At 43.1% G+C, this 205,985-nt stretch overlaps 1 protein-coding gene across 1 annotated transcript; it reads left to right on the top strand.

Moving 5' to 3' along the window:
• The first annotated feature begins 4,486 nt into the window (after positions 1-4,486).
• Positions 4,487-195,256, top strand: PTCHD4 (patched domain containing 4). The gene is made up of 3 exons (XM_073674096.1): positions 4,487-6,029; positions 141,085-141,565; positions 192,424-195,256. The coding sequence occupies exons 1-3, from the start codon at positions 5,421-5,423 to the stop codon at positions 194,055-194,057; spliced, it is 2,724 nt and encodes a 907-aa protein (XP_073530197.1). The 5' UTR covers positions 4,487-5,420; the 3' UTR covers positions 194,058-195,256.
• Positions 195,257-205,985: the final 10,729 nt, after the last annotated feature.

Genomic DNA, 205,985 nt, shown 5'->3' on the forward strand with positions numbered 1-205,985 from the left:
AGGGCGCTGTACACACGAGATGCTCTAGCAATCTGACAGATTTGGAGCTACTGCAAGGAAGAAAGGGCAAGATTGCCAATTCTAGATGTGCCATGATTATATACTCTGACCCAGAAAGACAGACTGCTGTCATAAATTCAAAGGGAACATCAACAAAGCATTAGTTTAAGGATGTGCATATTTATGCAACCACATTATTTTAGTTATTTCTCCTCCATCTGAAATTATTTCAGTTGATGTTTCAATTGAATTGTACAGATTATGGGGTGAGATTAAAGGTGGAAAAAGTTCTGAAATTATTTTTCCTAGTATTATTTTTTCACATGACAAAAACTTGGCGTTTCAACTGGGGGTGTGAAGACTTTTTATATCCATTATAAAGGACAGCTAGGAAAGAGTATGACTTCAAGATCAGACTACATTGGTTTTGTTTGCTGTCTGTTACCATGGTGAAGAGGAATAATAATCTTTATTTTTCAAATAGTGCTAACATATTCTGCAGCACTTTACATACATAATCATCACTGTCCCCATTGGGGCTCGCAATCTAGATTCCCTATCAGTATGTCTTTGGAGTGTGAGAGGAAACCAGAGAACCTGGAAGAAACCCATGCAAACACAGGGAGAACATACAAGCTCTTTGCAGATGTTGTCCTTGGTGGGATTTGACCCCAGGATCCCAGTGTTGCAAGGCTTCAGTGCTAACTACTGCGCCACTGTGCCGCTGTATATACAAATAGGAGCTGTATATACAAAAGGGTAGAATCTAAAGATGCTACATTGGAGCCCAGGAATTTGCAGTGGTGACACAGTGATATATTTACCTTTGTGATGTCACTCACTATACAAAAAGACTGATGGTGAAAATCAGTGAATCAATGCTTTCAGTCCAAGTGTCAAGATAGAGGATGATGGCAGCCACGACACACAGCGGTATTGTACTGTGTGTATTTAATGGTGTTGGAATAGAGCCCTTGTTTATTACTGCTAGAATATTTTCCTTTAAATACCATTTATACTTGCAATACCATGTCTGACCATATGGAGTGCTTTTAACAATAGTCTGAAAGGTCACCAAGTGGTTATATTGTGCAATGCTGCAGATAGACATCTATTCGTTATACGGTGTGATGCTCCAAGTAGCCACCTCGTGGTCATATAGTGCAGTGCTACAAAGACCAACCTTTTGGTTGTAAAGTGCGAGACTGCAAAGAGCCACCTAGTGGTCATATAGTGGCATGCTGCAAAGAGCCACCTTGTGGTCATATAGTGCGGTACTGCAAAGAGCCACCTAGTGGTTATAAAGTGGGAGACTGCAAAGAGCCACCTTGTGGTCATATGGTGCAATGTTGCAAAGAGCCACCTAGTGGTCATATACTGCAATGCTGCAAAAAGCCACCTATTGGTTATATAGTGCAATGCTGCAAAAAGCCACCTAGTGGTTATATAGTGCAATGCTGCAAATAGCCACCTATTGGTTTTATAGTGCAATGCTGCAAAAAGCCACCTAGTGGTTATATAGTGCAATGCTGCAAATAGCCACCTAGTGGTCATATACTGCAATGCTGCAAAAAGCCACCTATTGGTTATATAGTGCAATGCTGCAAAAAACCACCTAGTGGTTATATAGTGCAATGCTGCAAATAGCCACCTAGTGGTCATATATAGTTCAATGCTGCAAAAAGCCACCTAGTGGTTATAGAGTGCAGTGCTGCAAAGTACAATCTAGTGGTAATGTATCCATTTTCCTAGATGGCACCTAGTACTTAATGTAATGCAATGTAACCACCTAGTGGTTCTCCAGTGCAATATTCAGAAATGCCACTTTGTGGATATTTAGCACATTATTCCACAAGTGGTACGTTGGGTCATAACGCAGAAAATAATGGTAAGTTGTGGATTATTATTAGATTTAGGGTAGATCGAAAGTGTCTGTAGCAGTAACAGCCGTAACTAGGAGAAGAGCATAGCCACTCATGACTTTAGTGTGGTTCCCAGTTCTCCTCCACAGGAAAGCTAGGAGAACTAGTTCATATATTTCCTCTTCTCAGTTTGATTCCTTCATTCATTCACAATAACCTGTACATATCCTCATAATAAATCAGTTTATTTTTTACTTTCCTATACATGTAAATTAAATTGTATTTATTTTACAATAATTGATTCATTTTCTATTTATTATTATTGTTTCTTTCTACTTGTTTTGCATTTTGAAATGATATTTATACATAAACTCTCCATGATTGGGTCGGGTTTCCATTGACTTTTTAACAGGAAGAACAGTAAAGTCTGATAGACCCTAATATGGGTCAACGGGGGCCATCGAGGATCTGTTTCAGCATGAATGCGTCAAGACAAACTTGGCTCCATAAAGTGCAAAAGTCATGACTCTAATGTGAACTGAGCGCAATGTATTTTACAATAGACTAATTTTAAAGAAGTGTCATCCCCATTAAGTTAAAAAGAAATAACAAAGACCACCTACAAAAGCTTCTGAAGCGTTTAAAAGGTCCCTTAGTCTGTTTCAGTAGGTTCCACAATCATAGAGAAGACTGCTGACTAGACAGATGTCCAGAAGGCAGTTATTGACACATTCCACTAGGAGGGTAAGCCACAAAAGGTCATTGCTAAAGAAGCTGGCTGTTCACAGAGTGCTGTATCCAAGCATATTAATGGAAAATTGAGTGGAAGGAAAAAGTGTGGTAGAAAAATAATAATAATAATAATCTTTATTTATATAGCGCCGACATATTCCGCAGTGCTTAACAATTCACAGGTTCATATACAACAGTCATATGTAACATAGCTAAAGATAATACAATAGTTACAGCAAAAATAATGACAACCCTGCTCGTAAGAGCTTACAATCTACAAAAAAAGGTGCACAAGCAACCGGGATAACCGCAGCCTTGAAAAGATTGTTAAGAAGAGGGCATTCAAAAATTTGGGGGAGATTCACAAGGAGTGGACTGCTGCTGGAGTCATTGCTTCAAGAGCCACCACACACAGACGTATCCAGGACATGGGCTACAAGTGTCGCATTCCTTGTGCCAAGCCCCTCATGACCAATAGACAATGCCAGAAGCGTCTTACCTGGGCCAAGGAGTAAAAGACCTGGACTGTTGCTCAGTGGCCCAAGGTGTTGTTTTCAGATGGAATTAAATTTTGCATTTCATTTGGAAATCGAGGTCCCAGAGTCTGGAGGAAGAGTGGAGAGGCCACAATCCAAGCTGCTGGAGGTCTAGTGTGAAGTCTCCACAATCGGTGATGGTTTGGGGAGCCATGTCATCTGCTGGTGTAGGTCCACTGTGTTTTATCAAGACCAAAGTCAGCGCAGCCGTCTACCAGGACACTTCATGCTTCCCTCTGCTGACAAGCTTTTTGGAGATGGAAATGTCATTCTCCAGCAGGACCTGGCACCTGTCCACACTGCCAAAAGTACCAATACCTGGTTTGCAAACAACAGTATCACTGTGCTTGATTGGCAGCAAACTCGCCTGACCTTAACCCCATAGAGTATCTATATTATAGAGAATCTATGGGGTATTGTCAAGAGGAAGATGAGACCCCCAGACCCAACAATGCAGACGAGCTGAAGGCTGCTATCAAAGCAACCTGGGCTTCCATAACACCTCAGCAGTGCCACAGGCTGATCGCCTCCATGCCACATTGCCGCATTGATGCAGTAATTGATGCAAAAGGAGCCTGACCAAGTATTGAGTGCATTTACTGAACATACATTTCAGTAGGACAACATTTCAGATTTTAAAATCATTTTTCAAGCTGTTGTTATAAAGTATTCTAATTTACTGAGATAATGACTCTTGTGTTTTCATTGGCTGTATGCCATAATCATCAACATTAACAGAAATAAACACATGAAATAGATCACTCTGTGTGTAATGACTCTATATAATATAGGAGTTTCACTTTTTGTATTGCAGAACTGAAATAAATTAACTTTTTTGATGATATTCTAATTTTGTGAGAAGCACCTATACATTCCTTATCAGTGTGGAAGGAAACACATGCAAACATATGAACTCCAAGTAGATGTTGCCCTTGGTGGGAATTGAACCCAGGACCCCAGTGCTGCAAAGCGCCACTGTAGTTAGGTTTTTTCTTTTTACCCGAAACGCGTTATCAATAGCTAAGTTTTAACCTACTTATCATTGGTGCTGGAGAACATCCTATTTCGGACCTTTGTAGACATCCACACTAAGGACGTATCCCATAGCCATAATCTCTGAATCTATTCTTATATGTTAAACCTTTTAAATATATATTTTTTTATTTTTCTCATTTATATGACGCCATTAATTCCACAGCGCTTTACAGACATTTATTGGCCACTATTTGCAAAATTGTTATATTTGCCTGAGCTAGAATTTCTCCAGCTGTAGAACTGCCAAAAAAAAAAAAAAAAAAGTGTTTAAAAAAAAAAAACCTAGAGAGCCCCTTTAAGACTTTGTATCTATTCAATTGCAGCTTGTACTAGGAAAGGAGAACATAACCCCTATGCTCCAGCATATTGCTCTGCAGCTTCCCGCTCTGCTTCCCACGTGGAGTGGAGGAAGATGAAAGGGAAAGAAGGAGGTGAGGAGCATTGTAGACATTGGCGGAGATACAGAGAGGTCTGCGGGCTCCGCTATATACTAACGACAGTATATAGAGCTGGAGCGCACCTGTCAATCAATGGCAGAGATGTGCTAGGCATTGTATCAGTGTAGATGTATGCACATAGATACATAAGTATCGCTGCATGCATAATAACAGCAGGGCTATTGTACAGGCACAGAGAAAGGCAGCCAACCAGGAGAGATGTCTGCAGAAGCCTCAGAATGAAGAATGCTGCAAAATCCTACAAGCTACAGAAGGAATTCCCATCTAGACACAGAGGAACACCAGCAGCAGCGGCGGCATCTCAGGATCCCCCATCCAACCCCTCCTCATTTCATTGCTACTACACTGCAGTAAAATGGATTTAATCTCTCAGCCGCCCCCCCAAAGCGCTTTACTCCAGCCAGTGCATGTGTTTGCAGTGTCATAATTCCTCATCTTCTGTACACCTTGAGTGAATGAATGAATGGATGGATGGATGGATGGATGAATGAAGGCTCCAATTATCTGTTCTTTTGCCATGATTTGAGGAGGACCCTACAAGCCCATCAGACAGACATTGTATTCCTTTCTCCTACATCAAACAGGGAAGCTTTGTTACTGCAAAGAGCAAATAATCCCCAGTACAAGAGCTGATCAGAGAGAGAGAGAGAGAAGGAGAGAGGGGGGAAGAGGGGCAGTCTTGTTGGAGCCCCCCCAGATCAATATTTGGCAGGCTTGCTGCAACTTGCTGCAGTCTGGAGCAGAGTAGAAGAGTGCATAGCAAGTGACCGAGGAGGGCAAAGCCCCACACATGTCACATGTGCTTCTTAAGGCCACCTGGAGCTTCATCACTAGTGGTGAGCAGGATCTGCTGGAGGATGCTGCGGCAGGTGATCCACAGAGGGCTGAAGTCATTCTTCTACAAGCTGGGCTTGTTTGTCAGCAGGCACCCGGTGTTTTTCCTCACTCTCCCTGCTGTCCTCACCATCATCTTTGGCTTCATCTTCCTCAGTCGCTATAAAACAGACAGTGACCTGGAAGCCCTGGTAGCCCCAAGCCACAGCCTGGCCAAGATAGAGAGGAGCTTGGCCAGCAGCCTCTTCCCCCTAGAACAATCCAAGAAGCAGCTGTATTCAGACCTGCACACCCCAGGGAGGTATGGAAGGGTGATCCTGCTGTCCAAGCCTGGAGGGAATATCCTGCTGCAGGCTGAGCACATCCTCCACATCCACAGGGCTGTGCTGGACATGAAGGTGAACTACAGGGGCTACAACTACAGCTTCTCCCATCTGTGTGTGCTGGGCAATGAGGACAAGAGATGCCTGCTGGATGATATCATAGCAGTGCTGGAGGAGATCAGGGCAGCCACACTGGCCAACCTCACAGCCAGCAAGGTGGCAGTCACCTACCCCAACACTAAGCTCAAGGTAGGTGCTGCTGTGCTGCCCACCCTCCTGCTGCTGCCTGCCTGCCTGGTGGGGGGATATCGATTCATGGATAGGTGCATATATATATGTGTGTGTGTGTCGGTGTATATATATATATATATATTGGACAGGTAGATGGATAGACACTATGTATTTTACTTTTGACCTATCATATAATAGCAAAAGTATCTGTGGTATAGTAAATAGTATTGAAGCATGAAGTACCTGTAGAAATGCCAAATATTAAGAAGTAACAATGTAACAAATATCATAGGAAATATATAAAAAATATGATAGACATAAATAGATAATAGATAAATAGATGTGACCAGACATAGTGATGAGTATGCACTATAATATATATATATAGAAAGCTGTATATTCTAATACACATTACTACATTTCTTTGTTGCCACCTGTGTATTTGATTTGCAAACTATGTTGTAGAGATTTAGAAGGAACTGTAAAGTTTAAGTAACATCCTGTGTTTCTATCTATTATCTATTTATTATCTCTCTATTATCTATCTATTATCTATTTATTATCTCTCTATTATCTATCTATCCCATATCTATCTATTATCTATTATTATCTATCTATTATCATCTATGTATTATCTATCTCTCCCATATCTATCTATCTATCTATCTATCTATCTATCTATCCCATATCTATCTATTATCTGTTATTATCTATCATCTATCTATTATCTATCTATTATCTATTATTATCTATGTATTATCTATCTCTCCCATATCTATCTATCTATCTATCTATCTATCTATCTATCTATCTATCTATCTATCTATCTGTCTATCCCACTTCCTCTATACTTTGCCATGTACAGGTCTAGCTGTGATATTTGGAGGGGGTGTAGATAATTGGGGTAGTTTCCATAGTCTCCAGCACTGCATTGCTCAGGACACAATGGGCGTGCTTTTATTGTTGATGCCCAATCATTGTCGGCTCTGTTCCATTGTTGCCCTATAACTGTTGCTCATTGCCCGGCGGTGGCATTGTGTGCTGGAGAATTGGCAGCAGGTTGTGCATTGAGGAGTTATCTCTGGAGGGCTGTGACAGCATTGCCGCAGCATCTCGGATGTGGCCATTGTTACCCTGTGTGTTCAGTAGAAATGTAGGAACGAGTTTGGCATTTTTAACTCTTGTACATTGTGATATCATAAATTGTAGTATCCCAGATAATTTGTGAGTTGGGCAAGAAGACCAACTCAGCTCTGCTATATCCTGGCCATTTGCTTCCAGCATAACACAAGATCAAGGACTCTTTTTTCAAGTGCATTACCGAGCTGCTGTAATATATGGATTTGCATTGAGTGCGTTCAATATATAGATTGCAGTGATGTATTGTCAGTGACACCTTGCACGTCGCTCTTATTGTGAGCACGCACTTTAGTAAATGGTGCATTGACAGATCTGACAGGTACAATCTACGACAGGACTTCTTGGATTAAACCCTTCTTGATGGGACTTTCCTTCCAGGATTTATGTATTTGCATTGAATATTGGGATTAACCATTTGATTATTATTGGTAATTTATATAAAAAAATATCCCGTTCTGTACGTATAAAGGAAATGTCTCCATCAATGATCATAATCCCCATAGTGTTGACCTCCAGACTACTTCTGGCAGGCCATGCTGAGAGTTGTAGCTTTGCACCAGTTGGAAAGCCACAGGTTGCCGATCATTAACCAGTAGGGTATGTGGAGATATAGTGCTGGGTATAATATATACACACTGGCATAAATGGCGTAAGGTCATTGGAAAATATGGCGTGGAGCTGAATGCCAAATTGATGAGACCCTAGAAGTACTTTTTGCCCCATTATTCATCATTGTGGTTGGACGTGTCCAGTAAGGGTGGAGAAGGCTTCATCGTCAAGACCAGTGACATTCATCATCATCACATTTTACTTCAGCTTCCCTAAATTGGGAGAAGTAGGAAGAGTAAGGACCCACTTGGATAGTATTTACCTTGGTGCTTTTGAGATACTTTATGAGAATTTTTCCATAAAGCAGTTAATGTTGGCATCCCAGCTGGCCTAGGGCAGTGGACGTGTAATGTCAGTAGCCCTGGTGGTCTATGGTAGTGAAGGATTAATGTCAGCAGTCCTGGTGGTCTGGGCAGTTAAGGGGTTATGTCAACAGTGCTAGTGGTCTATGTTAGTGGAGGAGTAATGTTAACAGCCCTTGTGGTCTAGGGCATTGTTGGGTTAATGTCAGAAACCTTGGTGGTCTAGGACATTGGTGAAATAAAATCAGCAGCCTTGGTGGTCTAGAAGAGTAGAGGGGTAATGTTATCAGCCCTGGTGATCAGCAGTGAACAGATAATGTCAACAGTCTTTGTGGTCTAGGACATTGGTGAGATTGTGTCAGCAGCCCTAGTGGTCTGGGGCAATGGAAGGGTAATTTCAACAGTCTGTGTGGTCTATGGCAGTGGAGGGTAGTATTGGCAGCCTTGCAGGTCTAGAAGAGTAGAGGGGTAATGTCATCAGCCTAGGTGGTCATGAGCAGTGGAAGGATAATGTCAGCAGCTTCAGTGGACGGGTAATGTCATCAACCCTGGTGGTTTAGGGAATTGGAGGGGTAATGTCAGTAGTCATGGTGGTCTATAACATTGGAAGGGTAATGTCAGCAGCCCCAGTGCTCTAAGGAAGTGAAAGGGAGATTTTAACAGCTATGGTGGTCTATTGCACTAAAGGGGTAGTGTCAGCAGCCCTGGTAGTCTACAAAATTGGAAAGGTGACATCATCAGCCCTGGTGGTCTAATAGAGCAGTGGAGCAGTAATTTCGTCAGCTCTGGTGGTCTAGTAGAGCAGTGGAATAGTAATTTCATCAGCCCTGGTGGTCTTGGATAGAGAAGGAATAATTTCAGTTGTAATGGTTGAGGGGATAATGTCAGCAACTTTGGTGGTCTTGGGTAGTCGAGGGATAATGTCAACAGCCACAGTGATCTGGAGTAATGGAGGAGTGATATCATCAGCCTTGGTGGTCTAGATCGGTGGAAAGTTAATTTCAATAGCCCTGGTGGTCTTGGGCTGATGTATTATGGTTTTCTCATCTCTCCATTATCTAAAGTTGATCCTGTAACAGAACTTGTGGCGTTAACCACCTCACTGCTCTTCAACCAGATGGTTACTAACATTAACCTCTTCATTACCCAGGGACTACCGAGACAGTAACATCTTTATTATTCTGAGAACTACCAGAGATGTTGGCACTAACCACTTCCTTAGCCTGGACCATGAATGATGTTAGCATTAACCTCTCCATTTCCCTAGACCATCAAGAACATTAACTTTTACATAGATACATTGTTGATAAGGCTGAAAACAGGCACATGTCCATCCATTACCTTAGATAACCAAGGAAGTTGACATTAACCCCTTCAACTACCTGGGATATCTGCATTAAAAGGAGGTGTAAAGGGTAGAAAAAAAAAACTTGGAAGTTCTATTGACATTCTGTTAGGGCTCCACACAGAGCGAGAGCCAAAGAGATGGCTATAAATGAGGCTGTATGGGCTGTATCTTCTGTGGATGAAGTACAGAGAGGAACTTGGTAGATGTCCACACATTGCTGGTTTTCCGCAACAGAAAATCTGCAGATCAATCTGCAACTGCAAAATAGTTAGTTTTGTTGTAGTTTTCGATGTAGAAATGATGCAGATTTTCATCACAGATTGTGAAATCCACAGGAAAAATCTGCAGCAGAAATTGACATACTGCGGATCAAAAATCCACACAGGCAAAGGTCAATTTACGTTGCTGATTTTTTATGCGGAATGTGGGCGAGATCTGTTAATACCCTAAATGCCGTTACGGTAAAAAATAAATGCGAATGGAAAATCTGTGGCTTATCTGCCCCGACTGCTTGTACCCCCAAGAATAGAGAAGAGTGAACCCAAACTCTAAAGTTCGGGGTTCGAACTGGACATAGGTGCCCGGTGCTGAACTCGAACTTCTCCCTGGAGACCATTTTACAGTTCAGGAGTTCGGGGAGGAGAGAGAAAGTTTGTGTCCCCATTGATTTCTTTGGACCCGACGAACCCGAACATCCACAGGTCCGCTTATCCCTACTGAAGAATGTAATAATACACGGCAGATGTGTTGCAAAAACTTCTGCAATTAAGGTTTTTTTCCTCCTCTTCTCCCAGGAATTTGCAAGCGTATAAGATGGGGAAAATGTCCCTCACCCTCTGTTCCCTCTCTTTTACTCACATTATATAGGAACTAGCTAGTTCCCCTTCTTCCAGGAACCATAACATTTTTATCTTGCTGTCGACATACTAACATGAGAGCTTGTTTTTCATTTTAGTTATGTGGCTACCTGATGTTTTTATTGATACTATACTGGAGTACGTATACCATTTTGATAGCTTTGCAGTTATTTTTTTTTTAGGTGGTGGCTGAGAAACCTGAATTTTGGAGTTTTTTTTTCTCTACCGCATTTGCTGTACGGGTTGAATTAATTTTATATTTTGATTAATTGTATTGTTATGCAAATTTTTACATTGTTTATCTCTTTTTTTTTTAAACTAGAAAATGATGGGGGGAGCAATTTAAATTTTTCTATTGTTTTACATTTTTCAAACTTTTTTTTTTATATATATTTCGGGGCTTCTTTTGATCGCTAGTTCCATATACTTCAATATGGTAGATTTTATAAATAAGGGTATAGATTGGATTATCATTCAAAGGGCTGGATGACCTCCTAGGTGGTTTCGGGGGATGGATGGGTTACTTGTGATGACAGATTTCTTATAAGGGGAATCCCTTGGTCACGCAACCTGTATAACTACATATAAACCTATAAAGATATCACTTAAAAAGTGAAATCAGTCCCAAATTTAGTAAAAAACCGAAGAGCAAAAAATTCCCAGATCTATGTCACCAGACAGGTGATACATCATTATTATATTTCATTGAAAACAGGCAGGAATTCAAACAAACTGTGGGGTCAGTTTTATGAAAAGATAATAAATTTTATTCAATATAGCATAAATATACAGCATAGGAACAGATCTCATAAAAGGTTTGGAATGAAAAAGATACTGCAATGGCACTATAAGAGGAGTAATGGAGTATCCATCACAGTGGAGAAATTACAGAGACACACTGGGTCCTATTCATATAGGTAAGGCATCCTAATAATTATATTGAGCCATGGACTGCACTGAGATGTTGCTAGCAGTTAGATTTATTCCTAACAGTCAATCAAAAAAGTTATGTGCAACCTGGTTCTATTTCTGTGTGTCCCAATGAAAGGCTTGGAGAAAATATAAAGCATAGGAATTACCTTGTGTCATAATATAGGATAGAGCAGAGTACGCTTGGGAACTACATGTTTCAACCACTGTCCCTGACTTCTATATTTATAGTGCTGTCAGCAGATTGAGGGGTCAGATATGCTATTAGGCTTCATTTAAAAAAATCGGCATATAAAGAGATCGCCCACTGGACTCTTAGGTCTATCATTTTGCATTGATAACCTTCTTAAAGGGGTATTCCCATCTTATACTTTTATGACATTCCCAAAGGAGTTCTTTACTCTTTCTATAACTCCCGAAGACTTTAACAGAGAGAGCCATGTACAAGCTATTCTCTCTCAACGCAGAAAATTACCACTTTGAACAAATATTTTCCCGAGAGGTGAGATTGGACACAGGATTATATTGTATTTTATAGATGGGAATCTCCTTTAAAGGGAATGTGTCAGTGGGATCAACCCTCCTAAGCCATCTATATGGGCACACAGGTCTTAGAAAGTTCAATAAAATGATACCTTGATATCTGCGATCCGATGTCTTATTCCAGAGAAATTCATGTTTTTCTTAGTGAGCTGTTAAGATCTATGGGCTGGACATAGATCTCCCCGAGAATCTGCCTTCAGAGCTTGTATTAAATTAAAGGTGGTATTACCAGTGTGAGACATGTAGCTCAGGAGAGCAGACTGTCAGTCATTACATGTCTCACACCTCCTAATGCCACTGTTCATTTATAATAAGCTCTGTAGGCAGATTCTCGGGGAGATCTATGACCCGCCCATAGATCTTAACAGCTCATTTACATATTAAGACAACCGTGGATTTCTCTGGAATAAGACATTGGATTACAGATATCGAGATATCATTTTATTCAGCTTCTTATGACCTATTGTATGGTGTGTCATATGTGACAGACAGTCACCTTGCAGTTGGTTGCAGAAGATCTCTTAGTTTGGCATTACAGACACCTTCTTAAATCTGTCTCACTCTAGGACCCAGAGGCTACCTTCTTCTTGCCTGGGTGTATAAATACTTTCACTTTGCAATAGGGAGGCGCTGGTAATATTCTCATGACCCCTTGTGAAGGCTTGGAGCAAGTGCAGTTCTTACTTTCTCTCTGGTGCTAAGACAACGTGTGTGCCATCTCTCTAAAGTCAACTCAAGCTAAGCTACTTCCCCTTTGTCTGTCTCCCCTTGCTATCTTTTGTTGTCAGTGGGGATCGACAAGCGCTCATCCCTCCTTCCCTATCTAGGGCCAAGCACTAAGGAAATACAGGAATAGGTTCCTGTGCGGCGACTGGTGAGGAACCAATATAGAGATGGTAGGGGTAGACAAGGTGATTGCAGATCAGCCTAGGAGATCTCCACTTCCCCCTTTCCCTAGTGCTTGGACTTCCTTTCCCTCATCCCTTCGTGTTGTACTTTGTCTTTCCTACACTGTGCGTGACACCTACATGCCCATACAGATGACTTAGGATGGTTGATCCTACTGACTGGTTCCATTTAAATCTATATTTATAGCATTCAAGTCTCTTTCTTTCTGATTAAAATCCCACAGAAACATCGAGTCAAACATTAACCTTCTGTATTCCTGCAGCCATCACTAGGGGGAGCTTAATGCATACTGTTTTATTATCAAGATTAGGCCAATGAAGACAAATTGGTCTTAAAAGTAAACATTGACTTTAAAGTTTAGTCGTGCCTAAAGTGTTTCTGGTTAGTGATGAGCGAGTATGTTCTGTTAACCCTTACGGCGAGCATGCTTGGGTGCTTGCCCAGTATCTTCAGCGTGCCTAAGAAACAGGCATTCCTCACATGTATTAAAGCTGTCAAACAGTCGCAAATCATGTGCACGGGGTGACTCAAACATAACACCCGAGCACGCTGAAGATACTCGGAAAACACCCGAGCATGCTCGTAAATCTCAAGTAACGAGCATGCTCGCTCATCACTATTTCTGGTCCATGAAGGGAAACATGTCATGTCTTGTTTACATGCAAAGCCAATGTTGACCAATACATAATATATGGTGAGATAAACAGCTGAGACTATAAGCCATTATATTATATTATCACTGAACTGGTACATTGTTGCAAACTATCAGGGAAGGAAAAATATTAGCACTACTGATGTATTCCAGTCATAGCTAATTTTATAAGCAGGACTCAATAGCCATTGTGTGAAACACAAGGCCCTGCTGTCCATCATTGCAGCAGTAAAACTTAGCAAGGACCACAACATGGGCAAAGTGGCTACTTCCTAAGGCCTCCACCAACTGGGGACTTCCACCATCTCAACCTATTCTGATGGGGTCCACAGTATAGGAACTGTATCAAACTATTATTTCAGCAGTATACAGCATATGTGTTTTAGCATGGGCATGTTCACTGTATGGTACTGTTATGCACTATATAGCACCATTATATGGGCACTATATACTCCCGGTATTTGGCACTATATGGTGGCATTATTTATAGTCTTTGAGGCTGTTATTGACCTCAGTTTTCTTCCTTTCTTACAAGAAAAAGGAGAATTCTACTTTTCCTCCCGACTTAAATGGGTTGTTCGGTAATTACCTATTCTTAGAATAGGTCTTCAATATCAATTTGCTGGGGAAGCGACTCCCGGCACCCCCACGATCAGCTGTTCCTGAAGCTAGCACTTGTGGAGCTATACAAAAAAAGCTCTGTCAACTGCATAGTGGCCATGACCGGGTACTGCACATCAAAGAATGGGAGTGAACTTGCAGTACCCCACTGTGACCACTATTTAGTTGACAGAGCTATACTGTTATGCTCCGCAGCTAGCTAAGCATATCTTACAGCTGATTGGCTGGAGTGCTGGGTGTTGCATCCACATCGAACTGCTGTTGATGACCTATCCCAAGGATAAGCCATTGATATTAATGTAGCGGGTAACCCCTTTAAGTCTCAGAAAGCTCCAACCAAAGAGGCCAACGACCAAAGCACCAGGATCATAAAATCATAGAATCATAGAATGTTAGAGTTGGAGGGGACCTCCAGGGTCATCGTGTCCAACCTTCTGCTCAATGCAGGAGTCAATAAACCTTCTCAGACAGATGTCTGTCCAGCCTGTTTGAAGACGTCCATTGAAGGAGAACTCACCACCTTTCGTGGCCCCCTGTTCCACTCATTGATCACCTTCACTGTCTAAAAGTTTTTTCTAATTTCTGATCTGTATCTTCTCCCTTTCAGTTTCACTCTATTGCTTTTCATGTTTCCATGTGCAAATGAGAGTAAGGATGATCCCTCTACACTGTGACAGTCCTTCAGAAATTTGTACACAGCCATTAAGTCTCCTCAAAGCCTTCTTTTTTACAAGCTAAACATTCCCAGATCCTCTAACCGTTCCTTGTAGGACATAGTGTGTTTGCAGTCTGCTCACCATCCTGGTAGCTCTTCTATGAACTTGCTCCAATTTTTGCATAACTTTTTAAAAATGTAGTGCCCAGAATTGGACATAGTATTCCAGATGAGGTCTGACCAAGGAGGAGTAGAGGGGGATAATTACTTCATGTGATCTAGACTGTATGCTTCTGTTAATGCAACCCAGAATTGTGTTTGCCTCTTTTGCTGCTGCATCACACTGTTGACTCATGTTTAGTCTATGATCTATTAGTGTACCCAAGTATTTTTCACACGTGCTGTTGCTTAGTCCTATTCCTCCCATTCTGTAGATGTAATTTTCATTTTTCTTGCCCAGATGTAGAATCTTGCATTTCTCCCTGTTAAATACAATTGTATTAGTCGCTGTCCACTGTTCAATATTATCTAGATCCTTCTGAATCCTTTCTCTGTCTTCTCTAGTTTTAGCTATCCCTCCTAGCTTTGCATCATCTGCAAATTTGATTAGTTTACCTTCAGTTCCCTTATCTAGATCATTTCTAAAAATGTTGAACAACACTGGCGCCAAGACACAGCCTTGTGGTACGCCACTTAAAGCACTTTTCCAATTAGATGTGCAACCATTTAGAACCACTCTTTGGCTCCGATCACTGAGCCAGTTATGAATCCACCTAACCGTAGCCTTATCAATTCCATAACTTCCTTCTTAGTACCTGCAATCTCTGAGCTCTGACTTGGACACCCACCGACAATTGACACTGTCTCTATGAGACGTCGATATCAAAATCGAGATGAAATTCCCCTTTAAGACGTAAAATATAATACAGCCATTTTCTGAATACAGCTACAATCTTCTAGAAGTCTTGAAAATCTCATTGCTGTTCCTCCGGAATAGCTGCTCATATTAATTGGGCTGTCAAGCCGAGTCCAGAATATTATAACAAATAGTTTGGGCTGTGTCTCCGGGCAAAGACATTTATAATAATTGCAGATTGACACCACATCGAGAGAACATGAGAAGGATTCTGGCTTCATCCCTAGAAGAGATATTTCTAAGAACCTTTCTTACAATATATAGTGGAGGAGGTGGTGCACGACATAGACAAGAGGAGCTTAAATCACAGTATGCCGGTCCCTTGCAGATGTATAACTAAGGCCACGTTCACACGTTCATTATTTGGCCATTATTTTATCTCAGTATCTGTAAGCCAAAACCAGGAGTGGAACAATCAGAGGAAAAGTATAATAGAAACACGGCACCACTTCTGTATTTATCACCCACTCCTGGTTTGGGCAATTTTTCATTTTTTGCTTTTGTATTTTTTCCTCCTCTTATTCCAGGAGCCGTAACTTTTTTTTACTTTTCCGTCCCCATAGTCCATATGAGGACTTGTTTTTTGCGGGACGAGTTTTACTTTTGAATGGCACCTTCCATTTTATCATGTGATGTACTAGAAAGCGAGAAAAAAAATCCAAGTGTGGAGAAATAGCAAAAAAGGCACAATTTTTTTTTCTTTTTTATTTACTGTGATCATTTTACAGCAAAACTGGATTCTCCAGGTCAGTACCAGTATGCCGATACCAAACATGCATAGTTTTTGTTTTAAGTGGTGAAAAAAAAAATTCAGAAATTTGTAAATATGACCCCATATTCTGAGACCCTTAACGTTTTCAATTTTCGGGATATGAACCTGTCTTGGGGCTTGTTTTTTGTGCCCTGAGCCAATGTTTTTATTGATAATACTTTGGGGTAGGAACAATGTTTTGATCACCTCTTATTAATTTTTTTTTGCGGCAGAAAAAACGTAATTTTGGCATTTTTGATTTTTTTTTTTCTCGTTACGCCGTTTACTGATCTGATTAACTTATTTTATATTTTCATAGACTTGACTTCTACAAATGCTGCTAGCAAATATGTGTATCTTTTTAATAATAATAATCTTTTTATTTATATAGCACCAACATATTCCACAACGCTTTACAATTCAAACAATGTACAGACATTATTGGCACTGTCCCCATTGGGGCTCACAATCTAGATTCCCTATCAGTATGTCTTTGGAGTGTGGGAGGAAACCGGAGAACCCGGAGGAAACCCACGCAAACACGGGGAGAACATACAAACTCCTTGCAGATGTTGTCCTAGGTGGGATTTGAACCCAGGACCCCAGTGCTGCAATGCTAACCACTGAGCCACCATGCTGCTTTGTCATTTTTTTCTATTTCTTAATTTTAATGGGGGGAAAAGGGGTGAATTAAACTTTTATTTTATTTTTTAAAACTTTTTTTTTACTTTTCATTGTATTTGTTAGTCCCCTTAGGGGACTTGTACCTTGTGCTATATACAGCAATGCCACAGTCTTGCTGTATATAACAAATATCACGGTCTCCTATCAATGTCAGCTTTCACAGGAGTACCGTGATGAAAAGCACAGGGGTCTTTAGCAGACCCCTGACTGTCACATCAACTCATCATCGTCCCGCAATAACGTTTTGGGCACACCGATGGGCACATAGAAGAGTGCGCCCCTTCCGACACGCATTAAATGCCTCTGGCTGAGATTGATTTAACATGTAAACAACCACAGGTGGGGCTCCGTTCCACCAGCGGCTGCTGGAGCCAGATGATGGCTGATTAGATTACCACAGCCATCATCTGCCATCAAAGATGCAGGGTTACAAGCCCCCCAAAAAAAGCAATACTGACATTGCTTTTTGAGATTTGTTTTTATAGCATTCATTGTGCAACAAAGATGACCGGACAATAAGATTCTTCAAGTCATTGTGATTACAGCCATACTAAATAGTTTCTTTTGTTATCTTTCAGCGGTTTAAAAAAAATTGAGAATGTAAAAAAATTAAAAAAAATTGTTTTTCTCGCCATTTTCTACTATCTGTAACTTTTTCACTTGTCCATCTATGAAGCTGGATGAGATCTTGGCTTTTGCATGGCGAGCTAAGGATTTTTATTGATACCATTTACGGTTATGTTCGCACGTTGCATTTTTGCATCGTTTTTTTGCTGCTTTCTTTTATGTAAATTAAAAGCTGCTTTTTTACAGTATCAGCAAAAGCTGTGAGATTTCAAAAATCTCCTTTTTTGAAGCGTTTTTTCAACACAGCAAGCAACAGGAAAGTGCAAAAACGCAGCAAAAAATGCAACCATGCGATTTTGCTGCTTTTTTGATGAATAAAACATACTTTGTTAAACATGAACTGTAGACAAATGACACATATAAATCTACACCCAAAAAAAACAGCAAAAATGCAACAAAACTTGCTTTTTCTAAGCATTTTTCTTTTCTGCCAAGAGAGCAGAAAAAAACACAGCAAAAGCGCAACATGTGAATATACAGTAGTATAAGGCTGAGTTCACACGATGCATATTTCATGCGTTTCCGCGGCGTTTTTGCAGTTGCGTAAACGCCGCGGAAACGCATGAAAAACGCATGGTAGAAGGGAAGCAATGTTCCCCAATGGAAATCCGCATGTGCTGTGCCCATGATGCGGATTTTTCCGCAGCGTGAACGCTGCGGTCAAAAATCCGCAGCATGTCAATTAATTTTGCGGAAACGCGGCGATTTCGCCGCCATTGACTTGCATTAGAACGCGCCAATTCCGCAAGACAGCATCTGTACTTGCGCTATTGGCGCGTTCTAATATGCGGATTGTACCCGGGTGTGGAGGAGAGGAGAGTCTCATCCACACCCAGGTACCATTAAAAAAGCTGTAAAACAAGAATAAAATAAAAAATAAATGCATTCTTACCATCTGTCCGCCCGCGCAGCGCTCCCGCTTGGTTCCCGTCACTTGCAGTGAGTTGTAGGACCTGCGGTGACGTCAGAGTCATGTGACGGGTCACGTGACGCTGACGTCGGCAGGTCTTTCAATTCAAAGTTGCTGGCAGCCGGGAACTTTGTAAAGCAGGACAGCGCGGGCCATCGGAGGTAAGTATATACACTCTCTCGGGTCACACTATATAAATCCATGCCGGTTGCATGGATTTATATAGTGTGACCTAGTTGTCAAGCACTTTCCAGGTGATGCTAAAATCGCCTGGAAAGCGCTTGTCAATCTGCATGCGGAAACGCATGTGAATCTGCATGTGGATCCGCATGTATTCTGCAGGAAAAACGCATGCACAATCTGCATGCGTTTTTTCTGCCAGGGAGATGCAGAAATGATGCAGAAATTTTCTGCTTCATTTCTGCATCGTGTACACATACCCTAAGGGGCATACTGTGTTTTGATAAGTATTTTTAGATTTTATTAGCTTAGGCAATTATGCATGTAACAACATAAAATGTGTTATTTTTTGTTTTTATATTCTGTTATTTACATTTGAGGAAAATGGAGCCAAATTAAAAAATTTTTATTGAGTAATAAATTTTTTACATTTTTCATTAATTCACTTTGATACATTGCAATATTATCGTTTTCAAGTGTATTGTCTCCTATGAAGTCCAGTAATAATATCATGGCACACTGAGGCCTTCAGAAGGCTCCCGGCTACGATGGCAAACCACTTTTTCCATGCAGACTGTTGGTCCTTGTGGAAAATTGGCTGTCGGTGCTAGGGAAGAGCAGACCGGTGGAAGTTCGAGTTCTGGTTCCCGACCCAAACTTTATTCCAAAGTTCCATTGGGTCTCAGAACTGTCCCCGAACTTGAACCAGAAACCGAAATCCATTGAAAACAATGGGGACCCGAACTTGGCATCTGGAAAAAAAATCTCTTTCTCTCTCCCGAACATTGCAACGGACTTCCGGGAGAAGTACGTTTAGCACCGGACACTAACTGTCTGGTACGAACCCTGAACTTTTACGTTCAGGTATGCTCATCTTTAATGGATGCATGGGCCCTCTGTAGTTCACAATGACATGCACATGTCAGTCTAAGACATTTTTTAGGTTTTGGAGAACATAAGTAGAGATGAGCGAACCAAAGGTTAAAAGTTTGGGGTTCATAGCGGACAGATAGTGTCCGGTGCTAAACACCGAACATGAAAGTCCATTGCAATGTTCGAAATTTCAGGGAAAGTCTGTTGATGAGAAAGAGAGAGAGAATTTTCCAGCTCAAAAGCTCGGGCCCTCATTGTTTTCAATGGGGTTCGGGTTCTGGTTAAAGTTCTGGTAAAGTTCTAGTACCAGAACCGAACTTTGGAATAAAGTTCGAGTAGGGTACCAGAACCCGAACTTCCATGGGTCCGCTCATCCATAAACATAAGTAGTGTTGTGAAATTTTGTAAATTTTTATTGTGGAGAAAATAGAGGGAAAAACTGTCTTTAGCTTTTTGTCTTTGTTTAACTAATTCAGGTCCAAGTTATTATTTTTCTTTCGGACAATTATAATTAATTTTAAGGCACGTAAGCAGGGTTTAAGAAAGTAATATTCATTTATGGTCTCATTTAGATGTCAGTAATTTTTTTCCTACGTGAAAAACATGGAAGGATTTTAATTTTTCATCAGTGTTTTGATTCAGTTTCATTAGTATTTGGACAGTGTGTCAGTTTTTACCATCAGTGTTTCATCAGTTTTATTTTTTTTTTAACAGGAACTTTTGGCATAACCAATATTTTTAATTTATGTATGAAAAATAGAATACCTGCAAAGGTCATGCAAAATAAGTTGCTAAAGAAAAAAGTAGCTGCTAAACTTACAGTACCATTCAAAAGTTCGGCCATTCCACTTGGCAATCTCTTAAGCAGCTTCATCAGGTACTACATTGGATGGTTTCCAATGGTCTTCATGGAGTTCCAAGAGGTGCTGAGCACTTGTTGGCTGCTTTGCCTTCACTCTGTGGTCAAACTCATCCCAAACCATGTCAATTAGGTTGAAGTTGGGTTATTGTGGAGACTGCGTCATCTGACATAGCCTCCATCCCTCTTTTTCTTGGTCACATAATTATTACATTTCCTGGAGCAGTGTTTGTTTTGGGTCATTGTGCTGTTTCAACACAAAAACAGATGGCAGTAACTGCAGAATGTTGTGGTCGCCATGCTGGGATGGAATACATCATTATCAACAATGTCACCAGAAAAGCCCCCCCACCACTGACCATCACATCTTCCCTCCATGCTTCATGCACCACACATGTTGAAACTATCTGTTCACTAATTCTGCTTCTCACAAAGACAGAGTGGCCAGTAACAAGAATCTCAAATGTTGATTCATCACCCACAGAACACATTTCCACTGATCTAATGTCCATTCCTTGTGTTTCTTGTACCAAGCAAGTCTCTTCTTCTCTGCGGTCCTCAGTAGTGGTGTATTTGCAGCAATTGAACCATAACGGCTGCTTCTCGCAGTTTCCTATGGACAGTTAATGTTTAGATTTGTCTGCTACTTGATGTCCATGCCTCATTTATGATGGCTGTTATCTGAGGTGCTGTCAATGTGCAGTTTATGAGACTGGCAATTGATGAACCTATCCTCTGCAGCAGAGGTAATATTTGATCTTCCTTTCCTGGGCCATTCCTCATGAGAGCTAGTTTCATCATAGCGTTTGATGATTTTCATGACCGCACTTGATGAAATCTTCAAGGTTCTAACAGTTTTCAGAATTGACTGATCTTGACACATTAAAGTAATTATAGACTGTTGTTTCTCTTCACTTAATTGAGTGGTTCTTGCATATTCGGTCTTAGAATAGTTGTTGCATAGGGTTCAGCACTGTATAGATATGTGTACCAACACTGCCTCTGCAAAACACACTTGATGACTGCCAACACTTTCTAAAGGACAGTGAACTCTTGACGAGGAAGAACTGTACATTGGAAGCCTTTCCAGTGGATGACCTGATGAAGCAGCTTGAGATTAGAGGGGGTGGGGGTGTGAGGAATCCGAGGTTTAACACATATTCTGGTTTATTTCACACGTGTCTCTTTACTCATTATCTCCACATGTGTTCCTTTGTGGTTTTGCTGCCTTCAGTCTGAATCTACAATATGTGTATTCCAATAAAAACAAGGAAAACCATTTCATGAACAGGAGTCTCATTCCCTTGTAGATTGTCAGCCCTTGTGAACAAGATCTTCTGTCCCAAGTCATGTTTATTATACTTGGTTTCTTGCTCTCAAAATATGTATATTTAGTTTGCTTTTTTTTTAATTACTCTTATTTTATTGATTGTTAAATTTAAAAAAAAAATCTTTTTAAACTTCTTACTCATTTTCCCAGTATATTACATAAGTGGCATCAGTTCCGATTGTGCCAGGACAATTCTACAATCCAACTAAGAAACTGGATGTGACTTATGCAAAATAAGCCATAAGTGTCGATTTATGGGGTATTCCTGGCTGATTTGGAGGAGTTCCTATGTGGTTGGGGCTGTGTTACTTAGATGTCCTGATTCGGAGCATTAAATTATTGATATGTATGCTACAATGTAAACCTAAAATAGTATTTTTTTGTGATTATTCAGTGTTTATTTTGTAACATAAAATGTCAGAGTTTGTCTAATTAGGTCAGTGCCCCAGTAGTGATTATTAAGGGCTGGGAATTATTAGAGTGATTATTACTTTTATTTTGTGCTTTTATTTATTACCTTTCTACATTTTTAAAGTCTATAACCCAATGGATGGAACGGGAAATTGTATTTTTTTATAGCTTTTTTTTTTCATTTATACTTTGGATAGGAAACAAAAACAACAGCCCTGTAAAGGTTTATTCGCACATATAGTGGAAATGCTGTGGACTTTCCATCTGGATCTGCAAAGATATTACAGCAGCATAAAAATGAAAATCCCCCGTTTTTAACTCTATGTATGTTGTTTTAGATTTTTTTTTGCTAAATAAAATATATATATGTATCATAATAGCATCAAAGTGGATGAGATTTTCACAAATCTCAACTCTCTGCGGTAAAATACCAGTGGATAATATGATGGGCTGTGTGGAATTTAAAGGGTTCTTCCAGGCTTAAAAGATTGATGATCTATTCTCAGGAGAGATCACCAGTATCAGATCGGTGGGGGACTGACACCCAGCAGCCCCACATAAAAAACAGCTGTCTTTAGCCGCAATAGCGGTCAAATATAGACAGAGCCGGAACATCATGGCTCCTTTCACTAGGTAGTTGTCAATTTCTGGTACTACAACTCAACTTCTGTTCCCTTCAATGGCAGCTGATCTGCAGTACCCGGGAATGGCAACTACACAGTGAATGAAGCTGTGCTGTTTGTCTCTAATCACTGTTTACATCCGGCCTTCGCAGGAGCTGAAAACAGCTAATTGGTGGAGCTACTGGGTGTTGGACCGTTATCAATCTGCTATTGATTACATATCATAATGTTGAGCCATGCATATAGTAATTTGGACAACCCCTTTAATTATGCAAAATCAGACCAGGAAGTGTTGTCATCGGAGTAGTGCAGCCTCAAGCTTTGGGCCTGTCGCTTCAAGAGATCACATCTTCACGTAGCTGTAAGGTATTAAACATTTGCTTTGATATTTTGAATATACAGTACTGTGCAAAAGTTTTAGACAGGTATTGAAAAAATGCTGCAAAGTAAGAATGCTTTCACAAATAGATGTGCAACTGTGCAGTGTAACTACCTTGTGTCTTGTTGCTGTGCTTAGTTTTGCCATAGTGTATGTCCTGTCTTCCACAACCTCACCTTTGTAGCAGAGTTTGCCTGTTTCTCAACCAGTTTTAACCCCTTCATGACATGTGCCGTACATCTACAGCGCATGTTGTGTCTCCCCCTTTGGTGCAGGCTCTGGCGCTGAGCCCGCACCTTTCCAAGCACAAGACAGCTGATTTGCACAGCTGTCATGTGCCCCCTATCCACCCACGGCTGTTAACATGTTAAATGCCGCTGTCAAACTCTTACAGCAGCATTTAACATGATCGCGCCGGAAGCGCATCACTGGCTCCACCCATCTGTGACCTCGTCACATGATCGAAGGTCACAGATGGGTTTGCATGACAACCTGGGGTCTGCAGGAGACTTCTGTGGTTGTCATAGCCGATCTGCTATGAGCGCCGCCCAGTGGTTGGCGTTCATAGCAGATGAGCACTTTTGTTACACATATTTGGAATCGCCGTGTTCAGAATCACCCAATCTATTAATATATAAAAAAATAATCAGATCGGTAAATGGCGTAACGAGAAAAAAAATCTAACACGCCAGAATTATGTTTTTTGGTCACTTCAACATTGCAATAAAATGCAGTAACAGGCGGTCAAAAGATCGTATCTACCCCAAAATGGTATTAATAAAAACGTTAGCTCGGCGCGCAAAACATAAGCCCTCACCCGGCCCCAGATTCAGAAAAATGGAGACCCTAAGGGTCTCAGAAAATGGTGCCATTTTTTTTTTTAACAAACTTTGGATTTTTTTTTCACCACTCAAATAAAAAAGAACCTATATATGTTTGGTATCTATGAACTCGTAATGACCTGAAGAATCATAATGTCAGTTTTAGCATTTAGTGAACATGGTTAAAAAAAATTTATTGGAATTGCACTTTTTTTGCAATTTCACCTCACTTGGAATTTTTTTCCCGCTTTCTAGTACAAAATAAGGTAAAACCAATAGTGTCGTTCAAAAGTACAACTCGTCCCAAAAAAACACATGGCCATATTGACGAAAAAATAAAAAAGTTATGTCTCCGTAAAGAAGGGGAGAAAAAAAACGAAAGCGCAAGGACGGAAAAGGGCTGCGGAGTGAAAGGGGTTAAGGCTTCTACACTGATCTTTCTGTTTCAGTTAATGACTGTGATTCGACCTTCATATGAAAACGATGATATTACCTGCTTGGTATGATTGGTTACTCTTAGACCTGACTATAATCCTACAAAAAATCTGACTTTGTCTAAGTATATCCTAGAAGAACTGATGAACGTAAATGGCAGTGACCAAATATTGATGGGATTTATATTTATCTTTGGTTCATTCACTTTGCATTTTGTTAATTGATAAAAATAAACTATTACCACTTCTATTTTTGAAAGCTTTCCTGCTTTGCAGAATTTTTTCCACACCTGCCTAACACTTATGCACAGCATTTACACACTTTTTGTAGACCTGTTATGAAGCCATTGATGGCCATGCAGAGGTTAATATCGCCTCTGGATACTTTTAGGTTTCCGTCATATGAATATAAAGCCCATTTCAATATTTTTTGTGATCTAATAAAAGAATTCTACAAAGTGGCTTGAAATGGAAATCTTTCTAAATATTATCTTAGATTGATTTGATTGAGATTAGATGGAGAGCGCGGCGTTTCCTTGTCTGTAGGTCCACGACACGACACGATGTGCTGATGGGAAAGAGATGTACTTGATTAAAAATAAATGATCTTAAAATCTTTGTGTAAAACTGGCTTAAAGACTATCAGCGACTCCATAATTTGTGAAGGCTCGTTGGTCTCCGGAGGCTGGAGAAGGATGTGCCCATTGTGATAGATCAGATTGATATTCAGGCGTGAAGGTGGTCTAGTCAGAGAAAAAAAATATCAGAATTATTCTTAGTATCACAAGTTAAAAAAACAAATAAAAAGTATTTAAAAATATAAGCAGTGGCTCCGCGAACAGTTGAGGAAATACAGAAGACGGTTATGTCTCACCTGGTTCGGAAGATCCTGGAAGCCCATGAGTAATTCTTGAACATCACGGACCGGTGACGCTGGTGCAGCACGACGATTGATTCAAAGTAAAGTGGTATCCAAGATGTAGTACTTCATAGAGGAGATACTGAACTGGTGTAGAAGAGCTATAACAGATATACAAGAACTGGAACAGTAAGGGCTGAAGTAGAAGAGCTGAAACAGCAATGACTGATAAAACAGAGCTGGAAAAGCAATGGATGATGTAGCAGACTTGGTTCAGAAATGACCAGAATAGCAAAATTGTATTAGTGAATGATGTAGGTGAGAAAGATAAAATGTCCAGCTCACCCGCATATGATATCAAGCAGTTCAGAGCAACGGCGGCGTCAATGTCTAGACGCAGAAAATCCATGGAAAAGAAGGAGAGGTCTTCACGAACATGCAAATATATATTTGTGAATGAGTATAAAAGCTGTGCAAAAAAGATTAAAATATCATGATAGATATGTCCTGAATACAAAAACGTGTTTCTGGTGCGTGACACCCTTAATCATGATCAAAGGGTATTCATGATTAAGGCTGCATGATTTAGGGTGTCACGCACAAGAAACGCGTTGATGTTGTAAGTATGTAACTATAATGATATTTTAATCTTTTTTGCATGGCTTTTGTACTCATCCACAAATAAATATTTGCATGTTCATGAAGCTCGACCTCTCCTTCTTTTCCGCAGATGTAGTAGCTCTGCAACATCAACGACTGAAGTAGTAGAGTTGTTGTAGCGATGGTTGATGTAGCCATGCTGGAAAAAATGATGACTGATGTGGAGGGATTTCCCAACAGTAAGCAGTGGTAGTGTCCCACTGGATTAAAAGAACAGCGGAATGGCGTCACAAGAATGTGTTGGAAACCCTACACACAAAGAACCCAAGGGACCCAACCAAAGAGGATGGAGCACATGGCAAAGGAGATGTGAAAAACACAGACTCTTTCTACTTCTTAAACATTACCAAAAGATTTCCAAGTCATAAATTGCAGAATATTTGGAAATATTGTATCTGTACTAAGAAGAAACTGGGCAGGACAAATTCTACTTGAAAAAAGCCTGATTAGCATGTTCGGAATGACGCCCTTTCTGCACTTGTAAAAGCGGTTGATTAGAGTTGTTTGACAGGTTGAACATATTAGTAATCTTTTTGCTCTACTGCATACAAGACAAAGGGGGGAGGCTCCTGCTGCAGTTAGTTGTGTTACAGATAAACACAGGATAATGAAAGGAGGAGGAAGGACCTGGTGGAGTTCCAAAGACACATTCAGATAATATTTAATACATTATATATATTTTTTTAGTTTTAATTTAACAATTTGTGGTCGATTTCCATATTTAGTTTTCCTGCAAAATATATTTCACTAAAAAAACAAGCTCTGTTACTTGTGTTTATCTCAGAGGGATATTGACGTTGGACACATTCATGGCTTCTTATACTTTTGTACTCTCAGGTTGCAGCTGTCTTTAATAAAAATACACTATAATCACTAATGCACCTCCTGACAAAGCTAGGCGAAACACGCATTGGGGCGCAGGATATTTTCTCATGGTGAGTTGCCTGTTTGGTAAAGTGTAATCATTGTTTTCATTTTTTTTATATAAATCAGTAGTACACATGAAAATAAGAAACTTTGTATTTTATTTTATCTGAGAAATCTGCTTCTTTCTCCGCCAGGACTGATCATTCATTCTCCAAATTCTTAATTCACATGTGCAGTCTGTCTTCAGTGAATACGTATTTTCCCATTATTGAGATATGAGATGACAGATGACACTCCTAAAATTCTAAGAAGAACTGTAACTGTCTTTTCAGGAGAACTTGGAGCAGAATGTCTGTTTCTGCCCTTAGCTCCTCCCTACATTGAATTTTAAAAGCACCAACTGTCATCTCCTTTCTCAGTAATGAAATCTGTCTTTTACAGATTTTACCAGTGAATTGCGAATGAAGGAGGAGAAAGAAGCAGATTTTTTCTGACAAGATAAATTACAAAATTTCTTATTTTCATGTGTACTACTGATTTATGAAATAAAAATGACGGTGTTATGATAGTGTTGCAACTCACACAGGAAAATAGGTAACACACTAAAAATTGCAACTGGCCCTGCTGATTCCTGTACAGACTAGAGATCCTGACCCCGCAGTCCCTAGTTGTTCCTACATGAGCGGAGATAGCCCTAACCGCAGACTAGACGATGGCAACTGGGACCTATGCTGCCCAGGAAGCCATTGAGCTCTTCATGTTCCTCCTAAAGAAACGGAGGGCAGAGCAGAGGGCAAATTACCTACAGACGGGAAAGTGTGCTAAAATAGAAAGTGATCTCAGAGTGAGTAAAACAAACCACAAAATACAAAATAAAGTATTAAGTATGTACTGTTAGATAATATGCTTACTTCCTAAAAAGAAACAGAAGATAGGTGCAGAGTAAAATACATAAACAGCAGAGAGATAAACCCTAGCTGGTCTTTCACTGACTGGCTTAAACCACAGCAGTATGGCTGATCATCCAAATGAGACCATCACCAGCAGGAAATACCAGCAGGGGGAAAGTATATAAAGCTGCACCCAAAAGGTGATAGGGCTCACAAATGAGTAAATGAAAACACATGTTACACTAAAAAGAGTGAAGCAAGGGTAACAGAAACTAAACTCCAGGAGAAAAGGTGAACTTGCTGCTGCTCGGCAGACAGAGAAACCAACCAAAAAGCACAGGCTGAAGGGTTCGAACCCAGACACATGACAGACTGCTACTCTTTAACTTTTAGCCATAATATCATCTTGTCATAATTTTAATGAGCTTTTTCCCTTGCAATTTTCCTCTACATAGGCACAGGTCACTTTATAGGCACAGGTCACTTTACTGGGTATTTTATGCTTTTGTCTATTGTACTTTACTTTGACTCCTATTACAGACACATCCTTTTTTACTATATTGTTTTTAGTTATTTTAATTGTATGCAATAAAATTATGTTTGTAATATTTTTTTTTTTGTTAAATGTATTCATTTATCGTGGAGAAGTTAAATTTTCCTACTTTGATATACGGACAATTGTTGATCTAAGAATATTGCAGCGGGTATACAATATGCAAATATATGCAAATAAACATTTCAAGCCTCTAATCACCTTGTATGTAGAAAGTGAATGCTGCCACCACAGGAAATTAAAAGATATTAAATCATAACCAACCTAATCAGATTAAGCGGGACTTCAGCGCATCTTTAGAGTGATACGGTACATTGGGACATTTGTAAAATGTAACATGCCGATTATATTGTGAGTTGTTTAATTTTACATGTAAATGCCAGAAATATCACCGCAGAATTTACACGCTATCCAAGTGTCATGATAAAAGGCTTATCTGGGACTTTAGAACTGATGTTATATTCTTAGAATAAACCGCTAATATAAGATCATGAGGGTCCACATCCCAGCACTACCACCGATCAGCTCAGATGAATGCAAAATCCTTATCATTATTCATCCAACACAGCGCCATACTTTTAGTAGTGGCTGTATCTGGTATTACAGCTTATTACAGATTCGTCCCTTTGCAGTGATGAGGACTTAAAGAGACCCAGTCAACAGGCCAAAAGAGGCCAGTTTTTCCTCTTATTTTATTCCCGCTGACTCTTTTTTTTTTTTTTTTTTTTTAATTTGCCGTATGGTTCCAGAGATATGAGCTTTTTTCATTTTGTGCTCACTTTTATGGTCTTTACAAAGGTGGCGTGGCTCACAAGGTGATAAGGAAGAGGAGCTTAAAGAAAAACCCCCGAGGAATGCTGTGAGCCACACCCCCTTAGTAAAGATCATAAAAATTTGTACTAAATTAAAAAAAATAGTAGAATACCCGGATGAGCAGCGGGAAAAAAATAAGAGGAAAAACTGGCTACTTTTTTCCTGGTGATAAATCCTCTATAAAGTACAAAACTGTGCCTGGTAAAAAAAAATAAATAAAAAAAATATTAAAGGAGTTGTGGCACTTTCCAGAGCTGCTATGACCCCTTTAAACAGCTGATCTGCAGGAGTGCCAATAGTCCACTGAGCTAACATTACCTGAATATATTAAAAGGGAACTGTCATGTGAAAAACCTCTATATAGGGTTAATCCGCAGGTTAACAGCATTCTGACCCTGCCGACACCAGCACTTAGACCCCCGCTGCTGGGAGATAATGAATTTTATACCCCCCCCTCCACCGACAGCTTTGGGCTTTCAGTCACAGGGGTGGATAGAGAGCGGCATCTGTAACCACTCCCCCGGCACTGACTGACAGCAGCTCAGCATTAGAGGTAGAGTATGAGTTGTACTTTATTCTTTAAAATCCTTACTCATTTGGGGCCTATGAGTCGTAGGAGTCAAGGGTGGTTCTACTCCATGATTGTCAGCCTCCCCTATGAAGTTGTGGATAAACAGATAGGCGTCAATCACTGATATAGACCGCCCACTGGACTCCTAAGAATAGAACGTATACCGCATTACTGTTTTCAGCAACTAGGTATCTTACGTGTTAATACTCAGTTGTTTGTGTTCAGTCCTACAGTTATAGCTTGTCTTTATGCCAGAAAAATCGCTCAAATCAAAAGTGATCAAGATGAAAAACCACGCCATGAAACAGCACATAAAGTTATTGTTAGAACCCGCCTGTTTGTTTTTTCCATCTTGTGTTTTGCGGTCACGTGACTATCTGCCTTTATATTCCAGCTCCGCCCTTATGGCTGTGCTGGACTTCAGTATTGCTTGACTGTTTTGCTAGCCAGGTGCTTCGGTGCCTATCTCTGTCAGTTTGCTTGGTCCTTCTGGGACCTCTAGTACCTTTTTGTCAGTTTATGTTTTTGTGTTCTGCAACAACTTCTCTGTTTAGGAGGTGTCCCATTTTTGTTCCAGTCCTTAGTTCTTTTAGGGACCTCTCCCCTTATGCTATAGGTCTTCGTTCAGACTAGCCAAGGACTAAGGCGGGTCTGTTCGCTAGGAACAGGCAGCCCGCTACATCGTAGGGATTCAGCTTAGTCTTACTGTAGGGATAGCTTCCCCTCTCTTTCCTTAGTACTTGTTGCAGATCATAGCAGTAAGTCCAGCCCAAAAAAACTAAAGGAAAGAAATTCGGGGATCATTATTGCTTCCGTCCATGTTTTGGCTCAACGCTTGCAGGGATTGTCTCTGGAGGTGGCTGAGCTCCAGCAACACGTGAGTAGCTGTACTGTGGAACCCAAGGTAGGACTGCCTGATGTTTTTTTTGGTGAACAGCAATATTTTTTTTCCTTTAAAAATGCTTGTTTGTTATATTTTTGTTTGAGACCAAGGTTCCCTGGGAATGAATCACAGCGCATTGGTTTTATTATGTCACTTTTGCACAATGAACCACAGGGGTGGGTCTTTTCTCTCCAACCTAATGATCCATGCTTAAGGTCTGTAGAGGAGTTTTTTTCTTCTATGGGTCTATTATGTGATTATCCTGATCGAATCTCATCTGCTGAGGCAGAACTCAGGCGTTTGAATCAGAGGTCAGGTGATGTTGAAAATTATTGCACACACTTTAGAAGATGGGCTTCAGAAGTCAAATGGAATGATCCTGCTCTGAAATGTCTATTTCTTGCTGGTCTGAGTGAAAGGGTTAAGGATTTGCTAATTGCATTCCCCGCACCTGAGACTCTGCAGGATGCCATGCAATTAGCTATTCGTGTGGATAGGAGGCTGAGATTTAGGTAGAATGAGGTAATGACTCCTGTAATGACAGGTCCTAGTCCCCAGAAAATCTGCTCAGGCAGCGGAAAACCTATGGAGGTTGGGGCAAAGTCGCTCCCCTCTCAGGAAAGAGACCGGAGGTTCGCCGAGGGATTGTGTCTTTATTGTGGTAAAGCTGACCATTTGATTAAGTATTGTGAGATTAGTTTAAGTAAAGGAAAAAAAGGTCAGGTACGCCCGTATAGCTTGTTTACGCTCTGCAGGAGTATTTCTTTCAGGGAGTACTACTTTGCAGGAAAATTTGATTGAATTTCAGGTATTTGTGGATTGTGGTTGAACACTTAATGTGATTGATAAAGGATTTTTGGAAAAACTTAAATTGAAATCCAAACCTTTGTCATCACCTCTTTCTGTGATTGCAATTGATAACACTCCCTTGAAATGTATTACTCACAAGGTTGCTGCAATTCTCCTCACTATCAATGGACTTCACCAAGAAATTTTGGACTTGGTTGTATTAGATAATTTACCCTCTCCGGTCGTTCTAGGTTTGCCTTGGTTAAAACTGCACAATCCTTTGCTGGACTGGTCTACTAATATGATAAAGTCTTGGAGTCCGAAGTGCTATGATAAATATTGTAATGGTCGCATTGCGGCTATGGAAAAAGGGGAATTACCGGTACCTATTCAAGATTTTTAGAGGGTTTTTTCGGAGGAGGAGTCGCAAGTTTTACCTCCTCATAGGGATTATGATTGCGCCATTGAGTTTGTTTCGGGAGCTACTCTTCCCAAGAGTCGCTTGTTTAATCTGACTATCCCTGAAAGAAAGGCCTTGGAGGAGTACATACAGACTAGCCTGGCTGCTGGTCATATTAGACTTTCTAAGTCGCCAGTGGCAGTTGGATTTTTCTTTGTTAAAAAAAAGGACGGGGGTTTACGTCCATGTCTAGATTTTCGTGAAATTAATAAGATTACCGTACGCAATTCCTACCATTGTCGTTAATTCCTGACTTGTTTAACCAGTTAGTGGGGGTCAAGTGGTTCTCTAAGATTGATCTCCGGGGGGCATACAATTTGTTACGAGTGAAGGAGGGTGATGAATGGAAAACTGCTTTTAACACTCCGGTAGGTCATTTTGAGAATCTGGTGATGCCTTTTGGTCTTACCAATGCACCTGCATATTTTCAGAACCTTATTAGTGACATCCTGAGACCTTTGATTGGGAAGAATGTGGTTGTGTATTTAGTTGACATTTTGATTTATTCACCAGATCTGGAGTCCCATTGGCAGAGTGTACGTGAAGTTTTGCAATTTTTGAGTGATAATTCACTCTTTGCTAAGCTGGAGAAATGTGAATTCGCTGTGCAGAAAATTAGTTTTTTGGGCTACATTGTCTCCAGCGAGGGCTTTGAGATGGACCCAGTGAAGGTTCAGGCTGTGCAGGAATGGCCTAGGCCTATTGGTTTGAAGTCTATACAGAGATTTTTGGGTTTTGCCAATTATTACAGGAAATTCAATAAGAATTTTTCTGTAATTGTTAAACCTCTAACTGATCTCACCAGGAAAGGTGCGAATACGGTCCAGTGGACTACTGAGGCCATTGAAGCGTTTAAGTATCTCAAAGAGAGTTTCAGTTCTGCCCCTATCCATGCAGCCTGATGAGACCAAGCCTTTTTTGGTCGAGGTCGATGCTTCATCGGTGGGGGTCGGAGCAGTTTTGTCTCAGGAAAACAGGGATGGAGTACATCCTTGTGCCTTCTTTTCGAAAAAGTTTTCTGAAACCGAACTGAATTATGATGTTGGAAATCGGGAGTTGCTGGCTATTAAACTAGCGTTTGAACATTGGCATCATTTTTTGAAAGGCGCTAGATTTCCTAATCAGGTTTTCACAGATCATAAGAATTTGATCTATCTGGATGCTGCCAGGCGATTGAATGCCCGTCAAGCTAGGTGGGCCCTTTTTTTTTTCTCGATTTCATTTTTCTGTTACCTATATCTCTGGTACTAAGAATGTTAAAGCCGATGCTTTATCTCGTAGCTTCTCTCCTACGGTCGGTGCCGAGGAGGAGGAGAGCATTTTACAGAAAGGAGTTGTGGTGGCAGCATTGGACTCTGTTTTGGAGAAAGGGATTCTGAAATCTCAAGATGATGCTCCATCTAACACTCCCCATGGGAGAACCTTTAGGAGAGATTTGTTTGTGGAGTGTCATGAGTCTCGGTTGGCAGGTCATTCAGGAATTTCTGAGACTAAGAGACTTATCAGTCGCAGTTTTTGGTGGCCTGGATGGCAGAAGGAAGTCATCAAGTGGGTGCGTCAGTGTACTGTGTGTGCTAGGTCAAAGGCTTCACATACTCCTGCTGCGGGGTTGCTTTGCCCTCTGGAGGTTCCTAGTGTGCCTTAGACGCATCTCACAATGGATTTTATTACTGATCTGCCTGTGTCCGGGGGTTTTACTGTCATCTGGGTGGTCGTGGACCGTTTTAGTAAGATGTGTCATTTGATTCCATTCATCAAGTTGCCCTGCGCCAAGACTCTCACTAAGGCGTTTGTTAAGGAGATTGTCAAGCTCCATGGCGTTCCCACGGATATTGTTTCTGATAGAGGACCTCAGTTTGTCGCTCGCTTTTGGCGTGCTTTTTGTGACAGGTTGGGAGTCCATTTGTCATTTTCGTCTGGGTATCATCCTGAGTCTAATGGACAGACTGAAAGAAAGAACCAGGATGTAGAACAGTTTTTGCTTTGTTTTGTGGCGGACAATCAAGAGGTGTGGTCTGAGTTTCTGCCTCTCGCAGAATTTGCTGTTAACAATCATACATCCTCCTCAACTGGGTGTTCTCCTTTTTTTTGTTGTACTGGGAGACATCCGTCTTTTGGTTCGTTCTCCAAATTGGGGTCAGCGGTGCCGGAGGAGGAGAATTTTTCCGGTGATTTGGAGAGAGTTTGGACTAATGTACGTTGCAACCTTCAAGAGGCTAACAAGAAGTCCAAGAAGTATTTTGACAGGAAACGTAAGGAGGTTTTGTTTACTGTGGGTGACATGGTTTGGTTGTCCTCAAGGAACTTGCAGTTGAGGACTCCCTCTAAAAAACTGGGTCCTAAGTTTGTGGGTCCATTTAAAGTGCTTCAGGTTATTAACCCGTCTGCGATTAGGTTGGATGTCCCTACTTCCTGGAAGATTAATCCTGTGTTTCATGTTTCCTTGTTGAAAAAAGCTGATGTATCTGATGCCACTGTCACAGTTCCTCCTGTGGTGGAAGACGGCAAATATGAAATTTCTCCTATCTTGAATTCTAGATGGCATAGAGGGAGATTACAGTATCTTGTCTCCTGGAAGGGTTTCGGTTCCGAAGATAACTCCTGGGTAAGGACGGATGATGTCTCTGCTCCTAGGCTTGTTAGAGCTTTCCACAAGAGGTTTCCAGATAGGCCTGGGCCTGGAGGATCCGGAGGATCCTCATAAAAGAGGGGGTACTGTTAGAACCCTCCTGTTTGCTTTTTCCATCTTGTGTTTTGCGGTCACGTGACCATCTGCCTTTATATTCCAGCTCCGCCCTTATGGCTGTGCTGGACTTCAGTGTTGTTTGACTGTTTTGCTAGCCAGGTGCTTCGGTGCCTATCTCTGTCAGTTTGCTTGGTCCTTCTGGGACCTCTAGTACCTTTTTGTCAGTTTATCTTTTTGTGTTCTGCAACAACTTCTCTGTTTATGAGGTGTCCTATTTTTGTTCCAGTCCTTAGTTCTTTTAGAGTCCCCTTCCCCTTATGCTATAGGTCTTTGTTCAGACTAGCCGAGGACTAAGGCGGGGGTCTGTTCGCTAGGAACAGGCAGCCCGCTACATCGTAGGGATTCAGCTTAGTCTTACTGTAGGGATAGCTTTCCCCTCTCGTTCCTTAGTACTTGTTGCAGATCATAACAGTTATACTGGCTGGCCATAGAAGGTATGGCGGCTGATTGCTTGGTTTATTCCTCCCATATACATTCACACTGTGGCGGTTGCTTATTTATCTTAGGAACAAAAGGATTGGGCATGTTAAAATCCAACTGCCCAATCCTTCTGTCTTCCCACAACAGCTGTCAGTGAGGAGTCGTGAAACTGTAGATGGTCAGCTGGACCCACTGAAATTGGTGGGTTTGGCTGACATTAACACACTTTCTACTCAGTGAGATCATGGGACTGAACACAGCAGCTTGGGAGGACTGTTTTGATCTTGTGAAACACAGTGACCTGTTCACTCATGATATATTAGTGATTATATATTTGGGAAAAGAGTATTTAAGGGGTTATGCAAAACTATTTTATTCTGTTTTGCTATGGGCCTAAAAACTAGCAGACGGGTAGTTTCTAACTCTACATGTTCTGCCCGGCGCCTGCTCAGAGCGGTCGCTGACTGCTCCAGCTGACAGTTCAGCTTCTCCACATCAACAGAGCAGCTCTGCTTCTTCCAGGCAGCTCTGTTGACCGAGCATGACTGCCAACATCAGGATGATTGACAGCCATCTCCCGACAGTCAGCATGACGTCAGTAGTCAGGCCTCATCAGCAGAGCGGAAGAGAAGATATTGCTGTCATGCAAGGTGTAGGAAAGACTTAGTGCAACACAAAGGGAAGAGGGAAAGGGAGCCCAGACTCTAGGGAAAGGGGAGAGTGGAGACCTCCTAGGCTGATCTACCATCACCCTGTCTCCACTAACATCCCTATATTGGTTCTTCACCAGTCGCTGCACGAGTACCTTGCCCTGTCTTTCCCTGGCATTGGGCCCTGGAAGGTAATGAAGGAGATAAGCGGTAGTCGATCCCCACTGACCACTACAAACAACAAAGGGGGACAAACAAGGGAAAATTGCTTAGCTTTAGACGACTCCAGACAAATGCTCACACGTCCTCTAGCACCAGAGAGGTAGAAGTACTACTCTTGCTCAAGTCTTCACAAGGGATAATGTGAATATTGCCTGCACCTCCCTCTGGCACACAGCAGGTATTTATACACCCAGGCCAGGGTGTTAATTAGCTAGAGGAAGGTAGCCGTTGGGTCCTAGAGAGACAGCTTAAAGAAGATGTCTGTAATGCCAAATGAAGAGATCTCCTGCAACCAACTGCAGGGTGGCTGTCTGTCACTTCTGACACACCCATGACAGTTCCTCTGTCGATGTGATGTCAGCGTAAGATGCTGAATTGGCAGGAGTGGTCTGTGGCCACTTAGTGCCGGCAGAGATAGGTGCCGAGCAGAACAGGCAGGTAGTCACCACCTAGTTCTTAGGCACTTATTAAAAAATAAGTAGTCCTGGAACCATTTAAGTGGGCTGTTATGCGACACATTGTGTCCAATCCGGTCATGGGATTGATGACAGCAGAATGGGAAGAGTGAACTGACCTTGACGCAGCCAGTGACTTATGAAAGTGTGTCAATAAGGACAAGGTTATGGCCTTCAACTTTTGTAACCAATTCCACAACTGCTAGGGAAAATGATTAATCTGAGAAATGATAGCAGATTATATTTTGGATTTTAGGAAGTTATAAATGGAGGTCGATCTGTATTTTTTTTGTGATGTCTTTTTGATGAGAAGGTTTCTGTTCATCAACACGATGTTCGTTGACACATTGACCCCAACTAATGATGAGATCTAGCAGAAGACATTGCTCATATTAAAAGTAATAGCTACTCCACGAAGCTGCACCTCAGCCGTGCCACGTGACTGCAGCTCTGTATTCCAGCCGCTTTTCTGATTAGTATTGTAAGCGTAAATTATAACAGAAGGGGAACGTTGGATTTATTTCAATGATTTAGTAATTAGCGGTACAGAAGGAGGAATGGCCTAATTATGAAAAATGTGTTTTTAAGTTGCAGCACTGATAAATGCAGCATGTTACTTATCTATTCTAGTTTTTTGCATTTATAACTTATATTTGTTTGGAAATTCAGTGCACCCCAGAAAGTTTTCTACATAATGTAATTTTTACATGTGTCATACTATAAAAATAAAATTATTTCAAAGAAAGAGATGACTTATTTGATTCAAATTCGTGTAGAACAGTTTGCGATTTGGTTTGCGCAAATCACCAAAAATGCCAGCTGGTATTTTACACAACACAGAAGATTGCATGAGCCAGAGGAAGCTCACATGACCTCAGACACGACTAGTCAGGCCTCTCAATAATGCTTTAAAACTATCACATAGTATAGCATATCACATGGTATAACACAGCCTATGATAGCCTGTATAAAAGCTAGGGCAGGGAAACCAGCACAACAGTTATTTTGGTGTGAATCTGGACAGTGAGAGAACATCACAGCTTAGAAATAGGGAGAAAAAGCCCAAAAATCTGTGTGCGGTATATTGTACAAAAAGAATGTGTGTGTATGTATGTGTGTTTGTGTGTATGTACAGTACAGACCAAAAGTTTGGACACACCTCATTTAAAGATTTTTCTGTATTTTCATGACTATGAAAATTGTACATTCACACTGAAGGCATCAAAACTATGAATTAACACATGTGGAATTACACTGTGTTCCAAATTATTATGCAAATAATATTTTCTCAGATTTTCCCAAATTACCTATATGAATTGCAGTCATTGTAATTTTCCAGTCAAATAACTATTAGAGTACAATTGAAAGGTTTTTGTACAAACTGCCTATGATAACAGTATATTTTTAAAAAAATAAAACACTCAAACTGCACTCAAAATGCATGTTCCAAATTATTATGCACAGCAGAGTTTTCAACCTTTTCATTTTAATAAAGAACAAATAAATGGTCATTTTTGAAATTATAAGCATTAGCAGGTTATTACGAACTGTAATCAAACAGTTTTCAACTCAAAACTTTATTCTAGGTGATGTTACATTTGCGTATAGGACCGCTTGTTCGAAAGGAGCTTCTGAACTCTCTCGTCCATTGAATTTGTCAGGTTTTGGATGGTTTCTGCTTTAATTGTTTTGCATGAGGACAGAATACCCTCCCAGAGCTGTTGCTTAGATGTGAACTGCCTCCCGCCATCATAGACACTCCTTTTGATGATGCTCCAGAGGTTCTCAATGGGGTTGAGGTCAGGGGAGCATGGGTGCCACACACCATAAGTTTGTCCCCTTTTATGCCCATAGCAACCAGAGATGCAGATGTGTTATGTGCAGCATGAGATGGGCAGTATTTGGTCAGTATTCGGTCAGTATTTTTTCTCAGGAGTGGGAGCCAAAACCAGGTGAGGAACAATCAGAGAAAAGGTATAATAGAAACAAGTTCCCCAATTCTGCATTTATCACCCACTCTTGGTTTTGGCTCCCACTCCTGAGAAAAAATACTGACCGAATACTGACCAAATACTGATAGTGGGGCCGTGGCCTTACAGTGAAAGCTTATGAATCTTCATTCTGACACTCCATAGGCTTACATTGTAAAAGCCATTTCCCGATCACGTAGAGTGCAGTGTGACCCGGAGCAGTCTGAAGAGCGGTGACATCATTGAGAAGCGGAGAAAAACGACGCTGGATGCAGGCGAAAACACTCACACTACATTACATGCATATATTCACAGGTTTAAAGGAGTTGTCTAACCTTAGGGTACAGGTATGAAGTCACTTTATGTGACTGCTGACTTGTGAATCCTCAAGTGCCAGCAGCGGGCTCGTGACTGTAAGTATGCAATGTGCATACATGCGGTCACATGCTGACTAGACGTGCCCAGCCTCACTCAATGCAAGTGTATTGAGTGAGGCAGGACACGTCTAGTTGGAATGTGGCCGGAAGTATGCAGATCCCATACTTACGGGGACATGACTGGCCCACTCCAGGCACCAGTATCGGAGAGTCCTCATAGCATAGCATTCATTGAGCATGCTATGAGGACTCACAAGTCTGGAGTTGTACCCTAAGGCCAGACAACCCCTTTAATGAAAAAAAAATGTCATAAGAGTGCTCCTTTAAGGATGGTGTCGTAAACTTTCCTGTGCATCAGAACTTAACTAGCACCACTCACCTCTCAGTGTGGTTAATGCACACCATGCAGCTGCTCCTGCCCCCTCCACATGGCACTGTACGGTGCTTATATGCAGGCCACCCCTGAACCTCCTGCAGTGGCAGCACTTCAAGCAGTGAGTGCCCACTGGCGCCATCTCTACAGCTTGAAATGACAGTGTTGCTCAGATCACTTGCTCTCAGGTCTTTTAAAGGGACCACAGCCATTATTAACTTGTTGTCCTGATGGGGGGGTTCTTCCACCTCCAAAAGTTATGTTGCACTTCTTCTAACATCACGTTTGTACGTGAAAATTAAGTTTAGATTGACTTCACACTTCTTATCATAGATATTACTGTACATCTAGAGAGCCTGTGTCTTTTTCTTCCATGGAGATTTCCTTAATGAAGTATATTTTAGAAGTAATAAAAACGGCATCTGTACCCCTTGCTTTGTTATGATCCTCCCCAATCGTTTTCTCTCTGCTTATGTGTTGTGGTTGTGAAGGGAATACATTTTTCATATTACGTTATTGGATTTTCCATTGAGCTGTAATTAAGCCGCAAGTTGTGAAATCTCAAGTCAGTGTGATACAAATTGACAAAAAAATTAAGTAGACAAAATCTTTCCGTATAAAATCGGGAGGAAGGTGAATATTGACGAAAGGGTTGTTTTTTTTTTTCACGTGATGCTGGAGTGATTAGAAATAGAAGAAGGAAAAAGAGGTTTATGGAGGTTTATCACATAAAATGTATACTTAACGGAGTTGTGCCCCGTTAAAATCTTGGAATAAAAATAAACTCCACTATTAAATGTGTTTAAAAAAACTGTTCCTGTGCCAAGATAATCTTATAAATGTGCCGCTGCTGTGTACTGTGTAATGGCCGTGTCTGACCGTGCAGGAAGATGATCTGATCATACCACAGCTCCTGGGCAAGGGAGGAAGCAAAAGAGTATACAGACAGGACAACATGGGATCACAGCTGATTCTTTGAGGTCAAATATTGTTTCAAAACAGGCAGTGAAATGTTTTTCCTTACAGAAAGAATCAGCTGTGATCTTATACTGTCCTGTCTGTATACTCTTTTGCTTCCTCCCCCGCCCAGGAGCTGTGGTATGATCAGACCATGTTCCTGTACGGTCAGACACAGCCATTACACAGTACACAGCAGGGGCACATTTATAAGATTATCTCAGCACAGGGACATTTTTTTAAACACATCCAATTGTGGAACTTCTTTTTATTCCAATGTCTGTTGATTATAATATATTTATTCGTGGCACAACCCCTTTAAAGAATCCTGGAACTGAACGGACTATTTATCTCATCTGTTTTTTTTACATATGTGGTGGCTATTTTACTTCAGCATCTATTCTGAACTCTTAATTCAATTTACAACAGCCGTATGGTCAAGAGGAAGCAGTCAGAAAATGACCTATTGACCTGCCAACCTTGGAGAACCATTTACTGGTTGGACCTCCAAAATGGGAGTAGCCTTTGGGAAGCTGTGGTTTATGTACGAGTTTGGCTAAACATTTTGATGACGTGATGTACACTTATGTTACACACATGCAGGTGATGTACAGAGCTCTGTGCATGGTGGGTGATGGCTGTGTTATACTGCTGACACCTTTAGGTAACTACTGCAATCAGCTCTGTTTAAGCCCCAGTTTAATGCCTTGGGGATGTTTCACATGTCCAAATTTAATGGTATGGACCTCAATGTCCAGACAGTCCACAGATCTCCTGACCTGTGCTCAACTGCCTGATATACGCCTATGAGACAGTTGAGTTTGGGTCAGGAAATCCACCGCCCCTTGTAGATATTGCACTCCATACTCAGACCGTGAGTGTTAGACCTGTGAAACCAACCATAAATGTGGTGGATCAGCATCTAAATGGGTAAACATAGGGGGATTGTAGGGTGCCCGTCGGTTATCATGGCAGCCGTGGACCCAATAAAGTCTGCCATCTTTGTACTCCTGGTATTTCTCGACTGGTCCTACGGTAACTGCACTGGCCTCCTACATAACTTATTGCAGTGGACTTGGCGTAATGCCATGAAGGCAGCTATACCTGGAAAAAATACAAAACACCCTTCTTCCAAATTTTTACACTTGGAAATGATTTGTTATTATTGATATCCCTCAGTTTTAGTACAGGGGTTTTTCCAGTTACATCAAGTTAATTCCCTTGTCAAATACTTTGCTTACTATTCCATAAGGGTGTAACTCTACTGGGGTTGCAGTTACATCTTGTCCTTGAAGCCTACGGATTCTCCAAAGGTCCCTTTGGTCCTAATTGAAAGACCAATACCATTAAGAATCCATGGCACTTGGGGGCCCTGTTTCAGATTTTGCATTAGGACCCATGAGCTTCAAGTTACACCACTGCTTTTCCACTCCGAAGGTTATTTCCTTCCTGCTTCCATCAGATATCACCTGTAGGTTTTGTGTATGTGCACATGTTTAGTATTTGTCTGCTGCAAAAGCCAGATTGTTTGCAGAAGAAAAATTCTGCAAGAAACAAATATTTTTAGTGCATTTTTGTATGCGGTTTTGATGTTTTTTTTACCTGCATTTTTTTTTCTATTCATTTGAATGGGTGAAAAATGCTGAAAGAATTGACATGCTGCAAATTTGAAAAAATTTTTTGAAGCTTCAAATCTGCAAGGTAAAAAAGCAACACAGGCATGAGATTTCAGAGATCCCATTTATTTTGCTGATACCGTAAACTGCAGTGTCTTTTACTCTAGAAATCCGCACTAAAGAAACGCAGAGAAAACACTCGCTAAGGGTATATGCACATTGAGTCTTTGAGGAGTCTTTTGGAGCAGATCTTCTCCAAAAACTTTCTGAAAAACTAGTTCAAAAACTATTGCAAAAACTCTTCTAATTCATTTGTATGGGAAATCCACGTTGCTGTTCATAGTGTATGTTAACACGTCATCTATAAAACGCAGACTTTTTAAAGGAGGAAACGCTTCAGGAAAGCGCTGGCGGTGTTTTTCCAGAAGCGTCTTTTTGGGCATCTTTTTATTAATTTTTCACGTCTCGTCTGTTTTTAGTAATTAAAACTTTACATAGTAATCAACTAAAAAAAAATGAATAGTTTACTTCTTTCAGCCGCTTCCCTGGTTTCGAAGCCTGAAACAGTTAAATCGAGTGGCAAAAGTCATTCTGACATTGCTGTGCATTATTTTTATTCTTTGTAGTGTTTTTATAGGGCTTTTTCAGTTACGTTCTAAGCGTAATCCACCTGAAAAAGACATTGTGTGCACATACCCGTATGTGGAGTTAATCATGCTTTATTTTTCTTAAGAGGTTTTGAAAACCGCCTAGTGGGAAATGACGTTAGGCCTCATTCACATATACTTGTTCACATGTACAGTAATGCGACTCACTCAGCTGCTCACAGAGGTAGACACAGGAACAATTCTTCTGCTGGTTTATTTGAATCACGGCATAAACCAGTGCAGGGTTCAAAAAAATAAACATGACCTTTCTGACAAAACCGGGAAACAAAAAGATAACGTATAGCACAGTTTGTATGCCTGTGGGAATCCGCCCGCTCAGGGTACAATCAACAGAGTCCAGCACAGTTGCAAATAAACACTTCTCTGGAGCTTCCTTACCTGGCCCCGGTCCAGTGACGGTCTCTTCCTTAACTATTTGAGGTGCAGATGCGGTGGCGCATGACAGTGACATCATACGCCGGCGACATGCACGCTGACATCAGCTGCCGGCCTCTGATTGGCTGGCGGCTCTTATTGCAGTGCAGAAAGCGGGTCCTGCACAGCAATGGATTTCAACTGAACGTGCGTCCGAGGACTCACGTTCAGTTACTATGCAAACGGCTGAATCAAACCCTATATGTCAATAAGGGCAGTAATGCCCTCATGGCGGCACTGATGGTGTCATTTCTGCAGTGTGCTCATTGATTTTTGCAAGACTCATTTAGATGAAAGGGAAAATGGCAGAAATTTCTGCAACAGATTTGAGGCATGTAAATCTTGTATAACCTGACTCTCATTGTTCTCACTGTGGGGATCAATATTTCATGAGGTTTAGTTTCTACAAGGCTTGATGCAATCAACTGTGACTTAGTTCATTCAACTGAGTCTAATTATTTGGCAACTTGGTTGAAAGAATAAGTGTAACTAAAGGAGTAGTTATTTCTTCTCGCCTGGGGGGTATAGGTATCGACAAATGTATCCCAAAAGTCAATGTTAACTTTTGCAAAGCATCTCTCACTGTAATGCATTGAAGACAACAAAGATAAATTATCTGAAAATAGTCTAGATTAAAAATATACTATTTTGTGTATATAGCTCCAATGCAGTCCTATGTACCAAAGTAACGCAGCTGCTGCTCTATAGCTAAAGAATAACCGGACCCTGCAGTCATGTAGTATTCCTCTGCCTCTTACTAACCTGGAGTATGTGACCCCAATACTGCTGTTTACAGATTATATAATCCCCTTATTCAAATTGTATACGAAACTCATGCGCCAGGAGAAAAGAGTAGGGGTGACTAGGATTTTTTGTGTGGTAGTTACCCACTTGTAATATTCTTTATTTTGTGCAAGATTCATAAAGTCCTGTGCACTATTTTGAAGAACTTGGCCCAAAAAATAACGAATACCGGAAAACAAAAAAGAACAGAGACTTAAAAAATGCAATAGATGAATTGGGCTCTATGTGTGAAAACAATGCATCATCTACATCATGAAAAAAATTGTCATTAAAGGAGTTAAAGTTAAATTTCTCTAGTGCCTCAATCTCACTTTAGATTGCTGCATCCTGAGTGTAACGGACACACAGTTAGGATTCTGCTCTGTTGCTTGCTCAAACAGGACCCTAACTGTGTGCATATTGCACACTTTCGGGATTTGGCAATCTGCAGTGTGATAAAAGAACTGAAGAATGTTGGGTTTTGTCCGGAAAACCTCTTTAAGACCACTGTCACGGTTTCATCAATCACTGTGGCCTAAGGATGCTGTGAGCGACAGCTCAGCCGCCCTATGGAATCTGGCATGTGCTGGACTGTCCTTTTTGTGAGTGACAACCCAATCATCCAATCAGATCCTGGGGCGTGTTGGTGTGTCAGCGTTTTGATTGACAGCCTTGCTGCTCAACCTGGCCTAGCCTGCGGGTGTTCCTCCAGGTGCCTCCAGTCCTTAATTATTTGCAAGCTATTTAGCTGGCTAGTTATGAGCAGACCATTGTCAGCTGTAGCTTTGCTTTGTTTAGTGTGTGCTTTTCTCTGTGTCTGATTCCCTGATCTTGTCGCCGAACCTAGGATTTGTTGTGACTATTCGTGTGTGTTATCCCTTTTGCTCTTGATGCTCTCTGACCTCAGGTACTTGACCCCAGACTTGGCCTCTGATTATTCATTGTCTTATCCCCTTATCTTGACATACCCTCCTGGCATTTGACCCCGGACTGTTACTTGACCACGCCTTTGTCTTGCCTCTCTGTTCTACGAGCCCTCCTGGTATCTGACCTCGGACCTCCTGACTACCCTGTCTCATGGCTTGACCCTTCATACATTCAGTATTTGGTCAGTATTTTACATCAGTATTTCTAAGCCAAAACCAAGAGCGGGTGAAAAATGCAGAAGTGGTGACATATTGCTATTATACTTTTTTCTTTGGTTGTTCCTTTCCTGGTTTTGGCTTACAAACACTGATGTAAAATACTGGCCAAATACTGAACGTGTGAATGTGGCCATAGATTTTCACTCTAGAGGAGGTATGTTCGGTGCTTATTGTGTCAGGTGAGGGAGAATAAAGGTGTATTCTCTGTGATGGGATTTCTACCCTTGCGATCACACGGCACACCACTAGAGCCAGCTTCATCACCAGTGTTACCTCCTGCCAAATACATACATGCAAATCACAATGTGGAAAGGGATTAGAGAATCTTATATATTGCAGTGATAGAAAAAGACTAAAACAAAATTGTTTCTTCTCCAGAAATAAATTCAGAGCGTTCTGCATATTATGAAAGATTTCAGGCATTGAAAATTCCTCTGCACCTGAGAGTTGTATAAAATATTCAGCTGAATTGTACATAGAAAATGCAGCTCTTAATCGGTGCCGGCTTAGTGGAAATTTATGAAACATCTTCTGAAGAAGACACTTTATTTGATGCCATTGTGTTCTCTATGTACAGGGAAAGGATTTCTTGCTAACAAACAGAATTGTTCCATTACTTGATATTATATTCGGATGTATCCTTTAATTCATTTTAGGGTATGTTCATGCAGAGTTTTCTTGAGGCGGTTAAAAAAGACATATTTTCTAGTGGAAGCCGCTTCAGGAAATGTTCATTCTATGAAATGTTTTTGGAGAAGTTTTTTGTTTCCTGAACCAGCTTTGGAGGAGTTTAAGAGTATGGGCACATATATTTTTCAGACCCAGCTGAAAAACCATTAAAAGATGCCATAAATAATGAACATATGCATTGCAATGTCAAAATTACTTGCTGCGCATACAGTACAGACCAAAAGTTTGGACACACCTTCTCATTTAAAGATTTTTCTGTATTTTCATGACTATGAAAATCGTACATTCACACTGAAGGCATCAAAATTATGAATTAACACATGTGGAATTATATACTTAACAAAAAAGTGTGAAACAACTGAAAATATGTCTTATATTCTAGGTTCTTCAAAGTAGCCACCTTTTGCTTTGATGACTGCTTTGCACACTTGTCATTCTCTTGATGAGCTTCAAGAGGTAGTCACCGGAAATGGTTTTCACTTCACAGGTGTGCCCTGTCAGGTTTAGTAAGTGGGATTTCTTGCCTTATAAATGGGGTTGGGACCATCAGTTGTGTTGTGCAGAAGTCTGGTGGATACACAGCTGATAGTCCTACTGAATAGACTGTTAGAATTTGTATTATGGCAAGAAAAAAGCAGCTAAGTAAAGAAAAACGAGTGGCCATCATTACTTTAAGAAATGAAGGTCAGTCAGTCTGAAAAATTGGGAAAACTTTGAATGTGTCCCCAAGTGCAGTTGCAAAAACCATCAAGCGCTACAAAGAAACTGGCTGACATGAGGACTGCCCCAGGAAAGGAAGACCAAGAGTCACCTCTGCTTCTGAGGATAAGTTTATCCGAGTCACCAGCCTCAGAAATCGCAGGTTAACAGCAGCTCAGATTAGAGACCAGGTCAATGCCACACAGAGTTCTAGCAGCAGACACATCTCTACAACAACTGTTAAGAGGAGACTTTGTGCAGCAGGCCTTCATGGTAAAATAGCTGCTAGGAAACCACTGCTAAGGACAGCGAACAAGCAGAAGAGACTTGTTTGGGCTAAAGAACACAAGGAAAGGACATTAGACCAGTGGAAATCTGTGCTTTGTTCTGATGAGTCCAAATTTGAAATCTTTGGTTCCAACCACCGTGTCTTTGTTTGACGCAGAAAAGGTGAACGGATGGACTCTACATGCCTGATTCCCACCGTGAAGCATGGAGGAGGAGGTGTGATGGTGTGGGGGTGCTTTGCTGGTGACACTGTTGGGGATTTATTCAAAATTGAAGGCATACTGAACCAGCATGGCTACCACAGCATCTTGCAGCGGCACGTTATTCCATCCGGTTTGCGTTTAGTTGGACCATCATTTATTTTATAACAGGACAATGACCCCAAATACATCTCCAGGCTGTGTAAGGGCTATTTGACCAAGAGGGAGAGTGATGGGGTGCTACGCCAGATGACCTGGCCTCCACAGTCACCAGACCTGAACCCAATCGAGATGGTTTGGGGTGAGCTGGACCGCAGAGTGAAGGCAAAAGGGCCAACAAGTGCTAAGCATCTCTGGGAACTCCTTCAAGATTGTTGGAAGACCATTTCCGGTGACTTCCTCTTGAAGCTCATCAAGAGAATGCCAAGAGTGTGCAAAGCAGTCATCAAAGCAAAAGGTGGCTACTTTGAAGAACCTAGAATATAAGACATATTTTCAGTTGTTTCACACTTTTTTGTTAAGTATATAATTCCACATGTGTTAATTCATAGTTTTGATGCCTTCAGTGTGAATGTACAATTTTCATAGTCATGAAAATACAGAAAAATCTATAAATGAGAAGGTGTGTCCAAACTTTTGGTCTGTACTGTATGTTCTGTTTTTTTTTCCACTTCATTTAACCACTTTAGTTATAAAGCAGCAAAAGGAAGTGACCGGGCCATCTTTAAGTCGACCTCCATTTGGTAGTGGCCACCATTTTATGTGCAAATTTTTTTAAAAAAGGACGCGGTAAAATAACGCTCAAGGCACAGAAGACGTCAAAGAAGATGTTTCAGGAAAAACACCACCCCCGTTTTTCCAAAGTGATTTCTGCTTCAAAAACAATGCAGGTACGCCAACGTCTATAAGATGTCATATGCACATACCCTAAAGCTAGGGCCACATGATCATTTTCTCCACATTCGAGAAAATAGGTCAGTTTTTGCTAATCACACTCTGATTAGAATTTGATCAGAGGGTGATCCGATTTTCTCAGAGGTGTATGGAAAAATTGGATCATCTGCATGAGCCCTTAGAAGAACATTCTTTTTATTTTGCATACACTTAATTGGCGATTCTTCAAAACTGCTGTTTTGCACACCAGTCTTGATCCAAGGTGCAAAAAGTCATCAACTTAATATATTTAGCCCATCTTTCAGCTGCCATACACCGCATCAGAAATGTATTTGAGTCATGGAGTACCCCTTTTTTGGTGTAAATTATGATGACTGTGACAGGCCATGCCGCCATCCACTGAGTTCCATCTGTTTTTTCAAAAGCTTAGCAGAGTCGGAACCTACCAGAAAGGCGGGAGACCTACTGGATTTGACAAAATTTCCAGATGCCAACAAAACTTTTGGAAACCTCTTGGAAAGCAGGTTTATGAAGCTTCAGTGGCAACCAAACTCAAATTCTGAGGGCATGGAAGTGGAAGAGGAGTGGACAGTGTATGGAAAAGCAGTTGAAGGGATTGGTCCGAAAAGGGGACATTGCTATAAGAAAAAGTTGTTAAGTTTGCTGTAAATGTTTGAAGATTAGGTGCTCCAAAGAGGAGAAGATGTGGTGCCTCATATGTGATAAATATCTTGGCTGGAAATATAACTTTCATTGCAACTTGAGAGCAGTACAATCTTACTGGAGACTGGAGAAACTTGTGCACCTCTGCTTTAAATATTAAGAATATTTTTATTTTGTTTGACCTTTCCCGGGTCTCCGGTTTTGCGCAGTCTTGGAGAATCTCTTGTAGCCCCCTCCTACTCGTCCCTCAATCCCATCTGTCTTACCTTCCTTAACCTAGTTATCATAATGAGTTTTCACAATTTAGATACAATGACATGAAGCCGCTCCTGTGAGATCTAACAAATGAGTCAGATGTAGTTCTCATCTTGTTCTTTCTTTGCCGTAAGCACTTTGCTGCATTTATGGAAACATCAGACCTCAGTATTATCTGTATGCTATGCTGTATGGTATCTGCCACCTCGGACATATGACAGCTTGTGTTTGCACCATGAGATTGTGATACTTAATGGTGTCAGCTTTTGATTGACTATAAATATGGTCGGCTATGTGTCCATATGTCCAATGTTTCTAACAACTGGTTTTTGACAAAATGGCTCTCCAAGATGACATTATTAATAACTAGCAAATTAAAAGAAATTTAAAGAAGGGGCCAAGTCGAGGAGCCAAATAATTTGGGTACTCTTACGGGATTGTACTGAAGGATCATTGCTAAAGGAGATGAGATCGGTAGCCCTAGTTCCTTAAAGAGCTCCTGTCACAAGATCAAAAGTGGTCTGTTTCTGCTCTTATTTTATTCATGCTTCTCTCATCAGTATAACATTTTTTATTTGACATATGGATCCAGCGATGTGGGCCTATATTAAACAACAGTTCTGGGATAGTCAGACAACATCTGAAACAGCAGAGATGGATTAAGAGACGGCATGTGGACCTATAAGAACAGACCTGATGTGTGAACAAGCACCAAAAACAGTAGAGCCGAGTGTGCAGACTGGTACCTTGAAATAGCAAAGCTGAGTGTGTGGACAGCACCTTGGAATAGCAAAGCTGAGTTGGCTAACATGCATCGTGGTATAGAAGAGCCAAGTGTGTGGACAGTACCTTGTAACAACATAGCATATTGGCAAACAGGCTCCTTAGTATAGCAGAACCGAGTGTACGGACAGTGGAGATACGTTAAACAGGAGGCACACTTGAAGAAGACTACAGCAAAGACCAGAGATAGGAGAGCTGGGTTTGTCAATTTGCTTAAGAAGGTTTCTACATGTAGTAGTAGCATGGGAACACTACCTAAGAACTACAAGCCAACTATTCCAGCCTTAAAAGGCCTGAGAGGATAAAATCACAGGTTCACACTGGGTTACCTGTTTCCCATTACCCAGTGACCTAACATTCATGAGAGTAGAAAAAGATGACCATTGGGAGATGTGCTAACCTGCGCTGGAGCCAGGAGAGGCGAGAAGCATTATGGTGGAGGGGGAGTTGAGCCATATACGTCCTGAACAAGGGTCCTTTGCTGTGATTTTCCACCCCTGATAACAAGTATATATCTGGTAATTTAGGCAGCAAGCAATAAACTATAAAATAAAAAATCCCTCCTTTCTTGAGAAAAGAGAAGATTTTTAATAATAAGTAAACTACTAAGTCGCTTGTTTAAACAATGGACAGTATATAGTTTTGTAAAAAAAATTCATTATATCTTGTTTTTTTGGACTCCTAAGGTCAGAATGAACTGGAATGTATTGTAAATGCAAAATAATTATACAGAATATTTTTTCCACAATCCTATTTATCAATGTGCTTAACTTTTCCTGCCCTATAATATATTGTCCACAGATCAGGCGCCATGTTCACCATTACGTTTCTCTTTAAGTCATTGTAAATACCAGTGGCAGCCATTATAAACCTATATTATAGACTTATAGGTTTAAAGTTATATAATAAAGATAATGCAAATCGATTCACAGGACCATGTAAGTAATCAGTAACTGACTTGGTACCTGGACCGGGTTCTGCAAATAGGTTTTCAACAACTCTAGTGTGTAGGTCTAATGTGGTCATATAAAGTCATAGAAAGTTTTCTCTTCTCAGAAATTCCTACGGAGCCCAACAGAGAGATAATGAATGCTTATTACTTTTCTACGTAAGTGTAATATTTCACATATAGTGATAGTGTAATTGGAAAAGCAAAACAAGTTTATGATGTGTTGTCCTCAATAGTGTACAAATGTGTCCCTCGTTTTGTGTACTGCAGGGTAATCGCCACCTAATGTTTAAAATAGAAGAACGTTCCTCCGATATTTTAAGTGTCATTAATCATCCACATCTCTGATCTGTCATAAGTAGCTGCACAGTACTTAACCAGGGAAATTGGATTTTTCACTTACTCTCCTTGAACAACTCATAAATCCACTTATTGGCGACTTGTTCCTCAGCAAACAAACCTGCTCCCAGCAAGAAATAAGTAGTGCCAGTAGGATAATCATGGCACCTACTGATGATCTAGTCACGTGCCAGGCTTTAGATGATTATTTTTTATTAATGACATTCTTTGATATCTTGGGAAGCTGCTTTACTAGAGTTGAGGAATCGATGTGTGGTCTACAGACCAAGGTAAATATGGGCAAAGAGCGTAATTTCCTGGAAACTACCTCCAGGCAAGGGAAAATCCACCCAAAAGTGATTATCTCACCAGTTATAAATGTTTCTCAGAAGAGTACATCCTAAACTGATTCCAATAATCAATTCCAAAATATAGTATAATGTTCAAAATCCATTCAGTTACTTTGAGTAACTAAAATCTAACAGCACGGTCAAAAGGCTTAGGGCACTGTAGATATCTGCAGCTTCAAGTGTTTCTGTCATGAAGACAAGCCACATCCATGCTTCCTAGTATGGTGCATGGACATCATTGAGTGATTCCCAAGTCAAGACCCATTTCTGTGGTTAAGAGCATGTACTACCTGGATAGTCAATTCTTCTGCCTTGTCACTGTATAGTACTACATTTTCCATGCAGTGGAAATTGCAGAGGAAAAGTCAATCTAGAGCAGGCTTTACTTGCTACTCACCTGTCATGACTCCAGTTTCGGGATCTGCTTTGTCCTTGTCCAGAGGCCGAAATCCTCTCCTGTAGTGCGTGTCAAATTACCATGTTAATTTGACACATACCTGTTGTCCTATTCTTATAGGCTGGCTCAGGTGACACTAGCACTGCTTCAGTATTCAGGCAGTTCTGGGTTCTCAACACCACTGGGTCTCTGGAGTATATATTACTGTTAAGACCGAGCTCTACTTAACTGCTGGGCTTCCCTTCATGTTCTCAAAAATTAGTCTCCTTACAAACTTCTGTCTGCCAGGCCGTAAATTTGGCTCTAATGTTCCAAGATGCCTTTCCATATTCTCAGCTCTGCTGTTCCAAGGTGCCTGTCCATATGCTCAAGTCTGCTGTTCCAAAGTGTCTGCCACTTACTTGGCTCTGCTATTCCAAGGTGCCTTTCTGCATTCTCAGCTCTGCTGTTTCATGTCTTAGGTGGCATACGGCATATCCAGCTCTGCCATTCAATGAATTAGGTGCCGTCCAAGATTTTCAGCTGTGTTGTTCTACAGCCAAGGTGCCATTCAGCCTTTCTTGCTCTGCAGTTCCTTGCTCCAGGTGCCGTCCAACTGACAAAGCTCTGCTATTCCAAAATGCTGCAAGTGCCATTCTGCATATCCATCTTGGTTATTCTACACTGCATCAATGTTTCTGGATTGTATTGCCCATCTTGACCTGCTGCTTAGAGAATCCACCTCAACAGATGATCCACATTATTACTCTTCAAAATCATCTGAGAGACAATAACCCCTAAAGGTTTATTTCCATCTTTAGTAGTTATCACCTATCCACTATATAAATGGACATGGACTTATATATACAGTTAGGTCCATATATATTTGGACAGAGACAACATTTTTCTAATTTTGGTTCTAGACATTACCACAATGAATTTTAAACAAAACAATTCAGATGCAGTTGAAGTTCAGACTTTCAGCTTTCATTTGAGGGTATCCACATTAAAATTGGATGAAGGGTTTAGGAGTTTCAGCTCCTTAACATGTGCCACCCTGTTTTTAAAGGGACCAAAAGTAATTGGACAATTGACTCCAAGGCTATTTCATGGACAGGTGTGGGCAATCCCTTCGTTATGTCATTCTCAATTAAGCAGATAAAAGGCCTGGAGTTGATTTGAGGTGTGGTGCTTGTATTTGGAAGCTTTTGCTGTGAAGTAAACATGCGGTCAAAGAAGCTCTCCATGCAGGTGAAGCAAGTCATCCTTAAGCTGCAAAAACAGAAAAAACCTATCCGAGAAATTGCTACAATATTAGGAGTGATAAAATCTACAGTTTGGTACATCCTGAGAAAGAAAGAAAGCACTGGTGAACTCATCAATGCAAAAAGACCTGGGCGCCCACGGAAGACAACAGTGGTGGATGATCGCAGAATACTCTCCATGGTGAAGAGAAACCCCTTCACAACAGGCAACCAAGTGAACAACACTCTCCAGGAGCTAGGCGTATCAATATCCAAATCTACCATAAAGAGAAGACTGCATGAAAGTAACTACAGAGGGTTCACTGCATGGTGCAAGCCACTCATAAGCATCAAGAATAAAAAGGCTAGACTGGACTTTGCTAAAAAACATCTAAAAAAGCCAGCACAGTTCTGGAAGAACATTCTTTGGACAGATGAAACCAAGATCAACCTCTACCAGAATGATGGAAAGAGAAAAGTATGGCGAAGGCGTGGTACAGCTCATGATCCAAAGCATACCACATCATCTGTAAAACACGGCGGAGGCAGTGTGATGGCTTGGGCATGCATAGCTGCCAGTGGCACTGGGTCACTAGTGTTTATTGATGATGTGACACAGGACAGAAGCAGCCAAATGAATTCTGATGTATTCAGAGCCTTACTGTGTGCTCAGATCCAGCCAAATGCAGCCAAACTGATTGGTCGTCGTTTCATACTACAGATGGTCAATGACCCAAAACATAAAGCCAAAGCAACCCAGGAGTTTATTAAAGCAATGAAGTGGAATATTCTTGAATGGCCAAGTCAGTCACCTGATCTCAACCCAATTGAGCATGCATTTCACTTGTTAAAGACTAAACTTCAGACAGAAAGGCCCACAAACAAACAGCAACCGAAAACCACCGCAGTGATGGCCTGGCAGAGCATCAAAAAGGAGGAAACACAGCGTCTAGTGATGTCCATGAGTTCAAGACTTCAGGCAGTCATTGCCAACAAAGGGTTTTCAACCAAGTACTAGAAATGAACATTTTATTTACAATTATTTAATATGTCCAATTACTTTTGGTCCCTTTAAAAACAGGATGGCACATGTTAAGGAGCTGAAACTCCTAAACCCTTCATCCAATTTTAATGTGGATACCCTCAAATGAAAGCTGAAAGTCTGAACTTCAACGGCATCTGAATTGTTTTGTTTAAAATTCATTGTGGTAATGTCTAGAACCAAAATTAGAAAAATGTTGTCTCTGTCCAAATATATATGGACCTAACTGTAACTATTAGTGTTGAGCGAGCACTAAAATGATCGAGTGCTCGAAGCTCGGGCCGAGCTCATCGTGATACTCGGGTGCTCGACCCGAGCAACGAACCCAATGTTAGTCTATGGGAGACCCGAGCATTTTTGCGGCGGCACCACCGGCAGTCTGTAGAAAGCCTAAAAAGTGCCCAAAACGATAGTGACAGTGCTCAAATGACATGGGGATCGCCCCAGGAAGCATTTCTGACCCCCAGGTCACTGCTGTCAACAACGTGGTCAGATGTATTAAGCCACTTTTACGGGCTCACAATAAAACATGCAAAAACAAAACTGAAACTGTTTTCCTGTGAAATATGTTAAGGAACATCCTTTCCAGGGTAAAGACTTGTGTATAAGGTAAAATAAATAACCCAAAACAAAAATACTCCTCCACACCTTGGGCTATGTTCACAAGTAGCATTTTTTAATGCGTTTTTGCACTTTTGTATTGCTTTCAACCGTGACAAATGCATTCACCGGGAAATGTCATTTTAACATTTTACAACTTTATCTGGCCATGTGCTGTGTGACACACGCATACAGTGCTGAAAAGACATGGGAACAGCATGGGGAAGACCCCTGGAAGCATCTCTGACACCCATGTCACTGCCTAAAAGTGTACCCATCAGAAGTGATCCTTGCCGCATCAGAAGATGCAGACTTGCAACTATCCCCGTTCAAGTCCTTGTCCCAGGGCAGTGTTCAATTGTACCTCCCCCATTCCTTGCAATGCAAGCACAAGTATGCAGCCTGCCACTCACCCACCCCCAGGCTGCAATACCATACTGCTTGCTTGCTTGCACTTGAAATTGGGCCTTTTAGGCATGTGGAGGCGGAATCTGGCCACTACATCATGGCTGCATCGGCGGCCTGGTATCCATACTCCATACTCAGTCCCCAGCCGCCCGGCGGCCGGGTGTCCATGCTTGGTCCCCAGCCGCCAGGGGTGGCCGGGTGTCCATACTCGGTCCCCAGCCGCCCCTCCGTTGGGTGCCCACACACAGTCCCCAGCCACCAGGGGGCGGCCGGGTGTCCATAAACGGTCCCCAGCCGCCCCAATTTGTCCCGGTGCGCCTTATACACAAGCACGCATACCAAAACATTACCTGTGCCCTCCCAAGTGCATTTAGTGGGAAGGACAGCCTAACCACAAACACGTGGACAAGTGAATGTGGCCAGGGATGGTCCATCTCACTGACGCCTTCACACTGGGTTAATATTGTGGAAGCCAGGACACAGTTGGACACTGGGATGCAACACGTCCTCCAGACATAGAGTATTGCGGGTCTTGGGTCAATCAGGCTTCAAAACAAAGTTCAGAAGGTAGACAGCAGCAGTGGTCGGCCTCCTACACAACGAGTAAATTATTCATGATCATGAGGCCATCCATCTCCTTAGCTTTCTGCTCCTTGGAATGCAAGCGCATGTATGTAGTAGCGGCTAGGCCTGAGGTGGTCAGCGTTTTGGCGCATATCCTACCTCCTCCGAGGATTGCTGGATGTTTTCCTGCTACTATCCCGTTAAAACAAAACTTCAGGTGATGAATGATGGATGAGGTGCATTGGGGTGAAGGGTACATTGAGGTGAAGGGTACATTGCTGGAAAAGGAAGAAAAAAAAAAAACTCTTTAAATCTCTTAGTTTGCGAGTGTGAACGAGCTGCGTGTGTCCGGAGCGTAAGTGCGAACGAAAGTAAGTGTGTGACTTGTTTTTCAGTGAAGAGGTATTTGGGAATCCTGCAGAAAATACCTGTGTGAATTGCTGTGAGTGCTGCATTGTGACCTGCTGAGTGCTTTTCTACCTGTTTAGATTTATTGGGCTTTTTAAAACCTATTTTCTCACTACAGTTTTAGTTTCTTAGTTTACTACCTGTGTATTTAAGGGTTAACTACATTGCACTAAAATCCTGAGGTGTAGATTTACTCACAAGGGGTTAATTAAGGGGGAGGGGTCATAATTAAGGGTTATAAGGGGCAGCTGGTTGGACATCAAGTCCTTTGGAAGTGCATTGAGGTGAAGGGTACATTGCTGGAAAAGGAAGAAAAAAAAAAAAAAACTCTTTAAATCTCTTAGTTTGCGAGTGTGAACGAGCTGCGTGTGTCCGGAGCGTAAGTGCGAACGAAAGTAAGTGTGTGACTTGTTTTTCAGTGACTTTGGATTCAGGGAGTTTGGAAGGGAGGACTTAGGACTAGTGTTGAGCCACCCCCGTAGTGTTCGAGTTCGGTTCGGTTCGTCGAACACCCGTGTGTTCGCCGAACTGTTCGTCGAACACCTTCGAACACCGTTAAAACCAATGGCAGGCAAACAAAAACACATAGAAACACATAGAAAACACCTTCAAAGGTGTCCAAAAGCTGACAAACTGCTCAGAAGACATAACTAACACATGGAAAAGTGACAAGTACATATAGTCATGCGAAAATAAAAGAGGTGGAGGAGTAAAAGGAGGGGGAGACACAGATATAGGCATGTCATGCCCTTCTAAAATCCAAAAAGTAAGAAGCCGACACGGCCAGTCCGCTCCTGCCCGTGCCACCTCCGTGTCGCCGGGTTTGTGCCAGAGCCGCGGTGAACCCTGATGGCCAGCCCCCCTCTCCCAATACTGGTGCCTGTCCGCTGGTGGGTCGAGCGAGCCCCCCTGTGGTGAAGGCAGCTCTAAGCTTTTTAATTTAAATTGTCTCTCTAATTTGAATGAATACACTTTAAATCCATTTACAAGGATCTATTGGAGGGCAAGTCTCATGCCAGCAGCCGCGTAATTCCAGCTCCAGTAGCGTCCACTAAAGCTGCTGCAGTTAAAAAGCTTTTATAAGGATCGAGCTCGGCTGTCCACCGCAAGGCATCCTACTGCCAGTCCCAGCCCCTATGCCTTGGGGTGCCTCCTGATGCTCTTCACTGAGTATCCCATGGTCCCAAAGCATTTCCTTTGAAAAAATTAAGTGTCTAAACTACAGGTGGTGTAGCTTGCTTAACAGCCGGGATAATCCGCTGACTAGCAGACACTGCTACTAGGCACAAAGTATTTCCTGGGCTAGATGCAGTTAAAAATTTGTAATTAGATACTCTCGTTGGATGCTGAGAAAGCATTCCATAGAGTCTCCTGGCACGCCATATATGATTCTCTTAAAAAGCTTGGGGTAGGGGTCTAGGGGACCCTTTTATAGCCAAAATCACGGCCCTGTATCACAATACGTCACCTAGGCTGAAGATAAATGGAACTGTAGCACCCTGAGGGCTCGGTTGCTACAGAGGTATTGCACCTCACCCAGAGGTGTGATATCTCACTCTCAGGTAAGGATGGAGTGTGGATCAGGACCCGACACCTGCATGCATTACACCACATTGCCGTGGGGCAGGGCGACCAATATGCCTCTGAGATGGGCACGACAGTCCCTGTCCCTGGCTGGAGTGGGGGGAGTGAACACTGAGGAAGGGGAACCCTGTAGTGCAGGAGCAGGGAGGAAGCAGTTCCTGGGTGCATTGAGAAGGGAGTATAAAAGGTGGGCACCATCTTAGTTCAGTGCAGAGAAGTCTGAGCAGAAGTGGCAGGGAGCAGGGGCTCTGCATGAGCTCTGCTCCGGAGGCGGGCTTAGTAACAGAGGCCCAGGCCTGGAAGAGGGAGAAGGAAGGAAGAGGAGCGGAGAAGGCTCCAGGAATGAGGAATGAAGGGATCCCAGGGGTGCGGACGGGCGAGTCGCCACCGCACACCCGAATCCACCTGCGTGGAGGGGTCAGGCCAAAGGGGGAGACCGGTCCCCGAAACTAGTGGAGGCAGGAAACGACCCTCAGCTAGAAACCGGAGGCTGTGACATTTTATGTGGCGCAGCCCCTCGCTACACCCGCTAGGAAGGCACCACATAGGGTCAGGGAAACTGGCACCAAGTTTACCAAGAGGAGGCCCGAGGCAGCCGGACAGAAGGGTTGGTAAGAAAGGCCAGACAAAGGACACACAAAGGGGGTCCTGTGAAGCGCTCCAAAGTTATCTGGGAGTTGTCTGAGCCCCTCACCTGGTGAGCACAGTACGACGTGGGCAGCCGTTACCTGCAGACGTAGTCTGGATAATAAGAACTGTGAGTAAAGGCCCTGGACTGCATCACTGACTCTTTGTCGTTACTGCTGCTGCCCTGCACCATCACCCCCATCCTCCGCATACACTGCCCTGAGGCTATACTCCTCCCGTGGGGAGTTATGCTACGCTCTGCTGCACCCACAACACCAGCCTCAGCGGTCTGCCCTGCAGCGGCGGTTCACTCTGACCGCAATCCACGGGTGGCGTAGTCGGACATTTAAACATCAAAACCACATAAATAGTTCCGCCACAGGTTTGACCACTCTGAGCCACGGAACCGGATCGCCGCCACGAAGACTACAACCACCAGCATCCACCAAAAAGGGTCCGGCTCCGGGTGTCCCAAGGCCCAGGGGGTGCATCAGAACATTTTCATCACTTTTCACAATCACCAATGGGACAAGGCAGGGATGTCCTCTGTCCCCTCTCTTATACATCCTAGTGACGGAGCACCTGCTCTCATCAATTCGCCATAACCCCAATATTAGGTGGATTGAGGTGGGAGGCACCGAGTACAAGTGCTCTCTATTTGCTGATGATGTCCTAGTATATATCACTCAATCACATATATCCATCCATGCTGTTATGGCTGAAATAGATCACTTTGTTACATGGTCAAATTTTAAAATCAATGCAGCGAAGTCTGAGGCCCTCGATGTCTCCCTCCCCAAATCCATATAGGATTCCATCCAGTCCAACTTTCCCTTTGCCTGGCCCCCACAGGGTATCAAATACTTAGGAATTCCTATTCATAGAGACCTCTCCCATCTATGTTATCTTAATTTTGGGCCCTTTATTGAACAACTCCATACAGACCACGGTTGGCAAGTTAGAACTGCAAGATTCACTACGTGAACCACTGGTGTTTTGTGGAAAAGCACATGTACACTGCGTTCCAAATTATTATGCAAAAAGTGTTTAGGAGTGATAAGGGAAGAATTTGTTTGTTTGTCAGTTAAACTCATTGATGGTGATGTGTGTCAGGGCTCTTTATATCACTGTAAGCAATTGCAGACACCTGTGCTAATTAGTTTGGCAGGTGTGTCCAATGAAAGGCAAGACTACTTAAGAAGGCTGTCTCACATTATTAAGCAGCCTACATTTTCTGCCAAAATGGGAAAGAAAAAGGATGTGTCGGCTGCTGAGAAGCAACAAATTGTGGAGTGTTTAGGTCAAGGCATGACTACAATCAACATTGTGCGATGATCAGGATGAAGTGTCTTGGCAATCAAGAAGTATGTAGCTGATTCACAGTACACACGTGTGCGTGCTGATAAGGGCAAATTGAGGACTCTTTCCTACAGGCAATTACGTCAGGTTGAAAGAGCAGCGGCAAAAAAGCCTTGTCATAGCAGCAGACAAGTTTTTGAAGCTGCTTGTGCCTCCAACGTCCCCCGAACAACAAGATGCAGGGTCCTTCAGAGGTTTGCAGCTGTGCATACGCCATCCTGTCGACCTCCTCTATCCACTTCACACAAGCAGAAACGGCTCCAGTGGGCCAAACATTACATGAGGACTGATTTCAAAACTGTTTTGTTCACGGATGAGTGCCGTGCAGCGCTCGATGGTCCAGATGGATGGAGTGGAGGATGGCTGGTTGATGGACACCCCACGCAAACACGGCTACAGCGCCAACAAGGAGGAGGTGGAGTAATGTTTTGGGCTGGAATCATGGGGAGAGAGATTGTCGGCCCCTTTAGGATCCCTGAAGGGCTAAAGATGAACTCCATAATGTATGTGGATTTTCTCAAACAGCACTTCCTGCCATGGTTCAAGAAGAAGAACCGTGTATTTCACAGCAAGATAATTTTTCTGCATGATAATGCACCATCTCATGCTGCACATAAAACATCTGCATCTCTGGCTGATATGGGCATAAAAGGGGACAAACTTATGGTGTGACCCCCATGCTCCCCTGACCTGTACCCCATTCAGAACCTTTGGAGCATCATTAAAAGGAGTGTCTATGATGGCGGGAGGCAGTTCACATCTAAGCAACAGCTCTGGGAGGGTATTCTGTCCTCATGCAAAACAATTGAAGCAGAAACCATCCAAAACCTGACAAATTCAATGGACGAGAGAGTTCAGAAGCTCCTTTCGAACAAGGGGTCCTATGTGAAAATGTAACATCACCTAGAATAAAGTTTTGAGTTGAAAACTGTTTGATTTCAGTTTCTAACAACCTGCTAATGCTTATAATTTCAAAAATGACCATTTTTTTGGTCTTTATTAAAATGAAAAGGTTGATCGAAAGGTTTGGGGGATCTAAGAGTGTGGCAACCCAGTAGTCATGATTACTTCGAATTCTGACAATATGAGGGTCATGCTGCAGGTAGTGCAGCAAGAAGGCACTTATGTGTCTTGCACATCTCGGAGCCCCAAAATTATTTTCCGGGCTAGATGCAGCTAAAAATTATTATTAATTTTAAATCTGGTGAAGCTTTAGTATAGGTGGCCTAATAGGATCAGTGCTGCACACTGCTACAAAGCCCAAATTATTTTCCAGTCAAGATACAGATAAACATGATTAGTAATTTGAAAGCTTAAAACGGTTGGTAGGGTGATTTTAACCAATCATCAAGCTTTTACTCTCCCCAGGATGACACAGGGGTAGAAAAGTCGTTTCGGATCCATGATTTGTTCATCTTTATGAACGTGAGTCTGTCTACATTATCAGTGGAGAGCCGCGTGCGCTTATCTGTCAGCGCTGAACACACGTTCAGACAGAACGCTGGCTGCGGGGCATGACAAGATCTCCAAGGCGTAAGTGGCTAGCTCCGGCCATTTATCCAGATTGGAAGCCCAAAAAGAGCAAGGGTCCAGTGACACAGTCGTGGCTTCAATGTTTACTTGGAGATACTCCTGTACCATCGTCTCTAGGCGTTGACTATGTGTCAGACTTCTTGTCTCCTGTGGCCTTGCAAAGGATGGGCTAAAAAAGTGGTGAATGATTCCGCAAAATTGATGTTACCAGCAGATACTGTGGTTCTGTTACGGTTTGAGTGCTGAACACTTGACGGTCCCACGGTTGGCAAGTTGGAACTGTGAGATTCACTACGTGCACCACTGGTATTTTGTGGAAAAGCACATGTAAGATTCTGCAACAGTCTCTGCTGATACTCCTGCATGCGTGCATCCCTTTCTATGGCAGGAATAATTTCTGCAAATTTACTTTTGTAACGGGGATCTAACAGTGTGGCAACCCAGTAATCAGGATTATTTCTAATTCTCACAATTCGAGGGTCATGTTGCAGGTAGTGCAGCAAGAAGGCACTCATGTGTGTTGCGCATCCAGGAGCACCAAGTCCCTGTTGTGTTGGTGGCGAGGTAACAATCATGCTTCCTTCCTCTGTCCTCTCCCCCCAACCTCGCACAACAGAAATGTGATCAAGGTCTCCCTCATCTGATGAGTCTTCCATCAGTTCGTCCTCCACTTCTTCCTGGGCTCCTGCACCTTCCTCACTAGTTTGGCTGCTACCATGCGCCCTGGTAAAACCATCTCCCCCACCCTCACATGCCTGCCGCCTTGGTGCTGCCGACCGTCTGGACCTTGCAGATGTTAGCCCTTCCGCATACAACTCCTCCTCCTCTACTTCCTCCACCTCCTCTTGTGCCACCACCTGACTCCGAATTCTGTTTAACATGTGCTCCAGCCTGTAAATCACCGGAATAGTCATGCTGATAATGGCATCGTCAGCACTAAACATCTTCATCGCCATTTCAAAACTGTGCAAAAGGGTGCATAGGTCCCTGATCTGAGACCACTCCTCCAGCGTGATTTGCCCCACCTCTGAATCTCGTTGGCCCAGGCTATACGTCAGAATGTATTGCACCAGGGCTTGTCGGTGCTGCCACAGTCGCTGCAACATGTGCAGAGTTGAATTCCACCGGGTAGGCACATCGCATTTTAGCCGGTGAAGTGGCAGGCCCAACGACTTCTGTAGAGATGTAAGTCGCTGAGCTGCGGGATGCGAACGGCGGAAGTGAGTACACAGCGACCGTGCCCTCTGCAGAAGGCCATCTAGTCTGGGATAGTGGGCTAAAAATTGCTGGACAACCAGGTTCAACACGTGAGCCATACAAGGCACGTGTGTGACATTGCCCCAGCGAAGGGCCGCACCCAGGTTTGCAGCATTGTCGCACACGGCCTTCCCTGGTTTCAGGTCCAGTGGAGACAACCATTCATGAAATTGGTTCTCCAGAGCTGACCACAACTCCTCAGCTGTGTGACTCACATTTCCCAGACATTTCAATGTAAAAACCGCCTGATGACGTTGAGCCCTTCTGCCAGCATAGTAAGGAGGTGTGCAGGATCCCTTCTGCACAGTTAGAAAGCTTGTGGCATGACCAGACAGGCTTTGGGTGCAGGTGGAAGACCGAGAGGAGGTTGAGGAGGCAGAAGCAGTGGAGGAACTTTGACATAAAGAGGATTGACGCACAACTGGTGGGGACGGCAAGACTTGGACAGCAGCCCCTTGTCCTGCTGTCACCATAGTTAGCCAGTGCCCAGTCAGCGACATGTAACGCCCCTGTCCATGCCTACTCGTCCAAGTGTCTGTGGTGAAATGCACCCTGTCACACACAGAGTTTCTCAAAGAAGCGGTGATGTTGTGTGCGACATGCTGGTGGAGCGCAGGCACACCTTTCTTTGAGAAGTAGTGCCGACTGGGCATCTGGTACTGGGGCACTGCGACGGACATAAGGTCTCGAAAATCCTCTGTGTCCACCAGGCGGAAAGGCAGCATTTCTGTAGCCAAGAGCTTGCAGATGGTGAAATTCAACCTCTTAGCTTTCTCATGGCTAGGAGGAAATGGTCTTTTACTTGTCCACATCTGAGGGACCGAGGGCTGGCTATTGTGCTTAGACGGGGTTGATAAGGGTGTCCCCGGCAAACTGCCGGTCTGTGAGGAAGATGCAGGCGGACATGTTAGGTTGCCTTGATCCAAAGGTGGTGCTATCGATGTCGGACAGCGCTCAACACCAGCTGGTGTTACCACCTCCAAAGAAAATGATGACCTGCCAATCACGCTGGCTGTTGCGGGTAAAGAGGTGGCAGGTCTGCGCCCCAAAACAGGTGTGACTGCTGTCCCCCCAGTCACAGAGGACGAAGAGGCCGCGGATGCACAAGATATGGCAGACGGTGGTTGGCCCGGCCGGCTAGGCCGCATTGTAGCACACTGAGCTTCCCACTGCAACTTATGCTTCATGTCAATGTGCCGGTTCATGCATGAAGTACTCAAACTATGTATTTTTTGGCCTCTACTTAGCTTTTGCTGACAAATGTTACAGATAACACGAGTTGTTCATCTTTATCGATCTAAAAAAATGCCCAGGCTATGCAAGGCTTAGCACCCATGCGACCTGAAGAGTCACCACGACTTGTGGTGAGAGGCAGAGTTGTGTTTGAGGATGCAGTTGTTGACGTGCTTCCAGTACTACGTCTCTGTCCAGGAAGGCGCAACCTGACCTCGTCGTCACTAGCATCTTCCTCCACCTCCTCTGCTGACCTCATCTCTTGGCTGACTGTGGGTTGACAGTAAGTGGGATCTCCAACCTCATCATCATCACCCTGTGCGTTATCACACCCGTCGTCCTCAGAGCCAACCTGTTCCTGCCCTGACAAAAAACTAAAGTTGTCGCTCCAATCAGGTATTTGAGTCTTATCATCGTCTTCCTCATTGTCTCCACCAACAGGAGTTACAGTTTGGGAATGAGGGTCTACATTATGGTCAGAACCTTCTGCGTCTGGTCCTGGATCCGACTCATAAAGATTCTGGGCATCAGTGCAGATCATTTCCTCGTCTGGATTCACAGAAGCGCTGGAGTCGACCTCTGATTCCCAGGCTATAGTATGAGTAAACAGCTCTGCAGACTCAACCATCTGTTCTTCCTCATACTCAGACGGGCAGCTGGAGATTTGGGAGCTGTGAGGAAGCAAGTGCGATTGGGGTGACACCTTTGAGGACTGGAGTATTTGTGATGTTGAAGTTGATGTGGAGGAGAGCCCACTTAAAGGAGCACTTGATATCCGTTGAAGCACCTGCTGCTTTTGTGCCTCATCTGGAATTTGTAGCGATTGGCGTGGCCGTAAGAAAGGGATCTTATCACATTGTCCGCTAAAAGAAGTAGACATTTTAGTTTGGCTGGAAGATGGTCTTTCTTCTGCAGATGTTACTGTTGCTTTAACACCTACCCCACGGACACAACCTTTTTTCACCTTCCCAACATGCCTATTCCCCTTTCCACCAGCAGCAGGCCTTTTTCCACTCATTTTGGTGGTTAACTAATTCACAACTCTGGAGTTGTTTGCACAAAAAAACAATGGATGGGAACCGAGCAGAGCTGAGTGGCCAAACTGTGGTATTAGGCCAAAACTATTGGCTGGGTTAGATGCAGAAAAAAATTATATTCAATTTGCAACCTGATGGAGGTCTGTATAGATGGATTAATAGAACAAGTCCCACACACAGCTAGAAGCCCAATATTTTTTCAGAGGTAGATGCAGAAAAAAATATATTCAGTTTGCAACCTGATGGAGGTCAGTATAGATGGACTAATACAACAAGTCCCACACACAGCTGGAAGCCCAATATTTTTTCAGAGGTAGATGCAGAAAAAAATATATTCAGTTTACAACCTGATGGAGGTCTGTATAGATGGATTAATAGAACAAGTCCCACACACAGCTAGAAGCCCAATATTTTTTCAGAGGTAGATGCAGAAAAAAAAATATTCAGTTTACAACCTGATGGAGGTCTGTATAGATGGATTAATAGAACAAGTCCCACACACAGCTAGAAGCCCAATATTTTTTCAGAGGTAGATGCAGAAAAAAATATATTCAGTTTGCAACCTGATGGATGTCTGTATAGATGGATTAATAGAACAAGTCCCACACACAGCTAGAAGCCCAATATTTTTTCAGAGGTAGATGCAGAAAAAAATATATTCAGTTTGCAACCTGATGGAGGTCAGTATAGATGGACTAATACAACAAGTCCCACACACAGCTAGAAGCCCAATATTTTTTCAGAGGTAGATGCAGAAAAAAATATATTCAGTTTGCAACCTGATGGAGGTCTGTATAGATGGATTAATAGAACAAGTCCCACACACAGCTAGAAGCCCAATATTTTTTCAGAGGTAGATGCAGAAAAAAATATATTCAGTTTGCAACCTGATGGAGGTCTGTATAGATGGATTAATAGAACAAGTACCACACACAGCTAGAAGCCCAATATTTTTTCAGAGGTAGATGCAGAAAAAAATATATTCAGTTTGCAACCTGATGGAGGTCTGTATAGATGGATTAATAGAACAAGTCCCACACACAGCTAGAAGCCCAATATTTTTTCAGAGGTAGATGCAGAAAAAAATATATTCAGTTTGCAACCTGATGGAGGTCAGTATAGATGGACTAATACAACAAGTCCCACACACAGCTAGAAGCCCAATATTTTTTCAGAGGTAGATGCAGAAAAAAATATATTCAGTTTGCAACCTGATGGAGGTCATTATAGATGGACTAATACAACAAGTCCCACACACAGCTAGAAGCCCAATATTTTTTCAGAGGTAGATGCAGAAAAAAATATATTCAGTTTGCAACTTGATGGAGGTCTGTATAGATGGATTAATAGAACAAGTCCTACACACAGCTAGAAGCCCAATATTTTTTCAGAGGTAGATGCAATAAAAAATATATTCAGTTTGCAACCTGATGGAGGTCTGTATAGATGGACTAATAGAACAAGTCCCACACACAGCTAGAAGTCCAATATTTTTTCAGAGGTAGATGCAGAAAAAAATATATTCAGTTTGCAACCTGATGGAGGTCTGTATAGATGGATTAATAGAACAAGTCCCACACACAGCTAGAAGCCCAATATTTTTTCAGAGGTAGATGCAGAAAAAAATATATTCAGTTTGCAACCTGATGGAGGTCTGTATAGATGGATTAATAGAACAAGTCCCACACACAGCTAGAAGCCCAATATTTTTTCAGAGGTAGGTGCAGAAAAAAATATATTCAGTTTGCAACCTGATGGAGGTCTGTATAGATGGATTAATAGAACAAGTCCCACACACAGCTAGAAGCCCAATATTTTTTCAGAGCTAGATGCAGAAAAAAATTATATTCAATTTGCAACCTGATGGAGGTCAGTATAGATGGACTAATAGAATGATGCTATGCCCAAAAGATTTTACTTCACTAGGTGCAGTAAAAAAATTGGTATTCTATACACAGGTGGTATATCTTGCAACACAGATAGGCTACTCCACTGACTAACACACTCTGCAATAGGCCAAAAAGGATTAGCTTTGCTAGATTCAGCCAAATGCTGTGAAAAAAACACACTGGCACAGACCTGCCTGGCAAAAACTGATAGGAACTGATGTAACCTAGTCCTGAAAAGGACTCCAATTACAATTAGTCTTTACTCCCACAATCTATCTATTTAAGAGCACAGACCTGCCTGATAAAAGTTGTATGAAATGCTGTAACCTAGTCCTTAAAAGGACTGCAATCACAACTATTCCCTACTCCCAAGCTATCTGTAGATTTGTGCGAAAATTGGCTTGAAATTAACAAGGTATAGCGCACACAGCAACAGCGGTGCCGTCTAACACGCAGCTGCAGCAGTGAGAAAATGGTGGCGACGGGGAAAATGGCTTGGTCTTATAGGGCAAGGACATGTGACATACACTGCCAATGACACATGCCCTTGCTTGTGTGAAAAAAAGCACTTCGCTCCGTGTGTGCGCTGCTGATAGGCTGACAGATTGCACCTCCCCACTGCAAATGCGGGAAAGAGAAAAAAAAATGGAGATCTTCATTGTTCCTGCAGAGATCCATCCCCTGCCCCTCCCCCCACCCCGCTGTACACTCAAACTGCGTATTAACATTAATTTTCATCATTACTGAGAAAAAATCCAGTTATGATTTTGGTGCACGAACAGTTATCGAACATAACCTCGAACAGCCGAATTTTTCTCACATTGTTCGTGTTCGCCGAACGGCTCGAACACCGCCCAAAACAGCTCGAATTTGAGATTGGCGAACAGTTTGAGTAGAACAACGCTCATCTCTACTTAGGACTGAATTGCTGACTGTATTTCATTCTTTCTTTACTTTACTTTTTATTTAATTAATCCACCTGACCTACTTATCTGATTCCCCCGTCCATACTTGATACTTAATTGATCCCCCGTCCATACTTAACTGATCCCCCGCCGATATCTAATTGATACACTTGCACATCCCTAATTGATCCCCGTCCATACACCTATATATAAATAATTGTGTTTTGTACTTGTATATATATACTGACTGTATCCCCATATTTAGAATCACGTCCATTTTGGCCGGAGCCGTGCAGTGTACATCTTGCGCAATGTATGCATTCCGTGAGCAACCGCTCGAGGATCCATACTGCTGCGAGAGATGTGAGCATATCGTGCACTTGGAAGCCCAAATTCTGGATCTAAATGCTCAGATAGCGGTACTGAGGAGCATCGACAACATTGAACGGAGTTTGCTGCTCACCGAGCAGACACTCAATGGGTCAATACTGGGGGTGGAGCATAGAGGGAAAGTGCAGGCTGAACAGGCAGGGAGCTGGATAACAGTTACGAGGGATAGAGGGAAGAAGTATAGGAAGGCTGGTTCAGAACCGGCATTATTGGAGCACGACAGATCCTCTGACCGCCGGGGGAGTGTATGCTCCAGTAATGAGGGGGAGGGGGGAAGTGTAGGGCAGGCAAGACAGGTTCTGGTGGTGGGTGACTCTATTATTAGGGGGACAGACAGGGCAATTTGTCACAAAGACCGGGAACGCCGAACGGTGTACTGCCTCCCTGGCGCTCGAGTCCGGCACATCGCGGATCGGGTTGACAGGTTACTGGGTGGGGCTGGCGAAGACCCAGCGGTCATGGTCCACATCGGCACCAATGACAAAGTGAGTGGTAGATGGAGGGTCCTTAAAAATGATTTCAGGGACCTAGGTAGGAAGCTTAGGGCAAGGACCTCCAAGGTAGTTTTCTCAGAAATACTACCAATCCCGCGAGCCACACAGGAGCGTCAACGGGAAGTTAGGGAGGTGAATAAGTGGCTAAAGAGTTGGTGCAAGGCAGAAGGGTTTGGGTTCATGGAGAACTGGGCCGACTTCGCGGTCGGCTACAGGCTCTACCGTAGGGACGGGCTGCACCTCAATGGGGAGGGTGCAGCGGTGCTGGGGAAGAAGATGGCTAATAGGTTGGAGGAGTTTTTAAACTAGAGACGGAGGGGGGAAACCAAGGAAATAGGTGGGATGTGAGGCAAGCAAGGGGGAAGGGGAGAAGTGAATATAATGAGGGTGGAGAGGGGGGTGGGGATAGTACAGTTAGATCGTTAGAGAAGAATAGGATGCTAAATAACCCCAAAGTTTTATCTTGCATGCTGACCAACGCAAGAAGCCTGACCAATAAGGCGGATGAGCTGCAGGCGCTTATATCGGAGGAGAGGTATGACATCGTAGGTATAACAGAGACTTGGCTAGACGATAGCTACGACTGGGCGGTAAATTTATTAGATTATAGTTTATTTAGAAGGGACCGGAAACAGGGGAAAGGCGGAGGAGTCTGCTTATATGTAAAGTCATGTCTAAAACCCAGACTAAGGGAAGTTATAGGAGAGGGAGAAGAGGGGGTCGAGTCTATGTGGGTAGAGATAGAGGGAACTAAAAATAATAATAAAATGTTACTGGGGGTCTGCTATAAGCCACCCAATATAACAGAGGAGAATGAGAATCTGCTATTAGGACAAATAGACAAAGTAGCAAAACATAATGAAGTGATTGTAATGAGGGATTTCAACTACCCGGATATTGACTGGGAAACAGAAACCTGTAGATCTCAGAAAGGAAAAAGGTTCTTGACAAATATTAAGGATAATTATCTCTCCCAACTAGTGCAGGAACCAACGAGAGGGAAGGCCGTGTTGGACTTAATATTGACTAATAGGCCTGATAGAATAACTGAGGTACAGATAGGGGGGCACCTAGGTAATAGTGATCATAATATTATCGACTTCAAAATGCCCTTCAGTAGGGTTATCAATAAGGGAACAACAAAAACATTAAACTTTAGGAGGGCGAAGTTTGATCAGCTGAAAGAAAGCCTTCAACTTATTGACTGGGACAAAGTTCTTAATCAAAGGAATACGAATAGTAAATGGGAAACCTTCAAAAGAATTCTGAATACTCAGTGCGAGAGGTATATACCGTATGGGAATAAAAGGGCCAGAAATAAGAGGAAACCAATATGGTTGAACAAGAAAGTAAAAGGGGCGTTAAATGGCAAAAAAGAGGCATTCAAGAGATTAAAACAGGAAAACAGTAAGGAGGCACTAATGTGTTACAAGGAAAAAACGAGAACCTGTAAAAAACAAATAAAAATAGCGAAGGAGGAAACAGAGAAACGTATTGCTAGGGAAAGTAGACCAAATCCCAAACTGTTCTTTACGTATATAAATAGTAAAAGGATTAAATCGGATAATATTGGACCGACCGATAAAAAGTGAGGAAGGCAAAATCATAGAGAAAGATGAGGATAAAGCTAATCTATTAAATAATTTTTTTTCGACAAAGGAAATCGAACTAACAGGAGAAATGAGAAGTGACAAACTTAATCCTCCACTAAGTATGACAAATCTAACCCAAGCTGGGGTACAGAAATGCCTCAGTAACATTAAAATAAACAAATCACCAGGACCTAATGGCATACACCCACGGGTACTAAGGGAACTAAGTAATGTGATAGACAGACCGTTATATCTTATATTTAAGGACTCTGTTGAGACTGGGTCTGTGCCACTTGATTGGCGACAGGCAAATGTAGTGCCAATATTCAAAAAGGGAGCGAAAAGTGACGCCGGAAACTATCGGCCGGTGAGTCTGACGTCCGTTGTGGGCAAAATTTTTGAAAGCTTCATTATAGAGGCAATTACGGAGCATCTTGATGCTAATAATCTTTTAATCCCGAACCAACATGGATTCATGAGGAATCGCTCCTGCCAAACAAACCTGATTGACTTCTACGAGGAGGTTAGCTCTCGAGTAGATCAGGGGGAACCAGTGGATGTCGTGTATCTCGACTTCTCAAAAGCGTTCGATAGCGTGCCACATAATAGGTTGGTATACAAAATGAGAATGATGGGGCTGGGGAAAATGTCTGCAAGTGGGTAGCTAACTGGCTAAAGGATAGAAGGCAGAGGGTGGTTATAAATGGAATATACTCAGATTGGGTAAGCGTCACTAGTGGGGTACCACAGGGGTCTGTACTAGGCCCAATGTTATTTAATATCTTTATTAACGACATAGTCAACGGGATAAATAGTAAAATATCAATATTTGCAGATGACACAAAGTTATGTAAAACAATTAATACAAAAGAGGACAGTGCAGACCTACAGAGGGATTTGGATAAGCTGGGTAGGTGGAGCATTAAATGGCAAATGAGGTTTAACGAGGAGAAATGTAAGGTCATACATATGGGAAGGAAAAATGGAAGTCACCAGTACTCACTGAATGGGAAATCATTGGGGAATTCAGAGATGGAGAAGGACTTGGGCATCTTGATTGATAGCAAACTAAATTGGAGTGCCCAAAGTCAGGCCGCTGCTGTAAGGGCAAACAGGGTAATGGGATGTATCAGAAGAGGTATAGCTGCAAAGGATGAGAACATTGTTCTTCCACTGTACAAAGCACTGGTCAGACCACACTTGGAATACTGTGCTCATTTATGGGCCCCAATATATAGAAAGGATATAAATGAGCTTGAAAAGGTACAAAGGAGGGCAACAAAATTAATAAAGGGAATGGAGGGACTGCAATACCCAGAGAGGTTGGCAAAACTAGAACTATTCAGCGTGGAAAAGAGAAGGTTGAGGGGGGACATAATAAATGTGTACAAATATGTTAGGGGACAGTATAGAGATCTTGCCCGGGATTTGTTCAAAAGGAGGGATATTACGGTAACAAGAGGGCACTCACTAAGACTGGAAGAGAAAAGATTTCAGCACCAGCATAGGAAGGGGTTCTTTACGGTAAGAGCAGTGAGAATATGGAATTCACTGAGTGAGGAGACGGTAATGTCGGATTCACTACACCAGTTCAAGCGGGGACTGGATGCATTTCTAGATATCAGGCAGATTTCAGCATATACTTAAAAATAAAATAAAATAGTAGGTTGATACAGGGATTTATTCTGACTGCTGGTTTCAGAGTTGGGAGGGAATTTTTCCTCAGGTGAAGATTGGCCAAATCATTTGGGGTTTTTGCCCTCCTGTGGATCAACTTTAGCAATTACAGAACTAACAGGTCGAACTTGATGGACGCAAGTCTTTATTCGGCTTTACAAACTATGTTACTATGTTACTATGAGGTGGTGGCAAAGGAGAAAGAGCAGGAGGAACAGGGACCATTCACATCAATATCAGGCCAGTCAAATACACATGTCTTGTAGGATATGTTTCTGTAGCAAAAGGAGCGGTTCAGCTACACAGTTATAGGGCATACAGTGAGTGCAATGCCTGCCAAAAATTTTGAGGCACTCCAATGCCCCTTGGAAGAGGGCCTTAACTAAACCGTTTTTTCCATTTATAGCAGCTGGGTCTCCTGTACACTCTTGGCCTAAACAGTGAATGGAAGGCTTTCCAAAAATTATGAGGAACTGCAATGCTCCTTGAAACAGACGTGGATTACAACGTACTAAAACCTTCTACCCATTATTGGGGAGTGGGTCTCCCTTAGTGTTCGCCTATGCATTGAAAAGCAAAATCTGACTAAAATTAGGAGGAAATGCAATGCCCGTTGGAAGAGTCGAGGAGGTTAGAGGTAATTAAAAACAACATTTCAATGCCCCTTGGAAGAGCTGTGGAGTTCAGAGTGGTTTAACAAGACGATTTTAATGCCCCTTGGAAGAGACGTGGAGGTCATAGTAGCTTACCTAGACGGTTTTAATGCCCCTTGGAAGAGACGTGGAGTTCACAGTGGTTTAACAAGACGGTTTTACTGCCCCTTGGAAGAGACAAGGAGGTCACAGTAGCTTAGCAAGACGATTTTAATGCCCCTTGGAAGAGACGTCGAGTTCACAGTGGTTTAACAAGACGGTTTTAATGCCCCTTGGAAGAGACGTGGAGGTCCCAGTGGAATAAAAAGACAATATCAATGCCCCTTGGAAGAGTGGTGGAGGTCGCAGTGGAATAAAAAGACAATATCAATGCCCCTTGGAAGAGACATGGAGGTCACAGTAGCTTAACAAGACGATTTTAATGCCCCTTGGAAGAGACGTGGAATTCAGAGTGGTTTAACAAGACGGTTTTAATGCCCTTTGGAAGAGACGTGGAGTTCAGAGTGGTTTAACGAGACGGTTTTAATGCCCCTTGGAAAAGACGTGGAGTTCAGAGTAGTTTAGCAAGACGGTTTTAATGCCCCTTGGAAGAGACGTGGAGGTCACAGTAGCTTAACAAGACGATTTTAATGCCCCTTGGAAGAGACGTGGAGTTCAGAGTGGTTTAACAAGACGGTTTTAATGCCCCTTGGAAGAAACGTGGAGGTCCCAGTGGAATAAAAAGACAATATCAATGCCCCTTGGAAGAGTGGTGGAGGTTGCAGTGGAATAAAAAGACAAAATCAATGCCCCTTGGAAGAGTGGTGGAGGTCGCAGTGGAATAAAAAGACAATATCAATGACTCTTGGAAGAGACGTGGAGGTCACAGTAGCTTAGCAAGACGGTTTTTAATGCCCTTTGGAAGAGACATGGAGTCCAGAGTGGTTTAACAAGACGGTTTTAATGCCCCTTGGAAGAGACGTGGAGTTCAGAGTTGTTTAACAAGACGGTTTTAATGCCCCTTACAAGAGCAGTACAGCATAATAAAAACATTATTCCCATTATTGGGGAGTGGATCTCCCATAATCTTTGCCTATGCCTTCCAAGCAAAAGCTGCCAAAAATTAGGACGGAGGAACTTGCAATGCCCCTTACAAGAGCCATGCAGTACAGCATATTTAAAACATTGTTCCCATTATTGGGGAGAGGGTACGTGTACGCTGGTACGGTCGGCAAGGTACTCCCTCGCCATCTTTTGAAACTTTCCACTCCTTGTGAGAATACCCCACGCCTCAGGGCCTGTAAGCTGGGTGGGTCTCAGAATGACCCTTGGAAGAGACGTGGAGGTCACAGTAGCTTAACAAGACGATTTTAATGCCCCTTGGAAGAGACGTGGAATTCAGAGTGGTTTAACGAGACGGTTTTAATGCCCCTTGGAAGAGACGTGGAGGTCCCAGTGGAATAAAAAGACAATATCAATGCCCCTTGGAAGAGTGGTGGAGGTTGCAGTGGAATAAAAAGACAAAATCAATGCCCCTTGGAAGAGTGGTGGAGGTCGCAGTGAAATAAAAAGACAATATCAATGACTCTTGGAAGAGACGTGGAGGTCACAGTAGCTTAACAAGACGGTTTTAATGCCCTTTGGAAGAGACGTGGAGTTCAGAGTGGTTTAACGAGACGGTTTTAATGCCCCTTGGAAGAGACGTGGAGTTCAGAGTGGTTTAACAAGACGGTTTTAATGCCCCTTTGAAGAGACGTGGAGGTCACAGTAGCTTAACAAGACTATTTTAATGCCCCTTGGAAGAGACGTGGAGTTCAGAGTGGTTTAACAAGACGGTTTTAATGCCCCTTGGAAGAGACGTGGAGGTCCCAGTGGAATAAAAAGACAAAATCAATGCCCCTTGGAAGAGTGGTGGAGGTCGCAGTGGAATAAAAAGACAATATCAATGACTCTTGGAAGAGACGTGGAGGTCACAGTAGCTTAGCAAGACGGTTTTTAATGCCCTTTGGAAGAGACATGGAGTCCAGAGTGGTTTAACAAGACGGTTTTAATGCCCCTTGGAAGAGACGTGGAGTTCAGAGTTGTTTAACAAGACGGTTTTAATGCCCCTTACAAGAGCAGCACAGCATAATAAAAACATTATTCCCATTATTGGGGAGTGGATCTCCCATAAGCTTTGCCTATGCCTTCCAAGCAAAAGCTGCCAAAAATTAGGACGGAGGAACTTGCAATGCCCCTTACAAGAGCCATGCAGTACAGCATATTAAAAACATTATTCCCATTATTGGGGAGTGGGTCTCCTATAGTCTTTGCCTATGCCTTCCAAGCAAAAGCTGCCAAAAATTAGGATGGATGAACTTTCAATGCCCCTTAAAAGAGCTATGCAGTACAGCATATTAAAAACATTATTCCCGTTATTGGGGAGTGGGTCTCCCATAGTCTTTGCCTATGCCTTCCAAGCAAAAGCTGCCAAAAATTAGAACGGAGGAACTTGCAATGTCCCTTACAAGAGCCATGCTTTACAGCATATTAAAAACATTATTCCCATTATTGGGGAGTGAGTCTCCCATAGTCTTTGCCTATGCCTTCCAAGCAAAAGCTGCCAAAAATTAGGACGGAGGAACTTGCAATGCCCCTTATAAGAGTCATGCAGTACAGCATATTAAAAACATTATTCCCATTATTGGGGAGTGGGTCTCCCATAGACTTTTCCTATGCCTTCCAAGCTAAAGCTGCCAAAAATTAGGACGGAGGAACTTGCAATGCTGACAACACGGACCACGGTCACCCTGGTGGTATAGTGGTGGTGGAGGCTGAGGATAAGGAGAAGAGCAAAAAACAGCTGAAATGAGGTAGCGTATACCCATGTGTGGGTGTGAATCGGTGCATGGGAATACACCTCCCGAAATAACACAGTGGGTTTGAATTTATGTTACTCTGCTGTCATTTGGTGGTGATGAAATGTCTGGCCCAATCCAGCCCTTGTTCATTTTGATAAGGGTCAGCTTGTCAGCATTGTCAGTTGACAGGCGAGTTCATTCCAAGTGTCCAGCTTGGATACCCAATAATTAAAAGGCACAGAGGAATCACGGAGGACGCTGGTACGGTCGGCAATGTACTCCCTCACCATCTTTTGAAACTTTCCACTCCTTGTGAGAATATCCCACGCCTCAGGGCCTGTAAGCTGGGTGGGTCTCAGAAAACTGTCCCAGAATGTTGACAGTGATCCCCTGCCTCTGTTGGATTGGAGTTGCGTCTCTCTCGCCTGTACGCCTTGGTTGGGCAACGAACTGTGACCTTTGCCGCTAGCGTGTTCAGATGAGAATTTTTTTAACAGTTCTGCAGCAAGGGCCTTCTGGTACTGTCCCATTTTTGTAGACCTCTCCACCTCAGGAATAAGAGAGTGAAAGTTCTCCTTGTAGCGGGGGTCTAAAAGTGTCACCAACCAGTAATGACTGTCACCCAACATTTTGACAACGCGAGGGTCACGGTTAAGGCAGCGTAACATAAAGTCAGCCATGCGTGCCAGACTGGTAACGGGCACGACTTCCATGTCCTCACCAAGATGACGACTGACCATGCTCTTCTCCTCCTCCTCCTCTTCCTCCTCCCCCCTGTCCTCAGGCCACCCACGCTGAACCGACGGTATGACAGTTATACAGGTACTACCGTCTACAGCGCATGATACCAGCTCCTGTTCTTCCTCCTCCTCCTCTCCCTCATTGTCCGCCAATGCACGTTGGGATGAGATGAGGCTGGGCTGTGTGTAATCGCCCGCTATGGCTTCTTGATCCATCTCATCATACTCTGGCTGCAATGCCTCCTCTTTATTTCTCTGCAGAGAGCGTTGCAAAAGACAGACAAGTGGGATGCTGACGCTAATGATGGCATCATCACCACTCATCATCTTGATGGACTATTCAAAGTTTGTCAGGATGGTACATATGTCAGACATCCAGGTCCACTCCTGAGTTCTTATGTGTGGAGTCTGACCTGAATATCGACGGCCTTGTTGCAGCTGGTACTCCACAACTGCTCTCTTCTGCTCACAAATCCTTTGCAACATGTGGAGGGTAGAGTTCCAACGTGTGGGGACATCACACACCAGTCGGTGTGCCAGAAGCTGCAAACCAGGTTACGGCCATTGTCACACACGACCATGCCTGGATGTAGGTTCAGCGGTCTCAGCCACAGATCTGCCTGCTCTTTCACAGCTGTCCACAACTCACAAGCAGTGTGAGGTTTATCACCTAAGCTTATGAGTTTCAGCACAGCCTGTTGCCGCTTGGCTGAGGCAGTACTGCAGTGCTTCCATCTCCCGTCAGGGAGATGTACCGTCCCTGGCCAAAAGCACTTGTCCACGTGTCCGTTGTCAGGTGGACTCTCCCAGTAACTGCGTGGTTGAGGACACGGCAGATGTTTGGGGACACGTGCTTGTGTAGTGCGGGGATGGCACACCGGGCAAAATAGTGTTGGCTGGGGACCAAGTACCAAGGGACGGCCACCGCCATAAGGTTGCGGAAGGATTCCGTCTCCACCAGCCTAAAAGGCAGCATTATTAACGCAAGCAGTCATAAAATTTGCGAATTTAGGACTGTGGCCTGTGGGGCGTTGGCTGAGAATTTGCGCTTTCGTTCAAAGGTCTGGGATATGGACAATTGAACGCTGCAGTGGGACGTGGACGTTGATGCTGTTTTTTGAGAAACTGCCATAACAAGTGAAGACTGAGAGGAGGGGGCATCTTTGCATGCAGTATGGACAGGGGATTGCCTTGCACGCACAACAGGGAGTTCTCTTATACGCACAACAGCGGAAGAAGCAGTGGTAACACCCCCTGACACTGGTCATGGACCCTGGGGTTCACCCCATAAAGTCGGGTGCTTTGCTGACATGTGCCTGATCATGCTGGTGGTGGTCAGGCTAGTAGTTTTGTCACCCGTGCTGATGCTGGCCTGGCAGGTGGTGCAAATGGCCTTTTTGGGGTTATCATCAGAGTCTTTAAAAAAATTCCAGACTCTGGAAGACCTACCGGTTGTACTTGCAACGTCCCTCGTGTTGGTGTTATGGGGAACGGTTGCCCGCCTTCTGTCTGCAGCCACCACACTGCTTCTTCCTGCCTGTTTCGTTACTCTGCCTCCCTCCCCCTGTGTGCTGCTGGCCTCGTTCTGTCCTCCTGCCCTGTTTAGTCAGTTACTAGATCATCCACCACCTCCTCCTCTTCCACTTCCGCACCACGGTCCTCCTCCTCACTTCGTGGCAATTGTGTCTCGTCATCGTCCACCTCTTGTGACAAATTGCCAGTGTCGCCTTCCTGTGGCCGTGGCTGTTCAAATTTTTGGCCATTGCTACATGGGATCTCCTCTTCCATCACTTCAAGCAGAGCAGGCGAGGGGCCCAAATATGGAAATGGACCAGTGAACAGCTCTTCAGAGTGTCCAAGTGTGGGATCAGTTGCTGTATGACGACACTCGGCATGGTGGGAGGAAGGAGCATCAGGGTGAGGAGGAGTATGCAGTCGAGACTCACGGCTACTAACACTTGACCATGTGGAAGACAGACCAGAGGTGGTGGTGCCCAGGTGACTGGAAGTATTATCTGCTATCCAATTAATAACCTGTTCACACTGATCAGTTCGCAATAGTGGTGCTGTTGTGTGCTTCCCTAGTAATTCAGTCAAGAACTGGGAGCGAGAAGATGTGACTGTTGGTTGTGGCACATTTTCACCTTGGCCACGGCCCCCTCCTCTGCACGCACCATCACCAGAACGTCCAGTTCCGCGCCCCTTGCCACGCGCCTTGCCCATTGTAAATTAAGTAAAATAGCTTACACTCGTACTATCAATGGCAAAAGGGTAATAAAAAGGAGATTTGAACCGTGGAAGAGGAAAACCACAGTTCTAGTTCTCTGGCCTACACCAGAATCTTTTAAACAGATATATCTGTGTCTGAACAGTCAGCTAGACACTGAAACTGTTTTTTTTTATGGAAAAAAGGCAAAAAGGTGGATAACACCCAGATTTGAACCATGAAAGAGGAAAACCACAGTTCCATTTCTCTGGTTTACACCAGAATCTTTTAAACAGATATATTTGTGTCTGAACAGTCAGCGAGACACTGAAACTGTTTTTTTTATGCAAAAAGGTGGATTACACCCAGATTTGAACCGTGGAAGAGGAAAACCACAGTTCTATTTCTCTGGCCTACACCAGAATATTTTAAACAGATATATTTGTGTCTGAACAGTCAGCGAGACACTCAAACTGTTTTTTTTATGCAAAAAGGTGGATTACACCAAGATTTGAACCGTGGAAGAGGAAAACCACAGTTCTAGTTCTCTGGCCTACACCAGAATCTTTTAAACAGATATATTTGTGTCTGAACAGTCAGCGAGACACTGAAACTGTTTTTTTTTATGCAAAAAGGCGGATAACACCCAGATTTGAACCATGGAAGAGGAAAACCACAGTTCCATTTCTCTGGCCTAGACCAGAATCTTTTAAACAGATATATTTGTGTCTGAACAGTCAGCGAGACACTCAAACTGTTTTTTTTATGCAAAAAGGTGGATTACACCAAGATTTGAACCGTGGAAGAGGAAAACCACAGTTCTAGTTCTCTGGCCTACACCAGAATCTTTTAAACAGATATATTTGTGTCTGAACAGTCAGCGAGACACTCAAACTGTTTTTTTTAATGAAAAAAAGTGGATAATACAGAGATTTGAACAATGGAACTGCAAAACCATAGTTCTAGTTATCTGGCCTACACCAGACTCTTTTAAACAGATATATTTGTGTCTGAACACTCACAGACACACTCAATTTTTTTTTTTGGGGGGGGGATACCAAAAGGTTAATAAGATGGGTATTTGTATAGTCTGACTGAGGGAAAAAAAAAAGAAGATTTAGATGAAAAAAAAAGAATTTTTCCTGGCCCCTGAGACCTGGAGCTAAGTATAGCAATTTAAAAAGCAGCACACAGGACTGTAATGCAGTGTTTGTTGGCATAACCACTGTGTCTCCTATACAGACTTCCTGCCTGTCTGCCTGATATCTGGGATGGATATTAGTCCTGAGAAGGACTGTTTGTTTGATTTGGCAGCCTTTAGAGACCCTACACTACCTATTTTGCAGTATAAATCTCTCCCTAGCTAAGCAACACTCTCCCTACACTGTCTGATCCGGAGCAACTGTGTCCAAGATGGCGGCACCCGGTTCTAAATACTCGAGGTGACGCTGTGTGGCCAGCCAATCACTGTAATGCCCACAACCAACATGGCTGCAGCATTACAGTGACTGGCTGGCAATCTCTACATGTTCATTGGCTCTGTAAAGAGCGCCAAACATGCAGGACGGAGACCCGAGCTCCCGCCCGAGTAACATGGAAATGCTCGGTGCTCGCCGAACATCCCGAGTAGTGAGATGCTCGCTCAACACTAATAACTTCCATAAATGACAGATAGCAGATGTGAGGCCCAGGCGCAGGTTTTGCATCTGGTGTCTTCAAATTATGCCTCCACCCAATGAGATGGGGGACCATTCTGGCCATTGGAAAGGGACAAGAGGCAAAGAGGAGCTCTGAACTGAGATATGGGTCTTTCCTAGACTTTGCTTGACCCATGTCGTCATTGAAGAATCATCTTTCTTACTGATGGAAAATTCCCAAAAATCAAACGTTTCTCCATATGTGATGTTTTCACCTTTGAGGAAATGTTTTCTCCAGTATGGTAAAGAAATTAATTATTTTATAGTAAAACATCCTGGAATTGCACTTGACATTTGTAAGAAAATGCATCAAACCAAATGTGCCCCAAGACCCCTACAAAACTGCAGACCTCACTCGGGTCTCTGCGTTTCCTTCCAGACTTATGAGCGGCTGGAGAGATGAGTTTAACAGGGAAATTGGTGTCCGACCTTAATGGATTAAATCTATCATTGTAATTGCCCACAGTCAGCATTCGGATCACATAGGAATAGGCTGTGAATTATGAACCAGTCAAATCTTCTGACGTGCAATTTCCAAACGAGAAGGAGCTTGTATTTCTACCCGAGATGATTCCTCTTGGAAATAATACTTGCACCATATTCTTCTGAGAGAAAATAGCAATTAATCAGTGTCAAGATCCAGCCCATGAAGATCTCGGCTGGATGAATATTTAGCAGAAGCATGTCCTCAGCTAACAAGTAAATCGGAAACTACGTATTTCCATTTAATGAATACAATGCATTAGAAGACTGGGATAGTCTTCGGGTGTATAATTTTATCATTCATTTAGGTTTAGTATATTCTGTAATATTGACATGATGGACATTTCCAAACATACCTAAACTGAAATTCCAGTTTTGCAATATGAATAAGAATAGGCAGATGCTGATTGTCAAGGTTTAAAGAGTACTGATCCAATCTAATGATCAAATGAAGTTCTGTCATCCACAAACTTTGATGTTTGGCCTGATCCTGTAGCATCACTGTCCAGGACTACCCAATAAATGACTTATACTTAGGCCATAGAGTGGTGGGGATCTGAGCACCCAGGACTAGAGATGAGCAGATCTTTTTTGAAATTCAAGTTTACTCTCTACAGCAGAGAGAGAGGACCTTGCTGACCATAAGAGCTTATACTCTACAGTAGAGAGAGAGGACCCCACTGATTATGAAAGCTTACACTCTACAGGGGAGATAGACTTAGACCCCTATTCATCATTGCCTTTGCTCCTGTTTTTTGTCTAGTTTTGTGTGTTTAGCCACTTTTTTTTCTTATTTTTACCCAGTTTATTATTCTATTGGTGCCTTTTTAAACCTATTTTCTATGTGTTTGCTTGTTTTTTTACGCTTTGTGGGCATAGTTTAGTCATTCCAGATGTTTTAGCCTGTTCCTTCACTTGCTACTTTTTAAAAAGCTGCAAAATGTGGCAGTGCAGCTGCCATCATGTGAATACCAAACACAAGCGCTATCAAAATTATTGAGCTTTTTCTAGTAAATAGGGATGAGCAGACCCGTGGAAGTTCAGGTTCTGGTATCTGACCCGAACTTTATTCCAAAGTTTGGTTCGGGTACCGAACTTGAACCAGAAACCCAACCCCTTTGAAACAATAGGTTGGGTGACCCGAACTTTTGAGCTGGAAAAAAGTTCTTTCTTTCCCTGGAACTCTGAACATTGCAACAGACTTCCTGGAGAAGTCCTTGTTCAGAGTTTAGCACTGGACACTAACTGTCCGGTACAAACCCTAAACTTTAAGTTTGTATTCGCTCAACTCTACTTGTAAGCGATCAAGGGCACTAGAATGTTAGTTACTAGTGCCAGGAGGTGGACTGTCATGTATCTGATAGGCCATTGATGCTACAGTCCCAGAAAAATCCTGTAGGGGAGTAGGACAATCTGCAGTACCAGCTGGGAAAACTTGTCAGAAAAGGCAAATTTTAACATTATCAAACTAAAATTTTTCTTTACCCAAATTACTGTTTTTTTCCAAACTTATTACAAAAATTTTTGGGGTGAGGAAAATTGTGTACTATCCGTAACATCTGTTTTCCCTAATAGGTAAAGGATTGGCACAATGAACTGTTGCCAAATGCATGTATGATAAGGTAACTATCATCTGCTTCTGCAGAGTCAACACTTTCCTGTTAGTGTGGCCCCTATGCATGTCAGATCAGAAAAGGAAAAATTGTCAGGGCAAAATTATTTATAATTATCAAACCAAAATTCCTTTAATTCCATACATGCAATTTTCTTTCAACGTTATTTTTTTTTTTTTACAAATACACAAACCTTCAGCAGCACCATTATACATAGATATGACATGATGGACTAGATGGTTTATCTGCCGATGCAACAAACTGATGCACATCACCAGAGTTGCACAGCTTGAACAGCCACGATTATTTGTACCTTAACTATGTCCTTTTTCCAACAGATAACCTTACCTCTGATCTCATGGACAGCTAACTCATTTTGGACCAGTGAAAATTAGTGAAAATGAATTGGGCATGGATCAGTGGTGTCTTTCATTCACCTGTAACTGGTGCCAATGTTTACACTGGCTATACCATCTGCCTGCTTGATTGTCTATTGTCTGTCTTCTACACTGTTCTGCTGCCGCTAGTGCCTGTGGCCCCCTCTTAGCTGTGCATCTACTCTCTGTCCATCAATTCATCTATTCTGTAGCACTGCTGCTGATTGGGCTGCCGTTACTGACCCTGCACTGCCCCACATCTCCCTGCTTTCCATCATAACTCTCTACCGTGGCACAATTTTAATGGACATGTGACTTTTAAATGTTTTCGGTAGATGGAATAGAAAAAACAGCAATTACTTTCTTTAATTTTTCTTTTTTAGTTTTGCACTTTCACACTATATATAATGTTTAAAAGGTTTGCTTTTTGTCTTTTATTTATTTTTTCTTTAGTCCTTTTACGGGGCCTTCAATCTATGATTGTTAAGGCTTCATTCAGACTTCTCCAGACAATCATTCTACCAGATGTCCCAACAGTCTGAAGGGGGCTTCATCAGAGAAAATAACAACCTCATCCTCTGTAGTCAAGTCCCTGTGCTTCCTGCAGAATGTCAATCTGTTCCTGATGTTTTTCTTGGACTGATGTGGCTTCTAAGCTGACCTTATTGGCATTAGGCCTTTGCCTCACTAATGCACTGACACCTGTCTGCTGCTGTTCCTGAGCAAACTCAACACTGGTTTTGAGCTAAAACCTCTTTAGGTCATGGTCCTGGCACTTGCAGGACTTTATTTGGCATGCTAAATCCTATTTGAAGTTCTTGATGAGCTGCTTAATGGTTAATTTAAGGGCAATCATAGAACTGGCAATGTCTCTGACTGTAAAGCCCATTTGATGCAAAGCAATGATGACTGCACGTGTTTCCTTGGAAGTAACTATTGTTAACAAAGGAACACAATGATTTCAAGAACCCGACCCCTTTTAAAGCAATTAGTCTGATCTTATAATTCAATCAGCATTACAGCTTGGAATCAGCTGCCTTGTCCTGGTTAACGCTTTCTTCTGACCTAATGAAAAAAATCACAAATTATATAAGTAGATCATTTTGTGGCAGAGCTGAAATTCAGTGAAATGGTTTGTTTTTGTGAGTAATTTACAGTGGTTACGGAAAGTATTCAGACCCCTTTACATTTTTCACTATTTCATTGCAGCAATTTGGTAAATTCTAAAAAGTTCATTTTTTTTCTCATTAAAGTACACTCTGCACCCCATCTCGACTGATAAAAAACAGAAATGTTGACATTTTTGCAAATTTATTAAAAAAGAAAAACTGAAATATCGCATGGTCATAACTATTCAGACCCTTTGCTCAGTATTGAGTAGAAGCACCCTTTTGAGCTAGTACAGCCATGAGTCTTCTTGGGAATGATGCAACTAGTTTTTCACACCTGGATTTGGGGATCCTCTGCTATTTTCCCTTGCAGATCCTCTCCAGTTCCGTCAGGTTGGATGGTGAACGTTGGTGGACAGCCATTTTCAGGTCTGTCCAGAGATGCTCAATTGGGTTTAGGTCAGGGCTCTGGCTGGGCCAGTCAAGAATGGTCGCAGAGTTGTTCTGAAGCCACTCCTTTGTTATTTTAGCTGAGTGCTTAGGATCATTGACTTATTGGAAGGTGAACCTTCGGCCAAGTATGAGGTCCAGAGCACTCTAGAAGAGGATTTCATCCAGGATATCTCTGTACTTGGCCGCATTCATGTTTCCTTCAATTGCAACCAGTCATCCTGTCCCTGCAGCTGAAAAACACCCCCATAGCATGATGCTGCCACCATCACGTTTCACTGTTGGGATTGTATTGGGCAGGTGATGAGCCGTGCCTGGTTTTCTCCACACATACCGCTTAGAATTGTCACCAAAAAGTTCTATCTTCGTCTCATCAGACCAGAGAATCTTATTTCTCATAGTCTGGGAGTCCTTCATGTGTTTTTGAGCAAACTCTATGCGGGCTTTCATATGTCTTACACTGAGGAGAGGCTTCCGTCGGGCCACTCTGCCATAAACGCCTGACTGGTGGAGGGCTGCAGTGATAGTTGACTTTGTGGAACTTTCTCCCATCTCCCTATTGCATCTCTGGAGCTCAGCCACAGTGATCTTGGGTTTCTTCTTTACCTCTCTCACCAAGTCTCTTCTCCCACGATTGCTCAGTTTGGCTGGACGGCCAGGTCTAGGAAGATTTCTGGTGGTCCCAAACTTCTTCCATTTAAGGATTATGGAGGCCACTGTGCTTTTAGGAAGATTGAGTAATGCTGAAATTCTTTTTTAACCTTGGCTAGATCTGTGCCTTGCCACAATTCTGTCTCTGAGCTCCTTGGGCAGTTCCTCTGAGCTCATGATTCTCATTTAGTCTGACATTCACTGTGAGTTGTGAGGTCTTATATAGACAGGTGTGTGCCTTTCCAGATCAAGTCCTATCAGTTTAATTAAACACAGCAGGACTCCGATGAAGGAGTAGAACCATCTCAAGAAGGTTCACAAGGAAATGGACAGCATGTGACTAGAGATGAGCGGTGTTCGACTTGAACTGTTCGCCAATCTCAAATTCGAGCTGTTTTGGGCGGTGTTCGAGCCGTTCGGCGAACACGAACGATTTGAAAAAAATTCGGCTGTTCGGGGTTTTGTTCGATAACTGTTCGTGCACCAAAATCATAACTGGATTTTTTCTCAGTAATAATGAAAATTAATGTTAATATGCAGTTTGAGTGTACAGCAGGGCGGGGGGAGGGGCAGGGGATGGATCTCTGCAGGAATAATGAAGATCTCCATTTTTTTTTTCGCTTTCCCGCATTTACAGTGGGGAGGTGCAATCTGTCAGCCTATCAGCAGCGCACACACGGAGCGAAGTGCTTTTTTTCACACAAGCAAGGGCATGTGTCATTGACAGTGTATGTCACATGTCCTTGCCCTATAAGACCCAGCCATTTTCCCCGTCGCCACCATTTTCTCACTGCTGCAGCTGCATGTTAGACGGCACCGCTGTTGCTGTGTGCGCTATACCTTGTTAATTTCAAGCCAATTTTCGCACAAATCTACAGATAGCTTGGGAGTAGGGAATAGTTGTGATTGCAGTCCTTTTAAGGACTAGGTTACAGCATTTCCTACGACTTTTATCAGGCAGGTCTGTGCTCTTAAATAGATAGGTTGGGAGTAAAGACTAATTGTAATTGCAGTCCTTTTCAGGACTAAGTTAGATCAGTTCCTATCAGTTTTTGCCAGGCAGGTCTGTTCCAGTGCTGTGCAAGTTTTTTTCACAGCATTTGGCTAAATCTAGCAAAGCTAATCCTTTTTGGCCTATTGCAGAGTGTGTTAGTCAGTAGAGTAGCCTATCTGTGTTGCAAGCTACACCACCTGTGTATAGAATACCAATTTTTTTACTGCACCTAGTGAAGTAAAACCTTTTGGGCATAGCATCATTCCATTAGTCCATCTATACTGACCTCCATCAGGTTGCAAATTGAATATAATTTTTTTCTGCATCTAGCTCTGAAAAAATATTTGGGCTTCTAGCTGTGTGTGGGACTTGTTCTATTAGTCCATCTATACTGACCTCCATCAGGTTGCAAATTGAATATAATATTTTTCTGCATCTAGCTCTGAAAAAATATTTGGCCTTCTAGCAGTGTGTGGGACTTTCTCTATTAGTCCATCTATACTGACCTCCATCAGGTTGCAAATTGAATATAATTTTTATCTGCATCTAGCTCTGAAAAAATATTTGGGCTTCTAGCTGTGTGTGGGACTTGTTCTATTAGTCCATTTATACTGACCTCCATCAGGTTGCAAATTGAATATAATATTTTTCTGCATCTAGCTCTGAAAAAATATTTGGCCTTCTAGCAGTGTGTGGAACTTGTTCTATTAGTCCATCTATACTGACCTCCATCACGTTGCAAATTGAATATAATATTTTTCTGCATCTAGCTCTGAAAAAATATTTGGCCTTCTAGCAGTGTGTGGGACTTGTTCTATTAGTCCATCTATACTGACCTCCATCAGGTTGCAAATTGAATATAATATTTTTCTGCATCTAGCTCTGAAAAAATATTTGGCCTTCTAGCAGTGTGTGGGACTTGTTCTATTAGTCCATCTATACTGACCTCCATCAGGTTGCAAATTGAATATAATTTTTTTCTGCATCTACCTCTGAAAAAATATTTGGGCTTCTAGCTGTGTGTGGGACTTGTTCTGTTAGTCCATCTATACTGACCTCCATCAGGTTGCAAATTGAATATAATATTTTTCTGCATCTAGCTCTGAAAAAATATTTGGCCTTCTAGCAGTGTGTGGGACTTGTTCTATTAGTCCATCTATACTGACCTCCATCATGTTGCAAATTGAATATAATTTTTTTCTGCATCTAGCTCTGAAAAAATATTTGGCTTTCTAGCAGTGTGTGGGACTTGTTCTATTAGTCCATCTATACTGACCTCCATCACGTTGCAAATTGAATATAATATTTTTCTGCATCTAGCTCTGAAAAAATATTTGGCCTTCTAGCAGTGTGTGGGACTTGTTCTATTAGTCCATCTATACTGACCTCCATCAGGTTGCAAATTGAATATAATATTTTTCTGCATCTAGCTCTGAAAAAATATTTGGGCTTCTAGCTGTGTGTGGGACTTGTTCTATTAGTCCATCTATACTGACCTCCATCAGGTTGCAAATTGAATATAATATTTTTCTGCATCTAGCTCTGAAAAAATATTTGGCCTTCTAGCAGTGTGTGGGACTTGTTCTATTAGTCCATCTATACTGACCTCCATCAGGTTGCAAATTGAATATAATTTTTTTCTGCATCTAACCCAGACAATAGTTTTGGCCTAATACCACAGTTTGGCCACTCAGCTCTGCTCGGTTCCCATCCATTGTTTTTTTGTGCAAACAACTCCAGAGTTGTGAATTAGTTAACCACCAAAATGAGTGGAAAAAGGCCTGCTGTTGGTGGAAAGGGGAATAGGCGTGTTGGGAAGGGGAAAAAAGGTTGTGTCCGTGGAGTAGGTGTTAAAGCAACAGTAACATCTGCAGAAGAAAGACCATCTTCCAGCAAAACTAAAATGTCTACTTCTTTTAGGGGACAATGTGATAAGATCCCTTTCTTACGGCCACGCCAATCGCTACAAATTCCAGATGAGGCACAAAAACAACAGGTGCTTCAACGGATATCAAGTGCTCCTTTAAGTGGGCTCTCCTCCACATCAACTTCAACATCACAAATACTCCAGTCCTCAGAGGTGTCACCCCAATCGCAATTGCTTCCTCACAGCTCGCAAATCTCCAGCTGCCCGTCTGAGTATGAGGTAGAACAGATGGTTGAGTCTGCGGAGCTGTTTACTCATACTATAGCCTGAGAATCAGAGGTCGGCTCCAGCGCTTCTGTGAATCCAGACGAGGAAATGATCTGCACTGATGCCCAGAATCTTTATGAGTCGGATCCAGGACCAGACGCAGAAGGTTCTGACCATAATGTAGACCCTCATTCCCAAACTGTAACTCCTGTTGGTGGAGACAATGAGGAAGACGATGATGAGACTCAAATATCTGATTGGAGCGACAACTTTAGTTTTTTGTCAGGGCAGGAACAGGTTGGCTCTGAGGACGACGGGTGTGATAACACACAGGGTGATGATAATGAAGTTGGAGATCCTACTTACTGTCAACCCACAGTCAGCCAAGAGATGAGGTCAGCAGAGGAGGTGGAGGAGGATGCTAGTGACGACGAGGTCAGGTTGCGCCTTCCTGGACAGAGACGTAGTACTGGAAGCACGTCAACAACTGCATCCTCAAACACAACTCTGCCTCTCACCACAAGTCGTGGTGGCTCTTCAGGTCGCATGGGTGCTAAGCCTTGCATAGCCTGGGCATTTTTTCAGATCGATAAAGATGACCCAACTCGTGTTATCTGTAACATTTGTCAACAAAAGCTAAGTAGAGGCCAAAAAATACATAGTTTGAGTACTTCATGCATGAACCGGCACATGGACATGAAGCATAAGTTGCAGTGGGAAGCTCACTGTGCTACAATGCGGCCTAGCCGGCCGGGCCAACCACCGTCTGCCCCATCTTGTGCATCTGCGGCCTCTTCATCCTCTGTGACTGGGGGGACAGCAGTCACAGCTGTTTTGGGACGCAGACCTGCCACCTCTTTACCCGCAACAGCCAGCGTGATTGGCAGGTCATCATTTTCTTTGGAGGTGTTAACACCAGCTGGTATTGAGCGCTGTCCGACATCGATAGCACCACCTTTGGATCAAGGCAACCTAACATGTCCACCTGCATCTTCCTCACAGACCGGCAGTTTGCCGGGGACACCCTTATCAACCCCGTCTAAGCACAACAGCCAGCCCTCAGTCCCTCAGATGTGGACAAGTAAAAGACTATTTCCTACTAGCCATGAGAAAGCTAAGAGGTTGAATTTCACCATCTGCAAGCTCTTGGCTACAGAAATGCTGCCTTTCCGCCTGGTGGACACAGAGGATTTTCGAGACCTTATGTCCATCGCAGTGCCCCAGTACCAGATGCCCAGTCGGCACTACTTCTCAAAGAAAGGTGTGCCTGCGCTCCAACAGCATGTCGCACACAACATCACCGCTTCTTTGAGAAACTCTGTGTGTGACAGGGTGCATTTCACCACAGACACTTGGACGAGTAGGCATGGACAGGGGCGTTACATGTCGCTGACTGGGCATTGGGTAACTATGGAGACAGCAGGACAAGGGGCTGCTGTCCAAGTCTTGCCGTCCCCACGAGTTGTGCGTCAATCCTCTTTATGTCAAAGTTCCTCCACTGCTTCTGCCTTCTCAACCTCCTCTCGGTCCTCCACCTGCACCCAAAGCCTGTCTGGTCATGCCACAAGCTTTGTAACTACGCAGAAGGGATCCTGCATACCTCCTCACTATGCTGGCAGTAGGGCTCAACGTCATCAGGCGGTTTTTACTTTGAAATGTCTGGGAAATGTGAGTCACACAGCTGAAGAGTTGTGGTCAGCTCGGGAGAACCAATTTTATGAATGGTTGTCTCCACTGGACCTGAAACCAGGGAAGGCCGTGTGCGACAATGCTGCAAACCTGGGTGCGGCCCTTCGCCGGGGCAATGTCACACACGTGCCTTGTATGGCTCACGTGTTGAACCTGGTTGTCCACTATCCCGGACTAGATGGCCTTCTGCATAGGGCACGGTCGCTGTGTGTTCACTTCCGCCGTTCGCATCCCGCAGCTCAGCGACTTACATCTCTACAGAAGTCGTTGGGCCTGCCACTTCACCGGCTAAAATGCGATGTGCCTACCATGTGGAATTCAACTCTGCACATGTTGCAGCGACTGTGGCAGCACCGACAAGCCCTGGTGCAATACGTTCTGACGTATAGCCTGGGCCAACGGGATCCAGAGGTGGGGCAAATCACGCTGGAGGAGTGGTCTCAGATCAGGGACCTATGCACCCTTCTGCACAGTTTTGAAATGGTGACGAAGATGTTTAGTGGTGACGATGCCATTATCAGCATGACTATTCCGGTGATTTACATGCTGGAGCACATGTTAAACAGAATTCGGAGTCAGGTGGTGGCACAAGTGGAGGTGGAGGAAGTAGAGGAGGAGGAGTTGTATGCGGAAGGGCTAACATCTGCAAGGTCCAGACGGTCGGCAGCACCAAGGCGGCAGGCATGTGAGGGTGGTGGAGATGGTTTTACCAGGGCGCATGGTAGCAGCCAAACTAGAGAGGAAAGTGCAGGAGCCCAGGAAGAAGTGGAGGACGAACTGATGGAAGACTCATCAGATGAGGGAGACCTTGATCACATTTCTGTTGTGCGAGGTTGGGGGGAGAGGACAGAGGAAGGAAGCATGATTGTTACCTCGCCACCAACACAACAGGGACTTGGTGCTCCTGGATGCGCAAGACACATGAGTGCCTTCTTGCTGCACTACCTGCAACATGACCCTCGAATTGGGAGAATTAGAAATAATCCTGACTACTGGGTTGCCACACTGTTAGATCCCCGGTACAAAAGTAAATTTGCAGAAATAATTCCTGCCATAGAAAGGGATGCACGCATGCCGGAGTATCAGCAGAGACTGTTGCAGAATCTTACATGTGCTTTTCCACAAAACACCAGTGGTGCACGTAGTGAATCTCACAGTTCCAACTTGCCAACCGTGGGACCGTCGAGTGTTCAGCACTCAAACCGTAACAGAAACACAGTATCTGCTGGTAACATCAATTTTGCGGAATCATTTCACCACTTTTTTAGCTCATCCTTTGCAAGGCCACAGGAGACAAGAAGTCTGACACATAGTCAACGCCTAGAGACGATGGTACAGGAGTATCTCCAAGTAAACATTGAAGCCATGACTGTGTCACTGGACCCTTGCTCTTTTTGGGCTTCCAATCTGGATAAATGGCCGGAGCTCGCCACTTACGCCTTGGAGATCTTGTCATGCCCCGCAGCCAGTCTGAACGTGTGTTCAGTGCTGCTGGTGGTGTGCTGACAGATAAGCACACGCGGCTATCCACTGATAATGTAGACAGACTCACGTTCATAAAGATGAACAAATCATGGATCCGAAACGACTTTTCTACCCCTGTGTCATCCTGGGGAGAGTAAAAGCTTGATGATTGGTTAAAATCACCTCACCAACCGTTTTAAGCTTTCAAATTACTAATCATGTTTATCTGTATCTTGGCTGGAAAATAATTTGGGCTTTGTAGCAGTGTGCAGTACTGATTCTATTAGGCCATCTATACTAAGCTCCACCAGATTTAAAATTAATAATAATTTTTAGCTGCATCTTGCCCGGAATATAATTTTGGGGCTCCGAGATGCGCAAGACACATAAGTGCCTTCTTGCTGCACTACCTGCAACATGACCCTCAGATTGTCAGAATTCGAAGTAATCCTGACTACTGGGTTGCCACACTCTTAGATCCCCCACACTCTTCGATCAACCTTTTCATTTTAATAAAGACCAAAAAAATGGTCATTTTTGAAATAATAAGCATTAGCAGGTTATTAGAAACTGAAATCAAACAGTTTTCAACTCAAAACTTTATTCTAGGTGATGTTACATTTGACATAGGACCCCTTGTTCGAAAGGAGCTTCTGAACTATCTCGTCCATTGAATTTGTCAGGTTTTGGATGGTTTCTGCTTCAATTGTTTTGCATGAGGACAGAATACCCTCCCAGAGCTGTTGCTTAGATGTGAACTGCCTCCCGCCATCATAGACACTCCTTTTGATGATGCACCAGAGGTTCTGAATGGGGTAGAGGTCAGGGGAGCATGGGGGTCACACCATAAGTTTGTCCCCTTTTATGCCCATATCAGCCAGAGATGCAGATGTGTTATGTGCAGCATGAGACGGTGCATTATCATGCATGAAAATGATCTTGCTACGGAATACACGGTTCTTCTTCTTGAACCATGGCAGGAAGTGCTGTTTGAGAAACTCCACATACATTATGGAGTTCATCTTTACCCCTTCAGGGATCCTAAAGGGGCTGACAATCTCTCTCCCCATGATTCCAGCCCAAAACATTAATCCACCTCCTCCTTGTTGGCGCTATAGCCGTGTTTGCGTGGGGTGTCCATCAACCAGCCATTCTCCACTCCATCCATCTGGACCATCGAGCGATGCACGGCACTCATCCGTGAACAAAACAGTTTTGAAATCAGTCTTCATGTAATGTTTGGCCCACTGGAGCCGTTTCTGCTTGTGTGCAGTGGATAGAGGAGGTCGACAGGATGGCGTACGCACAGCTGCAAACCTCTGAAGGACCCTGCATCTTGTTGTTCGGGGGACGTTGGAGGCACCAGCAGCTTCAAAAACTTGTCTGCTGCTATGACAAGGCTTTTTTGCTGCTGCTCTTTTAACCTGAAGTAATTGCCTGTAGGAAAGAGTCCTCAATTTGCCCTTATCAGCACGCACACGTGTGTACTGTGAATCAGCTACATACTTCTTGATTGCCAAGACACTTCATCCTGATCATCGCACAATGTTGATTGTAGTCATGCCTTGACCTAAACACTCCACAATTTGTTGCTTCTCAGCAGCCGACACATCCTTTTTCTTTCCCATTTTGGCAGAAAATGTAGGCTGCTTAATAATGTGGGACAGCCATCTTAAGTAGTCTTGCCTTTCATTGGACACACCTGCCAAACTAATTAGCACAGGTGTCTGCAATTGCTTACAGTGATATAAAGAGCCCTGACACACATCACCATCAATGAGTTTAACTGACAAACAAACAAATTCTTCCCTTATCACTCCTAAACACTTTTTGCATAATAATTTGGAACACAGTGTACATGTGCTTTTCCACAAAACACCAGTGGTTCACGTAGTGAATCTTACAGTTCTAACTTGCCAACCGTGGTCTGTATGGAGTTGTTCAATAAAGGGCCCAAAATTAAGATAACATAGACGGGAGAGGTCTCTATGAATAGGAATTACTAAGAATTTGATACCCTGTGAGGGCCAGGCAAAGGGAAAGTTGGACTGGATGGAATCCTGTATGGTTTTGGGGAGGGAGACATCGAGGGCCTCAGATTTCGCTGTATTGATTTTAAAATTTGACCATGTAACAAAGTGATCTATTTCAGCCATAACAGCGGGGATGGACATATGTGATTGAGTGATATATACTAGGACATCATCAGCAAATAGAGAGCACTTGTACTCGGTGCCTCCCACCTCAATCTACCTAATATAGGGGTTATGGCGAATTGATGAGAGCAGGTGCTCCGTCACTAGGATGTATAAGAGAGGGGACAAAGGACATCCCTGCCTTGTCCCATTGGTGATTATGAAAGGTGATGGAAATGTTCTGACGCGCCCCCTGGGCCTTGGGACATCCGGAGCCGGACCCTTTTTGGTGGATGCTGGTGGTTGTAGTCTCCGTGGCGGCGACCCGGTTCCGTGGCTCAGGGCGGTCAAACCAGTGGCGGAACTATTTATGTGGTTTTGATGTTTAAATGTCCGACTACGCCACCCATGGATTGCGGTCAGAGTGAACCGCCGCTGCAGGGCAGACCGCTGAGGCTGGTGTTGTGGGTGCAGCAGAGCGTAGCATAACTCCCCACGGGAGGAGTATAACCTCAGGGCAGTGTATGCAGAGGATGGGGGTGATGGTGCAGGGCAGCAGCAGTAACGACACGGAGTCAGTGATGCAGTCCAGGGCCTTTACTCACAGTTCTTATTATCCAGACCACTTCTGCAGGTAACGGCTGCCCACGTCGTACTGTGCTCACCAGGTGAGGGGCTCAGACAACTCCCAGATAACTTTGGAGCGCTTCACAGGACCCCCTTTGTGCGTCCTTTGTTTGGCCTTTCTTACCAACCCTTCTGTCCGGCTGCCTCGGGCCTCCTCTTGGTAAACTTGGCGCCAGTTTCCCTGACCCTATGTGCTGCCCTCCTAGCTGGTGTAGCGAGGGGCTGCGCCACATATAATGTCACAGCCTCCGGTTTCTAGCTGAGGGTCGTTTCCCGCCTCCACTAGTTTCGGGGACCGGTCTCCCCCTTTGGCCTGACCCCTCCACGCAGGTGGATTCGGGTGTGCGGTGGCGACTCGCCCGTCCACACCCCTGGGATCCCTTCATTCCTCGTTCCTGGAGCCTTCTCCGCTCCTCTTCCTTCCTTCTCCCTCTTCCAGGCCAGGGCCTCTTTTACTAGGCCCGCCTCTGGAGCAGAGCTCATGCAGAGCCCCTGCTCCCTGTCACTTCTGCTCAGACTTCTCTGCACTGAACTAAGATGGTGCCCACCTTGTATACTCCCTTCTCAATGCACCCAGGAACTGCTTCCTCCCTGCTCCTGCACTACAGGGTTCCCCTTCCTCAGTGTTCCCTCCCCCCACTCCAGCAAGGGACAGGGACTGTCGTGCCCATCTCAGGTGCATATTGGTCGCCCTGCCCCCCGGCAATGTGGTGTAATGCATGCAGGTGTCGGGGTCCTGATCCACACTCCATCCTTACCCGAGAGTGAGATATCACACCTCTGGGTGAGGTGCAATACCTCTGCAGCAACTGAGCCCTCGGGGTGCTACAGTTCCATTTATTTTCAGCCTAGGTGACGCATTGCGATACAGGGCCGTGATTTTGGCTATAAAAGGGTCCCCTAGACCCCTACCCCAAGCTTTTTAAGAGAATAATATATGTTGTGCCAGGAGACTCTATGGAATGCTTTCTCAGCATCCAACGAGAGTATCTAGTTACAAATTTTTAACTGCATCTAGCCCAGGAAATACTTTGTGCCTAGTAGCAGTGTCTGCTAGTCAGCGGATTATCCCGGCTGTTAAGCAAGCTGCACCACCTGTAGTTTGGACACTTAATTTTTTCAAAGGAAATGCTTCGGGACCACGGGATACTCAGTGAAGAGCATCAGGAGGCACCCCAAGGCATAGGGGCTGGGACTGGCGGTAGGACGCCTTGCGGTGGACAGGCGAGCTCGATCCTTATAAAAGCTTTTTACCTGCAGCAGCTTTAGAGGACGCTACTGGAGCTGGAATTACGCGGCTGCTGGCATGAGACTTGCCCTCCAATAGATCCTTGTAAAAGGATTTAAAGTGTATTCATTCAAATTAGAGAGACAATTTAAATTAAAAAGCTTAGACCTGCCTCCACCGCAGGGGGGCTCGCTCGACCCACCAGCGGACAGGCACCAGTATTGGGAGAGGGGGGCTGGCCGTCAGGGTCCACCGCGGCTCTGGCACAAACGGAGGTGGCACGGGCAGGAACGGACTGGCCGTGTCGGCATCTCACTTTTTGGATTTTAGAAGGGCATGACTATATCTGTGTCTCCCCCTCCTTTTACTCCTCCACCTCTTTTCTTTTCGCATGACTATATGTACTTGTCACTTTTCCATGTGTTAGTTATGTCTTCTGAGCAGTTTGTCAGCTTTTGGACACCTTTGAAGGTGTTTTCTATGTGTTTCTATCTATTTTTGTTTGCCTGCCATTGGTTTTAACAGTGTTCGAATGTGTTCGACGAACAGTTCGACGAACAGTTCGGCGAACACAAGGGTGTTCGACGAACCGAACCGAACTCGAACACTACGGGGGTGGCTCAACACTACATGTGACTTAAATTTGAGTGTCTGAGCAAAGAGTCTGAATACGTATGACCATATGATATTTCAGTTTTTCTTTTTTAATAAATTTGCAAAAAATTCTACATTTCTGTTTTTTTCAGTCAAGATAGGGTGCAGAGTGTACTTTACCAAATGACAACAAATGAAACAAAGAGTGAAAAATTTAAAGGGGTCTGAATACTTTCCGTACCCACTGTATATGGCAAGGAATGACTTTGCAATTTATTGCTATTCATCTGATCTTCATAACAATCTAGAGTTAATGCAAATTGTCACTATGAAAACTAAAGCAGCAAAAATTTTGGCCATGACTGTATGTGTTAATGGTCTGGAATTTTTGAGCCAAGCCTTACTGTTGCAATAGAATGTCAACAGTATAACACAGCTGACACCTGCTGATGATGGCACAGGGACAACTGCTCTGTCTACGCCATGATGGTTTATGAAAGCACTACAGTCTGTGCAAAATAAAATACCACAATGAACAGACTACATATTGCCTCCACATAGTGACCAAATAATACCACATACAGGGGATAAATACCACCACACCATGACCAGACCAGATATTACCACCACATAGTGACCGAATAATACCACATACAAGGGACAAATGCCGCCACACCATGACCGGACTACATATTACCAGCACACAGTGACTGAATACTGCAATACTGATCATTAATAAAAAAACACAATACTAATAACACTAATATTACCATAAGTGCCATTATACACAGGAACTCTGTACATAGTATACAGTGTATAGTATAAGGTGATACAGTGACTCACCTGTGACATTATACACAGGAGCTCTATATATAGTGTGAGTGTACAGGTAATACTGTGATCACTGGTGACATTATACACAAGAGCTCTGTATATAGTGTCAGTGTACAGGTAATACAGTGATCAACAGTGACATTATACACTGAAGCTCTGTATATAGTGTCAGTGTACAGGTAATACAGTGATCACTGGTTACATTATACACAGGAGCTCTGTATATAGTATCTTATAGTATTTATCTTCGCTTTTCTTCTTCATCCAGCGCAGACCGCCATCGCTTCTTCTAGCCATCGCAGAGCACAGAGCACATTCCCCACTTTTTCCCCAACTTTAGCACTTCACCACATGAAGAATAAACGCCAAATAGTGCTGCCCTGCACAGTAACAGGATCACCCCTTTTGAAAACAGTATCCTAAAAATAAAACACATCACAGAAGTAATAATATCCCTTAATTAGCCCCTACAGTTATAATGTCCTCCATCCTGGACCCTTCCTGTAATAATGTCCCCCATCCTGGCCCCTTAATGTAATAATTTCACCCTTCCTGGGCCCCAATTTCCTCCATCCTGGACCGCACATGTTTCCATCCTCCTGGACCCACACATCATGTCTCCATCCTCCTGGCCCCACATCCCTCATGTATCCATCCTCCTTGCCCCACATCCATCATGCCTATATCCTTCTGTCCCCACATCCATCATGTCTCCATCTTCCTGGCACCGCATCCATCATGTCTTCATCCTCCTGGCCCCACATCCATCATGTCTCCTTCCTCCTGGCCCCACATCCATCATGTCTCCATCCTTCTGTCCCCACATCCATCATGTCTCCATCTTCCTGGCCCCACATCCCTCATGTCTCCATCCTCCTGGCCCCACATCCATCATGTCTCCTTCTTCCTGGCCCCACATGCATCATGTCTCCATCCTCCTGGCCCCACATCCATCATGTCTCCATCCTCTAGGCCCCACGTCATGTCTCCCTGTCCCCCATATTGCGACTTTTCACTAAAAAAAATATATTTCTTCTTACCTGGCTGCTTTCCAGCGGCGTTCTCTTCCTTATCCATATGCTTCGTGTACAGGCCAGCGCATGGCAGTGACATGATATGTCGGCGACATGCACTCGATATCAGCTGCCAGCCTCTGATTGGCTGGTGGCTATTCACTATTGCAGTGCAGGAAGCCAGTGACTTTCTGTACCACAGCATATTTCAATTGAATGTGTGTCCTCGGATGTACATTCAGTTGAAAACTGCAGGTCAGGGAACCATATTGGGGAGCCGCTTCTTGCCGAACCAGGGAGAACCCCCTGAATACCACCACTGCTCCTGCATCTTCTTTAGTTGAATCTCTGTTATCTGTTTCCTGACCATTCTTTTGCTTGCTGATTTTGTACCATACTGCCCTTCTGGTTCTTTCCCGGCGACCTGACCACTCCTGCCATTGCCAGCCCGCTCTATCGACCAGAAGCTGACTTCATGGCCTCAGCCCAGGGGACATGAGTAAGTCCAGATCTCTGTACATGGATTAAAGGGTGAAGGCCAGTATAACACCTGGGTTCAGGTAAATGGAAAAACTTGCACTAAGCCTGTCCATGGTAGTCATTGTTAGAGCCACCATGTTATACTGGTATGCCCTACATAGTTTCAACTCATTCAACAGTTTTATAAAGTTTTTACCATAATTTCAAAAGTTGCATTCTGTTATAATAGCAAAGTAATACCGCCTTACATTATTCAATAATTTCCAAACTATTCAAAGAATAATATCATATGGTGGTCATACAACACTGCTATTAAATGTCCAAATGTCATTTAGTGTCCAAATAATACATAGTTGCCATTATTTCCACCCCAACCCCATCCCTACCTCCCTTGGGAATGCCAACCTCCCTCTCAGGAATACCACCAGCCCACCCCATCTTTTTGGTGGGGTTTACACAACCCTTTCCCTTCCAGATCAGGAGTTCCAATTATCAACTAAGATAATAGCACCATAAAATGCCTAAATACTAATCCCACATAGTGTCAACATAAAACTGCCGAATACGTTTCACATAACACTGCCAAAAAATGACCAAATAGTAGGCACTATGCCAAAAATATTCCCTTAAAGTACCCTTTTATATCTGCCATTTGGTTCCTATATAATGCTGCTAGTGAAATCCTAAACAATGTCCTCTGTAGGGGTGAAACTCTCTGGTAAATGCTTTGGTATGCACAGGCACAAAGTTCCTATGTCAAAACAGTGAGCAGTTTATTAAAGTCCAGGAAAACAGTCAGCGCTCACAACACAAAACAGCCTTTTCTTGGCAAAACCAGTAAACAAAAGAAAAAACTGTCAATATACAGGCACATGTGGGCTCACCCATTCAAATAAATGGCCAGCTCTTAGACTCTGGCATTGGCTAAATAATACAACAAGGTCCTTCCCTCCTCCCACACACAGGCAACTTCTGAGGCAGCTGAGCTACCTTAACTAGCTTGGTCAAACCCCGGAGTGGAGGTATAGGAACGGCTGATCCCACCCAGCTCTTATGGCCGCTCCTAAAACCAGGACCCAAAATCCGGGCCTATTGAAAAAGTCTTCAGCTACTATTTTGCTGAAGCCTTCTTTCTGCTCTTCACATCACCGAGGTTAACTAACTCGGTGACACATACCTCCCATCTAGGGCCTGTCGAGCTGCATCCTTACACCCAATAGAAAATATACTAAACAATTTAGGGCTAAATTTAATCTAAAACCTAAAATATAAGTTTCCTGGGCAGTACATTATTTTGTCATTCACAATGCAAGAGGATACAGTTGCTTTGTTTTTGCATTTGCTGTTTTACTAAATTAATAAATTAATTACAGCACTTAAAGTGAAAAAAGCTTTTTATTTTTGCACATTCCCCTTTAATGTCCGCCGTTTATCTGCCTGGTAAAATTAATAGATTTACACTTCCATAAACAGCTTTTTGATGTTTCATCAACTTCTGTTTAAGCCAAGAAACTAAAAATATACTGATATAATTCAATCGCCTTTCTGCTGTCTGTGCCACATACAAACATATGCCTCATTGATGGATTTTAGTACATAAATCAAGCACAGCTACAGAGAGGCTCTTCCTGAGGTGTCTTTGATGCTCACATCAGACAGAAAAAAATAATCCGAAATCTGGAGAGCAGAGCTGGGTAAATAAGTATGTGAGACACAGAAAACCGGCTTAAGATCATCTGTATGTGCCTACTGAAGAGGGCACACAAAGTCCAGAGAACTGACTTTTAGGATTCAACTTAAAGGGTTTGTCACCCGAGAGACATTTATGGTATATCTGTAGGATAAGTCATAAGTGTCTGATATTGATAGATGTAAATTTCAATCTTGACTGTATTCTGCTAGATACAGGTTCCGCCTATCAAGATGGGGGTTCCTCAAACCCCCCCAATCCAGCCAGTGTCCGACCAACCCTCTCTTCATTTATTAAAATTGGAATTCTGAATACAGCCAAGAGTATTTGCTCAGCTCTTCTAAACAATGAATAGTGAGAGCATGCTTATGCATTGACAGCTCTCCACTTACAGTTGGTGGGACACTGGCCGGATCGGGGGATCAAGGGACCTCCATTCTAATAGATGGAAGCTGTATCTATCAGATAACTGCTAAGAGTATTTGTTCAGCTGTATTCTGAACTCCAATAACAATGAATGGAGAGAGTCGTTTCATGCGCCCTCATCTCTACTCACTGATGGTCGGACACCGGTAGGATCAGACATCCATTCTGAAAGGTGGAACCTGTAATCTATCAACCATACAGCCAAGACTATTTGTTCCTCTGTATTCATAACTCCTATAACCATGACTAGAGAGAGCCACCTTATGTGCTGCCATCTCTCCACTCACTGGTGGTCCGATGCCGGCTAGAATGGGAGATCAAAGGCCCCCTTTTGTGGAGAAAGGTACAGGTCCCAGAAGTGAGACTTGCATCTATCATACATTTATGTATGATTTCTTGTGAGACAACCTCTTTAAAAATACTGTGATCAAGGGTTGTTGAAACCTCACCCACCCCAAAGAAAAACATAAAAAATTGCTATTAAAAAGTAAATTATATAATGTAATAATCTTATTCTATTGCGCCAGATGCACCAATTGTCAGCTATCTGCTCTGGTCTTTGGATCCAGTTGGATGAAAAACTTTAGTTGGGCTACATTTTTGTAGTAAATCGATTTTTCAACAATGATTATAATAAGATTTCTTTTTCACAACACGTTTCAATACTGTACCGGCGTTTTTTTTTCATTTGATAAAGATGCAAGGTATGGCATTGAAACGCATTGTGAGTTAAAAAAAAGCTTATCATCATTGTTGAAGAATCTGTTTACACCAGCAGCGCAGCCCACTTTATGTGTTTCATCCAAGTGGATCCATTATTTCCTGAAGGATCTATCCACCAGCCAAAAGGAAACAGAAGCTGATTTTTCTTCATGCCTGTCACAACTGCACCAGGTGATCATAACTAGAACTTACCCACTCTCCTTCCATATGGGTTCACCACATCTAGTTCTCTGCTAGTCTTCAGCTGTTCCCAGATGATCTCTTACTCGTACACATCCCTACCCTTAGCTAGATCCCAATTGCTTATCATGGCTGCAGACCATACCTGCAGGCTGTCACAATATGCAGGCTAACTCCTTTGGTATAAGGTGGGGAATCTCTTTCTCCCATCTACTAGTTCTCCACTCTACACAGGCCTCATTGTCTTTGCATCAGATGTGGTCCCCATGCTCTGCTACTGGGTAGCAGCATAGCAACAAAAATGCATACCTGGGTACAAAATGAGATTCAGATTCATCATAATGATTAGTCCACCTGTCCCAAAGGTGCAGCTGTTTGCATTTCCTTCGGTGACCAGTAGTGTTGAGCGAGCACTAAAATGCTCGGGTGCTCGAAGCTCGGGCCGAGCTCGCCGTGATACTCGGGTGCTCGACCCGAGCAACGAGCCCAATGTTAGTCTATGGGAGACTCGAGCATTTTTGCGGTGGCACCCCCGGCAGTCTTTTAAAAGCCTAACAAGTGCCCAAAACGATAGTGACAGTGCTCAAATGACATGGGGACAGCATGGGGATCGCCCCAGGAAGCATTTCTGACCCCCAGGTCACTGCTGTCAACAACGTGGTCAGAGGTATTAAGCCACTTTTGCAGGCTCACAATAAAACGTTCAAAAACGAAAGTGAAACTTTTTTCCTGTGAAATATGTTAAGGAACATCCTTTCCAGGGTAAAGACTTGTGTATAAGTTGAAATAAATGACCAAAAACAAAAATACTCCTCCACACCTTCGGCTATGTTCACAAGCAGCATTTTTTATGCGTTTTTGCACTTTTGTATTGCTTTCAACTATGACAAATGCATTCACCGTGAAATGTCATTTTAACATTTTACAACCTTATCTGGCCATGTGCTGTGTGACACATGCATAAAGTGCTGAAAAGACAAGGGAACAGCATGGGGAAGACCCCTGGAAGCATCTCTGACTCCCAGGTCACTGTCTAAAAGTGTGCCCATCATAAGTGATCCTTACCGCATCAGAAGATGCAGACTTGCAACTATCCCCATGCAAGTTCTAGTCCCAGGGCAGTGTTCAATTGTACCTCCCCCATTCCTTGCAATACAAGCTCAAGTATGCAGCCTGCCACCCACCCACCCCCAGGCTGCATTACCATACTGCTTACTTGCTTGAACTTGAAATTGGGCCTTTTAGGCATGTTGAGGCGGAATCTGGCCTCCCACCTTGCACCTATCGTTGCAGACTTGCGACTATCCCCATTCAAGTCCTTGTCCCAGGACAGTGTTCAATTGTACCTCTCCCATTCCTTGCAATGCAAGCGCAAGTATGCAGCCTGCCACCCACCCACCCCCAGGCTGCAATACCATACTGCTTGCTTGCTTGAACTTGAAATTGGGCCTTTTAGGCATGTGGAGGCGGAATCTGGCCACCACGTCATGGCTGTGTTGGCGGCCTGGAATCCATACTCAGACCCCAGCCGCCCGGCGGCCGGGTGTCCATACTCGGTCCCCAGCCACCCCGCGGCCGGGTGTCCACACACGGTCCCCAGCCGCCTGGGGGCAGCCGGGTGTCCATAAACGGTCCCCAGCCGCCCCTATTTCTCCTTGGAACATCCCCACACACACTTTTCTTAGCCCGGCCTGCTTTAGGCAGCATTGGACGAGCCCACCAGAGAACCAGACTCCTCCGGTGGGCCCTGACTTCTCTATCGGTGGAGTTGAGAGTGCCAAGGTGAGGAGCATGATGATGATGACAGAAGTTAGCATCTGCTATGTTTTTATGTTTTCTTTTAATGCAAGTGTAAGTGTGCAGCCTGCCACCCACCCACCCCCTGACTGCAATTCCATACTGCTAGCTTGCACTTGAAATGGGGCCTTTTAGTTTGGAGGAGGCCGAAGCTGGCCACTACCTCATGGCTGCTTCGGCAGCGAGGTATCCATACTCAGTCCCCAGCCACCCATATTTGTCCTGGTGTGCCTTATAGATAAGATTAAGCGCGTATACCAAAACATTACCTGTGCCCTCCCCAGTGCATTTAGTGGGAAGGAGAGCCTATTCCACTGTAGTGTGTGCATGCCAAACCCCTGTTCATGGTACATGCGAAGATGCCTCCCACCTTGCACCTGTCTTTGCAGACTTGCAACTATCCCCATTCAAGTCCTTGTCCCAGGGCAGTGTTCAATTGTACCTCTCCCATTCCTTGCAATGCCAGCGCAAGTATGCAGCCTGCCACCCATCCACCCCCAGGCTGCAATACCATACTGCTTGCTTGCTTGCACTTTAAATTGGGCCTTTTAGGCATGTGGAGGCGGAATCTGGCCACCACGTCATGGCTGTGTCGGCGGCCTGGTATCCATACTCAGTCCCCAGCCGCCTGGTGGCCGGGTGTCCCCGCTTGCTCCCCAGCCTCCAGGGGGTGGACGGGTGTCCATACTCGGTCCCCAGCCACCCCCGGTAACCTTTCCCACACTTTTCTTAGCCTGGCCTGCTTTAGGGCAGCATTGGCCGAGCCCACCGGACTATCAGACTCCTCCGGTGGGCCCTGGCTTCTCCATCAGGGGAGTTGAGAGTGCCAAGGTGAGGAACATGATGAGGATGATAGAAGTTAGCATCTGCTTTGTTTTGTTGTAATGCAAGCGCATGTATGTAGTAGCGGCTAGGCCTGAGGTGGTCAGCGTTTTGGCGCATATCCTACCTCCTCCGAGGATTGCTGGATGTTTTCCTGCTACTATCCAAATTCTATGACTCCCGTTAAAACAAAGCTTCAGGTGATAAATGATGGATGAGGTAGTGGCAAAGGAGAAAGAGCAGGAGGAACAGGGACCATTCGCATCAATATCAGGCCAGTCAACCAGATATGTCTTGTAGGATATGTTTCTATAACAAAAGGAGCGGTTCGGCTACACAGTTATAGGGCATACAGTGAGTGCAATGCCTACTAAAAATTTCGAGCCACTCCAATGCCCCTTGGAAATGACATGGAGGTCAGAGGGCGTTAACTAAACCTTTTTTTCCATTTATAGCAACTGGGTCTCCTGTGCACTGTTGGCCTAAGCAGTGAATGGAAGGCTTTCCAAAAATTATGAGGAACTGCAATGCCCCTTACAAGAGCCATGTGTGGCACCCCAGGGGTCTGGTCACCACAGTAATAGAGATATTACGTCGGAGAGCAAGTGGGAGGTTTCCTGGTCAGGATCCCTTAAACATGCAACATCCTCCTGCCCCAATCCTGGGAGGGGAGAATTCTGCCCTTATAAACTGGATCTGGGGCGGGGTTGAGTGAGTCAGAGAACAGTCAGAGTCAGAGTGAGAGCAAGGGAAAGTAACAGCAAGGAGCTCTGTAGGAGCTAGGAGCTAAAGACCAGGGGCTGGAAGCTGAGCAGAGCTCGCCCTGGCAGAAGACAATAGGAACCGGACACAGGAGTCCGAAGCTGTGAGGACTTATATATCCAGCAGCAGAAACCAGCCGGCAGGGGATTTCAGGTCCTCTGGCCATAGAAGCCCGGAGGCTCAGTCACAAGCAAGGGACCAGCACCGCCGTCGTGGAGCGGAGGCTAACAGAAGGCCCCAAGTCACCAGCCATACGGGGGAGCACTACATGGTACACTCAGGGACGTGGGCTACTTCTACCCGCTTACATCAAGGTAGCCAGGAAGAGTGCAGACAGACGGGGAGGCCTACAACTCCACCTGGCCAGGGGAACTCCTGCTTGCTCACAGACTGACCAGGCCTCTTATGCTAGCCAGTACTCCCGGCAGGGTCTACCTTATAATCATCAGTAAAGACCCTGAACTGCACTGCAAAGACTCTGAGTCATTCCTGCTGCGCTCGTGCACCATCACCCCCATCATCCACACTCACTGCCCTGAGGCTATACTCCTCCCGAGGGGAGTTATCCCATTCTATGCTGCGCACACAACACCAGCCTCAGCGGTCTGCCTCGCAGCGGTGGTACTCCCTGACCGCAATCCACGGGTGGCTCAGTCGGACAATTAACCTCAAAACCTAAGAAAGACTGCCACTGGTTTGACCAGCCTGAGCCACGGGACCGGGTCACCGCCACGGAGACTACAGACCCCAGAGACCCGGCACCGGGTATCCCACACACGTGTATACACGGCCCAGGGGGCGCGTCACATGCAGTACAGCATATTAAAACATAAGTCCCATTATTGGGGAGTGGGTGTCCCATGGTATTTGCTTATGCTTTCCAAGCAAAAGTTGCCAAAAATTAGGACGGAGCAACTTGCAATGCCCCTTACAAGAGCCATGCAGTACAGCATATTACAAACATAAGTCCAATTATTGGGGAGTGGGTGTCCCATAGTATTTGCTTATGCTTTCCCAGCAAAAGCTGCCAAAAATTAGGACGGAGCAACTTGCAATGCCCCTTACAAGAGCCATGCAGTACAGCATATTACAAACATAAGTCCCATTATTGGGGAGTGGGTGTCCCATGGTATTTGCTTATGCTTTCCAAGCAAAAGCTGCCAAAAATTAGGACGGCGCAACTTGCAATGCCCCTTACAAGAGCCATGCAGTACAGCATATTACAAACATAAGTCCCATTATTGGGGAGTGGGTGTCCCATAGTATTTGCTTATGCCTTGCAAGCAAAAGCTGCCAAAAATAAGGACGGAGGAACTTGCAATGCTGGCACCCTGGTGGTATAGTGGTGGTGGAGGCTGAGGATAAGGAGAAGAAGATTAAACAGCCGAAACGAGGAAGCGTATACCCATGTGTGGGTTTGAAGTGGTGCATGTGAATACACCTCCCGAAATAACACAGTGGATTTGACTTTATGTTACTCTGCTGTCATATGGTGGTGATGAGAAGTCTGGCCCAATCCAGCCCTTGTTCATTTTGATAAGGGTCAGCTTGTCAGCATTGTCAGTTGACAGGCGAGTGCGCTTATCAGTTATAATTCCCCCAGCGGCACTAAAAACACGCTCCGATAACACGCTAACGGCAGGGCAGGCCAGGACCTCCAAGGCGTACAGAGCGAGTTCATTCCAAGTGTCCAGCTTGGATACCTAATAATTAAAACGCACAGAGGAATCACGGAGGACGCTGGTACGATCGGCAAGGTACTCCCTCACCATCTTTTGAAACTTTCCACTCCTTGTGAGAGTACCCTGCGCCTCAGGGCCTGTAAGCTGGACGGGTGTCAGAAAACTGTCCCAGAATGTTGACAGCGTTCCCCTGCCTCTGCTGGATTGGAGTTGCATCTCTCTCGCCTGTGCGCCTTGGTTGGGCAACGAACTGTGACCTCTGCCGCTAGCGTGTTCAGATGGGAATTTTTTTAAGAGTTCTGCAGCAAGGGCCTTCTGGTATTGCCCCATTTTTGTAGACCTCTCCACCTCAGGAATAAGAGAGTGAAAGTTCTCCTTGTAGCGGGGGTCTACAAGTGTCACCAACCAGTAATGACTGTCACCCAACATTTTGACAACACGAGGGTCACTGTTAAGGCAGCGTAACATAAAGTCAGCCATGCGTGCCAGACTGGTAACGGGCAAGATTTCCGTGTCCTCACCAAGATGACGACTGACCATGCTCTCCTCCTCCTCTTCCTCCTCCCCCCTGTCCTCAGGCCACCCACGCTGAACCGACGGTATGACACTTGTAAAGGTACTACCGTCTACAACGCATGATAGCAGCTCCTGTTCTTCCTCCTCCTCCTCCTCCTCCTCCTCCTCCTCTCCCTCATTGTCCCCCATTGCACGTTGGGATGAGATGAGGCTGGGCTGTGTGTAATCGCCCACTACGTCTTCTTGATCCATCTCATCATACTCTGGCTGCAATGCCTCCTCTTTAATTCTCTGCAGAGAGCGTTGCAAAAGACAGACAAGTGGGATGCTGACACTAATGATGGCGTCATCGCCACTCACCATCTTGGTGGCCTCCTCAAAGTTTGTCAGGATGGTACATATGTCAGACATCCAGGTCCACTCCTGAGGTCTTATGTGTGGAGCCTGACCTGAATATCGACGGCCTTGTTGCAGCTGGTACTCCACAACTGCTCTCTTCTGCTCACAAATCCTTTGCAACATTTGGAGGGTAGAGTACCAACGTGTGGGGACATCACACACCAGTCGGTGTGCCGGAAGCTGCAAACGCTGCTGCAACACAGCAAGGGCGGCGGAAGCTGTAGCCGATTTGCGAAAATGAGCTGACAGGCGGCGTACTTTCACGAGCAGATCTGGCAACTCGGGGTACGATTTAAGAAACCGCTGAACCACGAGGTTAAGCACATGAGCCAGGCATGGTACGTGTGTGATCTCACCTCGCCTCAGAGCCGCCACCAGGTTACGGCCATTGTCACACACGACCATGCCGGGATGTAGGTTCAGCGGTCTCAGCCACAGATCTGCCTGCTCTTTCACAGCTGTCCACAACTCACAAGCAGTGTGAGGTTTATCACCTAAGCTTATGAGTTTCAGCACAGCCTGTTGCCGCTTGGCGGAGGCAGTACTGCAATGCTTCCAGCTTGTAACTGATGTGGTGATATCTGAGATGGAGGCTGAACATGAGGAGAAGGAGGAGGAGGAGGATGCGCAGGAGCTGTACACTGTGGGGGCAACTCTGACTGACATAGGGCCCGCAATCCTCGGTGTGGGGAGGATGTGTTCCGTCCCAAGGTCCGACTGGGTCCCAGCTTCCACTATGTTTACCCAGTGTGCCGTCAGAGAGATGTACCGTCCCTGGCCACAAGCACTTGTCCACGTGTCCGTTGTCAGGTGGACTCTCCCAGTAACTGCATTGTTGAGGGCACGGCAGATGCTTTGGGACACGTGCTTGTGTAGTGCGGAGATGGCACACCGGGCAAAATAGTGTCGGCTGGGGACCGAGTACCGAGGGACGGCCACCGCCATAAGATTCCGGAAGGATTCCGTCTCCACCAGCCTAAAAGGCAGCATTTCCAATGCAAGCAGTCGTGAAATGTGCGAATTTAGGACTGTGGCCTGTGGGGCGTTAGCTGCGAATTTCCGCTTTCGTTCAAAGGTCTGGGATATGGACAATTGAACGCTGCGGTGGGACGTGGACGTGGACATTGATGCTATTTCTTGAGAAACTGCCATAACAAGTGAAGACTGAGAGGAGGGGGCATCTTTACATGTAGTATGGACAGGGGATTGCCTTGCACACACAACAGGGGGTTCTATTGCACGCACAACAGTGAAAGAAGCAGTGGTGACACCCACTGACACTGGTTGTGGACCCTGAGTTTCACCCCACAATGTCGGGTGCTTTGCTGCCATGTGCCTGATCATGCTGGTGGTGGTCAGGCTGGTAGTTTTGTCACCCCTGCTGATGCTGGCATGGCAGGTGGAACATAGGGCCTTTTTGGGGTTATCAGCAGAGTCTTTAAAAAAATTCCAGACTCTGGAAGACCTACCGCTTGTATTGGCAACGTCCCTCGTGTTGGTGTTACGGTTGCCTGCCTTCTGTCTGCGGCCACCACACTGCTTCTTCCTGCCTGTTGGGGTACTCTGCCTCCCTCCCCCTGTGTGCTGCTGGCCTCACTCTGCATGTCCTCCTTCCACGTTGGGTCAGTTACTAGATCATCCACCACCTCCTCCTCTTCCACTTGCGCACCACGATCCTCCTCCTCACTTCCTGGCAATTGTGTCTCGTCATCGTCCACCTCTTGTGACAGATTGCCAACGTCGACTTCCTGTGGCCGTGGCTCAAATATTTGGGCATCGCAACATGGGATCTCCTCTTCCACCACTTCAAGCGTATCAGGCGAGGGGCCCAAATATGGAAATGGACCAGTGAACAGCTCTTCAGAGTGTCCAAGTGTGGGATCACTTGCTGTCTGACGACACTCGGTATGGTGGGAGGAAGGAGCATCAGGGTGAGGAGGAGTATGCGGTCGAGACTCACGGCTACTAAGAGTTGACCGTGTGGAAGACAGACCGGAGGTGGTGGTGCCCAGGTAACTGGAAGAATTGTCTGCTATCCAATTAATAACCTGTTCACACTGATCAGTTCTCAATACTAGTGTTGTTCTGTGCTTCCCTAGTAATTCGGTCAAGAAGTGGGAGCGAGAAGATGTGGCTGTTGGTTGTGGCTCATTTTCACCGTGGCCACGGCCGCGTCCTCTGCACGAACCATCACCAGAACGTCCACTTCCACGTCCCTTGCCACGCGCCTTGCCCATTGTAAATGAAGTAAAATAGCTTACACTTGCACTATCAATGGAAAAAGGGTAATAAAGAGTAGATTAGAACCGTGGAAGAGGAAAACCACAGTTATTGTTTACTGGGGTATACCACACTTTTTTAAATAGAGATATTTGCGGCTGAACAGTGAGCGACACACTCAAACTGCTTTTTTTTAGATACCAAAGGCCCAAAACTGGATAGTACAGCGATTTGACCCGTGGATTTGCGAAACCACACTGGGATGTCGGGCCTACACAAGACTATTTTCAACAGATATATTTTTGTGTCACAACAGTCAGGAGACACTACTATTTTTCTTTACGGAAAAAACTACCAAAAGCTGAATAATAGAGATTTTTTACCGTGGGATGGCAAAACCACAGTTATTGTTTACTGGGGTATACCACACTTTTTTAAATAGAGATATTTGCGGCTGAACAGTGAGCGACACACTCAAACTGTTTTTTTTTTTAGATACAAATGGCCCAAAATGGATAATACTGAGGTTTGAACCGTGGAAGTGCAAAACTACACTTCTGTTTCTCTAGCCTACACCAGACTATTTTCAACAGTTATATTTGTGTCTGAAAAATCAGAGACACGTTTTTTTTTGTTTTTTTTTGGGGGGGGGGGGACACACCAAAAGGTTAATAAGACGGGTATTTGTACAGTGTGAAGGAGGAAAAAAAAAGGAGGATTTAGATGGAAAAAAAAGGATTTTTCCTGGCCCCCGACACCTGGTGCTAAGTCCAGCAATTTCAGCAACAGGAGCACACAGGACTGTAATGCAGCGTTTGCTGGTATAACCACTGTGTCTCCTATACAGCCTGCCTGCCTGGTATCTGGGATGGATATTAGTCCTGAAAAGGACTGTTTGTTTGTTCTGGCAGCCTTTACAGACACTACACTAACTATTTCGCAGTTTATATCTCTCCCTAAATCAGCAGCGCTGTCCCTACACTGTCTAATCCGGAGCGACTGTGTCCAAGATGGCGGCGCCCCGTTTTAAATACTCGAGGTGACGCTGTGCGGCCAGCCAATCACTGTAATGCCCACAACCAACATGGCTGCAGCATTACAGTGACTGGCTGGCAATCCCTGCATGTTCATTGGCTCTGTAAAGAGCGCCAAACATGCAGGGCGGAGACCCGAGCTCCCGCCCGAGTAACCCGGAAATGCTCGGTGCTCGCCGAACATCCCGAGTAACGTGATGCTCGGGCGAGTACCGAGCAGTGTCGAGCATGTTCGCTCAACACTAGTGACCGGTAGTAAACAGTGCACAGATCTGTCAGCGCCGTACACTGTGCAGTGGCCGTTTTTGGGTACTGCAACTCAGATCTCATTCACTCCCATTGGAAACTGATATTAACGACCAATGCTAAGTCTTGGAAAACCACTTTGACCTTTCTATACTGTAGACTTGAATACCTAACTGTCTTCCATAAGAGTGTACTTTTGCAATAATTTGGCTGGTATACCTTAAGATTCTGAACCCTTAACTGTATTTAAAAAAGGTTAAGACACAGTATCCATGGATCTAAGGGTAGAATATTGTCACGTCTTTTTTTAGAATTGTCAGGGACCACCAGGGATGTGCATATAATTTATTTTTGCAATAATAAACAGGAATGACTACATTCAACTCTACCCTATCCTACACCCTACAGAAATGCTTACATTAACATAGTAACATAGTTTTTAAGGTTGAAGGAAGACTAAGTCCATCTAGTTCATCCCATAGCCTAACATGTTGATCCAGAGGAAGGCAAAAAACCCATGTGGCAATACCAAGCTCCACATTGGGGGGAAAAATTCCTTCCCGACTCCATACGACAATCAGATTAGTTCCCTGGATCAACGCCCTATCAAGGAATCTAGTATATATAACCTGTAATATTATACTTTTCAAGAAAGGCATCCATGCCCTTCTTAAATGTTAGTAGTGAATCACTCATTACAACATCATGCGGCAGAGAGTTCCATAGTCTCACTGCTCTTACAGTAAAGAATCCCCGTCTGTGATTATGATTAAACCTTCTTTCCTCCAGACGTAGAAGATGCCCCCTTGTCCCCGTCTCTGGCCTTAGAGTAAAAAGATCAGTAGACAGGTCTTTGTACTGTCCCCTCATATACTTGTACATAGTAATAAGATCACCCCTAAGCCTTCTTTTATCCACAGTAAATAACCCCAAGTGTAATAACCTGTCTTGGTATTGCAGACCCCCCAGTCCTCTGATAACCTTGGTCGCTCTTCTCTGCACCCTCTCTAGTTCAGCTATCTCTTTCTTATACACCGGAGACCAGAACTGTACACAGTATTCTAAGTGTGGTCGCACTAGTGACTTGTATAGAGGTAAAATTATGTTCTCCTCATGAGCATCTATGCCTCTTTTAATGCATCCCATTATTTTATTAGCCTTTGCAGCAGCTGCCTGACACTGGCCACTAAACGTGAGCTTGTCGTCCACCAATACACCCAGGTCTTTTTCAGTTACAGTTTTGCCCAGTGTTTTACAATTCAGCATATAATTATACATTTTATTTCCTCTGCCCAAGTGCATTACCTTACATTTATCCCCATTAAAGCTCATTTGCCATTTATCAGCCCAAGCTTCTAGTTTACATAGATCCTCCTGTAATATAAAATTGTCCTCCTCTGTATTGATTACCCTGCAGAGTTTAGTGTCATCTGCAAATATTGAAATATTACTCTGTATGCCCCCTACAAGGTCATTAATAAATATGATAAAAAGAAGGGGCCCAATACTGACCCCTGTGGTACCCCACTGTTAACTGAGACCCAGTCTGAGTGTTTTCCATTAATAACCACCCTTTGTTTCCTATCACTGAGCCAATTTTTAACCCACATACATATATTTTCCCCTATCCCCGTTGTTCTCATTTTATGTATCAACCTTTTGTGTGGAACCGTATCAAAAGCTTTTGAAAAGTCCATATACACAACATCCACTGCATTTCCTTGGTCCAGTCCAGAACTTGCCTCCTCATAAAAACTGATCAGGTTAGTTTGACAGGAACAGTCCCTCGTAAACCCATGTTGATATTGGGTCATGAGGTTATTCTTCTTCAGATACTCTATTATAGCATCTCTTAGGAAACCCTCCAGGATTTTACCCACAGTAGAGGTTAAGCTTACTGTCCTATAATTTCCAAGTTCAGTTTTTGTCCCCTTTTTGAATATTGGCACCACATTTGCTATACGCCAGTCGTGTGGTACAGACCCTGTTATTATGGAATCTTTAAAGATTAAAAATAATGGTCTATCTATGACGTTACTTAATTCCTGCAGTACTCACGGGTGTATCCCATCCGGGCCCGGGGATTTGACAACTTTTGTGATTTTTAGACGCCGCCGTACTTCCTGCTGGGTTAAGCAAGTGACATTTAATGGAGAATTTTTGTTATCACTAATCATGTTTTCTGTCATGCGATTTTCTTGTGTAAATACGGTTGAAAAAAAATCATTTAGCATATTGGCTTTTTCCTCATCCTCATCCACCATTTCACCCAGACTATTTTTAAGGGGGCCAACACTATCATTTTTTAGTTTTTTACTATTTATGTAGTTAAAGAATATTTTGGGGTTATTTTTACTTTCTCTGGCAATGATTCTCTCTGCCTCAATCTTTGCTGCCTTGATTTGTTTTTTACATAATTTATTTAATTTTCTATATTTATTTAATGCCTCATCACTACCTACTTGCTTTAGTTCTCTAAATGCTTTCTTTTTGTCACTTATTGCGCCCCTTACAGCTCTATTTAGCCATAGTGGTTTCCTCCTATTTCTAGCATGTTTATTCCCAAAGGGTATATATTGTGCACAGGTCCTATTCAGGATGTTAATAAATGTCTCCCATTTGCTTTGTGTAGCTTTATGTCTCAGGATATCATCCAAGTTTATTGCACTATGATTATCTCTCAACCGTTGGAAATTTGCCTTCCTGAAGTTTAGTGTCCTTGTAACCCCTCTACTACACATCTTATTAAAGGTTACATGAAAACGTATTATTTTGTGATCACTATTACCCAAGTGACCCCTAACTCGTATATTTGATATACGGTCTGGCCTGTTGGTTAATATTAGGTCTAGCAGTGCCCCCCTTCTTTTTGGGTCCTGAACCAGTTGTGAAAGGTAATTGTCTCTCATAGTTGTCAAAAACCTATTACCTTTGCTTGAACTACATGTTTCTGTCCCCCAATGTATTTCAGGGTAGTTGAAGTCTCCCATAATAATGACTTCTCCTTGAGTCGCTGCTTCATCTATTTGCTTTACGAGGATATTCTCTGCTACTTCCATTATTTTTGGAGACTTATAACAAACCCCTATCAGTAATTTATTATTTTTCCCCCTCCCCTTATCTCCACCCACAGGGACTCTACATTTTCATTAGATTCACATATATCCTCCCGCAAGACGGGTTTTAAGGATGATTTTACATATAAACACACACACCCCCCTCGCTTGTTTGTACGGTCATTTCTGAACAGACTATAGCCCTGTAAATTAACTGCCCAGTCATGGCTCTCGTCCAGCCACGTCTCAGATATTCCTACCATGTCATAATTATTTTCCAACAAAATTAATTCTAATTCCTCCATTTTGTTGGTGAGGCTTCTGGCATTAGTGTACTTGCATTTTATGTATCTCTCTGTACCTCTATTCCTTCTTACTTTATTGACTGTTCTAACCCCACCCCCAATTTCTTTATTTGTGCCCAGGTCACTATCTTCCCCACCTATAAAATGAATACCCTCCTCCCCAGTCCCTAGTTTAAACACTCCTCCAACCTTCTAGCCATTTTCTCCCCCAGCACAGCTGCACCCTCCCCATTGAGGTGCAGCCGGTCCCTAGCGTAGAGTCTGTAGCCAACTGAGAAGTTGGCCCAGTTCTCCAGGAACCCAAATCACTCCTTCCTACACCAGTTCTTGAGCCACTTATTTATCTCCCTAATCTCCCGTTGCCTCTCTGGCGTGGCATGTGGTACCGGTAGTATTTGAGAGAATACCACCTTGGAGGTCCTTGCTTTCAGCTTGCAGCCTAATTCCCTGAAATCATCTTTAAGGACCTTCCACCTATCTCTAACTTTCTCATTTATGCCAATGTGCACCATGACCGCTGGGTCCTCACCAGCCCCTCCCAGTAATCTGTCAACCCGATCAGCGATGTGCCAGACTCAAGCGCCAGGTAGGCAGCACACTGTTCGACGATCCCTGTGTTTGTGACAGATTGCCCTATCTGTTCCCCTAATAATTGAGTCCCCCACTACCAGCACCTGCCTGGCCTGCCCTGCTCTCCTATTTCCCTTTTTACTGGAGCTGACACTCCTCCAGCTTTCAGGGGACATGCCTTGCTGCAGCAGTGCTTCCCCTGTACCGTCAGTCCCCTCATCTGCCAAGTTTGCAAACTTATTGGGGTGTGCCAGATCAGGACTAGCCTCCCTGGCACTCTTCCCTCTACCCCCCCTTCTAACTGTCACCCAACTAGCGGCCTCACTGTCCTGCAGCTCCCGACTACCACCCTCCCCCACATCTACCCCAGTGAGCTGCTGCTCAGTGAGCAGCAGACTCCTTTCCATATTGTCAATGGATCTCAGTGTTGCCAGCTGCTCATTTAGATCCAGTACCTGGGCTTCCAAACGCACAACGTGCACACATCTCGCGCAGCAGTAAGCAACCCCGACCGGCTGTTCAAGGAATGCATACATGTGGCAAGATGTACACTGGATAGCATTGTCAATAATGGAGCTCATTTCCTAATGGGGATTGTAATAGACAGAATGTTAAGTAAAAATAAAAGTAAAGAATTAATAAAATACAGACAGCAATACAGTCCAAAGTCCTCCCTTCCAAACTCCCTGAATCCAAAGTCACTGAAAAACAAGTCACACATTTACTTTCGTTCGCACTTACACTCCGGTCACACTCAGCTCGTTCACACTCGCAATCTAAGAGATTTAAAGAGGTTTTTTGTTTTTTTTTCTCCCCTTTTCCAGCAATGCACCCTACAGCTCAATGCACTTCCAAAGGACTGGATGCCCCAACCTGCTGCCCCTTATAAACCCTTAATTATGACCCCTCCCCCTTAATTAACCCCTTGTGAGTATAGCTACACCTCAGGATTTTAGTGCAATGTAGTTAACCCTTAAATACACAGGTAGTAAACTAAGAAACTGTAAAACTGTAGTGAGAAAATAGGTTTTAAAAAGCCCAATAAAACTAAACAGGTAGAAAAGCACTCAGCAGGTCACAATGCAGCAACTCACTGCAATTCACACAGGTATTTTCTGCAGGATTCCCAAATATCTCTTCACTGAAAAACAAGTCACACACTTACTTTCGTTCGCACTTACGCTCTAGTCACACTCAGCTCATTCACACTCGCAAACTAAGAGATTTAAAGAGGTTTTTTTTTCCCCTTTCCCAGCAATGCACCCAACAGCTCAATGCACTTCCAAAGGGATCATCCCTGTATGCATACAGTATCCATTAGTGCTCTCGTGATGTGATTGTGGGGCCCCAATGGGCTGCCATAATGGCTGGGGGTTTTCTTAAGACACCTGTGCATGTCATGATGGTACTCTTGTGAAAACCATCCCATGGCTGGCATTAATAGGAGACCGTGATTTTTGCTATTTATAGCAATATTGTGGTATTGCATTATATTGTAAAAGCGATCGAATGATCGGAGGTTCAAGTCCCCTAAGGGGACTACAAATACTGTGAAAAGTTAAAAAAAAAGTACAGTACAGAACAAAAGTTTGGACACACCTTCTCATTTAAAGATTTTTCTGCAGTTTCATGACTTTGAAAATTGTACATTCACACTGAAGGCATCAAAACTATGAATTAACACATGTGGAATTATATACTTAACAAAAAAGTGTGAAAAAACTGAAAATATGTCCCCAAGTGCAGTTGCAAAAACAATCAAGTGCTACAAAGAAACTGGCTCACATGAGGACCGCCACAGGAAAGGAAGACCAAGAGTCACCTCTGCTTCTGAGGATAAGTTTATCCAAGTCACCAGCCTCAGAAATCGCAGGTTAACAGCAACTCAGATTAGAGACCAGGTCAATGCCACACAGAGTTCTAGCAGCAGACACATCTCTTCAACAACTGTTAAGAGGAGACTTTGTGCAGCAGGCCTTCATGGTAAAATAGCTGCTAGGAAACCACTGCTAAGGACAGGCAACAAGCAGAAGAGACTTATTTGGGCTAAAGAACACAAGGAATGGACATTAGACCAGTGGAAATCTGTGCTTTGGTTTGATGAGTCCAAATTTGAGATCTTTGGTTGCAACCACTGTGTCTTTGTGCGACGAAGAAAAGGTGAACAGATGGACTCTACATGCCTGGTTCCCACCGTGAAGCATGGAGGAGGAGGTGTGATGGTGTGGGGGTGCTTTGCTGGTGACACTGTTGGGGATTTATTCAAAATTGAAGGCATACTGAACCAGCATGGCTACCACAGCATCTTGCAGCGGCATGCTATTCCATCCGGTTTGCGTGTAGTTGGACCATCATTTATTTTTCAACAGGACAATGACCCCAAACACACCCCCAGGCTGTGTAAGGGCTATTTGACCAAGAAGGAGAGTGATGGGGTGCTACGCCAGATGACCTGGCCTCCACAGTCACCAGACCTGAACCCAATCCAGATGGTTTGGGGTGAGCTGGACCGCAGAGTGAAGGCAAAAGGGCCAACAAGTGCTAAGCATCTCTGGGAACTCCTTCAAGATTGTTGGAAGACCATTTCCGGTGACTGCCTCTTGAAGCTCATCAAGAGAATGCCAAGAGTGTGCAAAGCAGTCATCAAAGCAAAAGGTGGCTACTTTGAATAACCTAGAATATAAGACATATTTTCAGTTGTTTCACACTTTTTTGTTAAGTATATAATTCCACATGTGTTAATTCATAGGTTTGATGCCTTCAGTGTGAATGTACAATTTTCAAAGTCATGAAAATAAAGAAAAATCTTTAAATGAGAAGGTGTGTCCAAACTTTTGGTCTGTACTGTATATAAAAGTTTAAATCACTGCCCTTTTCCCTCATTAAAATGAAAAAATACATTTTTTTTTAAATACACATATTTGAAATCACAGTGTTCTTACAAGCCCGAATTATCAAAAAATAAATGAATCCAATCGGTAAATGACGTAGCGAGAAAAAAAATCAAAACGTCAGAATTGTGGTTTATTTGGCAGCCACAAGAACACAAAGAAATATAATAACAGGAGATCAAAACATTGTATCTACCCCTAAATGATATCAATAAAAACAGCACAAAGTACAAAAAATAGGCCCTCACACGGCACCATAACCCGAAAATTGAAAACGTTACGGTTCTTGGAAAATGGCATCACTAGCAAAATTTTTTTTTTACAAATTTCTGAATTTTTTTTCACCACTTAGATAAAAATAAACTATGCATGTTTGGTATCTCTGTAATTGTACTGACCTGGAAAATCATATTTCCAGATCATTTTTACTGTAAAATAAACGCTATGAATAAAAAAAGCCCAAAAATTGCGAAATTGCGCTTTTTTTACGATTTTGCTACACTTGGAATTTTTTTCCCTTTTTCCAGTGCTTCACATGATAAAATAGACAGTGTAATTCAAAAGAAAAACTCATCCCGCAAAAAACAAGCTCTCAAACGACTATGTTGACAGAAAAATAAAAAAGTTATGACTTTTGGAATAAGGGGAGGAGAAAACAAAAGCGCAAAAATGAAAAATTGCCTCGTCCTTAAGAGGTTAAAATAAAGATAAATCCAGTGACTTACTGGAGTATCTTTCTTCATGAGAATTGCATTAATAAAAACATTCTGGCTTCACTCTAGTCTGTGTAAATCTGCTCATTCCACAAAATGCTAGATATGGCAGCTTTTTTGTGATCAGTAAGAAGGTTTATGGCTCATTAGTTGCCTTGGGATTCCTTTTTATGTGCACAGGAACTGAATTTCAATTGCAAAATTTGAGTAGAACATTTTCTTCTTTATAGGAAGTTCTGAAGCTTTAACTTAGAGACTGAAGATATCCAGATTTGAGGACACTTATATTCGGATAATCCCCTGCCAGTATTTTCAGGCAAAAAAGCTCAAATCGTATTATTCTAGAGGGTTTCTATATGGAACCATTATATCAACTAACACAACTTTTACAGGTTAATTCAAGGGTGCAGCTATTGTAGGTGTAGGGGTAGAAATTGCACAGACTATGATGTCAAAAGGGACCAAAGGGGAATATAAATGTTGCACCCTATGTATGTGAGTTCTGTTACAAATTCTGCATTGGAGGCCACAAGTTTTTCAAGTTATCCTTTGGGTCATGGTGTGTCAGGCTTGGAATATAACAAGAGCATAGACTGAGGCTGGAAATGTGAGTGCAGTTTCTTGCAGGAACGACAAAAGTTTTTTGCAGGAACGACAAAAGTAGATCCCTGAGAAAGGGAAAATTAAATAGAATTTGCCAGGATTAACCCAAATTTTCCAAAACAATCCTGTAAGTTCAGAGATGTCCCAGTGTCAATTACTGTCAAGATTTACTTTAACTTCACTTTAAAGTAGATTTTCTTGCGGAGTCCTTGGGGGCAGGACTTAAAAGACTTTAATTTACAAATGGTGATGTTTCTAAGTATATTAAGAAAAATTCATTTCTGGTTTTGGCTAAAAAAATAAAACTAAAAAACAATCTTAACAGACTCAAAGATCCTTGGCTTCAGTGCATATTCTGTAACAGTGACTGTATAGTATGTGCCACTTATTCAGTCATCAGGACACAAGGGTAACAGTTATCTCTGTATGCCTCACCTTACGCCAAACTTGATTTTGTTTCCATAGCTTGCTGCAAGCTTCTTGAGTGTGGAAGAGATAATTGGCCCCTACTCTTACTTGCTGAGAATCTCCTTGGGTGGAAATCCTCCAGGCTTGTAGGATAAGTTGGAAAGCCTGATGAGTACATATCACTTCTGTGGGACGTCTAGGATGCATTTAGCAATTCTTTTTTATCAGCTCCATCCCAATGCCTCCCATTTATCTGTTCCAAACCAGGCAATATTTATGGTAAACGCAGAAAGTTCCTAAGATCATCTGATCGCTATCAGCCAGTGAATAATTCAATGTCTCTATTTGCAACGCAAGTCTCCTGCTAGATCTGATTAAATGTCAGAAACTTTCACAAGACACGAGATAGTGCAGATGAATGCATGCATGGTCTCTCCTCGACTATAAAGTGTTCTGACAGCAAAAGAGCTGCACTGAATAACAAATACAAAGTCATCTCAATATTGATAGTTAGGCAAGCGGAGGTTTATATATATATATATATATATATATATATATATATATATATATATATACAGTACAGACCAAAAGTTTGGACACACCTTCTCAGTTAAAGATTTTTCTGTATTTTCATAACTATGAACATTGTACATTCACACTGAAGGCATCAAAACTATGAATTACCACATGTGGAATTATATACTTAACAAAAAAGTGTGAAACAACTGAAAATATGTCTTATATTCTAGGTTCTTCAAAGTAGCCACCTTTTGCTTTGATGACTGCTTTGCACACTCTTGGCATTCTCTTGATGAGCTTCAAGAGGTAGTCACCGGAAATATTTTCAGTTGTTTCACACTTTTTTGTTAAGTATATAATTCCACATGTGGTAATTCATAGTTTTGATGCCTTCAGTGTGAATGTACAATTTTCATAGTCATGAAAATACAGAAAAATCTTTAAATGAGAAGGTGTGTCCAAACTTTTGGTCTGTACTGTATATATATATATATATATATATATATATATATATATATATATATATATATCACAATGTTATATAACATTCGGTACACAGCAGATTCTTTACATATGTGGAATGAGCTTCAGACATGATGCATAATGTTAAATCAGAACTTGTTATTGTTACCACTTTTTGATCCCTATGAGATAAATTCTGTAGAAATTAGTGATGAGCGAGCACTAAAATGCTCGGGTACTCGTTGCTCGGGTCGAGCAAATTGTAATACTCGGGTTCTCGACCCGAGCAACAAGCCCAATGTAAGTCTATGGGAAACTCGAGCATTATTCAGGCGGCGCCCCCTGGCGGTCTGCAGAGGGCCTAAAAAATTGCCCAAATCGATGAGAACAGTGCTCAAATGACATGGGGACAGCGTGGGGAAGACCCCTGGAAGCATCTCTGACTCCCAGATCACTGCTGTCAACAACATTGTCAGAGGTATTATGCCACTTTTACCGACTCACAATAAAACATACAAAAACTAAACCAAAATGAATTTTCCTGGGAAATATAAGGTAAAATAAGTAACCTAAACCAAAAATACTCCTACACACCTTGGGCTATGTTCACACGTAGCGTTTTTGATGCGTTTTTGCACTTTTGCATTGCTTTCAACCAAGACAAATGCATTCACTAGGAAATGTCATTTTAACATTTTACAACCTTATCTGGCCATGTGGTGTGTGACACATCATCAGACACATGCATACAGTGCTGAAAAGACATGGGAACAGCATGGGGAAGACCTCTGGAAGCATCTCTGACTCCCAGGTCACTGTCTAAAAGTGTGCCCATCATAAATGATCCTTGGCACATGCGAAGATGCCTCCTGCCATGCACTTGTCGTTGCAGACTTGCAACAATCACCGTCCACGTCCTTGTCCCAGTGCAGCATTCAGTTGTCGCTACCCCATTCCTTGGAATGTAAGCGCAAGTATACAGCCAGCCAGCCACCCACCCAAAGGATGCAATACTGTACTACCAAATTTTTGACAGCTGCTTGCACTTGAAATGTAGTCTTTTAGGCTCGTGGAGGCGGAAGCTTTTCACAACCTAATGCCGGCGGCGGCCGAATGTCCATACTCGGTCCCCAGCCGCCACTATATTTCCCGGTATCGTCTCCGCCTTCCACAAGCACGGGTCTCACAACATTACCCATGCCCTCCCCAGTGCACTTACTGGGAAGGACCGCCTAACCACAAACACGTGGACAGCTGAATGTGGCCAGGGATGGTACAGAGCCAGTCCACAACTTTTTTTGCTAAGAGTTGTATAGATCGGTGAAAGGACTGGCATAGAGGGAAACCATATCTACCCTGCGTGTCATTTCTCCCAGGAAGTCCTGTAATTAAGCTTGCTGCAGAAGCAATGGCAGCCCGTCCAACATCAACTCGCACTTGTCGGTGGTGCTTTGAAACACACACATCTTTCTTTGTGCATTTAATTTCTTGAATACAGAGTTGGACAATGCCCTGATCTGTAATGCGTTTTGAGAAATAACATACATAAGCATGGCCGATCCACATTAAAAAAGCAGCCATAGAGTGTCCGGGAACCTTCCCCCACACTTTTCTTAGCAAGGGCTGCTTTTCGGCAGGGTTGGACGGGCCCCCCAGAGAACTGGAGACTCCTCCGGCGGGCCATGGCTTCTCCTTCAGGAGAGTTCATAGTGCCGAGGTGAGGCCATGATGATGATAGAGACCACCATCTGCTTAGTTTTCTGTTACTTGGAATGCAAGTGCAAGTATGAAGCCAGTCACCCACCAACAGGCCGCAACGCTAAACTGCCAGATTTCTGGGCAGCTCTTTGCACTTGAAATATGGCCTTTTAAGCTTGTGGAGGCGGAAGCTTTTGACAACCTCATACCGGCGGCGGCCGGGTGTCCATACTCGGTCCCCAGCCGCCACTATATTTCCCTATATCGCCACCGCCTTCCACAAGTACGGGTTCCACAACATTACCCGTGCCCTCCCCAGTGCACTTACTGGGAAGGACCGCCTAACCACAAACACGTGGACAGGTGAATGTGGCCAGGGACGGTACGGAGCCAGTCCACAACTTTTTTTTGCTAAGAGTTGTATTTAGCTCGGTGAAAGAACTGGCATAGAGGGAAACCGTATCTACCCAGCTTGTCATTTCTCCCAGGAAGTCCTCTAAAGCTGCTTGCACTTGAAATGTGGCCTGAACATTACTGCTGGTACTTTTCTGTGGGAATTTGCTTGCCTCCTACCAGCCTGGAATATTTCCGGCAAATTATGGTACAACGCCATGGTATTAACACTGCCCCCAGAACCAGTAGAAAAGCCATCCCCAATTTCCTTCTCAGGAATTTTATTTGGTAGACTGAGTGGCTGCCCAAATACATTTTCTCACAATGGAGCTGAAGATAGAGTGGCAATAGGTGCAAGTTTCTGTAGCCTGTTAGATATTAGAGGGTGAACGGCAGCACATTGGATCAGTGGTTAGCTCTGAAGCCTTGCAGCGCTGGGATCCTGGGTTCAAATCCCTGCAAGATCAACATCTGCAAGGACTTAGTATGTTCTCCCCGTGTTTGCGTGTGTTTCCTCCTCAGTAAAAAAGCAGCCATAGAGTGTCCGGGAACCTTCCCACACGCTTTTCTTAGCCAGGACTGCTTCTCGGCAGGTTTGGACGGTCCCACCAGAGAATCATCTGGTGTGCCTTGACTTCTACCTCAGGAGAGTTCATGATAGCGCTAACTTTGCAGCTGCTATGGGGCTCTTGAGCCGGTGAGAAAGGTTAGCCCTCAGAATCAAATCCTCTGGTGGGCACAATGTTTTTCAATCTGAAACTGCTTCTCAGTGGGAGTTGTATTTCATCACAGCCATATTCTTTAGCTCTGTGAAAGGACAGGCATAGAGGGAAACCGTATCTACCCCGGCTGTCATTTCTCCGTCACCAGGTTCCGCCCATTGTCACACACGACCATGCCTGGCTGTATGTTCAGCGGTGAGAGCCACAGATCAGGCTGCTGTGTTACAGCTTTCAACAACTCTGCAGAGCTGGGCGGTTTGTCAATTAAGCATTAAGCATGTTATCTTAAGCACAGCCTGTTACCGCTTGGCCAAGGCAATGCTGTAAGCTTGTGACTGATGTGGTCATTTCGGAGATGGAGGAGGAGGTGCATGAGCTGAACAATGTGCTTACATTGAGGTTAAATTGGTGATGCTGTTTTTTATACTAAAGAAAGATCCTATTGTTTTGTTTTTTTACGTTATTTTTTAAGACAAATGCATTCTCCGGGAAATGTCATTTTAACATTTTACAAGCTGATCTGGCAATGTGGTGTGTGACACATCATCAGACACATCCTTTTTTATTCATGATGGAGGGACTCTGAAAGTCATAAAGCCTATTTTTATAGGGACATCAGACGGCCCTTACTATTCTTAAAAGGCCAGCAGTCGGCCCTAGCTATTGTTAGAGAGCCATCAGCCGGCTATGCTTTGTTGTTCCCATTATTAACAAGTGGGACTCCTATACTGTTATTGCGTATCCAGTGAATGCAAGGGCTGCCAAAAATTTGGACGCAACCCAATACCCCTTTGAAGAGACATAGAGGAGGGTCTCAGTAAAAAAAAATTTCCCATTATAAAGGAGCGGGTCTCCTATAGTGGTAATGCTCATGCTGTGACTGCAAGGGCTGCCAAAATTTGGGAAAAGCCCCACTAAGAATTTAAAGACACATAGAGCAGGGCCACAGTAGCAAGGTATGACATGTTCCCATTAGAAAGGAGAGGGTCTGCTATACAGTTATAGGGTATGCAGTGAGTCCAACGGCTGACCAATTTTAGGAAAAACCCCACTAAGAATTTAAAGACACATGGAGCAGGGCCACAGTAACAAGGTACGACATGTTCCCATTAGAAAGGAGAGGGTCTGCTATACAGTTATAGGGTATGCAGTGAGTCCAACGGCTGACCAATTTTAGGAAAAACCCCACTAAGAATTTAAAGACACATGGAGAAGGGCCACAGTAACAAGGTACGACATGTTCCCATTAGAAAGGAGAGGGTCTGCTATACAGTTACAGAATATGCAGTGAGTCCAGCGGCTGACCAATTTTAGTAAAAACACCACTAAGAATTTAAAGACACATAGAGCAGGGCAACAGTAACAAGGTACGACATGTTCCCATTAGAAAGGAGAGAGTCTGCTATTCAGTTATAGGGTATGCAGTGAGACCAACGGCTGACCAATTTTAGAAAAAACCCCAGTAAGAATTTAAAGACACATGGAGCAGGGCCACAGTAACAAGGTACGACATGTTCCCATTAGAAAGGAGAGGGTCTGCTATACAGTTATAGGGTATGCAGTGAGACCAATGGCTGACCAATTTTAGGAAAAACCCCACTAAGAATTTAAAGACACATAGAGCAGGGCCACAGTAATGACAAATTCCCATTAGAAAGGAGAGAGTCTCCCATAGTGTTGGCCTATGCAGTGAATGCAAGGGCTGCCAAAAAGTTGGAAGCACTTCAATGCCCCTTGGAAGAGACGTGAAGGAGAGCCTCATAAAAAAATGTTCCCATTAGAAAAGAGCGGGCCTCCTATACTTGTAATGCCCATGCACTAAGTGTATGGGCTGACAAACATTTACTTGGGGGGTATACATGAACATACTGTATAAAAAAATTTTTTACGGGCATCATAAACACCATTTAAAAAAATTATGTGGGTGTTCCATCACGGACCACGGACACCCTGGTGATATGGTGGTGGAGGATGAGGAGAAGGAGGAGGACAAGAGCAAATAGACAAAATCAGGAAGCATGTACCCATGTGTGGGTGTTAAAAGGTGCATGGGAATACAGCTCCCAAGAAAAGACACTGGATTTAAGTTTATGTTACGCTGCTATCATTCGGTGGTGTTGAGAAGTCTGGCCCAATTCAGCCCTTGTTCATTTTTATATGAGCCAGCCTGTTAGCATTTTCAGTTGACAGGCAGATTCGCTTATCAGTTATAATTCCACCAGCAGCTCTAAAAACACGCTCTGATAAAACGCTGGCGGCAGGGCAGGCCAGGACCTCCACGGCATAGAGAGCCAGTTCATTCCACGTATCCAGCTTGGATACCCAATAATTATAAGGCACAGCAGAATCACAGAGGACATTGGTACGGTCGGCAAGGTACTCCCTCAGCATTTTCCCAAACTTTGCACTCCTTGTGAGAGTATCCCGCGCCTCAGGGCCTGTGTGATGGGAGGGTCTGAGAAAACTCTCCCAGAACTTTGACAGTGTTCCCCTGCCTCTGCTGGATTGAAGTTGTATCTCTCTCGCCTGTACTCCTTGGTTGTCCAAGAAAGTGTGCCCTCTGCCGCCAGCGTTTTCAGATGGGAATTTTTTTTATAATTCCGCAACAAGGGCCTTCTGGTACTGTCCCATTTTTGTAGACCTGTTCGCCTCAGGAATAAGAGATATAAAGTTCTACTTGTAGCGTGGGTCTAGAAGTGTCACCAACCAGTAATGACTGTCACCCAAAATTTTGAGAATGCGAGGGTCATGGGAAAGGCAGCGTAACATAAATTCAGCCATGCGTGCCAGACTACTAACAGGCAAGACTTCCGTGTCCTCACCAAGAGGAGGATGACTTACCATGCTCTCCTCCTCCTCTCTGTCCTCTGGCCATCCATGCTGAACAGACGGTATGACAGCTGTGCAGGTAGTACCGTCTATAGTGCATGAAACTAGCTCCTGTCCTTCCTCCTCCTCCTCCTCTTCCTCATTGTCACCCAATCCACGTTGGGATGAGATGACGCTTGGCTGTGTGTAATCACCCTGTATGGTTCCTTGCTCCATCTCATCGTGCTCCACCTGCAATGCATCCTCTTTGATTGTGAGCAGAGAGCATTTCAGAAGACAGAGAAGCGGGATGGCGTCATCGCCGCTCACCATCATGGTGGAGTCCTCAAAGTTTTGGAGGATGGTACATATGTCTGACATCCATGTCCACTCCTGAGGTCTTATGTGTGGAGTCTGAACTGAATACCGAGGGCCTTGTTGATGCTGGTAGTCAACAATTGCCCTCTTCTGCTCACAAATCCTTCCCAACATCTGTAGTGTAGAGTACCAATGCGTGGGGACATCACACACCAGCGTGAGCCGGAAGCTGCAAACGCTGCTGAAACACTGCAAGGGCAACGGAAGTTGTAGCTGTATTTCTAAAATGGGCACACAGGCGGCGTACTTTAACAAGCAGATCCGGCAGCTCCGGGTAGGATTTGAGAAACCGCTGAACCACGAGGTTAAGCACATGGGCCAGGCATGGTTCGTGTGTGAGCTCGCCTCGCCTCAGGGCCGCCACCAGGTTCCGGCCATTGTCACACATGACCATGCCTGGATGTAGGTTCAGCGGTGTGAGCCACAGATCTGCCTGCTCTTTCAGAGCTGTCCACAACTCTTCAGCATTGTGCGATTTTTCACCTAACCATATTAGCTTCAGCACAGCCTGTTGCCCCTTGGCCAAGGCAGTGCTGCAGTGCTTCCAGCTTGTGACTGATGTGGTCATTTCGGAGATGGAGGCTGAAGAGGTGGTGGAGGCTGAGGAGGATTAGGTGCAGGAGCTGTAGACCGTGAGGGCAACCCTAATTGACCTAGGGCCCGCAATCCTTGGCGTCGGGGGGACGTGTTCCGTCCCAAGGTCTGACTGGGTTCCAGCTTCCACTTTGTTAACACAGTGTGCCGTCAGCGAGATGTACCATCCCTGCCCACAAGCACTTGTCCACGTGTCCGTGGTTAGGTGGACTTTACCGGTAATTGCGTTGTTGAGAGCATGGCTAATGTTTTGGGACACGTGCTTTTGTAATGCAGGGACGACACACCGGGAGAAATAGTGGCGGCTGGAGACCGAGTACCGAGGGACGGCCGCTGCCATCAGGCTGCGGAATGCTTCCGTCTCCACGAGCCTAAAAGGCAACATTTCGAGTGCAAGCAGTCGTGAAATGTGAGAATTTAGTAGTGTGGCCTGTGGGGCGTTGGCTGCATATTTGCGCTTGTGTTCCAAGGACTGGGGTATGGACAACTGAATGCTGCGCTGGGACAAGGACATGGACGTGCTTCCTGATGCTGCTACTTGAGAGTATGCAATGACAGGTGCAGGGCAGGAGGCATCTTCGCATGCTCCATGGACAGGGGATTGGCTTGCATGCACAACAGCGGAAGAAGCAATGGTGCCACCTGCAGGCACTGTTCCTGGACCCTGGGGTTCGGCCCACAAGGTTGGGTGCTTTGCTGCCATGTGCCTGATAATGCTGGTGGTGGTCAGGCTGGTCGTTTGGCCACCCCTGCTGATGCTGGCCTGGCAGGTGGTACAAATGGCCTTTTTGGGGTTATCAACAGAGTCTTTAAAAATTAACCAGACTCAGAAAGACCTAACAGTTGTTCTGGCAACTTCCTTCGTGCTGGTGTTACGGGGAACGGTTGCCTGCCTTCTGTCTGCGGCCACCACACTGCTTCTTCCTGCCTGTTGTGGTGCTCTGCCTCCCTCCCCCTGTGTGCTGCTGCCCTCGATCTGTATGTCCTCCTGCCAGGTTGGGTCAGTTACTATATCATTCACCACCTCGTCTTCCACTTCCACACCCTGGTCCTTCTCCTGACTTTCTGGCAATTGTGTCTCATCATCGTCCACCTCTTGTGACACTTTCCCACCGTCGCCTTCGTATTACCCTGGCTGCTCAAATATTTGGGCATCGCTACACGCGATCTCCTCTTGCCCCGTTTCAAGTGGACCGGGCAAGAAGCCCGAATCTATAAATGGAAAAGTGAACAGCTCTTCAGAGTCTCCAAGTGTGGGATCGGTTGTCTCTGGGTACTCGGCATGGTAGGAGGAAGGAGGATCAAGGTGAGGAATATGCTTTCTAGACTCACTGCTACTGAGACTTGACTGTGTGGAAGACAGGGTGGTGGTGGTGGTGGCTAAGTGACTGGAAGCATTATCCGCTATCCAACCAACAAGCTTTTGACACTGCTTTGGGTTTAATAGTGGTGTGCTGCGGTCCCCTAGAAATTGGAACAGGAAGGTCAGGCGAGAAGATGCGGGTGTTTGTTGTGGCACAATTTCGGCTTGCCCACGGCCTTGTCCTCGGCCTCTGCATGCACCATTAGCATCACGTCCAGTTCCCTGTCCCTTGCCACGTGTCTTGCCTATTTTAAATGGAGGACAGTATCTTCCACGCTCACTACAAATGACTGAGTTTGGAGCAAAGTTATATGTGATCCGTGTGATGGAGAAAACAGAGTTTTAAATGCCTGGCCTGTAGGTAAGTAGTTTGAACAGCAAACTGCTGTGAATTGCTTCACTGACACACTAAAGGAAATTTTTAATGGAGGCCAGATATGGCAGTATTTTGTGAAAACGTATATGTAATCCGTGTGACGGAGAAAACACAGTTTTAGATACCTGGCCTGTAGGTAACTGTTTTGAACAGCAAATTAGTGTCAAAAACTTTGCTGACACACTGAAAGAAATTTTTAATGGAGGCCAGAAATGGCAGTATTTTCTGACAACGTATATGTGATCCGTGTGACGGAGAAAAAAGAGTTTTAAATACCTGGCCTGTAGGTAAGTAGTTTGAACAGCAAACTGAGGTGAATTGCTTCACTGACACACTAAAGGAGATTTTTAATGGAGGCCAGAAATGGCAGTATTTTCTGACAACATATATGTGATCCATGTGACAGAGAAAACACAGTTTTAAATAGCTGGATTTTTAGCGCTGTAATATGGAAAGGACCTGGCTGTATTCTGCAGTGCCAACAAGCAAATGGCGCAGAAAAAACGGTGTTCTCTGGATTGCTTTTTAAGCAAATAATGAGGATTAAGATCCAAAGAAAAGTATTCCTCGCCCCTGAGACCTGGGCCTTTGTATAGAAATATCTAACAGCAGCAGAAGGCAGAATTGGAATGGAGCCTCTTGTGCTATATGCACTGCAGTCTGCTATATACAATAGAATTAAATAGAAACAAATGAAGTCTTAAAAGTTGATGCAAAAATATAACAACTTTATTAGTACAAAACATACATGTAAAATCTATAGGTACAAAGGATGTGTGTAACGGAGTAGAGATAAAGAAAGGCAGAAAGGGCACAAAGAGGTAGAAAAAACAATATGGCAATTATCGAGATGAATGGGACTTGATGTCAAGTAAAGTATAAGGGGGAGGACAGGGACAATAAAACCTAAAGAGACAAGTATAAACAATGTTGTGGAGCTTAGTGCCCCATCTCCTAGTAATACAAGACCACAATTAGGGCTTCAATGCCCCTCTCGTAAGCCTACAACATATTGGTGTGGCTATGTAGTCCCAAAACAAATCCCCATACATGCCCAATCTATATCCACCAAATCATTACCTCTAGGAGTAAAGATGCGCCCCACCAGGTGGTAAGGAAGGCTAGTGCCTCTTCCCTCCCGACGCACGTTTCGCAGGGAACACGTCCAGCTTTCTACCTTGAGATGCCTGCCTGCCTATACACTCTGCCTGCCTGATTTCTCTGCAGATGGATTAGTCCTCAGAAGGACTGTTTGTTAAGATGGATATGTGCAATGTACGGTTTTTCTCCCTACACTACCTAATACACAAGCAAATCTCTCCCTGACACAGCAGCAGCTCTCCCTACACTGTCTGATCCGGAGTGACTGTGACGAACATGGCGGCGCCAGGTCTGATATAGACCAGATGACGCTGTGCGGCCAGCCAATCACTGTAATGCCCACAACCAACATGGCTACGGCATTACAGTGCATGGCAAGCAATCCCTGCATGTTCATTGGGTCTCTAAAGAGCGCCAAACATGCAGGGAGGGGACCCGAGTTCCCGCCCGAGCAACCCGGAAATACTCGGCGAGCAGTGAGATGCTCAGGCGAGCACCGAACAGTAGCGAGAGTGCTCGCTCATCACTAGTAGCAATCATTGGTTATCTAGACAAAAATTTATTCCGCTATCAGTGCAAAATATGCGTATGTAACCAGGAACTACATAGTATGTAAATGGTAGTGCAACATTGGAGAATTAGGTTTAACATCTCCAATTCTTGCTGGAGATCGTGGACTGGAAAACAAAATGGGCTTAAAGCATGCAATGTATGCTCATGTAGTTCCCAGCTGAAATGCCCAGAGAGTTTATGTTTTGGCATTTCCAAATGCCAGATAGACAGACCAGATGACGTATCCTTAGGCTAGAATGTCTATTTTTGAACAGTGGTGGTATGATATCTGGGAGACTGAACTGACTGTGGTGCTTGCGCACTTATAAGTGGTTAAGTTTTGGTTTGGACTTGAGTTGGTACGCCACTGAAAAATGGAACAGCGCTCACACAGACTGAGCAAAGCATAGTGGTTACAGTCTCTCAATAAGATGCAAATTTGTTAATGGCACGGAGTATTGAGTCCCAGAATCTGGTAATTATTCATTAGTCTTACACAACAGAATAAAGGAGCAGAGCTTGGCAATTGACAGGTACTCATCATAGATGAGGCACAGAGCTTGGCGCTTACGCATCAATTTTAAGGTGCAGAGCTTGGCATTTATACTACCAAGTTGGGGTTTGGAGGTTACATATCAGAGTTGAGGCACAGAATGTGGTGGTTACTTTTCAAAATTGAGGCACAGAAATTAAAGGCTACACTTCACATCAGAGTTGAGGCACAGAACTTGAAGGTTATAAATCAGAGTTAAGGCACGTAACTTGAAGGTTACACATCAGAGTTGAGGCAGAGAACTTGGAGGTTATAAATCAGAGTTGAGGCACATAACTTGAAGGTTACACATCAGAGTTGAGGCAGAGAACTTGGAGGTTATAAATCAGAGTTGAGGCACATAACTTGAAGGTTACACATCAGAGTTGAGGTAGAGAACTTGGAGGTTAAAATTCAGAGTTAAGGCACAGAACTTAGAGGTTACACATCAGAGTTGAGGCACAGAACTTGAAGGTTACACATCAGAGTTGAGGCAGAGAACTTGGAGGTTACATATCAGAGTTGAGGCAGAGAACTTGGAGGTTACAAATCAGAGTTGAGGTACAAAATTTGGAGGTTACACATAAGAAATGAGGCACAGAACCTGGAAGTTACAAATAGCAGATGAGGCACAGGTCCTGGTACACATCATAGATGAAGTACAGAGCTTCTCGGTTATACATCAATTTTAAGGTGCAGAGTTTGGCATTTATACTTCAAAGTTGAGGCACAGAACTTGGAAGTTATACATCATTTGTGGCTTGCATCTCAGCCTAAAATAATTTTTAATGAGAGAATAAGAAATCTGATTGACAAATGGAAAAAGTATATTGAAAAGCGGGAGATTATGTTAATAAATGTCTTTTCTGAAAGGTGATTAAATTAAATTCTGTAAGAATAGTGAGGATAATTTCTGAATCACCCTTGTAGATTACATTATGCCCCTACTTAGGGGTCTACATGCCACACTTTGTAAATGAGTATATATAGATTCTATAGTAAAAGTACAAACTGTACTTGTTTTTATTGTGCTTCACTTTTTATACTTTTCTATGCTCCACTGCAGCATTTATAATCAGAATTGCATCTAGAATATTGTTGTTTTTTTAATTACAATCCATCGGTAATTATTTTATAATTCCCGTTCTGAATTTCCTCTCCTTTCTGCTGTTAACAATAAGGATGGGATGTAGAGGTGGAGAGCTGAACCCTAGTGCATTATGTTTCATTAGATTCAAGAGCACTACTCGAATCCATCCACATTGTATATTTATATTTTTTGGCATCCTGTGTAATGTTATTCTGTTTGTATTGTAAATGCGACATCAATGTTTTGTACCGCCCGGGGTCGTATTCAATGGGAGGACGAATCTGCATAATAAATCCATGGAGCTCTGCAGAGTTGACATTTCACAAAGTGGAATATAAAGTTTTGTTCATAGGTTTCATGTGCAGAAGAAGGGGTGCGTTGCTCTCAGCAGATTTGTCTTAGTGGGAATGAGGCGGTAACACAAATAGATTTTGTCGATGATGTTGATAAGATGACTACCTGACCTCTGAAGTGAGCATCCTTGTATGTATTATATATGTTCAATACTGTAACTCAGGCACAAAATCCAATTGAATGGTACGCTGGAGTCAGTGGTGTGACTAGAGTCCAATGGTCCCCAGTGCAAAATTTGGACTTCGGCCCCCACCTCCATGTTGGTCAGATGTATGTGCTTATGAAGCGTTCTATAAAGACATAAGGGTTCACCCTCCATGTAATAATGTTCCCATCCTGGCACCTTTCTGTAATAATGTCCCCAATCCTGAACCCTTTCTGTAATAATGTCCCCCGTCCTGGCACCTTCCTGCAATAATTTCCACCATCCTGGGCCCCTTTCTGTAATAATGTCCACTGTCTTGGCCCCCATCCTGTAATAATGTCCCTCATCCTGAGCCCCTTCCTGGTATAATATCTTCCTTCATCTGCCCCTTCCTGTTATAATGTCCCCTGTCATGGGCTTCTTCTTTTAACAATGTCCCCCATCCTGGTATAATGTCCCCAGTCCTGGGCCCCTTAATGTAATAATATCCCCCATCCTGGCCACTTCTTGTAACAATGTCCCCCATTTTGGGACAATATTCCCCATCATGAGTCCATTCCTGGTATAATGTTCCCTATCCTATAACAATGTCCCTGTCCTGGGCTCATTCATGGTATACTGTTCCCCTATTCTTGTATAATGTCACCCTTCCTGGGCCCCTTCCTGGTATAATGACCTCCATCCTGATATAATGCTCCTCATCCTGGACCCCTTCCTTGTATAATGTTCCCCATCCTGGCCCCTTCTGGGTATAATGTCCATGCTGCTGCTCTTTTCAAACACATTAAAAAAAATAAACAATTCTTCTGACCTTCCTCCACTCTCATGATATGTGGCATCTTCTTCTTTAACCTACGGCTGACTTGGGCGCACCAACCATTGGCGGCGTATGATGTCACTGCCATGTGCTGCTTGTGATTGGCATGTCGATTTCAGCTGCCAGCCTCTGATTGGCCCGTGCTGTGTATTGCAATGCAGGTCTTTGCACCGCAATAAGCATCAACTGAATGTGCATCCTCGGACGCACATCCAGCCGAAATAGGTGCTGGTGTCAGTGGGCCCCTCCCGCATGGGCCCGGTCACACCCTCTCAAGCTTTGGAGGCTCTGGAGTCCTTTATGAATTAAATGGTCTCACCCTTTAGGCTCTTGAGTCCTTTATGCTCAGTATGCTGGAGCCCTTTAGTCTCTTTTTTTGCTGTGTCTACATTTACCATATGTGCAGCTTAACCTTTCCTGAGTGAGACAAAAATCGATCTTTGGGCTTTTGTTTTTTCCTCCCCATGTTCCAAGAGGTATACATTTTTTTTTTCTGTTAAAATAGCTTGCTTTTTGCAATGCGAATCTAGTTTATTACTTAGCAAGTTTTACCTAGTTTTGAATGATGACATTCATTTTACCATATAATATACTGAAATACAGGAAAAAAGATTTAAATGGGGTGAATGGTGAAAAAAACTGTTTTTCTGGGTTTTGTTTTTAAATTTTCATTTCAAGGTAAAAATAACACAGTAACTTGATTCTCCAGGTGGGTACTATTATGGTGATACCAATTCATATTCTTTTTTGTGTCTTGTTTTTTTTTGGGTTGTTTTTTTTTAATTCTCAACTTCATAAAAAATAATTGGTTTTCTAAGACCCATATATTTATTTTTTTTTTACTTTTTGTGGAGCAGAATAAGGGCTTGTTTTTTGAAGGGCAAGGTTGGCTATTTGAGTGGTGACAATTTAAGGGGCAAATTACTTTTTGGTCACTTTTGTTCCTTTTTTGTGGGATGGGGAGTTGAGATAATCCCAAAAAATAAAGTTCTGGCATTTGATTCTTTATATGGCATCAACCAATTTTATGTTTTAAAAGATCGGACTTTTATGGACATGGCAAAGCCAAATATGCTTTATTTAATGTTTTATCTTTTGGATTAGGGAAAAGAGGCTTTGATTTAAAATTTTAGTTTGTTATATTTTATATATTTTTTGAGCCATCCTATAAAAAAACTACATTAATTCAGTAAAATAAACAAACATTCTGTGCTGTATATATTTTTTACTACAAAAAAATGACTATGTGTGATGAATGCCACTTAGTGCCATCCATCATGAAACGTCCAACGTTTCCATCTGGAAAACTTCCCAATGGAAATATTGGAAGCAGACTGCAGATGCAGCGTAAAAAGGAGCCTAATGGGTTTAACTAACATATTTCAGTAGTAAAATTAGGGTGATTACATGGTGTGATAAGTGGTGCCAAGTGCTCAGCAAGCTAAAACATTTTAACATGGGCCCTACTTTTTTTATATGGGTTACAAAAATAAACGAAAAATTATACTTATGAATCACAAATATGATTCTTTCCTGGACCTGTCCCTAGATCAGATGCTAGAAAAAAACTTAAACCCCGAACAAGCCCTAGAAAAAAATTCAGACCCTAGAAAAATTTAAGACTCCAGATCAGGCTCAAAATATATTTAGACCTAAGACCAGACTGTGAAATAAATTCAGATCCCATATTAGATCCCATAAAAAAATCTACACCCCAGACTGGATCCCAAAATAAATTCAGACCCCAAATCAGACCTCCCCGTCAAAAAAAAAAAAAAAATCAAATCCGAAACTAGATCCTACAATAAATACAGACCCTAGACCTGTCCTTGAAATAAATCCAGAGACCCGAACCCAAAATAAATTTAGACCCCAGGCAAGACCGAAAATTTAATTCAAGAGACCCTAGAATGAATACAGACTTCCGATCAGATCCCCCAAATGAAACCCGATACTAGACCCCAAAATAAATTCAAACACTAGCCAAGACTCTAGAATAAATTCAGGCTATAGATCCGCTCCCAAAATAAATCCAGACACCAGATCAGACCAGAGAAAAAATTCAGATCCCAGATCAAGCCAATATAAATTGAGACATCAGAACAGACTCTAGAATCAATAGAGAACTCAGATCACATAACCCAAAAAATTACACCCCAAATCAAATTCCAAATAAATGTAAACCTTAGACCAGACCCCAAACTAAATTCAGACTCCAGACAATATCCTATAATAAATTTTGACCCTATATCCATTCCTGAAATAAAGCCACTGTTACAATATTGTTGTTTGATGTCAGGACCAGGGGCTCCTACCCTGTCCCTAACGTTAGGGGCGCCCTAGCTATCCCTGTTCCCAAGGTTACTTCTGAGGGTGAAAACACTGGGGCCACATACCTTGCTGTTCTCCTGAATCAGCCCTTATCTGTCCCCTCCCCACCCAGGGAAATGAAGAGGAATAGTGTATGTAAATACACGAACCAGACAAACAAGTAAAGAATGTACAGAGAAAAATGAAAATACCAAACATATGAAATACGCACTCACAGACAACAGAGGGAAACACCGAAGGGATTAGGAGGGTAAACAAAAATAGAAGAGGAAGGGAATATGCACACAGCCAAAACACCAAGCAACAGTTACAGTTAACTCTCCTTAAATGCATCTACCAAACACTGACACCTCCTCTCCACTCCTCACCAGGCAGTGCAAGACTTAACACTGGCAATCCAGATTTCCAGAGCAGAGACTATATAGGAGAGGGGGATGACTGAGAACACAGCTCAGCTGAGAACTTCCAACAAGGGAGCTCCGGAGACTCAAGAGATAGATAATCACTATGGTCAACTAAGAGGAGAATATTTTGTATGCTATGGTGGTGTGTTATAGGATAACTTTTTTATTGGGGGTGATAGTCCAGTTATCTGTTAGAATAGTAAAATTGGATAAGTGACTGATATGGTCCCTGATGGTCATGTGGAAAGTTTTATAGTCTATGATGGGGAAAATAATCACTGTGGTCTACTAAGAGGAGGATATTTTGTATGCTATGGGGGTGCTTTATTGGTTAATTTTTTTATTGGGGGTTATAGTCTAGTTATCTATTAGAATATGAAAATTGGATAAATGACTGATATGGCCCCTGATGGTCATGTGGAAAGCTTTATAGTCTTTGATGGGGAAGATAATCACTATGGTCTACTAGTAAGAGAATATTTTATATGCTATGATAGTGTGTTATAGGATTCATTTTGTATTAGGGGTGATAGTCTAGTTATCTACTAGAATAGGAAAATTGGATAAGTGACTGATATGGTCCCTGGTGGTCATGTAAAAAGCTTTATAGTCTGTGATGGTGAAGATAATCGCTATGGTGTAGAGGAGGATCTTTTGTATGCTGATAGTGTGTCATAGGATACATTTTTTATTAGGGGTGATACTCTAGTTATCTGTTAGAATAGTAAAATTGGATAAGCGACTGATATGGTCCCTGGTGGATAGGTGGATTTGAAATCCAAAAAGAGGAATGATAATCCAGTGACACAATCAGGGAATTTTATAATGGTACATTGGCGACTGTCTATTAACTTATCAGACAGTATAGGTAACTAATTTGAGCTGGTTCAGTGAGGAGCAGGCAGTTAATTATTAGTATTTTACCTGGAGGACTAGATAAAAAAATGAAAGATAAGTGAATAGATAGATCCTGTTGATTCCTGTGCACATGAAGCTATTTTTCTTCCTTGTATGTCTTCAGTAATGCTCGTTTTCTCTCGGTATTGACACCTTCTATTCCCCGGTTATGTCGGCATGATGTGGCTTATTTGTTATCTCCTGTAGACACATGCAGCTGACACAGAAAATCCACATGCAGCAAAATGTAACGAAGCTGCAGCCATTGTTTCCCCGATAATGAGGTTAGCGCTTTCTTCTCCGCCGAGACTCCGTGAGTCATTTCCACTCGCTACTTGTTAAAATACAAAAACACATTGATGTGCCATGAGAATAATTGTAGCCACATACAGGATGAGATCAGATGTCTCCGCAGCAGAGGTAACAGAGCTCACTTTGTCATTACAGCACTTGAAACTGATGTGAAATCACAATATTTCCTGCAGATTTGCAAAAAAAACTTTCTACAATAAAAAATGTAAGCTCTTATACTTTGCTTGCATACCAACTTAAACTCTGGCTGATTTCTTTGGAGTAGGTTCACATAGAAGTTTATTTTGCGCGCATTTTTCTGGCTAAAAAAAATCCACATTTAAAAATCTCTTGCGGAAGACAGGTTGTTTTTGGTGAAATTTTGTAGGCACTTTGTGTCTTTTGGTGCTGTTTTATTGCTTTATTTTATGTTTATTTACTTGTTAGGACGGCTGTCAGTGTTTGTAGGGCTGTAGGATTTGTGTCTGCTGCACTGCGTAAAGCAGAACAAAGCCTATAAACTACGCAAATGCTGTATCTATTCATATGCAGGAAGTCGCAGAGAGGTTTTATTTCTGCCTTAGGACATTTATGTCGCTAATAAAAATAACATCAAAATACAAAACGCATAAGAAATGAAAAATAGAAAGGGACAATGTAATAATAAGGACGTGGAACAAGTGAAAATAAGGATGAAATGTTTTTTCTAAGATTTAAAAATCTATTGATTTGTAAGATAGATAATAGATAGATAGATAATAGATAGATAGATGATAGATAGATAGAAGGATAGATAGATAATAGATAGATAGATGATAGATAGATAATAGATAGATAGATAATAGATAGATAGATAGATGATAGATGATAGATAGATAGGTGATAGATAGATGATAGATAATAGATAGATAGATAGATGGATAATAGATAGATGGATAGATAATAGATAGATAATAGATAATAGATAGATAGATAGATTTATAGATAATAGATAGATGATAGATAATAGATAATAGATAGATAGATAGATAATAGATAGATAGATTATAGATAGATAGATAAATAGATAGATAGATAATAGATAGATTTATAGATAATAGATAGATAGATAATAGATAATAGATAGATAATAGATAGATAGATGATAGATAATAGATAGATAGATTTATAGATAATAGATAGATGATAGATAATAGATAATAGATAGATAGATAATAGATATATAGATTATAGATAGATAGATAAATAGATAGATAGATAATAGATAGATAGATTTATAGATAATAGATAGATAGATAATAGATAGATAATAAGATAGATAATAGATAGATAGATTTATAGATAATAGATAGATGATAGATAATAGATAATAGATAGATAGATAATAGATAGATAGATTATAGATAGATAGATAAATAGATAGATAGATAATAGATAGATAGATTTATAGATAATAGATAGATAGATAGATAATAGATAATAGATAGATAATAGATAGATAATAGATAGATAGATAGATAGATAGATTTATAGATAATAGATAGATAATGGATAGATAGATAATAGATAGATAGATAGATAGATAGATGATAGATAGATAGATAGATAGATAGATATAGAGATAGAGATAGATAGATAGATAGATAGATGATAGATAGATAGATAGATAGATAGATAGATATAGAGATAGAGATAGATAGATAGATAGATAGATAGATAGATAGATAGATAGATAGATAGATAGATAGATAGATAGATAGGAGTGTCATGTAAAAGTTTGGGCACTCCCTGTCAAAATTACTGTTATTGTGGACAGATAAGCAAGTTGAAGATAAAATGATCTCTAAAAGGCCAAAAGTTAAAGATGACACATTTCCTTTGTATTTTAGGCAATATAATATATATTTTTTCATTTTTTACATTTTAAAAATTACAAAATTTATTTATAGAAGAATACACTACATGACACAAAACTGCAGAACAAAACAAGACGACAAAAACCCGACACAAATCGCAGAAAATAGAAACAAAATAAATCAAACAGAGAGAGGAGAAGATTCGACCTACTGAGGGAACAAAAAAATCAAAAATTTGAAAATTAAAGAAACAAAATAACCATCACCACAGGAATATATACATATACTTTTTTTGTTAGAAACAATAAATAAATATTATAAAAACCTATAAAACCACCGGCCCAGCTTCATTCATACTACTATATACAATCTCACACAACGTTCACACTGTCCTATATACACTTAAAACACGCCATCCTATATACAAGATTATATACAATAAAACCACTATAAACACAAAACACTAAACCTAAATATAATTAACACACAACGTACGGTATATACAACCGGAAACTAATACTAACTACTGGTCCCACTGCCTTACCTTACAGTTACAAGCCCTCATTCACACCACAGCAAACCAAAAACAAAAATATATACAATAGTGACATGGACTTTTTTTTAATTATTTTTTTCAATTTTTTTTTAATATATATATATAAAACACCTACACTAACTATCCCGCCACCCCTGATCCAGCTCTGGCCACAAAGGTCAGGATTACTCCGAGCTAGGATCAGGCCCCAAAGTTTCTCCCCAGGCGGGGCCTGGACCAGGCCAGATCAGTCCTCTTATCACCGCTTATGAAACCACCCCCAAATCCCCCACCCAACCTAACTAAAAACCCCTATTATACATTATATTCAATATATACAGAAACCAACATCACAGAATACAACCTACATACTCACCATCCAAGGCTCAAGTTCGATGCCTGCAAACCTTCTATTCAGGAGACAGCAATACAAAACAAAATCTAGGGTGGAAAGACATCAGTCCACCACCAGGATATAGGAGTACTACCGGACTAAGGCACCCTGAAGGAAAAGCCCCTCCAGAGATGGGTCGCCCTCCAGGCACCCAGTCTTTATGGTTAGTACCTAGTAGCGCCCCCTTTTGAAAGTATCACAGCTTGTAAATGCTTTTTGTAGCCAGACAAGAGTCTTTCAATTTTTTATTTGAGGGATTTTCATGCATTCGTCCTTGGAAATTCTTCCATTTCTGTGAGATTCCTGGACGTCTTGCATGCACTGCTATTTTGAGGTCTAGCCACAGATTTTCAATAATGTTCAGATCAGGGGACTATGAGGGCCATTGTAAAACCTTCAGCTTGAGCCTTTTGAGGTCGTCTATTGTGGATTTTTACGTGTGTTTAGGATCATTATCCATTTGTAGAAGCCATCCTCTTTTCAACTTCAGCTTTTTTACAGATGGTGTTATGTTCGCATCAAGAATTTGTTGAAATTTCATTCTTCCCTGTACCCGTGAAGTGTTCCCCGTGCCATTGGCTCCAAGACAATCCCAAAGCATGATTGATCCACCCCCATGCTTAATGGTTGGCCAGATGTTCTTTTCCTGAAATTCTGTGCCCTTTTTTCTCCACACATACCTTTGATCATTGTGGCCAAAGAGTTCTATTTTAACATCATCGGTCCACGGGATTTGTTTCCAAAATACATAAGGCTTGTTTAGATGTTATTTTGCATATTTCTGACACTGAATTTTATGGTGAGGACGCAGTAGAGGTTATCTTGTGATGATTCTTCCATCAAGGCCATATTTGTGCAGGTGTCTCTGAACAGTAGAACAATGTACCACAACTCCAGAGTCTGCTAAATCTTTCTGATTTTGCAGTCAAGCAGGGGTTCTGATTTGCCTCTCTAGCAATCCTACGAGCAGCTCTCACTGAAATTTTGCTTTGTCTTCCAGACCTTATCTTGACCTCCACTGTTCCTGGTAACTGCCATGTCTTAATTACATTTCGAACTGAGGAAAGGGCAACTTGATAACGCTTTTCTATCTTCTAATAGCCTTCTTCTGCTTTGTGGACCTCCACCATTTTCAGAGTACTAGGCAGCTGTTTAGAAGAACCATTGGCTGCTGTTTTTTGGTACAAGGTTAGAGGAGGCTGGGTTTTTATAAAGCTGGGAAATTTGCATCACCTGATCTTTCCTAAAGATGATAGTGAACAAGCCATAACCCTAGCAGGCTAATTAAGGTCTAAAACCTTTTTACAGCACCATGGAATCAATGACGGTATATAAATAAATAATAATAATAATAACCTTGATCAAAATTATCTCAGCACACAAATCTCCAAAGGTGCACAAATTTTTGCATCGGCCCATTTTCCTTTTTGTAATTTTTAAAATGTAAAAAATATTTTTTTTTTGCCTAAAATACAAAGGAAATGTGTCATCTTTATAATAATAATATAATAGTTTTTATTTTTATAGCGCCAACATGTTCCGCAGCACTTTACAAATTTTAGGGGGGACTTATACAGACAATGCAGAATAAGCATATCTCATATCGAAAGGAGTGAGGGCCCTGCTCACGAGCTTACAGTCTATGAGGAAATGGGGGAGACACAAAAGGTAAAAGTACATATATTGTATAATGCAGCCTTGATATACTAAATAGGATAAATAATTATACATGGACTGGTCGCCAGCCAGTATGTGTACAGTCCTGACAGAGGCTATTAATGCATGGTTGGTATGAACCTGAAGTGGAAGAAGATTTTAATATGGGGGAAAACTGGGACGGACAGAGTGTGTTTAGGCGATACGCCAGTCTAAAGAAATGTGTTTTTAGGGTTCGCTTGAAACTGTGGGTATTGGGAATTAATCGAACTGTCCTGGGTAGTGCATTCCAAAGAATTGGCGCAGCACGTGAGAAATCTTGGAGACGGGAGTGGGAAGTTCGGATTATGGAGGATTTTAGTTTTAAGTCATTTGCAGAACGGAGGGCACGTGTAGGGTGGTAGACTGAGACAAGAGAGGAGATGTAGGGGGGTACTGAAGCATGGAGCACTTTGTGGTTAAGCGTGATAAGTTTAAATTGAACTCTATATTGGATTGGCAACCAATGCAATGACTGGCACAGGGAAGAGGCATCGATGTAGCAGTTGGCGAGGAATATGATCCTGGCTGCTGCGTTAAGGACGGATTGGAGAGGGGAGAGTTTAGTAAGAGGGAGACCGATTAGTAGAGCGTTTTTAACTTTAGGCCTTTTAGAGATTTCATATTCAACTTTCTTAACTGCTCACAATAACAGTAATTTTGACCACAGGTGCCCAAACTTTTACATACCACTGTAGATATGAGATAGATAGATAGATACCAAAGAGAAGCAGCAGACCATGTGCTCCAAGACAACGTAAGTGAATTAAGTAATAATGACATTTAAAACATTTTTTTAATTCAATGGTTGCAAAAATATTATATTTCTCAGTCTTTAACTTCCCTATTTCATTGCCGGCCTTTAATTCCATTGTTTTGTTTTTTTTGTGGTTTTGCAGAATGGAAGACAGAGTTTCATTGGACACCAGTTGGGGGGAGTTGCAGAAGTCCCAAACAGCAAAGATCAAAGGGTCAAGACTGCAAGAGCCATTCAAATGACCTACTACCTCCAGAACTATGGCTCTGCTACACAAGACCACATTAACGAGCAGTGGGAAACTGAATTTTGCACACTCATTTACCAGCTGCAAGAAGAACATCCAGATATCCAGATGTTTTCGATTACGTCGTTTAGCTTGCTCAGAGACTTTCAGAAAACCATAGAGTTGTCTAGAAGTATGATTGTGGTGAGTCTTATGCTGGTTCTCCTGGCTGCCACTCTCTCCAGCTCTATGAAAGACTGTCTACGTAGCAAGCCTTTCTTGGGTCTACTGGGAGTACTCACTATTTGTATCTCCATTGTCACAGCGGCAGGGATATTTTTCGTAACGGGTGGAAGATATAACTCGACTCTGCTGGGAATACCATTCTTTGCTATGGGTAATGATTTATTTTACTTATATGGTTAATTAGAGAGTTGCGATTCTAGCCTCTTATTAGACAAAATCAAGACTTGTTGGGTGTTGAAAGGATAAAAAAATAAAGGGGGTAAATATTTGGGCTACGTGAGTATGAAAATGTATTATTTTTTAATATATTGTTTTATTTATATTATTATTGTGATATTTTATAGTATAACAAGGCAGGATAATGTAGGGGGTTGTCTCAAAAAGAAAACCACTTTTTTCAATGAAGCCCATCTATGAGTCATTCGACTGCCAAAGGTCAGATTTTTCAAATCCTTGGTGATCAACTGATATAGATAGGTAATCTGAGAAGATGGGCCACACATTTTCCCTGCAGCGGCCACTGCTGGGGAGAAGTGGTATTACATGGCAACCATTCAAAGGAATGTGCCAGAGTGGTAGCTGCTCTTGTTGAAGGGAAACAGCCAGCTGATTCATGATGCCCAAAATATGGGCCGTTTGAATAAGATCCTGGATGAATAATTGCAACCTGTTTTTTATTGTTCTAATGCATCTGAAATTGGCTAACAGTCTTAAAGGGGTTGGTCGGTCAAAACCAATAAATCTGCAGTCACTCTGTGTGACTGCAGACTTATAAATACTCCCAGCGCACGCACTGTGCGCTGGGGGTATTCGCCGGCTTCAGACCCGGTAACGGAGGGTATGTATGAGTTATACATATCCCCGGCCAGTGGGCACGGCTTCGCTTCATATACACATGTATGGAGCCAAGCACACGTCCCACTTAGTGAAGTGTATAGAGCAAGGACGCGAAAACTGGCCGGGAGTATGTATGACTCATACATATCCTCTGTTACTGGGTCTGAAACCAGCGAATCCTCGCAGAGCACAGTGCATGCACTGGGGGGATTCATAAGTCTGCAGTCACACAGAGTGACTACAGGCTTATCAGTTTTGACTGGACAACCCCTTTAATTAAAAATATCTATCTGTGTATACATCTTCTATACTGATCTATAGGGTGCAATGTTTGTAGTCTACAAAAACATTCTGTGCACTCTGCAGATTTATGTTACTCTAGTTCCTTTGTGCCAACATGAAGTAGACGACAGATGGAACAGAATATAACCAACCGCATGTTTTGCAGAGGATTCAAAGTTAAAAGAAAAAGTAGACTCACGCCCAATGGCTAAGCTAAATAATACAATTTTGTTATTTCAAAACATATTAAAAGATACCTATAAGATATGTATGTAGCATATCAACAGGGCTCAGAAAAATAATACATTATAATCAGCCTCCGTGATTTAATCTGTGAAAGCCCCATGGTGTATCTTATAGCACACAGATTTCATCCAACAAGAGTAGGCGTAACCTCTGCATACACCTTCAGTTAGGCTGGACTCCAATGTTCTTTGTCTAACACAAACCTATATATTCCTGATGATGCTATTGGATTCTATGTGTTTTTTTCGTCCTTTATCTAACCAGTAGTCTGGCTTATTCCCCTGATATGCTCTATGACCTTTGCTTAACCACTGATCTGGCCCATTAAGGCCCCAATACACAACAGACTGTTATGTGCTACGCAGAGAGACCCAGCAAGACTGACACCAAACCAGCAAAGGGGCAGCCACAGATGCACTTGGCGCAAGCTGCCCAGCTAGGCGAGCCCATGAGGGCCGGGAATACTTTTCACCCAGCTCCCAATAAGTGAAAGAGGGACTTTGGCAGAGCCTGTTCCAGGCCCACTGTCTGTCATCGGACAGCTGGCGTCTGGTGGCGTGGTCGATGCCTAGTCAAGGACCAGGTGGGTACCTCTGAAAGAACCCCAGGAAGTGTAACCAGAAGAGAAAATGAGAAAACCCCAGAAAAGATAGCAATACTAATGCCAGCACCAGTCATCACCACAGCACATAGGAACTGCAATAAACAGCACAGGACTGAGCAGGGAACAGAATTAAATAGCCCACATAATGATCAGCTTTTGAATACCTCCCAATTTTCCCCAGACAACCACTCCCTATTAGCTTGCATAGCAGAATGGACATAATTCCACCACTACCTAGTGCCAGACACAGCAACGTCCTGCGTTGCCTGGCAACCAGTGAGAGACATGGCATCCCACATCCTCACACATCCTACAACACCAGAATGCGATACTCCATAAGATTGGGATGGCTTTCCTGCACGCATAGTAGCTCCGCCTCCACGGTCAGGACAATGGCGGCGCCTGTGACTGTAGTAGCATAGTACCGACCTGATCCATTCTCAGGTGGGAGCACAAAACCACGATTCCTAACACAGACGAAAGTTAATTGAACTCACTGATATTGATGGGTTTCGGCTGACGGTCTAATGTGTATGGAGAATCTGAACGACTCTCATGGTTGGGGGAGATCTCAGTCGCAAATGTCCAATTTTGGATTGCCAATCATCTTGTTTTTCCTGTGATAAAGTGCCAGTCAACTTGTCAGTTGGCGGCTCTCTCATAGCGAACACAGGAGCGCTCAGCCGAGCGAGAGTTCTGTATATGGAAGAGTCGACTGAGATGTCTGTATTCCACCATATATAGTAAACATTAGTTTGAAATAAATATTTAAATATCACCCTATGCGTTCGGATAGGGACAATTTATTCGACAGAGGAGAGCTACACAGTTAGAAAAACTCTCCCTCCCTTAACTTAACTGCAACACAAAAGGAAAGGGAAATAAAACTAAATAGCTAAGTACACAGACACCAATGTATGCACTATATAAATTGTGTCTGCCTCCCAATACTAGAATATTACCATACAATTGGAGGCAATATATGTTTATGTCGTAGAAAATAATAGTTTGCACTTTCAATTTTAAAACATAGAGGGATGGATAGCTGCAGAACTGCAGCTGCATAGATGCAGTACACTGACCCAATTCATTAAGTGGTGTGCTCCACTCAATGAATCAGAGGTGTCTGATATCCAGCGTGCGCTGTCGCCAGAAACAATCACCAGCCAAGTTATGATGAATTTGATAGGATGCCGTGACCATTCCCTGCCCGTGCTATGCTCCTATTGGCATAGCTGACCAGGATCATATAAATGCCAAAAGTTGCAGTATTTTTGCGCAACTGCTATTGTGACTTATTAAGGTGTTGACGCCAAATTTTGGTGTAAGTGCCATATCAAATTGGCCCCATACTGTCCTAATGTATGTGCCTGATCGTCCTATTGTTGTCACATATAACAGAACAATCTTAATGATAGTAAGTGTCTGAATCACATTTCTCCCAGTGTGAATACACTGGGCACATCGGGAGGCTAATTAGAACTGTTTGTACTCCAGACACTCAGTAACGTCAAGTACAGTATAATCATGATACTTGAGTCTAAATAATAGACATCAGTAATTAGGATTCAGTTATATTCTTAGACTGAACTTGTGAGGTGGATCCACCAAGCCCAAGGTCCAGGTGGGCCAACGGACCCTCTTGGTTGGTGATTGGAAAGTGAGGACTTGGTTGGCACACGCATGAAACTCAGGACAGGTAGAACAGGTGGAGTGGAGCACAGCGAGGCAGAATGCAACATGAACCAAGTCCAGCAGAAGTTTGCTGCAATGATGGATAAACACAAAAGGTGAAGCATACCAAACACAGGGCATTGGAGTCTTAATACCAAGACACAGGTGTGTGCCTTAGTAGGCCTAAAAAAGGTTTAAGGAGATGATGTCATTGATCCACACTAGGCAAATTGCAAAAGCCAACGTGGAGCACAACAAAGGGCAGTGGACCCAGGTGAAGAAAACGGAGTCTAGGATTCCCAGGACAATTGTATAACATATATATCGACCTGCTAGAGCTTTAATGGTAGAAACTTGCAACTGTACTCTGTGTCTACAGTTTAATTATCTTTTGAACTCGCCAGAGCTCTGATGAAGGACTCTGGCAAGCATAGATGTAAACCCTATAATTTTATGTTCTATTTGTCCTTTATTTAAACAGTAGTCTGGCCCATCAGTCATGAGCTAAACGCTTTGCAAAGTCAGTGTTCTAGAGCAGTGGTGGGGAATCTTTTTTTGTGCCAAGGGCCATTTGGATATTTATACTATCATTTGGGGGCCACTCAAAATTATCAACTTGAAAATTATCATGCTATATTTAGTCAAACAATTAATTAACTCACCCATAATGTGATTGCTGAAACTACTTCTGTTTGATGAGACATGTAATGTTAGGTGGTATTTATCATGTTGCTACTCACAATTGCTTTTCCATGTTGATTTCGGCCAGGAGCGCAGTCGACTCTTTGTGATGATGAGTTTTGTAAAGAACTTGCAGCAGTAAGGTGTTCTGAACAAAGATGTATATTACACTGCATGTCTCCTCACAGTGGGAAATTCATATACATCACATAAAAGACACTGGGGCTGGAGCATATACAGTACATAGGAGACACTGGTGCTAAAGTATACACATCACATAAGATACACTGGGGCTGGAGCATATATATATCATATAGTAGACACTGGGGCTGCAGCATATACAGCACATAGGATACACTGGGGCAGGAGCACATACATCACATAGGAGATGCTAGAGCTGCAGCATATACATCACATAGGAGACAATGGACTGGTGCGTACGACGCGCCCCCTGGGCCATGGGGTACTCAGTAGCCAGGCCGTTTGGTGCTGGGGGTGTCACAGTGGCAGTGACCCGGTCCGTGACCCAGGGCAGTCAATTAAAGGAAAAGGTAGAAGGGGAATAAAGTTTTTATAGATAATTTTCGTGACGCCACCTGTGGTATGTGGCTATATGGGGCCGCCGCTGCGGTGCAGGTCCTCTGGAGCTGATGGTGACGCAGCAGAGTTGGTTCAGCTCTCCACAGGAAGAGCTTAGCGCCAGGGCAGGATATAGTGATACTATGGGGTAGATGTTGTTGGTTCGGTGTAGTGCAGGTGATGGCACAGATCCTGTCCACAGCTTAATGGCGGTTTCCTCTTATCTTTACTTGCGGTTGTTAAGCAGACTGGGGCACGGGTACTAGCTGACAGTAGAGGTCCGGGCAGCCTGGAAGCAAGTTGGGAATCCACCTCGCCAGGTGAAGTTGTAGGCCTTCCCTCTGCGCTAATCTCTTTGGCCCTGTTGCTTGTAGCTATGCTGCGGCCCTCATCCCTGAGTACAACGTCTTTGTTCTCACCCGTATGGCAGGCAGCTCGGGCCTTCTTTAAGTGTCGCTCCCACGTGGTGGTGCTGAGCCCTATGTGCTGCTGAGCCTCCGGGCGTTGGTCGGGCCAGGAGACCTGCAGTCTCCTGCCCTCCGGTTTCTGCTGCTGGGCCTTCAGTGCCCCACAACCTCAGACTCCTGTGTCCGGTTCTTCTGCGCTTCTCTCTGGGGTGAGCTTGTACACAGATCCACTCCCCAGGTACTTCCTCGTCGCTTTCCTGTATTCAGCTCCTCTCAACTCACTCTTACTAACCCCACCTCCAGGTTCCAGTTGCTAAGGGGAGGAGCTCCCCTTTCTGGTCTGGAGCCAGGAAAGTGTTGTATGCTGGTGAACCTGATTAGGGGACCCCTCCTTGCTTCCAGGCATGGCATCACCCCTTGTGAGGGAGTCAATGCCACTGTGGCAACTGGACCTCTGGGGTGCCACACGTATACATCACATAGAAGACACAGGGGAAACTAAGAAGTGGCTCGGTAAGAAGCATTTCAAGGTACGGGAGTGACCCAGCCAGTCTCCAGAACTGAACCCAATAGAAAATCTTTGGAGGGAGCTGAAACTCAAAGTTGCCCAGCAACAGCCCCGAAACCTGAAAGATCTGGAGAAGATCTGTATGGAGGAGTGGGTCAAAATCCCTGCTGCAGTGTGTGCAAATTCGGTCAAGAACTACAGGAAACAAAAGTTTCTGTACCATTCTTTGTAAGTGGGAAAACTTGCAAAATCGGCAGTGTATCAAATACTTATTTTCCCCACTAAAAACAAAGCAAATTTTTAAATTTTTATTAGTACCAAATATCTCACTAAAAAGAGTGAAGTGAACATTAAATGACCAACAGACAAATAATGATTCCAAAGAAAGAATAGAACAAAACGAAAAAAGAAGGAAAATTCGGCAGATGGGCAGACAAAAAAGTGCAAGTGCATGGGAGGGTAGGCTAAGGAGGGAATGAGTCTCTTTCAATAGTAGAAAACCTCTATCCTTACATTGTGTTTAATTCTTCCACATGCCTAAAATAAACATGTCCTGATCATCCACAAAAAGTGGCCAAAAGGCAGTAAAGTCTAACCCATGACAAATCATCCCTCAAGAAATGAACCGCAACCCCAACACACGTTTTGCTTTGTTCATATGTACCTATATCAAGGGGAAGTAGTATACAGAAGTGAGGACCATGCAGGACCTTATGAACTGATGACCTGAGTCACCTGTTCATTCCCCAGCGAATCCTTGTCAAGCCTATCAGCGCATGCGCACATACCCTCATGTGTCATCCATTCACCCCGGCTGTCGAGCTAACACAGCGCATGTTCGGGAACGAGGATGCATTGCTTAAGCTCCTGGACATGCGCATAGCCACCTATAAATGCTGGGATGTAAACAGACGACGGGCTTGGAAGGGCGCAAGCGCACACCGGCGGGACTAAGTGGTAATGGGTAATTATATCTCGAACCATTATCCCCAAAGGCAAGATAAACACAGGAGCTCCCCTGTTAGGAGGGCGGTTGCAGACAACTTTATTTTAATGGAACGCAACCGACCCCGGGGTCCGCAATGCAGCCTAATGAACTGCTGCCGAGCACTTTCCGGGTGGAAAGGAAAGCGACAACTAAACTGATAACCCGTCTGTGTTAACAGCACACCGGACTGGGTAAGGCGATACGCTGTATCTCCGTTAACTGCACGGAGGGATAGCGACCGGCGACGCACCTATCAACTATCTTAGCCCTTCGTGTTAATGCACACGGAAGGGTAAGATGTTTTGCACAATCTCCAAGAACCGCAGGGAGACGTGCGACCGTGGGAGAAGCAGTAGCCCTGTCTTTGATACAGGCGCTACGCTATGGGGAATGGCGCTAAAGCGGTTCACACAATCTCCAAGAACCGCAGGGAGACATGTGACCGTTGAAGAAGCAGTAGCCCTGTCTTCGGTACAGGCGCTACGCTATAGGAGACGGCGCTAGTATGTGGGTGTGATACCCGCCGGGTATTCGTGCACTCAGCCGGCGTGCTACCGAACTGAGCAGACCCGCTCTATATGGCTCAAGCTACCTGCCTGCATAAAGCTATGGCTCTTACAGGAGCCCAAGAGTTTAAGCGTGCACACCACAAACAACCAGCTCAAATGATCTGAGTGCGCCGCCATGTTTGTGGGCGGGCCTTTTAAAGATTAAGCCCTGCCCCACTGTTGCACCATTGGTGACGACACCCATGACCAATCAGGCGGTGCTAGGTCACCGGGTCAGGTGGGTGCCAAACCACCAATCATGATCCGCCAGGTCACGGACATGCTCAGTACGGCAAACTCTGGACTTAGACTCCGCAAGCACTGTCTCTCTCTGCAACCCAGGCTTAACATTCTTAGGCACAACTACCTGGGAGATAAACAGTGCTCGCGGACCAGCTAGGCGTTGGGGCTGACGATGATGCTGCGCAGCATCAACCTTGGCTGGACCATAATGGGAGACCACAGAAGGTCCTGGACCTATTTCGAATCTAGCACCAGACCGATGCATAACATTATCCCCCCCTCTAACATCCCCCTCCACTTGACGCTCATTCACCTCCATGAGCCGGGGGGCAAGAATGTGGTCCACCGGGACACAGAAAGGATTCACGGAACTGTGACCCCTCCGGTGTACAGGGTACCCTTTTTTGGGGCGGGAAGCAGGATGGCAAGAAATGACAACTGGTTCTCCATGTGTGGGATCCTTCATGGGTGACAGAGGGACAGGACCCACCGGTTTCTGGCAGAAAGATTTATCTCTCGCACAGACGGGACACGCATTTACAAAGTCCTTGACGTCCTGGCCCACCGGGGCCACCAATAGGACCGTTGAAGGGACTTAGTGGTACGTTTGACCCCCAGGTGAGCTCCGATCTTAGGGGCATGAGCCCAGGAGAGCACCATATTCTGTAGATTAGGTGAAACAAACGTCCTCCCCGATGGAACCGGGTTAGAGGACACTGCCGCCACCCTCTCTTCCTGAGAGTTCTTTACGACATAATCTGACAAGACCCGGGTCCTGGGGACAGACAAAGAATCTGTACCGGATGCCACAATGGTAGGAGGATCAGAGACTACCCTCCGGGTGACTTTGACCATACACTGAGACGCACAATTCTCACTCCAGGAAGAAATTCTCCCCGTATTCCAGTCAATGTGTGGAGTATGACAACGTAGCCAGGGGAGACCCAATAACACCTTGTCTAAACCACCGGGAATAATAAGAAATGAGATGACCTCCCGGTGGCCCTGAGGGAATGACATGGTGAGGGGAATCGACTGGTGGGTGATTTGCGCGTCCAGGAGTGAACCATTGACAACACTAATGTTCATTGGTCTGGAGAGTAACTCAATAGGGATGGCATGCCTCTGGGCAAATGTAGATGATAAAAAATTGCCCTCAGCACCAGAGTCCACCCACGCCTTGGCAGCAGCTGTAGATTTACCAAGGGACAATGTCACATTAAAAGATAATTTGGAGAAAGAAGTCCCGGACTTTAATACACCTCCTCCAACGGTGGTAAGACCTACTCGTTTTACCGACTGCCTGGAACCCTTATTTACGGGGTGCTCCCAGAGATGTGCGGGTCGGGAACGAGAGGAACTAGACTCAGTCCGGGATATATCCATAGCCTCAGGCTCCGGGTCGAGAGTCTTGGGTTTAAAGACACCTGGTGCCAACAGATGTTGAGGTCTGGCAACCTCCAGCTCTAACTTATGTTCCGCATGACGCAAGTCAATACGGTCAGCGAGAGATATTAACTCCTCCAGAGAGGTTGGAATCTCTCTGGTAGATAAGGCATCCTTAATATGCCCAGCCAGACCCCTCCAGAACACCGGAATAAGCGACCGCTCTGACCAATCCAGTTCAGCCGCTAGGGTTCTGAACTGGATGGCATAGTGACTGGCAGTGGCCGAACCCTGGACCAACGCAAGAAGCTTAAGCGCCGTATCATGCGTGACCTGAGGACCCAGGAATACACTTTTTAGGGTCTTAAGGAAAAGACCTGCGTTTACTACCACCGGGTCATTCCGCTCCCATAGAGGCGTAGCCCACTCCAGAGCCCTGTGAGAAAGTAAAGAAATGATATATCCCACTTTGGCTCTTTCGGAGGAGAACCGTGCCTCCATCAACTCCAAATGAATGGAGCATACGTTAATAAACCCCCTACAGAGTTTACTGTCACCAGAAAATTTCTCTGGGAGAGCAAACCGGGGTAACGGGGCACTTGCAGTGGTTGCAGTATTCACCGCAGCCGAGTTAATAATGTTGGCTGCTAGAGTAGCCGCCTGGGAAGCTACTGCAGTGATATCAGCGACCGGAGCAGTTTGTTCCAGAGTTCTAAGTCTGGCCTCCAGTTGCTGAATATACCGCTGCAGTTGCTGGTTGTCGGAGACGTTCGGACAGACCCTGGCGCTCAGATACTGTTAGGAGGGCGGTTGCAGACAACTTTATTTTAATGGAACGCAACCGACCCCGGGGTCCACAATGCAGCCTAATGGACTGCTGCCGAACACTTTCCGGGTGGAAAGGAAAGCGACAACTAAACTGATAACCCGTCCGTGTTAACAGCACACCGGACCTGGTAAGGCGATACGCTGTATCTCCGTTAACTGCACGGAGGGAGAGCGACCTGCGACGCACCTATCAACTATCTTAGCCCTTCGTGTTAATGCACACGGAAGGGTAAGACGGTTTGCACAATCTCCAAGAACCGCAGGGAGATGTGCGACCGTGGGAGAAGCAGTAGCCCTGTCTTTGATACAGGCGCTACGCTATGGGGAATGGCGCTAAAGCGGTTCACACAATCTCCAAGAACCGCAGGGAGACGTGTGACCGGAGAAGAAGCAGTAGCCCTGTCTTCGGTACAGGCGCTACGCTATAGGAGACGGCGCTAGTATGTGGGTGTGATACCCGCCGGGTATTCGTGCACTCAGCTAGCGTGCTACCGGACTGAGCAGACCCGCTCTATATGGCTCAAGCTACCTGCCTGCATAAAGCTATGGCTCTTACAGGAGCCCAAGAGTTTAAGCGTGCACACCACAAACAACCAGCTCAAATGATCTGAGCGCGCCGCCATGTTTGTGGGCGGACCTTTTAAAGATTAAGCCCTGCCCCACTGTTGCACCATTGGTGACGACACCCGTGACCAATCAGGCGGTGCCAGGTCACCGGGTCAGGTGAGTGCCAAACCACCAATCATGATCCGCCAGGTCATGGACATGCTCAGTATGGCAAACTCTGGACTTAGACTCCGCAAGCACTGTCTCTCTCTGCAACCCAGGCTTAACATTGTTAGGCACAACTACCTGGGAGATAAACAGTGCTCGCGGACCAGCTAGGCGTTGGGGCTGATGATGATGCTGCGCAGCATCAGCCACAGCTGGACTGAAATGGGAGACCACAGAAGGTCCTGGACCCATATTGAATCCAGCACCAGACCGACGCCTAACATCCCCTAATACCAGTGTGTATGATATGGCCGACATATTAGATCTTAAAACGATCCCACACCATTTCAGGATGCAGCATTACTGCAACACGAAATCTTTCAAGGTTCAAAGGATCGACATCATACACATTGGTATTAGGCTATGTGCCCACGATGCAGATTTGAAGCAGAAGTTTCCTGAGCATTTCTTAATCTACTTGGCAGAAAAAAACGCATGCGGATTTTACATGCGTTTTTTCATGCGTTTATCATCAGTTCATAAGATCCTGCTAGGTCCTCCCTTCTGTATACAACTTCCCCTTGATAAAGCTATGTATGAACAAAGCAAAACGTGCGTTGGGGTTGTGGTTCATTTCTTCAAGGATGATTCGACATCATGGGTAAGACTTGACTGCCTTTCTGCCACTTTTTGTGGAGGATCAGGACATGTTTATTTAGGCATGTGGGGGAATTAAGCACAATGTAAGGATAGAGGTTTTCTACTATTGAAAGAGACTCATTCCCTCCTTACCCTACCCTCCCACGCACCTGCACGTTTTTGTTTGCCCATTTGTCAAATTTTCCTTCTTTTTTCGTTTTGTTCTATTCTTTCTTTGGAATCATTGTTTGTCTGTCGGTTTTCATTGTTTTTAGTGATATATTTTGTACTAACAAAAATTTACATTGTAACCCTTAAAACTCCAATTGTTCACCTTGTTTCTATATATCCAGGAGTGGTTCGTTGCACACAAGTTTATTCCCCCTTTTTTTGGTTTATTATGGCCTAAAAAGGTGTGTTATCACAATGTGCCTGGCTCTCAAATTTCTATTTATTTTTCCCACTGTAAGAAATGCTGGGACTGGAGCATATACAACACATAGGAAACGCTTGGTCTGTACAATAAACAACACATAGGAGATGTTGGAGCTGCAGCATATACATCACATAGAAGACAATGAGCTGGAGTATATACATCACAGGAGACACTGGGGCTGCAGCATATACAACACTTAGGAGAAACTGGGGATGGAGTCTATACATCACGTAGGGGATGATGGGATTGAAGTATAAACATCACATAGAAGACACTGGGACTGCTGTATCACATCACATAGCAGATTTTAGGGCTGGAGCATATACATCACATAGGATTTGCTTGAGCAGGATCATATACATCACATAGGAGTCGCTAGGGCAGAAACTTATACATCACAGCAAATGCTTCTGCAGTATATACAGCATATAGGAGATGCTGGTGCTTGACTATATACAGTAGGAGACATTGTGGCTGGAGCATGTACATCACAGGAGACAGTGGGGCTGGAAGATGTACAATAGGAGACAGTGGGGCTGGAGCATGTGCACCATAGTAGACAATGGGGCTTGAGTGTAAACAATACGAGACATTGGGGCTGGTGAATGTACATAACAAGAGATGATAGGGCTGCAGCACATACATCACGGGGCTGGTGCATACATCGCAGGAGATGCTGTGGCTCTCGCTGCTGTTCCCCCACAAAATAAGTCCAGACACTTGTTCTGCCCGTGTCAGGATGTAATCTGTCAAGACATGCATTGCAGCATTCAATAGTTAACATTGTGGCCTGAGCACTGTGGTTCTCAGGAATCTGCCCAGGGGCTGAAGTAAAGGTCATAGTGAGTCGCAAATGGCCCGTGGGCCAGAGGTTTCCCACCCACATCCTAGCGTATCATGGTACATATAAATTAAAGGTTTACATCAACAAGTCTAACTCTTACCATACACTGCAGGTTCTGACAACACAGAGTTTGTTGTCTGTTACCATGGAGATGTATAGTTTAGCTCAGAAGTTGTGGACACAAAATAGGAGAATTTTAATCAAGACTATTTGCAAGTTTTTTATTTTTTATTTAAGATGCATCTGAACAATGAAAAAAAAATGTATCCCAGTATTGTGAAAAATGGTAAAGCCTTTGGAACTCTACCATACATCAGAGCAAATAGACTTGTATCCTTGGGTGATACTGCAGCTGAGTCTCTGAGCTTAGGATGAGCTGCAGTACCACACACAGGGGTCAGACCAATCACCAATAACATATTGAAGAAAAATTTTTGAAACTGTAAAATGTACCATATTTTTCGGATTCTAAGACGCACTTTTTTCCCCAAAAATTTTGGGGGAAAATGGGGGGTGCGTCTTATAATCCAAACTGTATAATCCGCGTGCACTTACCAGCATTGGTGGAGTGGGGTCCCAGGGTCGCTGCTTTAGTGGGAAGATGGCCCCTTGCTTGCAGTAGGTGTTCGGTGGTGCTCCCGCTCCCGCAGAATCTTCCGGCAGCAGTGATCTCCCGACTCCTGCCTCCGAACACCCTTTCCTGCCTCGACCCTGCCACCTGGGACCCCGCTCCACCAACGCCTCGGCCCCCCAAGGTAAGCTGATTATATCAGGCACCGGTTTATAAAAAAAACATTTTTTTTCTATTCTCCTCCCCAAAATTTGGGGTGCGTCTTATAAACTGGTGCGTCTTATAATTCGCAAAATACGGTATTTAATAAGTAACCCGACATAATATAAAACGTTCTCAACAATAACAAAGTTTTCCAATGATCGTATAAGGCGTTAATGAAGATTTCCCTTTAAATACACATAATTCAAGCTAAATACGTACATTTATTTCAACAACCGGTCACCATACATTTTTTTTTCTTGCCCAGGGCCAAGAAAAAAAAAACAGTCTCCAGTAATTAATATTGCGATTATGACAGAAGACGGATAGTGAAATCAATAGAATATTTGTGTTTTAGTGGGAAGGAGGACAGAGGGAATACTAAACGGTTTTATATAATTTTCTACTTGGCTGAATCTCTCCAGAGTCCCTATGGTGATTTAATATAGACACAGAAAAGAAATTTTTACCTTTCGGAGTAAATATAAGTTACATCCTCAAAGGCATAAATTGCACTTTAAAACTGGTTTGAGGTTACGAGCTTAGTAAATGGACATAGAACATAACATCTATTGGATCCGTGGTGAAAAGGAGTCCTGCAATAAACAGTTTTCTCTGGGGCCCATCCTGGGTTTCGCTATGGGTTTCTATGATATTTGTGTATGTGAATGCTCTGGCAAATTATCCAACAAGTGACACCAAAGTGAGGACATACCCACCAATAAACCACCATCCTAGATCACCAGCAAGAGTTACGGGAATAGAGTGGCTTACCTGCTTTGGTTGTTTCTGTATCCCCACCTCCTATGATCGGAGCCTGGAGGGATTTATTCTCATTTTAACAATGAAAGGCTCAGATGGGAATAACCCTTGTTCTCAAACATGTTCTCTGCTGGATTTCTACAAGATTGCATCATAATTTGTTTAGAGATGAGTGAAGCTATTCATAATGACTAAAATTTGTTACACATTTTCCCTAAAATTTCATTTTCTGGCAAATCTGAAATTTTTCGGACTTGACTCACGCAAATTTGGAAAAATTTCAGAAAATTATGCTGCTTACCTGTCAACACAGAGAAGGGTGTTAAAATAATAAAGTACCTTATACTTATCTGTTCTAGGCCCTCACTTGTCCATACACTGCCTCTGCTGCAGCTCCCTGGTCCTCCAAGCCTGTCTTCCATTCTTCCAGTGCTCCCTTCCATTGTTGAAGCCAGTGATTGGCCTCAAGTAGTCACGTGTGACGTGAAGTCACTGACATCAATGACATATGTCACCTTCAACATGATTACATGATCACTGGCCTCGGCACCGGAAGGGAGCGCCAGAAGAACTGAATACTTGCATGGAGAACTGGTGAGCTGTGGAGGTGGAGGCAACATAAGAGCAGAAGAGGTAAAATATAATATAAGTATTACACCATAATAATCAGAAATCAAACAAATGTATGTAAACAATAAATATTTTATTGAGGTACACAGCTATACAATAAAAATTAAAATTCAAAGTTAATAATTAAAAACAAGAAGCAATGAAAGCAAGGGGGGGCCGATGAGAGACATAAAATAATAAAATAATGAAGATAAGAAGGCAATACAAGGGGTAGCCACTAGAAGGCAGAATACTAACAGGGAATGATCATACAGGTATGCATAGGCACATACAGTATGTATATCCACAAAGTTAATTACAATACAATTCTGAAAGTTAGAACTGTAAAAATTTGGTGCAATGTAATGCACACAAATAGTGCAATGTAATACACAAAATTAAATCAATAATAAAGACATAAAGATGCATTATAGTCAGGCATACCCAAACATAAAAATAGAATGTGTCACCACATCGGCCTCCATCTCAGACTTCAAGAGCAGTTGAGGGCCTAAGACAGGTAAGTATAGTGTACTCTATTATTTTTGACCCTTTTCCTACACTCCATTTATTATGTTTTGGGGTCTGGATAGAGCATAAGAAACGTCTTTTTATGACAATCGGGACAATCTCCATTTGGATCGAATCAAAGAAATCTGCCGAAAACAATTTTTCTGGAGATTTGCTCATCTCTATGGGGGACCTATCATCAATAAGTACTAAAGGTAACCTATACACTTATATGGAAGTCACGTCAACCTGTCAATTATACTTGTTTGCTATCTAGTGTTCGATGGCGTAGATGTCGCGCTTGGACGCGACGATGTCCGGCAGACGGCACAACATAAAATACAATGGGATGGAAAAGGGGGAGGAAGGCCCTAACGGTAGTGAGCGAGGGATGGGACACCTCCTGACACCAAATTGTGTCTGGTGCCATGCCTCTATTTTTTTTTTTTTTGTGTGTGCATATATTTGAGTTTCTTCATGTATTTTGTTATACCATGGATGAGGAAGAGACCTAAGTTGTCTCATGAAGCTTGCCTTGTAACATCATTTATTTTAGTTTTGTTACCTTTTTAATGGCTATCTTAACTACAAGCTTATCTTGCTTTTCCCACTGAGAGCAATCTTTTTTTCAACTGGCTAACACGGTACCAAACCCTTTTTTTCTTTTATCCCTAAGCTCCCTTAACGCCCTATACGGGTCCTTCCCCTCGCTGCCGTCACGTGCCTAGTCCCTGACTGACACCTCAACTAGCCCTGGCTAGTGCACTGGCCGACTAGCATGCTAGCATTATTACTACAGGTAATGAACACAGGGTAAGATGACAAATAAGGGACAGACAGCAAGAAAAACAACTTAACTTAGAATCTGCATCAAAGCTCCGAATTTGCAGCACAGCTCCAACAATGGCATCAGGGTACAGAACTCCCAGAGCGGCTCCACCAAAGTCACAGGAGGGCTCCAAACCTAGCTGGTCTGCATAGAAGTAACTCTATAACCGATGATCAGCTGATGGATCATGTGACTATTTAAAGGGAGGTGGGAGTGCTTAAAAACTAATATCAGATGATCAGACAAAAAGAACTTGCCAGCAAGAAAATGACATTAACTCTTGCTGGACCAAACGGAAAAACAACAACGTTTAAATTCCAGCAACCTAGAGCTGCCATGAATCCCTCAATGATTTGTGACAGTAGAGTTGTGAATACACAATTCCACCCTAATTCGTGAGATCGGCTGACTATTATGTTTTGGGTATCTTTATACTCTGTCCCTGTTGAAGGAGCTTTCTTCTTTAAAAATACATGATTTTGAGAAATCAAGATTTGGGAGTTTATGGTCATCTAATACTCTAGGTAGACCGCCATGGGAAATGATTGTCTCCGAAGTCATCTCCAAATTGAGATGTCTTCTGCTGGACCTTTTGAGCCTAACCTTGACTTCATTACACTATAGAGATCATTTTGCAGTAGGCTCATTGATTTAAGGTCCTGTTTTTAGAAAAGTAAATCTTTAGAAATATAAATAATTTATCGGTTTTCTACAATAAGAAAGTCTGCGTCTTCCGAAGATGTAAATCTTATTTCATAAGCACTTTACTGTAATTGGCTCAGGATTTTGCTAGGCTCAGGATTTGACTCTAGTATTGATAAGGCTTTCCACTTGAATAATGTAGATATAAATTATTTAACTCTCAGCGGGGGGGCAAGACTCAGCTCACACTTTGCTAATTAAAATGGCTTTTCTTTTGGTGTTAACTTAAATTGCAGAACTGCCTTGAGGAAATGCTAAAAATATACTGCAGCGCTAATGATATGTAACCGATAAAATAGGTTTAGATGATATTTTCAAGGTTCATTACTCTGGAGTTCAGCTAATCTTTTCTATGGTGTGGTTATTTAATGAATTACTAATATCTGAGAAATTAATATTTTACTTATTTATGTAAATTAGGCAAATGAACTTCATACAGTAATTGAAGGTTATATTCTAAATTCAATTAAACATCCCAAAAGTTTTGACTTCATGTATATGACTTCATAGGAGAATGTCACATTTACATTAGTTCACAATACTAAAGCCTTGTGCTGTATTGTACAAGTCCCATAAAAGAATGAAAAAAAAAATATATAAAAAAAATATGTAAAAAGAAGTTCGAATTAACACCCTTTTCCTAAAAATGTGTATCCCTAAACATATTTTGCATCATCGCATATATTAAAATCTGATCTTTCATCATAAAGATGTATTCATTACATTGAACGCCATAAAGAAACACAAAAAAAACCACCAGAATTGCTGATTTTTTGGTGATCTCACCTCTGCAATAAAAAAAAGAATAGAAAGACATCGAAAAATCATATGCACCAATAAAAATGACAGCTTGCCACACCAAAAAACAAGACCTCGCACAGCTCCATGGCCAGAAAAAAACATTGGTCTCAGAATATGACATCACAAACCATTTATGTCCGAAGTTTTCAATTTTTGGAAAATCTGTTAAATATTTTACAAAGTGTATTAATTTGGTATCGCCGGAGTCATACTAATCAACGTGAGCAACAATTGCAGAATTGCATTTTTTCACTATTTCACCCCACATAGTTTTTTTTTTCAGTGCATGGAGAGGAATTAAACAATTACTATTAAGTCACTTTGTGTCAACGCAACGTAATGTAGGTCGTTGAGACATTGTGCCTGCTCCAAATTAGATTGTAAAATCCAAGTACATGTACAAAGACAGAAGTACCACATTGACACTCTCAGTATGAGAACAGAACTCTGCTTATTACATCATTGATCAGGGTTTATATAGGTTTTTACTAGTCATACATTGTAAAAATATAATTGGCTCAGCTTATCTCTACATATGTGCTGGCATTAGTATACATACATCTAATCAGCTAAAGTTAACACTATCTACACTCAACTTTAGGGTCTAAGGCTATGTGCTCACGATGCAGAAATGCTCCGGATTTTTTCCTGAACATTTCTGCATCTCCCTGGCAGAAAAAACGCATGCGGATTGTACATGTGGATTGTACATGCGGATTGTACATGCGTTTTTCCAGCCAGGGACATGCGGATGTGAAGCGTTCTTCACATGCATTTCCGCATGCGGGTTGACAAGCGCTTTCCAAGCGATTTTAGCATCACTTGGAAAGTGCTTGACCATCTATACTTACCTTCCGATGGCCCCTGCAGTCTTTATTCGCTCTATCCTGGCTTGCCGGCATCTTGCGGTCACATGACTAAATGACGTCAGCGCAGGTCCTTCAGTCCACCGCGATCTGCCGGCAAGCGAAGACAAGCGCACCGCGGGCCATCAGAAAGTAAATATAATATTTATTTTTTATTTTATTCTTTTTTTTTACAGATTCTATGGTACCTGGGTCCGATGGAGAGTCTCCTGTCCTCCAGACCCGGGTACCATCTGCACATTGAAACGCTTGGATTCCACATGTACAGATCCAGTGATGCGGAATCCAAGCGTTCCAATGCAAGTCAATGGTGGCGAAAACGCAGCGCTTCCGCAAAATAATTAGTAGTGCTGCGTTCTTTTCCGCAATGATAACCCGAAGCAGAAATTTCAGCAGCATGTGCACAGCACATGCCGATTATCATTGGGGAACATGGCAGGCCTTCTACCATGCGTTTTTAAGCGTTTCTGCAGCGTTTTTGCCGCTGCGGAAACGCTTAAAAAACGCATCGTGGGCACACAGCCTAAGTGTGGCTCTACTTCTTTCTTTCACTTTCCTGTTATCTCTAGGTCCTGTTAGACAAAGAAATTCCTGAGAGCCTAATCTAAACATAGACAAACTCACAAACTCCATTTTGTAAGCAAGGAATAACCAAATGGAGTCAGGATAGATAAATAACTCCAGCTCTCACAATTCCCTTCTCTTGTGGCAATGGGTGGCTGTTCCAGCCAAAGTGCGTACCTACAGACTCCCACAGATACAATCTCCTCCTCTAATAGAAGAAGCAGTCCTTCCTACACCGCTTCAACGGATTCTCCAAATCAAACTGCCTATCACACCATCGAATGGACACACACAAGCCACAACAAGCAAGGAAATGAAACAGGTGCCAAATTTATGTGCTGATCAGAGTTAGCTTCCAACAGTTGGTAATAGTACTCGCCATCTTTCACTATCACAAGGTGCAATCCAGCGACAGGTCTTGCCTCTGTGGCCTTGTCTATAGCTTTTGAAACAATGCCCTGAACACAGGATACAAGGCAGCAGCCAAGTATCGCATAGGCCACCATAACTATCACCGAAGTACATGCTATGTTACTAAGAAGGGATCCCCATTTACCAAACATGTTTTCTAACCACTTACTGAGGGGGTTAGCAATACCTGAGTTTTCAGACAATTCGTTAGACAGGGCATCAATACCTCTCAGGGCTTTACTTATTGCTACCATCCGGAGCAGTGTTGTTGGGAATAAAAGTACAGCATGATGCCCTACCATCTTACAGAACCCTCCTCTCTCTGCTAGGATCATGTCAAGGGCGAGTCTATTCTGAAAGGTCATGGTTGAGGTTGCACCCAACTGTTCAGTTATCCCACAGAATGTATCTCTACTAAAGTTAACAAATCTCTGTTGGTTATAGTTATAATTTAGATATCATTTATCCAGTCCACATTTTTATTTGCTGTAACGATGGGGAATAGCGATTCAAATCCTGCTGCTACTTGATCTTTGACTTTAAACTCATCTGGTACTCCTCTTGGGACTCCAGTAGAGTCAATGTACACGCGAGGATCGAAAGAAGTAGGAATGCTGGTGTCATGCTTGTGTTTCTGATTTTCTGTTGCATATTCATGGAGCTTGTCTGCATTTGGAGTCACAATCTGGAATGGTATCAGGAATTTAACAATAGCACATGTACCCTATCATCCCACTAGCAGTACTGGGTAAAAGTCACCAAGTCCACACATCCACCACATGTCAGCCCTAGCTAGTGGTGGTGGTGGGAGTGTAATAGGAACCTAAATGCTTTAGGTTAATGGTACCTGTTAAACTCTGAAAACACATGAAATTTCCGGGACAGGGGCTAACTCCATTGGCCTTTATATGTTTAGGGTTTATAGGGGGATACACATGCCGGAGAAGATTACACTCTGAAGTATTTTCTCCTTCTGTAGCAGAAAATAGCTGAATTAGGCAGGAGAAAGCAATAGAGTTTGTCTGGTTGCTTATAGGGAATGGCAGTGTGCCTAGATGGGGTCTAGCTAGGGCACAGACTATACAATCAATCTTGCTCTTGTTCATGGCAAGTGCAGAGTATTGTACCCATGCTAACCAATAATTGGTCTCAGAGTATCCAGTTTCCACAGATTGGTTATCCTCATAGGTTAGGGGCACATGGAATGAATCTTTGGAAGTATTAGGTTGCGGGGTCTCAGTTTTATTTAGAATAGGTCTGTCTCTGATATCCTTAAAAATAAATAAAAGTGTCCTAATCTGTCAGTGCCCCCCGGGGATATTTATACCCATAACATATAGTCCTGTGTAACAGAGGAGTTCTCTAACGTCTAGTATAGGGGAAGACAGTTGCCATACTTCCAGGTAAGACAGGACCCTATTGTACAGCGTTTGGACATGTATTCTGGTTGTAACAGAGTCATTCTAGTAAGGAGACTTCTACCCTTGCTGTCTGTCTTTTCTTGGGCTATGGAAGGGTTGTAGGCACAGTCTTCCCCAGTGTTCCACCCCGCCATATTCCAGGACTCACAATCAGACCCATAGCCAGTATTGGCGGTGTTGACACATATATACTTTTGGGTGAGTCTATAGGTGTCCCCACATTGCCACTCCACTCTAGGACAGGAGACCATGTTACACACATCAAATTTATAATTGATTTCATGGTCTGATGTATTAAACCAGAAAGTGATAACTAGCTCCCCATTCTTTCTCTCTTGGGACATAGCCCTTGATGAGCCACCATTTATCAACGCAAATAGGATAAGTCAAAGGGTGTGCATCCATATCATTCGGCAGCTTTCTTGGGTTCAGCTGTCTTCTTGCAGTGTAAGGTGTGAATCCAGTTGGGCTTTCCCTCAAGCTTTACTGCCATCTCAGTTGTCAGTAAAACTTGGAAGGGCCCATCAAATTGAAGCTCAAGTGATCTTCTGACATGTTTTTTGACCACCACCTAGTCTCCAGGCTGCAGGGGGTGGCTCCCTTCCACAGAATCTGGATCTGGAAAAGAAGAGTAAACTCGAGAGTATATGTCAGCATTTTGTAAGTGCAATAACATAAGAAGACAGCCTATCATGTTGCATCTGGAGCTGCTTTGGAAAATACAACCCGAGCCTAGAGGCTGACCCAAATAACACCTCATATGGGCTGAGGCCTGTCATTTTGTTGGGAGTATACCTGATTGAGAATAGTGCAGGGGGCAAGCATTCTGTCCATGGTCTGCTCTTTTCAGCCATGGCTTTTGGATTTTCACTTTCAAGGTTTCATTCAATCTCTCTACTCTAGCACTACTTTGTGGATGGTATATAGTATCAAAGGCCTGTTCCACTCCCAGGGTGGACATTATTTCCTGCATTGCTTCTGTAGTAAAGTGGGTGCCTCTGTCACTCGCTATGGTCTCTGACACATCGTATCTGGAGATTAGTTTCTTCGCTGTAGTCTTGGCGGTGACTTTACACACGGTGTACGCTTCAGGCCATCTCGAGAAGAGGTTGACACACACAAGTAAATAATCATAGGTTAAATATATATTCTTGTACCGTGTTAGCCAGGACAATAAAACCTTCACACTCCTTATCTATTAACTGCTAAAATATTTATAGCCAGAACTGTTTATTTCTTCCATAATAACTCTGCTTTTCATCACCTGTCTTACCTTTTGCATTTTTTTTTTCTTGTGTGTCTTATTGTGTATAAATATGAGACTCTTCAGATTTTGTGTTATAATATGCCTGATGAAGAGACCTGAGTAGTCTCGAAAGCTTGCAATTTGTTACCATCTTTTCAGTTAGCCATTAAAAGGTATCAACCACTGAGGACTCTCAACTCTAAATATTTTTCTAATCATAGGTTTGCATCTTGGGAAGTTGAATGTAGTCTATCTGAAACAAAGCTGAGTGACCTGGCACCACACGATTATATAGGAATGCTGTGCTCCAACACCCAAAATAGTATATAGAAAAGAGCAAAAAAGAGGGTGTAGAATAGGGCATCAGACATTCTAAATAATTCGATAAATATCAATAAACAACAAAGTAGAAAAAATATAGAAAAACTTTATTAATGCCATCCGCAACATCAATAAATTAAAAACATTTAAAACTGCACATATGTAAGCATTAAAAAAAGAAATCCCCTAGTCAATTATATTTCAACAGGATAATAAGTATATAATGCATATATATCTGAAGACACTTAAACAGGTACAGGGGCCTTGGTGTGTGTCTCATAGGCGTCTTGGTGGTGCGTTCCATGTTGTTGTGCCCACAGGTTAGACAGGTTTGAACGTATTTGGCTGCAGTGACACTGAACCCAGGAGCATACCAATTGGTGTGGACGAGTTCTGTCTTGGCAATCTTTGATTGGTACTGTAGGTATTGCCGTGGGTGGCTTGAGCCATCATGGGATACAGAATCCAGGGAAGGCAAACTTTGTCCCCCTCATGCCTCAGTCCTTCTGGTGACCGAACAGATCCCTTCTCTTGCCATCTGACGAATTCTTCAACACCAGCCTGTTGTAGCTTCTGGAAAAAGTCATAGGTCACAGGTGTGTCTACATCGGAGGCCACCTGTGCAGCTGCCACCCCGGCAGGGTTGTCTCTTGGTTGGTAAGCTGCAGATTTTGCTGCCTGGTCAGCCAGGTGGTTGCCTTTAGCTGTAGTTGTGTTGTCCTTTGCATGACTTTTGACTTTCACTGTGACAACTTTCTCAGGTAAAAGTAGGGCCTCCACCAGGCGTTGGTCGGATTTATAATAGGCCTGCCTGCCGCTGTGTGGAAAGATCAAGCTCTCCATATGGGTCCATAGTCATGAGCTGTGCCAAAAACATAGCGGCTGTCTGTATAAATGGTGGCAGTTTGGTCTTTAGCATATCTGCAGGCTTCTTCTCTGGTATGATGTTCAGCTTCCTGGGTGGAGATGTGTTGCAGCAGCGGTTCTGCTTTTATGGTTTCATGGAGGGAAACAACAGCAAATACAGTGTAGAACCGACCATCCACGCCACACTGCGATCTATCCACAAAGAGCTCATGGTCTGGGATATCTAGTGGGACATCTGTAACATGACTGAAACCGGCCGTTTTATAGGATATTAGCTGTGTGTAATGCAGGTGCCGGAATGCAACGCACAGAGACACAAGGCAAGAACAGTCGGATATGATTATAAACAATTTATATATACAGTACAGACCAAAAGTTTGGACACACCTTCTCATTTAAAGATTTTTCTATATTTTCATGACTTTGAAAATTGTACATTCACACTGAAGGCATCAAAACTATGAATTAACACGTGTGAAATTATATACTTAGCAAAAAAGTGTGAAACAACTGAAAATATGTCTTATATTCTAGGTTCTTCAAAGTAGCCACCTTTTGCTTTGATGACTGCTTTGCACACTCTTGGCATTCTCTTGATGAGCTTCAAGAGGTAGTCACCGGAAATGGTTTTCACTTCACAGGTGTGCCCTGTCAGGTTTAATAAGTGGGATTTCTTGCCTTATAAATTGGGTTGGGACCATCAGTTGTGTTGTGCAGAAGTCTGGTGGATATACAGCTGATAGTCCTACTGAATAGACTGTTAGAATTTGTATTATGGCAAGAAAAAAATCAGCTAAGTAAAGAAAAACGAGTGGCCATCATTACTTTAAGAAATGAAGGTCAGTCAGTCCAAAAAATTGGGCAAACTTTAAAAGTGTCCCCAAGTGCAGTTGCAAAAACCATCAAGCGCTACAAAGAAACTGGCTCACATGAGGACCGCCCCAGGAAAGGAAGACCAAGAGTCACCTCTGCTTCTAAGAATAAGTTTATCCGAGTCACCAGCCTCATAAATCACAGGTTAACAGCAACTCAGATTAGAGACTAGGTCAAAGCCACACAGAGTTCTAGCAGCAGACACATCTCTTCAACAACTGTTAAGAGGAGACTTTGTGCAGCAGGCCTTCATGGTAAAATAGCTGCTAGGAAACCACTGCTAAGGAGAGGCAACAAGCAGAAGAGACAAGTTTGGGCTAAAGAACACAAGGAATGGACATTAGACCAGTGGAAATCTGTGCTTTGGTCTGATGAGTCCAAATTTGAGATCTTTGGTTCCAACCACCGTGTCTTTGTGCGACCCAGAAAAGGTGAACGGATGGACTCTACATGCTTGGTTCCCACCGTGAAGCATGGAGGAGGAAGTGTGATGGTGTGGGGGTGCTTTGCTGATGACACTATTGGGAATTTATTCAAAATTGAAGGCACACTGAACCAGCATGGCTACCACAGCATCTTGCAGCGGCATGCTATTCCATCCGGTTTGCGTTTAGTTGGACCATCATTTATTTTTCAACAGGACAATGACCCCAAACACACCTCCAGGCTGTGTAAGGGCTATTTGACCAAGAAGGAGAGTGATGGGGTGCTACGCCAGATGACCTGGCCTCAACAGTCACCAGACCTGAACCCAATCCAGATGGTTTGGGGTGAGCTGGACCGCAGAGTGAAGGCAAAAGGGCCAACAAGTGCTAAGCATCTCTGGGAACTCCTTCAAGATTGTTGGAAGACCATTTCCGGTGACTACCTCTTGAAGCTCATCAAGAGAATGCCAAGAGTGTGCAAAGCAGTCATCAAAGCAAAAGGTGGCTACTTTGAAGAACCTAGAATATAAGACATATTTTCAGTTGTTTCACACCTTTTTGTTAAGTATATAATTTCACATGTGTTAATTCATAGTTTTGATGCCTTCAGTGTGAATGTACAATTTTCATAGTCATGAAAATACAGAAAAATCTTTAAATGAGAAGGTGTGTCCAAACTTTTGGTCTGTACTGTATATAGCAGGTATTCTGAACAAGGGGATAGCAACAAGGGTATTGAACAGTAATTTGAAATAATAGCAAAGTACAAAGTCTCTCAAAGTAATGTGGTGCACTCAGTCAGGGGAGTCACCACGTCAGTTCTTTAGCTCTGTATATGGCCCTAGCGGGGGTCACCGGTTATTCCCGCTAGGCCGAAAGTCTTTTCTGGACAAAATCAATTAAAGCAAGTTTAGCTTCTTCCACCCCAACTGTTCCCCTCCCAACCTGCGTACCTAAATCCAACTGGCCCCGGTACCGTGAGTGAACAGTAGAAGTGACGGCCCTGTTCACGTATGTAGCTCCTCTGCTTTCACTGGCGTGACTATCCTGGCTCAGCAGTCTCCCAACTCCTCTCTTCCTGGCCATTGGAGGCAGTCTCTCAAGCCATGGATAGGGGGGTCCAGACCTCGTCTGTCGGCGGGCGACGTCGGGTTCCGCGAACTCACTCAGCATCGCAAGCAGGTTCCGACTCTACTCAGTAGGCACAGCACTCGGGTCACATCTGTGAGGGATCCAGAGCTCGTCCACCGGCGCCCGGCTGTGGCACCTCACAGGCCTCTGGCTTAGGCCTGCCACGCAGGGCTTCTCAACACGCAGGGAGCACGTCTCCTCCTCTCTGCTGCTTGGAGCCAAAAACCTCTCAGGCTTGGCGCGCTGGCCTCTTGTACCTTGGAACTCCTTCCTGGAAGTCACCTGACTGGGTCCAGCGTATAAATCTGCTCCCCCTTCAACTTCCCTTGTACATTTTGGTTCCGCATGACAGCGCCTGACCAGCAGATGGCGATCTCTCTCTATTTTTGAAGCATCCTGTAAGAATCCTCTTAGAGGCTCTTTTGTCTCCATTACATGTACACAGTCATGGTCCTCTTCTGGCTTAACTAGCAGGTCCCCAGGTTACCACTACCACCACCTCCAGAGGCGAGAAGGTGGCTGGATTCAGAGTAGTGCAGTGGTGAATGGTTATGTTATAAGGCATAAGGAGGGCACGTTGAAGCCCGAGATGGTGAGAAATACTGAGATGTTTTGGTTGTACTTGATAAAGAATGGCAGTAACATCATGAGGGACATAAACAGTGAGGGAGAAAGTCAGAACAATTTCAGCAGACTTATCTAAGAGGATTTATGCCTCTAGTTTGACTCTGACTCCCCCACTGGAACACTTGAGAAGGGGGAGAAGGGGTTTTATCATGATCTCCTCTGAGTCTAGGTGGGAGTCTGCAATTTCTCCTTATGTGTCCAGGCTTTCCAAAATTATAACGTGACGTTTCTTCGTCTTTGCCTGGTCTGTTCCCTTGTTGGGTCTGGTCATACATAAGATTGGCTCTGGACCAGGTTTTTTCCTTGTTATTCAGGGCATAGGTTGCTTCGATGTCCTTGGCTACTTGAAGTATCACGGGACATAGTCCGGGACTCCGGATGGGACACTATTAGTGGCTGTTTAATCACGGGCTTTAAACCTTCATCAACGGCACAGGACAGTAAACAGGTGTGGACTCTGGACGCGCTTTCGTATCCTAAGTACTGCCAACTTTGCCAGAGCCAGGTATAATATTTATTTACTGACTCTGTAGCATCCTGTTGGATATCATGAAGAGTGCCTGACTGGAAAGCTAACCTGGTCTGCCCCCACTGGGTGAGTTTTCTTACATACTGCTTCCCCAAATCCAGTGAAGTATCATCTGCGGGTGTGGCCCCTATTGCCCCCGCCACAAGGAGGTAGAAGGTATCCCCTGTCTTTGCTGACACCAGGTCCTCTAAATCCCGCCAACAACGGGAGAAAGCCTTTCTAATTTTCTCTACCTCTAATAAATGGCATGTAAAACATTTCAGATTCTGGCATTCTACTCATCATGGACAGCATTACCTAAGATTCCTGGGGCTCTACAGTATCTGGTCCAATAAATTTACGTGTGAGGTCTGGTGGTAGTAATCTGGGCGAGCACTGCAAGTGAGCAGCAGGGGTTGAGGTGAGCTCCCCAGCTTGACTAAGTAATTGTACTAGTGAGTTTCAGATGCTAGTGAAGACTGACGTATAACTGCTGCATCCGTTTGGCTTGAGTCAGGGGAGGAGCTGGAAGGCCGGGCAGGACCCATCCAGTATAGGCATGATATTCATTGAGGGCATGCCCGAGACTTGTGGGGGCTTATAGTCTGCAAATGGATTGTGGGGCGATAACAAAGAGTACAATCCTGTCTTAGGAGTAGGAGTTTTATCAGTTTCTATATGCCGGCAGGGGGCACCACATACAGGGCAGGTGTCTACCCAATCTGGGTTCTGATTCCTACACACACAACATATCCATCCTTTAGGGACAATGTAAGGGGGTGGATTCAATCTGGGAGCGGCAGGGAGGTCAGTTCCATCTTTGTTACATACTTTTACATACAAAAATTTATCACAATGTTTTTCTTCGCCTCTAGTTACACTTTTATAGGTTTTCCACCATATCTCAGCCTGATCTAACAAGGCAGAATCATTTAAACGTCCTCTTGATTTCTTCTATACACTTTTCCAGAAGTCTTCATTAAGCCTGCCACCTGGTGGACAACCAGATGCTGAAGAAAACCTACTCATTTTCTGCACATATTGCCTTCCTTCTTTTTTGCAGTAAAACAATCAGGAGGGATAAGCACAAAAAAAACAAAGATCACGATTGCAAAATTTAGTATAGGATTGACCCTGCAGAGATTTGATTGAAGCTGCTGAAGTACAATGTGGGCAGCAGCAATTGTCAAAAGGAAAAGCCACTGCACTATTTAATTACTGTAGAGTCCCTGCAGTAAAGACTAGACAGAATGCAAATCACCTGTGCAGACATTGAGCCAGCAGGGAATCCTGTGAGACTTCAGCTACAATACATTCTGTAACTTTTCAGACTCTGTGTCAGCTCGTAGTTTCTGAGAAGCGAAAAAGGGAACTGGGAGGTGAAGACCCCTACGTGCTGAAGGCATGAATTATTCTTTATAATATGGTGGATGACTGTATGGGGGATTAGTTAAGCCGCCGGAAAATGGACTATCTGAGTTCAGCATCTCCTCAGCCTGAAAAGTTAAAAAAATGCCAAAAATTTGTTCTGTGAATTTGACTAAAAATATTGAGTATCCGTTTGAAGTCTCTTTTAGATAACTTTACAGAGTAAACTGTCACGTGTGTGCATATATATTAGGAATAATATTAGTTCTGTTTATTATATAACAAGTCTGCTAAACTTTTTGCAAGTTTTCCCCTCTACAATTTTCATTTGTTTTTGAGCTACTGATTGGAGATTAGCTGTTCTGATGTCTCAAATACCCAGCAAACACAGACATGAGGGATTCCTGCTCTCATGTCTCTACAGAAAAAATGTTCATAAGTAGCAGCAATGTTTAGAACTTTTTACAGCCGTGCTGAGCAGTGTAGCTGTGAATCCAACACTGGGGTAAGATAAAACACTTACTAGAAAACCGCATCATAATCTCTCCAACTTTTTCTTCGCTGTAGACGTCTATAAGCATTTGTAATCTGAACCTCAGTGAGTTGGCAGTTCGTTTTTGTTTTGAACATGATAAATTTAAGAAGTTTTTAAAAGGGGACGATGAGGTCAGGAGGCAGAGAAAGGGAAGGAGTGGCTCATCGGTGGAGAAAGAAGCTTTTTTTATCTGATAAGATATATTACTAGATGTATTCTATTTGCCTCTACTATTGATTTCATTTAAATGATAGTGACCATTTCAAATTTTCTTCAAAAAAGCCATAGCTCGTGGCTCATAAGTGGAGAAAGAAGTATATTGATCTAAGATACTACATTTCTTATATTCGATTCTACTATTAATTTGTGCAAAATTTGTTGAAATCACATTTAAATTTGTTAAAATGACCATTTAAATTTTTCTTTAAAAGAGCCATAGTTTGAAGATGATCCGTACTGAGTTCGTTATTCTTGAATTCATACATTTCTCAATTTAATTGGCCAATTAAACATAGTAAAAATAACATAAGGTACTTAGTAAACACTGTTTTTTTGTACTCAATCGGGACGGTCCTAATGATCACTTTTACTTACAGCAAGGTATGTTTGTTTTGTCTCTATCTTGGGTTTTGCCTGTTTATTGGCCAGTGTGAACATGCTCCTACACATTGCATGTGTACCAACTCATACTCCAGTTCATTTTTTTCCATTTTGTTTTAAGTTTTTGCACTCAGTCATGCAAGGGTGTGGCCTCCCTTAATTTGAGCTGGGCATTACATTTATATACAGTTGTGGCCAAAAGTATTGGCACCCCTGCAATTCTGTCAGATAATACTCAGTTTCTTCCTGAAAATGATTGCAATCACAAATTCTTTGGTCTTATTATCTTCATTTAATTTGCTTGCAAGGAAAAAACACAAAAGAGAATGAAGCAAAAATCAAATCATTGATCATTTCACACAAAACTCCAAAAATGGGCCAGACAAAAGTATTGGCACCCTCAGCCTAGTACTTGGTTGCACAACCTTTAGCCAAAATAACTGCGAACAACCGCTTCCGGTAACCATCAATGAGTTTCTTACAATGCTCTGCTGGAATTGTAGACCATTCTTCTTTGGCAAACTGCTCCAGGTCCCTGATATTTCAAGGGTGCCTTCTCCAAACTGCCATTTTGAGATCTCTCCACAGGTGTTCTATGGGATTCAGGTCTGGACTCATTGCTGGCCACCTTAGAAGTCTCCAGTGCTTTCTCTCAAACCATTTTATAGTGCTTTTGGAAGTGTGTTTTGGGTCATTGTCCTGCTGGAAGACCCATGACCTCTGAGGGAGACCCAGCTTTCTCACACTGGGCCCTACATTATGCTGCAAAATTTGTTGGTAGTCTTCAGACTTCATAATGCCATGCACACAGTCAAGCAGTCCAGTGCCAGAGGCAGCAAAGCAACCCCAAAACATCAAGGAACCTCCGCCATGTTTGACTGTAGGGACCGTGTTCTTTTCTTTGAATGCCTCTTTTTTTTACCTGTACACTCTATGTTGATGCTTTTTCCCAAAAACCTCTACTTTTGTCTCATCTGACCAGAGAACATTCTTCCAAAACGTTTTAAGCTTTCTCAGGTAAGTTTTGGCAAACTCCAGCCTGGCTTTCTTATGTCTCGGGGTAAGAAGTGGGGTCTTCCTGAGTATCCTACCATACAGTCCCTTTTCATTCAGATGCCGATGGATAGTACGGGTTGACACTGTTGTACCCTCGGACTGCAGGGCAGCTTGAACTTGTTTGGATGTTAGTCGAGGTTCTTTATCCACCATCCGCACAATCTTGCGTTGAAATCTCTTGTCAATTTTTCTTTTCCGTCCACATCTAGGGAGGTTAGCCACAGTGCCATGGGCTTTAAACTTCTTGACACTGCGCACGGAAGACACAGGAATATTCAGGTCTTTGGAGATGGACTTGTAGCCTTGAGATTGCTCATGCTTACTCACAATTTGGTTTCTCAAGTCATCAGACAGTTCTTTGGTCTTCTTTCTTTTCTCCATGCTCAATGTGGTACACACAAGGACACAGGATAGAGGTTGAGTCAACTTTAATCCATGTTAACTGGCTGCGAGTGTGATTTAGTTATTGCCAACACCTGTTAGGTGCCACAGGTAAGTTACAGGTGCTGTTAATTACACGAATTAGAGAAGCATCACATGATTTTTCAAACAGTGCCAATACTTTTGTCCACCCCCTTTTTTAGGTTTGGTGTGGAATTACATCCAATTTGGCTTTAGGACAATTCTTTTTGTGTTTTTTCATTGAAGACAAATTAAATGAAGATAATAATACCATAGAATTTGTGATTGCAATCATTTTCAGGAAGAAACTGAGTATTATCTGACAGAATCGCAGGGGTGCCAATACTTTTGGCCACCACTGTAGCTTCCCATGGCTGGGTGTCCACAGTCGGGTTCCGATCGTGCTCAGCGCTTATTCACATTGACGACATTTTTGATACATCGTAAAGTTATAATACTAGAGGTTAAGACTGTCCCGATTGGGTACACCTTGGCCCTGGTGGGATGGTTTTTAACCCTTTTTTTTATCAAATCAGTGTTTGCTAAGTACGCTATGTTATTTATACAGTGGGGAAAATACGTATTTGATACACTGCCAATTTTGCAAGTTTTCCCACCTACACAGAATGGAGAGATCTGTAATTTTTATCGTAGATACACTTCAACTGTGAGAGACAGAATCTTTAAAAAATCCAGAAAATCACATTATATGATTTTTACATAATTCATTTGCATTTTATTGCATGAAATAAGTATTTGATACAATTAAAAAACGGAACTTAATATTTGGTACAGAAACCTCTGTTTGCAATTACAGAGGTCAGACGTTTCCTGTAGCTCTTGACCAAGTTTGCACACACTCCAGCAGAGATTTTGGCCTACTCCTCCATACAGATCTTCTCCAGATCTTTCAGGTTTTGTGGCTATCACTGGCAACATTGAGTTTCAGCTCCCTCCAAAGATTTTCTATTGGGCTCAGGTCTGGAGAATGGTTAGGCCACTTCAGGACCTTGAAATGCTTCTTTCGGAGCCACTGTTTAGTTGCCCTGGCTGTGTGTTTCGGGTCATTGTCATGCTGGAAGACCCAGCCACGGCATCTTCAATGCTCTTACTGAGAGAAGGAGGTTGTTGGCCAAAATCTCACAATACATGACCCATCCATCCTCCCTTCAATACGGTGCAGCCATCTTGTCCCCTTTGCAGAAAAGTACCCCCAAAGTATGATGTTTTCCCCACCATGCTTCACGGTTGGGACAGTGTTCTTGGGGTTGTACTCATCCTTCTTCTTCCTCCATACACGGTGAGGGGAGTTGATACCAAAAAGTTCTATTTTGGTCTCATCTGATCACATGTTCTCCCATGCCTCCTCTAGATCATCCAGATGGTCATTGGCAAACTTCAAACATGACTGGACATGTGCTGGCGTGTGCAGGGCGACCTTGTGTGCCCTGCAGGATTTTAATCCGTGACGGCATAGTGTGTTACTAATGGCAATGTTTGAGACTGTGTTCTCAACTCTCTTCAGGTCATTGACCAGGTCCTCAAGTGTAGTTCTGGGCTGATTCCTGACCTTTCTCAGAATCATACCTACCCCACGAGGCGAGATCTTGCATGGAGCTCCAGACTGAGGAAAATTAACAGTCATCTTCTGTTTCTTCCATCTCCTAATATTTGTGCCAACAGTTGTTGCCTTCTCAACAAGCTGCTTGCCTATTGCCCTTGCCCATCCCAGTCTCGTGCAGGTCTACAATTTTTGTCCCTGGTGTCCTTAGACAGCTCTTTGGTCTTGGCTATGGTGGAGAGGTTGAAGTGTGATTGATTGAGTGTGTGGACAGGTGCAATTAATACAGGTAATAAGTGAAGAGTTGGAGGGTTTCTTAAAGAAAAACTAATAATTCTTGCTGGTTGGTAGGTGATCGAATAATTATTTCATGCAATAAAATGCATTTTAATTATTTAAAAATCATACAATGTGATTTTCTGGATCTGTTTTTAGATTCTATCTCTCACAGGTGAAGTGTAACTGTGATAAAAATTACCGACCTCTCCAGTTTTTGTAGGTGGGAAAATTTGTACAATGGACAGTGTATCAAATACTTATTTTCCTCACTGTATGCACTATTGCTTTTGCTTACTTACAGCAGGGTATATGTTCATTTTGTTTTTATCTTGGGTTTCATCTGTTCAATGGCCAGTGTGAACATGCTCATACGCACTGCATGTATACCAAATGCTACTCCAGTTAATTTTTTTCGGTTTTGATTCAATTAAATATTGTGTTGAAGCTCGTGGACAAAATGTAATATTTTGTTTTTGGCAAATAATCATCTGGATAGCATGCCCACTAGTCACTCCAATAATGGAGAAAAGTTATAAAAATAAGTACAAAGTAAAAGGCGGTGGAGTTACCTTAGTCCACCAGGAAAAAAATATTTTTATATGCAATACTCCATGATAATTGCCACTTATAATTACATCTTAATCAAGACATGGCACCACTAAGATTTCATAGGCTAAATTTGTGGATAATCATGGAAGAAATAGACTCTAGTGACAAGTGATTGAGTCTCAGGTCAACTTTCAATTGGTTTGTCTTCTGCTGAACCCCTGGGGAACATTATTGCCATAACCTGAGCCCATTGGAGGATCATCTGTTACTCTCATGGGCCAATCTCATGCAATCAACATCAACCACAAAGAATTCAGTTGGTTGCCTGTTATGGCTCATTTAGTGAAGTGGATTCTCATAGCTATAGATCTGGATGTGCTGCACGAACCAGAGGCATTGATTCAGCGAGGTGAACAGGTAGATGCATCAGAGGCTGTAGACCCAGTTATGCACAGTCATTTCATGACACACTTTGTTCCTTGACACCATGACATTGCAGGGCTTAGTAAATGCCCAAAATGCCAAGTTGAGAGTGCTGGCCGCAGAAGTGAAGACTAAGTTGGTCTGGGTGCAATGGAGAACATGACTGGACTGGATCCCAGATCCATGCAACAGAAACTTTTTCCACTCAACTTTACTGTTCATATAATGTGACCCATTTACGATCAGTAAAGAGAATAAAAAAATTCCCCTAAAAATGAGCAAAACTTCAGGTCTTGTGGACCTTTAACAGCCCAACTCTCAAGAGAGGATTTCCAGGAGAGTCACCCTGGAGAGATTAATTTTCGAGGCCAAAAATAAATGCTAATGTAATAATGAAATAATTAGGTTAATATTTCAGTGTGTGCGGCTGGAGGCTTGTACGCAGGATGAATTACTATCAGCCGCATTTCAGAGGAATCTATACCAGGACATAATTAAGTGAGAAGCTTATTAACTGACTAATAAATTATTCATTTCACACAGGAAACATCTGGGTAATGTGAAGATGTAATCAGTTTCATCAACATGTTTTGTTTTTTGCCTTTCTACCCCCTGGAGTATTTGTATTTTGACATAGGTGAATCAAGATAGACACCGGCATGGTAGACCCAATTTACTGGGCATTTAGTAAAAAAAAGGTTGGATTGCTGTTGGAAGTCCATTATTTCCTAGATGCTGGGTTCTCATCCTGTTGTACCTGCAGCCATAGGAGTATATTGCATTAAAGGGGATGATTGAAAGCACCATTCCAGTCGTCTTCTGTTAGTTGTTACTAGCCGGAACTCTCTGCAGTTCTTGATGGGTAGAGCGGAAGTCACTTCTCAATGTAAGTCTATGAGAGCCAGAACGAGGGAGCCATAAACTTACATGGAGACCTTGTGACCATTACTTCTGTCTTCTGGTCAGTCAGGAGCTGCAGTCACAAGATGGTGGAGCAGTACTGGAGTGGTGCCAGGAAGAGCAGAAGTCATTAGCTGGTAAGTATAATACTAGGGCGGGAAGCATGCATTAGTAATTCCACTCCGATGGTGAAATAAAAAAACGTTGGAGTGGGGATTTAAACTTTTAGGTTTGTTATTAATTTTTTCTAGATCTAAAAAAAAAAGTTGAGAATTTTTCACATATTTTTTAGCATCCACTCCTTGAAGACTTGAACCTGTGATCACTTAATCGCTCTCCCAGTGGTTCAACTCTATTTTATACTGAACTAAAGATTTAAAGGAGATTTCTGGGACTTTAATATTGTTAACCTACACTTTGGTCTGGTCATCAATATCGCTGGGGGACAACCCCTACTACACCAACTGATCAGCAAAATGGCGAAGCTCCGTATAGTATCTAACGACTCTAAGAGTCCAACTTATAGACCCACAATGTTTATAGTGTTCCCCTCTTATTATAATAGCAGTAGAGATGGTGCAAATCGATTGGCAGAACCCGGGTCCAGCGGCCGCGTCAGCAGTCTGTGGCTACCGGATGGGAATCCAGCGAATCACCTCTTATCTGATGGCATCTGTGGCTCGTCTTTTAATTATCTGTCCTGGCATGATCTGATCATTGTGGCATGTATTTATTCTTTGCACTTTGTAAGTACTTTAATGGCTGAGCCTGTCAGGTCCTATTAAATACTCAATAATGAAAGATAATAAATCAGGATAATAAAGGAACTTAATTGAAAACCTCTTAGTGACCGGGCCAATTTTTTGAAATCTGACATGTATCAATTTATGTAGTAATAACTTTGGAATGCTTCAATATATCCCATTGATTTTGAGATTGTTTTTTTCTTGACACATTATACTTTATAACAATGGTAAATTTAGGTTGATATGTTTTGTGTTTATTTATAAAAAATATCAGAAATTTTACAAAAATTAAAAAAAATGGCAATTTTCAAATTTTTAATAATTATCCCTTTAATCCAGATAGTCATACCACACAAAAACATTAATAAATAACATTTCCCTCATGCCTGCCTTACATCAGCACCATTTGTAAAATGATGTTTTATTTTATTAGCATTTTAGAAGGTTGAAAAATGTACCAGTAATTTTTCAGGCAATTTCAGGAAATTTACAAAACTTGTTTTTATAGGGACATGTTCAGTTTTGAAGTGACCTTGGAGGACCTATACATTGGAAACCCCCAAATTTGATGCCATTTTAAAAACAGCACCCCTCAGCATATTCAAAACTGCTTTCAGGTAGATCATTAGCACTTCAGGTGCTTTTCAAGAATTAATGAAAAATGGCATGACAGGAATGAAAAAGTTTATTTTTACCACCTAAATTTTGATAACTTTTGAACAGGCAGCTATAGCCAGCAGACTCTAAGGCCATTATTTGGCTATTACCAGCCATGGCAAACATCAGGACCACTCGATCAAGACCTCAGGGTGCCAATGAAGTTAAAGAGGGAGCCCCCACAATCTGTTAACCATCTAGATGCTGTAGTCACTATTGACAGCAGCATTTAAGGGGTTAAATGGCCATCTTCGGTGACAACACTGATCGTGGCTGATGCAACAAGTAGTCAGTAAGTATGGCATCAGTGCATTATGTTCATGATGAGAGTGCTATGGCCAGATTGCAGGACCTAACTTAATAATATAGACACTGGATAGTTCAGACACTGCTGAGTTAGTAGCGGGCTGGGATAGTTGTTGACTTCACCATTCCCTACCCCCTTCCCAGTGATTAGAACATGCGGACTTGTGACCGTTACCAGGGACAACAAACACTCTGAGTCCACACCAATCAGAGTCACCTCACACACCTGTGGCCCCTCGTCAAGATGAGGAACAGCACTGCAGGCATAGTAGGCGAGGTAGGAGTTACGCAGGCCTACCCTGCAGTCTATTGGATCTGCGACCAACAGACAATGGTTTGATATATGACCCGGGGCCTGACACCTCCAACAGACGATGGTAAGAAACACACTACTTGAACCTGGCTCTGACCCCTTCTGAGTCGTTCTACGCCCCTCAGATGTGTACTTGGAATCCCTCTTTCGGATATCCCAGAAAGGTGACCTCAGGTTCCCTAAATTGCCCAGGGTGTTCTCCACAGCCAAGTATCTTTCCACGAGGTTAACAAGGTCATCTGTGTTCTGGGCAACCCAGATTTTCACTGTTTTAGGTAGTGAGTAGATAATCAGTCCACTAGCACTCTTTCTGCCATCTGTGCTGGAGAGCAGGTATCAGACTACAGCCATTTTTGCACCAGGTGTAAGAGGTCGAACATCTGGGACCAGGAGGCTTTTCCGTTTGGTAGCATCAGAGGTGCACCCATTGCGTCCTGACTACAAGAGTTACTCCCATACATGCACTAATCTCTGCCTTCAGCTTGCCGTAATCCTTGGCATATTGAAGGGCAAAGTCCTAGTATGCTTTCTATGGTTACTCTATAAGGTACAGAGCTAGGACCTCTGCCCATTGGTCTTGGGGTAGTCTTTCCCTGACTGCCAATGTCTCAAAGAGAGTCAGGAAAGTCTCGAAGTCAACCTCCAGAATCATTTTCTGCAAGGTCTCCCATATTATGGATACCGTGACTTTGGCTGGTTGAAAGTGCCGTCTCTCCGGTCCTGACAGCTTCTATCAGTAGAGATATTTGCTGTTGCAGCTGCATTTCAACCAATTTCTTAACAAGCTCCTTCGTGCTTTCAGACTGTGCTTTCAATGCTGACGCTGTCCTTACCCATTCAAACATTGCACTGTAATTACCTGTGCTCTTTGGGACTTCTTGCCCGCATTCTGTACTAATTGTAGGGATTCATGCTCAGCAGTAGGAAGCATTCACGCAGGCACTGGAGTCTTGTATCCAAACAATGTGACATTTGTTTTTCACTGATTGCAAAGTACCAAACAAAACCATAAACATAAATACCTAGCATTGTTCAGGCATTAGCGAAACAATATAGACCCTGACTACATCAGACATCACTGAGCTAGTCCCAGATCGGTCCCACAAAACATCTATTGTCCAAAGCAACCAGTGATACTTGCAGTTTGGTGCACACAGCCTGTGCAGTCTCTTCTCAGAAAGAGACTCGAACTTGTCTATCTCTTCCATTCCAACATATTCCAGTCTGCTCAGTTTCCCCCAGCAGACTAAGGTGACTAAGGTGAGCATCTAGTCTGGATATATGCAGAGCCAGCCGGGTGCAAATAATCAGAACCTACTGTATAAGAGGTAGGATTTAACTCTAGCCTACCTGGCTTTGTTACAATATATATATTGTGGTAATTCAACTCACTTCTCACAAAGGTAGACACAGGAATGTTGATCAGCACCTCCATTTTGTCTGACCGCTGTTCTATCCCTTTAGCCACCTTTACCCAGGACATGTGACGCGCCCCCTGGGCCGTGTGTGGGGGAATACCCGGAGCCGGGTCTCTGTGTAATGTCAGGGGTTTTAGTCTCCGTGGCGGCGACCCGGTCCCGTGGCTCAGGGTGGTCAAACCAGTGGCGGATCTGTTTACTTGGTTTTTAATGTTGAAATGTCCGACTACGTGGATTGCGGTTACTGAGAACCGCCGCTGCGGGGCAGAATGCTGAGGCTGATGTTGGGTGCGCAGCAGATGGTAGTATAAGTCCCCATGGGAGGAGTATAGCCTCAGGGCAGCGTGTGTAGATGGTGAGGGTTGTGGTGCATGGGCGCAGCAGAAATGACTCAGAGTCCGTGCAGTGCAGTTCAGGGTCTTTACTGTTGGTAATGAAGAAGGCCCTGCCGGGAGTACTGGCTAACATTAGAGGCCTGGTCAGTCTGTGAGCGCACAAGAGTCCCCCTGGCCAGGTGGAGGTGTAGGCCTTCCCGTCTGACTGCACTCTTCCTGGCTACCCTGTTGTAGTCGTGTAGTAGCCCACGTCCCAGAGTGTACCGTGTGGTGCTCACCCGTATGGCTGGTGACTTGCGGCCTTTGGTACCTTTCGCTCCTCGATGGCGGTGCTGGTCCCTTGCGTGTGACTGAGCCTCCAGGCTTTCTATGGCCAGAGGACCTGAAATCCCCTGCCGGATGGTTTCTGCTGCTGGATGTGGATATCCTCACAGCCTCGGACTCCGGTGTCCGGTTCTCTGCGTCTTCGGCCAGGACGAGCTCTGCTAGCTCCAGTCCCTGGCCTTCAGCTCCTGTCTCCTACAGAGCTCCTTGCTGCTCCTCTGTCCCTCCCTCTGGACTAGAACTCGACTCGACTCTGCTCTACTCTACTCTGCTAACCCCGCCCCAGATCCAATTTATAAAGGGCAGGTTCCTCCCCTCCCTGGACTGGGGCAGGAGGAGTTGCATGCAATAGTGCTCCTGACCAGGAAAACCTATGCTCGCTCTCAGACATGGTATTTCTACCACTGTGGCAACCAGACCCCCTGGGGTGCCACACATGCAGTTTTCTGTAACGGCTACAAGTGTTCCTGGAACGTTGCCCGCATTCGAAACAACAAACTGTAGAAATGTAACTTACTCGGATCTCACAGAGGAACACAAAGGAAAATTTCTTCTGCTGGTTTATTCAAACACAGTATAAACCAGTGTAGGGTTCAACAACACAAATGTGGCCTTTCTGGAAAAACGGTAAAACAAAAGATAACGTATAGCACAGTTCATATGCCTGCGGGGATCCGCCCGCTCAGGGTACAATCAACAGAGTCCAGCACTGTTGCACATAAATACTTCTCTGGAGCTTCCTGCCTCCAGACACACAGACAGAGAAAAAAACTCAGTGGCTGGACATTTAACTTGTTGAACCATGCCCTTGGTTTGCACACAAAATAACCAGCTAAATCAATAAATAATCAATAATTACTTAATATGTGTAAATATGTGTAGATTTTTTTCATCACTTATTTTTTAATAGATATCCAGAAAATATATTTTATATGTAATAATACAGTATGTGTATATATATATATATATATATATATATATATATATATATATATATATATATACCAGTACAGACCAAAAGTTTGGACACACCTTCTCATTTAAAGATTTTCTGTATTTTCATGACTATGAAAATTTTACATTCACACTCAAGGCATCAAAACTATGAATTAACACATGTGGAATTATATACTTAACAAAAAAGTGTGAAACAACTGAAAATATGGCGCACTTTTGGCATTCTCTTGATGAGCTTCAAGAGGTAGTCACCGGAAATGGTCTTCCAACAATCTTGAAGGAGTTCCTAGAGATGCTTAGCACTTGTTGGCCCTTTTGCCTTCACTCTGCGGTCCAGCTCACCCCAAACCATCTCGATTGGGTTCAGGTCTGGTGACTGTGGAGGCCAGGTCATCTGACGTAGCACCCCATCACTCTCCTTCTTGGTCAAATAGCCCTTACACTGCCTGGAGGTGTGTTTTGGGTCATTATCCTGTTGAAAAATAAATGATGGTCCAACCAAACGCAAACCGTATGGAATAGCATGCCGCTGCAAGATTCTGTGGTAGCCATGCTGGTTCAGTATGCCTTCAATTTTGAATAAATCCCCAACAGAGTCACCAGCAAAGCACCCCCACACGATCACACCTCCTCCTCCATGCTTCACGGTGGGAACCAGGCATGTAGAGTCCATCCGTTCACCTTTTCTGCGTCGCACAAAGACACGGTGGTTGGAACCAAAGATCTCAAATTTGGACTCATCAGACCAAAGCACAGATTTCCACTGGTCTAATGTCAATTCCTTGTGTTCTTTAGCCCAAACAAGTCTCTTCTGCTTGTTGCCTGTCCTTAGCAGTTGTTTCCTAGCAGCTATTTTACCATGAAGGCCTGCTGCACAAAGTCTCCTCTTAAAGGTTGTTGAAGAGATGTGTCTGCTGCTTGAACTCTGTGTGGCATTGACCTGGTCTCTAATCTGAGCTGCTGTTAACCTGCAATTTCTGAGGCTGGTGACTCAGATAAACTTATCCTCAGAAGCAGAGGTGACTCTTGGTCTTCCTTTCCTGGAGCGGTCCTCATATGAGCCAGTTTCTTTGTAGCGCTGGATGGTTTTTGCAACTGCACTTGGGGACACTTTCAAAGTTTGCCAAATTTTTCGGACTGACTGACCTTCATTTCTTAAAGTAATGATGGCCACTTGTTTTTCTTTACTTAGCTGCTTTTTTTCTTGCCATAATACAAATTCTAACAGTCTATTCAGTAGGACTATCAGCTGTGTATCCACCTGACTTCTGCACAACACAACTGATGGTCCCAACCCCATTTATAAGGCAAGAAATCCCACTTATGAAACCTGACAGGGCACACCTGTGAAATGAAAACCATTTCCGGTGACTACCTCTTGAAGCTCATCAAGAGAATGCCAAGAGTGTGCAAAGCAGTCATCAAAGCAAAAGGTGGCTACTTTGAAGAACCTAGAATATAAGATATATTTTCAGTTGTTTCACACTTTTTTGTTAAGTATATAATTCCATATGTGTTAATTCATAGTTTTGATGCCTTCAGTGTGAATGTACAATTTTCATAGTCATGAAAATACAGTAAAATCTTTAAATAAGAAGGTGTGTCCAAACTTTTGGTCTATACTGTATATATATACAGTACAGTGATGGTGTGGGGGTGCTTTGCTGGTGACACTGTTGGGGATTTATTCAAAATTGAAGGCATACTGAACCAGCATAGCTACCACAGCATCTTGCGGCGGCATGCTATTCCATCCGGTTTGCGTTTAGTTGGACCATCATTTATTTTTCAACAGGACAATGACCCCAAACACACTTCCAGGCTGTGTAAGGGCTATTTGACCAAGACGGAGAGTGATGGGGTACTACGCCAAATGACCTGGCCTCTACAGTCACCAGACCTGAACCCAATCAAGATGGTTTGGGGTGAGCTGGACCGCAGAGTGAAGGCAAAAGGGCCAACATGTGCTAAGCATCTCCGGGAACTCCTTCAAGATTGTTGGAAGACCATTTCCGGTGACTACCTCTTGAAGCTCATCAAGAGAATGCCAAGAGTGAGCAAAGCAGTCATCAAAGCAAAAGGTGGCTACTTTGAAGAACCTAGAATATAATACATATTTTCAGTTGTTTCACACTTTTTTGTTAACTATATAATTCCACATGTGTTAATTCATAGTTTTGATGCCTTCAGTCTGAATGTACAATTTTCATAGTCATGAAAATAAGGAAACACTTAAACAACTCAATGTAACTCCAAGTCAATCACACTTCTGTTAAATCAATCTGTCCAGTTATGAAGCAACACTGATTGTGAATCAATTTCTCTTGCTGTTGTGCAAATGGAACAGACAACCGGTAGAAATGATTGTCAATTAGCAAGACACCCCCTATAAAGGAGCGGTGGTGACCACTGACCATTTCTCTGTTCTCATCCTTTTTAGCTGTTTTGATAACTTTTGCATTTTGTCATTGCTCTTACCCCTAGAGGTACAGTAGAATGAGGCGTGGTCTACAACCCACAGAAGTTGCTCAGGTAGTGCAGCTCATCCAGGATGGCACATCAATGAGAGCTGTGGCAAGAAGGGTAGCTGTGTCTGTCAGTACAGTGTACAGAATATGGAGCAGATACCAGGAGACAGGCCAGTACACCAGGAGATGTGGAGGGGCCGTAGGAGTGCCACAACCCAGCCGCAGGACCTCTACCTCCTTCTTTGTGCTAGGAGGAACAGGAGAAGCAGTGCCAGAGCCCTTCAGAATAACCTCCAGCAGGCCACTAACATCTATGTGTCTGCTCATACTGTCAGAAACAGACTCTATGAGGGTGGTGTGAGGACCTGACATCCACAAGTAAGTGTTGTGCTTACAGCCCAGCACTGTGCAGGGTGATTGGCATTTGCCAGAGAACACCAAGATTGGCATATTTAACATTGTGTTCTTCACGGATGAGAGCAGGTTCACACTAAGCACGTGTGACAGACGTGACAGAGTCTGGAGACGCCGTGGAGAACGTTCTGCTGTCTGCGAGATCCTCCAGCATGACCAGTTTGGCAGTGGGTCTCTAATGGTGTGGGGAGGCATTTCTTTTGAGGGCTGCACAACCCTCCATGTGATATCTGTCGGATATGGCGGATTTGCTTTTTTTCACCATTTCACCACATTCGGAGTTTGTTTCCAGTTTTCCAATATATTATCTGGTAAAATGAAGCCCTCATACAACTACGTCGACAGCAAAATATAAAAAGTTATTGCTCTTGACAAGGAGAGGAAGAAAAATTAAAATTGATCACATCATTAAGGCGTTAAGTTTACTTTAACATTCGGACCTCATAATGAATCATAGAGTTGATGTGGAATCATGGACACATAATCCCAGGGTGCACTTTTTAACCTGTTTCCTTTCTCCTGTTTTTAGAATTACCTTTTTAATTTAACCACTTAGAAAAAAAATAGTAAAGTTGTGTGCGTCTTAATATAATCAATTCACTCATTAAATTTCTTGGCATAGTTTTGTATATGTAGACTTCATTTTCCTCTGAGGTGTTAAGTCAATTTTCGAGGTAGTAATAGAAATGGAACAAGGTAAAGAAATGAAAATGAGGCAACCGAGGGATTATATACAGCAAATGAACAAAGAACATCCTATTGTCAAGGCTCTGTTCCCTTCAGGGTTGCAGCATACATCCAGTTAAACTGTTGTTACAGATCTACAGCACAATGTACACCGGTGGCACCCGACGGATCGCGTAGACATGTAACCGAGTTCATCAGGTTCTGATCATTTTTTTTCATTAAAGGGGCTGTCTAGGCTTGGGCTTCAAGTTTGCTGTCCCTCTATGTATCAGAATTCTCTGGTGCCAGGAGCCAGCGGTCAATTGACCGCAAGTATGCATTTTGGATACTACCAGCCACATTCCAACTAGACGTGTCTGGCCTTACTCAATACATTTGCATTGAGCAAGGCAGTGCAGGTCTAGTTGGCATGTGACCGCAAGTATACAAATCACATACTGCGGTCAACCGCTCACCTGTTCCCAAGGTGGCACCAGAGAATCCTGACAGCACACAATGCAAGTGCTGTGAGGATTAACACGTCTGCAGTTACATAGAGTGACTGCGGGCTTGAAGCCCAAGCTTCGAAAACAAACAAACTGTTATGGAATCTGCAATGATGCTCCCCCAAAAAAATTTGAAATGAAGGCTTATAGCCTATATATGGAAAGTCACTGAAAAAGAGCGCAGCCTATTAACGCCTGTATATTATTGTTTTCCATTTATAAAGGAATTTTTCATCATCTTAGTTCAATTTTTTATTTAAATTATTATCTGGAAGACTACCATATGCCCTATTGGGCATTTGGACCATCCTCAATGAACAAGAACTGCACAGTAAGAGCAGCTCCTATTCTTGTAGATATGAGACGTACATGTTTTACAGATATTCAAGATGGCTGCCATGTAACACTACATTCACTTTGTTGGTTTCCTATTAATATCAGTTATTTGCTAAGGATGCAGCCAATGGGACACATCAGGATGCAACCCCATCAAGTAAGGACGGAAAGAGAACGCTGTGTAACCATGACTTACCTTTACTGCAGCCTCATCTAGAACATGGAGATCACTTCTGGTCAGCAAGATATAACATTGATGTCAATGTCCTGGGCAGCGACGGAAAGACATACAGTAGATAGAAGAGCCTCCGCTTCAATGGAAGGGGAAGAGGGTTTTTTTTTGCATACAACCAAGGTCCGGAAAGCTTAAATTGACAACCAGGTGTAATCATTCCCCCAGATAAGAGGGTGTGTCCTTACATAGTCTGAATCTCTCGGCACTGATTGGACAATGTCAGAGTGTATGGGCACACCCACCCAAATGGTAACACCCAGCTGTTGATTTATTCATAAATCTCTTGGAAGAATAGCAGAGAAATCGCACAATGTAAAGCTCTAAGAAAATACTTTCCATCATTGCTATACTATTGGGACTACATTTACTAAAATATTCAGGAGCATATAGGTCCCCTTCAAGAAGCCAGGTTCTACTTCTTTTGCAAACACAATGGGGGGCATCTAAACCTTTTCATTTTTCACTAGGCTGTGTTGTTTTTGCAAAGGGAACAAACAAAATGCGTCACATAATATCTCCATACCGCCATGCTGTGTCGAGATAATAATGTGCATAAAATACTAACCCACTTACAGTTGCTAAATGATATGCAGTATCCTATGTCCGATTTGGACCGGGGTCCCCCATGCTGATATATATATGTCCTCTATCCTGGTATATATATCATCCTGGTATATATGTCCCTTATCCTGCCTGGGACCAATCCTGGTATATATATCTCCCACCCTAATATATACAGTATATCCCTTATCCTGGGCCCCATCCTGATTATATATATGTATATATATATATACAGTGCTGACCAAAAGTTTGGACACACCTTCTCATTTAAAGATTTTTCTGTATTTTCATGACTATGAAAATTGTACATTCACACTGAAGGCATCAAAACTATGAATTAACACATGTGGAATTATATAGTTAACAAAAAAGTGTGAAACAACTGAAAATATGTCTTATATTCTAGGTTCTTCAAAGTAGCCACCTTTTGCTTTGATGACTGCTTTGCACACTCTTGGCATTCTCTTGATGAGCTTCAAGAGGTAGTCACCGGAAATGGTTTTCACTTCACAGGTGTGCCCTGTCAGGTTTAATAAGTGGGATTTCTTGCCTTATAAATGGGGTTGGGACCATCAGTTGTGTTGTGCAGAAGTCAGGTGGATACACAGCTGATAGTCCTACTGAATAGACTGTTAGAATTTGTATTATGGCAAGAAAAAAGCACCTAAGTAAAGAAAAATGAGTGGCCATCATTACTTTAAGAAATGAAGGTCAGTCAGTGTGAAAAATTGGGAAAACTTTGAAAGTGTCCCCAAGTGCAGCTGCAAAAACCATCAAGCGCTACAAAGAAACTGGCTCACATGAGGACCGCCCCAGAAAAGGAAGACCAAGAGTCACCTCTGCTTCTGAGTTTAAGTTTATCCGAGTCACTAGCCTCAGAAATCGCAGATTAACAGCACCTCAGATTAGAGACCAGGTCAATGCCACACAGAGTTCTAGCAGCAGACACATCTCTTCAACAACTGTTAAGAGGAGGCTTTGGGCAGCAGGCCTTCATGGTAAAATAGCTGCTAAGGACAGGCAACAAGCAGAAGAGACTTGTTTGGGCTAAAGAACACAAGGAATGGACTGTGATTTGGTCTGATGAGACCAAATTTGAGATCTTTGGTTCCAACCACCGTGTCTTTGTGCGACGCAGAAAATGTGAACGGATGGACTCTACATGCCTGGTTCCCACCATGAAGCATGGAGGAGGAGGTGTGATGGTGTGGGGGTGCTTTGCTGGTGTCACTGTTGGGGATTTATTCAAAATTGAAGGCATACTGAACCAGCATGGCTACCACAGCATCTTGCAGCGGCATGCTATTCTATCCAGTTTGCGTTTAGTTGGACCATCATTTATTTTTCAACAGGACAATGACCCCAAACACACCTCCAGGCTGTGTAAGGGCTATTTGACCAAGAAGGAGAGTGGTGGGGTGCTACACCAGATGACCTGGCCTCCACAGTCACTAGACCTGAACCCAATCGAGATGGTTTGGGGTGAGCTGGACCGCAGAGTGAAGGCAAAAGGGCCAACAAGTGCTAAGCATATCTGGGAACTCCTTCAAGATTGTTGGAAGACCATTTCCGGTGACTACCTCTTCAAGCTCATCAAGAGAATGCCAAGAGTGAGCAGTCATCAAAGCAAAAGGTGGCTACTTTGAAGAACCTAGAATATAAGACATATTTTCAGTTGTTTCACACTTTTTGTTAAGTATATAATTCCACATGTATTAATTCATAGTTTTGATGCCTTCAGTGTGAATCTATAAAAGAGAAGGTGTGTCCAAACTTTTGGTCTGTACTGTATATCCCCCTTCATAGTGTATATGTCCCTTATCCTGGGCCTCATCCTAGTAATATGTCCCTTATCCTGCCATTATGTCCTTTATCCTGAGCCCCATCCTGGTATATATATATATATATGTCCCATCCTGGTATATGTCCCCTATTCTGGGCCCAATCTAGGTATATATATCCCCCGTCCTGGTATTTATGTTCCCTATCCTGGTATATATGCATTATCCTTGGCCCAGTCTCTTATCCTGGCCCCCATCCTTGTAATATGGCCCTTATCCTGGTATATGTCCCTTATCCTGGGCCTCATCCTTGTAATATGTCCCTTATTCTGGTATATGTCCCTTATCCTGGGTCCCGTCCTGGTATTTATATCCCCAATCCTGGTAAAGATATCACCCATCCTGGTATATGTCCCTTATCCTAGGTACCATCCTGGTATTTATATCCCCCATCCTGGTATATGTCCATTATCCCGGGTCCTATCCTGGTATTTATATCCCCCATCCTGGTATTTATATCCCCCATCCTGGTATATGTCCCTTATCCTCGGTCCCATCCTGGTATTTATATCCCTCATCCTGGTATTTATATCTCCCAGCCTGGTATTTATATCCCCCATCCTGGTATTTATATCCCCCAGCCTGGTATTTATATCCCCCATCCTAGTATATGTTCCTTAACCTGGGTCCCGTCCTGGTATTTATATCCCACATCTTCGTATATATCCCTCTTCCTGGTCCCCATCCCTTATCCTGGTCCCCAATCTTGTAATATGTCCCGTCTCCTGGTAATATGTCCCTTATCCTTGTAATATGTCCTTTATCCTCTGCCCCATCCTGGTAATATGTCCCTTTTCCTCTTATAAGTCCCTTATCCTGATATATGTCCCTTATACTGGTAATATGGCCCTTATCCTGGTAATATGTCCATTATCCTGATATATGTCCCTTATCCTGGGCTACATCCTGGTAATATGTCCCTTATCCTGATAATATGTTCCTTATCCTGACATATGTCCCTTATCCTGGTAGTATGTTCCTTATCCTGGTAATATGTCCCTTATCCTGGTAATTAGTGATGATCGAGCATGCTTGTTGCTTGAGATTTGCGAGCATGCTCGGGTGAGCACCTATTATCTTCAGCGTGCTCGGGGGGGGGTTAAGTTTTCGTCGCTCCGTGAACATGATTTGCGACTGTTTGACACCTTTAATACATGTGAGGAATGCCTGTTTTTCCAGCATTCCTCACATGTATTAAAGCTGTCAAACAGTCGCAAATCATGCTCACGAGCGACGAAAACTTAACCCCCGAGCATGCTGAAGATAATAGGTGCTCGCCCGAGCATGCTCGTAAATCTCCAGGAACGAGCATGCTCGATCAACACTACTGGTAATATGTTACTTATCCTGGTATATATGTACCTTATCCTGGTAATATGTCCCTTATCCTGATATATGTCCCTTATCCTGGTAATACGCTCCTTATCCTGATATATGTCCCTTATCCTGGTAATACGCTCCTTATCCTGGTAATATGTCCCTTATCCTGGTAATATGTCCCTTATCCTGCTATATGTCCCTTATCCTGGTAATGTGTTCCTTATCCTGGTAATATGTCTCTTATCCTGATATATGTCCCTTATCCTGGTAATATTTCTCTTATCCTGATATATGTCCCTTATCCTGGGCTACATCCTGGTAATATGTCCCTTATCCTGATAATATGTCCCTTATCCTGGTAATATGTCCCTTATCCTGATATATGTCCCTTATCCTGGTAAAATGTTCCTTATCCTGGTAATATGTCTCTTATCCTGATATATGTCCCTTATCATCCTGGTAATATGTCTCTTATCCTGATATATGTCCCTTATCCTGGGCTACATCCTGGTAATATGTCCCTTATCCTGATAATATGTCCCTTATCCTGGTAATATGTCCCTTATACTGATATATGTCCCTTATCCTGGTAATATGTCCCTTATCCTGGTAATATGTCCCTTATCCTGGTAATATGTCCCTTATCCTGGTAATATGTTTCTTATCCTGGTATATATGTCCCTTATCCTGGGCTCCGAGGACACACATCTAGTTGAAGTTTCTGCTGGCGTTGGTGGACCATCCACCCGCATGGGCCCTCTTCAACTGCGGTCATTATGCCGCTGGCAGTATCAAGCTATATGTTCTTAATGTGCCCATATAACACTGACATCTGGTCCTACATACAACCACAATTTGATAATAAAACCACCATACACCCCTAAATCAGATCATGTCTGTGGTTCTTTTTCTTGAGGTCCCACTAGTAAAAGGTGGCCCTAGGCAATTGTCCAGTTTGACAACCCCATGATTAATGTGCACAAAATTGTCAAAGGTAGGAGGGAAACATGACACAAATAGGGACATACAGTACATAGAACTAAAAGAGGGATTTGCAGGACAACAATAAGTTTGTAACACTGCGCTTTCTTACTATTGAAACGCAAGGAAGATCAAGAATTCGAAGATAAGGTCCCATGTTGGGTCCAGGCATCCCCTATATCCATCCTTTTATTTTATCCATGAACAATATATAAAAACTAGTGAGATGGATAAACTTCAAGACAATGAATCGATCCCATTTTATTTGCCGAGAATGCCAACTTCCTTTTCATTAGTTTATGTAAATTTTGTGTTGGTTTGTTCCATCATCGTGATTGATTGCTTTACTGCGTGTTGAAAATGAATGACACCTTATCATCTCTTTGAAAATAAAATATTCAAGAGCTTGCACAGATCTGGCTCATGGCTCTACCAATTATAATATATCATCTTCATCCTTTATTGATGGCGCTTGACTTGATTTCTCCCGGTGGAAATGGAGGTATCGTCAACATTTTGATAATGCAGATACAACCGTAAACCGTCAATGATATATCTATAGAACGCGCTCACTCTATGACCTTTACCAAAATAAAGTTCCTGCTAGCCATTAGTTACGTGACATTAACAGTTAGTATAGCGTTGGCCTTCACGTTTGGTGAACCTGGTCCACCCGGTACTTCGGGAAGTAGAATGCAATGACACGATACTTATCGTATTAAACCAACATTACGAGCCGACATTTTGCAAAAATTAAGTAATACAACTCATCGAGATATCAGAATCTAATGAGGCTTGAAGACCTACCTATCGCTCTGCAGAAGAATACTAGATTTGAGGACCATGACTTGGCAAGTTTTGGTCCATGGGCTACAATGATGGTTCTATCTAACTGGGCGTCTAGTTAAGTCCCCAATTAATGTGAAGAAGTTTCAGGTCCTCTAAGAATATTTTACAAAGAACTCCCAGTTACGTACGACAGGACAATATGTAGATGCCTAACAGTCATGAAATATAGTTATACAGCATGGTGATCATGATGTACAGTTTTCTTAGTCAACTTTCATGGGAGTTCTGGAAACCCTACAGCAAGTGGTCTCCAGTGAATGGAGAGATCTGCGCATGCGCAACAACCTTTACATTCACAGTGGCTGCAGCACCAGTCAAAGACGTGTAGAGATGCTGCAAGTCGCACTGCTTTATACACATGGATTACACATTTATGGCATCTAATTTGAATATGTCATAAATGTGACAACTCTTTTATGAGATGTATTATAAAGAAAACAGTGATTGCACAGGTAGAAGATGTGAGCTGTGACATCGCCTATTGTGAATGGTGGATCCTGTGTTATCTACTGTTTATAGAGGTGTAATCAGTCATTGTACAGGAGGAGGAGGAGGTGAGCTGTGATATCACCTGTTGTGAATGGTGGATCCTGTGTTATCTACTGTATATAGAGGTGTTATCAGTCATTGTACAGGAGGAGGAGGTGAGCTGTGACATCTATTGTGAATGGTGGATCCTGTGTTATCTATTGCATATAGAGGTGTTATCAGTCATTGTACAGGAAGAGGAGGTGATCTGTGACATCTATTGTGAATGGTGGATCCTGTGTTATCTCCTGTATATAGAGGTGTTATCAGTCATTGTACAGGAGGATGAGGTGAGCTGTGACATCTATTGTGAATGGTGGATCCTGTGTTATCTACTGTATATTGAGGTGTTATCAGTCATTGTACAGGAGGGGGGGAGGTGAGCTGTGACATCATCTATTGTGAATGGTGGATCCTGTGTTATCTACTGTATATAGAAGTGTTATCAGTCATTGTATAGGAGGAGGAGGTGAGCTGTGATATCACCTATTGTGAATGGTGGACCCTGTGTTATCTGTCATTTTAACCCTGTCTGTGATTATAATTAGATGATGAATTATTATGAGTTACTATCACCATCATTACAAAAGACAGTGAATGGAGAGGTGGTTACATGCCACACTACCACTCCATTTGTAAAAGAAACTCAGGGTCCCCGATCCCCAGTAATCAAATGCAACTAATTATGGATAAGTCAGTAAAAATAAGTTGAGATTGTGATTATGAAAAAAATCACCTCATTGAACAAGAAAGTCAGGAACTTAAATGAATTATATGTCACCAATTTTGAAAGTCTGATCTATTGCTATTTCTATTGCTGATTCGACCACTGATTGACCAATCTTAGGCTGTAATAACAGTTATGCCATTTTGTTTTGTTTTTTAGGTCATGGGACTAAAGGAGTTTTTGAACTTCTTTCTGGATGGAGAAGAACAAGAGAAACTTTGCCTTTTAAAGACAGAGTGGCCGATGCTTACTCCGATGTAATGGTCTCCTACACGATGACGAGCTCCCTTTACATCATCACATTCGGAATGGGAGCAAGCCCCTTTACAAATATAGAAGCGGTCAAGATATTTTGCCAAAACATGTGTATTACCATCGTCCTAAACTATTTCTACGTCTTCTCCTTCTATGGCTCATGTCTAGTCTTCGCCGGTCAACTGGAACAAAATCGTTACCATAGTATTTTTTGCTGCAAAATTCCTTCTGAGGAGTATTTAGATAGACAACCAATATGGTTTCAGACCATGATGAGTGATGGGCATCAACATTCAACTCACCATGAACCAGACCCTTACGAGAACCATTTCATTCACCATTTCCTACGAGAACATTACAATGACTGGATCACAAATACATATGTGAAACCCTTTGTGGTCATAGTTTACCTCATCTATGCATCGTTCTCATTTATGGGCTGCCTCCAAATTACCGGTGGGTCGAATATTATAAATATTTTAGCAAGTGACTCTCCAAGTGTTTCTTATGCATTTATACAGCAAAAATATTTTAGCAACTATAGTCCCGTGATTGGATTCTATATTTACGAACCTCTCGAATATTGGAATTCAACAGTTCAGGAAGACTTGAAGACTTTAAGTTATGGATTCAATACGGAGTCTTGGATTGAACAATTTTACCAATTTTTAAAAGTTGGCAATATTTCGGCGTCAAACAAAACTGAATTTATCAATGTGCTCCAGAATGGTTTTCTGAGGAAAGCGGAATTTCAGCACTTCAAAAATGACATTATCATATCCAGGTCGAGTGAAGAGTCCAACATTATTGCTTCTCGAATGTATCTGGTAGCCAGGACGAGTGAAAACACCCAACGAGAAGTGGTTGAACTTCTCGAAAAGTTGAGACCGCTCTCCTTGATACAAAGCATTAAGTTCATTGTGTTCAACCCAACCTTTGTTTTCATGGATCACTATGGCTTGGCCGTTACTATGCCTGTTCTGATCTCCGGTTTTAGTGTCTTTCTGGTCTTGATTTTGACCTTCTTCTTGGTTATTCACCCCTTGGGGAACTTTTGGCTGATAATTACGGTCATTTCTATTGAGTTGGGTGTGTTGGGTCTAATGACGTTATGGAAAGTTGACATGGATTGTATGTCAATCCTGTGCCTTATGTACTCTTTGAATTTTGCCATAGATCACTGTTCCCCTCTGCTATACACATTCGTCTTAGCCACTGAGCACACAAGAACTCTATGCATACAAGATTCACTCAAGGAGCATGGCACAGCTATATTCCAGAATGTGATAACATTTGTCGTTGGGCTGGTAGCCCTGCTGTTTGTGCCTTCGAACTTGACCTCCACACTGTTCAAATGCTTGCTGCTGACTGGTAGTTGCACGCTACTACACTGTTTCGTCATTTTGCCTGTTTTCTTAACCTTTTTCCCTCCTTCTAAGAAGCGTCACAAGAAAAAGAAAAGAGCCAAAAGAAAGGAGAGAGAGGAGATCGAATGCATAGAAATTCAGGAAAATGCAGACCATGTGACTTCTGTCTGAGCTACGAATGCTAAGTCTCATAGACTGGAACTTCACAGGGAAAGTAGGCAAAAATCAGCTGCTTGCTCCGGCCAAAGTTGCAAGTTATATTAAGAAAGGGGTAATTTTTCTTTTCTTTTTTTTGAAACATCAAGGTGCAAGATTTTTATATCTTTTTATAAAAGAAAAAAAAAATCTAAAGTTCGATTTTCTATTACCTCATTTTCATAATGACTCTGTTTGGTGGAAATAGGGGCTGAGACAAAAATCCCTCTTGTTTGCAGTTGTTCCGCTCTAGAGCAAAAAAAAAATTCATTTATTAAATTCTATTTGTATCATCACGTTCTGTTAAGGCCATGACTACGTTTTTTTCATTAGGGATTATCACCTACATCCTTCCCGTCCTCTAACTATTACCTCTTAAGTCAATCTCAGTGGTGGTCAAACTTGGTCTCCCAAGATTTACCGGTTGTGCATATTCTTAGCCCTCTTCACAGACTACACCTGTAGGGAATATTGGGGACAAATACAGGTCACCACTGATCTACCTTACCGGGGTTCCGGCGTTGTGAACTTTTTAGATATGGATGATCTACCCGTAGGATAGGTCTTCAAAATCAGATTGGTGGAGATCCAACACCTGACACCCCCACACTAATCTGCTACTGGAAACTCTATTAGTACTGAACAACGCGACTCCCAATATTAGTGGTGGCCATTTTCTGGTACTGTAGCTTCTTTTGAAGTGAATTGGAGCTGAGCAACCACTAAATAGTTAGTGTATGGAGTCCGTACACATCCACTGCACGATTGGTGGGGTTGCCAGGAGTCAAACTCCTGATATCGATGACTTGTGCTAAGATTAGACCATCAATATCTAAGTATCTAAGTAATGGACAACCCATTTAACACCATTTATTGTGCAGTTAAATTCAGTCCACTGTTCACAATTATTTGTTTTACCCATTCATGTCTACTGGATATGAACTAAATAATTAATCTTATCAGGCAAAGTGACACCAAATTGGCCCAAAAAAATAGAAGTAAGCCCTAAACACCAAACACTAACATCAGTGGGAAAATAAGAACTGTCAAACCTAGGCGGAAAAAGCAGCGGTGGTTCTCAGGGAATAGAAATAGACAAAGTATAATAATAAGAGAGAAGGAATTATGACACTCGGCAAGATGCATAAAAAAACCTTTTCCATTATTTCCAATAAAAGTGCATATCAAGGGAGAGAGTTGCATATTGTCTGACTGGGTAACAGGCGTTTCGCATTCACTTACGCTTCATCTGACCAGATGAAGCGTAAGTGAATGAAAAATGGCTGTTACCCAGTCTTACACTATCTAACTCTCTTCTGTGATATGCACTTATTTTGGAAATAAAGGAAAAGTTTTTTTATGCAATTTAGTGAGTGCCATAATTTCTTCTCTCTTATTATTATAAAACCAAAATGGAGCAGCGCAGTGCAGGAAGGACTGGAGGGGACACAGTACTAAAGCTGTGCTAGCCGCCCATCCATTATCATGATCATCAACCTTAGACTTCACTGATCATGCAGTAATGGCATATCCTAGCGATAAGCGATATGCCTTCACTTTTTCTGTTGAGATGAAAACTGTAATTCAAAATTACAGTTATTTATATTAGGACCGTCAAAATCGGCTTCTAAATAGGACCCAAAAAATAATATAGAACCAAATTCAAAAAGTTGATTAAAAAACTGAAGTGCTCTGAAGGACCTGACATATTGATGCAATGCATGGACATAGGCGCTTCATTGATGGGAATTGTAGCTGTGTAATGCCAATATTCTCCTGTGGGGGCACTGTAGGGGGATTATGCGCTTGCTGACAATTTTTATCACAGATCACAGTTAATCGCCGCATGACTGTGATTAGCTTATCATCAGGGGAACCTTTTGACACAAAGGCAATATTTACATCATTTTTAAAAAAACTTTTGATATGTCATGAGACAGCACTATGCTGAAAACTTCGGCCCATTCATTTTAGTGATCCCGGGGGTCTCGGCACCTGGATCCCCACAATGTTGGTACATAAACTGAATTATTGCCGCGTAATATAAATTAATTTTGGTTAATAAATAAAAGATTGATATATTGTGATGTTAGAACTGCCTAATGGACATTGTTGGCTTTTACAGTCCTGTCATACCGAAGTGTAGTTAAAGGGGTTGTCCAGTCCAAATCGATAAGTCTGCAGTCACTCTGTGTGACTGCAGACTCATGAATTCCCCCAGCGCATGCACTGTGTGCTGCGGGGATTCGCCAGTTTCAGACCCGAGAACTGAGGGTATGTATGAGTTATACATACTCCGGGCTAGTGGGCGCGGCTTTGCTTCCATACACTTGTAAGGAGCAAGGCCACACCCTCTAGTCAGCCACGCCCACTGGATAGTCACGTCACTAGATGGGGCACAGCCTCCCTAAATACAAGTGTATGGAGTGAGGCCGCGCCCACTGGCCGGGAGTATGTATAACTCATACATTGGTCCTGACAAAGAAACCGGCGAATCCCTGCAGCGCACGCACTGCGCTGGGGGGATTCATAAGTCTGCAGTCACACAGGGTGACTGCAGACTTATCAATTTGGACCGATAACCCCTTTAAGTTTGGGGTATAAGTCTGTTATTTATTAATAATCACTGTTCATATTTGGGATACCTTCTAATTACTGATAGTTAAAGAATTATTACCAAAATCTCAATGTAGTTTTGAAATAATATACACATATATGTATTCATTTGTGCCAATATAATCCGTTTTTGGCAGATACCACTCCACCCCCCCCTTTCCTGCCAAGAATCCCCTCCGCGCTCTATTTACCCGCAGTTGCCTTTGGAACCTTCCTGCTGTAGTTCCAGTGCTCCTGGTCGATCCTGCACAATGCAGTTTATCTCAGCTTCTTCCTGCCAGGTTTCAAGAATGGAACTTCTACTGTGAGGAATGATGTCATGGGGCCTCGTTCATCACGGTGCAGAGCTCATGCCAGGAAGCAGTAATTTGCCTGTGTGCTAGTAACTGAGAGCAGCGATGTACTGAAGGATGGCCAGTATACAGGGTCTGAGAGGAGAGATATACTGCAGGATTGGGCTGTATGCAGGGGATGAGAAGAGAGATATATGGCAGGATGGGGCTGGATGCAGGGAACTGAGAGGTGTACTGCAGAATAGGCTGTATACAGGGCAAGGGCTGAGCGGAGAGATATACTGCAGAATGGGCTGCATACAGGAGACTATGAGGAGAGATGTACTGCAAAATGGGTCTGCATACAGGGCAAGCGCTGAGAAGAGAGATATACTGCAGAATGGGGTACATACAGGAGGCAATGACGAAAGATGTACTGCAAAATGGGGCTGTTTACAGGGAAAGGGCTGAGAGGAGAGATATTGTGCAGGATCTTGAAAAAAGGAAAGGGAAAAGGGGGAAGAAATCAGCTCACCCGGTGGTTAGCAGCTGGAGGCTCTGTATAGGTTGATCCGACAGCGGAATAGCCTTGGTTCCAGGCAATCTCTTGAAATAGGAAACAGGGAAAAAAAAAAAATGGATATCCAGCGGATCTTCGATAAAATATAGCTTTTATTAAAGGCGTATGGGACCATCATGCTCTGTGGATTTGTATCCCGTGTTTTGTCCTTGTGACATGACTGCTTTTATACGCCTTTAATAAAAGCTATATTTTATCGAAGATCCGCTGAATATCCTTTTTTTTTTCCCCTGTTTCATATTGTGCAAGATAGGCTGTATACAGGGGGTTGAGAGGAGATATTTACTAAAAAATAGGGCTGTATGCTGAGCAAGGGCAGAGAGGAGAGGTATACTGCACAACGGGATGCATACAGGGATCTATAAGGAGAGATGTACTACAGAATAGGCTGTATGCATGGAGCTGAGGGTAATGATGTACTGCAGAATAGGCTGTATACAGATGGCTGAGAGAAGAGATGTACTGCAGTATGGACTGTAAACAACGATCTGAGAGGAGATATATAATGCTGGATGGGGCTCTGCATAGAGAGGCTGAGATCAGTTTAGATGTGTTTGTCACCTGCTTCTGAGAGTTCAGTTATGTGAGACTGCAAATGTTGCTCTACTGATGCATAAGACAAAGGATTATCTTCTGCCGTATGCATCAACATAAAAGTATTTGCCATTTCACAAAACTGACCTGTCAGAGGCAGGTGACAAATGCAGTTCTGAACTGCCATTGTGGAAGATGACAGGAGAGTTGAGTCTGCTAGAACCAGCTAATAACATGAAACCACACTGCAGTTATAATGATTTATACGGTAGAAGATAAAAATCAGTCAGCCAGTACTGTGCAGGAAGCAAAGAGTGTGCACAGAAACATAAGGTGAATTCTAAGCTTAGATTAGCTTGTTGATAGTTAGGAGCACACAGAGAGGGAGATGGGGTCTGCAGCGCTGAGTAGAAGCAAGTGTCTCTGGGAAATATACAGTCATGGCCAAAAGTTTTGAGAATGACACCAAAATTATATTTTCACATGATCTGCTGGCCTCTGGTTTTTATTAGTGTTTGTCTGATGTTTATATCACATACAGAAATATAATTGCAATCATATTATGAGTACCAATAGGTTATATTGACAGTTAGAATGAGTTAATGCAGCAAGTCAATATTTGCTGTGTTGCCCCTTCTTCTTCAAGACCTCTGTAATTCTCCCTGGCATGCTCTCAATCAACTTTTGGACCAAATCCTGACTGATAGCATAATCAATGCTTCTTGCATAATCAATGCTTGCATTTTGCCAGAATTTGTTGTTTTTTGTTTGTCCACCCGTCTCTTGATGATTGACCACAAGTTCTCAATGGGATTAAGATCTGGGGAGTTTCCAGGCCATGGACCCAAAATCTCTATGTTTTGTTCCGTGAGCCATTTAGTTATCACCTTTGCTTTATGGCAAGGTGCTCCATCATGCTGGAAAAGGCATTGTTGGGCGCCAAACTGCTCTTGGACGGTTGGGAGAAGTTGCTCTTGGAGGACATTCTGGTACCATTCTTTATTCATGGCTGTGTTTTTAGGCAAGACTGTGAGTGAGCCGATTCCCTTGGCTGAGAAGCAACCCCACACATGAATGGTTTCAGGATGCTTTACAGTTGGCATGAGACAAGATTGGTGGTAGCGCTCACCTCTTCTTCTCCGAATAAGCTGTTTTCCAGATGTCCCAAACAATCGAAAAGGGGATTCATCAGAGAAAATGACTTTGCCCCAGTCCTCAGCAGTCAACTCCCTGTACCTTTTGCAGAATATCAGTCGGTCCCTGATGTTTTTTCTGGAGAGAAGTGGCTTCTTTGCTGCCCTCCTTGAAACCAGCCCTTGCTCAAAGAGTCTCCGCCTCACAGTGCGTGCAGAAGCACTCACACCAGCCTACTGCCATTCCTCAGCAAGCTCGGCACTGCTGGTAGTCCGATCCCGCAGCTGAAACAGTTTTAAGATACGGTCCTGGCGCTTGCTGGTCTTTCTTGGGCGCCCTGGAGCCTTTTTGACAACAATGGAAGCTCTCTCCTTGAAGTTCTTGATGATGCGATAGATTGTTGACTGAGGTGCAATCTTTGTAGCTGCGATACTCTTCCCTGTTAGGCCATTTTTGTGCAGTGCAATGATGGCTGCACGTGTTTCTTTAGAGATAACCATGGTTAACTGAAGAGAAACAATGATACCAAGAACCAGCCTCCTTTTAAAGTGTCCAGTGATGTCATTCTTACTTAATCATGACTGATTGATCGCCAGCCCTGTCCTCATCAACACCCACACCTGTGTTAATGGATTAATCACTAAAATTATGTTAGCTGCTCCTTTTAAGGCAGGACTGCAATGATGTTGAAATGTGTTTTGGGGGTTAAAGTTCTTTTTCTGGGCAAATATTGACTTTGCAAGTACAGTAATTGCTGTTAAGCTGACCACTCTTTGACATTCAGGAGTATATGCAAATTGCCATTACAAAAAATGAAGCAGTAAACTTTGGAAAAATTACTATTTGTCTCATTCTCAATACTTTTGGCCATGACTGTAGTTTAGCAGAAAGAATAGGACGCTGTGTGAAACTGGGTGCATAGAAGGGCAGATGAAGATGAAAAAAACACAAAGATGCAAGAAAGAAACCTTATGTTGGGCTTAGTCAATATATTAAAAATAAGTATGCAGTTATTGTTCTTTCATAATCATTTTACTTTTGATGCACCCCTCTAAAATTGACATTGTAAACAGTGGATCGCCAATGAATTTACTGCAACACAACTTACTGCAACTTACTGGGACATTCAGTGCAACAGCAGTTTGCCCTGCTGTTGTGGTAGCAAGGTACCCAAGTAATTACTAATACGTGAATTTGATCCCCAGTCATTATCATTTCATTCTTAATTATTACAATCCACTTAAAATTTAGGGAAAACACAAATAAATTTCTTTAAGTCTCAAAATTTTGCAAAAAAAAATAAACTATTGACTGTTAATCATTATTGAGCCTTTCCCTTACAGATAATCAGTCGGAGACAGCACTACAGGGATCACCAGCCTTTCCCTTTCCACAAAACAGACATTATCTCATTTTTAGCCATTAGTTTTTGAAAATGAATAAATAAAAATTCTGGTTAGTTGGAAATTCAGAAAAAAAAGTTCATTATGTGACGATCAGGGTAATTACCAGTAAAAAAAAGAGTCCAGAAAACGGTGAAGGAAGTAAATTCTATGCAATATTCAATATCGGGAACGGTTTGAATTTTTTTTTTATTTTCATGAACTTTTATTTGGGCCTTGTGTCCCCCCTAAAGCCTAACATAGCCATATTATGTTTATCCATGCCGCAGAATAACAGGAACATTGGTGGAAAATGGATCCCAGTGAGGTGGATTGGTGGTCAATATGGCATGGAAGTATACACAGTATAGGGAAAGGTCCCATGGCAAAATTAGAATTGGGTCTTTGGCCGTCCATACACAGAAAAGCTTGGAAATCTCTCTTCTTTGGTATGTACTATATAAAAAGTAATGCCCCCGAAAAAAAATTAGAATTTTCCCCTCAAAAAAATGGCTAACCACCCACATCTCATGTCTCACTTTAGGATAAAAGCTTCAGATGTCTTTGAGCAGCTGCAGTTTCTTGCTCTATATTTCTGAGACTGAGAGGGGAGGAGGGAGATGCAGCTGCAAATTCTCATTTTCTCTTTGTGAGACTGAATATTGTGAGAAGAGGGGAGTTCATTACTATTTTATGAAGTTTCTAACTGATCTTAATAGAGAAAAGTGGCCTATCCCTCACCTTCCAGTGTATTTCCCCTCTTCCTACCTGTAGGCTCTCTAGAAATTAAACTTCCTCAACCATGTAGAAAAATACAGTGAAAATACTTGCTGAGGAAGTGCAGGAGGGAGATGCAGCTGCTGTTCTTTTTTCTTTGTTCGACCGCTTGCTGTGAACGGGAAATAGTGGGATACTGCTACAGTTTCTTATTCTTTCTCTTTGAGACTGCATGAGAGGGTAGGAGGGAGATGCAGCTGCAGTTTCTTTTCCTTTCATTGTGAGGCTGCTTGCTGTGAAAAGGAAGAAGTTTGACACTACTGCAAATTTGTTTTCTCTCTCTGTGAGACTGCATACTGTGAGAGGGGAGGAGGGAGATGCAGTTGCAGTTTCTTGTTCTTTCTCATGGAGACTGCATGAGAGGGTTGGAGGGAAATGCAGCAGCAGTTCCTTGTTATTTCTTTGTGACACTGCTTCCTGTGAAAGAGAAAAAGTGGGGTACTACTGCAAATTCTTTTTCTTCTCTCTTTGAGACTGCATTCTATGAGAGGGAAAAGGGAAAAGGGAGATGCAGCTTCTTGTTTTTTTCTTTGTGAGACTGCTTGCTGTGAAAGGGGAGAAGTGGGATACTGCTGCAGTTTCTTGTCCTCTCTGTTGTAGACTGCACACTGTGAGAGGGGAGGAGGGAGATGAAGCTGCAGCTTCTTGTTCTTTCTTTGTGAGACTGCTTGCTGTGAAAGGGGATAAGTGGAATACTTCTGCAGTTTTTAGTTCTCTCTGACTCTGAGAGACTGAATGTGGTGAGGGGGGAAGAGGGAGATGCAGCTGCAATTTCTAAATTTCACTTTATGAGACAGCGTTCTGTGAGAGGAGAGAAGGCTGCTGTTGCAGTTTCTTGCTGTGTGATGAACGCTGCGAGAGGGGAGGAGGAGCAGAATTATCTGATCGGCTTAGGCTTATAGCACATCACGTAGAGCCTATCCCTTCAACAGGACCTATTGCAAATTTTGATGCTTTCGATTACGCACCTACAGAATTGCACATCCAGTGCATTTTTGGGCAATATGCGGTCTCCAAATAGTCTGGCAATATTCATTGGAGGAACTTTTTGCCAGTGATTGAAGGTGCTTTTGTGTCATGTGGCTACTTGATTTTCCTTCGTTAGAAAGAACCAGCAACTTCTAGAAATTGACTCAGTGGATACCGGTGGCAGTTCTTAGCTTTTAGGGTCATGCATGATTATCCTGATCCATTAAGCATCTAATCTATCTGGAAGTCCTGTGTTCACCCGAACCATGGCACAGGAAGGTGCACCACCACTTGAGAAGGTCGTAAACCACCACCACCACAGGAAAAGGTGGCCATGTTTGGAATGGGACTCTGAGTGAATCTTGTATTCCCGTGTCGATATCTAAATGTTTTTTCTATTTTTATAAAAAGTGTTAACCCCTCACAGTAATTATGCATGTATCTCTTAACGCACTTACGTACATGTCAGTGCTCTCAGGGGGTTACGTTGCAGGAGAACCTGGTTTTGTAATTTTATACTAAGACTATTCTTTACCAGAGCATGAACCTATATTTGGAGTCTAAGGATATATGTAGTTATGCAATATGAGTGGCGACGAAGAAGAGACGTTTCCGTCAGGCTATATACACGATATATTTAATAGAGTTCTACGCATCGGCTGCTGTTCTTCACTCCGGTTCAAGCTTTTTTGTTTCCACAGAAGATAAATGTCACCACCATTCACAGGATTGAGACACACCATAAGCTGAAACACACCAAAGAGAAACCCCGGTGCATAAACTGGTCATAATAGCGGCGGACAGATACAGGATGATACTGGCATTACTTACTATGCTCAACTGATTGTCAAATCTCATTTGTCATTTAATGGCCACGTCCTTGGAAGAGTCACTCATTAAAATATCTTTTTTACCTTTGTTTCAATTCTTATGTTTGGAAATATCTATTATTCATGTATAGTCCATGTATTATATCATGGTTTTACCCAAGGGACCGTTCTGCATGGTGACACTCACTACAGAGCTTTAGTTATTCCCTGTGCTGCCATATGGTGCCTTCACGCCCTACTATGCTGCAGAAGCTCACTACAGAGCTTTAGCTACTCCCTGTACCACCATATGGTGCCTTCACACCGTACTATGCTGCAGGGGTCTTCCCGCTAAAAACACATTCTCTGGAGAGAATTAATTTTCAGCCTGAATCCATATCAATCCCAGAGAAATATCCTGAGTATGCTGTGCAGTCAAGCCCCATAGACTTGTATGGGTGTAGTATTTTAATTCCGCACAGCCTGGAACTTGGTACCAAGAATTAATATTGATGTGTGTGCGAGGCATAAAAAAAATCAGGATGTTTGTATAGCTACTACTAAAAGAAAAAGATATGTTAATCACACTCTGATCATAGTGTGATCCCATTCTCTCAGATGAGGAGAAGATGGAGAAAAAATGTCTCCATCTTCTCCATTGTGTCGGCCCGTGAAAATGGGCCTACACTCAGATGTCATCCGATGTTTCCCACGCATGGCTAAGTGCGATCTGGTCATGCAGCGTTTTTTTCCTTGCTTTTTCTTTTGTAAAAAAACAAATTGGTTGGTGCCGCCATTTTTTGAGACTTTTTTTAGTTTTACATCAATGCGACTGTAGGAGGGCCTTGTGTAGTACGTACGACAATTTGATCGCTTTTTATTCCAATTTTTGTAGGAATGGGAGATGATTGTATAAATAGAATTCAGGCATATAGGGATGACTGAAAAATGCCAATTCTGGCATATTTACACTACCGTTCAAAAGTTTAGGGTCATTTAGAAATTTTATCATTTTTGAAAGAAAAGCACTTTTTTTTTCCATGAAGCTAACATTAAATGAATCAGAAATACACTCTATACATTGTTAATGTGGTAAATGACTATTCTAGCTGCAAACGTCTTGTTTTTATTGCAATATCTACATAGGTGTATAGAGGCCCATTTCCAACAACCACCACTCCATTTTTTTAATAGTACATTGTGTTTGCTAACTGTGTAAGAAGGGTAATGGATGTTTAGAAAACCCTAGAAAACCCTTGCACAAGTATGTTAGCCCAGCTGAAAACGGTTTGGCTGATTTGAGAAGCTATAAAACTGACCTTCCTTTGAGCTAGTTGAGAATATGGCCAGAAAAAGAGAACTTTCATGTGAAACTCGACAGTCTATTCTTGTTCTTAGAAATGAAGGCTATTCCATGCGAGAAATTGCCAAGAAACTGAAGATTTCCTACAACGGTGTGTGCTACTCCCTTCAGAGGAGAGCACAAACAGGCTCTAACCAGAGTAGAAAGAGAAGTGGTACGCCCCGCTGCACAACTGAGAAACAAGACAAGTACATTAGAGTCTCTAGTTTGAGAAATCGACACCTCACAGCTCCTCAACTGGCAGCTTCATTAAATAGTACACACAAAACGCTAGTGTCAACATGTACAGTGAAGAGGTGACTCCGGGATGCTGGCCTTCAAGGCAAAGTGGCAAAGAAAAAGCCATATCTGAGACTGGCTAATAAAAGGAAAAGATTAATATGGGCAAAAGAACACAGACATTGGACAGAGGAAGATTGGAAAAAAGTTTTATGGACAGACAAATCAAAGTTTGAGGTGTTAGGATTACACAGAAGAATATTTGTGAGAAGCAGAACAACTGAAAAGATGCTGGAAGAGTGCCTGACGCCATCAGTTAAGCATGGTGGAGGTAATGTGATGGTCTGGGGTAGCTTTGGTGCTGGTAAAGTGGGAGATTTGTACAAGGTAAATGGGATTTTGAATAAGGAAGGCTCTCACTCCATTTTGCAATGCCATGCCATACCCTGTGGACAGTGCTTGATTGGAGCCAAATGTCATCCTACAACAGGACAATGACCCAAAGCACACCTCCAAATTATGCATGAACTATTTAGGGAAGAAGCAGGCAGCTGGTATTCTATCTGTAATGGAGTGGCCAGCGCAGTCACCAGATCTCAACCCCATTGAGCTGTTGTAGGAGCAGCTTGACTTTATGGCAAGTAAAAAGTGCCCATCAAGCCAATCCAACTTGTGGAGGGGCTTCAGGAAACATGGGGGGGGGATTTTTAAAGATTACCTCAGCAAATTAACAGCTAGAATGCCAAAGGTCTGCAATGCTGTAATTGCTGCAAAGGAGCATTCTGTGACAAAAGCAAAGTTTGAAGGAGAAAATTATTCTTTCTAATAAAAATCATTATTTCTAACCGTGTCAATGTCTGGACTATATTTTCTAATCATTTTGCAACTCATCTGATAAATAAAAGTATGAGTTTTCATGGAAAACACAAAATTGTCTGGATGACCCCAAACTTTTGAACGGTAGTGTATATTTTTTTCTTTATGGTGTTTACAGTAATTCATTTTATCATTTCATAGATCGGACTTTTACTTATGCCCACTCATACACTCGCCAGCCCATGTAGGATGTAAAATTACATCCTATGTCAGGAAGGGGTTAATATCCGCAGCATGTGCCTAGCAAGGAGTCCACTGTGAGGCAAGGAGTCCACTATATTCATGAACTGTGGCTCCTCCCAACCTCCAGCTGCTACAGTAATTGGCAACAACGCCCTACACAGTAATAGGAAGACACATTGGATGGAGGATC

This window comes from Phyllobates terribilis, unplaced genomic scaffold, assembly GCF_046119375.1.
Source record: "Phyllobates terribilis strain yellow unplaced genomic scaffold, ASM4611937v1 Scaffold_3__8_contigs__length_932513732, whole genome shotgun sequence".
NCBI lineage: Eukaryota > Metazoa > Chordata > Amphibia > Anura > Dendrobatidae > Phyllobates > Phyllobates terribilis.

Bases quoted from the DNA above. Each gene is read 5' to 3' on its own strand.
- PTCHD4 (XM_073674096.1), top strand. From the start codon at position 5,421: ATGTGCTTCTTAAGGCCACCTGGAGCTTCATCACTAGTGGTGAGCAGG. The intron at 6,030-141,084 runs GTAGGTGCTGCT...GTGGTTTTGCAG, and splicing joins ACCCCAACACTAAGCTCAAG to AATGGAAGACAGAGTTTCAT. The intron at 141,566-192,423 runs GTAATGATTTAT...TTTGTTTTTTAG, and splicing joins AATACCATTCTTTGCTATGG to GTCATGGGACTAAAGGAGTT.